The 277864-nt window shown below is 40.5% G+C and overlaps 26 protein-coding genes and 1 long non-coding RNA gene across 50 annotated transcripts; 17 read left to right on the forward strand and 10 right to left on the reverse strand.

The window, feature by feature from the left end:
* Window positions 1-24257: 24257 nt before the first annotated feature.
* On the reverse strand, window positions 24258-33475 carry mvk (mevalonate kinase). Of its 2 annotated transcripts, none has more exons than XM_040156378.1 (10): window positions 33108-33475; window positions 32538-32676; window positions 31784-31928; window positions 29756-29911; window positions 28625-28728; window positions 28456-28501; window positions 28184-28274; window positions 27624-27743; window positions 26326-26479; window positions 24258-25381 (listed from the first exon to the last, which is right to left on the reverse strand). In XM_040156378.1, exons 1-10 carry the CDS (start codon window positions 33183-33185, stop codon window positions 25230-25232), a joined length of 1185 nt encoding a protein of 394 aa, XP_040012312.1. In that variant the 5' UTR covers window positions 33186-33475; the 3' UTR covers window positions 24258-25229. The 2 variants fall into 2 exon arrangements, with proteins under 2 accessions (XP_040012312.1, XP_040012313.1); XM_040156379.1 differs by lacking the exon at window positions 33108-33475 and adding an exon at window positions 32780-32845.
* Window positions 33476-33622: 147 nt separating this feature from the next.
* mmab (metabolism of cobalamin associated B) lies at window positions 33623-35439 on the forward strand. The gene is made up of 9 exons (XM_040156105.1): window positions 33623-33787; window positions 34141-34199; window positions 34301-34394; window positions 34490-34547; window positions 34647-34719; window positions 34827-34924; window positions 35013-35077; window positions 35191-35250; window positions 35329-35439. The coding sequence occupies exons 1-9, from the start codon at window positions 33684-33686 to the stop codon at window positions 35411-35413; spliced, it is 696 nt and encodes a 231-aa protein (XP_040012039.1). The 5' UTR covers window positions 33623-33683; the 3' UTR covers window positions 35414-35439.
* Window positions 34549-39743, reverse strand: aldh3b2 (aldehyde dehydrogenase 3 family, member B2). Of its 4 annotated transcripts, none has more exons than XR_005709583.1 (11): window positions 39378-39743; window positions 38677-38872; window positions 38423-38533; window positions 37996-38116; window positions 37813-37898; window positions 37181-37262; window positions 36703-37092; window positions 36441-36607; window positions 36241-36340; window positions 35884-36139; window positions 34549-34698 (listed from the first exon to the last, which is right to left on the reverse strand). XR_005709583.1 is itself a non-coding variant. In XM_040156104.1 (10 exons), the coding sequence occupies exons 1-10, from the start codon at window positions 39428-39430 to the stop codon at window positions 35940-35942; spliced, it is 1506 nt and encodes a 501-aa protein (XP_040012038.1). In that variant the 5' UTR covers window positions 39431-39743; the 3' UTR covers window positions 34549-35939. The 4 variants fall into 4 exon arrangements, 1 of the variants encoding a protein (XP_040012038.1); XR_005709581.1 differs by having other exon boundaries at window positions 34549-35056; XR_005709582.1 differs by having other exon boundaries at window positions 34923-36139.
* Window positions 39744-41322: 1579 nt separating this feature from the next.
* ube3b (ubiquitin protein ligase E3B) lies at window positions 41323-48926 on the reverse strand. The gene is made up of 27 exons (XM_040154504.1): window positions 48810-48926; window positions 48467-48635; window positions 48177-48294; window positions 47909-47968; window positions 47716-47820; window positions 47518-47614; window positions 47326-47411; window positions 47117-47199; window positions 46811-46916; window positions 46609-46729; window positions 46312-46489; window positions 45889-46055; window positions 45594-45761; window positions 45325-45496; window positions 45121-45239; window positions 44910-45024; window positions 44688-44787; window positions 44488-44607; window positions 44225-44401; window positions 44016-44126; window positions 43788-43925; window positions 43598-43663; window positions 43450-43508; window positions 43148-43330; window positions 42771-42882; window positions 42580-42672; window positions 41323-42470 (listed from the first exon to the last, which is right to left on the reverse strand). The coding sequence occupies exons 2-27, from the start codon at window positions 48625-48627 to the stop codon at window positions 42279-42281; spliced, it is 3207 nt and encodes a 1068-aa protein (XP_040010438.1). The 5' UTR covers window positions 48628-48635; window positions 48810-48926; the 3' UTR covers window positions 41323-42278.
* Window positions 48871-53960, forward strand: kctd10 (potassium channel tetramerization domain containing 10). Its single transcript, XM_040154506.1, has 8 exons — window positions 48871-48980; window positions 49595-49703; window positions 50809-51022; window positions 51119-51288; window positions 51964-52050; window positions 52162-52214; window positions 52345-52540; window positions 52659-53960. The coding sequence occupies exons 2-8, from the start codon at window positions 49701-49703 to the stop codon at window positions 52875-52877; spliced, it is 942 nt and encodes a 313-aa protein (XP_040010440.1). The 5' UTR covers window positions 48871-48980; window positions 49595-49700; the 3' UTR covers window positions 52878-53960.
* Window positions 53961-54037: 77 nt separating this feature from the next.
* Window positions 54038-62279, reverse strand: myo1ha (myosin IHa). The gene is made up of 31 exons (XM_040154505.1): window positions 62151-62279; window positions 61943-62058; window positions 61573-61771; window positions 61391-61471; window positions 60337-60516; window positions 60144-60242; window positions 59937-60050; window positions 59778-59849; window positions 59549-59668; window positions 59390-59457; window positions 59117-59222; window positions 58927-59007; window positions 58722-58813; window positions 58306-58400; window positions 58154-58200; window positions 57805-57885; window positions 57259-57364; window positions 57050-57167; window positions 56843-56956; window positions 56658-56734; window positions 56511-56579; window positions 56326-56410; window positions 56065-56227; window positions 55893-55976; window positions 55711-55804; window positions 55582-55637; window positions 55364-55499; window positions 55209-55279; window positions 54781-54878; window positions 54578-54677; window positions 54038-54457 (listed from the first exon to the last, which is right to left on the reverse strand). Exons 1-31 carry the CDS (start codon window positions 62271-62273, stop codon window positions 54431-54433), a joined length of 3072 nt encoding a protein of 1023 aa, XP_040010439.1. The 5' UTR covers window positions 62274-62279; the 3' UTR covers window positions 54038-54430.
* Window positions 62280-74480: 12201 nt separating this feature from the next.
* Window positions 74481-79677, forward strand: foxn4 (forkhead box N4). The gene is made up of 9 exons (XM_040155974.1): window positions 74481-74560; window positions 76944-77110; window positions 77801-77913; window positions 78005-78115; window positions 78201-78328; window positions 78440-78536; window positions 78633-78840; window positions 78937-79329; window positions 79427-79677. The coding sequence occupies exons 1-9, from the start codon at window positions 74481-74483 to the stop codon at window positions 79675-79677; spliced, it is 1548 nt and encodes a 515-aa protein (XP_040011908.1).
* Window positions 79678-80408: 731 nt separating this feature from the next.
* Window positions 80409-104328, reverse strand: acacb (acetyl-CoA carboxylase beta). Of its 7 annotated transcripts, none has more exons than XM_040155901.1 (54): window positions 104193-104328; window positions 101001-101574; window positions 97683-97815; window positions 96820-96958; window positions 96517-96626; window positions 96358-96439; window positions 96154-96252; window positions 95932-96041; window positions 95699-95809; window positions 95378-95587; window positions 95106-95276; window positions 94815-94976; window positions 94555-94718; window positions 94078-94228; window positions 93889-93992; window positions 93717-93798; window positions 93481-93626; window positions 93231-93381; window positions 92991-93125; window positions 92579-92725; window positions 92287-92475; window positions 92064-92164; window positions 91856-91944; window positions 91608-91732; window positions 91402-91515; window positions 91126-91239; window positions 90945-91034; window positions 90735-90853; window positions 90153-90176; window positions 89413-89553; window positions 89197-89296; window positions 88996-89103; window positions 88807-88863; window positions 88208-88249; window positions 87900-88115; window positions 87577-87732; window positions 87090-87293; window positions 86800-86955; window positions 86594-86716; window positions 86229-86498; window positions 85995-86092; window positions 85750-85870; window positions 85536-85646; window positions 84843-84986; window positions 84623-84743; window positions 84433-84529; window positions 84207-84303; window positions 83970-84105; window positions 83693-83870; window positions 83437-83549; window positions 83162-83316; window positions 82861-83031; window positions 82280-82416; window positions 80409-81705 (listed from the first exon to the last, which is right to left on the reverse strand). In XM_040155901.1, exons 2-54 carry the CDS (start codon window positions 101552-101554, stop codon window positions 81579-81581), a joined length of 7305 nt encoding a protein of 2434 aa, XP_040011835.1. In that variant the 5' UTR covers window positions 101555-101574; window positions 104193-104328; the 3' UTR covers window positions 80409-81578. The 7 variants fall into 7 exon arrangements, with proteins under 7 accessions (XP_040011835.1, XP_040011834.1, XP_040011837.1 ...); XM_040155900.1 differs by having other exon boundaries at window positions 103943-104249; XM_040155907.1 differs by lacking the exon at window positions 104193-104328 and adding an exon at window positions 99208-99257 and having other exon boundaries at window positions 80410-81705; window positions 101001-101069.
* Window positions 104329-106476: 2148 nt separating this feature from the next.
* pole (polymerase (DNA directed), epsilon) lies at window positions 106477-124088 on the forward strand. Of its 3 annotated transcripts, XR_005709497.1 has the most exons (50): window positions 106477-106778; window positions 106906-107041; window positions 107130-107210; window positions 107374-107418; window positions 107502-107594; window positions 108136-108290; window positions 108397-108541; window positions 108631-108711; window positions 108815-108922; window positions 109024-109134; window positions 109271-109356; window positions 109463-109582; window positions 109712-109844; window positions 109943-110056; window positions 110146-110358; window positions 110453-110560; window positions 110694-110822; window positions 110928-111030; window positions 111417-111563; window positions 111704-111849; window positions 112092-112240; window positions 112384-112476; window positions 112845-113147; window positions 113325-113520; window positions 113723-113937; window positions 114887-114989; window positions 115106-115186; window positions 115274-115396; window positions 115643-115852; window positions 116028-116240; window positions 116384-116527; window positions 116653-116793; window positions 116975-117128; window positions 117535-117641; window positions 117826-118002; window positions 118124-118347; window positions 118551-118771; window positions 118880-119084; window positions 119265-119438; window positions 119919-120044; window positions 120870-121002; window positions 121103-121310; window positions 121399-121530; window positions 121671-121864; window positions 122060-122260; window positions 122438-122563; window positions 122967-123056; window positions 123195-123330; window positions 123420-123463; window positions 123624-124088. XR_005709497.1 is itself a non-coding variant. In XM_040154903.1 (49 exons), the coding sequence occupies exons 1-48, from the start codon at window positions 106711-106713 to the stop codon at window positions 123315-123317; spliced, it is 6888 nt and encodes a 2295-aa protein (XP_040010837.1). In that variant the 5' UTR covers window positions 106477-106710; the 3' UTR covers window positions 123318-123330; window positions 123420-124088. The 3 variants fall into 3 exon arrangements, 2 of the variants coding, with proteins under 2 accessions (XP_040010837.1, XP_040010836.1); XM_040154903.1 differs by having other exon boundaries at window positions 123420-124088; XM_040154902.1 differs by having other exon boundaries at window positions 123195-124088.
* A 737-nt stretch (window positions 124089-124825) lies between these two features.
* Window positions 124826-130617, reverse strand: p2rx2 (purinergic receptor P2X, ligand-gated ion channel, 2). 2 transcript variants are annotated; one of them, XM_040154907.1, is made up of 12 exons: window positions 130516-130617; window positions 128948-129083; window positions 128786-128857; window positions 128589-128664; window positions 128402-128498; window positions 127577-127657; window positions 127305-127458; window positions 126947-127077; window positions 126738-126828; window positions 126585-126650; window positions 126404-126481; window positions 124826-125370 (listed from the first exon to the last, which is right to left on the reverse strand). In XM_040154907.1, the coding sequence occupies exons 2-12, from the start codon at window positions 129071-129073 to the stop codon at window positions 125272-125274; spliced, it is 1071 nt and encodes a 356-aa protein (XP_040010841.1). In that variant the 5' UTR covers window positions 129074-129083; window positions 130516-130617; the 3' UTR covers window positions 124826-125271. The 2 variants fall into 2 exon arrangements, with proteins under 2 accessions (XP_040010841.1, XP_040010840.1); XM_040154906.1 differs by lacking the exon at window positions 130516-130617 and adding an exon at window positions 129718-129980.
* Window positions 130572-139626, forward strand: pes (pescadillo). Its single transcript, XM_040154904.1, has 16 exons — window positions 130572-130683; window positions 131242-131448; window positions 131668-131747; window positions 133018-133171; window positions 133385-133494; window positions 133767-133938; window positions 134069-134158; window positions 134479-134595; window positions 134978-135055; window positions 135738-135830; window positions 137082-137212; window positions 137342-137467; window positions 137893-138077; window positions 138526-138683; window positions 138775-138942; window positions 139214-139626. Exons 2-16 carry the CDS (start codon window positions 131425-131427, stop codon window positions 139286-139288), a joined length of 1761 nt encoding a protein of 586 aa, XP_040010838.1. The 5' UTR covers window positions 130572-130683; window positions 131242-131424; the 3' UTR covers window positions 139289-139626.
* A 5398-nt stretch (window positions 139627-145024) lies between these two features.
* Window positions 145025-148157, reverse strand: LOC120804833. The gene is made up of 3 exons (XR_005709486.1): window positions 148053-148157; window positions 147717-147938; window positions 145025-146704 (listed from the first exon to the last, which is right to left on the reverse strand). It is a non-coding gene; the product is annotated as an uncharacterized LOC120804833 (long non-coding RNA).
* Window positions 146546-149446, forward strand: gal3st1a (galactose-3-O-sulfotransferase 1a). The gene is made up of 2 exons (XM_040154502.1): window positions 146546-146673; window positions 146970-149446. Exons 1-2 carry the CDS (start codon window positions 146546-146548, stop codon window positions 148117-148119), a joined length of 1278 nt encoding a protein of 425 aa, XP_040010436.1. The 3' UTR covers window positions 148120-149446.
* A 1911-nt stretch (window positions 149447-151357) lies between these two features.
* On the forward strand, window positions 151358-159897 carry lztr1 (leucine-zipper-like transcription regulator 1). Of its 4 annotated transcripts, none has more exons than XM_040156134.1 (19): window positions 151358-152002; window positions 152131-152193; window positions 152279-152335; window positions 152430-152509; window positions 152604-152710; window positions 152906-152991; window positions 153085-153142; window positions 153248-153387; window positions 153476-153677; window positions 154218-154328; window positions 154533-154625; window positions 154756-154851; window positions 155762-155951; window positions 156060-156229; window positions 156464-156747; window positions 157167-157316; window positions 158210-158315; window positions 158398-158526; window positions 158949-159897. In XM_040156134.1, exons 1-19 carry the CDS (start codon window positions 151851-151853, stop codon window positions 159063-159065), a joined length of 2391 nt encoding a protein of 796 aa, XP_040012068.1. In that variant the 5' UTR covers window positions 151358-151850; the 3' UTR covers window positions 159066-159897. The 4 variants fall into 4 exon arrangements, with proteins under 4 accessions (XP_040012068.1, XP_040012070.1, XP_040012069.1 ...); XM_040156136.1 differs by having other exon boundaries at window positions 158446-158526; XM_040156135.1 differs by having other exon boundaries at window positions 155765-155951.
* Window positions 159898-161224: 1327 nt separating this feature from the next.
* Window positions 161225-161899, forward strand: cldn26 (claudin 26). The gene has a single exon (XM_040156212.1). The coding sequence runs from the start codon at window positions 161243-161245 to the stop codon at window positions 161897-161899; it is 657 nt and encodes a 218-aa protein (XP_040012146.1). The 5' UTR covers window positions 161225-161242.
* A 6598-nt stretch (window positions 161900-168497) lies between these two features.
* LOC120805565 (apoptosis-inducing factor 3) lies at window positions 168498-181186 on the forward strand. The gene is made up of 19 exons (XM_040155899.1): window positions 168498-168528; window positions 172483-172696; window positions 173752-173861; window positions 173961-174070; window positions 174175-174219; window positions 174306-174402; window positions 174565-174677; window positions 175358-175444; window positions 175597-175688; window positions 175783-175913; window positions 176468-176583; window positions 176858-176929; window positions 178194-178257; window positions 178360-178436; window positions 178530-178647; window positions 178774-178872; window positions 179104-179179; window positions 179381-179485; window positions 181144-181186. Exons 1-19 carry the CDS (start codon window positions 168498-168500, stop codon window positions 181184-181186), a joined length of 1800 nt encoding a protein of 599 aa, XP_040011833.1.
* A 1440-nt stretch (window positions 181187-182626) lies between these two features.
* Window positions 182627-195098, reverse strand: si:dkey-98f17.5 (uncharacterized protein LOC569123 homolog). Of its 2 annotated transcripts, none has more exons than XM_040154866.1 (13): window positions 194927-195098; window positions 192849-192960; window positions 191262-191355; window positions 190430-190484; window positions 187183-187323; window positions 186915-187075; window positions 186721-186819; window positions 185925-186070; window positions 185568-185649; window positions 185308-185420; window positions 184654-184741; window positions 184226-184285; window positions 182627-184068 (listed from the first exon to the last, which is right to left on the reverse strand). In XM_040154866.1, the coding sequence occupies exons 1-12, from the start codon at window positions 195036-195038 to the stop codon at window positions 184232-184234; spliced, it is 1257 nt and encodes a 418-aa protein (XP_040010800.1). In that variant the 5' UTR covers window positions 195039-195098; the 3' UTR covers window positions 182627-184068; window positions 184226-184231. The 2 variants fall into 2 exon arrangements, with proteins under 2 accessions (XP_040010800.1, XP_040010799.1); XM_040154865.1 differs by having other exon boundaries at window positions 185568-185739; window positions 194927-195097.
* A 4996-nt stretch (window positions 195099-200094) lies between these two features.
* slc2a11b (solute carrier family 2 member 11b) lies at window positions 200095-203752 on the forward strand. Its single transcript, XM_040154864.1, has 12 exons — window positions 200095-200166; window positions 200282-200380; window positions 200729-200889; window positions 200980-201104; window positions 201211-201340; window positions 201472-201620; window positions 201962-202149; window positions 202300-202410; window positions 202911-203012; window positions 203138-203213; window positions 203331-203458; window positions 203561-203752. The coding sequence occupies exons 1-12, from the start codon at window positions 200095-200097 to the stop codon at window positions 203750-203752; spliced, it is 1533 nt and encodes a 510-aa protein (XP_040010798.1).
* Window positions 203753-206429: 2677 nt separating this feature from the next.
* Window positions 206430-214508, forward strand: rbm19 (RNA binding motif protein 19). Its single transcript, XM_040154862.1, has 24 exons — window positions 206430-206602; window positions 206698-206880; window positions 206963-207076; window positions 207313-207357; window positions 208131-208350; window positions 208994-209259; window positions 209366-209425; window positions 209551-209629; window positions 209807-209878; window positions 210331-210540; window positions 210639-210769; window positions 210882-211009; window positions 211099-211195; window positions 211339-211449; window positions 211550-211750; window positions 211842-211911; window positions 212027-212175; window positions 212288-212348; window positions 212907-212986; window positions 213087-213142; window positions 213495-213611; window positions 213717-213822; window positions 213927-214047; window positions 214155-214508. Exons 1-24 carry the CDS (start codon window positions 206567-206569, stop codon window positions 214235-214237), a joined length of 2796 nt encoding a protein of 931 aa, XP_040010796.1. The 5' UTR covers window positions 206430-206566; the 3' UTR covers window positions 214238-214508.
* Window positions 214509-214610: 102 nt separating this feature from the next.
* Window positions 214611-219171, forward strand: plbd2 (phospholipase B domain containing 2). The gene is made up of 12 exons (XM_040154863.1): window positions 214611-214875; window positions 215710-215803; window positions 215925-216083; window positions 216187-216287; window positions 216391-216605; window positions 216993-217087; window positions 217219-217379; window positions 217792-217887; window positions 218010-218081; window positions 218188-218340; window positions 218474-218636; window positions 218794-219171. Exons 1-12 carry the CDS (start codon window positions 214655-214657, stop codon window positions 218962-218964), a joined length of 1701 nt encoding a protein of 566 aa, XP_040010797.1. The 5' UTR covers window positions 214611-214654; the 3' UTR covers window positions 218965-219171.
* A 2056-nt stretch (window positions 219172-221227) lies between these two features.
* zgc:158398 (uncharacterized protein LOC568894 homolog) lies at window positions 221228-225372 on the forward strand. The gene is made up of 7 exons (XM_040154168.1): window positions 221228-221618; window positions 222102-222294; window positions 222597-222867; window positions 222966-223065; window positions 223181-223322; window positions 223411-223551; window positions 223723-225372. Exons 2-7 carry the CDS (start codon window positions 222136-222138, stop codon window positions 223741-223743), a joined length of 834 nt encoding a protein of 277 aa, XP_040010102.1. The 5' UTR covers window positions 221228-221618; window positions 222102-222135; the 3' UTR covers window positions 223744-225372.
* A 242-nt stretch (window positions 225373-225614) lies between these two features.
* On the forward strand, window positions 225615-238732 carry morc2 (MORC family CW-type zinc finger 2). 7 transcript variants are annotated; one of them, XM_040155886.1, is made up of 28 exons: window positions 225615-225846; window positions 226337-226491; window positions 227903-227956; window positions 228076-228110; window positions 228211-228279; window positions 228427-228517; window positions 228620-228728; window positions 229259-229418; window positions 229733-229844; window positions 230011-230136; window positions 230219-230298; window positions 230379-230461; window positions 230649-230734; window positions 231048-231188; window positions 231275-231429; window positions 232614-232742; window positions 232850-232955; window positions 233137-233269; window positions 233356-233439; window positions 234164-234415; window positions 234529-234795; window positions 235759-235866; window positions 236228-236285; window positions 236391-236529; window positions 236735-236902; window positions 237034-237127; window positions 237388-237576; window positions 237718-238732. In XM_040155886.1, the coding sequence occupies exons 2-28, from the start codon at window positions 226418-226420 to the stop codon at window positions 237784-237786; spliced, it is 3171 nt and encodes a 1056-aa protein (XP_040011820.1). In that variant the 5' UTR covers window positions 225615-225846; window positions 226337-226417; the 3' UTR covers window positions 237787-238732. The 7 variants fall into 7 exon arrangements, with proteins under 7 accessions (XP_040011820.1, XP_040011821.1, XP_040011822.1 ...); XM_040155887.1 differs by having other exon boundaries at window positions 225615-225842; XM_040155888.1 differs by having other exon boundaries at window positions 225615-225833.
* A 431-nt stretch (window positions 238733-239163) lies between these two features.
* On the forward strand, window positions 239164-244977 carry LOC120804688 (acyl-CoA dehydrogenase family member 11-like). The gene is given in 16 exon segments (XM_040154209.1): window positions 239164-239230; window positions 240483-240778; window positions 240941-241164; window positions 241334-241433; window positions 241785-241902; window positions 242196-242315; window positions 242318-242337; window positions 242445-242597; window positions 242902-242996; window positions 243102-243201; window positions 243284-243424; window positions 243520-243612; window positions 243686-243793; window positions 243898-244069; window positions 244478-244544; window positions 244656-244977. Coding segments are annotated over 15 exon segments (1905 nt in total). The 5' UTR covers window positions 239164-239230; window positions 240483-240499; the 3' UTR covers window positions 244771-244977.
* Window positions 244978-246583: 1606 nt separating this feature from the next.
* Window positions 246584-255865, forward strand: slc8b1 (solute carrier family 8 member B1). Its single transcript, XM_040154991.1, has 15 exons — window positions 246584-247026; window positions 248653-248805; window positions 249279-249331; window positions 249842-249899; window positions 250096-250201; window positions 250320-250487; window positions 251730-251843; window positions 251946-252017; window positions 252139-252269; window positions 252388-252529; window positions 252647-252768; window positions 253412-253565; window positions 253667-253747; window positions 253846-253910; window positions 254050-255865. Exons 1-15 carry the CDS (start codon window positions 246865-246867, stop codon window positions 254239-254241), a joined length of 1773 nt encoding a protein of 590 aa, XP_040010925.1. The 5' UTR covers window positions 246584-246864; the 3' UTR covers window positions 254242-255865.
* On the reverse strand, window positions 255407-266095 carry tpcn1 (two pore segment channel 1). The gene is made up of 26 exons (XM_040154990.1): window positions 265422-266095; window positions 262465-262601; window positions 261395-261571; window positions 261197-261310; window positions 260977-261107; window positions 260290-260378; window positions 260102-260136; window positions 259903-259961; window positions 259632-259731; window positions 259329-259445; window positions 259089-259213; window positions 258944-258992; window positions 258768-258831; window positions 258630-258674; window positions 258477-258533; window positions 258338-258391; window positions 258117-258189; window positions 257888-257995; window positions 257616-257777; window positions 257359-257474; window positions 256644-256690; window positions 256464-256532; window positions 256252-256348; window positions 255818-255957; window positions 255643-255723; window positions 255407-255550 (listed from the first exon to the last, which is right to left on the reverse strand). Exons 1-26 carry the CDS (start codon window positions 265510-265512, stop codon window positions 255407-255409), a joined length of 2481 nt encoding a protein of 826 aa, XP_040010924.1. The 5' UTR covers window positions 265513-266095.
* A 122-nt stretch (window positions 266096-266217) lies between these two features.
* On the forward strand, window positions 266218-269170 carry iqcd (IQ motif containing D). Its single transcript, XM_040154992.1, has 5 exons — window positions 266218-266395; window positions 266964-267600; window positions 267787-268005; window positions 268118-268189; window positions 268775-269170. The coding sequence occupies exons 2-5, from the start codon at window positions 266965-266967 to the stop codon at window positions 269051-269053; spliced, it is 1206 nt and encodes a 401-aa protein (XP_040010926.1). The 5' UTR covers window positions 266218-266395; window position 266964; the 3' UTR covers window positions 269054-269170.
* Window positions 269171-270013: 843 nt separating this feature from the next.
* On the reverse strand, window positions 270014-272664 carry cfap73 (cilia and flagella associated protein 73). The gene is made up of 7 exons (XM_040154993.1): window positions 272557-272664; window positions 272323-272449; window positions 271773-271865; window positions 271460-271651; window positions 270662-270883; window positions 270384-270542; window positions 270014-270289 (listed from the first exon to the last, which is right to left on the reverse strand). Exons 1-7 carry the CDS (start codon window positions 272595-272597, stop codon window positions 270161-270163), a joined length of 963 nt encoding a protein of 320 aa, XP_040010927.1. The 5' UTR covers window positions 272598-272664; the 3' UTR covers window positions 270014-270160.
* Window positions 272665-277864: the final 5200 nt, after the last annotated feature.

Raw genomic sequence — 277864 nt, forward strand, 5'->3', positions numbered from 1 at the left:
GCACAGAAACCTGCAGCAGGAGTTACTGAATCAAGGAGGAGGGTGGGCTGGAGAGTAGGTGTTGTTCTCCAGCTGTGAAGCTCAATTTATCCACAGGCCTCTGCTTATGAGGCTGCTTTGGTACAAGTTTCACTTCCTGCCCTCCATCCTGACAGCAAGAGAGATTCTCTAAATCTTCCCTTCAACAAAACCTCTCTTCTCAGGCCTAGGTTTCCACCCAGCCTGTCCTGACATCGCCTGCACGCTGCAGCTGTGACCTCAGAGCTCTCTGCACTGCATAGTGGGAGAGGATTACACCGAGTGGAGAGCATGGCATGCACAGTTGAAACATTTCTCCTCACATATGTAGGAAAAATGTTTAGCATTCCTAATGTCCATATACGTAAGATTTTTTTTTTTTTTTTTTGCAAATACGAAAGTGGTTGCATACATACCTACATAACTGCAGAATATCAGATGACATGTTTGCATGTGTGCAGGTGTGTTTCCAGTATGTGCAGTACAGAAGTTACTACTAACCCAGAAAAAAAATGCTCAACTAAAACATTTGCATGTAATCGCTTACCATTAACACATCCGAAAGAGCTAAAATTCAAACGATACCTCTACCAGTAGGCTTATCTGTTTTCTGTTTAATCTGTAAAACATCTATTGAAGCTTTAGCAACTGCTTACACCACGTTTCATTTCAGTGCAATGCAACTGCAGTGCTTATCATACAGTAACAACAATAAGACATAATTTTTAGCAACCTACCATAACTGGTTTATGGCTTATTATATTACAAAATTTATCAAGGAATATTTTACAATAATCAGCAACAACAACACTTGCATTCAGTGCAGTTTTTCAGTAGTTTGGTGGGCAAACGGCAAACACTTGTCTGCTCTTCTTTTTGTGAGACTGTCTCTTGAGGTGATGAACTCTGATACTAGATTTACTGTGGTGAGGTGAAAACAAGCACCTCCAATTCTCGCTGATCACCAGAGGGCAGAACACGCGCCTCTTTTGCTCATGGGGGTCATAACCTATTTATTTTTAAGGTTCATGCACAGAAAAAAATCAGATATTTCATCAAAATAATTGTTTTAAGGTTTTGCACGGAGAACAAAGGGCTCTGTAAATCATTACTAATCAGACACTACAAAGAAAATTAAATCAGGGGAGGAATCAATGGTCTTGGATCGATTGGTGTAAAGGACAGCTGATTTGGCCCGTGAGAACTGTGGAATTCCAGAGGCCATACAGAGGGCCACGGATCGGTTTCCACTTTATAGTCACAGCTGTCAGAGCTCATTCCCGTCAAGACAGACCACCATTTCTGAGGTTAGCTCAGCTGGGCTTAACTAAAACAAAACCTTAGAGGGCAGAGTAATCTGGGGCAGAAACCAGTCTGATGGAATCTGACTGGATAGACAGAAGATTAAGGTAAGATTTCCCTCTGTCTGTCTCAGCCTCGCTGTCTCCCTCCCTCCTCTTCTCTTCCTCTGGAAGTGGATGGATCTGCAGTCTGCAGATGTGCAACAGATGGCTTCAAGTTCACTGATGGCTCATTTCCACATCTTTAAGGTCACAGACAACTGCTTTACCAACACCAAGTGCAAACATTTATCACCATGAATGACCCCATAATGGTAATAAAACATAATCTAGACAGATTGGTACGGTATTTTGGCCATGCTAGGCATAATATTATGATTAAATTAATGATTCATTCCTCCATCCACCCATTCCTAGTTCTATCCATCCATCTATTCATCCAACCATCTAACCTCCCATCTGTTTTGGATTTTAAATCTTTAGCCATGCTACCATTGTGGCTCTGTGTTGGTCTGTCGTGTTGGTTGGTGCAATGCTTTGGTCCAGACTGAAATATCTTAACAACTAATGGATGGGTTGCTATCAGATTTTGTATGGACTTTCATGGTCCCAAAAGGATGAAAAATAATTACTTTAGTGATCCCTTAACTTTTTATTTAGTGCCACAAAGAGGATGACATATTTGTTTTTTAGTTATATATCTTAACAAATATTGGGTGGATTGCTCTGAGACAGATACCCATGTTTCCCAGATGATGAATCCATATGACTTTGGTAAGCTCTTTTCATCTGACATCATCAGCAGCTCACATTTTTAATTTGTGCAACACGTTAATGACTAAATATTTGCAATACTAATGATATTGATGGCATTCCCATTGCTAAATGCTAGCATTAGCATGTTAGCATTTATCTCACAACATGAGTACAGCTTCACAGAGCTGCTGGCATGGCTGTAGACTCTTGTTTTATACAGCTTTTCATAGCTGATCCATGTACCATCTTATATTCAGTAAACTATACTTCTGTAATTTATATGTAAAGTATACCTTCAGTAAATGATATACTTACTGAACATAAACATAACTAAATTAATGTTAGAATAGCTTTTAAGAGTAATAACGCTAGAATGACAAAAATGATTAGGAATGTACTCATAATTACAAAATACATGGAATTCCAGTGTTGAAAATGAAAAGTTACATCACATTAAGTAAAACATAGTTACAATAATCACCCTCCTTTATCCGAGACCTGTATCAGCATTAACCATAGGACATGCATGTTTACCCCCACAAGGACATCTCACACAGCGTTGTCCTCTCTTAGCATGTTTCATGTAAAATATAGTTGTGAATTCCACAAATGTTTCACCTTGTTAGAGGCTTACAATTATTACACAGACCCCTGAGGCAAACCTAATCTCAAAGTGAAGGGAAATCTTCTATCATATCAAGTGAAATTACTGTGAGCTTTTCTCAGCCTATTCCGATAAGATACCGATCAGCCAAATAGATTGGCTTTTCCATTATCTGCAGAGAGATCTTGGAAGGCATTGGGTAGATAATTTGCTAATGTTTCCTGTGACCTCCCCAGATTTAAATTATGTCTTTGGCTACATGTCAGCTCAATCCTTCTGTTTACCAGGGAGCAAGCACTCAAAGAGCCATTAATATTCACTGCAACATAACTGTCTTTTCACATATTTCTCTTCAGCATTTACTGACTCAAATGAGAGTGGTCGCCATGCTACTTGAAAGGTATGGATTGAGCTGGCTGAGTACTTTACAGACCTTGTGGGTGTTCAGAAAAGAAATGACAGATCCAGTGAGAAGAGGAAAAAGAAGAAGAGTATAGAAGATGGGGACAAGGGAATGATAATAAGGAGACAATCACCTTTAGCTTCCTCAGATGTTGCAGAAAACTAGGCTACTGAAGTCTATATATTTCAAGGAACAACAGAAATCTGCTTTTTCTTATTCCTGCATTTTGAAGTAAGGTTCAATTATTCTAGGTCTAATTAACAAAATGTAATGAGCTGCTTTGATGTGTGAATTTACAGAAATGAACATGGTAAAATAATTTTAATAATAGAGTTACATTGTCTTTTCTCATTAAAACAGTTGCTTAATTCCATGCCTGTTTTTATCATAAATACATGGCAGCACGCAATAAACAAGAGAGGTTAGCAGCTTAAATGTTGCTCATAAACAATTCAGTTTCATTAAAATATGCAAACATGTACACATAAAAAGCCAGGGTGGATTTGTTTTGTCATGTTAAATTGCAGCACTTCACCTCAATATCAAAATGATGTGAAAAGACTGCAAAGCATTAAATTAAACTACCATTCAGCATGCAGTCAGTAACATTTACACCACATGGATATTTTGTATCAGATCAGTAGTCTGTGATATAAGAGCAGTATGACCTGCTATTGTTATGAGTTCCAAATAGTGTTGCAGCAGCTCAGCACTACTGGGAGTGAATGTCCTAGCTCTGGTAGAGCATGTTCTCTGCTCCTGTAATGACACATTGTCTACCTCTAAACAAATCAACCTTGATTATAACAGAGCCCTCCCCAGTGGAAACTTGTCAAAAACATCAGCAAGTCAGTCTGATCATTAAAAGAGGACTTGAATTCCCATTGGCCCCAGCAGAAAAAAAGGAAGCAAGTATCGTACGCTGAGCACATACTGTGCTGCATTGTTACAAACCTTATCAAAACTGGCGTGACAATGACTGAATGACAGCTCAGATTCAGCTGAGTTGTATTACACAGCAAAGAAAAGGAACACTAACCAAATAGAAATGAGGGCAACTGCCATTTCATTCTGCAATCATATATTTTAAAACCTTGTTCAAATTTTCATTTAGCCCAGTGCCACCCCCTCCTTCTGGAGTTATTAAATCAGCCGGAAGCAGTGCGGCTCTGTCACACACAGTATTAGAACGCCACCCCCCCCACACACACACACACACACACACACCCCACACCCCCCCTCCTATTACCAGGTGCAGCCCTGTGATTTAAAGCTTTGATTCTGTTCAAATGACAACAAAGGTGAGCCCAGAGCTGACGCTCCTAATTCATCATTCCCTGCTTGATAAGAGCGGGATTAATGCTTTTAATGCGACGGTCGCAGGCAATCATCCATTTTAAAGCTGGGTCCCTGGAGGATGCAGCTAAAAAGGGAAAACACCTGAAACACAGGGTAGGGAAAGGGCACATCACAGGGATGTGCTGAGCTGTATGAGGCCTCTTTATAGAGCCTGAGGTGGTGCGGGCCTCCTCCTTGCTGCAAGAGCCTTGCCCTGTGGCCTTGGCCCTCCTCACAGGAGCAGATGGTTGCAAGACCCGTGGTAAAGTTTGACCTAAATGCTGAAATTCAAAATTCAAAAAGCATCAGAACTGCCCTCCTCAAAACCCATCCTCCCCATATCCTCTCCCCTACCAGGACCACCGCAGGGGGTCAGGTTTGAGATAGAGTCCTTTGACCATTTGGGATCTGTGTGCAAACTACCACTGTATTTAAGACATGTTTTCCTGTCTTAATAGCTCATTATGTATTAACTCCATACTTAATTTAACATCTGCTGTCTCCTCCTCTCTTGCTCTATACCCTCTTACATGCACAAATGCATGGGAGCTGGGATGAAACTGATCCCTTATCCACATGTATATGGACGGAGTCAGTTCTATCCCAGCTTTTTCTTTCTGTAGCTGTGATCTCTTCCATTATATGCTCTGAACCAAACCACTCATGATAAGAAGGCAACTGTTGATAAACTGTTGATGACAGAAATAGACTGGGTGAAACCTGCCATTGTCTCTCACCTGCAATCCCCTTTTCCACTCTTTAACCAAATGCAAACCAAGCTACAGTGTTTGAGAAAAGTCTGGCCAAGTCTGCCTTTACAAACAGAATCTGTCATTCATTTTCATACAGTATATGCCTCTATGGAACAACTATATGTGTGCAAAAAAGGGTGGTATTGTCTTCTAAGATGTTTTATACAGATTGAAGAAACAATAAAGAAGAACAGGTCTCCTCCTCCTCAGATGTTGTATTTAACCCTTTACGTTGAGCCCCAAGAATGATAAACAGGTTGTGGAGTGCAGAGGGGCAAACACACAGACTAATGTGAATTTATGATACACAACAAAAGAGGCTGTCATAGAACAAATTTAAATCAGTGTCAAAATTAGAGATGCTAATCAAGGACAGCCCTCTGATTATGAATATCTGCTTTCATCTTGAAAGAAATGATTATTTACATTTTGAAAAAAATTATAGAATCAAAAGTGCAGGCATGATCAGTGTTTGATCCTGATAAATACTGAATATAAGGATTTTCTCTCTGAGACCAGCCAAAACACAAAACACACAACATTTTATGTGGATTCCAAACTTGGAATCGTAATATTGTGCTCAATTCGATTGAAATGTTGCTGAGCTCAGTTAAATTAAAGCATTGAAACCATGATTTACTACAGACTGTAGGTACGGTTCCTATCCATTTCTGTGTTATTTGCCTATGTATACAGAAGGGAACAGTGCATTCTGTTTCACCTTATTGTAACGCCAGTCTCTGACCACTGACTCAATTTTATTGTTATTTCTTTCCACCTGGTTCTTTGTGGCTGCAAAGACAAATTGCCCACAGGAATTAGAAAGAAATGTGCAATTACATCTTTATCTCTGGAACAAATTACTCAGCGTCACCGTCTGTTTTGTGGCATTAATGCTTGTTGACCTAAACTTTAAATCAAATATAACCAATGAATTGATTTTTTAAATATAAATATTAAGCCAAAAAGCCCAAAAGGAACATCTGGACAACACATGACAACACCCAGATGGCCTTAATGTCCCGACATAAAAAAAAAAAAAAGACACATTTCTATCCCAGTAATATATTTCAACAGGGTCTCTTCAGCAGTCAGGCATCTGATGGCTGTAATGTGTCTATGGGTTTCAGTAAACATTTCAAAAGGAAGTCCCACAGCTGATGAGATCCTCAGTACCTTGCAGAGAGGAGACAGGAGAGCGCAGGAGTTTGGTCGACACCACAGCTCAGAGCCTGGACATTATATGTAAGTCAGTCATCCATTTTATTCCAGGCTGTGTATCTTTATATCAAAGATACACTTTGTTTAGCCCACTGACATGCTTCAATATGCAAGCAGTGGCATTTAGGGATTGCCAGATAATCTTAAAAGAAGATAAGAGGAGTCAGACGATGCGGATGACTCACAGACTTTACACAGTCTTGTGTGTAACTGGCCCGTGAGGAATTAGTGACCTTAGATAACTGTGAGTTCATAATGTCCTCTCAGCTCAGTTGTAATTGGAGGGCCCAGCCAGTCTGCATATTTGCCTGATGTATTATCTGATCAAAAATGTAAATTTTATGAGAATACAACACAGGACAAGAGCCACTTCACCTACATTTGCTCAGATTTTTTTTCACTTTTAACTGTAAAATTGTACCTAGCTTACCTAATAAGAACTACTTTTGAAAGCAGTTGCACATTGGTGTGTTTTTGAGTGTTAAGTATTGAGTCTAGGAACAACCTAAATAGTGACTGTACTTCTAAGCCAACATAAGGTGCTGCAGGCCCAAACTCTGTGAGTTGTGATGTTTCATTATTATCCCCCTTTAGCTACATCGACAATGCAGTAGGCTGCTTTAATTACTCTCCATCAGTAGGGGAGTCAAAGCCACTTCAGAGACACACTCTAATCCCTCCTCCCTTCTTTTTCTCTGCAGGGCACTCATTGTCTCCTAAATATCATTTCCCTGAGCTCTATGCACACTGTTGGATTAAAATGTGGAAGTTTTGCTGAAGGGGTGAGGGGGTGGGGATGGGTGGTTGGCATTTGGGTATTTGAGCTTAGCCCGAGGACCAGGCTTGTTTCTGGTGACAGCATTTTAGTTGCATCTGCTCTGCAGCCCAAAGAAGAGACGCTGACTCGCATCACTGTTCCTCAGTTAGGCCCACAGACACTGATTATGGCCCTTTGTGCACAAACAATAATTATTATTAAGCTTTTCACATTTTAACGTTTACTGTACTTCACCCAGTATGACCGGCTATAGGTACGGTATATATGTATAAATCTATATATATATATATATATATATATATATATATAAATCTATATATATATATATATATATATATATATATATATATATATATATATATATATATATATATATATATATATATATATATATATATATATATATATATATATATATATATAAAGCTGTATATATATATAAAAATGTATAATATAAAGGTCTGTATAATATAAAGGTCTGTAACTTACAGAAAAACCTACAGAAAAATGTGTAACGCTTGTGTAGTATAAAGGTTTGTGGAGTAGGATTGAAATTCTGTAAATTTAAATGCAAGATAGGCAGTTTAAAGTCAATATCCACTTAACCTCCATCAGCTGAGTTTTTCAGGTAAGTTATTGCTTATGTTAGTCCAGTTATGCTCGTACTCATTATCAGTGTGTCCAGTGCTAAAGCGCAACATCATCTACCACTTGAGCTTTACAAGTGAATCTACTGTATGTTTAAACTTTAAAAACTTGGTACTCTGTCTTTTAGATTACTGCCACTCCCCTCTAGATTTGAAAGGTGGCTTTAAAAAGTTTGTTTGCTCTTTCACAGATTACTGCCACTCTTCGAGCCTACAGGGGGTGAGTGGTTGATACTCAAAACACACATTTGGGGCGGATTATCACTTCAGTTTTGCATCAAATTCTCCACTGTTAATGCTCAAACTTTGTAGGACTGTTTTGCAAGTAAGGCAGTAAATATAGTAAATATATACTGTATACACAGTAGGTAACTCTAATGAGGACAACTTATTAAAGGACAAGCCATGTGCTGCAGATTTCATCACTCCAGATCCTGTCTCATTGTCTGTTGAGGCACCACCAACCCTGTGATTAGTGGACAACCCACTCCACCTCCTGAGCCAGGGCCGCCCAATGAGTACACATAGCCACTGGCAATGCACAGGGTGGCACATATCAGTTAAAGCGCTCCGGTCTGGGTGAGGCTCCATGCACACTTCACGTTATACACTTTTTAGTAGCGAGTGGTGAAATGAAAAACACAACCATAAAAAAAGCAGGAAAAAGTGGAGGAAATATAACAAATGTGGGGGGGGGGTCACTGAATGGTTTGATAAGTATGACAATAATGTGAAACATATGCTATACCCTTTGCAGTAACCAGATCTCAACACAACTGAACACCTATGGAAGATTATGTACTAAGGTGTTAGTATGCACTCACCGCCATCTTCTCCAAAACACCAAATGAGGGAATATCTTTTGACAGAATAGTGTCCATGGATGCTAAGCAGCTGGTATAACTGCTAGTGATCCTTAGCCATCAGTCATCAGCTGATATTGAGTACACATATGACTAGATAGTCACTTTATATTAAGTATGTATGGACACTTGAGTCTCCAAAGAGTTTATTGAAAGATTAAAACTGTAGACAGAGTAGCTAAAAATATTTTTCTACTGATGGGCTTCTCTTTTTCACTGACATGTCACAGAAGGACAATCATAGGTGTAAATAATAAAATAAAATGAATGATGGCTGAATTCCATTTAGCTGCTTTAGTTTCCAGATCCTGCTATTGTTCGTGCTGGCTCACTGTCACACTGTCATGACTCACTGGGGACACTTGAACAGAACAGAGTCATAGTAATGTTATTAGCAACAACTCTTATTTTCCTACTATGACAAGTCAAAATATTAGCTGTGCAAATGGCTTATAAGAATGAGTGAAAGTTTGACATTTAGAACCATTTACAGAAGTAACTGGTAACTGTTTAAAAGTGTAAAAGATCATTTTCTTGTTAAGAAAAGTGTGACTGTTGGATGGTACCTCCAGGGATAATATAAGACACTGCTTCAGTGCGGTGACTGATTTCCACTGGAGCTATCAGTGCTGAAACACATAGAGTATGCACTCATGCCATTGTAAGCCACTTTGGAAAAAAATGACTTGCAGGGAGTGTCTCTCTACAGAAGATAGGGATGTGAGTGTTCACTAAACCAGTTCAGGGGGGACAGCTTGTATTGTCTTCTTTTACTGCCCATGATAAAGCAGTATTAGAATTCCCACTTCCTGCCCCTGTATGCATGCCAAGCTCTTTGTTAGCCTGAATGCAGAGCCTATTCATCTCTGAGTGCACAAGAGAACACAGTAATAACACAGTCATGAGTTTTGACTGATGTCAATGAGGTGCGGGGCTGCTTCTGTAAGCGGGAACCAGAGCTGGTATACAGGGCCCCCTTACCTCCTCCTTATTGCTCAGTTGACCACCGAGGCCTGCTGACCTCTGCGTGGCCCCACTCCAAATCCAGTGCTGCTGTGTCTTTTACAGACTCTGAAGACCCAACAACAGCCTGGCTGTTTAATGCCAAACCCAGGTTAACCTCCTGCCCCCACTTGGCCCCCGCCTTTTGTGGTCAAAAGAAGGCTATGGTTGATGTTTCTTGGAGCTTTTCTTTTCACAGCTAATGATTTGGAATAATATTGGTATTAGTAGTCGTGTGAAGCTTTGGCAAATTCATTTTTACTTAGCAGTGTTGATTGCCACACACAAATAAAGAAATTACAGATGCCCCAATTCCTCTTCATATACTCTGTGCTGCTGTGCTCTGTATTCTACTGTGTTTTGTTGCATAAATATGTTTGTGTGGCAGTAATGTAGCAGATGTTGCAAGCATCAAACAATACAGAATGGGTTAGGAGCTGTCATTACATGGGAACTAGGTCACCATTCAAGCCCACTCGCTTGCATTGACTGTTTCGAGTGACTATTGATTTTCTGACTAAAGCAATGACTTCATTAATATCACCATTAGTCTGCCATCTGACACAAATGGGTAGCTTGGCTGCTGGGCCAGACAATATTTCAAGTGGATATGAATGAGAGATTGGATGAATTAAACATATAGTACATTTCACAGCAAATGTGCATTACACATTGTAAAATTGGAAAAGGTTGCAGAGCTCCTTCACTCAACCGTGTTCAAACAAAATCACCAGAAAGAAATACACCGAGTCAATGTTACCTCTGCCTTAGCACGCACAAACATAAACAGACATTACCGTCAAATTCTCCTTTCATCGTTCAATTTAAACTTAATCTGTGAAAGATGAGAGAAAAATCAACAGATCGCTTTTCAGCAGGTTTTCAAAACAAAAACAACAATGAAAGAAGGATTATTTTCCCTTTAATCCGGGGGCACCAGCTTAGTTAAAACAAAAGCAAGACCATGGGAACGCATGGAGAAATGAGAAGGCTCGCTCTACCCACCAAACCAAGCTCTCCAGCAAACCACAAAAGAAGAACAATGATTCCGTGTGTCTACAAGAGGAAGAGAGAAAGTGAAACAGGATTTGAGATCTATATTAAAACTGCAAATAGCTTTTAAAGATTACTGACGGCCAGAAGGAGGTGACAGCAATGGGATATGTGAAAAGTGGATTGCCCCTCCCTGCTGTGACTATTTTAATAGCAGTAGCAGTGACAAGCATCGACTTGATTGCGAGAAGGCAATGTGTGCTGAAAAGCCTTGACGAGTTTCTTTGAGGCATGTACAGATCTTTTGGTGACTGAAAGGAACACAAATCAGGATTATGTATTACATAGCCATATTCAAACAGCTAGCATTAGGAGCTCTGAAGTGTCTGGCAAGATACTGTTGTTCAAGGATGTGCCTCCCTCTCTCTCTCTGTGTGCACTGTAATTACCCGTATCTGGGCTTTTAGAAAACCATTGGCCATTTTTATTCTATTAATAAAGATATCCGAATTTTCATCACAGCACATGCATCATTTATGTGGTGAATACATGGGCGTACGTCCTGTACCCTGCACTTGTTTAAACCGATCACCATGGTCATCGCAGGCTGTGTAGTTGCTCTGTTGTCAGAGATGTGTCTCACTCTGCAGCATTTGTCAGGATTAGACAGGAGTAATCCCTAACCAAACTCCAGGGGATGTAATTTGGAGATATGTGCTGGAACTGAAACTGTGTCGGCTTACTCCCGCAAACCCCATCTTCTACCCAATCTGAGCCATCTACCTCCTTCTTGCCAGCCCTCAGACACGTCCAATATTTTGACATGGTAGAAAATGTAAAATATGGACAAGAAGAAAAAAAAAGGATGGAAGAAGTGGAGATGCCCAATTCCCCTAAACTCACTTTCTCATGCCACTTCTGAACAAAACTTCCTCCAGGTAGGTGGGGTGCTCACGATGTCAGGCCACATCGCTGATATCTGTTCTAATATCCCTCAACACTTGGCTGTCGCATCACCACCCACCATTAAGTCATCGCTTGTGTCCGACACAGTGGCCGATCTGTGTGCTCTGGCCCACTCCCAGTCCTGTGCCTTTATCACACCCCAACCTCTCTGTGACAGACAGGACTGATCTCCCCTGCAGCAACCCTCCACCCTGCCAGTAAAAGGACAGCAGTGGAAAAAGCCCCCCAGGGCCCACTGAGGATGGACTCATGAATCAAACATGCGCCCGAAGCTTCCTTCTTATCACCGAGGTCAGCCCAGGCATTAATACGCCATGGCTCAAGGGAGCTACCTACTGTGACCTCCCCCAGTTTCCCTGAACAGAAGGGCACAGTCCTCAGGAGCCAGTCCAGTGAGAGAGGGCCTCCCTCCAACACAGTCACTTCACATTACGTCCACACACTGAGAGAGGGAGCAACAGAGAAAGATAGAGATGAGAGAGAACAAAAAAAAGTGCAGAAATGAAGCATGAAAGATCAAATAGACAAAGAAGGAGAGGAAAAAAAACAATATTCCTTGGTGTATTACTGGGCAGGGAGTAACACGTGAGTAAAATCGACTGTATATACAGACCCTTTCAAACACCACCAATCTTCATTGGCCAGACGGGGTGTGATATATGTGACTGTCTGCCAGCGTAAATTAGGCAGTCCAGCCCGCTGTGTGGTAAAGCATGACGGGGCCGGACAGTGCACTAACTCAGGCGTCCTGGTGCCATGCACACCAGCTTCTCTCAGCTTTGCCGTGCCATAAATCACCAGCTGGGGGAAATGAATCGCTGTCCGTCCAAGCTGGATGCACCAGCTGGCACCGCCATCACCTGACCAGCAGGAGCCCATGCCGACACTGGAGCGGCTGAAATCAAGAAAAATGAGGCATGGAGGCAGACGGAGCCATGCCCCTGCGCTCTCTCATTAGTCTCCTCTGGGCTTCCTCCACACTGAGCTCGTCTGAAGTGAAAGGGCACACAAAATATATTTCAGTGTCACCTGAGGGGAGAAAAAAAAAGGGGGAAGAAATGATCACCCCTGGTCTCCTCACAAATCTATGTAAAACTGAACTGGCTGACAGTATTAGTGTTTCTGAACCCAGAGCTCTGGGAGACAGCAGGAGGGACAGCAGCTCGGGGAAAAGTAGAGGCTGCATGTGCAGGACAGCTTTGTGTTGGCTCTTATTTAACTTGAAAGTAATGACTCGACCCAATTGGGGATTCCACTCTGCATTCAGATGTAGTTAACGAAAAAACATGTTGATGAATAGATTTTCACTTTTCAATAATGCTGAGTTGCTGGTGGAGAGCCCACTTATATGCTGACCACTGCGATTATGAGAAGCTGTGTGGGCGTCAGAACTGAGGCACTCATCTGGAAAATGGGTTGAAACTACATCAAAACAGCCACATGGAGAGTTGGAGAGATCTAAAATAATACATACTTGATCCTCTACTATGGACATAGGGACGCTGTTTACCTCTGATGTCCCAAATTATGGATTCAAAACATTTTCTGCATAATCTCTACATCACATTAGTGAAAGCAACAATCTTGCAGTGACAGGGCAATCAAAATCAGAGATGGATACATTTGTATTATGAAAATAGGGTAGTGTAAATGAATATATGCAGGCTGGACTGACATTACATTTGAGGCTTGTGGCACAACACTGGGTTGCTGTGTATGATTGGCAAGGCCAATTTCCTGTGAACCCCCACAGCAGTTTTAGCCTAATTTCATTGGTCCTGCGGCAGTCCTGTGGAGCAGTAAGTCTATCACTGTCTCTGATACAGAGGATCAGCTCCTCTTTCCTGCTCAGATGAATTTGCCTGTCGTGGTGTGGTGATGAATGGCAGGAAGGATGAGCAAATGTCCTGTGGGCTCATTGAACGTGGCAAGGTGAAGTCTGGCCTGGCAGCCTGCCCCAGGCCCGCACCTCACCACGACTGTGACCCCCCACAGATGTCCAGGTGTACTTTCACATATCTACAGCCAGCTCATCAGTCGGCTGGCCAGTCAGTAATAGACCACAGCATCAGTTTGACATCTGTTTTGACAGGGAATCCAATTCTATCAGTGTGTTTCAAGGTCCCTGGATACAGCAGATAGTGTGCACTGCTTCTCCTCCATCGATATGAAAAGGGTATGTTTAAAGGTCAGGCATAGTTTACGCACCTACGTCCATCTTAAAAGTGATACATTTGATCTTATGTTGCATAACAATCTTTATTAAAATCAACTTCAGTTCAACTCAAGCTTTATTATATATCTTTAAAATGAGACTTTATGAGGAGTAAAAAGGCTACAAGTTATGGAAATGTAATTACATCAAGCTCATTTTATTATACTGCACACTGGTGCCGACGTATCTCATCAAAACATTCCCATCATGCCTCTGTGGATGTGGCTCAATGGCAACAAAAACAACTGCTCTCCATTTCCTGTCCTCTTCTCTGCAGCTGTTACTGTCACCACCTTCCACCCCCTGCCCGACCCTCACCACACCTCCTCCATTTCAGCTGTAATCATGTAGCCATGCAAATGCTGTGCACTGAGAGGTTCATGTTGCTCTCTCCGGGACATCATTTCCAGTTGCCTGAGCCCTTGAGTTGACCACCCAGGGGAGGGAGAAGAGGAAGTCATTACTGCTATCACAGTCAGCCACAGTCCCTATACTGCCAGACAGCCCCTCCAACTCATAAAGTCCTTGACGACTTCACTAAAACATCCAATTTCAGCCGGACCCCATTTACAATGACGAATAGAAATCAATCACTCCAACCACTGCGCACCCCTCCTGAATCTGTCTGCTTATTTGGCTGCCCAAAATGGCACAGAAAGAAAGGAATATTTTCCCCTAACGCTGGTATCCTAGCCACATCTCCGGGATATTCATAATTCATCATCTTCGATTCCTGACATCTGCCACTGATTGTGCCGACGGGTTGGCTGGAATTAGCCACTCCTGGGAGCGCCGTTAATGTGCTGGTGGGCCAGCACATGCACCCCAGCTAGGGAAGGGTTGCAGGTTGGGTGGAGGATTGAAGCAGGAGCAGCAGGAGCCTTTCACACTCCTAATGTGTAATTAGAAGCCATTTTGGAGCGCTGCCTACCTCCACTGAAATTAACTGCCTTTTATAAATCATGCAGACCAGTTCAATGGCACAATGGGTCTCCCTATAATCTAACATAAAAAATGTTGTTCTTAATTACAGAAGGGAGAGACTGCGCAGAGAGGTGCGGCAGCTCCTGCATGATCCCCTCGGGTTCAATTTCTGAACTGCAGAACGCAGGCAAATTGAGCATCTACCGCAGCATGATAGTCCACATGCTGTTAAAAATAATAGTGAAAATTTTTCAATCATTCTTCAAACCTGAGCATTACAACCTGTGTGTGGCATGCTTTAAATAATGGGTATATACTGTGCATCATACAAGGCATGCAGGGAGCAAAACTCTCACAGCTACAGAGTCCATGAAATCCATTTGCATTTGCCAAATGTCAGTTCCACTTGAATGAGAGATCATACATATTATGTGATTACAAGCACTGGTCCTCCTTTAGCGAGTTAAGTGCTGTGACCCTGACCATGCTCATCAGTGCTGATGCCCTCATGACTACAGATGAGGACTAAATAGTTTAGTTTTCATCCTCAGTGGTTGTGATTTTTTTCTTCTTCTCGCTTCACATCTAATGGAAAAGATTACAAGTACATGAAAAGCAGCTGAGGCAAGGAAAAGTAATCACTGGACTCATGTTATGTATGTAATGTATGAGTGGTTAGGACATGATACTTTAAAATGTATTCAGTAAGTGTTGAATCATTTTTTTTTTTTTGCTTAAAACAGAAGTCAGTAACAATCTCTTGAACTGTTAAAGTGATTTGAATTCATTATCACTTCCTCAAAAATGAATGTTTAACTGCAAAATACATAGCAGTGAAAGAAACTGAAAGAAACATCAAATATGACATTTCAAAGTCCATTAAAAAATTTACAAGACATAACTGAGATACTGAATATAATATTCAATTAGATGGTAATTAATTCAATATTTGACATTTACGATGTATTCTTTTAAAAAAGATATTTAATATGATGAAAATCAAAGTGCTTTCTTGCTTTCAGGAAAGCAAGATCTGTTCGTAAATCATAATGCAATCTGATATTCTTTTAACTGCTACCATTTAATTAACATTTTATAATCACATTATTTTTTGCGTTTAATCCATACACTATAATCTGAACACACAATACTTTAGCAATCCTCTACACTGATTAAAAGCCTCCGACATTCACACTCATGTATTTGCTGCATCACAAAGTGTCTTAGGTGCATGTCTTTTTCAAGAGTTGATTTATTTCACAATTTTTTAAAATTGCTTCCTCCACAACATTATCCTACTGTAAGTGAATGTAATCATGCAAAATGGCCACTCTTGTGTTTCTAGTGTTTAACAAAGCCCAATGCATATTTATTAATATTGTTGTAGTGCCAGCTATCCCTATTATCTTCTAAGAAAATGCATGAAATAAACAAAAATGAAATGACAAAATCCTTAAAATAGCTACTTGACAAAAGTTTCATTGATGACCAAGGACCCTAACAGCTGATTAACAAACAATAATCGTATACAGAGAAAGGGCACACCACTAATTTGCACCGGATGATAAAGACCCCTCCTTGCCTCCTGATGACACTGCGACAGGGCAATCACAACACTGAGGTCATTGCTTGCTGCAAGGCCGAGTCAGCTTTAGCATTCGACAGAGCGGCTGAGTGAGAGGATAGCCTGCCACTCAGGCCTTATTGATGGAATCCAGAACAGAAAAAAATCTGATGTGGGGTCAGTGAGTGAAGGTCCTGGCCTATCTCTGCTCAGCTCGAAACTGTGTCCAGTCGAACAGCAGCTGTCACAAAGTGCTCACACAAGCATGGACAGCAGTTCAGAGAAATGGGGAAATGTCAACACAGTTTATGGATATGCAAGACCTGAAGGCCGAACTGTGACTGAATTATACAGCAACCTCTAAACATGCACAGGGAGCTAGACTCTTAAAAAAAATACCATCTGAATTTAAGATCAAACAAAAATAACTAATTATTACAGTGTTATAAAGTCATAAACCCCAATTAAGCTCTAGGATCGGCTATTGTTTCTTAATGGATGGTATCAGGACTGCGTGATATGGTTAGAATTATTACAGCAATATGAAATGTCTACTGTAAAATAATCAAACTGATTTAAAGCAAAGAACTGTCATGAACAATTCTTCTGATCCTTTCTTTAAGTAAAAGCACTAACACCACCTATATTGCATTACAGGTAAAAACGATGCCTTGGAAGTGAATGTAATGGAGTAAAAAGAACAATATTTCCTTCTGAAATGTAGTGGAGTAGAAGCACAAATTAGCAGAAAATGTTGAAACTCAAGTGAAGCTGTACTCAAGTACGGTACTTGTGTAAACGTAAATACTTTCTAACACTGTCCACTGTGATGCATTACATGAGACCGGGTTCTTTATATGTGGAAAACAAAAACTTCAATAACTAATTTTGTTAGTTCTTATTTTCAAACCTACATTGAACTAATCATTTGGACAAAAGAAATTTGTAGAATAGTGACACAATAAGATCATTTTATCGCAAGATAATTAACTTGAAAGTCAGTAAGGTCGATATAGACTATTCGCCCAGCCCTCGGATGGCAGTATACCTAAAGGCAGCACTCAAGTCCTCATTTAAACTCAACACCAAACATATCTTTTGCTTCTAAAAGTTGCTTTCGTTTAAAATTACCCTCTAACTGGCACTAAAGAAATCTCAATCAACTGCATGCAGTCTAATGCTTAAACCCACAGAAACTGATTTTTTGGCCACTTAGGTGATGTAAATCAAATATTTACTCTCCTTTTAGCTCTGCTTTTGGTTTTCCTCTAAACCCTTGAAGGAAGTATCCATCTCTTTAGCAGCTAAATGCTCCACTATGCTTACAAGCTAACCACTCACGATTTTTTGCTAAAAACAGCTGCTTAATGCGGATGAAAACAATGCTATTAGAGTGATAAGACTGAACCAAAAAAGTAAAGTTGCAGGCCATGAAGCCAAAACAGAGAGCTCAAAGACATCATTTGATCCACTGTTATTGGAAAAATATTCATCTATGCAGCTTTAACCTCCTTCACCTACAATGGTCTACACAATACAATCTCAATTCCCCCCCAAGCAGAACCAATCACTGAATTTCGGGACATGACCTACTTCTTTGTTTCTTACAGAAAGAAGTAGCAGAAACAGTCATAATAGTGGCAGAAGTAGCAGTATAACAGTTGGGGTGTTATAATTAGCATTCAGAGTGAAAGCAGGATCATGTGACCGTTGGCAGAGTTTCTAAGTTCTGGCCCAATGGACAGAGAGTAAACTCCACAGGGGATTCCCCAGGGAGCGAGACATGCTGGGTTATTGGACTGTGCTGTCTCTTTGACTGTGAGCCACTGGGGACCAGAGCAGAGGTGCCTGATGGTGCACTGAAGCCTGAGTGTGACACCTGGGCTGTCTGTCACGGCCACAAACACAGACAATGTGACACTTGACAGGGTAGGAGTTGAGGCTGCAACACCAGAAGTCAAGACCCGGCTGACAGTAAGGATGAGAGGCGTGCAGTTCAACTCAATAATTTCCCTGACACACTTAACTCCAAGCCTGTTTGTCTCCTTTCTCTTCCTTCTCTTTTCTTCAGTGTTCATGGCCCTTTAAATAAATCAGGGTCCTGAGGAGGCTGAACCCATCAATTAGAGTCGTCTGATGAGACTGTGTGTGTATTAATCAACAGTGAGGCGTGTGACAGGCTGAAAAGAGACAGGATGAAGGGCTGCAGTGCCGGAGAGCTTTAAGAAGAGCTCTGACGAACAGCCTCTTAAGATGAATTTCCTAGTCTGCATCGTTAAACTAAACTGATATCCAATTATGTTCCCCACAACGACAGGCTAACGGAGCAGCTGTGAGCAGCATAGGCTCACGGTGTCAGAATTGGCCAGGCGCAAGGCAGAGAAACCCAGGACCTTGAAGGAGATGTCACAAGGAGGCCGGAGTCAGCCGCTTGAGTGAGCGATGGTCCGCACGCTTGCCTGAAAGCATGACATTGCCGAAGGGGGAAAAACACCATTTTATCATTCAGTGCAGTTCGCACCCTCTCTCCCTGTCAAACATGCCATATGTCCTCGTCACAGGTCGTCTTGCTGGCTTATCGAGTGTGACAGGGCTATTCACACACTGCTCCCAATCAGACACCATCTCCTGCAGAAAAAAATCACCACCATAGCACAGTGACAGGCTGTCAGGCAGAGGGCACCAACCTCCACAGGGCCTTGGCTGAGTGTCTGCCCATCTGGGGGAGGGGGCAAAGGCCAAGGGTTACAAAGGGAGACACAGCGCAGGCCTTCACACATGTACACACCTCAATCACACTCCTACTTTTCCTTTGTTATTCAGTCAGCAACAAGGCAGAGCCAAATTTCAAGTCCATAATCATTAGAAGTACTAAACAAAACCGTTAATTAAAAGTTCTCAAATAGCTTTTATGTATGAGAACTTTTAAGTTTAAAAACAGCGCAGTTTCATGTTGAGTCTACATGCAGCTCCTGGCAACATTAAAACAATGACAGTTCCACTGCTCACACTGTTTATAAAACTCTCTTTAAGCTTTCTGTGAAATGCATTTGACTTGACATTTCACTGGACGATGTAGATCATTGTGAAACAGGTTATTTGCCTGACAGGAAACAAAAGTGGCATGTAAACCTTACCTGGGACTTCACACTGCAACCCTGCCACCTGCCTATTTTCCTAACCACTAGACCATATGAGCCCCTTATGTGTTATGCCAATCTGAGGCTACAAGTCAGGACAAACGGAGGTCACTGAAATCCATATGTAGGGCGCACAATCTCAGAGCTTTGAAGATTTGCTTTTCTCCATGCACTTCTGGAGTCTGCAAATGTTTAGTCTGATGCCAAAGAATCTCAGTGGTACTTAGCCACTTGGCTCCAAACACAATAACACTGCAGATGCTGAATATATTCACTAAGTAAGCAATCACTTGCAAAGTGGACTGAAAATTACACGTACCCCCCCCCCCGATGATATACATAGAGAAATAAATCAGAGAGCAAGAGAAGGTGCAGAGGGGCAAGGGGGAGAAGTGGTATCACCTGATCTGTCTTATCTTAAAAAGCGGTGGGATGTGTCACCCCAACTCTTCAGAAAAAGAGACAGAACCCTCCTGGCACATTTTTATATGAAAGATTTCTGTGAAATGATTGCTAATCTATGCAAAAAAGCAATCAGTGACTCATTCATAATGCATGAGCAACGAGATACCAATTTTGCAACGCTTTTGGATTATTAGATGTTATCGTGAATGCAGCAGATGAAATATGAACACTCCTACCTGTCCCACCCTAATTACATGACTGCAGCGGTCCAGAGATACACTGGAAGAGGAGAAAAATGTGAAGAAATAAACATACAGAGAGACAGACAGACAAGCAGATAGAACATCCATTACTATCTGACTGCAGATAGCTCTAGATGGGAATATTTGTTTCTAACAGCTTTATGTATCCATTTGTGCCATGATTTATCAACCTAAAAGCTGTGGTTTTAAGTACATCTGGCTGACATTTTAATGGTCCATCAATCACACGGTGTCATGTGATAACATTTTCAGATCATTCTCCTCCCCGAGCCTCTGAGGGGGGAAAAAAAAAAAACTGAATCCAATAAATTGGCTGCAATCCCAGGGAAATGATGAGAACCTATTTCTAATTCAAAGCAAGTTCAAAGTATGAATGTTAGATAAGCTGCTTCTCAAATTAATGCAAATCAAATTTCATTGAGGATATTTTTGTTCTATATAGACCTAATGTACTGAATATATTTTTGTGCCAGTTTCTAAACTGCAGTTTAAAGCCTGACAAAAAGAATTACCATTCCTGTTTGGATTATTGGCTTCAGATTATTTAATGCAATGTATTATTGAAGTATAATGTGTTCCTTTTACCATAAATGCCATAAATGCATACACATCGTAAACAAAAAGAAACAAATTACACTGATTTAACATATCTCCTCTTGGTAAGCAAAACAATGAAAAATACTGCTAAACCTCCGATTCATCCCTTTTTTCTCCCAAGATCAGTTCATTATGACAAAAACAATCCAAACAGGCAGATCTTGAGTGTTGAACTCTGACCCTCCCAGTCTGATCAGGGTGTTTCCAACACAACCTCACATTTAACTACTCCCCTATGAAATTGAGACTGGCAGAATGTAGCACAGCCTCTTTTCTTTCTCAAACATTTTAAAAAAAACCACAGAAGCCTGACTTTGTATACTTCAGTTACTAACGCGTCTGGATTGCACCTGGAAGCCTTGTGAAAAGCACTGACAGATTTCATGCTTTTACATTCTGGGCAACTTCGACACAAGGGATTTGCTCTTAAAACGGAGCACAACAAGGATGAAGGGTGGTATAAAAATCAATGAGGCTTTTCAAAGGCAAAAAGAAAAAACAGCATCTTAGCCTGCAATTAAACAAGAGCGCTCCTGGCACTGAAGGATGACAGGGCATGTTCCAGGTGCCCTCGACTTCACGGGATCAATTACAGGATCAATACAATGACATGATCCAATTCCATGATGGAAAATAGGGCGTGGATGGGAATCTCTCTGTGTCATGTGTGTCAAATGTTTACAATAACACAGCTCAAGCAGGGCTATACACTACACTGTGGGTCTATTTCATAAACATGAAAGAAGTCAAGCTCTAGACCAAACAGAGATCCTCCAGGTGGAAAACTCATTTGAAATATTTTGTCTAAGGGTTGGAGTTAAGAGGGGATTGGGAGCCCCACAACGGGTCACAAAATAAATCTGAGGCATCAAGAGATGATTAACAGAATAGGAAAGCAACAAAAAAAAATTCTCCCACAGAAAATCATTTACTTTTTTTGGACTTCCCTCCAATATTTGGTGTGTGTTTTTAGCCGCAGTGGGGCTCCAATGTCTGTCTGTCAGTCGGTCAGTCCACCACTTTGATTCAAACTACAAAATCTCAACACAGACATTAATGGTTGCCAGACAACGTATCGTGTTCAATTTGAGATTGCAACAACTGTTGGATAAATTGTCATAAAATTTGGTTCAAGCATTCATTTCTCCTTCAGGATGAATAGAGTGCTTTAACTTTTAATTTAGTTATTACATTTAGTTATTTTAATTTGTACTTTGTTTTTAGTGCTGATTAGCAACTGTTAGCATGATAACACGCTAAACTACAATGGTGAACGTGGTAAACATTACACCCGCTAAATGTCAGAATGTTAGCATGCTGATGTTAGCATTCAGGTCAAAGCACGTGTCTGCCTCAGTACAGACTCGCAGAGGCGCTAGCATGGCTGTAAACTCTTAATCTCGATACGGTGTTAACCATTGGATAATTGTAGCTTTTCAGGCCTCTCAAATTACTCCAAGAAAACAAGGGAAAAAAGAATATTTTTTTTTACAACCATTAGACATAGGCAACCAGTGACTAGTAAACACTGTTTTGTTTTATGGGTTCACAAGCCAAAAATACTGGGGACTCCTGAGGTAGGGTATTTACTCAGTCTGATTAGGTAAATGCTGAAAGCTGTATTCCAGATGCATATAACAAGACAATGTAACTTTTGCTGTAAAGCAGCATAAATGCTAAAATGTAGCATAGCATAAGCAGAGAAAAATCAGCATATTGACACAGTAATGTCAGCAATATATGTCTAAAGTTTGCTAACATTAGCTAATAATAGTCACTATAAGCTATCGGTCATACAAGACCAAGTAAGGCTGTAGCAGCAAAGCCCTTGAGTGTACTGGATTATGCAATGCTTATGAATTTAATGTGTGCTTATTTTTTTGTTTTTGTTTTCAAACTATCCTTTCATTGAACAAACAATGTATTATGAGGAGCTGGGACTAAGAGAACCATTCAACATTTCTCCCAAAAACTGAATCCCCTGAGTTCTTTGACAGCACCCTTGTACCCTGCTGGCTTAATCGGACCCCTGCTACTAACATTGGCCGCCACCCTCCACTTATTGAAAGGGCAAACACCCCCAGGAGGATCATACAGCGCATCATGACAGAGAGGGGCTCATGATGTTGATTTTGCCTCTGTCGGTGTGTCTATATGAATGCTGGGAGAGGACAGTGGCACAAATCTCCCCTGCTGTGGCCAATTCCACATCCCTGTTTGACACAGATATCATGACATGAAATACAATCAACATACAAGTAATTTTCCATAATAACAACCAAAGACATACTGTGATCCAGAGATCCTATCGATGTAAATGAAAATGCTCGCTGTAGGAAGTCATATATGCACTGAATCCCTGTTGGTAAAACAAGTGGCCATGAGCAACATGATATCTTGTCAGTCAGGTCTAATTCTGTATTCAAACATAATGGCTCCTGACAAGCATTTCAAAAGTCGACTGATGGACCAGGGGGAATGTGCCACAGTGAGCATGACCACTCAGCAAATTCACATTTAACATTTCCTTCCTGCAGCTTGGACAAAATGAATTATACATCATTGATTCTCCCACACTGATCCATCCAAACAAAACTCCCTAGACGTTAAATGTTAAATGATTTGTTCGTCTCCCTCTTCACTCCTGGGACAGCAAACTGTTTTCACTGTATCTCTCTAATTCTGACATTCTCCCTTTATCCTTGACCCCCTTTCCTCACTCCCTCTGTTATCTGAAATAATCTCAGGGCCTCCTTAGATTCTATTCATCAGAGCAGAAAGAAGAAGGCGCTGACACTGATAAAAAAAATACCATCTGTGCCTTGCAGGGGTAAAAGGAGTGAGAGAGAATAAGAGAGAAAAGAAAGAGAGGGGCTTCAAATGAAACAGGCTCTGTTGTCTCCCTCTTGTCCCCCCTTGTCAATGCCATTTCAATTGAAAAGCGCAGTGGTAATTAAATTCCAGCAGGGGTTAGGGGCAACTGTGCGGCGCGCTGACGGGGGGCTGCCCTGACATAAAGATGACACAATTCAAGAGGACAGAGGGGGCGCCAGGCGGAAAAGGAGGGAGGGTGACAAATGTCATTTATTCACGTACACTGCCAGATTCGTACTACTCAATCTTCATGACATTTAAAATATAGAAAATGAAATGGATATTCAAACTCTACTGAATCCTACAATGACCTTTTCCCCAAATCAGGGATATTCTAAATAGATCCGTCTTCTGTATCTGCAGCATTTGCAGAATATTTTCTAACGCTTAGGAGGATGAGCGATTAGATGGAGAAGAATTTGGGAAAGCTGGTGTGCGTGCGTGTGTGCATATGTGTCAGCACAAATGTGTGACTCACAGAAGGACGCTGGTTGTTGTTGATTCACATTATAGTGGCGCTAATCCAGAGGCTCCAGAGAGGCCACACACTCCTGCTGTCCCCCTCTCCCCATCCTCTATTAGCACAACACAGCCAGTTACTCTTTAACTGCAGAAATGAACAGCACATAATACTGACAGAAGAATAATATTTTATCAAATTATTACATATTTAAGAAAGAGACTGAATTGAATTTTAGCATAATTTTACATTTCAACATTTATGTTAAAAGTTGAGCAAAATTAAAGAGCAATGCAGCCTTATACAGTATGTGTGCAGTGTGCTTAAGTTATGTTCTAAGCGGTCTTGATAATGATAATTCATTCGAGTTAAGTCTGACATTACATGTGAATAATTCTCGAAATATATTCGTGACATTATCATTTCGTGGTCGGGACTTATAAAGAGACATATTTTCACCAACACTGTTCATGAGAAGAGAAATATTAAAGCGCAGTTACTTTCATAAACATCTTTGAAGAACTATGAAGACTGAAAAAAAAAAAAAAAAAATAGTAGTCACTGGGTGTTGCTGATAGCCCCTCAAGAAAAAAAAAATATTTTAATCAAATTTTTTCTCCATTATTGTTTTTTTTTTTTTTTTTTTTTAAATATTTCATATAAAATAATCACTTTCATTCTAGCAGTTATCCAACAATATTGCATGTTATAGTGTCAGGAGTAAGCGTTTAATGACTGACGATCATCTAATCCATTAGGATGGGTTGGCCCTACTGCATTTAACATTTGGATGAAAATATAAATTAATCCTGCCATTGCTTCACTTGCATATTAATCAATTTTATCAGAGCCTCTTACCCTAAATCCTGTTTCATAGAAATCATTTGTGCAACTCGGATGCCATCTAGTGGACAAAGAGCTCAGTAGACAAGCTTTTAACCAAGAGTACATTTGACAAGCAAACACTCCATGAGATGCTTCACTCAAAAGCACAACACGCAGTTGACTTGTTGTTAGTTTCAAGACTTAAGATTACATTGTTTGTTGGAAGGAAAATCTCCAGGCAGCTCTGTCCAGCGCTTCTTGGTGTGAAATTTCCCTTGGTCCACTTCATTAGTTCAGCAAACTCTAGCCACAGGTGGGTGTCAGTATCGGTTTAAAAACTCCCGAACTTCCTCCTTAACAGACAAAGGAGAGTGCTGCTGGACACCTTGCCCGCCGATACTTGTTTCCCAGCAGTCAAAGCCGCAGTCTCTCAAGTCCTGCACTGTACTCTGAACAACGAAGGAGTCTGTCTCTGCAAAATAAACAAGTCATGTCAAGGTAGGCTGCAGTTATACATAAAAAGAAAAATGTATTACAGTGGGATAGATGCTATGGAATGTTTAAGACTGAAATCAAGTCTTTATGACTGAAGGTGCTACAGGGGGGCTTTCAAGGACAGGGCATAGGGATGTAAGGAGTCAACCTGTAATGTCTCACACACACAAAAAACTCACAGCCCACTAAGGCTAACCACAAGTCCTGTTGAAAATTTAAAGCTTCAGACGCAAGAGCAGCTTTTAATGCAATGATAACTGAGTGCTTGCTTCCTCTACTCAAAAGAGCCTTATCATAAAGACTCCTTGAGAATATTACAGAAAACAGATACTAGACGATCTATTTGAAAATTGCTGCAAATCACACAGAGGGAAAGGCTTACTAAGAAAACAAGTAAAGAGCATTTGGAAATCTATTTGGAGAAGTTTAAACTTATTAAAAATCAATATGCTACAGGCTGCAGGCATAAACAAAGACTTATCTCGCAAATTTTTTGCTTGTTTGTTTTGTCAAAGGGAAGATGATCCAAAGTTTCCTTATAACCAATCACACCATAGTACCCGCACACCAAAAGACCCTTTTTGTTCAGCCTTCTCATCATTTCCTGCCACTCAAATTGATGTTTCAGAAAGGAAGAGTGAGGGAGCGTTTGAGGAAAACAGAACATTTGTTGTCAGCAGGAGTCTGACAGTTTAGCTCATCAAACTTCCCTCAACAAATTGAATTTGCTGTAAGACAAATCCATCGGAGGAAGCAGTATAGCCTTGAATAAATTAGGGATTAATATCAATTATATGCATCATTTAAACTGGAGAGGTAATTACAGCAGCAGATAAACAAATCTTTGACTTTACTCTCCATACAAATATTTAAAATGCACACTGTTACGACAAACACAGCAGAACAATTGGCCCACAGTACCTGGTCTCAGAAGTGTAATGCCACAGCCTCCTCCCCCTGCACCGGTTAGCTTGCTGTGGAGCCCTCTGGTCAGCGTGACCCGGCACAGTGTGTCCAGGGCAGGGTGTCCCACACCCATCACGTTCAGATGGTGATGGTTAATGTCAATGAGCTCCTATAAAGGATATGACATTTATATATCTGTTGTTAAATACCTGTTGCTGACAGGAGGGAACTGTTGCATGGATATGAATGGGGCTCTCTGGACTACAAGCATAGAATTACAACGAAATATTTACAATGCAATGTGCTTTAAAGGGGCGATGTGGAGGAATTGGCCAACTGTCAAATCATACACCAAACAAATAGGGGGAGGTATCTTACCAGAAAGGTGGGGTGTCCACCCCTAACAAGGAAATACACTCTTTGGTCCTTCATCCCCCCTCCCCTTCCCCTGTGGCACAGGGGTTTGTGGACTGGCCATCAGGCATACTAGGACAAATCCCAGTGGGTTGCTGCATCAGTGGGCCAATGGACCCTCAAAAAGTCCATAAAGTTTTTACTGGCCCTCTCTGTGTATCTGTCATTCGGGGTCTGCATGAGAGCGTCTGTGTGCATTTTCCGGGACTGGGCTCACTGACCACTCAGAGCCAAGTTTCAGCCCTAACCCTCACATTGAGCTAACGTTAGCTTGCATAAATATAACCTCGGCATAGGGCACTTGTTGATATGTTGCCAAACCTGCATGGATTGGGGAATAATTTTTTCCACACAGCTTTACCTAGCAATTTGATTATGTAACTGGTGGGTTGTTTACTTCGGTTATTGTTAAACTGACGATGACAATTTCACACCCAGTTTGCCCAGTCAGAGAGCCAGATGAGATGTAGTGGCAGCAAGAGTAGTAGACAAGCCACAAGAGGTCAAGGGCAAGAGGGAGAGGGAGAGCAGCTACAGCTGCAGCATCAAGAGCTGAGCTAAAGGAAAGATTGAGGAATGTGGCCAAGAGAGGACGGCTGCAACACAGGTTTATGACCTACTCGCAGTTACTACTTCTTCATCCTTTCACGTTGGACTGAGGGCAGACTGGACGCTACAGTGACTCACTATCGCCTCTTGACCTACAAAGTGGTATTACGAGATGGGACGGGCCCGGGCTAGCTGGTTAGCATGCTAACTTCAGTAAATGTCTCTGTCTTTCACATAACATCAAACCGTTGTTTCTTCTCATTCTGTTGATAATCTTAGTTAATTTTTGAATGTTTTAAACTAAAATACTTACATATTGCCCTTTTAAAAAATCTATTAATATTTCGTACCTCTAGAATATTGTAGTGCTCTCCTGTGATGGGCTCACAGGTCATCTCTGAGAGGACTTTCTCACAAGTGCAGGAAATGGCATCAACCGAGTCGAGCACAGGGGTCATGATAGAGGGAAACTACAGGAGGGGAAAACAAAAAGAAAGAAAATCAACATCTCCAACACCAAAGCAGGTCTCCGTGAAGCCATTAGTGCAGGCTATACGCAAACAAGTGCCTATGTGTGTATGTTTAAAAAAATCCAAACAGTTTTATCATGGATAAGCTGTATGCAAATAAAGTTTGTAAAATGTCAGGTTTGATTTCGGTTGTGTTCCAGCCTGATCACAACACTGCCACAATACCATCCAGGCCTATCTGTCTGAGGCAGAAATCTGCACACCTGCTGGTGTCACCAAGGCAACAGCACACAGGGGTGCTGGCTAAGAGTTTAATTTCAATATTTTATGAAGGCACTCAACGCCAGGCTCTGGAGTATCTGCCATGCAAAAGCAGCACCTATTATATTAATTACAGTGTCGACAAGTAACACACGGGGGAGGAAGAAACCATTTAGTACCTTGTTAATTTTGTCCTTCACCCTGGCAACAAGTACCTTGGTGCTACGTGGTACTTTGGTGTTAGTGAGGAGGATTCTTAATAACGGCACCCTGGAAGTAAAGCAGACAGATGACAGAGTTCATACAGATGTATTATTCAGATTCACTAATTTTACCCAGACTGTATTTGTTTTCTATGAGAGAGAGGGAAAAAAAACACTATGATTTTATTAACTCACTCTGTATTCGCTTTAAATGGAATAAAATTAAAACTGTTTATCATTGTCAGTACCTGCTCAGTGGTATTATCTTCCCAGCCAAGAATCTCAGCATGCCACCTACATAAAGGGAAATCAAAATCATTGAACAATACTCTGACAATTCCATTAAAGAGTGACGTGTGTCCACGGAGACAGAGGGGTATAACTCCATATGTACTGCCAGATTATTTCAGGCCTTACCCCATGTACCTACAGCATTGTCTACTCCTGAAGGATTACCATGGATGATCATTTCCCCTTGGAAAGCCCAGCTGTTGATCAGCTCCAGGTCCTCCTGACACCACCTGCAATCATTTTAAAATGAAAGGAAGAACGTTCAAGTTTTCTGACCTACCCTCGAACTACTGCTTTATTTCCCAACCAAACACCGGTATATGGACGGGACATACAGTCAATGTTCAATAAATGGTTATATAGATGTTGTTTGTGATTAAGCAATCTGATTCTACATAAGAAACCAGAATTTCTGGCACAAAACAGTGCAACAATATCCCACTGGCATTACATCTGAACATTAATTTGTGTCTTTGATTTTCCATAAATGACAGTTTCGTCGTAAAAAGATTTTGTCTTTATGTCAAAGTCCTCAGTTACTAAAAAAGAACCTTAGATAGTAACAATGACAAGAATTAATCTAAAATATTACATTTTGGGAGGTACAAATTTCCATCGACACCTTACAAGATAATGCAGTCTAATATGAAACACCAAAAAACTAAGGAATCCCAAATTAAAACAGATTTCACAAAATTGAACTGTGAACTGAAATATTTTAATAAAAATTTAATAATTGATGCAATGCTTTAAGTTTTTGCTGTTATCTTTATCTCATGTTTCTTTTTAAGATCTATGTTGATTTGTGTTATATAATTATGCAACACTTGTAGGTTACACACATTTTCATAACCAACCCGATTAAATAAAGGATGAATAAAAATAAAATAGTAGACACATTCATAAAAAATGTAACATCATTAGCTTCTAAAACATAAACATAGTATTTACTGACACCCAATCATGTATCAATTTTTATACATGAGCATTATAATAATGTTATTCAAAGTCTTTCGTCCTGCATAAACTTTGATCCAAAGAAATTCTGGACTGCTTATCTGGGACATGTGAGGAAGAAAATCACCTCTGTGATTTAATATACTTGTTAGTTTTTAGTTAAGTTCCTTTACAGAGCATATTCATCAGGCCATAACGATTCTGTGTACGTACAATTGTCTGTGCAGATGTTATATATAGCTATACAGCTGGAGGCCTTATTGCAATGTTTTCTTGTTTTTTGGGGGGGGATTTCTTTACCTGGCGGTGTGATCCCACTCTTTTAGAGGAGCTGGTATGGCTCCACTTGCACAGAGCAGAGCTGCAGCTAAACACACTGAGTAAGCAGCACTCGACCCCAGTCCCGCTCCAGTCGGCAGCTCTGACCACACAGACACCGTCAAGCTGGGCAGCTCGCTGAGAGAATAAACATAAAAACTGAGCTTCTTTTTGTGCATAAACACTTAAATACTGCATATCCGACTTATTACTGTTATTTAGAGATGACTGTGATGATTGTTACAGTGCCATTATAAAAGTATTTACTGCCTAGGCCATAGGAATTTGTCCCCAAAATGAGAAAAACCACACAACCTATGAGCATTGATATTTAGAATTAAAAATAGTAATTGCTCATTTACAATCACTTGTGGTGCAATTTTTTTAACCAAAAAAAAAAAAAAAAAAAAACCCAAAACAACTATTAGGTAAATCATTAAATAATATATATCCCCTCCTTTTCAATAACATTAATTAGTACAGTAACAGTATATATATATATATATCAAAAAAAAAAAATATATATATATATATATATATATATATAAAAAACTCTCCAACGTATAGTGATCCATACACTGTTATATGCAACAGAAACTTGCTTGACATTGCTGTCAATGTCTGTCAGGGAAGCTGCTTTTGGGCAGACAGGAGAATACTCTAAACTAATTGTCCGGTTCTTCTCTCAAGGGAAAAACACATCCAGACTTGTTAAAGGCTGCAGTGTGGCCCAGTTCCAGACTCTCATTAGTGGCCACACTGTCAGAACCCATCACCTCTCTCAAACACGCCAGCACTGTGTCAGCGCCGATTAAACCTCCCGACAACCTGCAGCTCTAATGTTCCTGAGCGTCTTCCCTGTTCACAGCTGCTGGAGTTGCTAAAACTAACATCTGGCCTTTCTGTCTGTTTCTCTTCACTATCTTCATTTAACAGTGGAGGGATTTTTTTAAGCTTTTTTTTTTTTTTTTTTTTAAACACATCTAAATCAAATAGGAGTACATTATTGCAAATAAAGCATTTTCAAAAGAGCTGCAAAAAGTAAAGACATAAAAACTACAATGAGACTGTGATTGCATGAGAGAGGTGAGGCAGAAACAGCAGTGTAATAAACCCTGAGATGGTGACAAGTAGTTGTGATCTTTGTGGTGTTGCGCTAATGCTGTTCACATTTACAGCATTAAATTGCCACAGGATCTGAAAAATACAGTATCATTTCATTTCATAGTCACAGTGCAAAATATACAATGTAATAAGCAAATAACCCCACTATGATACACTACAGTTCATATCACTGTAAACTATGCTACACGAGAAATAGCTTAGCATAATTTAATTTGAACTGGCTTGTGGCTCATACGCAAACTCGCAAAATCACAAATTCAGGTCTGGCAGACCGTAGAGTTTCCACAAGGTAGAGATGTTTTCTGATTGTAGGATTAGTTATACACTTTACTGAAACCACCTACAGCTACGGAAAGTAATATAGTTGCAGTTTTTTTTCCTTTTTTAACGCTGTATTTAACGTATTTAACTGTATTTAACGCTGTTTTTTTTTTTTAATGTGTATCTTTGATGTTTTCCTTTATACACTTGCACCACCTATTTGCTAAACATATCAATAGAAATGGAACATAATTCAAATCAATAGAAATGAAACATCATTATGTTACGCTATCATACAGAGGACATGATGAAATACTAATAGAAATACTATTCAACTTCTCTCCATAAGACACCAAATTTGAGCTTTTCTAGAGTTTTTACATTTTTTTTTTTCTTATTTTCGTTCCTTGAAATCCAAGATTTGTGCAAAACATTAAGCTTTTCCTGGGACTAGACCATCAGAAGAGTGAGTCTCAGTTGGATGATATTTGCTGGGCCTTCTCTGAGATTTTCCTTTTGTGCCAAAAATATCTGTAATGTGTAACGTGATTTTTGGAGCCATCCTGGCTAACAAGCTGTATAAAAATGAACAAATAGCTTAGAAGAACATTAGTACTGTCTCACCCTGATCCAAACAGTGAGAGGTAGATGTAGAGGAAGGCTAAGGTGGCCATGTTGCAAGAATCCAGGTTTCCATTTGTTACACCAACAAATTCACGTAGTCTTCTCAAAAGCTCAGGGTCCAGACGTTTCACCTCCTCCATCTTAGCTGTTAATATTTACAAGACACAGCAATCATCAAATAATTAAAATAATTATAAAATCACTAATTACTAAAATAATATCAACAAAAACTTTCATGTGTAAATGTATGAAAAACACATACGTTCAGCCAAAATGCGGCTGAAACCAATGGTGCTTCACAGTACAGATGGATAATGACCCTAAACATACCACGAAAGCAAACCAAGAGCTTCCCAAGGCAAATAACTCGCTTCCAGACTCAATGCAGTCATTGACTACAAAGGATTTTCATCCAAGTATTACAAATAACCCTTATATTTATAATTATGTTGGTTTGTCCAATTACTTTTAAGCCTCTGAAAATGAGGGCCTATGTACAAAAATGGTTGTAATTCCTAAATGGTTAATACAATATTTTTGTGAAACCCCTTCTATTAAAGCTGAAAGTCTACACTTCAATCACATCTTGATTTCTTCATTTCAAATCCATTACTGGGGTATATGTATATTTTTGTGTGTATGTGTACACACACACACACACACACACACACACACACACACACACACTTATGTGTGTGTATTATATATATATATATATATATTATTATTATATTATTATTATTATATTATTTACCAGGAATATGCTGCTTAAGCTCAGACAGGTCCCAGCAGACAAATGTGTCAATATTTGGGAGGTTGATGCAAACTTTGCCATCAGTGGTGGCCTTCAACCGTAAATATGTTCTCAGGTTCAAACTGACGGCAAGAGCCACCTGTGAAGGAGCAACAACAGAGGTCAAAGGGTTATTGAAGAATCACACTTTTTCAAGTTTTAGCCTAGCCTCGATTTAACTAGAGTACACTTTTCAATACTACCAGTTTTCTCCAGGGCAGTTTTCTCTTGGGATTACTGAATGTGGTTTCCATACTGTTTCCATACAATCTGAAAAGTAACGTGTAGAGTTCCACTGGAACGAATGGTGGTAGGCAAATAGCAGTAAAAAAAAAAAAAAAAGAATTCGAAAAACAACACAACAAAGTTTTTGCGTGGTATCTGGAAAACTGTCTTGCAAACCTTTGGTTCTACAGTTACTATAATATAATTGTTTCTGTTGAAATACTGACTGACGAACCTAGAGTAACCATAAAATCTCATAAACTCAGTATCTTCATTGTTAGCTGTACTCTCGTCCGCACATGTTACCTTTCCGTGTACAACTGCATGCTCTCCGTGGAGGATCGCTTTCCCAGGAGCAGACACAATGCAGTTCTTGACTTGCATTTCTGTAGCGGAGGACAAAAATGTGTCCGGAGCTGGTTCAATTTGTCACTGACAGTGTTGTTTGTATTAGCTAGCTTAGCCACGTATAGCTAATGTTAATCCTCTGAGGAAGTCGAAAGCTCTGCCCCACAGCTCCACGCTTTTCATGAACACTCGATGAATAAAAGGGGTTTAGCAACGCATTTTTACGGTCTAAGGACATGGATATGCTCTGACAACACCCTCTTTTCAGTGCGGCGTGATAAAACAATGTTAAAAACACAACTGACACACGGGGGGATGGGACCAACAGAGGTATGGCTTCCAGCATCCTATCAACACCGCAGCTACCTGAACATATTTTCTTCTGTCCAATCAGCGTCCAGTGCTCGCCCATCACCCTGTGAGCTTACCAACCGTGCAACTAAAAAGAAACGCCCATAAACTACGGACATCACGGAGGGACAAAAGGTATTACCCACTATCGTTTACCTTTAGCTGTTATCCATTAGCTTGAACATGGCTTCGTTTATTATCAAACCTGCTCACCTCCGCTGTGTTCTAAGGACAGGCAGGCTCATAAACGAGCTTCAAACGAGGATAATATTGTGTTCAGACAGAAGGTAGTTGTACATCCCTGCTCTTTGTCAAAGTACTAGTGCAAAGTGTTAACTCCATGCTCATGTTATTGTGTAACTGTCTGTTATATAGCAAAGCGCTGGCTAGGTAGCTGCTACACAGGGTTACATATGCATACAAGTATATAAAATAAGGGTAATTTATGCACAAAGTTCGTGATTCTATATATTGAGCCGAGGTATTTTTGAAACTGAAACTTAAAAGACCCAGTGAAACACAAAATACATTGTCATTATACGGCGCACCTGGGTTTTCTGTTCGTATGTTTTAAACATGTCAAAAATCATTTTATTAAAAGCCTTCTGTTTAATCTCCCTGTCTTCCTTTCCCCCAACAGTTATGCCACTGAAGGAGACAACAGGGTACCCAAAATATACACCAAAACTGGAGACAAAGGTGGTTTTTCAAATTCTCTAGTTAAACTACACATTACAGGACTGTTACAGTAAATAGCTCTTTACAAAAGTTGACTTGATTTTCGCTGTATCCCCTAAAAGGTTTCTCAAGCACATTTACAGGAGAAAGGAGGGCAAAGGAAGATCATATTTTTGAGGCCTTAGGAAATACAGATGAGCTTTCATCAGCTGTAGGGTAAAATTTCAAATATTCAAATGTCACAGGTGATTATGAAACTTGCTCTTTAATCTGCCTCACTCGAGTTGACCATGTTGAATTGTAAATTACAGCTTGGCCAGAGAATTTTGCCTCGACAAAGGTCACACATTCATCTATCAGCTGGACAAGGTTTGATTTTCATGTTGCATTTATTAACTTCTTCAGTGCTGACATTTTACATTCACCACAGATAAGACCTCTGCCTGTATTTTGCTCTTTTCATTGCAGATACAGTGCATTTTACAAGATGTGGGCTCGAATATTGCCACCCCTCGATCATCTGCAAGAGAAAGTCACATAAGTATGCACATGTTGGTCAATCTAATGCAGTAAAATTGTAATTTTATTGTGTCTTGTGCGCTTGAAGATTTCATGTTTGGTTTTTTTTTTTTGTTCTGCTTTTGCAAGAGAGAACCACATTTACAGCTCAGCCAATTACAGACCTGGAAACCTGGATTGATAACTTTACAAAAGAACTTCCTCCACTGACCAACTTCATTTTACCTGTAAGTCCATTTGTGCATCTGTATACATGGAATTCCTATGAGAGTCCAGGGTTTCCTGTTGCACTAACACTTATGCTCTGTTTCACAGTCTGGAGGGAAGAGCAGTGCAGCTTTGCACTTCGCTCGGACAGTCTGTCGGAGAGCAGAGCGCAGGTCAGTTTCAGCATGTTCCTCGGTTGTAACATTATCTTGACTGACTTAAATTAATCCATTTGTCTTGTTTCACTGGTACATTTGGTTCTGACAGCTCTATGTTCTTGTAATAGCGTTGCTCCAATTGTGCGCTCAGGGGAGGCAGATCCAGATGTTGCCAAGTTTTTGAACAGGTCAGTCTAGTTCTTTAAAATGCATATTAGAACATGGTTCCTCCACCACACTTGTAATAAATGTCCCTACATTTTCAGACTGAGCGACTACCTGTTCACTGTAGCCAGATATGCAGCCATGCAAGAAGGAAACGAGGAGAAAATCTACAAAAGACCCAAATGACCAGATAATCACGTGAGGATCAGGACTCAAGTTTGTGTTTGGGATGGTTGATGCAAATACCTCAGTTGTATTGTAAATATATTAATAAATATGAATGAGGTCCAAAATAGTTTTCTTGTTTTGATTCAACTTTTCTTAATTTATCTTAATGTGAGATTATAGGTCATAATAAACTCTACAGTGGCAAAATCTTAAACAATTTAGCCAATGCATCCAAAATACTGGTACTATACTTTTCACACGTAATGCTTCCTCAAAGACATAAATTCAGTTGAGCTGATGTATAGTTAAAGTAGTTCTCCCGAGAAACATTAAATAATTGAGAAACTCTCGTTCTTGCTGGTCCCATTATTGTCATCCTACACGAAGATAAAACTACTATGTATTTAGTTTGATGTGGTTGTGGATTTTGCTCTCATCTATTTTTCAATACACTAACAATACATTTGCACGTCAGGACTGTTCACGACCTGGGGGGCACTTGCTTGTCTTCCAACATGGCTCTGTTTACCATCCTCCTACACAGTCACAGGATCTGGCACCAGCCCTGGCTCTTTTGGGACAGGGTACTGGCCCATGTCATTAGAGACAGATTGCGGTCCTCATAGGGCGGATAACGCAGATAGGTGACACACTCAAACCGCGTGCCTCTTAGCAGGCATGATTTCCTATGAGAGAAGGTATCAAAGCTATAGCGGCCATGGTAGGAACCCGTTCCACTGGCACCTGTCAAAACAATGTTGGGAGAGTGAGTAGATCGCTGGCAATATTATCCCACCATTATGATCATGGTTGACACGATTTATACTGTGATGCAACACACTCACCTACTCCACCGAAAGGTAGAGCCACCATCAGACTCTGCAGGACGCTGTCATTGGAGCAAAAGCTTCCACTAGAGGTCTCACTCATTAGTCTTGAAATGATCTACATTGCCAGGAAGGCCAACAGATGGTCAGAATATACGTGGCTACCCAAGGCAGGACAATTAATACAGAGTGTTTTAACTTTAATTGTTGCCATGTACCTTACTGTTGTTGGAATATGCATACACACAGAGGGGTTTCTCTTGCTTCCTAATGAAGGCAATTGCCTCATCCACATTGTTCACAGTCAGAACAGGGAGAACTGGGCCAAAAATGTCCTGTTGCATAATGGGGTCTGATTCTGCCACCTCTGTCAAAATTGTTGGGGCTTCAGATTGAAAAAAAAAAAAAAAAAAAAAAATCAGATACATTGCATGTATCAGCTGGCTTTATTTCAAGGAAATCAACATAGAGGTTTCTTACCAATATATTTCTCTGCTTCTATCACCTGCCCACCCACAGCCACCTGGCCAGATCTCCACAGCATGTCTCTTGTACGGTTAAAGATCTCCAGATTGACCATGCGGCCAAAGCTGCGGGACTCTCGGGGATCAGATCCGTAGAATTGCATCAGACAGCACTTCAGGGCCTGCACCAGGCGTGCTTTGACATTCGCGTGGCACAAGATGTAGTCTGGAGCCACCAAGCTCTGTCCGGCATTGTGGAAAGAAGCCCAAGCAACGCGCTGTGCGGTGGTGGCAATGTCACAGTGTTGGTCCACATAACATGGATTCTTGCCTCCCAAAATCAGGGTGACAGGTGTAAGAGTGCGGGCTGCAGCCTGAGCAATTCTGCTTCCCTCCTCTCTGTTTCCTAGGGGATTTACAACCATCGTTTATACATTAGGAAGATTTCAATAAATGTGCATGGAAATTTACTTTGAAGGTGATTTTATCTTTACCTGTGAAGAAGACGTGATCAAATTTGAGCTCCACAACTTCAGGCAAGTCATTTGTGCCGGCAAGAATCACATGGAAGCATTCCTTGAGGAAAAACAAGAATTTAAATCAGATCATTACATTTTAACTGGAATATTGGAGTACATCTGCTAAATCATAGTTTGTGAGTCAGCTTTTCAGTCAATCTTGAATAACAAAAAGGTGGAGGCTTCCATACTCCCAGATTTGACCATATCAAACCTCTATAAAATCTCACGTCACATAAAAACTGCTCATTTGAGTCTGTGAACAAATGCCCCTTTGAAAGCACACAGACCAAAGGGGATCACTAAGATTTATTCTAATGAGTCATCAAACCACCTTGCTGGAAGCCACAATAAGAGACAGGTTTTGCTCTGACTGCAGCCACCAAAATTGAGTGTTTTCCATATATCTGACCTCATTATCTGTAATGAGTGGAATAAAAACCCAGGAACACCTAATCCATGAGATTATCTACCAAGCATTTCGTTAAAACTCAATGTTAGATCAAAAATGTCTTTGTGAGACACGAAGACAAGAAGGGTGTACCATAACTTGTAAAACTGCACTCAGTAGAGTAATCCATCCTCCCTACTGGCTTGAAACTACTTACATTGTCCAAGTAGAAAGGGGTGAGACGATGGAGTAGCTCTGATGTGTGAGCGGTGCACTCAGAGGGACTGATGATTGCGCAGTTTCCTGCATAAATGAGGGGAAACATCACCAGTGGCTGTCAGATCCTCTGTATGGTCATGTGAAGAAAAACTAAATGATTAAATGAATGTGTTTGCTGCACCTGCTGCGATGGCCCCTACCAGTGGCACCAGACACATTTGGACAGGACTGCACCAGGTCCCCATGATAAACACCACCCCCAGCGGTTCACTGACCACCAGACACTCGTCCAGCGTGGTGGACTAAACCAAAATCGGACAAGCTCAAAATTTGGTTACAAGTGAAACACTTGAGTGAAAGCTTATGGAGTTTATCAGCGCGCAGCGTGACTAACAGAGAGCAAAAGACATCCGCCCACTTTATTCTTACAAAAAGGGCAAGGCAACTTAAGTTTTAATCTGCTTTGGTGGGCTCAGCACAATACATTTCTTTGTAGCAGCGAGATGGAATGTTCTCTCAAAAAAGGCTGTGTTAATCACGAATAATCCCAATATTATCATCAATATGTTTTTGTAAAAAAATGGTCTTTACAGACAGAATGGTCTCACCAGGTTTCTTTCCACATGCTGTGGCTGCATCCATTTCTTGAGGTTGTTGATGGCATGAAGCGCCTCATTCTTGACAAGCATCAATTCTGACACAAGTGTCTCAAACCGTGGCTGGTTAAAAATGAAACAGTGAAGGCAAAAATGCCAAGAAATGACTATTTGGGCCATTATGTCAATTCTCTGTGCTAAAAAGATGAGTATTACAAACCACAGCACACACAGACATAGCTGGTGACTGCCCCCTTCCCCCTCACCTTATGAAGGTCCCTTCCAAGAGCATCTACAAAGTCACATTCATGTTCCTCCAGCATCCGCACCACAGCCTCCAGCTGAGCCAGTCGGAAGTTCTCCTTGAGGGTGCGTCCAGCTCGGAAGGCAACTTTGGCCCTTCTCAGCAGATCCACACACTCCAGAGGGTACGTCTTCAAACACGGCTCCCCAAGCCTGGTCCTGGAACAGTAGCCAAACCACTGGTTTTAAACACCACAAGGCAGTGAAACACATTCTCAATCCGTATCTAATTACAATACCTTCTGCATGTTAACCTGCCATTCCTCTGACAAGCATAGCATGCCCTCACTCTTCCACTCATGTTTATTCCAGTCAAGATTTCCCCACTGCTGGCCTTTTCTGAATGGACTTACTGTGCAGTTAAGCCTATGCACCACTGGCGGGGAGGATAGTGGAAATCCTTATAACTTCAGCCAATCAGATGATGCACATAAACTAACAGAGCTGGATTCTAATCTTTAACCCAGAATGCATCATGCAGAGGAGAACCAAGGACAGCAGAGGTATCTCATTCACTTTCCTCATCAAGTTATAGCACACACACACACACACACACACACACACACACACACACACACACACAACTGGAAAATTACTTCACATAAAACACGACTGCTTGTTTTGCAAGTTTTGATGATGTCATTAGATTTAATAAGTCATGTACCTGCGCAGCGCTTTAAACCACCGGGCTGGAGAAGGGCTCGGCGGACTGCTCATGGTTATCCGGCAGGTTCGGGTTGAGACAGCTGCAGCGTCTGTTGCGGAGATCCTCACAACAGCGCGTCAAGAGTCGCACGGTGTAGGGGACCGTGCACAACACACGGAGAACATGACTCAGACGCGCTCATCTACACCATGATCCGACCTGCACGTTGTTCAGGAAAGCCAGAAAATGTAGTTGCTGTGAGACATTCTCAATCCCACAGCCTCCTGTTGGTGTTTTAAACGAATTTCTGGCCTGTCATAGGGCGACACTATACTTCCGTCCCATGCGTTGCTCCACAGCAGGGTTGTAAAGCCTCCTTCCAGACTCAGCAGGTGTTTGTAATAAACTGATTTTTAAATTAAGACTTGAGGCATTGTCAATCTGTTCTGAGAAAAGGGGAAAAAAAAACACCCATTATGTGTAAATGATTTAAAGAAAAATGATTTATATAATACTCGTGTACATGATTTACACTTTCAGGGGAAAAAAATGTATCTTACACATGGACAAATCTTACATGGGGATCTACTTTTTTTACAACACACTCCATACTGTTGTGCAGTTGGTTTCAAAGACACTTTTAAAAAGAGATGAAAACTTTGACAGGAGGGTGGGGACATTTCCAGGATCATTTTTTATTATTTTTTTGTACTAAAAGAGTGGATATCCAAGGTCAGCATCAGCAGTCCACAATGGTACATTTTAAAGTCTAGCCTACTCTTGACATCATTTAAAACAGATGAGCGACCTCATCAGACGAGACAGACAAGCTTGTGAGGTATCTTTCATCTCCCTTGCGCACTAACACACACTCAATAATGTGTGTCCTGTAAATCCATCTGCAGTGTTTGCACTTCTTGGTTGAATAGATTAAAAGGAGGAGAGCTGAAGCAAGATCCCCCTGACTGATTTGTCAGACTTGAAAATAGCATGATCTCATTAGTAGACTGCAGAAAAATTCAATGCAACCAGTGTTTTTTATATATATATATATATATATATATATATATAAATATATGTATAATATAATATATATATAATATATATATATATATATATATATATATATATAAATAAAATGTAATATATGTATAATATAATATATATATAATATAATATATATATATATATAATATATATATATAATGGTTGCATTTCAATTATATTTTTTCTGTTAGTGGACATATTACTAGTTAGAAACAATGCAATAATGATCAGTACGTTCAATAGCTTGTTACTTATAAACAAAAGTATTCATACTCATTCATGACAGAAAACATTTTTTGCATAATAAAGAACTTGTTTCTTTTAACCCTTTCTTTGAACGTTGCAGATGTGTTTCTGGTAAATGACTAAAACGTCTCTTCCTTAACTTATTGATGTTATAATTGAACCCTGTGTAAAGAGATATTTAGGCTTATAAGATAACATTCACCCTCATGTCCCTTTTACCTACAGTCACAAACAGCAGAAACCTGCAAGATTTCCATCTAAAGGGAACATCAAATCAAGCAGTCACATTTGGATGATGAACCAGTCTATGACATCATGTCGAGAGGTTTTCAAACCTCAAATTCTTTTCAGCATGGCTTAAAAAGTCCACAGAGAGTGGAGAGCATCATAGTAAAACCCTCCTCGGTTGATGTGGTTGTTGTAGTGGTAGTACAGTGGTTGGGTTTCTGCATTTTGTTAGTAGGAGCAGAGAATCCAGAAAGTCCAGGTACAAATCTGTTCCTATGGCTTGTTTCCAATATACGTGGTTACTGGTTACAGCTGAAATAAAGTCAGACATGACAGCGAGGGGAATACATGAGGCACTCAGCATTATTCAAAGGTGTAGTGAGAAGTCTTCATTTTTACATTAAGTACAAAGACTAACATCAATGATTGACTTTACTCTTCATTTTTTTTTTTTTTTTGGAGTGTAGGTCAAGAACAGGTGTGACATGAACACATCGGCTGTGTCTGCTCCACTGGGCAGATACAAATAGTGAGAAAACATTTCCAGTTCCAGAACATCTTTTCTAAATCAAACAACATCATTATCAGATTTTTTTTTTCGTGTCAAGAAATACTTTGCTGCCTCACGACAAACGAGGCAGATGTTCGGTTTACTGAGAACATACAAACCAGCGGGCCAATGTCTCTCCAAGGTGACTGCAGTGTCTTTTGGTGGGGGAGAAATTGAACGAGGTCAACACGATTTTCTTCAAAATGGGACATAATGTTATCAACACAGGATTACTGTTGTGAGCCACTCCTCCTGCATGGAGGCTGAACACAAGACATTGATTTGTCTTCCATTTATAAAAGATGCATTATGGTCAGCAAAACATTTTAAGACTCATCCAACATCAGCAAAAGTTGCTTGGGTAATGGAGTTCAAGCATGTAAGTATAACAATGCATCGCTTGGTTTCCCTCCAGTGAGTCGACCACGTGTCTAATGGCTTGCATTGGATCTGTATTGCTTTCCAGTTCACTTAAAATGGGAGTGTTAGATCCGAGAATGATTCTGTTAAGCCTGAGAAACAGAGATCTAGCCACTGTATATCCGTATTTCAAAAGTTAAATACATGACATATTGAATTTTTGGAGTGGCAGAGGGGGATGCTTAAAATTGGATTGTGCTGCAGAAACAGCATCCCCTTTGATGTTAGGACGTGAGCTGTAGTAGAGCAGAGCTCATCCAGTTTTAAAAAGACACAAAAGGAGGCTCTGTAGGTCCTTCATGATTCCCCTTTTGTTTAGATGATATCTCTTTGACATGACAGGCTCCAGTCCAGGTAAGCCGAGCCTCTTCCTTGGTTACGGCTGTTTAACACACACCTCTTGTGCGGATTGTCCTGATGCAAGTGAGTTAGGAGAGCTCAAAGCCTGTGTTCATACTGATAGCATAGCGCAGCTTGTCACGCAGGATGCTCTTCTTGCTGTAGTTGGGCAGCTTGAGCAGGTTGAAGCACGTTGATGAAGTGGGAAGTCGACCACCAGGTTCCTTCTTGCGGATAGTGAAAAAGCCCCTAAGAACACTGCCAAGGGTGTCTCCGGTGTCCTAAACACAGGAAATACTCTTTTAGTTCAAACGTGACACACGGATCCCAGCTACAACACAAACATATTAGCTTGTAAGCAGTATCAGTTTCCTCCGTTTTCATTCTCACCTGATCATCTGAAACTTCCACACAACGGATGGAGAAAGGTGGTTTGAGGTAGGCAAAACCTAGAAGAGGTGGCCTCGAACAGCTGGTGACAAACTGTAAAAATACATGAAAAAGAACAAAAGACAATGGTTAAAACCATCTTGTATGAGAAATTAAAAGCTTTTTGCTGTGACAAACAAAGGACAACATACTTTGAGAAACATAGCCCTCTCTTCAGCATTGAAGTCACTGGAAAGGATGTCCCACAGCCAGATGATGACACGATGGCTGCTGTGAAATCCTCCGTAGTAGACTGTGTGTTTCCTGAGAAATAGGGGAAAACAACAGTGATGAGCATTTTCAACTGCCTCTTTAAACAGAAAGCACAGATGAAGGAAATGTCCCAATTTGACTTGATAAACAATTCAAGTAATGGAAACATGTTGATGTACTTGAGGTACATTTACCAAAGAAACCTAAATTAGAATCAGTATAATTGTTGTGGTGATTAGGTACAGTATGGGACCATATCAATCAAATGACATCATCCAATTTAAAGACATGGTAAAAGAAGACAAATGTTACATACTTGAGATCATCTAGATCAATCTCAGCATTGTCTCCTGAGACAAGGCGCTGAACCTCAGGTGTGGAAAACATGTGCAGCCACTCTGGGTTAATTATGCTGCGGAAGCCTCGAATGAAAGCTGCAGTTTGCTCCTTAATCTGCGTGTGCATCCGGAAGTGAGCCATGAGGTGGATGTAGCTGATCCTGCAGGAGGTGGTAGAGTTCAGGTCAGAGATGTCAACAGTAAGCAAAAGGTCAACATTATAAACTTAAAATGGGTCAGTACCCAATTATTTTTTTCAACTGAATCTGTATTTACATACTTGTTTTCATTGGTGACTGGCATGGTTTTCCCCCCAGGTATCAGCTCATGACAGACAAGCTGTAGGGGAACACAAAAAGTAACTTCTAACTTGTGAATTTATGTATTCAACTACAGTGTATCTTATCTACCATGTTTTCCATCCTTACCTGCCCCATAACATCCTCATCATAGGATAACGTCAGTCCTAAATCCCCTACATCTCCATCATAGCGCTGAAAAATCGAAAAGGACCGCTTGATACTAGAAACCGAACTACAACAATGTGAGCTAGCGATTAAAATTTGGCAAATTGGAGTAAAAACAATAAGTAAGAGTCCAAATGTAATTTTTTTCGACCTTGATGGAAGTGAGGTTCTTGTAAAACTCAGAGTCCAGTGAAGGAAGCTCGTCGATAGAGCTATAGAAAGTGCTGTGGTGGTGACCCAAGACTTGACTGAGGAAGAATGAAGCAAATGGGACGTCCACAACAATGCCCTGAAAACACAGAAGTAATGAAGATTCACTAAAACACTGCGCTCAGAGTGAGAACAGGAAATGAGGCATTTCTTTAGAGATGAAATGTACCTCATAAACAGCTTTCCCAAGCATCTTGCCCACAAACTCGAACAGCTGCAAATGGTTCTCATGGATGTATGATGTGGGTGAAGGATACAACCTTTCATTTCCACTTGTAGTCTATGGAAAAAAAACATCATATCATACAAAACAGTATAATAAAAGTCAGCAGCAGAGGTGCAGTGGTTTAAAAATAGCATACTATTTGCCGTAATTACCTTGAACAGATTGAGAGCAGGATTGAACACTTTCTTAATGATCTCCTCTAGAAACTCTTTGAAGACACCATCTTGGTCGATACCAGCCTCATCCACTCCAAGGTCATTAACAAACTTCACACGAATGACGCCTTTTATAGAATTCACCGGTAACCGACGGAGCTGGTCATATCCATCCTAAGAAGAAGGAAGTAAACATTATTTTGGGGTGACGGATATAGTATAACACTTTGCTCTCAAAATCTATCTGATTTGTTTGTTACCTCCAACATCCTCGAGCGACGAATGGTAATATGGGTGACATGTGGTGAAGCAGAGCTTGTTTCTACCAATCCTAAATTTTCTTTTTCCTTTGTAACGATGTTCCTGAATAGAAGCACCCTCTAAAATGCAGAGGGAAAGCAATTATACAACTGCTAATGAAAATGACACTGCCCTAAATGGAAGGATCCTGTTTACTCACATTTTTATGAGGAATGACATGTGGGATGTACTGCAGTAAAAGTTGTGCTCTTTTCTTTCCTTTCTCTAGCTCTTGGAACAACAGGCTGGGCTTCAAGTCCCTGAATGCAACATCACAAAGATGTAAAGGTGGGCTTCAATCACAAAGCAATCTTTCCTAAAACAGAAGGCTGCTGCGTTAAGGATATCAACAGCTATTCAGTTTTGCAGTGTTTGTATTTACTTGCGTAGCCAGTGGTCATCAGGGGTGAACCTTCGCCTGCAGTCTCGCTCATAAAGCACCATCAGCCAGCCATGAACACTGTGGAACAACTCTAGTTTCTCTCCCTTAGCATTTTCTATAAAACACAAAACAGCTTTTCAGTAAAAATGTATATCTTTTAATTAGGTTGCATCATCATAACACTCAAGATTCAGGGAGGTCCCACACTCACCTAAGATGCCATCCCATATCATCTTGTACACAAATGTGTTCAGAAATGAGGAGATAGTGATGAGTTCCTCTATCTTGAAAGATGTTTGTTCTTCATAGACTTCAATGTCATCCAGAATCCTGTAACATGTTCACAGTATTTCACAAAATGTTGCCACTAAATTGGCCATCTTATGCACATCACAGTAAAAATCAGTGAAATTACGTGATGAGGTGCCGTGAGCAGTCACAGAAAAGCATGAGCATAGACAGGAGCTGCTTGGACTCTTCAGTGTCATTGTTCAGACACTCCATGAAGAGTTTGAGGCCTCCCTGAGGACCGAGCTCACAGATGAAGGCCCAAAGTTTGGGCAAAAGGTCATCAAGATGTGTCAGACCTGCAGAAAAACAGAGAATGTACAGTGACACATCCTATGATGAACTTTCCGTGGTTTTTTCAAAATACTGTAAAAAAAGTACGATTCTGGTACTGACCGGTGAGTATCTGGAGGCGTATCTGTGTCAGTGTAGACAGAGCAGTCTGGTAGAGCACACAGATGCTGCACACCTTCTGAACTTCAGCCGAGTCGACTCGCTTCCCCCCTACTGGTTTCAGGATGTTTCTCACAGAAGCTGACTTCTGAAATGCTCGCTTGAAGAGGTCTGTCAACACACAGCAACAACACACAAGGGATGCAAAAAACATTCAAGAAACTTCAAACCATTTTTTAAAACCCATAAGGTTGTACTTATTTTAAAATATAACAAAAGGTTTGGGTTTATAACTCACTTTTAACTGGTAGATTGTTTTGTGATGTGCTAGGGTGTGGAGGTGGAGGAGTGGGCTCCTGGCTCTCTAGCTTTTTAGAGAGGACGTCACTAAAGAGCGTTCGAATGACAGAAACACCCCACAGGTACTGAAGCTGTTTGTTGACCAGCGGCATTGACTCATTCAGCCTACAGAGAAAGGAAGAAAGAAGAGGCAGAGAGGAGACAAAGTCAGGTATACCCGGCATTAATCTTTTAACAAAGGAAAAGTGAGCTCTTCCTCAGTAACCATCAGGCAGCCAGATGAAGTCTATTAAGCCATCTTTGTGTTCTAGCGTTGTGTTTGTGCAATAGCTGAGAAGTTAAGAGGGACTCCAGCTTATTATTTTCTGGGAATTTTTTATTTTCTGAGCCCATTTAAGTAAACAGTATGTGTTTTACTGACCCGTAGTCTACGGTTTGTGAGAACCAGCCCAGGACAGGGTGCCAGTGGGTAAGGTTGGACTTCTTTTGGGATACATATCTCTGGCAGTAGGACAACATGTCAGTCAGGTCCTTCACAAAATGGCCGGCCTCCTCTTCAAGGACTTTCTCATTAAGGTAACCCAAGTGAATCAGGTTGCCTATCAAACATGAGAAAGATGTAGTCACAAGGGTAAAATAGGCAGCCCACAGGACACAAAATACACAACAAGATCAGATGGATGAAAGTGCATGCCCATATTTAACCCAAATACTTTACCAAGTAAGCAGAGTGTGTGGCTCCCCTCAAGACACACACAGATGTCCAAACACTGTTCTTCCCGGCTGAGAAACAAAACGAACTTCCGCAGGAGGTCATGCGTCTGGATGGACGCCATACACTGTTGAGACAGAGCAGATATTAAAACCTCCTCTCTAAGAGTTCAAATGATTATACACTTTATATATGACAGGGATTTTACCTCCGGAGTAAGCACATTCAGGTGGGATACGACAGCTGGAACTGACATGATGTGGATCAGGAATGATCTTAGCAGGTTATCGGAGAAGTGAGCAGCAATGACCGGCCTAAAAAATATTAGATGCCATTAAAAGGAAAGCCTGCAAATAAAACCTTGAAAACACAAAAGCAAATTGGATTAAACAGAATTAGATATAACATGTCTCCCGCACTTTAGGTATTAAAACTGGAATATGCAGGTTTTTTGTTTGTTTGTTTGTTTCTTTCTAATAGTAGTTACAAACGTGAAGTCAAGCTCCCAGCTCACCTTAATGACAAAGTGAAAATAGCTGTTAGAGTGCCTTTGGACAGAGACGGTTTAGAACGAGCCAAGCCATTGGTCAGCAAGATCTAAATAAGAAAAGTTAAAATGACATATAACATGCATTATTAATAAAATGACAGCTGGCACTGAAGGAGAAAATAGATAACACACTACTTCAGTGAATCACTTGATACAATTGAAAAATACTGAACCTGCAGTATTGAATAGAATCCCTTTTGATTGAGATGGCCCATGATATTTTCACAGATCCTCATCAAAGTAGGTCTGAGAGCTTCTCCTGAAATAAGGAGTGGAAATTATTATGTTTTTCTTTGCCGAAACCACGCCCCGCAATAACAAAAGCTATGTTTATAACAACAACCTCGGCTTGACTTCAGACATACCCTTCCCTCTGACTATCCGCCAGGTTGAAGTGTCTGTGAAGGTCACCAGCATGGTGAGGTACAGCGTTACCAATTTATTGTCCTGAAGTATGTCAGGCTGCAAATCAAAAAACACAGAGTGATACTATGTACTGTGTATATCGTGAGATGAATACCAAAACACATATCGAATACATCCTGTATCGAATCAAGACTAACCTTTAAATTTTTCAGCAGCTGACAGCAGGTCCAGAGCACATCTTTTATCTGCTTAAGCCAGGGAATGGTGAGGTCTTTGTAGAGAGCCAAGGACACATACCAGACCTGAGAGCCAAATGTGAAAATAGTCACTGAGACAAAAATTACATATAATAATGGTTAAACGTTGAGGGTACAAGCTGAGCACACTCACTTTATGTTCATTTTCAACCTCCATGCTGGCAAGAATAGCGCGACAAAGCTTCTCGAACCTCTGTGTGATGTACAAAATTAGAGTCATTCAAGTCAAACCGCCCAGGACCAGAATCTAAACTATGTGAGATACGTTTAAACACTCTCCACAAAAGATGAGGATTAACAGGTAATTTAAAATGCATTTTATAAAAAAGTGAACTTGCACTAGTTGTCTATTAATCACGGTTATTAATGTGTTAAAAAAACTACCATAGCTAGTAACTCACCATCTTATCCTCTTGGCGATATATGAACAGTAATTTCCGAGCAATTTTGAAAATTGAAAGTGCATTTCTTTTTGATGTCCCAGTTTCAGAGGCTTGAAAATAGTCATCAACCTCTTTCCTGGTGAGAGACAGAAACAAAATATATAGCCAAGGATCATGCAAATATGAAACTGGTCATTATAGTTCCATTTCAGCCTAATATTTATTTATTCACTCATGATGTTCACAACAAAGGTCTTCAAACCCCAGGTGACTGGTAAATCTGCAATAACAACATATTTGGACAGCACCTTATTTGCTTCTGGAGTCTGCAGCGACAGAGAAATCTCCTGACCAGAGCTTGGATGTGGATTGCTGCTCTCTCCTTCTCCTTCTGCCCCTTCCTCTCCTCCCTGGCCTGCCTTGCTTTGTCCAGGAACTCGGACTTGGAAATTTGAGGTACACTAAACATTGTGCACCCTAGAAAAGAATAATTTAAACCACTTGGCTGCTGTACAGGAAAACTATAAACTTATAATCTGCTTGCTTGTATTTTCACAGTGGCGCTTTGAGAAGACCGTGCCTATGATAAAACAGCATCCTGACAACTGCAGATCTTCACTTTGTTTTGAGTGAACATAATAATGAGCTTACCTGCGATATTCTGCAAATGAAGATTTTGTCTGGCCTTTGGGCTCACCCAGCGCTATACCTCCTCAGTCATTTGGTTGTCCTTGAGATCCGAGCAGGAGCAAAGCCAGCTGAACATGAAGACTAACTTGCCATCTCTGAAGAAAGGCGGCGATACAGTAAAGATGGAGCTGGGTTAGTTAGCACACAGTGCTAGTTCGCTGCTTGTCGGCTTGTTACTGCATCAGGAAGAATCTTTTCACGTTAATTTAGCGATATTTATCATCGTTGCGGGGTTAGGTTTGATTCTGTATCAATGACAGACTCAAAAACAGGGAGGACATACCGTTTCGAAATGTAAACAATGAGAGGAGATCCGCACATAGACTGCAGCCATTAATCCCATGTGTCGCATTAAATGATTCCGGGTAGTGTTTGTCTTCATGTGTAAGTCGTTAAATTAGACTAGTTATCGTTAAAAGGTATGACAAATGCCAAACTATCTTTATTCGTGTTGTAACAACAGTAACTTTGCATTTCTGGTGCTACATAGAGTTCTAAAGCTTCGTGTTTGGTAAAGGGGAATGTTATCACTGTTACTCCTCCAACAGCGGAAATGTGCAAGCTAAGGCTAAAATAATTAAAGCTGTTTTCTTTAACGAGTGAATTAAAAGTAGCAGGGCAGAGGGTGGAATGACATGAGGCGTTGCATTGTTGCTTATGTCTCATTTCACTTTATCTTGAACACGCTATAACTCTCTGTAACCTTTAACAAAATTATGTGAACTGTCCCTTTAAACCGAGCACAGGAAAGTTGATGTCACTTTTATAACTGCGTAGCGTTGGACCGGAAGGAAGTGGGTGTTAGCTGACTGACGTTAGCAAGCTACATTTACGAAGTCTGCTGTGGCTTCTATGGTAAGTATACTTGTGTTTTTTTTATCAAAAGCCATGTATAAACACGCTACTAACGTTATGTAGAGAACGCTGCTTTAATAATCAGTGGTATAATATGTGTTTCCTTTGCCAGATTTTTAATAATATAGGTAACTTAAGTTAATGCTAACTAGCTAACTCCCTCATTAGCCGTGCTATCTACAATCCAGTTACTACTTACTGGCTTCAGGGAGACGGTCGGCGTTTTAGTTTATACAGGGGGGAAAAAGCCATGAACAGTCGTACTAATGTAATAACGCTTAATATTAGCGCTTTGAAAAAGGATAGCAACCTCATAGCATAAGTGTGTAGTACTGTTGTCGAATTGTCTCTGCCCCGTTGAAGTCTTTTTACTGTCTATCATGACAATCTGAGCGGAAATACTAGCGAAAGGGGACATTTCTCCTGAAATTGTACTAATTGTATAAAATTTTAATTTCCACGAAGAAGAACATAATATTTATTATAGCTGTTTTATGCAGGTGTCTTAATTTTCGCCATAAGGACTATTATATCAATAGTTGTCTCTGCTTTTGTTGTCTCAGTCTTAGATTTGGAAAAGCGTCACAAAATCTGTGTTAATGTTGCAGATTGAATGATTAAAATGGTGATGTTTTACACTTATCTATTCATTACCAACCATGAATTGATCTTACTCACTGGAGCAACAGCCATAGACCTCCACTGTTGTACAAAAACACCATTAAAAACTTATAGATGAGACACACCCTGGCATGGGGAGACATTTTCCTTCATCATAATGAACATGTACACACTTATTTATTCTGAGTTGGTCTACAATAGGCTGCCCTTCTGCCTCAAATACTTGCACCTTCCTAAAAATGAAACTCCATATTTTTGGCCTTATTTTAAAAAGCTAGACGTTTAGTAACAACAAATCGGCTCTGGGCTGAGGGTCAAAGACTGGTCGGGGAAGTCAGAAAATACTGAGAGACTAGCTAACATTGTTGGATTTGGTCGGAAAAAAGCCTAATGTGTATCCAAATTAACCCTAAACAAAGCTAATCAAGTGAGACACCAGCCCTGATCCAGGTTTCATTTTATGCTTTATATCATCCTGTCCCAGGAAGAGATGTCAGGAGAGAGTGTGGTGAGCTCGGCAGTGCCGGCAGCTACAACCCGGACTACATCCTTCAAGGGCTCCAGCCCCAGCTCCAAATATGTGAAGTTAAATGTGGGTGGGGCACTGTACTACACTACAATGCAGACACTAACCAAACAGGACACGATGCTCAAAGCCATGTTCAGTGGCAGGATGGAGGTCCTCACAGACAGTGAAGGTGAACCTTTGGTGAAAATATTTTGCAGGGTTTATGTCATCCCTTCACTGGTTGTTATCTATTACTAAGTAAAGTTTCACCATTTCATATTTATAGGTTGGATCTTGATTGATCGCTGCGGTAAACATTTTGGAACAATCCTTAACTATCTGAGAGATGGAGCAGTGCCACTCCCAGACAGCCGACGGGAAACTGAGGAGCTGCTCGCTGAGGCCAAGTATTACCTTGTCCAAGGCCTAGCTGATGAATGTACAGCTGCCTTGCAGGTACTATTACCATAGAGGGCTGTCAGTTAGGCAGGGAAATACATTAAACTTCATCTATCATCACCACCATTAGAATTTTTGCTAAATTAACTCTTCAGAACCATTACTAAGTCTTATTTCTGTGGAGTAAGTTCTGAAATAATTAAGCATTACACCTAAAAATAAGAGTTTTTAGTGAAGTTTTAATTGAATTATTAATAAAGTTTTAATTTCAGCCAGACTGCTTTATATCAGACCAATTTTGCCTATTTTTTCTCCCATCCTACTGCCCATTATGGATAAGTGTCATTACTTTTGGTTTTTGTTTGTTTGTTTTCTTAAATTGAATATTTTTTTGAATTTAAAAAAAGTCTTTTTATTTTGAAAATTTTAAATTGTTTAATGGATAAGAAGATCAAATGTACAAATATACAGGTGAAAATATTGTTCTTTTTCATCTACCACCAGGGACATCAAATCTGTGCAAAAATCATTTTAAACAGATCTGCATAAAAAAAGTCTCAGCACTTCTTGATGACAGTATATGCAACCCCCATTGTTGGAATGGGGGTTGCATATCCTTCATCATCTTTGTTACTCTGTTCCACCAGGTGGCTTCCTTCCTCTTATTATATACTGTGTATTGCAGTTTTGCAGGTGGAATTTTTTTAATGGAAAAATTTTTTTTTCCACCAGAACAAAGAAACTTATGAACCCCTTTGTAAAGTGCCTCTGATGACATCATCTAAGGAAGAGCAGAAGCTTATTGCAACATCTAATAAGGTATGTTTTGATGTTTTTCTACATAATTTGCTGACTATCTTGTATTCAGTATCAAGAAAAATTTGTCATTTAAATTTCTCTTTAAAAATACAAACTTCTTTGTCCTCACAGCCTACTGTCAAACTGCTGTATAACAGAAGTAACAACAAATATTCATATACCAGGTGAGTCCTCTTCAACTGACATCAGGAGCTAGCATGTGTAATTTAAGAAGGAACATAATATGGTGAAATCCTGCAAGTTGTCTTAATAAATGACTGTCCTGTACCTACCCAACCCCACCCCATCCCCCAGCAATTCTGATGACAACATGCTGAAAAATATTGAGCTGTTTGACAAGTTATCATTGCGGTTCAATGGTCGGGTCCTCTTCATCAAAGATGTGATTGGGGATGAGATCTGTTGTTGGTCATTTTATGGCCAGGGGCGTAAGATTGCTGAAGTGTGCTGCACCTCCATTGTTTATGCCACAGAAAAGAAGCAGACAAAGGTAAATATAAATATTTTTAATATGCCTATGCCAAAGAAATGGTTGCTCTTTTGTAAGCAACATGTATGTTGTCTAAATATCCCCTAATCCCTCATGTAATACTCTACTTCTCTCCTAGGTTGAGTTCCCTGAGGCGCGAATCTATGAGGAGACCCTCAACATCCTGCTGTATGAGTCCCATGATGGGAGGGGTCCAGACAATGCCCTGCTGGAGGCCACAGGAGGCGCTGCAGGACGATCTAATCATCTGGATGAGGATGAGGAGCGAGAACGAATTGAGCGGGTTCGTAGGATTCACGTCAAACGACCGGATGATCGCACACACCACCACCAGTGACCTGCCTCCCACGACCTCTCAGCCTGTGTCTCTGACCCCGGACAGTCTTTGCACCATGCTTGTGCCTTACATCACCCAGCGCCTCTATGTCTCACTTCCACTCTTATTTTACCAGCTCTCTTTAGGTGACTACTATGAGATGAGTGTCATACTACAGTGTGTAGTGGTAAAGTGATTTTGTGCGTGATTGTGTGTCCACTTGTCATCTTTTGTTGTGTGGTCTTACAGGCTGTAATGTTTGTTAGTCATGATAACTCCTTTCACTGTTTTCTGCTAGAGTGCAAAAGCCCACAGACATGGATCTTTGCAGTCAGCAATGCAGGTGACCACAGTTTCACCTAAATGTGTGAAGAAAATGAAAATAATATTGTCAGTGAACATTTGTTAATTGAGGTCCTAACTAGATTAGATCCAGGAGAACAAGAATTATATCATGTAAGCAGCTAAAATTTAATGTACATACTTTGGCTTCTCCTTACCAAGGTCCTGACGGGTCCACTGTAAGGTCATCAGTGGATGATCCAGGTATTGTACACAATGGGGCCACATGGGGGCACTGTATTACTCTTAGATGATGTTAACCAGGCTATTTTGTAGCCTGCAGATAATACCAATTAAACCTTTTTAAAAAAAATTAATGATTTTTGATACAGTTAAGATATCACAGGCAGATGCAACATTTCACTGTAGAGCTTCTGCCATATTTAGTTTTACCATAATGCATTTTCCCTTCACCTCACTACATGATAATTATTTTCAGTGGAGGGAACTTGAGCCGTGACCTGAGGTGTTAAATGTACCAGGGTGATTGAATGATGGATGCTGAATTTGAAGTGAATGACCGTAACCAGAGATCTCCCCAGCAGGAAAGGAATCCTGTGTACAAGCTTTTAACAGGGAGAGAAATTAGACCTGTCTTTCATCGCTGCATTCATCAGAGAATGTACTGTTTGCACACAATAGGTTTAAGTTGAAATTTGTCTAACAATTGCAGTTCTTGTAGGTCTGATGTACAGATGTGAACATATATGTATGTTTTATATTTATACCTACTTTATCACAAATAAATTTCTACAAACGTTATTTTCTGTTTATAATTCTCATATTTCAATCATTAATGAACATAAAATTATGATACATATGGCTTCATTGTTCGGAAATCAGAATTACACATTCTTTGAAGCAGTTTATGAGTAATGTTGAGTGTTAAGTTCATTAAAACAGAGTTTGTAGATTTAAATGTTTGCTTTAAAGCCCAGTGTCAGCTTTTGCTTAGAACTATAGTGCTCTAAACAACAGAGACCAACCCTTGTTTCAACACAGAATGATGCTACAACTGTAACCTTTAGTTGCAGATTAATATTCTTTGGTGGAAAAGTACTTCTGATTGTTGACTGCTATGTATAGATGTGATGCTGTCCAACAAACAAGCTCATCCAGGGTTTCTAAAGTGCAGATGTTTCTGCTCAGGGGAAGACATGTTGATCTCCTTTTTAAGGGGTCTACTGTTGAAATATGCAGGGGCTTCTTGTGTGTCTCCTAAGCCCCACACGTTACCGTATCCGAGCCCGTGTGGCAACCTGCGGGGACAAATGGTTTGATTCAAAGCAGCATCTCTTCATCTATAGATTAATTTTAGATCAGAGCCTCAAATAGTACATCAGTACATAAATTCTTAATCAAAACAGGACTCAACTCACCACCATGAGGTGTCCGCTCTTGGCCTTGTATACCATGGGCTCCTGCCCGGTGCTGAAGTCCACTGCACTCTCCTTCCCTGCCTGGATTTCAATCTTGATACTAAGAAACAATACAAACACGTACAAATGTTTTAGATTAATGTAAATATAAAATTTAACCTCAACATTTCTCTCTTAGATTTTTGTCCTAGACACACACTCACCTGCCCTGAACCACTTTGATTACATTTTGTTTGTTAGCGATGACACTGAGTTTAGTCAAAAACTCAAACAAGTGGTCACACCGCATTATTAGATCCCCCTGAAAAAACCCACAGAGTGAAATACAATCAGACAAAAGGACCTTAAATTAAAAATGCCATATTGTGTTAACTTTTAAGAAACTTCCAATTAAAAATCTCTGAAGACTTCTCTATGTAAATGAGCTGTGTGATTCAAGTAGTTTCTTTATATCTGTTAATTTGTAGTAACAGAACATCAGAAACTTATATATATAAGTTTATATATATATATATATATATATATATATATATATATATATATATATATACACACACATACACACACATACATATACATATACACATACACACATACATATATATATATATATATATATATATCCACATACCTTCTGTTTAGGGTCCTCACAGGTTATGTGGAATACAACCATGCCATCAGTCAAATTACTGACCGAAATACCTGCAGTGAGTCAACCGAATATTTAACCAACTATGAAAACATCCCTGATGGCAAGTAAAGTGTATATTATCATATTGATCTGACTTTTGAGAGAGGTGTACAGCACTCTCTGTTTGATCTTGGCTTCCTCTATCACATAGGCAGCTGTCTGCGTGAGGATGAGCTGTCTTGGCCTTGGTTTGAAACCGTTCCTGTTATATTTGATTACCGGGACGCTGTACTACAGAGACAGAAAAAAACATAGTTAGTTCTGTTTGATGCAATGCTGTATTTCCTCTGGGTGTGTAATGACATTTTATTACCTTGATGTGCTCATTGCGAATCATCTGGAGAACCCTCATGTTTACATCTTGCTCACCTACACATATTAAACTATGTAAAAGTGATTGTTCAAAATAAAATGGCATTGTGGGAATGTATCTGATACTTACTGATTCTGGTGTCTACAAAAGGTTGAGCAACACTCTGTGGATAACTTTCCTTTTGGCCCTTGAAGATGGAGCTGGTAACAAGCTTCAGTTGCAGCTGTGGGGATGAAAAATATAAAGTTGATCACTACAAAAAGAACATATGAAGATATGGTCTTATACAACGTGTTTGACATGTGAGTTACCTGTGCTTTTTTCTGGGGTGTGATTCCTCTCACATACTTCCGCACCATAAGACGGCACTGAAGCTTACGTAGGATCTCTGATGTCTGACAAGGGCAAAAACACGCACCAGTCAAAATAAAACGTCAGTCGGTTCATATTCTGTTTTACAATGAAATTGATTGATCATTTTACTTCTATGAGCACAGCTGGTGGAGGTAGCCAGGTGGTTTTATCCAAAACGGTCTTTGGCAGATTGTCTTTCAGCCGGTTCAGGTAATTTTGTCTCACAAAGGCCAGGTACTCCGAGTTATCTGTGGTTTTTGCTTGCCCTCTGGTCATGTACCCTTTGATAAATCTGAAACAGGTTGTTAAATATTGAATTAGTGAAAATGTGACACTAACGTTGAGAGGAGCTCTGTAATGATATTGTACAACTTTCATCTTCTATCTTACTTCTTGATGACTTTTACAGCCCAGGCTCTCCTCTCTCTCTCCTTCCTAGCCTGCACTCCTCTCCAACAAGTTTCAATCTTAGTGGCTGAGGAGGTAAAAATAGCAGAGGGTGTGTAATTTTCTTTTACATATATAACAAAGCAGCAAAGTACATCCTAGTCTAGATCATGTGTTGTGACACTTACCTGCTTCTTTTTGTTTTCTGAATTCTCCTTTTGCCTTGTATCCTTTGTATTTGGCCTGGAGTCTAGTTGCTGCAAATTCAGTGCATTAAATTGAATCATTTCACAGGCAGTGATGCTGAAAGATTTTCATGGCTGATTTGCACTCACCCAGTTCATGTTTACATTTCTCATAAGCATCCTCTGTGGCATAAAGTGTCCTCGGATGACGGATGAATATTTTAGTACTATTACAACGGTAAAAAAAAAAAAAAAGAAAAAGAAAAAAAGGGTTTTGGGTTACTCCTGGCTTAAAGTGCATTCACTCTGTTGTATTTAGGAAGTGCTGTCCTCACCGCCCCATTTTGTATTCATTTGGCAGGTAGCCCAGATGTTGAACCAGCACTTCCACTCCGTCAGCAGGCACTCCTCTCCAGTGAGGCCAGGTGGCCGGGCACAGCGGTTTATATCTGCAAGATGCAGCAAACAACCCACTCTTCATGTTTCAAATGTAGCAGGAAGGAAACACTCAGTTCAACAAGATTTTTAATTAACCCCCATACCTCTTTAAGAAGACATCATATTTGCGTCTGTAAGCAAAACCAGCTCGTCTGACTCTGAGGTGCTCCATCAGGCCCAGGTACTTCACCTGGTGCCTTATCAGTGCCTCGTCAAATTGACCTGTGATTAGGCAAGTGAGACCAGGATCAAATTCAAATATCTCCATCCTGTTGACAAAAGAGCTACATGAGCCATCTATTCATTAAATTACCTGGCTGCTTGGACTCATTAGATTTAAGACAACGTATGTACCAGGCCTCTTTAGCCATGAGGATCTCTGTCAGCTTCAGCAGGCTGCTCTTAAACTGGGTCGCCACCTACAGACACAACATGAGGGTCTTAATCCCCAACAGGTCCTCTGTCAGATCCATATGGCTTAATGATGACACAGTCAGACTGCCACTGACTTGATAAAAATCACTTGTCTTTGTCTCTGTGGTCGCTCTAGATAATATAGACCACTTACTGATTTGTTTCTTCTCATTTATAATCTCTACATTGTACACAATTTTTCTCTTTAAATGCATTGCAAAAAAATGTAAAAATGGGTGTCACACACATCAAAAACTATTTAGGACCCTTGCAAATTTCGGTGTGCAAAAAAACCCTCTGCCTTTCCACTCTGGATGATGCTTAAGAAAAAACATTTCAGGCTTTTATATGGCATGAAACTCTGAGCTATAGCATAGTACTGCTGGTGATATAGTATATTGATGCAGTTGAGGGATATGAAGAGCCAAACATGATGAGCACTCACAGTTTCTGGTCTTCGCCTGCTGTCTGGGTCAATGGTGGAGAAGCACTCTCTGACTATGGCATTTTTAGACTGACACATCAGCTATGAGAGGGAGGGATAACACACACACACACACACACACACACACACACACACACACACACACACACACACACACACACACACACACTCATCAACACACAAATTTACTGTAATTTTGATGCGAAATATCATCCATTACCCTCTTGTTTCATTTGCAGTAAGTCTACATTATGGTTAATATTTAAGGAACTAAGTCTCCTCTCTGATTCCCCTCTCTAGCACATATTCTCTGTCTCACTTACTATAAAGTACAAAATTGTAGACTTACATCTTTTATGTTTCTGTATAACAGGTCATTATTTTTGTCCAGGAAACCTAGAATGTCACAAGAAAAAAAACAATAGGGGTCATAGGGCTGTTTGTCAGGTGAAAATAAAAAGATTTACATATTTGATGGCCTGCGACTGTGGTTCCCTTTACCTACAACACAGTAGGTGACCTCCCCAGCATAATGCAAGAGACGGAAATCTCCCCTCTCCAGAGTCTTACGTGTCATTTTGTCAGCCAGTTTGTGCCTGCAGGCAAAGAGGTGGAGAAAGACAGAGGGATGAAAAGTGAGAGGCTTTATAATCGAATCCTAATTCTCTGTCTCTATTGGCTCACTGCTGGCTCAGTCACAAGACACCAGTCAGCACAACGTTGATACGCACACAGTGTCATTTAGATGGAGTTTATACTTAATTAAAACAGCTGGTAAATTACCAAATGTGAATGTGAATTGATAAAAAGTATTCCAAATTCTTTTAGTTTTTTTTATCTCTAAAAATGCAATGAAAATGTCAGTGTGCTCACCTCGGAATTTCGTTTAGATTGTTTGGTAGGTTAAGTCAACTCACGTTACAAAGTGAGGGTGATTCCCCATCTTTTCTTCCAGTCTCTCCAGGAAGGTGAGATCTGTGGCATCTCCTGGCCTCAGGCACTCCTCATCCTGAAGGATATTTATTAACACTGACCATGGTTACACATGGCAATATTTTACAGTAACAGTGTGTTTTATAAGCTGCTGGACAGGCTGTAAGGTCTATTTCAGCAAGTACACACCAGTATTGATATGATTCCTCTGTGTTTCTCCTCAACCAGGTCACAGATGATCTTGTTATTGAAGAATTGTACTGGCTCCCACTGGGGAAAAGTTATAAGACAGATAGTGAATGAAACTCTATTTAATGCAAATGAATGTAAACACACTATTATTCCTCCTACCTTTTTTGTTTAAGGTTAACAGGATTACCTCGATATCCTCTGCTTCATATTCTTCCTGCTCAGCCTTGAGTGTCAGCTGGATAAAAAGCTGCTGCAGCTTCTCATTGCAATAGTTTATACAGAACTGCTCAAAACTGAGGAAAAATGTGAACACAAGTATTCAGAGAGTACTCAGAGCTGGAAACATTTTATCCAAAGAAAAAAAATCCTTTATAGTTGGTTGAGATTGTACAAAACAGCCTTCATCACAATATCGAGCTGTATTAAAATGTAGGAAAATGGCAAAAAACTAACTGCCTACCTGTTTACATAGAACACCTCAAACCCATATATGTCCAGCAACCCTATTACAGTCTTTCTTGAAGAGTCCTGGCAGGGCATAAAGCAGATGAGAATTAAGTCAGTACCAAATATCTTCACTGCCTTCAGTTTGTCACTTGTCACATACTCTTCTTCTCACCCTGTTCTCCATGGACTCATTGATCCTGTTGACCAGCCAGGTGAAGGTCTGTCCATAGATGGCTTTAGCCAGGGCATCTCTGGCATAGATGGCATGATCGATTGTGAACGGGCTGAGGACCTTTACAGAGAGACAAAATCATAGCTGTTTTTCAAACACAACAGGGAAAGTTTAAATAGTAACAGCCATATCATAAATAAAACTAAAGAACATTCTGACATGCTTGCACCTGATCTCTTTTCGCTTCAATCTTCCTGTATGTCAATCCCTCTTGGAGACTCTGAGCATCGACCCCTAGTAGCTGCAAGGAAAACATGAATTGAGTTTCTTCAATGACTTTTTTTAACAGTATGACGTATCTGGTGGATAACTAGGGCTATTTTCTTACATTTGAGACCCAGCGCAGCTCTGCATTGTTGTTCAGGAGGGCATGGCCTTTACTGTCAAAGTCAAACTGAACGTTCCCCAAATGGAGGACGCTTGCAACAATCCCAAATAAGTGCTGCACAGAATAAATATTTATAAGGCGAGGCAAAACTACAAGGGAAGAGTGAGTGGTTTAAAATCAGAGCATCAGTAACAGCATCCAACTTACATTAGTGTTAATCTCATTAATGTTGATGACTTGCAGAGCATTTTTAACTGTTTTCCAGTCATTTTTGTCATTAATTGAAGACACAATGGCACACTCTCCCTGTCAGAGAGAATAAACACAGTAACATAAAGTCAAAGTGTACTATTGTCTCATAAATCTAATCTATTGAAACATGGTCGTGAGTTATACATACTTGGGTTAGATAGCTGTAATGCTGGCAGTCACTCTCCAGGCCCAACTGGTACAGCAGGTCATCCTCTCCTCCCTCCACTAGCTGGTAGAAGATGTGGAAGTTTCTCTCCCCATGATTCTGATGCACAACCCTCGACTTCTCCAGCAGGTAGTTCAGGACATGGCCTCCAACAGCATCCCCCTATGGGCATCATGATCCTAAAGACAGCAGCTCTACAACTTGCAGAAAAAACATAGCCTATAGTCTAAATATTTTAAAATATTTTTCTAGGATAATGTATTTTTTTTTCTTGATAGCTAGTTTTTCAGTCTCGTGAAAAGAAAGTTAAAAATATTTATTCAATATTTTTGCTGAACTTTCTCCTGTAATGTTTTATTTTCTTGGATTAAAAAATTGATCCTTGAGCAAAGTTCTAAAATTTGCTCCATAATGCTTCCAATTTATTGCCTCCGCCAAGGAGGTTGTTTTCGCCTGTGTCTGTTTGTTTGTCAGCAGGATTTCACAAAAAATACTGAACCGATTTGCACAGAACTTGGTAGAGCGATGGGGCTTGGGCCAGGGAAAAACCCATTAAATTTTGGGGCAAATCCAGATCATTTACTATGAAATAGAATTTTTTCCTCTGAAGTCTGGTGTATGTTGTTTGACATTGGCCTTGGCCGAGGTATGTGCTCTTCTGAGTCCCCTTCTAGTTTTTACGCTTATTTTTTTTTTTACAATTAAACTAAGCATTTCAACTCAACATTTTATTGTTAAACTTAGATTGTCATTTTTATTTCACATATTTCAACCATCCACCAGTTATCAATACACAGTGAGTATTTTTTTCTACTAATCTTTGGATGATAGTGCAGTGTGTTACAACTGAGGAGGTTAGATTATGGTCTCTAGGCACATTTTTAAGAATCTCAGACCAGTTTGGATGCTAAGGTTTTAAAACAGGAGAACTATACTTAAAGGGCCTCTCATAAACTTCCTGAGGTTTTCTTTCTTATTTATGATTATTGATTTATTTCTTGGAAGCACTTCTATGAATCTGCAACCTGATTCTTACCTGGCTGTCAAACTGAATGTCCATATACTTCCCAAACCGACTTGAGTTGTCATTTTTCAGTGTTTTGGCATTCCCGAAAGCCTGCGGGAAAACATAACCATATCATATAGAATATTTAATGTTAGCATTAACTACTTTTTGGTATGTCATTACAATGGTATAACATCTAGTAATGATCAGACCTCAAGGACAGGGTTGGACATGAGCATTTTGTCCCTGACGGTGTTCAGCAGAGTGGTGCTCGGACAGCTGACAGCATAATACTGCAGAATCTTCTTGGAGGCCTCAGTCTTCCCCGCTCCACTCTCACCAGAGATGAGGATGAAGTGATTGTTGAACTCTGTCAGCATGGTGTGGTAGGCGTTGTCTGCTAAGGCGTAGCTGCAGACATGAAGAGCAATCATAATATTTCACAAATTAACCTTGATGAATTGGGCTACTTCAAAGAGTTAGTTCAATGTTTAGGACAGGTATATACTGTTTATGTGTTCACAGACACTTACTGTACATCCACCCTCATATTCACATTACAGATGCAGATTATAGACTCACATGTGTGGTGGAAGCTCATAAAAGTTGACACCCATGTAGAGATCCATGTGTTTCTTATTGTAGATGTCCAGCTCTTTATAGGGATTGACAGACACTAACAAAGTGCCAATGTAGGTCTAAAAGAACGAGTTAAAAGTTGTCATATTTATTGGGAAAACACACACACATTTGTTGACAGCAGGTTTAAATAGTCCTTTCCCAAACTCACATAAATGAGATCCTTGCCATAGCGTTTCTTGAGGTTGCTGATGAAGGCCGCCTCTGTGGTTTCATCCAGAAGGACAAAATCCTGGATTCCCACTCGGTCCCTGGCAGTCAAGGCACCCTCCATGTCCAGCTGAACCTGTGCAACCAGTTGTATCAGCCATAAGGGAGTTAATGCAGAGAATCAGAGCATCGAGAATAACTTTTAAAAAGTCCAAATTTGTGGTGTTTAACACCATAATCTGCAGATCCCTATATTTCTAAAGCACAAGTTACAACACCATTACACAATCAATGCTTCACCATCAAAAATTTGAATTTGTCATAACTTTATAAATGTAATTATTAATCAGTTAGATTATTCCTGAACTTTAGAGGAAGCAAACGCTGCCAAACTAGCAATAACGTAACACATTTTTGCATGCAAAACAATGACATCCAAATTCTCAGACGTGTATTTCAACAAATGCGGCTTGATGAATGAATGTTTGAATAAATGGCTCCATGGGGGAGGACGGTGCTTAAAAAAGCACCAAAAAAAGCACAAACATGGTCCCTGTTAGTTCAATTGAAATAAGAGGTCTAGAGGTCCAATGTGCCTTTGAAGCAAAGCTCTGTGATTGTGCAGACGAACAGACAGAAGCTAATGATCACTACACAGCACACAGGGACCTTGGCTGGCAGCCCATAGTTCACTAGAGCTGACGCACCAAGCAAACATAACACACTGTGCAAATGAACTCGGGGAGCCCAAAACAGCGGCACATTTAAGAAGCATAGTGGGAAAAATTCCACCAATCTGTTTTGCATTCTCAGCACCAACACTTAGACCAAAGGTTTTCACAGCTTTTGTTGGTTTTGTATTTTTTTTTCTCTCTCTCTCTCCTTTGGAAGCAGAAGTCCTTTGATTCTCAACTCTCTCTGTAAAAACATTAAAAAAGATAATCCATTGGATCTAATTGACACAAAGCCCTCCGTTCCCCCTCCTCCCCCGCTTCTATCCTCCGCCTATGGCCCTCATTTCTTCTGAGAAAGGCCAAGTGTTTTTGTCCTGTAAATACCACGGAGCAGAGACAAAAAAGACGTCTTTAAAATGCAGTCTACAATCCATTACACATATTCCCCCTGCATATCCATTCAATAATTATTCATTAGAAAACATTTAACGTCACAGTCAATTTCACACTAGGCAGTCGAAACACAATAGAGGAGATTTGGCCTATTTTGGGGTGAGGAGTTGGGGAGGGGTTGGCTGTACAGAGGAAGGGTGAAGGCGAAGGAGGGGGGAGGAGGGGAGCAGTATTTGTCTGATCTGAGAACCTCTGAAACGGGGCCATCTTGAGACAACGGGACAGACTAAATAGTGCAGTAACGGTCTATGCCCCGCTGCTTGCTGTGACACTCATTTAGTGTGCCCCGAGGGCGAACAATAGAGTCTTGTTCTTAGCAATCCTGTGCTGTAATTTGGACTTCATTACTCTGCTCGAACGGGGCCCCATGGAAGGATGGAGGAGGCTAGTCAGATGAGAGTGTTTTTTTCCACCTGTCAGCCCCACACCCCCAATGCTCTCACCCCTCTCCCCAACAATACCCCTCACCCCGTGTCCCCACCAATAACCCTCACCCGACCCCCTTCCCATAGCCCCCCCTCCCTCCCAACCACCCACTTTAAGCCAATGAGACAGGTGAACAATATCATTGAAGGAACCCTTTTTTGGACGTCAGAATCAATCTGGCAATGTAATGGTAGTGGTGCTGGTGTGGGGTATCTGTGACACCCCCTTTCTTCATGGGAACAAACTTCTCTCAGGGCAGCAAAAGCAGACAATATGCAGGGACAGCGTGACTTAAGGATCTGCCATACAGTATTACAAGTAATAACATAAACAGATAAGCCCCTGTCAAGGGGAGGATTAATGAATTCAGTGATAATAATGCCAATGTTTTAGGTTTTCATTCAGTGCACTGACAAAATCTAAAGGTTTGTTGGTTTCCATTCAGCTTTCCTCTGTTGTCCTGTAGGTATTTCTTTTCAAGAAATCTGTCTGCAGCACGCAAAAATGTTTCAAATGACACTATACTAGAAAGGCTAAACACTGAATGGGCGTTCAGACTTTCTTGTCCAGGAAGACAAGAAAGTCTGAGTTGAAGAAAGCACCTGACTTTAAAAAAAGTTTTCCTCATGTATGTGTTATTAGTAGCTTTGTATGATACAAACCAAGTGGACTGTATTGTAATTCTAGTTATAATTTAACAATCAACAGCCCAAACTTATGCACAGCAGAAAGAATGATTATGTAATGAATCCACTAAGCCATTGTCAGATCAGGTGAATTGCCTTGCTACCACAGAGCACAACCAATTGTATTTTAATTAAGAGATGGTCCCTCATCTTGGTCTAGAGTGTCAGCGTTGCCTGAGGCAGAGTGACCTCATCTGTGTGAGAAGTAGAGGTAGCTTTAGATGAGGGAGGGAGGGAGGGGAGAGCTGCTACTAAGACACAGTAATTCAACAACTAAGTGACAGGAAAGTTTATCTTCCTCCTAAAGAGGATTCTGCTTGATTATCTGGTATGTTGGTAAAATCTCCACTTGACCCTAAAGGATAACTAAAAGTTACTTTGTTTACTTTTGGCTCTGCACAGTTTCTACTGACCAAGCCTGTGTTTCCCAAAAGCATCTTGAAGCAATAGTTCAACATTTTGGCAAATGCGCTTAGTAACTTTCTGGCAGAGAGTTAAATGAGAAGAGTGATATCTCTCTCTCTCTCATACCTATACATTAAATATGATGCTACAGCAGGCAGCCAGTTAGCTTAGCTTAGCACAAAAACTGGAAACAGAGGGAAACAGCTAGCCTTGCTCAGTCCGAAGGTAGCAGTTGCCAGGAAAACAGCGAAGACTGCAGGAAGTCACTGCTCCCAGCCCAGAAATAGTCCAGCACATAATCCCCCGTAAAACGCAAATTGTCATTTTTATACTTTGGATTTTGTACAGACCAAGAAAATGAATTTTAGTTAGTGAGCTGCAGGTGGGGGATTTTTTTAAACATCTGACAGAGCCAGGCTGGTCGTTTCCCTTTGTTTCCTTGTCTTTATGCTAACCTAAGATAACTTGCTGCTGGTTGTAGCCTCATACTTAACAGATATGAGAGTGCTGTCGATCATCTCATCTAATGCTCCGCCAGACAGTGAGAGTACTACTAGACTATAAGATGATCAGTCATCTTAGCCCATAGACTTACAATATGACTAAGATAATTTTAGCCTGCAGATGCCTTTGGGAAATGAGGCTCAGATCTAACACCACCCAAAAAACATAGTCACACTAAATTTTCAGGCTTATCAACTCTGAAACTCTTTGACGGCACCTACAGTATGATATCTGAATTGCAGCACGCAGTTTGAAATAAAACAAAACTATAGATTTTTACAACACAAAAGAAAAGTCAAACCTGCATTTCTGAAGCTGTATTATTCTGCTGTCAGATGGAGAATCTCAATGAGGATCCACACGTGAACAAATTTCCTTCTCTCCAGAGAAGTTCGACAAGAATAGCGTGTCCTCCTGTGTCTGCTTGCATGGAGACAATCAGTGAACCTTTAAACACTGGATTATTGACAGTAGTCCAGATTGATTAATAATACTAATGAAAAAATACATTTACTCTCCACTCTGTTTTGTCTAGTGGCTCATTCATCCAGCATGCTGTAGCAGTGCAATGTCGGTGATGTTGCGTCAAGGCCTGTGCACACATATGCTTCTCAACACCATCCTGACCCAGGCTCAGGCCACTGTGGGCCAGGTGCTTAATCATTCATGTCGTAGGAGGTGGAGGGACAGAGATCTTATTCAGTGCTTACCTGGGTATCTCTACTGAGTGTAACGATACAGAAACAAGATCCAAACCACACCAATCCAACCATCCCCCTTTCCTTCTCTCCTCCTTCTCTGTCTCTCCTTCAACCTCTAAGCTCAATTACTTCTCTGCCAACAGCAAAAAAGCTCTAAGTCTCTTTCTCCCTGCTGACACAGTCTAGGTCTGGTTACTGATCTTTGATTAGGTGGATACATTACCAACTAATCACTAACTGCTTTATTACTCACTATGACAATGCTAGTCAGGGGAGTGCCATTGTTTAGAGCTGCAGTCTGAGCTGCCAATGCGTAGTACGTCTGTAAAATGCTACTGGGTTGATGCCCAAATGCAATTACCTAATTTTTTGCTTGGGTGAAAACAATTAACCGATAACAGCACCTCTAATTGAAGTTCCTATGATAGCATTCAGATGTCAGACAGAGTATTTTTGGGGAGCATTTTATGCTTGTATGAGAAAGTTGACATTGTAGACATAATAGAAAAATAAGGGAAAAGAAAAATGGAGAATGACATGCAATAAAGATCCCTGGCCAGACCTGAACTGGGAACATTGCCATTTGTGGTCATCACCTTATACCCACAGGCCACCAGGGTGCCCCTTAAGTCTGTAATTGGCTTTTAACTTCAACTTAGTCAAACTCAAGGGAAAGTTTGTCTTGCTGCCAGGTGAAACACAGAACCCACACAGACTTCAATATAAAACATAATAAAAAAAATATAAAAACATAAGCTAAAATTCATCAAACAAGCTTGCATAAAACAATGCACATCCTATCAAAATCATTAATTCCCCAGAAATCTTCGCACCTGGCAGAAAAGTATGCACACCCAAAATCACTGGGGCAAGGCCACTGAACCGGACATTGGTAACAACACTAAACGAAGCTACAGTCATGCTAGTGGCTCAACTGAGCTTTGAGCTGATTGCCCACATCAGCGTTCTAACATGTTCACAGTGACAATGCTGACGTGCCGACGTTTAGCAGGGATAATATCTACCAAGTTCACCATCTTAGTTTAGCCTGTTAGCATGCTAACATTTGATAGCACCAAATACAAAATGCCATCAATTTTTCAGATTTGGCAACAACCGACCGACCAAAGTTTGTACAATGGTAGAGAAGGACAATATGTAGTTTAAACACATCAATTACTACTTTCAACTAGATGCTTAACGTACTGACTCACTTGCTGACTTGCTGTAATTATTGAGTCTCTACACTGTTTTAAGGCTATTCATATCTCCTAACAACAAGACATAGATGGATATACCGCTTTTAAATTAGAGGTTACATTTGGTATAGGAGTTCTAATTTCTTGTGAATATTTTCTGAAGAACCAATAGTCAGTTTCCTTCTGGGTACAAAAATGACCATGCCTTAAAGTAGCTGCACCTTATGGTGACATACTGGGTGGGAGTAATAATGTGTTTACCCGTGTAACCTGGTAACCACCATTAGAAAACACACACTTTGCGAGGTAACGCAGGTGTCCATTTTCTCTGCTCTGTTGCACTAAAAGTGAGAAAAACTCAGGTTTCATCCAATTTAGGGATTGATTAATGTTTGGAAAGCTTTCAGTCAATTCGCTATAATGGATGGCCAGATGAGTGTTCAACATATTTGAATTATTCACTCTCCACTCCAGAAAAGTTGTCAAGGTTACCTCCGCCATCGTCCCACCTCTCCCCCGGCCCAGCAGCCCAGCAATGCTTGTCCAATCTTAACAAGCTTTGTGCTACCCACTGGGCTCTGATTCAGCACGAGACCCGGCAAATCCAATTACACAGGAGTCAGAGAGGTTGATTTTCCCATTATAGATTCCATGCTGAGAATGAGAGCTGATGATAACACTCACATCACACCACTACTGCCCCCTCTCTCTCTTCTCTCCTTCTTATTTTGTCTCCATTTCACTGTGTCCCTCCCTTTATTGCTCCCTCTCTTCCTATCTAATTCCTCTTTTCCCAAAGGCCTTTTTTCTTCTCCCTGTCCCTTTCTTTGGATCTCTCCTTCTTTCATAGTCCATTATTCTAATTTTTCAGAGTAGCGTAACGAAGACTGGGCCCCGTCATCATTTCAGTCCCGAAGTGCTGGGTCAGTGAGGTTACCTCATACCCCACACTGGATATTTTTTATTTAAAAATGAGAATAATGTACATAGAAGACCATTTTGTTTCCCTCATAATTGTGATTTTTTAAATTCTGTCCCATTGTTAATGTGCTGTAGCTTTAAATATCTAATTGCATTACACTTGACTTGACTTCTTTCATAACATAATACCCACCAAGAATTAAATATTTGTCAGCCTGGATAACTTCTGAAAGGTCACTGTAAAAACTAAATGCAAAGTAATTTAGACTTTAGACTAACTTGACTTAGGGGTGTCTGAGTGCCATCCTTACGAGACACAATGTGCCTGCTGTGCCACATAAAAGGTAAATGAGAGCTCTTTTGGAAATGAGGCTCTTTTACAGTCAACCGGCTGTGAAAAAAAAAGAGGACTTTTGCTCCATCTTTACCCTGTGGGGCAATAAAAAGGACTGATCTCGCCTCAGACCAGAGGCTTTGGTGTTGACACAGGCCACTCAGAGGTCAACACCACTGACCCCTCTAAACCATCAAGCTAGAGTCTTCTGTGATCTTTTGGGACAAGGGATTGGGAAGTCCAGCAGCCTGTCCGGAGAAGTCGTCTGGCATGACGCAGAAGAGAAGATGGTGTGATGGGACCTGCAGGAGCATCGGTGATTGACCAATATAGACCAATACTCTGTCATGGCATAAAACATCCCCTGCAACTCATCCTCTCCATTCTTCAGCTTGATGCAAACAGATGGCTGGTAGTGAATTCTCATGGTTTGTGAAGTTGAAGAAGTATTCAGATCCTTTACTTAAATAAAACTAGGATTACAACACTGTGTAATTACTGCATTACAAGTTACAACGAGCACTGAAAATATTACTTCATTAAAATTTGTATTATTAGCAAAGCGTATTCAAAGCATCAAAAGTAAAAGTGTCCATAATGAAGAAAAATGGACCCTGTGACTGTTATACTATTATACCTTACAAGTATATTCATAAATATATATATAAATATTTTAATTAGCTCATATACTGTTGGATAGTATCATCTATAACGATGCATCATATTTTATAAACTGATCCCAAATTTCATATATAAAATCTTCATCTGTAACTACACCTGTCATTTAAAAGTATACTGTTTTACTTTGAATTGTGGTAGAGTACAGATACAAAAAACAAAACAAAAAATAAAAAACATATGGTTCTACTAACCCCTCATGGTATTTAACCATGCTGATAGTTTTAGTTTTACAGTATTTGTCGTCTTTGGGATTGAACTCTCGACTACAGAGAATTTTGCCACCACCGTCGTGAAATCCCACTGAGAACTCTAGCCCCTTTTCACTGTAGACATTTTGACATGTCACATTAGGAAAAGGCAGGCGTTAATAATACAGTAAATGATGGCTGAAGTGCATTTAGCTGCCTCAGTTTCAGGGTCCTTGTGTTGTACATGCTGGCTCACTGTCCCACTGTCATGGCTTACTGGAACATTTAAATAGAGCAGAGCCATTATACATTTTATTAGTAACACCTGCGCTTTTCCTACTGTGACCAGTCAAAACGTCTGCTGCACAAAAAGTTTATTTCAAAACTAAATTCCTATTTCAAAATGAAATCACACCTATAGGTTTCAAGTGTCCGCAGTGAGGCCACAGTAAATTAGCCACAGGAATAAATGTTGCTTCTGAATTTGTCGATTATAATTTTGCAAAGTGTTGAGCACGACCCCTTCACCTCCATTACAGTGAGTAGCAATGTAATGGCAGGAATTTTACCTGCATTTCATTTAGTGGCAAAAATCTCAGCAGATAAAACTAAAACTCTCTACATGGCTAAATATCATAATGGATTAAGTAGTCTTTTTTTGGTGATTTGGGTGAACTGACCCCTGACCCTGATTGGAACTAATTATGCATAACTACAACTATGCTGTGTTGAGCTGCACTTAGGGTTTCAATGTTTAGCCTCAATTTATACGTAAAAAAAATATTTTTTTTACAATAAAAATGTGAAGTGACCACATACAGGTGACATTACATGCACAACTTGATAATTGTGGTTCCATTTAATCGCTGTTGTGCCAAGACTTCTCTCTGCGAAGGTGCAGCTAAACCGAAACCTGTTGTAAGTCGTCTCTGACTGTCTGACCTTTGACAGGGCAACCCGAGGCTTGAAAGTCTGGACACTCTGCTCCTTCCAGGTTGAAGCTTCAGTGAGAAAACAAAGTCTTTGGCAGGACACTGGTGCTGCTCCTTGGCAAAGCATGGCTGACAGCAGCTTCCTCTGTGTGGCCAGAGGGTCACTCTGGGTGACATGCTGTTCTGGGGGACACTATGTCTCTGCCTGCAGAGGAGATTAGAGGGGTGAGCTGACCTCATTCTCAGAGGGGCTGATGTGTTTTGAGTAAACACTTGGTGCAAGACAAAAACACAGGCTACAAACACAGGCCAATCCTCCGGCGGTGATCCCATTGTTTCCCCATTACTCCTGAACAGGCATGAGAGAGGAGAGCAGTCACTCTGTGTTCCTGAGCTGCAGGGAGTCCTCGTGTCTCTCCTGAATGCATCAGGCACAGTCAGGTCAAGCTCTCAGAGCTGCCCACAGGTAATTTACATTACCTTAATAGTCTTGCACATGCCACTATATGGCCATAAATAAATATTTTACTAGTATCAGTAAAACAAGTCATTTTAAGCATGCCGACGTTTACTAAGAGCATGCACAGATACACAGAGACAGAACAAACTAAAGAGGTTCTCAGAAACATTGTTTTAGGTTAGTGGTCATTTCTGAGGCTGTTGGTTAGTGGATGTCAACTTAAGAGTCTCGCATGTCTACTTGTGACAGGTTTTTCTTTGTCCAGTTAATTGTCTTTTGCATATGATGTGAGAAACGCTTTAAAAGTATGTAATATAACACATAGGACATTCTTTATAACTAGCACCAGCAATTCAGGCAGTAAACTGTAAATCCCAAATACTAAAGACCGCTATACAGCTGACTTATATTACATCAATAGTATATGTGTCAGTTTTAAAAGAAGCCTGAAAATCACTATTTATTTTTTATGGGGAAGTATCTACGGCAACAGAGGTCAGACAGAGTCTATAAAGTCACAGCCTGAACTAACTGGTGCATCAGTTGCAAAACATTGCAGAACTGTGGAGTTAAGATTAATCCAACAAAACTACATTTAGGGAAATTAATATTGACAATAAATAGACTCATGTTACGTGATACTTATTCAACAACATTACAAGCTACAGAATTACTGTATAAACGACCAAATTATTTAAAATCTTCTGGAAATCTCACAAAAAAACAGTAAATAAAGCTTTTGTATATACTGAAATGCTACTAAATTGTAATAAAAGCTGCAATTATTTTGTTTATGCACCATGGGAATATTTGGCAATTTGCTGGGGGAAAAAAAACCACTGAAATGATTAAATAGCTTCTGGTTATTTTGCGGTCAATCGATTAATCTAGTGTCTAATCAACCAATCGGTTCAGCTCTAGTAAGATGTTTCTGTTATTTTCGTGCACCCCTGCTGCTGGCACTTATCCAGGATCATTCATGAATGAACAGTGGGTCCTGCTCAAGGACGCGGGCTGACGTGAGCTGTGGCATGTATATGCAAAGTTCATATTACCATCTAAATCATACCCTCATCATCATCATCACCAACTCTTCACCTACAGCATTTTACACGGTATGAGCACACCCTGCCCAACAGTGCCCCCCCCCCTGTTTCCAGATCATAACCCTGCGGGCTTTAGGACCTCCGGGATCTGCTCTCTGAGGATGGTCTTGTTTTTGTCCGTTACGTCCATGCATGTAATCATTGATTGTGCCTATTGTGACAGGCCGATTTACCATCTGTAGGGTCCCATGGGCCTGATACTGCTGTCACTGCAGCCTCCCTACAGACCTTCAGGAATTCCCCTTTAATTTCCGGCCGCAAAATTTAATCTCGAACCGATTTCACGTTTAAGCCTGGTATTTCAAAACAATACCTGCAGCTTGTTGGTACTTCACTCCTGGTTACTGGTGCGCCGACGTTTTCACTCAGATCGGCTCGGGAGCTCCTCATGGGAAGATTCTCATCTCTCTCGAAGTCCCGTCGATCAGTAAAACAGTTTGCATTTCAGCAGCCAATGCTGAAATCGAACTTTTCCTCACTCCTCTGGGGGACCCCCCTGGAGCTCACCTAGGGACGCCTGGGGGGTCTTTGAATGTGAGAGTTAGATAGACCTGTTCCTTTCTTTCTCTCAGAAACTGTGAAAGAAATAAATAAACAAACAAATACTAATGCCGGGAGCTGCTTTGACCAAATTCAAGGCTGGATCCATCCTTTTAGACCTTCAGACAGAGAACATGTCAATTCGACTTCAAACAGTCCCTTATCTTCTCGATACAGGCAAAGGGATTCGGATTTTTGTCCCTCCTTGTGTAAAATGAGCTCTTTGCCGTTGTGCATGCAGCTCAGTGAAATGTCTATTTATAATTAAAATGGGCAGTTGGAACTAGGATTTTTTTTTATTTTTATTTTTTTGAATATTTCATCTTGAGTGAGGAAATGATGACACAGTAATTTCTTGTTTTCTGGACTGGTAACGGTGCTGTAACGCGTTACCAACCCAAGGCATAACTCCTTCTGCATGCCACAGTTTTGTTTTGGTTTTTTTTTTTTTTCCCCCTGAAGTGGACCTGCTCTCCAGACGAGTGTGAGCCTTTGCCGCCTCCTGCTGCAGCCCACCCGGCGCCCTGCCCTCCCTACGCGCCTCCCCGGCTCTTTTTCCCACTGCTGAGAGGAGCAGGACGCGGCCACAGCGGCGGGAAGCAAATTATCCACAAGCACTTCCCTAAAAAAAAAAAAAAAAAAAAAAAAAAAAAGTTCACACTCACTTACACAGATGCCACCACAAGTAGGGACTCACATCGTCTTAGACCTGAACGAGACAGCTTACTGGGAATAACCTGACAGGAAAATGTAGTGGAGTAAAATGGATATCCAATGATTATTCTTCCCTTTTTTCTTTAATTCAGGTGTTTCTTCTCTGTTGCTTTTATTGCGCATAGTCTGGTTCAGCTACTTGAAAATCTTGAACATTTTTGTCGTACTAGTCCAAATAGCGTAAACAGGAATTAGGCCTGAACTCGCGTACTTTGCGTTTTATTAAGACGCACGGCGCGCACCTGTGTGCCACTGGTGGAACAAGCGCACAGGACGGTGTATGACAGACAGGGGACTTCCTTTCAATATATATCACCTGATATATTCAATAATCATCCGATAAGAGGACTGCAGTGTCTGGATGGAGTATGGCCTGACTTTTGATGCAACAAACTTGCGCCTGGCCGCGGTTGGACGCAGTGGAGGAACTCGCCACGGCGTTTTTTTTTTTTTGTTTTTTTTTGGGGGGGGGAGAAAGTCCCCAGAAACTGACAGAGAGAAATAAAATCTCAACATCGCCGCTTCTGCCTCTCTGCTGTGGGAAGAGTGGATGTTTTGTCGGCGCTGTGATCAGGCACTGCGTTAAGAGCAGCTGTCAAACCCCTGGGATCATCCTGCCCCCCGGGCCACTGGGAGCTCGGCTGAGGTCTCCACTGCGCATGTACGTGCGCTGGACAGCTCCAGAGAGGGAAATTTAAAAACGGTTTTTTGGAGAATCAAGTGCAACAAAGTGAAATACAGTACAGGGGGTCGCGACCAGCTCTCATAATCTTCAGTATCAACCAAAACAGGTGAGTTTTTACGATTTCTCTCTTTCAGCAGCACAGTCTCCGTCAGACTGTTCATTTTTATAAGCCAATTGACATTTTAAGGATTTTTAGACTTTAAGCATCAGTTCTCTGTAAGCAGACTAAATGATAAGCCATTTAAATCTAGGCTGCTTTAATGTGACCAAACTGTTATGTAAACACTTGAACTGAATGCTAATTGAATACAAGCTATATTACTCTATTAATTCAGTGTATTTTTATGAAATCTGAGTTAGTGAGAGTTAAGGGGAACAAAAAAAAAACATTCAAACAGTGAAATGGACTTCAACTACAACAAAGGCACACAGAAGCCAAACAGAACTTTTATGTACTGCTATCAATTCATTTTTGAATTTTTTTATACTTGTGTTAAATTTTCATTGAACCTTAAATTTGCATTTAAAATGTTTGCATGTTATTTTACATTTTCAGAAATAGCACATGCTACTCCACCATGTTTATTTACTAAAGAAGACACTATTTGATTATTATTACTATCTTGATACATCTACATAGCCTACGGTCACTCACTGAGGTCATAACCTGAAGTGTGTTAATTTTATTTATTTCATTCGAGAGGAAGCACATATCCCAGGAAATGATAGAAGGTGGAATTACATCCAGGATGTCAGGAATAATTGAGAATGCTGGGCATCATCCGTCTCCACAGGACTACAGGTAAGACTTCTCATTGAAAACGTGTTCCATTATGTAAGGACACTAGTTACAGAATCTTTTAGGGGCTAAACAACGCATATAGTTTTTGCTGCATATTGTCAAAAACACTCAGGAGATGCCTACTGAGATGCCTCAGTACATAAAAAGCATATTTATATTAATCAATTCCCTCAAGGTGTTTTGCAAAGAGTCTTGGAACAAATTGTCTAACCCCACTATGTTTAATATAAAGGTAGATGGACAGCTCTTTTTGTGCATGGGGGGTTGCATGAAAAAGGCGAGAGGAAAAAAAAATCCTGAAGAATAAATGATTTTCAGTCTGAATGGATCTGTCAGAAACCATCAGCTCTGTTTACACTCCCGCTGTCGGCACACGGAGAGCCTGAGCCCCTTGGCCTGTCGGCTCAGGGGGAGACGGGGTGCTCTGGGTCACCAGTGTGCACAAGTGGCTCCCAATTAGAAAAGGAGAGAGGGAGGAGGAGGTGCAGTGTTTAGTGTTGTTGAACCTCTGGGAAGGCTTGGATGATACATGGAGACACCGGCTCAACATGTTTTGCATCAGTGAGCAATTTCTATGCTGCTGGTAGAGAGAGGAGGGGAGGTGGGAATACCCCCCATGTGTCATCTATTCTATAGTTTCTATCAGTATGTATTGGGCATTTATCATGAATAAATGCAACCTTGAGTAGATTTGTGAAGCAAAAGTGTAAAAGACCAGCTATAGCAAATATTGTACGTACTTTGAATGTGTTTACACCTACTTTTTATACAAAACGAAAAAGTACCTTTGCCATACTTTCATTCAACAATCAATTAGTTAAAGATTCTCTGATTGTTGTGGTTGAACATTATTTCTTCATTTTGTCAGAAGTAAAAGAAAAAAACCCACAGCAGCAAGACAAAGAAAAAGAAAGAGTGTGGTTCAGTCTCACAAAGGCACACTAACTTCAAAGCTCCAGCTGTGATATTGTGACGCTTTACACGGTGTTAAATTCACATTGCCACCTGCTCCAAAATGATGATCACTCAAAATCATTCACTGGCACATGCAAGGTGTTTGAGGACGTGTGCTGCTGATTCCTGGCTGCCATGATGTCACTTATTCAGACGGCAGACACAGAGCCCTGACCTCAAACTAAATGTGCACCCCCTCCGGCCTGAGGCTCTGTTGATTTCCCAGTTTAGAGAGGACAGGGGGGTGATGGAGGGGGGTTGGGGGCAGCCGTGAGGACAGAGGCTGGAAAGGGATAGGGAAGCAGATGGTATCCTATTTGTACCTCTTATGTGAGGGCTGTCATTCCAACAGATTAATGCAAGGGCTGGGTAAAGAAAAGAAACGACAGAGACAATCAAGGAAGGGTCTGGGGAAGACAATAGAGCCACGTGCCACTGGGCAGATTTGTCGTTTGGGACACAATAGGTGATCATTTTTCAATGGACAAGGCCAACTGTTGCAGGCAACATGTGCTGCTGTCCCATGTTTCAAACGATCTCATGTGTTGTTTACTTATGATTCAGCCAATGGTTACAGCGAGACCGTGGTCACCTGACACGGGTTGATTTTTTATTAGGAGATTTGGTGTGTGTGTGTGTGTGTGTGTGTGTGTGTGTGTGTGTGTATGAAAGGGGGGGTGTACTCCTACACTGTCCACAGGCCCACAAAGTAACTGAATTGTATGTGTTGTCATAGCGACCCCAATTACTAAACCCTTTGCCCAGTAAGCGTGTGTGTGCCGAGGAGATTGGAGAGGATTCAAGAGGATTCCTCCCTTTTCTTTCTTTCTCTTGGAGGCTCTCTACATAAAAGATGTAATGAGTGAAAGCTGATTGGTCCTGGCAGTGCACTGGTTAAACAGAAATCTTACGTCTAATCCAATAAAATTTACAAAATTATAGGTTGAAAAAATATTCTTAGATGAAAAATCTATTTTAATTTAATTAACTAGCAATTTTAGGTTTATGTTATTTTTCACATTCGTACTCAAAATCTACAAAAAAGCAGAGAAGTAAAAACTAAGAGAAACAAAGATCAGTTTGGCACTCCTGGAAAAAAACACTATAATCTCAACAGATGATTTACTCTGAATGGAAAGCTTCTCTAACTCCCTCATTGTTGATTAAAACTATCAGTGCTAAATAACACTTGTAGCTAATCTTCTTATGGTAAATCCTGGATGGCACGGCTAATACACGGCTTCAGTGAGCAGCTTTCATCTGTTTCCCCACATTCAGACTCATTACAGTGGTTTTGACTTCGAAGGACAGAATGTTCTATCAAAGTGTTTAGATTTAAATTCCATTTGTGGTCTATGTCTCTGTGCTGACAGCCGTGTTAACAGCCCCCTCCCCATCCCCCCAAACCTCCCCCCCTCCTCTCTTGAAGGCTTCTGACCACGGACCCCTCCCAGCTGAGGGAGGAGGACCTCCCCGGGGACCTGCAGTCGCTGTCATGGCTCACCTCTGTGGATGTGCCCCGACTACAGCAGATGGCTGATAGCCGAGGCCACAGCAACGGGCCCTCCCAGGGCAGCTTGTTGGAGCAACAGACAGGTGAGGTGGCAGGGAGGGGACACTGCAACATTCAAAAATCGCCTCATCTCTCTGATTGGATAAATCAGGACTGTGGGATTCATCTGGATTTCTGGCCGCTGCAGATATGAACACAGTTTTATAAGACTATCCTGAGAGATAAAGGCCAATGAAAATAGAGTGTGCTGTTCTAAAAAACACAGACTGTTAGCCTAAGAAATTGATCAGTTTGGATAGTTTTGGTGGGATTTGCTCTTGTTCACCGTAATATTGTGAACAACAGATCAAAGTGCAAACAAATATAATTACAAAAAAACTCACCAATAGCTTATGTATCCAAACATAATGTAAAAGATATTTACAAGATGAATCCAGAGACCTTATGTTGAAGTGAGTCATTGAGAAGCACTTTCAACTCTCTGTCACTGTGCAAAATAAAGAAACTTTTAAATGTCACACCTGGCTATGTCACCCTGTTTTTCAAGAGAGGTTCCTATAAGTGAGATTTTTGGTGCTATGAGCCCCACATGCCAAATGCTACTGAGCATCCATCTACTGTCATAAGCTACAGCAAATATCTTCAGACCCCAAAAAATAACATCACAAACATCTGGATAAATAGAAAGCACTCCAAGTGGGGATAAATAGGCTTGTTTGTTTTGTTTTTTTGTTACTTTACACTAAGATTAGTTTGGCTGTTCATCCATACAGCTCAGCTGAGCAACATGACGATGACAGCGGGACAGGGCTCCATGCTCCAGCTCCAGAGCAGCATGCAGCACAGCCCTCTGGGAATCAGCATCATCAACACCCACAGCGGAAGTGTGAGTTTCAGCAGCACTGCAAGAAAAACACTTTTACGTTGTATGGCAATCATATAGTTTAATGTAAAATGCCCCTGCATTTGTTTCACAGATGTCTCCATTCTCCATGAATGGGCTACCCTCTCCAGGATACCAGGGCCCTACCTCAGTCTACCAGCCCACACCCCAGCAGGTGTACTCTCTAACCCAAACTGGACAACAGGTAACATACTATGAGCATATAAATACGCTCGATTTAATCAACAGAAAAATGTAAGATCCTCACTATTCCTTCCTCTCTTTCTTAGTGTTCAGCTGGTGGGCTTTATAGCAATATCTCTTTCAATGACCAAAGTCTATTTACACAACCTCGCCTGGCTCCACAAGACCAGGAGCTGCAGCCCAAGTCTTTCCCCAAGCCAATCTACTCCTACAGGTCAGCACATAAATATTTGGCAAAAATAAAATAGAATATCCACCAAATTTCACCTCACCTGCTTTGAGCTGCACTCAAATAATGATTTCATCTTTTTTTTTCCCTCTTCAGCTGTTTGATTGCCATGGCTCTGAAAAACAGCAAAACTGGCAGCCTCCCAGTCAGTGAGATCTATAGCTTTATGAAGGAACACTTTCCTTATTTCAAGGTATGATACTCTATTAATATTACACACAAGGACTAAAAGAGAAGGTGCATGTAGATAAAGAACGTGACTGATTATACACCCTCTCTCTCCGTGCAGACCGCACCTGATGGATGGAAGAACTCAGTCAGACACAACCTGTCCTTAAACAAATGTTTTGAGAAAGTGGAGAACAAGACGAGCAGCTCATCCCGTAAGGGCTGTCTATGGGCACTGAACCCTGCCAAAATTGACAAGATGGAGGAAGAGATGCAGAAGTGGAAACGCAAGGACCTGCCAGCCATCCGCCGCAGCATGGCTAACCCTGGTCAGAAATTTATTGACTTACTTAAAAGTGAAAAGTCTGATGCTCATCCAGTGGGCAATGTCTGGTAAGACTAATAATCTGGCTTGTTCTTTGCAGATGAGTTGGACAAACTGATCACAGACCGCCCAGAGAACTGCAGACGTAAGGCTTTAGAGCCCGGCATGACCCGGCTGCCCAGCTGTCAAACTGGCCTCCCGCTGCCCGTCCCTGCACAGATGCAGCCTCAGCCTATAGTCACGCTGTCCCTGCCATGTTTACCCATGCACCAGCACCACCAGTTTCAGGCCCAGCTCCAGGCTCAAGCTCGACTGGCCCCCATGTCCCCTGCCCCAGCCCAGACACCTCCCCTCCACACGGTCCCTGACCTTTCCCACAGTCCAATCACCCAGCAGCCCAGCAAACCCCCTGACGATTTCTACAGTGTGCATGGTGATACGCACACAGAGGTGGATGCACTGGACCCTAGCATCATGGACTTTGCCCTTCAAGGTAAATACATTTTTTAAGCGTCAGGCCTGTTTTCTGTTTGCTATATAACTGAAGTGTTGTTGCATCAGTAAATTAACCTCTCTGTCTATCTGCTCAGGTAATCTGTGGGACGAAATGAAGGACGACAGCTTTAACCTGGATGCTTTGGGCACCTTCAGTAACTCCCCCCTCCGACTATCAGACTGTGACTTGGGAACAGCAGGCCTCCCTCCTGCCTCCACTGGAGCAAACATGCCACTGTCAGATGTGCAGGTGACAGGCCTCTACACCTCATACACCTCCCAGGATCCCTTGTCATCCCAGTACATGGGCGCACCAGCCAACAGCAAGCCCATCGCTCTACTTTAAAGCAGCTAAACTGTCTCTAACAGGGTCACCGTGATTTATTCAACTGTCTGTGGATATCTATAGACCCCAACTGAAGAAGCCTGAAGTCTGGTTGCTTTTGTGCTAGAAAAAGTACAAATCACACTGCTTTCCTACAGTCACCTGGGAACTACCTGGAGAAGGATTTTTGAAAATCATTTCACATACAGTCCACAAGAAAACTGCTCATTAAGAACTAAAACTGGTGATAATTTAAGATGTGGCTGTAAGAAAAAGTATGTAAGTCTTTAAATATCTAGCTTTGCCAAGCAAAGACTCAAAGCCTGTATGAGTACAAGGACTCTATATGGAGAAATACATGTAAGTTAGCATCCACCAGTTTTTGTACTGTTCACTCTGTGTTTTAAAGCCCTTCAATACTGTAGCTCCCCAACTCTTGTCTGTTGTATTGTGCTAGACATTATTGCTGTGATGTTTTATTTATATTTATAAAAAGGCAGCTGGAGAAGGTGATGACTCCATCAATCTTTTGCTGTATATATTTGAATGTTTGAAATTGCTATCGCCACAGAAAAGCTTTTTTTGACCGTATTTACCCGCTTCATTCAGAAATGCAAACATGTGCCAACACTTTGAGTAATTCAGATTGTACACATTATTCTTCTATACACTGTGATTAACATGCCTGAAAGTCAGATGTATATTATGTTCATTGACTTGACCATAATAAAAATCAAATGGGTAGATAAAAGAAGCTTCTTTTGCCAAAAATATATCAATGACATTTATTAACAACAGCCCTTGGTGGAATACCAGACATTGGAAAGAATTTATATACATTCAAATGAAACGTCATGTTTGATATTTCTGGTATTCTGATCAGAGGTAAGGCAAATCAAGACATCACCTGGGGGACCACTTTGGCCATTAATGTCCACCTTTGATGAAACCTGAGTCTTAAGAATTGCTTCTTTATATCTGGGACATACCGACAAGAAATAAGAAACTCAAAGGTATCACATTCAGTGTCACACTATCTCCTATCATTCATACCATTATATTTAAACACACAAAAACAAGACAGCACTGATAAAAAAAAAAAACTGAACGTGATAATGAAAAAGATGCACGACTGAGTCCAACATCAACAGTGAAATGACAAATACAACTGCACTAAGGATACTGCTGTGTTAGAAAAATGTAACCTGCTTCTTAATTTGCATTTTTGCAGTACAATACTGGTAAAAATGTTATATTTTTTAGTCCATGCCGAAATGACAATGAAACTTTAATTCACCATTTTACTAGCTAAGAAATGTGACATTACATTATTTTCTTTTGTTTTATTTGAATACTGACCAAAGAATTGATCAGTTGTCTGAGCCCATTTTTACGTAAACTACAAAGATGGACACAAATTCTCTATTTGATATCTTTAAATAAACGTGACAACCAGCACCTAAATATGAAGTCTCCCATATCATGAAGCTTGTATAACTCTGACCTCAACAGACTGCACAGAGCCTATTGAGACAAATTTTAACACTGACACACCGTTGTGTACAAATACAGCTGAGTGAAATGTGATTTACAATCATAGTTTGTGAACCAGAAAGTTCCTGGACTGAGCAGCTGAAAACACTGAGAGCTTAACACACAAATGGAAAACACATCGGTGGAACACATTACGACATCCCTGCAAGGACATGTAGAGCACTTTAGTGGTTTTGTGATCATTGAGGAATAAGTCACTTTTTGCATGTGTGCACTGCAAAGAATTACCCCAGCAAAAATCCTATGAAATCACACACTTTTTTTCCCCTTTAGCTTTACATTTTCCACTCCTTTACCTATACAGTACAATCAACTAGCACAGAGCTTTTTGTTCTCTTTAATATTGTAACCTGATAAAGCCCCTCAGCTTAACTGGCACTGGTGCTGTCCATAGTTGCGAGCAGATGCAAGAGCTCAGCCCTCTGGGACGGAGTGATTTTCTGGCTCATGTGGATGATGCAGTCCATGGCTACGTCAGGGTTGGCCTGCACCAGGCTACAAACACAAGAGGAAAAATTATAACACAAACACAGCTGTTAAAGATGATGACATGACAGGTGAAAATGTAGAGACAGTGAGACTGGTCTGAATTAGCTTCAATGTAGGGCACTCAGCAGTCAACTCTTCGTACTTTGTTCTGCAATTTTTGCTTGTTGTTAAAGAAAATAAGACTTTCAGTGGCCTGTCCCCACTGTCCTGATATATCGGTAACTCACTTTTGGTTGCCGACCACCATGATGATTCTATCAATATTAAATGACTGTGCTGTACCCAGCGTGTATCCCAGTGAAGTTTCAGTTATAAGCAGGACTCTGGGGACCTCTTTGATTTATTTGTCTTTAATGCTTCAATGTGAACACATTTGGTCAGCAAAATTACAACTCTACAGGCAATTTTAGCTAAACATGAGTGAAGTGATAAAGTGACTCTGACTGAGTCACCCAGTTATAATGAAGCTCAAGTTTCACCTTCACGGATTCTAAGATTTATTAAGCTGTAAAACATGGACCATGCTATTAATGGTCCAAAAAATGTATGTATGTGTGTGTGTGTGTGTGTATCTGCATACCTGCGGATGTGTTTCAAGGTGTTTTCTCGTTTCAAGTACTTGACATTCTGTTGGATAGCTGATCGAGTGCTGTCCTCCTTGGACAAATGCTTCTCAAGCCACTCAACTACTGCTTGGTTATTATCCCAAAGGTAAGCCTGGGAATGCAAACAGACACCTTTAAATCTCTAATCAGTTACGTTTTTAAACAATGCAGTGCTCAGAAATAAAGACTGGACCATGATTTGTGATCCACAGCCTAAAACTGTCACTGGATATTGATAAGACAAGCAACAATTAGGCTTTAACCTTTCAGGTCTTTTAATAGGTCATGATTGCCGATCGTATTCAGAGTCACATACATGGGTTAAAAAAAATAAGAATGACTTCACAATTGTCATGGCAGATAAATATACAGTACCAGACAGAAAAACCATCACTCTTCAGTGCCCATAAAATTGAAAAAAAATTGTCACTCAGTTTGAAAAAAATTTACCCGTTAGCTCTGCGTCAGGTGCACTGCTCTATAGACATTTATCCCCAATGTTTATACTGCAATTTGGGCATTAGCAGAGAAAGTAACTCTTGGTGTTGTCAAATACCTTGACTGTTCCCTCTGTCTCAACGAACCAGCGTCGTAGCATGGACTGCATGTGACCGTCACTGAGGTCCTTGTTGGCCTCCAGAATCTCACATTTCACCACCTGCTCCAGCAGGAGGCGACGCAGACGCCAGTAGAAAAAGGTACGCACATTCTTCCAATCCAAAATATCCTGTCAAGAGGGCATTGTAAAATATCTCATAGCACCATAATTCTGCTCTGCATGCAGTTTTATTTTCTGCACCTAATGTTACACACATTCCCTAACATAACATCAGTGTGTTTGTAAAGTGTTCACTCACAGTGATGACACCCTTCTCCTGCATCCTCCCTGGGGTGTCGTGGAGGTCTACAAACTGCACTGCCACCTGGTGGTAGATGGGCAGCAGGAATTCCTCCCTTGCCTTGAGCTTCGACTCCAGCTCTCTGCACTGTTTGTCAGACAGCTCTGGGGAAGCTGATGAAAACAGAGGAGCTCTGAGTCACTCGACGGTTATGAAGATCACAGCAATATTGCAATTATTAAGATAATAAGAAACTACAAATGGTTGTATGAGTTGAGATAAAGAGCTTTTACCAAGTTGCTCAACCAGAGTAGAACAGACTAAGTCTAGCCTTCTCATGGTTTTCAGCAGGTCCTTCCTCCTGAATTTGATCTCCACTGTACCCTCAGCTTCCAGCACACCACCTCTAGACAGAGATAACACAACAGGGAGACAAAAAGAGACAAACTTGTAATCACACACATCTGTTGTTTAGGTTGGAAACACTATTTTGTAACAATTGAAATTTAAAAAAAAACAAAAAACAACAACATTGCTGCACTCATGTACCTGCTCTCCCTGTCAGCATAGAGCTCCATACACAGTGGGTTGATGGTGGGGTCAATCACCACCCAGGAACCTCCTCTCAGCTCAGCATGCGGTGGGATGTACACCAGCACCGGCTGGCGGAAACCATGAAGGGCATCCACAATATAGGCCCCAAACTTTAATATCTGATCATACATATCTAGGAGAGAAATTGGCAAAAGAAGAAGTTATTTCATAATTAAACCAAAGTCTCGTATGTTATGCAGTCTTTCTGCAAAGTTTAGTATTCATCCTATACCCTTCATTCCCCCAGAGAAGCCCCTCCAGTTGGCGAACACCATGAGAGGCAGACGTTCACGGTTGAAGTCACAAATGGCCTGCGCTGTTTTAAAGGCTGAATCTGGAAACCACACCTGGCCAGCCTGCTGCAGAACCTGACATGAACGCACAAAAAAACAAAGGCAGAGGTGAAATGCTCTTCTAATTAGAGTCACAGCCCATTGTACGACATAAATATGGTGGGGAATTTACTCACTTTAGATTCTGAGTCCAGGTTGGCTGGATCCGCCGGGACAGTCAACTCAACTGTGCGTGTTTCAACAGCTATAACACCGAGGGGGATTCCTCCTAACCTGTATTCATTCAACAGCATTAATAATCAGTGTTTGGTGAAAGACAGAAGCAAGTGTAAGGTTTAATAATCATTTAGCATACATGTGAAATATTTTGCAGGTGTGTACACGGACTGTAAAAATATTTACCGTGCTCTTCCCACTACTACCGTCTGAGCCCACGACCCCATGAGTTCCATGAAAGAGCCGTAGTCGAAGAATCCACTCTGCCAGGCGCCTCTCACCGCTAATGACAGCAATGGAGAATGTTTATAACAAAGAAGTTTTTTTGGTTTACTAATGAAGTAAAAAATTTCAGAGTTTAGATCATGCAACTCACTGAGGTGAGGTCTCCCAGCCAGCATCCACCGAGGGTCATACGGCGTTTTTGTAGGAGTGAATTCTATCTCTCTGTCTATTGGATCTGTAGTTGCAATAACAGGCACAGGGGAGTGTGTGTTCTATGAGCGGAGAAGAAGAACTGTAGTTAGTGATCTGGTTCAGTTACCGTATATCAACCTGGATGCAACACTACATGAACTCCACGCATTCAGCTGAACCTTTGGCATGTAGGAGAGCCACTGGAGGATGGTGAAGACGCCCTCAAAGTCATCTGGCACAGTGGTGTGAGTGACTCCATTATTGTGCATGATCTGGACTCCTCCCAGCTGGTTGTTGGAAGTGTAGACCTCTCTGCCCAAAACCTGTACAGAAACATGGACTTAGATGACCAACGTGATGGAGTCCTTTAATGACCATGGCTAAATTTGAATCCGCCTGCAACATTTTATTTTAGGAACTCAAGTTTTACAGCTACAATAAGCAGCTACTGTTTGTTTTGACCACTTCTTTCTGTGGCATACCTGGCCTCATGTCCCTCAAGCTGCTTTTCCACCAACTAACCCTAACCCTAACCCTAACCCATCTTGAGCTACAAACTTTGAAGCAGCCCCTAACCGGGCTGAAGTAACCAGCATCAATAAAGCCCACACTTACCGCTTAAGAAGACAACTTAACTAACTCCAGTTTGCTTTTACTGTTGTATTTAACTGCTCCAAAATCAACCCACTACTGGCTACAAACACAGCAGCAGTGATGTGCACAGCAAAATATCCTAAACATCACTGAAAAGCCATTGTCAGGCAAACAGGCATTTACACACAGAATCACAAAGAAAGCAAGACTGTCCAGATGACAAAGTCCTATTTATTGTATATTCATGAAAAACAACGAGATGGGTTAAAACAACACACCTTGTTCAGAGCACCTGCTCCAGTCAAGATAATGTGTGAGTTCTCCACCTGGATCACTCGCTGTCCCAAACGGACCAGATAAGCTCCAATTCCAATAGCGCGACACGTCACCTGCAAGAGAATAAAGTGGCTCAAAAAAAATAAAAACAAAAAAGTAGAAAGTCCCAGAGAAGTTGACTGGCTCTGGCTGCTTGTGGGGGAGTCATAGTCTCACCATACTGATTGTAATAATCTCCTCATAGGCCTGAGAAGATTCTCCAGCGATGGTGCCAGAACCTCGCAGGTTCTCAACACCAAGGCCCTCATCCTTCCCGATGATGTCAGTGATGATGTACCTGTAATGGATGGGCACGTTGGCAAGATCACAAAAATCTCTATTATCCCACAGACAAAAGTTAAGGGTTTCATATGTATATTTCAAATCAGCTGACTGTGACTTTATAAGAATAAACATTGTACCTGGACTCTCCACCTTCCTCTACATGGTGACAGTGAACAGCATTGGTGGAGCTGATACGTGTGTAGTCCTGAGGTGTCAGGTAAAGGTACTTGAAACCCTGCAAAGATATGAAAATAACTTATAATATAACTCATAATATGAAATGTCTGCACATATGTATTGCCATTCCCTGTGCTCATTTCATCTACTACCACAAAGTGCAAATGTGGTGAGAAACATATCTCAGAAGTCACCTTGTAGGGGTCATTGGGGTCAATCCATGCCACCTGGAACATGTGTTTGATTTCTTCAGCGAGGCCGATGCGTGCTCCACTGTTGGCTGCAATGTAAATGCGGGGGATGCCCTCGGCGCGAGCCAGCTCAGACGCCCTGAGGAACAGCTCATCCTCCTGAGGACCAAAGGAGCCGATCATGTGAGTGATGTCATTACAGATGACAATGATGTCTCTGCCCTCCGGGTACTCTGGAGTCTTCATCTTCATCCTGAAGGCGACCATTCCCACCTGGTGAAGAGTGGTTATAGTGGTTATCAGTATCATCACTCTGAGAAGGACTAAATCTGTAGTAGTTAATGTAAAATATCTAAAAAGCATCCTACGTCATTGTCTCCAGGCAGACGGTTCATCTGCACCAGTCGACATTGTGGGTCCAGAACCAGCTCGGTGCACATCAGCACGTCTTTAGGGCATTTGTCCCCTGGACCCCACAGCTTGAACAGTGCCTAAAAGAATATTTTCGGTCAGAGTCAGACACTTTACGAACATCAAAGACAGAAATAAGTCTAATGCAGTGAGTCAGCAGTACCTGTCTGAACATCTCGGGGAAGTCATAGACATACGTAGTGCCCAGAGTTTGAGCCTGGAAGCGTTTGGCCTGCAGCAGGTCTTTGGTCACATAGGGAGTGTTGATCAGCATGTCATGCAGAGGACCTTGCTTTTCTCCATATGACTGGAACATTATCTGCAAAGGCAAAGATGATGAGCTGAATAACGTAATTCATATGACTGTGAAAAAGCCATCGAGCACACAGAACAAATCCCCTGCAACATAACACAAAAAGCTTCAAAGAGGCTACCTCAGTCCACTGTCCTCACCTGTCCAGAACTTGGTTCGTTGACCTCCTTGTACAGGCTGATGTCCAAATAATAGCCAGATTCATTAGTGAGAAACAGACGGATAGGAACAGCATTCCCCGTTGGCGTCAGGCGGATATTGATCTTCAGCTCCGCCTGCAGGACCCGCAGCTTCCAGAGACGGCTGCCATAGCGCATCACCATGGATCGGACAGACTCCTCAATCTGATGGTGCCCACGAAGAGAAAGAAGATGTTAAAGAGATAACCAAGTGTTCAAGCCAACATCTACTGTTAAAAGGGTAAAAATATTTATGGGAATCATACCTTAGGTATGGACCAAAAAGATGTGAAAATATATAGAAAGTCGATATAAACATAATAAAAAACACCTCTGTTTTTCTGAAGATGGAATCAAATTAACATGTATTTTGATAACTGCAATAACACTATGGTAACACTAACATTAATAACACTATGGTAGCGTATACAGTATGTGCTGGACAGACTTTAGAGGGGTCCATGATGACAGTTGGGACAAAGTTGAGGAAGATGTGGTTGCAGTCTGTCCGGACACTGGTGTTACTGAAGGCAACCTCCAACTCATCCATGGCCTCCAGTAGAAGACGTTCTCCCTCATTTTGTAGGTATTCAAAGGAGGCTTCCTGGTTGTGTATACAGAGAGATTTAATTGCATGTTACTGCAAGCAAACCCCTAGAAACATTGCTATCTAATATTCTTTACTAAAGCCATAAATAAGCTTTTCACCTTGGAAAAAGTTGGTTTTTTTTTATACAGTTAATAAGTTTACCTTCCAGTTTACCCTCTTACCTTTGTAATGAGATCTGAGTGGCGGATGATAGCTCGGATGAAGAAGCGGTAGTCCGTGACTTCAGCACCCTCCTGAACACGAGCAGCACCTAGGTAGAGGTGCATCTTGTGGTTGGCACAGGGAACAGCTGTCAGGTCAAAGTTCCTCATGCGGTTGAGCTCCAGCTGAAACGCTAAAGCCGGCTCAAGATTCCGGTAAATACGATCCTCCTGGAACTAAGGGAAAGTACAGAATTTAGGGGGGTCATCATCTCCTAAGACAGAAACATGTAGGCTCATTAACTATATTCAGATTGCTAACAACTTACCCCGTCTCTAGCTCTGAAAGTGAAGAACTTAGGAAATTCTCTCTGTCAAAATGAAATTCAAAAAGAATAATTAATGAAAGAGCAACCAAGTGTATTCTAACGCAACCATATTTTATTAAAAAGAAAAAAGAAAAAAAAGGAAAAAAGAAAAAAAAGGTATACGGCCGCAGTATGCAGTGTTACTTTTAGCTTATAAAACAAATAACTGACTGGGATTTGGAGAATATGGTACATAAACAGTTGAGAGAGGACAGCTATGCTAGGAGCAAACTATCTACATTTTTTATTAAGTTTTTTTTAAAGCGTAGCCAACCAGTGGTATAAAGCAGCACAAAATTTAATACTACATGTATTCATTCTCTTAGTTATCAATTTTAGCACAGTAACAAGTACAAGTTGTATGTGTTTTCACATGAAGGCCATCTATGATCTACATACATTCATAAAAAACACATGTTGAACTTTGTTAATAAGCACGGAAGAGAGAAGAGCCATTCATTGCTTTATGGAGTTCTTTCAAAAATAATATATATGAATGAATGATAATAGTGGGCCTAATGAAAATCATTCACTTGCTGATATTGTTGTTGCAGAATTACCTTCTGTGCAATCAAAAATGTGATTCTCCTGATTCCACACTCAAAGAGGATTGCTTTCTGTAAAAAAACAAAAAACAAAAACAAAACAAATAAAAACAACATCATTTTCATTTCAATAATAAAAAAACTAAAACAATATCTCACATTCATAAAAATCAGTCATGTTTTATCTTAGATCTGGAAGCTGACCTTTGACTGGGCAAAGGCAGTGAAGGCTGTGACCAAGGCATCATCATCCTCTGTGTCTGCTATTTTTATGGACACATTAATGATGTGGATTGGGTTCTCCTTCGTATTCTGTACGGGTTGGAAGAGAAATAGATGGCTGCAGAGACACAGATGAAAACAGCCTTTTTACTCATAAGCCAGTGACCCTTACACAGCCCTCACCTTGAAGTTCTCCTCCTCATAGAGACTGGAGCAGGACTCTGAGAACGGAGCACTCTCCAAGAGTGGTTCTGCAAAGCTGGAGAGAACTTCATCGAAATTCCTGCAAAAGAAAATGACACACATCAACATGCAAAAACTTATTTTTACTTTTATCTACATATCTTTGCCATAAATAAACAGGGGAGAAAGGAAAATGATCATCAAGTTAAAAGTGACCTTCTGAAGTCGTCAAAACAGTGGAAAGCCACCATGGCGCCCATGCGCTGGCAGGGTGGAGATAAGGCTCCCTCCAGGAAGAGCTCACTGCCCTGCCGCCTCATTTTAAACTGGCCTGATCCATTCATTGGCACAGGAACCCTAAAAAACAGAGACACTCACAGGCTGTGACAGCAAGATAGGACCACTCAGTGATCACATAGAAAGCTTTTCTTTAGCAAAAACACTGAAGAGCCAAGAGTACAGTGGTACAGAGAGCAATTAAAGCAAGTCTGGATGTTCTCATGTATTTACATTATAATTACATACAGTTGATAGGTACATTTCATGTATTGAATTGAAGGGGATTATGAGTTGTTGTTATCAAGCACAATTGTTATCATCTCTGATTAAGAGTTCCAAATCAAGAATCAAAATCTGACGCTGGAGAATACAGACTGCCCATTCGGTGGCAAATCAATAAATTCTCAGGCTTTCAGTTTTTAAGAGGTACATTAAGAAAATAAAGGATGTACCTCTCAAAAAGCTCAGTATTGCTTTGCGAGATGCAACAAAAAATATGGAGAAGCTCAGCTAAACAGAGAATTAGGAAGGACTTGTTAGAGGAGTCCTTAAGCGAATGTTTCTGGTTTCACAGGATGGAAGGAAAAAGCAACACAGTGCATCCAGCATGCATTGCTGTGAGACATACTGTTCACACAATCGGGAGGTTTGGCTGGCCAGGAGGAGCTTTACTCTACCTGTTCAGAGTAGGGCTGCTCCCTCTGAAATAAGATGATTGACAGGTGAGTATTAGCAGTGGATGATCAAACTGCATCTCTACCTCAAGGCATCATGATTGGATTAAAAGACTGTTACGCTTTGCACATTCACTTTACTGTCCAGTGGGAGAAAACAGTCTGCATTAAGAGTTAGCCATAAGCAGTTAAAGGAGTCATTTATAGATGGCTCTGCACCTGTAGCCCTATACTAAGGGTGAATATGAGTTATACTGATTCATGTTCAATGATAAATCAGGCCAATGTAATTTGAAATGATGGCTGAGGGCTGAGGACACTTGATTAATGTTCTTAAGGCCTGGATTTCTTTATGTGAGCCTGAAAATGAAGTATTTCTATAACAAGTTTGTTTATTCGGTTTAATGAAAAACTGCTTAGCCAGCTGAAGCCCACTCTGTCATCAACACAAGTTAAAGGCAATACGTGTCCAGTTTTGGTGGTGGTAGTGATTCACTATTTCAACTGAAAAATTAGACAATAATGTTTCATTCATCTGCCGCCCAGGAGTCTTTGCAGTGCAGTTTAGTGAAGGCAATATGTTACCTGTTCGGATGTGATGATGGCAACATAAACTGAAAGTCTACAGCGCACGTTCCATCCTGCAGTTGGTGATGCTGGATGCTATTTAGCTCATAGGCGATGTAAGCTCTGCGCACATAAACCTGAAAGTCAAGACAGAAGTCATTATCGCTGATTAAGAAATAGAAAAATGCATAAGAAAGAAAGCCTTCAGTGTGAATCCACTAGACATACCTCCAAGGCAGCCATGCATACAACTTGATTGGAGTGATAAAAGAAATTGGGCAAAACATCGAAAATGGAGGTTTCAGAGAGAATGAGTTTCTGTGGGAAATGAAAACAAGTTAGCATTCATTTGACTTTCAGGCTGCTAAAAAATGATGATCACCATGAAATGTCTCCACACAAGGCTAACCTTCAAGTTTTCTGGGCAAAACTGGTGGCCATACATGTCAATGGCTGACTGAAAGATGGACTCCACCTGGTTGTGTCTCAGTTCGTAGGATGGTAAATGGGAAGCAATCAAGACCTATGAGACATTTACAAATATACTAACAGCCTATGCAGATAGAATAATCTGTGAGGCAACTGTGCATAATTTCTTAAAATTTAAGAAAGTCTACATTTTGGATGAGACTCAAAAAATATCACTCAGATCGAAAGCATCTAAGTGAATTGCCAGTTGTCTCACCTGTCTGGCTCTCAAAGCCACCTTGGAGTTCTCCATCTTGCTGAGCTGTGTGAGTTCATTCAGAATAGCCATCAGCTCATCTGCCAGGGTGGAATCCCTTCCGCACAGGTGGTCCTGTAGAAAGTCAAAAGACACACATCACATCACATCACAAAGATTTCATGTAGAAAGAATGGTTAATGTGTCCACTTCAACGAAAGTCTTACTATGAGCATTGTGACCAGGATGTTCTTCTTGGAGACCTGGGCATGAGAGAAGATGTACTCCAGCACAGAACTCATGTCAGGTTTGTGCTGCTCTCTCAGGTTGATAACACACTTGTCATAGTGAGCTGTTTGGGAAAAAAAAAAAAAGAGGAGGAAAAGTATTTCAACAAAAGCTCAACTGCGGTTACAATAAAGAAAACGCCTTATTCAGAGTTCTTTTTCTAAAGCTGAAAGAGTATTAACATCACCTTGCTGAAACTGCATCTCTACTTGCAGGTAGTGCTTCAGCAGATCGAGAACCACAGACTTCATATAACCACGGATTCCACTGCGGTACCTGAACAGATAGTGTTCAAACATGTGTCAATCAATGCAATACCAATATAATTCATATATGTTATTACTGCTGCACAATCTCCATTTGACCAAAAAAAACAAACAAAAAAAAAAACAAACCTCTGTACTAGCTGTACAATACTTTGAGTGTTCATGAAGAAAACCTCTCGGTCAGCCTTCCTCTGTAGGGTCGCTGCATGGCTGTCTAGAATATTTGCAATCTGGAATAAGAAGGGAAACATCATTATAATATACTGGCAAGAGAGGTCGTTTGTATTCAAAGAACGTGCTAAATGACACAGGCACAATTTTAACCAGTACTTTGTTGTTGAATGGCTTTTACCCTTTGACTGGGGAACTGGCAGAGGACAGAAGTGATGTTGCTCGCATACTGAGCCATGACTTTACGGATATCTTTCTCGACGCCAGGTGGAATACGACCTGCCACGCTGGTCATGATCTCTTGGAGTTCCAACAGTGGCAGGGAGGGGTCCCTTAGAGTCTTCATCAGGGTAGCCACCCACTGTTTCAGCTGCAGAGATGAACATGCAAACACAAACATGCTCATCAAGTCAATAAAACTTACTGATGTCTGTGATTCAGGAATCTGTAGAGGCAGGAGGACTGTTATGTACCTTGCTGCTGAAGTAGGGTTCTTCAAGGCAGTACCCATCCATGACTTTAACCAGGTTTTCGAGCACACTGTGGAACACCTGGTGAAGCTTTTCCCCAACCATGGGCAGCGGTTGTTGGGGTGGAAGTGTGGCCGTGTTGAGCTCCACCTGTGACAGGGGGATGAGATGGGGAAAGAACAGTGTCCATTATTATCTGGAATTGACAACGAAAACAGTTATAACGTGGGACATAAAATAGAATGTTTTTGTTTTCCAACCAGAACAACAAACAGTTAACACTTGCAATATAATATTTGAATAAGATCTGAACATCAGAATATTGTTAGAAAGTGGTATAAAAAAAAAAAAAAAAAACATGGCACAGTTAAGAGATACATTTATGAGCCTTAAAAAGTGATTTGGAATAATCTACCCGATGTACACTGCTGGGGTTGTCCAGGTCCATATGCGCCACCACACAGCCAGGCTCAAGTACTGCTCCAGGTCTCTTGACAAAGTGGATACAACCAGATTGCTGCACAGTCAGAGTCATCACCATCTTCATCACCTGAATCCACAGCACCATCAGCCAGTCAATGAAAATAGTAAAAAACACGGCATGCTTCATGAAATCATGGGCATTGCACATTTTACCAAAACCTGTCGAAGTCACCTCAATCTCAGCATAAGTGTCTCCTGCAAAAATATGACCTCCATCCTCAACCACGTACTGCAGCAGCTTGCCAGCAGAGGGCGACCTTAGCACTGTGGGATCCTTCTCCTTCTCAAATACACAGGTCTTGTTGCCAACAGTGATGCGGTAGCTGTAGGATTAAGTATTATTAGAAATTAGTAAACAGAGAAACCAAAAGGGAAAATAAGCAAAAACGATTCACCCAGATTGCACACGGTTGCAGTCCCACCTGTCTACTTCCTCTTTCATGTAGGTGATGTGGCTGTTGCCATCGTAGGAAAGCAGGAGGCCTCCATCACTCAGTCTGTGGACATCTATTTCAATGTTGGAGCCATTCATCATGATCACATAAGTTGTTGGGGACTGGCGAGCCACCTGCAAGCAGCATCAGTGATAATTTATTGATTAAAAAAAAGGTAAGAGGTTGAGTAAAGCGAGGAACGTGTAAAGGAAAAAAGCAGATACCTTGAGGCAGAACTTGACTCCTTCATATATTAAGTCCACGTTGACAGAGTTGAGGAGACTGGCTGCAGGCAGTACCTGGCCTCTAGGTGTGCAGCAGATAATGTTCTTAAAAGTCAATTATATGTGAATGAGAATAGTAGTGAGACATTAAGAAGGGACTGTGTCTACTGACCTTTCCAGGGAATGTAGGTAGTCTGACATGCTCTTTCTGAAGCTCGCATCAGCAACATGCAAAGCCCCACAGACAATACCCAGCATGGTATCTGGTCTCTCTGCCTGCATAAAGAGCATGTGGCTTAAATTATCCAATAAAACAAAGAAACTACACAAAAGGCCTGGCATCAGGTCTTCAAACTTTTACCTGCACTTTCTCGGCAATGAGGTGATCCAGCCAGCCGGTGTCAATGTCATTGTTTCTGAAGCTTTCTGTTTCTAGTAACTTAATGAGGTATTCAACTGTTGTCCTGAAGTCACCTCTGATGGACAGCTCCTTCATTGCCACCACCATATTCCTGAAGCATATGGCAAATATTACACCTGATAAACACATGCATCCTGCAAGAGTGAGATATTATCATGTTTTAACTAAAGAATTTAGCCTACATTTCCTATCCTTGAAAAGAGAATAATAACATCTCTTGAATAACACTGACAAATGTAAGGTAATTGCATTGCGTAATTGCGTTGTAAAAGTATATTGCATTATTCTCCTCTAAAGTCATGGGCAGCTACAACATTAAGGCAGATTTACATTAGTGCGTGTTGCCTCAGAGTTGGAACCCACAAGCTGGAATTGCTAAATATCAGATATTATGGCCTTATCGAAAAACAGGCTTACGAAATGGCTTCTTCACGGTTCTCGCCCCAGGAGAAACAGTGTCCAAACTGTGAGTCTGCAAATTCATGCAGGCCACCAGTCGCGCCCACACTGAAATAACCCCACACGTTTTTACTGCTGCGGAAATTCAGCTCCTGCACGGTGCCAGAGCTGGGCTTGAACCCCTGTGAGTTATGGCACAAGGATGACAAGTGAGAGATGCAAATTAAAAGTATGTAACAAAACCATTTGTTTTGAGTGTTGATGAAATCGAGCTCTACCTCATCAGGGTTCTCACTGGTGATGCGAACAGCTATGACGTGCCCTCTTGGACTTGGGATGCAGTCTGGAGTCTCAAAGTTAATGATGGTGTCGCCCCATGGAGTTTCTCCATAAAGCAAGCGGATGTCTTTAATTCTATGAAGGGGGACTCCCATCGCAATCTATTAGAGATGAAACACTGAGTTATAATAGCAGGATTTAATCTGTATCTACATTCTTCTTAGGTGCATGAGGAATAATTTTCTTCCTGTTGGTATTATTTTACTGAGTGTCCACTGACAGAGGTTTACCTGAAGCTGGGCAGCAGGCAGGTTTACATCTCCAATCATCTCTGTACAGGGATGTTCAACTTGCAGGCGAGGATTCAGCTCGAGGAAATGGAAACGTCCGTCTTCAGAGAAGAGATACTCCACGGTACCTGCACTCACATAGCCCACCATCTTGGCCAGTCGCACAGCATACTGGCCCAGAGAGAGAGAGAGGAGACAAAATGTAAGTCTCAGCCAGAGAAGCTGAGTTAATTAGGGTGGGAAAATAAATACATGCAGTGATGTAAACTAACCCGTTCCATTTGCTCGAATGTTGAGGGAGCAGCTATGGTGGCGGGAGCCTCCTCTATGATCTTCTGGTGCCTCCTCTGGATGGAGCAGTCTCTTCCAAACAGAGAGATGGCATTTCCATACTCATCAGCCAATATCTGAACCTCGAGGTGTCTCGCATGCTGAGCCAACTGCATGATGAAGATGGGTGAGCCAGGTACCTCTGTCTGTACCTGCACTCGAAAAAAGTTAGCAGTACGAATTACATCAAATTCAACTATATAAAGTCAGGGCTAAACTACATAGAAATCAGGCATTACGCTGTAAAATGCAGTAATACAAACCTGTCTAAAGAAACTCGGAAAATCCTCAGAACTTTCTACTTTCCGGATACCCTTTCCACCGCCACCCTCGGATGCCTTGATAACAACTGGATAACCAATTCTCTCAGCTCCCTGCAAAGAAACAACACATGAAATATAACTTAGCAAAATATACTTGCTTGAAGGGAATAATTTTAGGAAAAGAGTAGCAAATGTGTAGATATTAATCTGATGGCTTTGCTTCGAATGCTTACTGCCAGGCCATCATCTACATCATGAACACAGCCCTTTGTGTAGACCTCCGGAGGAACGCTGATGACATTGCCCAGACCTTGGTCCTCCTCTGCCCAGTCCACTCTCAGGCCTGGAGCACAATGACACACCCGGTAAGAACATAACAACACTGCCAAATGTTGGACCCATGTGCAGACAGCACAATATGTCCTACTCCACATTATGTGAAGGTAACGCATCACCTGATCCGCTCCATGGTAGCGTGGGAATGTCAGCACTCTGTGCCACAATGGATGAAGCCACCTTATCCCCTAGAGCCCACATGGCCTTACTGGACGGCCCTGACAGAAATGTTAATCATCATTAAATAATGACATGTGACACAGGTACTAATGAACCAAATTAAACTAATGCAAATATTCTGTCTTCAAATTCATTTAATATACCTAAGAATGATATCCCTGCTTTGTTCAGGAGCTCAGGCAGTTTGGGATTTTCTGAAGCATGGCCCCAACCGGCCCACACAGCCTGTAAAGGGTAATACACAAAGAGATTTGACTCAGAGGCCACAGAACACAGTTGTTTAGATAAACAATGAAATGTACCTGCACTGGGATTCTTTTTGCAATGTCCACTATCAGCTCGACATTGGCATAGTTGTTATTGTTGGGCCCACCAGGTACAGGCACATAATGGTCTGCCATTTTTATGTATTCTACGGGGGAAAAAAAGAGCAACACATAACAGTTGAATATTTATTCAGTAAAGGTTCACAGGGCGTCATGGTCAAACAGTTGACTCTCAGTTAAGACATAATTTCTAGTATCTTCCTCTCACCCTCACCCAGATAACAGCTTGGTGATAACTGTTGGGTCATAAAGAATGATAAGTATCAAGTTTACAATGACCTGCATTAGCTTTCAAGTCCTCAGGGGTTACCATGACCACAAAGCGGATGGTTCTCTCATTGCGAAACATTTCATAGGACCAGCGACGGATAGAACGCATACATTTGACTGCAGCGATGCCATTGTTAGCTATCAGCACCTGTAACAGAAACAGAAACCTCTTGAGTAGCCTTAAAGGTCCCATATTGTAGAAAGTGAAATTTCAATGCTTTTTTTTTTTTTTTTTTAAATTATAAAGCAGGTGTAGGTGCCATATAAATACTATGAAAGTATCAAAACCCTCAATCACAGCTAAATGTACACAGCCCATAATTAGAAATTGTGCCTTAAAACGAGCCATAGGACTTTTATAACTTTGTCACAACTATACAGTCACTTCTCTCAGCTATGTGCACGGCCCACCCAGACCCACCGTCCAACCTTTTGTTTTGTTTTTGTTTTAACTCTATTTAAAACTCAACACCAGTCAGTCATTCTGTCGCTGAGCTAGCAAGCCACAGGACAGAAAAATGTTGAGGAAGCGCTGCAAAATCGTTGGATGTCAGGAAGCCAACATACCATTGCACAGCCTTCCCAAGAATAGTAGTATTAGAGACCAGTGGCTGCTGTTTATTTTTTCTGAAATATCTGAGCATTTTAGTTCAAATTTGACAGTCTGTTTGGCTTATTTCAGCGCTGACTGGTGAGTTTTACTAAGCTGCAGTAGTAGGCTAAAATCTTTTACCTGTGGTTGGCCTGGCTATGCATAACTCAGAAAACAGTTGGCCAATCAGACAAGGGGGTTTAAATGGGTTTTGGTAATCAAAACTTCAAATATAACACTGGAATAGTTTAAAAAATAGAGGAAGGACTTTGATTCTTACTTTTTCGATGACACGGTTGCCACCAAATCGGGTGACAAACTCAGCAGGAGAGGCCACAGTGAAGTCCCTGTGGAGATCCATCTTTCTGTGTTCACGTCCTTTTTTCACCAAGTGAGGACCAGACATGCTAGGCCTGGAGTTGAAAGCTCAAGGTTAATTCCCTTCCGCAATAACACAGCAAAACACAGTTACCTTGGTGTATTCTGTTATACATTATATACATTAAATAACCCAGACAACCACAGCCTGCATATCATCCTCCAAAACATAAGACCCAAGCAGGCAAAACAGAAACAGACGACAGTGTCCCTCAATAACCATGGCGGGGAATAGCTAGATAACAGTGTCAATCGGGACCTGTTAGCAAACTACGTGACAATAACAAGTAAACAACAGCACTGAAAATCAAAAACTCAGGTCGAAGTTCAGCCTGTCTCAGCAACAGGCAGACACAGACAGTGGACTGGCCCATTTATTTCTGACCCTATCTTCAAATTACATTTAACCACTGCTATACACAGAAAAGTTTCATTTCTGCAAACAATTAGTGCCCGAAATTAGGGCTACGCTATCAGTCCAGGTGTCCCTTTTTATCAGTTGATCACCACAGCAGAGCCAATAAAAGTAAATGTGTCATCAGCATGGTGCATTCAAAAAGACTGCACCTAAGCCCAGTCATGCGAAAGATGCAAAAGACATTTTATATTATTATAAGTAATAATTGATAAAAACATATTATATAAAGATATTTCAAATGCACCAGCTGGGCTAGTATTAGTGAAAACTGGCTATTTATGTGAGTATGTTGACAGGAAACGGGAAACAGAACATCCACACTCTTTAAAACTTTGGTCTTTTCATGTCTGCTTAACTGTAATTAACATTGTGAAGTCCAAACTCATTATCAGATTTAATTTGATTATTTTGAATCATGTGGGATTTAGTGGGATTGACCTACAGCCTTCATGTTTAATGCGATTTTAAAAGATACCTATATTTATGAAGTACTGTACGGTTATTTCTACGTAGTAGTCAGTGATAATAATTATTGATTATTATTTAGTTCACTGGAGTCTACAAGTCTTCCCATGCTCTAAAAATCAATAATGCAGCGTCGTTGAGCAAGGAAATGAACCTCTTTGCTGTACTGGATGTTAAAGTCAATTTAATAATCTAATCACATAAAAAAAAAAAAATAAGCTCAAACTGTTGGCAAGATTGGTTTTGGAATCACAAGCTCCATTTTTATGCTAGAAAAGTGGATCAACTGGTTCACTGTTTGACTACAGATTCTATTAAGGTTAAAAGAGTAGCTACATCATTAAATGCAAAAGTAGTAAAACTGAACTTACTGTCGGGATTATTTTAATGTTTAAAATCCCTTATCATTATAAATACCACCATTATTGCAACACACTGAATAAGATACAACATTGATTACATTAAGACAACAAAAGCAAAGCATTTTTCCATGTTAGGCACAACTTGAATAAATGGTGCAATACCATTAGATAATTTTACATACCATTATTATCTGTTGGCTCATGTCCTGCTCATTCCTAAGTCTCACTGGAACTGCAACACAAGCCACTTGTACCTTCATTAGAAATTCTGTCCCATGTTAAGATATCACTGAGAAACAACCGTGTCGCATCGGTGAGCTGAATTGTGGAGTTGGAGTGCAATTCTGTCTGCGCTGACATGAACTTTAAACTTAACTCCTGTATTGTACAGTTAATTGAGGAAATACAGACCGCGCTCCGCTATTGAACTAGTTTTTGATAAACCTTTCTAGCTCCGTGTCATGTACTTTACAGCCACTTTCTGATCTTTTTCCAGCACGATGCATAATATGACAGGGTTAAATTTAACTAGACACAAAAAAACAATAGGTATCTATTCATAAACATGACTTGGGGACAAAGAGGAGTATAACTTGTCCTAAAACATGTTAGTGTACTGCTTTGTTACGACGCCACAAAGTTATTGTGTTCTTTTTACACTTCGCTCCTCTAGAGAGCTCAAATTGCAGGAGTGTTTTTTTTTAATTTCCTCAAACTTCCATCTGCCAAGACAGGCTCTGTACAGTTATACGACAGTATGGCCACACGAGCGATCCTGCCTGTTCAGAAGTCTGCAGAAGTTGCTGTGACATCTGCTGAAGTTTAGTCCAAAAAGCAACTTTGCATTACTTTTCGTTATTTCTGCTGCTCTGAGATAATGCATGTGAGAAATGTCCAAATAACAAACACTGCAGCCAAAGTATCAAATTACAAGTAACAGTATCAAACCTATTAATGGGACTTACCCTCGGATGTATTGGAACAAGTTGAGACTTTGACAACCGTTTCCCTCCATGATGCCTACCTTATTGTTCATTGTTACTTGATAGCAAAAAAATTTAAAAATATAAGACCAAAAAAAGAGACCTCTACAAAGTGCTTCCTCTCAGGCGCTCCCTCCCCTCTCCCCTCCCACATGTGCAGTAAAACATCTACAGATCCCCTGTGACAGATTACAGGCTGCTCATTACAGATATACACTCAGCAGAGGCCAAAACCAGCACAGAACGATTCATTCTACTTCATTTGTAAAAGAAAGCAACAAGGAACCAGACAAAATCTGTAGCCAAAGTTATGGACGTGAAAAGACCAAAACCTTCATGCACCCACATACAAACAGATTCATTTTCCATTAAACATTTTCTTTGAAAGGTACACAATCCTTTGAACTTCAGAAAAATGCTTCTAACGCTAAAAGGATTTTGCAGAGCAGAATCTCTTACCTTTCTCCTTTTCTTGATGATTCCCACAAATCCTGCTTGCACACATAACTCCAACTAAGCATGTCAAGTTGAACACTAAACAACTCCTCTGACCCTCCATCATATCACATACCAACACTGAGTATAAAATAAAATAACTATCCACAAAGCAGACCATAACAAAAAAAACAAAAAAAAAAAGAGAAAAAAATAAAAATTGGCGACGGATTTCAAAGTGTTTTTGTTTGTTCTGTTGTGACCTAGAGTCCCTCCACAAGTTTCAAAGTCACTGGCTGAGGCTCCTGTTCCAATAATAGAGCCGAGGTGTTTGGCGTGCGACAATAATATGGGTCAGCTTGATGCAGTCTGGAGATAAAGCACAGCTTGTGAAGACAGCGCGAGTAAAAGCATTGCTTCATGTCTCCAATGTGACCACTTGTTTTAACTCACACATTTTTGAGCAAATACATCCTCTGTTAAACCTTAAAAACAACCCAGTTCATATTAATTCAGACTAATAATTGTCGTGAGAGCTTAAATAAAAATAGTCTTACTTGATGCCTGAGGAGCTAGACTGCGGGACTGCAGAGGACTCCTGCTGAGGGGAAGATGGCAGAGCTGAGGTCGGAGGCTGAGATGCGCCACTCGGAGGTTTAGTGACCAGAGGTTCCTCGTCTGAGGAGTTGTCCTCTGATGCTCCGAGAATGAACTTGAGGCGTTCCCTCGCCTCGGGCCCCGAGCTGAGCTTTGGCACGTTGGTTTTGTATGGTTTCTGGATGGTCAGTGGCAACGATGGCAGCCCTGAATTTACCTCAGAGGAGGACTGTGGTGGGTCAGAGTCCACTGTTTCGACATCATGACCTGCAGAGGCACTGTTGGCCAGAGGACTGCCATTCTCACTGTGCGTTGAGGTAGTGGGAACTGATGATGGGGAATGTTCGCCTGGATGAGGGGCGTGTGTGGTGAGCATGTCCTCCTTGGCTGCTGGGGGAGCACAGCCAGACGGAGATTCCTCTCCTTTCATAGGCATTGCTACTGTCTTGGTATCAATCCTCCACAGTAGCAACAATATCCATAGGATAAATCCCAAAACTGCAAACGGGAGCATTCACAGACATCCTCCTGGTACTGCAACAAGAACAAAGTGGACATTACAATTTATACGAGAGATGAAAGTAACATCTACGCGTCATATGTGAGCCAAATTAAGAGGGAGCTCCATCGATTTTACACATCCAAGTCTGTTCACAGGTCCTGGGGAGTACAGCATACGTGATAAAAGTTACGTAACGACTTCTGTGGCTCCAGAGGGAGCTGTCCATAGTCTAATAAATTGCCGCAAGTGATGTCACCGGAGTCAGCATTGGTTGAGGCTGAAGACTAAAAGTTTGAAAATGAAACTACAGTACTCTATAGCCTGCTCCTCATCTCTGTTTGAGACTAGTGGCTTGAAATAACGCACGCGCATCTGTGCAGTTGAGTGTCTTGAGTTGAGTTGCACTGTGGGTAATGCAGGCACCAGGTTTTGATGAAGAAGAAGAATGTGTTAAATGAAAAAAAGATGATATCTCTCAGAACTAATTTTGATTAGGTTTCATTTTGCAAACTGCCAGTCATGAGTCCGATAATGTTATGGTAGTGCAATGCTAAATCAATGGAGTTTAAAAAGAACAGGCTCAGCATGGCGTATCTTTTTAACCACACATAAAATTGTTTTTGTGGCAAAAAAAAAACAGACTATTGTAAGCAGAGCCCGGGATGTTGACCAAGATTAACTTATTGCAGATATATCAGTAATAGCGTATGAATCAAGTAACTGTTTGATATTCTTGTATGTTTGAGCCTATTTAAAGCAGTGCCACTATAACATACATACATTGCACCACCGAGCAACGACCAATTTATTTTTCAGCCGTAAAATGCTCCACTCAGTACAACTCTTGGTCACAGTTACCAAACCAAATTTAAGTTAAGTGTTTATGTGATGTGTTTGTGTAAAAAAAAAAAAAAAAAAATTATGAATATTGCCCAATATATATCGCTATCTGAAGAGATAGTCGTAAGCTCTACAATATTGTTACCAGCCGACAATCCACTGTCAGTCAGATTATAATAACAAGACATTGTAGGTTTCTGCGCTTTTTCCTTGGCATTGGACTTACGTGAACTGAGAGAACATTATGCTTTGTAGCATTGCTCTCTGTGTACTATTCTAGTCTACATTTCTGTTGTGGTGGTGGGAAGGTCAGAAGCCCTTCCAGGACAGGGTAACGCTTGGTAATTTGAGATAAAATCTGTGGATTAGGCTCAACTCCAAAAGACAGAGAGAAAACCGATAGAAATCCTTACTTTTTTACCAGCTCAACCCTAATAGAGCGACATCTACGGGATACTAATTAAGTGCAGAAAGTCTCTCCTATTAAGTAAAATCAATCAAAGTCATATTATGAGCAATCATTAAAATTTGCACAACCATATGCACACTCTTCTTGACTATGAGTCTTGTAAATCAATAAATCAAGATGGCTAGGCAGTTTACTATGCCAGGACGGCCTAGCAGGGCACACTTCCCAGCAAGTGTCCATAAACAGCCTGTTGGTAACAGCTGACATGAGAGCCAATTGTGGCTGCTTCATATGGAGTAAAGGTCAACACTGGCGGAATGGAGGGTGAGGTGGGTGAGGAGGAAGCAAAAACATCCACACAAATAGCTCTAATGAGCATCTGGAGGTACCCAAATATAGAAGTAAATATAAAATGCAACAACATATTAACATGCAATCCAGATTCCCCATGTGAATCAAAGTCTGCATATCAAATAAAGAACAAATTATTACATTACATTATATTATATTATGTTAACAATTCAATCAGGAGGCATTTGTCCTCCGCAGCCACTTGACTTTGAGGCCTGACTGAATCAAAGGAAAGGCTGAGCCATCATTTTTCACATGAAGCACATTATTTTTACGTGTCATGTGGCATTTTTTTATGTCATATTATTAAAAAGAATTGCAAATGTTTCTTTTAAAAGCAATGAATACTTCCAGTAATCAACACTGCGGATTGAAATTAAAAGCTAGTTATTCCACTCATGAATAAAAAAGGATAAATTCAGTTAAAGTGTGTTGACTTTAGCTCCATGCTGACCTCAACCGACTGTCAAATGTAGAGGAAATGTCAACAGACCAAACGTGGATTATCACCTGCAAACTGAGCTAAATGTATAAATCCATGTGCTGTCCTTTTCTCACAAAAATTATCAGCTATCATAGCGGCGGGGGGGGACTTGAAGGTAAAGCAAAGCAGGATCTAAAAGAAAGTTAATTCTGACAGAAAAACTGGAGTTCAGTGCATTTTTTGCCTCCACAGCTGCCTTTAATGATCATACGTTAGGTCCATTTCTATCAACATCCGAGTTTCAAATGGTTAAAGTGAATTTTTACAAGCGGTGTTAAACTATAAAAAGTAAATGTAAAATGTAATTTACACTCACCACAACAGAGAAGAAGACAGCACCGACCTGTCGTTGTCAACACACACTCGGCTAGCGGGCTAGCTGCCAGCCAAGCCACTGATTATTTCTCATAATGTCCCGCTAGTCAGAGTTATCTTGAATTAAAAAACATTCTTCGCTGTCTATTTAACTCGACCGAAAACTCAAACTGCGCCCGAAGTGAACCACACCGCAGTTAGTGGTTTTAATAATGTCCGTGCCAGCAGAAGCAAATTTCTGAACCACCTACCACCAGACCAGTCTCTCCCGAAGAAGCCCCCCTTCTTCACCTCCACCACCTCCTCCTCCTCGTCGCCGGGATAGTAAACACGAAGGGGGGGGGGTTCAAGCTCCTAACAGGAAGAAGGAAACTCTCCGAAGATCGTTGACATACAAGAGTTTACGCTCTGTGGTTAAAAACATGGCTAGGAAGCAGAAACCAGTCATTTTATACGGGCTGCAAGTGGGCTGGCCCTGAGACCGCCGCTGCGTTCACGTAAAATGGGATTAATGAGAGTTGGTAAAGAGTCCCACAGTTTTGGCTTGCGGGTGTCTACGTTACCGCACAATTCTAGACAAATGTTTGACTCCCCAGTATATTATATAGCAATATATACATCAACTTTCTTTATAATTATTACCGCGAACGATGGACTTTGGCTGATATGAGGTGTGTCCATTTTGGTTGCCTTTTCAGACACTTTCATATCGTGTGTTGCAAATATGCATACGGAAGTTTCTATAAGCGCAAGTTTCTGGTCGTTCACATCAATATCAAGGCTATACTAATGACAGGAAACTATCATAAAGAAGGGCCTTAAAAGAAAAACAAACATGGATGCTTCATGTCTGCCAAAGTCCTCATTCAAGCTAATTACACCAACATTTAAAGTGTTTATTGTTATATTGTAAATGCACAGCATTTCTAACCCTTACACGACCAACTCTGCAATCGTGCAGCTGTCTTGAGTTGTATATCATATGAACCTTTAAAAGTTGTAGACAGGAATCCTGGACTTTGGATGATGTGAGGTATCCATATTTGTTTGTATTTTTTAGGCACCTGTGTATTATCAGTGCTGTATTCTGTGGGAGTTACTATAATTGGTGTTTTCTGACTCATGTCAACCTGAAATAAGTAAGTAAGCAGGTTTGTTTATGTCCAGTCTCACCTTTCAGTAGCAGATGTGAAGTGCTTCACAATAAAGCCAAGAATCAAATAAAAGCCAGAGCAACAGACATGAAACCCAGACATAAAGAAATAGGTAAAATATAGAAAGTATAACATGAGGCTTAATTATGACTGGGAACCTTGGATTTTCCTGAAACCTCCAATTCATCTGACCTGGCATTTGTACCTGAAAAGGCAAACAAATATGAATGCATCTTGTTGTTAAAGGTAAATTCCCCCAAGTTTAATGGATATGGTGTTATATTGTCAATAGACAGTATTTTTCTAACTTTCCAAGTGACTCTGCAGTCATACAACCATCTTGAGTTGTCTGATGACACACTCAAGTCGTGAACATGGGAATCTTTCCCATCACTACTACCCATGCCACCTGACATGAATGCAGCATCTGAGTGGCATATATCAGAGCTTTCAAAAAAAATCCCAAATTCACGTGAACAGTATTTAAATGTGTAAAACTGGTAATTACACTGTTTACATCTGATTTCACCAAGTAATCAGAATCAGAATCAGCTTTATAGGCCAAGTATGTTCGTGCTTAGAAGGAGTTCGGCTCCGGTTTCCAGTGGCTCTCAGTGTGCTTACACACAGTACCAATAACAATGTACAGGAAGATACACGTCAACATACAGCAAAAACAAGGACAACAAAGCCGAACCAAGATAAATAAACATAAATATATGACTACAATGTACAAATAAGTAGGTGAAAAATTTAAAAAAAAATAGACAAAGTTGAAAAAAGATACACACATATAGCAACAGCAATAGACAACAACATACAATAAAATGTCTATGTACAAGTCGAACAGTTTCTGAAAGTTGTAAACAAGGATGGAAGTGATGCATGGTGTTGAAGAGTGTTTAAATAAATATTAAATGGGTAATGTAACAAGTTACTTTATATACATACAGTAGGTGGTTAAGTATAGCATGTGCATGTTTGGACGTCCATGTACAGTAGGCTATATACAGCGAATTTGTATTTATATTTGACAAGTGGTGGATGTTATTGCACGTTTTTTTTATTGCAAGTTTTAAACTAATATTAATAAAATGTGCAGGTAGAGTGGATTTCTTTAGTATTACAGGGTTTTTGCACAGGGATTGTTTCTGGTGATACGTGAGTGATTAACATCATACTGACGGCCACAAATACAAACACGACAAAATTAATTCTGTCGGCTATTTATGTGATGCGACTGCAGGCTTAGCACTAGGGCTAACTACCCGGGGATAACTACGCGTGAACGCTCCCGACTCTTGTCCTCCCCATTTTCCCGACACCCCCGTGAATGCAGCATAACATCCTCGCAGTTCGGGCAGCGCCGCGTGATTTCCGGTTTGAGTGATTTCGGCTGTTGAGTTAAACGATCTCAGCACTGCGCTCGCGGGAACTGCAGGAGCGCGCCAAAGTAAGAAAACACGGCCCGTGTCGGTTCCAGTGACGGGGACACACGGGAGAAAAGACATCCCGAAAATCCGTTTCAAATGCGGCTGTTTTCACGGACTTGTTCCAACTGAGCGGGTATTTAATTTTATCTGGCCGCGTCGTAGCCGGCGGCCCGAGATAGAGGATGGTCCTGCAAAACAGTGGAAGGTACAAAGCGGACCGAGGACAAAGTGGAGGAGATCAGGAAAACCAGTAAGTTTACGTTATTTCACATTTGCTTTCATTTACTCTAGAGTCTAGACATCTAGCATATACTGTAGATAACATTTGTGAAGCAGGTGAGTGGATGACAGGGGGAAACCATGTGTGTTTGAACCAGGGACGATGGCTCCTCCATGTCGGCTCTCAAGCGGCTGGAGCGCAGCCAGTTCACCGACGAGATGGACACCCGCTTCGGCTTCGACAGGATGAAGGAGCCGGGGGAGAAAACAGGCTGGCTGATCAACATGCACCCGGTAGGTCCACACGGTGCGATGTCTGGCCCGATGAAGAAGTGACACCAGTTATGACCCTTTTTTCTCTTTCTTAATAAAACATTTCTAGACGGAGATCCTGGATGAGGACAAGAGGTTGATCAGTGCTGTGGACTTTTACTTCATTCAGGAGGACGGAAGTAGGTTCAAGGTGTGTTTGGGGACAGCGAGGTTACTGATTCAAACTGGTCACCAGCTCTATACACTGGGTCCAGTTACTATCATGTAATCAAATATATGAAAAAAATTGCAACAAACCCCTAGCCTTCCCCACTGCTTTAACATATTCCTCCTGATATTTCTTCTGTCTGTAGGTGGCTCTCCCCTTCAAGCCCTATTTTTACATAGCCACTAAAAAGGTAAGTCATCGTCTGTCATCTGGTTCTAATGTAATGTAAACACGTTCAAAAACTCCTGCCTTTTAAGACAACTGTATTTCCAGAACTGTGAGAGAGAAGTCATCTCATACTTGTCTAAGAAGTTCCAAGGAAAGGTGGCGAAGCTTGAAACTCTCCCGAAAGAGGACCTAGACCTGGTGAGAGTTTGGTTTTTAGTGTCCCTTTTTGTCAGCATTAAGGTCCATTAATGTGCTTCATATTAAGAAACTGTTTTAAAAAAATAAAAGGGCCACAGTGATTTGAAGTTAGATGCCACATTCAAAAAAAACAAAAACAAAACACACACACACACACACACACAATGTTGTACCATTAGAACTAGAGCTGAGACGATGAGTCAGCTAATAGGTTACTCAATGGACCGAGAAATAATCAGCAACTATTTTGATAGTCGTTTTAATCAATTTTCAAGCGAAAATAGTTCAAAAATTTATTTTCTTTGTCATATATCATTGTAAACTAAATATTTGGGGGTTTTAGGGGGGCTTTGGTCAACAAATGACATTTGAAGACGTCACCTTCAGTGTCAGGTTTCATTGACTAAACGGTTAATCGGAAATAATAGTAGACAGGTTAATCAATATTGAAAATAATCATTTGTTGCAGCCCTAACTTGAACTGCAGTATAGGCTGGTAAAGGCCATTAATGTTGTTGACGTTTTGTCCTGTTCTCCCCAGCCAAACCATTTAGTTGGACTGAAGAGAAGCTACATCAAGCTGTTGTTCAACACCGTGGACGACCTCGTCAAAGTCAAGCGTGAGATCGCCCCAGCGGTACGCAAGAACAGAGAGAGGGAGCAGTCCAACGACGCCTACACTTCAATGTTATCAAGGTACCAACAAACCACCAATCCCATTTCTTTTTTCGTTTTTTTATAAGGTTTGCCCAGTTGTTTTCACTTTCATATTGATCTGTGGACCCCCCTGTTGGTTTCCCAGTGCCTTATCAGGTGGCAACGTGACCTCTGCAGATGAAGATGGGATGTCAAAGAGCATTTCAGACCAGTTAGACAACATAGTGGATATGAGAGAGTATGACGTGCCCTATCACGTGCGAGTGTCCATCGACCTCAAGATCCACGTGGTACAGAGAGATCTGTTATTCCAGTGTTTTAGAAATCCTCTAAGATACATGTACTCGCTGTTCTTATCTTTACTGTCCTTATTCCTCAGGCTCACTGGTACAATGTTAGATACAGAGGCAGCACTTACCCACCAGAGATTGTACGGAGAGATGATCTTGTGGAGCGACCGGTATGACGATTTCGTTATATAGCTGTTCATTAGTCAGAATTATTGTTAACGCTTCACCTATGCCAGCGCCTTTTACATAAAACATTGTTTCATGTTCTTTTAGGACCCTGTTGTTTTGGCTTTTGACATCGAGACCACCAAACTACCACTGAAATTCCCAGACGCAGAGACAGACCAGATCATGATGATCTCCTACATGATAGATGGACAGGTAAGTTTTATTTTACTTAACAAGTTTGTTATATATTTTCTGTTATTATTACATTATTTATGCCAATTTACTTACTTTTACATCTACCTTTATCTTTAAAGGGGTTTCTAATCACAAACAGAGAGATTGTGTCCGAGAACATCGAGGATTTTGAGTTTACTCCCAAACCTGAATATGAAGGGCCTTTCACTGTTTTCAATGAGGATGATGAGGTGCGTAGCTGCATTATAGTAAATATACTACAGTCTAAATAAATACGAAAGCACGTGAAAGTTTGTTTATTCTTGTAAACGTGATGCTCCGTTTTTGCATCAGTGCAATAACGTGGTAACTTGACTTTGGCTGCAGGCGGCCCTCATTCAGAGGTGGTTTGATCACATTCAAGAAACCAAGCCAAACATCTTTGTAACATACAACGGAGACTTCTTTGATTGGTGAGCTTCTTTGCTGTTGCTATAAAAAAATTTGCACGTATTCCTCATATACTGTGACCTGCCAGAGAAGGATCACCTCTCTTACTTTGTTTCCATTTTTCTGAAGGCCTTTTGTTGAGGCTCGGGCTGCCCTCCATGGACTGGGCATGCACCGGGAGATTGGTTTCCAGAAGGATAGCCAGGGAGAGTACAAGTCCAGCCAGGCCATCCACATGGACTGCCTAAGGTCTGCACACCTCCCACGCTGTTACAGTGATATCGGTGTGGCTTACGTAAGCGTACACTGAAGGGTCAGGGCAAATTTTAGAGGAATTCGTTTCTAACATCCTTCCGACCTCTTTCTCTTCTGTGTCAGGTGGGTAAAAAGAGACAGCTACCTGCCGGTGGGAAGTCATAATCTGAAGGCAGCAGCGAAGGCCAAACTGGGCTATGATCCAGTGGAGCTGGACCCAGAGGAGATGTGCCGCATGGCCACAGAGGAGCCACAGGTACCGAAATGGATTTCAGTTGTTACAGCTCAGAAAATAAAGAGGTGAATTGTTCTGAATGGGAAGTTGACTTTTTCTTGTCTCTACCTTTCTGTCAGACTCTAGCAACCTACTCTGTGTCAGATGCTGTGGCCACGTATTACCTGTACATGAAATATGTTCATCCCTTCATCTTCGCTCTGTGCACCATCATCCCCATGGAGCCTGATGAGGTTTGTCTGTTGTGTGTGTTGTAAAAGACAACTGACCCCCCCCCCCCAAAAAAAACCATGCATTTTAATCGTCATTCATTGGTCATCAGGTGCTGCGCAAAGGTTCTGGGACTCTGTGTGAGGCCTTGCTCATGGTGCAGGCCTTCCACGCCAACATCATCTTCCCCAACAAGCAGGAGCAGGTCTTCAACAAACTGACAGTTGACGGCCACGTCATGGACTCCGAGACCTACGTGGGCGGCCATGTGGAGGCGCTGGAGTCTGGAGTGTTTCGCAGTGACATCCCCTGCCGTTTCAAAATGGTACGGTCATTCGTAGTTCTACTTAATGCTAATTCTTTACCTTCATATTTTTTCTATGTTTTTAATGTGACAGTTTGGTCCGGTCTGTTGACAGAACCCAGCTGCATTCGACTTCCTGCTCCAAAGAGTTGAGAAGACGATGCGTCACGCCATTGAGGAAGAGGAGAAAATCCCTTTGGAGCAAGTCACAAACTTTAATGAGGTATGATTTGTCATTGTTTCCTTGGTCTGTTCCTTTTTTTTTCTGTTGTGTCTCCAATTTGTGTTGCTATTTTGAAAAGTCGTGCAAACTTCTCTTATCTTGAAGTTATAATACGTCCCCGGTGTTTTCTCAGGTCTGCGATGAGATCAAGAAGAAGCTGACTTCCCTGAAGGAGGTTCCAAACAGGATCGAATGCCCCCTCATCTACCATCTGGACGTTGGGGCAATGTACCCCAACATCATTCTCACCAACCGCCTGCAGGTTTAAAAAAAAAAACAAAAAACAAAAAAAACCACAAAATGCATGGAAGAAAGCAAAAGTTATAATCAAGCATGAAACTCAATTCTTTATTTTCTGCTTTAACAGCCATCTGCTATGGTTGATGAGGCCACTTGTGCTGCCTGTGACTTTAACAAGTCTGGAGCCACCTGCCAGAGAAGGATGACCTGGCAATGGAGAGGGGAAATCAGTAAGTTAATGTGTATATTGTGTGATGCTATGGATATGATGAAGAACTGAGGAGCTGAAAGTGATGCACCCAAGAAGACTCAAAGCTGTGTTTGCTGACAAAATTGCTGTGAGACGTGTTATTTTCTATAAATGTGCACAAATTCCAAAAGTATCTTTCGCTTTGATCATTGTAGTGGTGCAGTTTGGGGAAGCTGTCGAAAAAAATGTCATTTAAAACAATGTTGACTTCAGATAGTAGCTCCTCATAACTTCTACGGGTTTACTTCCTGAGAGCACAGTATGTGTATTTTTGTCCAGGAATTAAGATGTCAGCTTAATGTCATATTTTAATGCTTATCAAGCTTTATAACATGTAGTGAAGTGAGCTGTTTCCTCTGTCTGCAGTGCCTGCCAGTCGCAGTGAGTTTCACCGTATCCAGCAGCAACTTGAGTCGGAGAAGTTCCCGCCGCTGTTCCCCAGCGGTCCACCTCGAGCCTTCCACAATCTCAACAGGGAGGAGCAGGCCAAACATGAGAAGAAACGTTTGGCAGGTACTTTATTCGTTCCAGCCTTTATTTTGTTTTTTTTCAGTAATTTCTCTAAGCCAGCCCAGCTCCTTATGGGTTCAATTAAGTGTTCAAATTGACTGGTATCCACAACTTGATGTACATGTATATATTCCTTGTCTCAGACTACTGTAAGAGAGCCTATAAGAAGACACACGTCACCAGGCTGGAGGAACGAGTCACCACCATCTGTCAGAGAGAGAACTCCTTCTATGTCGATACTGTGAGAGCCTTCAGAGATCGGCGATACGAATTCAAAGGCCTCCACAAGGTACATTTTGCTATCGATAGCCATGAAAATAATAATCATCCTTACGCAATTTGCAGTGTATAAAATAGGACCCATAATCTAAACTTGCAATCTTTTTTTCTTTTTTTTTTCTTTTTAAATATTCAGCCATTAAACACAAAAGCTCACTCATTTCCGAATGCACATTTCACTTAAAATTGTCTTGTCTTGCCCCTTAAAGTCCGTCTCTCCGGTGCAGTTATTATCATGCTTCTTTACTTAAGGTGTGGAAGAAGAAACTGTCATCGGCTCAGGACAGCAGCGACGCTGCTGAGGTGAAGCGCTGCAAGAACATGGAGATCCTGTACGAGTCTCTTCAGCTGGCTCACAAGTGCATTCTCAACTCTTTCTATGGCTACGTCATGAGAAAAGGGTAAGAATCAATTGCTGTACTGTTTTCATCTGGAGATTTTTTTTTTTAGTCATGTTATAAAATGATCCAATATCCTCTTATTTGGACAGCACTCTGCAGTGGACCTGATGTTGTCAGTGCTGTCTTCTCTGTGTTTCCATCAGGGCGCGCTGGTACTCCATGGAGATGGCTGGCATTGTGTGCTACACTGGAGCCAACATCATCACTCAGGCCAGAGAGATTATCGAACAAATAGGGTGAGTGTCATATTGATAATGTGATGCCTTGTTACGGAAATTACCTTCTTGGTCAGTATGAGAGCAGTCAGAGTGCAGGGTCAGCACAAAAGGAACTGGAAGGGATCCACTGACTTTAACAATGTTACATCAGCAGATTCTTGCCAACAGGTAGGCTTGAATCCAGCTCCTGCAGCAGGGATTTTATTTCTTAATTTTATTTTTTTGCCCGTTGAAACGTACTCAAGCAAAATCCTGAACCCCGTACTGGTTCACTAAATTCAAGTTGCCGTGGAGAAGGAAGGCATCAACGGAATTCCTGTTATGTAAACTGATAAATACTGCAATGAATTCATCACGCTTTTCACTTCTGCTTCTCTGCGACTCAGGAGGCCCCTTGAGTTGGACACTGACGGTATCTGGTGTGTCCTTCCCAACACCTTTCCTGAGAACTTTGTGGTGAGGACGAGTAATGAGAAGAAGCCCAAGGTGACCATCTCCTACCCCGGGGCTATGCTCAACATCATGGTGAAGGAGGGATTCACCAACGACCAGTACCATGAGCTGGTCGACCCCGCGTCCCTCACTTACAACACCAGGTCAGAGAACAGCATCTTCTTCGAGGTGGACGGACCCTATCTGGCGATGATCCTGCCCGCCTCTAAAGAAGAAGGGAAGAAGCTGAAGAAAAGGTATTGCAATAGCGGTGCTTTGCTTATTTTTATTCGTGTCTTTTTCGTGATTAACTGTTCCGTATAAGTCGTTTGGCCAGTGGATGATTTGAACAGAAAGTTTAGGGAATGGGCTGCCTGGTTAGGGTCATGCTAGAGTGATTATTGTAATGATCAAAGGGTTCTCTTTATTTTTAGGTATGCTGTATTTAATGAAGATGGCTCTCTTGCTGAGCTGAAGGGTTTTGAAGTGAAGAGAAGAGGAGAGCTCCAGCTCATTAAGATTTTTCAGTCATCTGTGTTTGAGGCTTTCCTCAAAGGTACCACTCTGGAGGAGGTCTACGCCTCTGTGGCCAAGGTGGCCGACTACTGGCTGGACGTTCTGTACAGCAAGGTAACAATCTGTGACCTAATGTTATGAAAAAGCACTCTAGGATTACAAGATATTTACATCATGCTTTCAGATGTGCTTTGAGTAACTTGGATATACCAGCCGATTTTTCGAATTTGTTAAAATTTGCAGAGTAAGCTCAGTCAAAATGTCTATTCCACTTCGTATCATCTTCACAAAAACCTTTATTTCACTGGTTTTCCAGGCTGCTAACATGCCAGATGTGGAGCTGTTTGACCTGATTTCAGAAAACCGTTCGATGTCCAGAAAGCTGGAGGACTACGGAGAGCAGAAGTCTACTTCTATCAGCACAGCTAAGAGGCTTGCTGAGTTCCTGGGAGACCAGATGGTGAAAGATGCTGGTCTGAGCTGTCGCTACGTCATCTCCAGAAAACCGGAAGGTTCCCCTGTCACAGAAAGGTGGGGCAACAGCTCTATAAATAAACGGTCTTTTTTGTGGATGGTATTTAAAACGCAATTTAATAATCCTAATCCTATAATTATTATGGAAGCCCATGTTCAGCCTTCTGTATCAAAGACAGCAGTGTGAGCAGGTTCAAAGTGAGACAGATTACAGGTGTGTGTGTGTGGCAGTTTTGGTCTCCATGTGGGGTTGTAACTATACAAAAGAAGTGTGACTTTGCAACTTTAACCACTTTAGCCAGGCTTCATTAAGTTTCTGAGATAAGATAAAATAAACCTTTAATAATCCCAATTTCACAGCAGAAGTACAAAAACAGGCGCATAGATTAAGTAACTTTAAAAAACTAGAACACAATGTACATACATTATGAACATCTTCTGTATTCAGATGAAGCATGGGAAAATAAAAATTAAAGGTACTAAATACTATATACACCAATATAAATAGTAACTAATAAAGTGATAACTAGTAAAGTGACAAAAAATAGTAATAAATAAAGTGTCAAGACAAGGAAGTTGCAATTAAAAAACAAACAAACATTGCCTTTGAGGCAGTGAAACTGGGTGGTGGGTAAAATGTCTTGTGTGCAACCCACACTATCAGGATGTAGAAGCTGATAGGGGCTTTCTTTTTAACAGTCACTCCATAAACAAAAACAATGTTTTCAAATCATGCGAAAAGATGTTGCAAATAGAACAGAGGATGAAATGATAATGAAAATATAAAGGGCACTGTAAACTGTCCGATAAATACACAAAATGCCCCCCACACTGACTTTTTTGGAAAACAAACTGCATGTTCCATCATGATTTTCTTTTTTTTCTGTTGTTAGCAGGTCCAAATAAAATGATCTCAGAATTGCTGTCGAGAACAAGCACTTTGTAACATTACCAGAAATAAAAGTCTTTAGTTTGACACTATCTGATTTGTGTTTCTCTCCATCAGAGCCATTCCTCTGGCAATCTTTCAGGCAGAGCCCAGTGTAAAGAAACATTTCCTCCGTAAGTGGTTGAAGATGCCTAGCCTGCATGACTTGGACATCCGCTCTGTGAGTTTTTAAATAAATATTAAATATTTTATTTTGGATACAAATCTTTGGTTTTCTGTGTGACTTTGCTTGTGTGCTCCCTCTGACATTGCAATTGCTGTTGTGGGCCTTTCCAGATCCTTGATTGGAGTTATTACATAGAGAGGTTGGGTAGTGCCATCCAGAAAATCATCACCATCCCTGCAGCTCTGCAACAGGTAAAAAAAAAAAAACAAAACTCATTTGTCTCAGTATATCCAAAATGTATGTGCAGCTGAATTTTATTCGTTTCGTTTCATCATAAGGTGAAGAACCCAGTACCCAGAGTGAGGCATCCCGACTGGCTTCACAAGAAACTCCTGGAGAAAAATGACATTTACAAGCAAAAGAAAATTAGTGAGCTGTTCACCAGTGAGGGCAAGAGACAAGTAGGTTTACCTCAAAGCAAAATGTCCTGTTAAACTATCAACACAAAACGTTTTCTCCGCTCCCATCAGTGGATTCATCCTGCAGTTTAGAGATTCAATGCTTCAGTTTTGTCTTGATTTTTATTTTTATCTATACTGTGATTTAAGCTGACCTTCCTCTAGTTGAAGGACAGTCACTTTAACCACTCCTTTAACCCACTCTGATGCCTCATTATGCACTATGTTGAATGTCCTCTTCTCTCTCAGGTGGCCCATCGTTCTCTTGAAGCAGGCCAAGCTGCGGACATAGAGGACTTTGGGATGCCAGCCAGACCTCTGCAGCCGGCCATCCTGATCAGCACCAAGCGGAAGCGGGCTTCTCAGGGAGAGGACAGCCAGGTGGAGTCTCAGGACGTCGAGCTCACCCAGTCCTGGAGGGAGATCCTGGGACCGCCCCCACCTATGGGAAGGACACGGGTAGGAAAGCAGCACGAACCACAAAGTCTTGCCTGTTGTGTCGGTGTACTGATTTCTAGTCCAGTGCTTTCTGATCGTATTTGAAATGACAGATATTGTCAAATTAGTTCCATCATTCCCTGAGCAATATTACATTTACATTGGCTCTAGTTTTAACAACTGTGTCTGTATACAGGAGGAGCGTCTAGTGTGGCTGCGCTACCACAAGAAAAAGTGGGAGCTGCAGCTGAAGCAGAGGAAGGAGAGAAAGAAGAGGCGGAGGCTGCTGGATGGTGAAGCTCAACCTGTTGGTGGAGGAGTGATCAGAGATGGCCCCACCACCGGCCTGGGAAGCTTCCTCCGCAGAACAGCACGCAGCATTCTGGACATGCCATGGCAAATTGTGCAGGTGGAGTAGATTCACCCTATCGTCACCACCTTCTACTCCTGGAAAAAAATAATTGATATAATACATTGGGAATTGTCTAATATTATACATAGGACCAGACTTATTGTCTTATCTGATGTGATATCCTGTTACCTACCTTGCAGATTGCAGAGACTAGTCACCCTGGTTTGTACAAGTTGTGGGCTGTGATCGGAAATGACCTCCACTGCATGAAGCTCAACATCCCCCGTGTCTTCTATGTCAATCAGAAAGTCCCAAAACAAGAGGAGGGAGCCACATACAAAAAGGCACGCAACAAGAAAATGCAGTTTAAAAAAAGAAGTGCACTGCAGTTACTTTAAAAGGTTTGGAAGCACGTGTTGTCATAGTAAATTAACCACGTAAATTTTAACATTAAATCATTTGGTCTCAGGTGAACCGCATGCTGCCTCGCTCCAACATGGTGTACTACCTTTATGAGTACTGTGTCCCAGAGGACATGTACCAGGAGCACATCAATGAGATCAATGCAGACCTCTCTGCCCCAGACATCGAAGGAGTCTATGAAACACAGGTATCATATTTACACCTCCACTGTTTTCATAGCTTACTATAACACAGTGTGTGTTTGTGTATCTAATGGTGCACAGATGTTTGATGACATGATACTAAACCAACTTCACATTATCAGTTTTTCTGTATCTTTCATCAGATAATGCAGTGTTGATGTGATCTCCTTATTCTCACTCTCTCAGGTGCCCTTGCTGTTTCGTGCTCTGGTGCAGCTCGGATGTGTGTGTATGGTCAATAAACATGTTGTGAGGGATCTGGCCGGGAGGGAGGCTGACACTTTTGACCTGGAGCATCTGGAGATGAGATCCCTGGCCCAGTTCAGCTACCTGGAACCAGGTAAGATCTGTCTGGCACGCTGGTCATCTTGAATAGATGTCAAAATGGATCATATGGGAATTTTTGTTTTGTTTTGTTTTGTTCGTGTGATTTACCATTTTCTTTCCCTCTAACCTAATATTCAGCATGGTTAGATTTGACATTTTTAGCTAAATTTTAGTGGCAGCCCATGTAGTTGGGTTTCGGAGCTTATTAAATGAAACATCTATGATTGGATGCGCTCATGTGGTAACCCACATATTTATGTGAGCCTAAACAATTAAATTTTTGAATATTTCAATCGGGTTTTCTGGTGGAAAAGTGGACAGTTTCATAGGAAGGTTTTGTGATACCCTGGGCGGGGCCCAAGAATTTTATTATATGCTAAAAGTTTGACATTACCGTGTTACCTTTGCTCTCTTCTCAGGGAGTGTTCGCCACATGTACTTGTATCACCACAGCCAGGGTCACAAGGCTCTGTTTGGCCTGTTCATCCCCTCTCAGCGTAAAGCCAGCATCTTTGTCCTGGACACAGTAAGAATAACACAACTCTTTCTTCCACTGCCTTTGTGTCGGCGTTTTGACACACATCTTACTGTGTTGTTGTTTTTTTCACTTTTCCTCTTAACACCAATATCAAAATGCATTCCTCTCTAGCTATAGAGAATAATGCTCAAGGTTTGGCATTAATTTATCTTTTTTTTTTTGTTTGTTTTAGGTTCGAAGCAACCAGATGCCCAACCTGAGTAACCTTTACACAGCTGAACGCACTGCTCTCCTGGAGAAAACGACAGAGGAGCTTCTGCCTCCAGAGAAACACAACTTTGAGGTCCGAGCTGAAAACGATGTGAAGGCTATCTACCGTGCAGTGCAGCGCATACTGCTGAACTACAAGGTAAAATAAACTGTTCCTATTTAATGCTTTGGTTTCCTGTAATATATTACATACAGGGACACTACTAATTTTGTGGTGATTAAATTGGCAAGCACCTACTTTGTCTGTTGCTGTTTTATAGGAGGAGCGTCGTGGGCCAACCCTCATTGCTGTGCAGTCAAACTGGGAGTTGCGACGACTGGCAGCAGGGATGCCGGTGCTCGAGGAGTTCCCGGCCGTCCCAGTACATGTGGTTGATGAGATCAGCTATAACGTGCTGGATTGGCAACGCCACGGTGCCCGGCGCATGATCCGCCACTACCTCAACCTGGACAGCTGCCTGTCGCAAGCTTTCGACATGGCCAGGTACAAACTAATAATAATGTGAAGCCTCTTTTATTTTTTATTCTAATCACCTGTTTCAGTCATAGATTTGTCTAACATGCTCTAGTTATAGCTGCAATTTTTACCAAAGGCTAATTTTAGTTAGTCATTTCTATAGACAACATTCAGATTTTGTCATGTGAAATGTGAGCTTTTAGAACTCACATAATATCTCCCCCTTTCAGGTATTACCACTTACCCGTGGGGAACTTGCCTCAGGATGTGTCCATCTATGGCTCAGACTTGTTCCTGGCAAGACATCTACGGAAACACAACCACCTGCTGTGGCTTTCACCCACAGCCAGACCCGACCTTGGAGGTAAAGAGGCTGATGACAGTCGTCTGGTCATGGAAAGCGATGACAGGGGCTCTGTGGAGATCAATGCTCAAGGATGCTATTCCACAGGTAGATTAACACCAGGAACACTCACACGGGAAAAAGCAAAAGATTAAAAAAGGAAGCAATTTTTTAAGTGTCTCTCTGTGCATTTATGGATTATCCTGCTTCTCCCAGTGTGTGTGGAGCTGGACCTGCAGAGCCTGGCGGTGAACACCATCCTCCAGTCGCAGCATGTCAATGACATGGAGGGCGGAGCCAGTCTGGGCGTCAGTTTTGACGTGATCCAGCAGGCCTCGTTGGAGGACATGATGTCAGGGAACCAGGGAGCAAGCGCTCTGGCTAGCTACGATGAGACTGCCCTCTGCTCCAACACCTTCAGGTGTGTAAACATCTGCTGTGCATGGCCATGTAAACCTACACGTATACAGAATAGCCTAATTGGCTGTGGATTTTTCATTATGTTACCCATTTAGTTGTTCCTCACTGTTAAAAGAGGCAGGTCATGTTTTATGTTTTGTGTTTTGCTCATCCCGCTGTTTCCTCTGTGTTGTATGAGCAGGATCTTGAAAAGCATGGTGGTTGGGTGGGTCAGGGAGATCACTCAGTACCACAATGTGTACGCAGACAACCAGGTGATGCACTTCTACCGCTGGCTGCGCTCCCCAAGCTCTCTGCTCTATGACCCTGCACTGCACCGCACCCTGCACAACATGATGAAGAAGGTGTTTCTACAGTGAGTCCCACATCATCCTCTACACTGCAATAACCATCCATCCTTTATTTAGTCATATATTTAGTCTTTGTTTTGAAACAATGCTAAAATCTCCCACTTGTTTATGAAACAAAGAGTTGTGTCATCAGTGTCTGTGCCAGTATACTGATGGGTTATCGGCCTCTCAGAGGACTTTTTTCACCAATGGAGGCAGTGGTGGTATTTGTTGGATTTTTCTGACAATAATCTGAAGGTAGCTCTGTTCCCATCATTTGGTAACATGATCAAGCTTTTTTGGAAATCTGAAATTTGAATTTTTTTGATTTGCATGGCTCAAGACATCGAGACAAGACATCAGCTACCTTTGGGTCAAATATTATTGATGTTTGGTTTGCTTTCATCTTTTCTTTTTCTTGCACTGATTTATCCCCAAATTCTTTTAAATGCAAACTTCTACAGTATCCCGTTCTTCCATTAATGGTCCTCTCATTCTGCTGTCAGGTTGGTTGCAGAGTTCAAACGTCTTGGCTCAACTGTGGTGTATGGAAACTTCAACAGGATCATCCTGTGTACTAAAAAACGGAGGATAGATGATGCAATCGGCTACGTGGAATACATTACCAACAGGTCAGACATTTACCCTCTGCAGTCACGTCTCTAGAAATCATTGTATTGTAAAGGGATGTTATCACTTTATCTCTGCATTTATTCATTCCCAAACCTCTAATTTATTATGTTGACATAAATACATGGCTGCATCCATATACTGAATAAAAATACTATTGTTAAATACATAAGTACCTGCAATACATTTTTTAAAGAACTGAATATCAACAGACTGCTCAGTAAGCTAACAGCTGAGCCTATAAAACAGAGTTTGTATCTGTCTGTCTACTGTTGTCTGGAGCCAGAACACTAAAATCAGAAAAAACATAATTACCCATTAAGACCAGATAGATTATTACCGAGATTGTGTTATGGTCAGTAACATAAGAAGTCATTTCTATAAAGCAATCTTAAAAGCGGAGAACTGCCCATCATACTAATGGGGGGAAAACTAAATGTAGAAGTAAGGCCAATGTAAAAAATAAATAATAAAATCAATGCTGTAATGAGAAATGAAATATCATTTTGGTTATTGAAATATTGTTATCAAGCACCATTACAGCAGCATTTCTGAACTTCTCTGGGTTGAACAAACACATTTGTTCACAATGATACATTTAACTGTTCAGTTGTTGGTCATTACTGATAATTTTTTCTGAAATTTTTTTTTTTTTTTTTTAAAGCACAGTAGCCATCCCCTAAATATCACATTATTAATATTAAGATATTTTATCAAAAAGGGATTTTTTTTTTTTTTTTTTTTTTTTTTTCTTTTTGGTCTCCCCTATCATATTCTAAGTGGACTCAAAACCTGACAAATCACCTTCCTAACTGTTCCTCTTCAAGCATCCACTCCAGAGAAATCTTCCACTCTTTGTCCATGTCCTTCTCCCGATGCTGGGAGTTCCTGCTGTGGATGGACCCGGCCAACTACGGTGGCGTGAAAGGCAAACTGCCCTCCAACCTCTTGTACGGAGAGGTACTTCAAACAGAAACCTCTGCCTTACAGCTCATTTGCTTCAATTAAAGTTTACAAAGCTGAGTATAGACCTCATCCCCCCCTCCACGGTTGTTTTTAGGACGGAGCCAAACAGAAGAAAAACGGACAAGGGGAGGGTGATGAGGATGGCAGCGAGGATGAAGACGAGGACGAAGCCAATGTTGAGGAAGATGACGGGGATGGAGAGACAGATGAGGTGGAGGAGCAGATTGAGAGTAACTGGAACATCATGCAGTATCTGCCCCAGACTGCCTCCTGTCAGAAATACTTCCTCATGATTGTCTCAGGTAAAGATGATCTACACACAACAGTTTTTTTTTTTCTTCGCTTTGTCTCTCTACCAACTCTTACACACACACATCTTTTCCACCCCAGCCTACATTGCAGCAATCTACCACAGCATGAAAGAGGAGCTGAGACGTAACGCTCCTGGAGCAACACCAGTCAAGAGACGTGGAGGCAGCCAGGCCTCCCAGCAGGCAGTGGGAGAATTGAGTGCTCTTCCGGGTAAGATGCTGTTTGGGAAGCTGCTACAGTTACTAAAGCCTTAACTTGTGTTTCTAAGGATCTTCACGTTACAGTTATTAGAGTCACCACAGACTAGTGTATGTTACACTTGAAAAACTTCTTAAAACTCTCTTCCGCAGGAATGATCTCCTTCTCCCAGGAATACGTGTCCAGTGAGCTGACACAGAACTTTTTCACGATCACTCAAAAAATCCAGAAGAAGGTGACAGGTACCAGGAGTGTAACCCAGCCCTCAGAGATGTTCCCCGTCCTGCCTGGATCCCACCTACCACTCAACAACCCAGCACTGGAGTTTATTAAATATGTCTGCCAGGTATGCAGCTAGATACCACATTATCGGTGGTGCATGCCAAGTGCTGGGTGGAATAAAATAAAAATCTTGCGAACGCTTCTTTTTCATGTGCTGCATGTAGTCATGATTTATCCCTCTGCCACACTGAACAATTTTGCAGGATTTGCAACTGTTGCACCATTTAATGAAATTTCTCTGCATCTTTTCTCCGCTCAGGTCCTCTCACTGGATGCCAACATACTGAACCAGGTGAACAAGCTAAAGAGAGACCTCCTGCGTCTCGTGGATGTCGGAGAGTTTTCAGAGGACGCCCAGTTCCGTGACCCCTGTAACTCCTACGTCCTACCAGAGGTCATCTGCCACCACTGCAATTTCTGTCGTGACCTCGACCTCTGCAAGGATCCGTCTGTGGCACAGGTAAGAGCTGAGCAAAAGGAGAGGAGCACGTGATAATAACACAGGTATTTGTCCTGTTTGAAGCAGCTTTCTTAAATTGTGATTCACTTCGAGTAAAATTGTCACTTAATTTGCCAGTATCCCTCCTGCTTCAGTTCAGAAATCTAAATGAGATAAACCGTGTTTTCCTCTCCTCAGGATGGGTCTGTCTTGCCCCAGTGGTTCTGCTCCAACTGCCAGGCCCAGTACGAGACTGAGTCTATTGAGATTGCTCTGGTAGAAGCCCTTCAGAAGAAACTAATGAGCTACACACTGCAGGACCTGGTGAGTGGAAAAAAAATGCTGATTTTTTTCAAAAATGATAGATAAAATTCCTAGTCCTACTGGTTGATACCTACTGTATATCTCAAACTGTAGTGTCCACGGTTTGATTTCTCTCTCTCCCTGTGTTTCCAGTCTGTATCTGTCACTATAAAAGCAAAATACCAAAAAAAAAAAAAAAGTTTCGAACATATCAATATATCTCTTCTGTTGCAAAGGATAAGACGGTGATTTCATAGGTACCATCAGTATCAAAAAATGAACCTAATAATGTTCATACTGAAGAAGTTCAGTGATGTGAAGCTGTTCTTCCAAGTGATTCTCAGAAACACAGCAGATGAAAATGTGCTTGGCTTTCACACATTTTTCTTCTAAAACAATGCCAAAAACTCTTGTGTGATTTTAGGTGTGTACCAAATGTAAAGGGGTTAAGGAAGCAAACATGCCCCTCTACTGCAGATGTGCTGGAGACTTTGACCTCACTTTCTCAGCCAAGGTTTCTACTCAAATACATTACATCATTCAGTGTAGTGATGAAATCACGTTATTGTTCCCAGTTGACGCTGTTCTCACGGCTGTTTTTTTTTTTTGTTTGTTTTTTTTTTTTCCCTCCCCATTCCTCTTCCATTTAAAGAGCTTCTCTGAACAGATCATGGTGTTTCGGAACATAGCGTCCCACTACAACATGAGCTTCCTAGAAGAGACCATAGACTGGCTGCTCGTGATGAGTCCACAGATCAGCCAGAGCGCTCACTAAATCTGCCGCAGAGGTCTGACACTCCCTCAGCTGCATCTGTGGCAACTATCCATTCTTTTTAATTTTGAAAAACGCTCACCGCTGAAACTTTCACTTTCCCAGTGGATGCACTTGATGACGTCTGTTTCAGTGCTGTTTGATTATGTGTAAGTCAGGTTGGAAGAGAAATACATAGACTGTAAATATGTTTGAATTCCTGATTGTGCCATATTAAAATTTTGTATTAATTTCAGCTTTTGACTGTTAGTAAATATTTTTCAAGTGTTTTAACTGTGAGCCTGTCTGTTATTACTGCTCACTGCTTTGTTATTTGACTCGGGGCGGTAGTTTGGACTGCACTTCTGCCAGAAAGGAAAAAGCATAAACATCCTGAATGCCATCTACTCTGGGGACCCTCATTAATCAGCAATCACTAACTGTCTGAGCTTCCTCTTCACGTGGCAGCTAATGTGTTTGTGGCTTGTGCATTGCTTGTGACCTGAACTGCCCCTGCTGCACCCCATCTAATCTGTCAACTTTCAGTGAAATGCAGAATACATATCAGATGCTGCTTTACTGCAAGTTGCTTCCTTTGTTAAGTTTTAGTTTGGTGTGGCAGTTGAAAAGATTATTTGCTTTCTAATTTTTCTTTGAGGATTTACTGAGTAAATCTGAACCTTCAAGTCTTCATCTGGTGAGGGTGTTTGCATTTTAATGCGGGCAGAGGAGTTTTTCATTGTGATAATATGAAAAAATCAGATGTTTCTGGCTTTCTGTGAATAAATATTTTACTGTTACCAAAATTGGGTAAAAAAAACGTTTGGTTGTTAGTGATTACTGTGAGCTAGTCTGGATCCCAATGATCTTAACTCCTGCACCTCTATCTCTTTAACCTCATTGCCCAACAGATGACTCACTTTTCCTGCTGATGGGCATCACATTTCAGACTCTGAACTGAGGCACAATTAGATTGACTCCTTGGAGCTTCTCACTGACACATACTGTACACGTCAGTTGACAAATAAGGGGCCATTAGAGGGACTGTGACTAAATTCTTTACATTTTCAGTTGTTAGCCTCTCAGTTCATCTTAACCAAAGACTTTCTGAGTTTAGTAGTTAAATAAATGAGTGTGACCACTATCCTTTTAAGATAAAACATTCTATTAATTTCAAGCTCATTACGTGTCATAATTAAGCACACAGCTGACATGGCTGTCCATCGTGCGCTTTCATCCATCATGGCAGATATCGATCCATTAGATATGAGTCAAGTATTCTTTTCACCACTGACATTTGTATTGCTCTAAGGCGTTCATATGGATTCACACCTCCGCAGAATCTTGTTAGAGAAACCATTTCAGGGGAAATGTAAGTGTTATTTGATTACTGCTCATTGTTCTCCTCGTGCATCTCCTGGCCATTTCCCTTTGTATCTTCTCATTATGCTGAACATGTCAGGTTAGAAGACAAAGGAAATGAATCAGTTAGTAACTGAAACTCAAGTTAGCAGAAAATTTTTATTTTCGGGTTGAATGTCTGCAATACATAGGCATAATTTGTATGGTTTGTAAATCTGTTTCTCATGACTACTCAAATATTCAAATATTTTTCTGCTATGAAATACTATTTGGTGAGTAAACGCATCCTCTAAGTGTTGTTACTGTCGTCTGACGAACAGGTTTCATTCCACTTTCAAACAGTGGAGGTCCATCAAGGCTTGAGGCGATAAATGAACTGAGCCCACTCCACAAGCAGAGACTTTGAGAGAACCAGCAGCTCTTTCAGAAGATGCCATCTGTCACTAGGTTCTCTGTCAGTATATTCCCCCCGACAACAGCACAGCAGGGTGGTCCATCGCTGAGCTTGTTGCAGAAACCTAAGAAACCACTCAGAGTTGCTGTTGTTGCCACAGTCGGTTGGATTTAGGGGAGTCAACACACTTGGCCAGTCAGGACTGAGGCAACTGTGACGACATCAGAGTGGTACACCGTCTGACAGGTCTGAATGGTTTGAGCCGTAGCTGCTGATGTAGCTGAGCTCTGTGGGCATGGGCACTGTGGGCTCCTTGATAACCTGCATAGGACAAATATCCTGCATTTAGAAATGATTTTGTTTACCCAAGAAGTTATTGAAATAGACATAAATACCTCTCAAACGATTCCCTGAATATGTTTACTCCATGGCTTATTTAAACTTAATCTATAATGAGGCAGAAGCAATGACTAGTGTTGTAGTTTGTGGCGCAGAGCTGCATACTGATTTCTGTGGAGGGGTTTAAGACATAATGCAGTAAAATACCTTGTGCATTTAACGTGAATCACATTTTAGCTTAACCTTTGCAACAACATGTGTTTGGCCTTTAGATCAGAGCCCCCTCTCCTGTGTTACAATTGATCTGGTTCCTTCTTCCAATTCTTTAAATGGGCAAGTAAAGAGCTTAATGGTGACAACACAAATCACCAAAAAAAAATTAACTTAAACTTTACCATACAGAACACAAAATATGCAGAAGATTTTTGAGACTTCTGCTGTCTGTTGTTTATCATTAATGAACTAGTGAATTATTTACTGAATTAAAAACTCAGTAGCTTCTTTTCATTTGGTAAGATGATGGTATTATTTACCTTTTTTGGACACAAAATAAATAATGGTACAGCAATAACAACATAATGAAGGAATACTAGTAACTCAGTTTTATGGACCAAAAATAGTAACTAATTTTAGAATTTATCATGTAATTATTAGTAATTATTAGCAATTATTAGTAATTTTGATCTTAAAAAATGAACTGTGTACTGTATACTCTGTGATTGAGAGTTATTCAGGTACTACATATTAACACATCATTAATTATCAGTTAGATTTGCCCCTAACTCAGTCCACTGTTACTGCTAATAATTTTGTGCATCATATTGTAATCAAGTTGTGTACTTAAATGGATCTGTATGTATTCTTAAAAACAGATTGTTGAGAATGTTTGAAAGTCATTACCTATTCTTTGTGAGATGAAAAACATTTAAAGATCAGCATCTCAAAACTGCCATGAACACAGATGCACCCATACAGTGTATGTGTTAAGATTGAATACAAGAGGCCTTTTACTCACTTCATCAAACTTTCTATCACTGTAGACTTCATTCTTGTCAATAAATGTCAGCATGATCCAGTCACAGATAATGGTACACTAGAAGGGGTGAAATGAAAGGAAAAAAACAGTTTGTGGTGCAAAGAGCATTAGCTGTCACTTCCAAGTCTCGAGATAAGAAAGAAATGTAGTAATTGCTCACAATCCCGACTGAAGTCATAGCAGTCACTGTGCTGATGATGGTTGGGATGGGACTGAATTTACCAGCCTGGAAAGAAATAACATGCAAATGATATAAAGACATTCACCACAGTAAGCAGAATATAAGGTGTAGTGATGATGGAGTATCACTTACATTTCCGTGAACAATGACATCCAGACGGATGCCATAGGCCTTGATCAGTGTCCGTGTCTCTACCTCATCCTTACTGTAATATTTGGCAAATCTGGACAGGTACCCGGAAATCATAAGGGTAAAAACAGGGAGACGTACCACAAGTCGAAGTAAAGACCACAGTTTAAAATACTGAACAGAAGAAGTCAGGGGTTGGCGCTGGAGCTCACCTGTAATAGTACCCAGAACTGGCCTGATCCTTTCGGAGATCAAGACGACGGAAGGAATATGTAGGTTTACAATGTGAAGGATCCAGGTCCAGGTTACACACCCAGTTAATGAAAACCCCTATTACACCACCCTGAGCAAAAACAGCATTGATCTTTCACATCTTAAGCAAAGCTACACGGTCACCTAGTAGGTCATTTTTAAAACATTTGTGTGCCAACTTTAAAACATCACAGAGACAGTATGTGTTGTGCATGATAAGGTATGTGTATAAAAAGACATTTTTCAACCATTTACACATTTTTAAAATCCGACATATTCATGAATCAAACCATTTTGCGATGCAGAAGTCATACTCACAGTCCTGCAGAGCTCCGTGAAATTCTCCCTGGCTTGATGTGCGATGTAGCCCAGGCGGAAGTTTGGACAGTAGGGCTCTTTCTCCTCATCATAATGACACTTATTGAGGTATTTCTGCATGTCACGCTTATTTGAGGCATCTTTGATGTTTCCCCTGCCAAAGATGAGACGAAAATTTCTTCTGAATTTCTGCCAAAAAAGCGAAAAGCATTGGCTCCAGTGTGTCTGTGTGTGTGTGTGTGTGTGTGTGTGTGTGTGTGTAGGTACTTTACCTCAGCACTTTGAATTTGGGGAAGTGGATAGAGTTCCTGATGAACACTGTAAAGTTGATGGCCTCCACTAATGCTGGTTCACTGTTAAAGACACCAAATAATCACAGTTGCCTTAAAACTAGAAGCACATCGTCTCATAATCCATCCATGGGTCTAACTGTTATTTATGGCAGTGGCTCCCAACCTCTTTGGCTTGCGACCCCTTAAAACCAAGCTTTGTCTTCTTGGGACCCCTCGTAACAGGTTGCACATGGTGGCCAATTCAACCAAAGAGTAATTCTTCTTTCTCAGAATGTATTTTTAAATACTTTTTTAAATGCCTGATGATCTAAAAATATCCAGTAATACACAAGCAGAAAGCAAAGATGAGAAAAAAAATGTGAACAAATAAATAGAATTTTATGTATCAGAAATATGATTCTTCTGATTTTCTTACTCTCTTAATCATTTGTGACCCCTCAAATTTATCTTGTGCCCATTTGGGGCATCCTGGGAACCACTGCTTTATGGTGTATCATCTTTTTTCTGATTTGTAATCACTGTCATTGAATTTGTTGTCTGTTGCTTCCAGTAAAACATTAAGAGGCTGGAACATTATAAACAGTTTATTTGACCAATTCATAAATTAACTTTTATCCCAGATATAGGGATCTGTCATTAAGTTGCCTCTTAACAAGGTTTTGGGTACTTGGTACAAGGTACTTTAGGATTTTACCCAGTCTTCCTGGTCCACTCAGACCTTATATGGACTATTGGGTGTTCCAAATAAACCAGACTTGAACTTGACGAATCATCTTGGTGGTGTTTACCTATCACCTGTCTTACCGTACTACAGCGTACTCCTCAATAGGACACCAAGTTTGGATCTCACAAGTTTTGAAGGTGTGGTTGTAGTATGGAACACATCTGCCGGTCCTTCTGCCTGTAAGGAAGTGTTTAAAACAGAGAAGAACTGTGGTAAATACAAACCAGCCAGGCATGAAAAAAATCTTGTGAGAAATTAAAACAGTACCATGGCCATCAAAGTCAACCTCCCCCTGGACGCAGTCAGAATCTGTTGTACAGTTGGCTCTGGCAACTTTGAAATACTAGGGTGAAGAAAGACAGATACTCAGTCGTAGGAAAATATAGGAGTCTGTGTAACTGATATACTTAAATAAAAAATTAAATTGTATTTTCCTGCATACTAGGCTTTAGTTGACCTCTCACCTCGGCGCAGGTCCCTTGCCTCTGATCATACGTGACTTCTCGTCTCAATATTGTACTAATCACATCACCACCCTATGAAGAAAATGTACAAAAAAATGCTGCTGACAGAGTATATTCGGTGAGAGTATATTGTTTATGCTACGCCATTTATTCTCAACTCACCTCTGAGGGTCGAGCGTACTCCACAGTGTCCAGGATGTTGTCTCCATGAACTGCTGTACCTTTCATGAGAGTGTAAACTGAGCTCTCTGGGCGGGTTTCACTCTCCTGGTATGCTTTCTGACTCATAAAGACATACCTTCAGGATAATAGAACAGACAGCAGCAATATCACATTTTCTGTTATGACATCAATTTTTATTGGAGGTATCATGTTACCCTGGATCTTTTCAGCCCTCTTTGGTGAAGCCAAGGAAGGATGAAAAGATAACACACATCAACCATATAACTGAAGACATCTATTCTAAGAAATAATCTACGATTTTAAACAATAAGATGAATAATACAATCTTCACAAACTCCTAATCTATCAAAACTGCTCTGCTCACATCTAATAACATGTCTGATGATGGAGAGAGAGATTCCACCATACTTTTTGTCATCAGTTATGTTTCCATCAATTATACTGTTTATTTGTTTCTAGTTAACTGCAAACGGGACACATTTCCTCTCCACAAAAATGCAATTTATAGTTTTGAGAATTTAAAGTCACAGTGCTTTTTTTTAATCCTCATACACTCTCTTTACACACAAAAGCATATTGCTTGGGAATTAAGATTTTATACTTTACTGTAATTCCTAAAAGAAGCACACATCCGATAATACAATATGTAGAAAAGTCAACAAATTGAAGTAACCAAAGCATTTGAATTTCATAGATTGTCCCTTTTAACACATAAACCAGACATGCAAATACACAAACTTGAAGCTTACCAGATGAAATAGGTTATCACAAGAAACTGAACGCCCCTGTAAATGACTCCAAGAGTTCTGTTCTTAACCACCATCACCTTAGGTGTCTCATAGTCCCAGAAACTAAGAAAATACTCCTTTATAAACTCACGTAGTCCCATGATGAACTTGTGAAATGCTTCACACATATTCGCTGTGAAGTCTAATATCTATGTGATTCTATCTCTCTGTATCTAGCTTTATATTTCTCTCAGTCTCTGCTCCTCCTCAGGTCCAGTCTGCATCTCTCTGAAGTATCCCTGTCACCAGTGAGGGTGTGGGGAGAGGAAAAGGGGGTGGGGTTCGGCTTTGGTTGAATCATGCATTTCCTTTTATGTTAGTTTATTCTGATGATTGAACTGCCCAATGATGTTTCTAGTTGATCAGACTTAAAATCTGAATAAGGTGGCAACAGTTCTGCACACGAGCTCATTTTGCTGGCATTTAAAAGCCTTTGCCTCTGAATAGGTTGAAAATGTTTCTGGCTGGACCTCAACTGCTGGGCCAGCCCTGTTAAAGGCACATTTCCCAGACTGAGTGACTGACAGGCAGACTGAGTGTTAAATTTACACCACTGGTCAGCCGAGTGCTGATGTTGCACCACTGGCCGTTGCTTTTTCAAAATTAATAGGCGCAAGCCGTTTCTATTGCCTCTTCAGGGGGTTGTTTACTGGCAGTGTTGCCAACTTAGCGCCTTTGTAGCTAGATTTAACGACTTTTTACACACTTTTAGCGACTTTTCTTCAAAAAGCGACGAATCTAGCGACTTTTTGGACAAACCTTAGCTACTTTCCGTAGAAGAGAGTCGCCAGTTTTGCCCCGCGAGCGCCAGGTTGGCCTTTCCCACTGCCGGTACACCTCTCTGTGCGTCTCATTCAGTTGACGGCACGGCAGCTGACACAGATGTGAACGAGCTTCTAACTTTCTCTCTGAGCGATCATTTTAAATGTAAATATAGCCGACACCACATCACAGCCGTTGTCTTTAACTTATGTGTATGGTGATTTTGTCAGGCGACATTGCGGTTATAAAATCAAGATTTTAGCATTGCAGAGCAGCAGCTTGGAAATGGCTTTGAAGTGACTGCTGGGTTACAAGTAGTCTTAATGGGCCACGTTTTAATCACTATTTCATACTTGTTCTGTTGTCTGACAACAGAAACAAAAACGTATGAATGAGAACAGCTTTATTGGGAATTCGGCTGTATTAAATTATTGTATATGTGAGCACAGCGGGTAGGAGACAAGCAAACAGGTAAGGGGCGGCCCAGCCACATACTAGGTTTTGACCCAGTCTTATATATTGTTCCCTGTCTTGTTCTAAAATTGCAATAAAAATTTAAAAATAATTATTTTAGAGGCATTTCCGCAAGATAAATGCAATGTAGTGCAGTGTAGATATTTACTGAAACGGATGTGGATGTGCATTAATATACAACAATGGTTTAAAAGTCAAAAAGATAGTGAGCTTTGGTTTTTGTTTATTTGCCTTCCGTTTTTTAAACAGGCGGACAAACGACCAAACTCTGGGTCCTGGTTGCTGCTCGCTCCGCCTCCTCTGCGCATGTCAACCGACACGTGCATCTGCTGCGTCTGGTGGTAGCTGACATTGTGTACACCATTGAACTGCGTAATTTGTAGCTAATTAAATTACCCTAACCTTGAGTGAAGGATCGCATATTGGCTGTAAATGGGAGGTCTTCAAAAGAAAAAGGTAAGATTCGATGTCGTGCTAATGTCAGGCTCGGGCACATTAACAGCGATAGCAACCTGGCTAGCTAGTTGGCTAACGGGGCTAGCTGAAGTTTGTTTTTTCTGAATCAGTGTTGATACAACTGAGCATGTGAAGTTACTGTATCTTGTAAGCCCGACCATGAAATAAGGTCATATGTTTTGTGGGACTTTAATACCAGCGTCTGTTTTTGTTTTCCAGTTTGAGAGGGGCTCTGCCACCAACTACATCACCAGAAATAAAGCTCGTAAGAAGTTACAGCTGAGCCTCCCGGACTTCAGGTAACGTTACAGCGCTCAGTGTGAGAGGGCTTCTGTCGTGGTTTCTGTGATCTTTAAATCTACATACACTCAATCTACAGTTTATTAGGTTCACATAGTTAACATTAATTCCCTCTGATACAACAGTCCTGCAATAAATCCTACCTTCAGGATGGTTATAATGTTCAGTTATTGTTAAAACTGCTTTAGAGAGGTGTTGATTCAATGATGGTCGTTTTGAGAGCTGTAGTTTGATGCTGATGAATTGTGTTGCATTATACTGTTTTAAAAAAATACTTTGTCCATCCTATTTGTATCAAGAGTTATACCGAGAGTGAAACACCTCTCACTATAATGCAACACAATTCAACAACGCCACAAACTGCAGCCTTTGAATTGGCCACAAAGTTGAACGGACACCTCTCTAAACGACAAATGCTCAACATTGTAGACCTCATGAAGGTAAGATGTATTGCAGGGCTGTTTAGTCAGACCAAATTAGTTTTAGCTTGATGGAGTTAGTAAACTGGAAGCTGAATGTATACTGACAATTAGCACATTTTCTGAAGATTTTACTAAAAAATGATTTAGAGGCAAAATAACCCGAAGGGAATGTATTATCTGTGGCTAATCCTGTCAATTAAATATTTTAAAAATCAAGGTAAATCCTCTAAATCAAAAATGTCCATAAAGCAGTCTGCAATGGCTGACTACAACTGAATATTAAAGTTATTGTTTACTTGGTATAAAAAATAAAGAAAAATCTGTAATGGTTGACACAGTTCTATAATCTCATGATATTAAGGATGTGCCAAAGATCAATTATTATTATCATTAATGTCAGAAAATAGTGAAAAATGCCCAACACAATTTTTTTAACCCCAAAATGACACCTATCAGTTTAACACAATACAATTACAGCTGCAACTAACAGTTATTTTCATTATCGATTATCTGCCGATTATTTTTATTTTCAATTTATTGTTTTTGTCTATAAATATACCAGTAAAGTACCAATAGTAAAGAGTGCCTGTTATAATTTCCCACAGCCCAAGGTGACATCTTCAGATGTCTTGCTTTGTCTGAAAAATCTGATGTTTGACAAATTTCTATCATCTCATGTTATTTGGGCTGCACCAAAGATTATTTTCATTAATGATTAATCTGTACACTATTTTTTTTTCCCCCAAAATTTAGAATTGGTTCTGAATCAGGATGCCTGGTTGGCAAGACAAACTCAGAAATCAGCCATGTCAAAGACAAATAATTCCTGATCTCTCTCGGATTTCAGGCGACTATGCATCCTCAAAGGCATCTACCCTCATGAGCCCAAGCACAAGAAGAAGGTGAACAAGGGATCCACAGCCCCAAGGACCTTCTACCTCCTCAAAGATATCCGCTTTCTGCTGCATGAGCCAATTGTTGGCAAGTTCAGAGACTACAAGGTATTAAAGGCATATTTTCCCTATTTTTTTTCAAATAGCTGATTTCGTTGATTTGGTTAATTTGGGAAAATGTCTTCATTTAATTGTATTTGTTTTGTTGTGGATAAATGGCTTTCTCCCTTACAAACAATGCAAATCAAATTATTTTTAACTTGAGGGAAGTCAGTCTGTGTCTGTCACTTATCCTACTGACAAATTGTTTTATCTCAACAGGTATTTGTTCGCAAACTTAAGAAGGCTTATGGAAAAACAGAATGGTCTGCAGTGGAGAGACTGAAAGAGAACAAGCCCACCTATAAATTGGACCACATCATCAAAGAAAGGTGAGACGGCCTTATTCTCCACACTCACCATAGGAGGGCATAGTTGAGCTTAGCTGATTTTTCTCTGTCAAATTAAAGGAGGTAGTATTAGTAGAAATGACTAGGTAAGTGTGTGTTTTGTTTTGTTTTTTTGTTTTTTTGTCAGCAGTTTAAGAGCTTAATTAACAGATTTTATTTTAATTTGTTTTGTTTTTTTTGCTAGGGTAAGAGATTCTAAAGAAATCGTATTGTATCAAGCTGTATTCCCTCACTGCTGCTCCTTTATGTGACAGGTACCCCACCTTTATTGACGCCCTCCGTGATATAGACGACTCCCTCTGCATGTGCTTCCTCTTCTCCACCTTCGCCCGAACAGGAAAATGCCACGTGCAGACAATCCAGCTTTGCAGACGTCTCACTGTGGAGTGGATGAACTATGTGATCACAGCGCGTGCTCTCAGAAAGGTGCCAGTGCAACCATCAGACTTTTTTTTTTTTTGTTTGACATATAAACAAAATAGGGGTTATATTTATATGACTTGAGTTCATTATCCTCTGTTCTGCAATTTACGAAACACTTGTCTTTTCCTGATAGGTTTTCATCTCCATCAAGGGAATATATTATCAGGCTGAAGTGATGGGACAGCTCATTACATGGCTGGTGCCGTATCAGTTCTCCCATGATGTAAGTGCAAAATGATGAAATGTTGTCCATAGTGATTAAGCCGATAACAAGCAGTCATGTTATAATTATGGGATTACACTGAAGGTTGACACAGCTCTGTCACCATTTGAACCCATCATAAAGTCAACAAAACAGTGTTGCTGTCATACACAAAAATTTTAAGTCAGTGTGGTCTGATGGATAACAGACTATTAAAATTAGTTCACTGACTGCCCCCGCTGTTTGTGATCTCCAGGGATTAAAAATTACAATAAATATTTGCACTCAAATTTATAAATTTTACCATTGAGACTTGGGACAACTATTTTTTGCCTTTTCAGCACCCAACAGATGTTGACTACAGAGTAATGGCAACTTTCACAGAGTTGTACACCACTCTTCTGGGGTTCATCAACTTTAGACTCTACCATTCCCTCAACCTGCTCTACCCACCAAAGGTATTTTGGACTCTGAAAATATCACACAGACTTTTCTATATATATGTACATATTACTTTTAAGGCCTTTAAGGTGATCAGTATAGACAAAATTTATACGCAATAATTGTGACAGTATGTACAGTGATTTTACTCAAAAATTAATTCAGAGGTCACATTCATTAAATTGATTCTAATGGCTATTTTGTATTTAAGACTAAAATCTTAAATTTTCCAAACATGTATATAAAATCTATTATTGTGAAAGATTTCAGTAAGATTCAGCTTGTGGCGATTATAAAGTTATAAAGAATGATACTGCATGATTACAGTTGGGATTTATGACTATTTGGTCACCTGTTGGCAAACTTGTGCTCTGTTTAATGTCATCCCTCCTTTTGCAGCTGGACAGTAAATCCGAGTCAGAGCTGAAGGAAGAGAATGAAGAGGACTATGCCTTGAATTCAGAATGCTACTTAGAGGTGAGGCCCTTTTTATCTTGAACGGTTTTAAAAGGAGCCATTAATCTATCTATTTTTTAAATATGCATTTCTTAGGTATCAGCCTTAACCTCCTTACAACGGAATAGTTGGTTGGTGGAATATTGTTTTTGATACTCATAGCATTGACAAATGGCATCTTATCACAGTGAGGTCCGTGGATCAAGACATTATTTCTGATACACACTGAGCTGGAACTTTAAAATGTAATTTTTCAACACTGAGCAGCATAACTAAAATTCTACTCATCTACTTGTATTGGGGCGGAGGCAGAAACGTCAGACGCAGATGTCAATACCTGGACAAATAAATACTATCTACACTGGTAGATACCACTAGTCAGAAGTGACAAAATATCTTTTTGTAAATTGGAAATAGACTCAAGACATGCACTTTAAGTATTCTTATATTTTTGTTATAACTACAGTCCAAACCATAAGTATTTGGACATTTATACTTTTTTTTTTTTTTTTTTTTCTCCACGCACTGGATGCAACATTAAAGTGCCAAGTCTCAGCTTTAATTTGAGTAGGTTTACATCAATATAGAAAAATCTGTGTGGGAGATACAGCCATCGAGACATTCATATATTTCCCTTCCACTTCTTTAACATATAATAAAATGAGAGATTGTTGCTCTAACCGTGTTTTTTTTGGCCTTGCAGAAACTGTCAGCTCTGAGTGCCAGTCTGGCACGGGTGGTTTCTACTGCAGAGGAGGAGGAAGAGGCTGAACCTGACCAGTTTCCTATCGAAGGGGTAAGAAAACCAGTTCGCAAAGTATGAGTCAGTGCATCTTATCGTTTTTAAATATACTAAGAATAAAACATTGATGTCATAGACATCATACTAAGATGTGTCATCAAAACATGCAGAAAAACAACACTCAAATTAATTGGTCTCTGAGGGCAGAGGTCACATCTTTGTCAGAGGTGTCAAAGCTTTTGGAGATGTGAGACTGGGGATTACAGCTTCATGTTTGGTTGCTAAAGATGAAGTCTCTCCCACCCTTTGAAGCTTGTTTTACCCAACTGGTTTGAGGTTCTCAACTTTGGCCTCGTTCCGACACAGGACTTTCCAGGAACCCAGAAACCTTTAGAGGAACTTAGAAACATTACCTGGATTTCAACAACATGAGCCTATTCCCAGTTTTGGTTCTCAAGTCCCTGAGAGTTTGTCAGTGTTGTTCTTCCCTGATGGGCCAAATGCAAGCATGAAGATTGCTGCAAAATGTGTTCATCATTCTTTCAGGCTTTGCGCAGTAGTGAACTCAAAGAACTACTCAGTGACTCCAACAAAACACCAGCTTCCTAATCCTTCATTGATTTGATTTCACTAATTTTCACGGTTCCTCATAAGTAGTGGAAATGAGAACACAAATGCAGTAAACAGACTTTTAGTCCCTGAGTTTAGCTCCTAAGGCTTCTTAGTTCTTGGGACAGGATGAAAATGCTGTCCCAAGACTTTGGTTGTATTTCTTTTTTGGGTATCATTGTTATTACAGGACTGACTTCATTGAAATAATTTTTCTGTTGTTGTAGGTCTTGCAAAATGGTATCAAAAGTAGTAGTAGTAGTCACAATAAATTCATGGGGGTCTTTTGCCTTAATACATTTAGTATTTTCAATGGGCACTTCACTTAATTTATATAGACACCAAACACTCCTGAGCTTTTGTTGCAGTGTTTTTTTTTTTTTTAAATTTATTTTTTTTAACCTTATCAATGGGTTTGAGGTATCTACCTTTTTGGTGTCTACCTGCACTATTTCCCTTACTTTAATCGTTTGTCTGGTACCCCAGTCCATGTACAAGTAAGAAATAATTCACCAAACTCAACAAACAGTAACTGTTAGCACATTTTTGAAAGTGATTTTTAAATAAAAGCCTTAAATGCTGTATTTGAGGATAATTTTAAATGTCATGCCCTCTTGTGGCACAGCACTCATGGGACTAAAAGACACCATGACACACAAAATCAATAAATGTTTTCATTTTAATGCTTTTCTACAGGAGGACCTGGAAAAGATGGAAGAAAAAGAAAAGAAACAGAAAGAGCAGGAAGCCCAGAAAAAGCTTTTTGAGGGCCTCAAGTTCTATCTCAACAGGGAGGTGCCCAGAGAGTCACTGGCTTTTGTCATCAGGTGAGTGAGATCTGCTGCAGTGAAACTCTATCACAGAGCAATTTACAAGCAGAAATAAACAACCCTTATAAACCTCAAACTGATGCAAATCCTTTTTTTAAATCTTTTTTTTATTGATGCTGCCTCCAGGTGTTTTGGTGGTGAGGTGTCCTGGGACAAGTCTGTTTGCATTGGTAGCACATATGAGGTGACAGATGAGACCATCACACATCAAATTGTTGACAGACCCAACATCAACAAACAGTATATCAACAGGTAATGGAATGTTGTGGTTTTCTTTGTTTTTTCAAATTTTCTTGCTTTACAAAAATTAGCACACATCACTTTTTATACAGCAAATGAGATTTATAGTATATGTCCGAATCCTGAATCCTAAATACAGGAAGTCTCTGCTGATTGATTGAGAGAGAGCATTTCCTCTCTCTTTGTACATCGCCATATCCTTTACAATGCCTCCTTTCAAAGTCAACTTTCTGCTCTCTTGCCTCCAAGCAACCCCTTCATTGTGTTTGACAAACCATGTCCTCTTTCTTTGCCAGCTCCCTCATATATTTCTTTAGCAAACAGGAAATAATCCTCACCAAAGAGTGAGATAATTGCTTATTATGTCATATTAGAACAGGAATATACAAAACTTGTTGGCTTCATAAGAGGCTAATTACAGAACCTTGTTGTTTCAGGTACTATATCCAGCCCCAGTGGGTGTATGATTGTATCAATGCCAAAATACTCCTGCCTGTGGAGGACTACTTCCTCGGAGTGACTCTGCCCCCTCACCTCTCTCCGTTTGTGGAGGAGAAGGATGGCGACTACATGCCCCCCGAAAAAGTGAAGATCATGGCCTTACAACGGGGAGAAAAACCTGGTAGGAACTGAGGCATTTATCTGACGTCTCAGCTTTCATACTCTGTGTATATAAAAACTTTTCACACGTTTTTTCACGTTTTATTGCGTTACAGCATTGAATCTCTGTTATTATAATTAGGATTTAGATGTATTTAGCTTACTATTAATGGTCAAGCCTTGAGTACACACGGGTGAGTGCTATTCAGTTATGCAACCTCTAGAAGCAATTGGCTGCACCAGTAATAGATTAGGTGCATTAATTTAATGGGAGGGGGGTAAATGTGAAATCAGTCATGTTGCATTTGCTATTTGTGTTAAATTTAGATCAGTTTGAAATTTGGTACTAAATAATTTTTTTCTGTTTTGATCGGTCCTAAAAATCTTTGGTGCAACCACTGCAAGTCCAAGTCTAAATGAGGTTTCAGAGATCATGAACACAAATTTTTTTTTTTTTTTTCCATCATCAGTCCATGAACAGGAGGATGACGATGAGGAAGAAGGAGAGGATGATGATGAGGGTGAGGATGAAGAGGAGGAGGATGACAACGAGGATGAAGAGGACGATGACGCAGAGTCAGAAGAGAAGAACCTTAAGAAGATGGAAGAACAAAGATCTCAGGGCAAGGTAAGAGATTTATGATCCCTTCTCCTTGCTACTTTCATCTCCTGTTTTTTATAAACTTTGGAGCCTTTATCGACTCGTCTCCTCCTCTTAGTCTCTGCAAGTTAAAGTGACGCCTGGGAAAATGAAGGTACAAAACCCAGCACGCCTGGAGCAGGAAGAGAAAGCAGAGGAGAAACGTCTTGCCATCATGATGATGAAGAAAAAAGAAAAATACCTCTATGACAAAATCATGTTTGGAAAGAAAAGAAAAATCCGAGAGGTTTGTTTCACTGTGCTATTGATTGAGTATGGATTCATGTGTAGATAACATTGTGTGCAGCTTTGTTAATAGATGGAATTTGTACAGTTTTAACATTGGATCCTTTATTTTTCCATATCTGCTACCTTATCATGGGCCGAGAATTTTTAACAGTATTGTGTGGTTGCTATGTAAAGAACATGCAAACCCTCTGAGTTCACTGACCTCCAAAATGCCAGTGTGACTGGTATTGAGAATCTGTTCATAAACTGCATTCATTTGCTTCTTACAGGCTAACAAGCTTGCTGCCAAGAGGAAGGCGTATGATGATGCTGAAAAAGCAAAGAAGAAAAAGGCCCGAAAATAACTCATCTGATGATGTCTACTTCAGACAGACTTTATGTATTTAACTTCATGAGGTAGAGTGCGTTACAGGTTGCCATGTCATAAAACCTGCGAGTGGATAAGACAGCTCTGTGAGGCAGTTACATGCTCTGTGACGTTGGCACGATAAGCTCTGCATAATTTCAAACTGTAATGCAGGATGTGGCTTATGCTAACAGTGTAATTATTAATGTAAAAGTGACTGTCTACATTTTGTTTGGATGAACTCTACTATTCTACATTACACAAGGTATTCCACTTTATTTTAAAATCTGTACTTATAAATGACCTGCATTTTAAAGTAAAAACACAATGTCTTAAGCCTGTTACTTGTGATCTTGCAATATAACTATTTGCTCAGCTGCTGTTGGTCCTTCACACTGCACCACTGGGTGGTATATTCAAGGATTGTTTATGCTTCAAGCAAGCCGTTAGTCTTGATGAAAATGAGCAGCCCTCAGGTATCACTTCTCACAGCTGTGTGTGGATCAGAAGAGATACAAGAAATACAATATGTCCCACAAAACCCAAGAATCCACTTGTGCAGAGGACAGAGGCTGAGGTTATGAGCTGCTGTTGGTGGTTCATCTTGACTGATTGGTCCACACATAAGCAGTGGGTGTTGATGACGAAGGACCATAAGCCCCTCTGCCCCCTAAGATGCTGCTGTGATCCTGGTGGGCCAGAGGCCAGCCCAGTCATGCCCCGCACTCCTCAAGCTCCTCATTCAGTTTGACATACTCCCTGCCCCATTCCACGCATGCCCACCCAGTCCAGGTCTCGGCCTGGCACGCGGGCTGCCTGCAGGCAAAGGCACGCCCTGCTCAACAAAAGCAACAGTGTTGGGCCTGAGCATTACGACTGTGAGACGAGCAGCACAAATGCAGTGTTTCTTCCAGGAATCAGGGCTGTGATGTGGAAAGAGACCGGGTGCTCACGGGTACTGTAATGGATGAGGCATTATGACCACATATTGCTACATCATGGAACACAGAGCCAAATAGACTAGTCCCTCGTGGTTGAATGTTCATTTTATTCTCTATTGAAGTCTGTGCTGTCTTGCACAAGAGAACGGTGGTTTGACAAGCATAAGATACTGTGCACTGAATCATTATTAACATTAGTTGTATATGCACAAATTGCCATAAAGGATTTTTGAGGAAATAAGATAAATTATTTATAAATGGGGAAAAGAAAAAAATATTTCAAGCATATACACAGTATTGTCGCATGACAGTATACGCTGTGCAGTTTTCTTAGTTTGCTTAGATAATTGTCTCATCTGTGGTGCAAAATTTAATAGCTATTCTGTGTACATTCGTCCTCAGCGCATATAGAGAAAGCTTGCTAAATAAGCATTTCAAACAATACTGACATAGAGCAGTCTTGATCAAGTGGTACAATTAGATCCTTTGTGCTTTGGCTTTCTGCATTTGTTCTTTTTATGCTGTTTTGCACCCCTCCTATCAGCTTGCAGCCCAGACTCCAGTGTCTGCACTCAATAGCCCTCTGTATGTAGACACAGAATGGGTACTATACAGCTTCTCTCTTCCCTCTTTCTTTCTCCTCTCCCTCCCTCCCTCCATCTCTCCCACCCTCCCCTCTTTTTTGCACTCAATGACAAGTGCACATCCCCTGACAGAGGGCCTGACGTCACAGGTGGCTAGTTGAGCCTCCCTGCAGTGCTTTAATCAGCGAGATCAGTTTTGGAATTGAAAGTTGAGGGGGAGGCGGCAGGTAGCACGAGGTATTAGGTGTGCATGCAGAGAGGTGGAGTGAAAGAGGAGAAGAGGAGCAGCAACCAGATGAATGAGCTCCATAGCACTGGACATGTGATAAGGGGAGCGTGGGACTGTGCTGGGTCTACAACAGTATGTGTATGTTGAGATCAGACATAAGAGCAGCTATAGAAGGGAGATCGACTTGTGTTAGTCCTCTGGAAGTGGATGGAAAGGCAGAAGACAATGCAGCTGGCCAAGAAACTCTCCCATTAGTTTTTCTTTGGATTTATGCATGAGGGTAAGAACTCCTCCAGTCTTTTGAATGTTTTCTCTCCGAAATGATCTTATTTTGTGATTTGTAATATTGATAATATGATCCTTACATGTTAGAGAAAACAAGATATTTAAGACGTTACACTTGCTAACACCTTCAGCTATGTCACAAGGAAAGCAGTTCAACATAATCTCAAATCCAGTTGTGTTTACTCTTAATCTTTACTCTTAAAACACTATTACTCTTGATCTGCTGAGTTCCTATTATACCAGAACAGTAAATAAATCTCTCTCTAGGTTTGGTGTGCAGTCATACAAAGCTCAGGGTAAACATTTTCAGGCTAAATGTGGGCTGTAACATTGTCTTCTGATGAGTAGGTGAGAGGCCATTTCAGGGTCATGGTTAAAGTTATACTAATATACATCCCGCAAGGACATACATTTAGGCAACATGGCATTTTTGGGGGGAAACTTGAGCAAACAGTGATATCGGCTAGCCTCAAAAATAACATTGCCTTTTGTTTGTCCCAAAGGATCTCGGGTTTTGACAGTATTGCTGTAAAATTCACTACACATTTGCAGGCCAAACTGTTCCACCTGAATTAGCCTTGTTCTCAAATGTCTCAGATTCAAAGTTGCTTCTGATGGCAGAGAGAAAGCTTTCTCATATGCCTCCATAATAGCCCCTTCATGGAGTCCAGACAATGAACAGAAATAGCCCTTTTAGCTGTGTTTGGAGAGTAATGTTTGTATAATGCTTTGATGATAAGACAGCCTAAATTGTAACTACGGTTCAGGGGACTAAGGCACACGTAAATCAAGCCAACATGAGGGCTTCAGACATCTACCTCAAACCATAACTCCAAAACTGGACTAAATCCAAAAAGTGAATAATAAATAACACATGAGTAGGCTGGGATTAAGTCTGGATTTTTCAACAGGTAAAAAGTTTCACATTTACATTTCAGAATGGCTCCACTAAAACTCTGGTGTGTGATTTACAAACACGATCGTGACCGAAAGCATTGTAACTTCAGTTATTATCCGTAAGAGAAAAGGAGGGAAATGTCTCATCACCATATCAGATGATGGACGACACACCCAGTTCCAGACGCAGAGACACACAAATAAATTTTAAAAAAAGTAAACACTGGGTTTAATTTGAATTGGGGTATCTCAGATTTTCTGTCTTTGACTTCAAAACTGTAACGTAATGAGTTACACGACTCAGTTGAGAGTTGAAAGTGCTTATCTGTCAGCCAAATCTCTACACTTTATGTTGCTCGCAGTGGTGGAAATTAAGTAAGTACATCTGCTAAAGTATGTTACTGTAGATTTCTGCACTTCTACATTTTGGAGCGAAAAATTGTGGTTTTTGCCGCACTGCTTTATTTGACAGCTCTAGTTACTATTTACATTGCAGACTAAGATTTTTACCAAAAATTATAATTTATTTTTTTTAAAAATCATGAAATAAAAATATGTAATATAAATATATAAAAATTAAAAAATATCCATAAAAAAGAGCATAAAATACAATGAATTGTTTAAGATTAAACCAGTAATTGGTCTGAACCTTTCTGGTGTGACTCCTACAAAAAAGCAGTGTCTGGTTGGGGTCCCTTGTCCCATGTCTCAAGGGTGAGTAGTTAGCAGATCCACTTAAGTCAAATTTCCGCTTTTAATTTCAATAACTGTTTTGAGGTTAAAATGGGTTAAAAAAAATCTATTTCACAAAAAAAGCAAAGATTATGAGAAACATCTGAAAGAATTGATTTTTTGTGTCTGAACTTTGTTTTTTCTTCTTTTCTCTTCTCTTTTTCAACTCACAACTGTTCAGATTTATCTTTTGACCGTTTAGAGAGGACCGACCCCTAGGTTGGAAGCCACTGAACTAAACTGTATACTTTAGTATTTAAAACTCGCTCCACCTCGATTAGCTACAAAAGTAATAGTATATTAGCTACAGGGGCCATTTTACTGCCGAATGAATAGACTTACTTTTGATACTTTAAGTACGTTTTGCTGATAATACTTTTGTACTTTTACTCCAGTAGTAGAGGACTTTTATATTGTAGTGTTGGTACTTTTAATGAAGTAAAAGATCTGAATACTTCTTCCACCACTGGTTGTACCAGATAAATAGATATTTTTTTTCTGAAACTGAGCTTTATTTGATTTAACTCATAATTATGGTTGGTTCCCTGCTGCATAAGGACATTGTTAATCAAGGTTTACAGTAGTCAGGGTCGTCTGGTGGCGATTACAGCTCTGAATATGATTCTGCATATAGAAATTGAGCACTAAAATGTAGACAAAAAAATAAACGCATTGGCTAATTATACTACAGATCAGTCTCTGCTAAAATATAAATACATACAAAACAATGCAAAATCAGATTTTCTCTCAGATTGTTAAATAATTTACTCAAAATACATACTGATATATTCTGTTTGTGTTTTTCCTTGAAGAAGGCAATAAAAGCTGAAAATAACTTGCCCTACATTTGTATATACTGTATGTCCTCAAACTCTGCTCTTTACTGGGGTCACATTGGGTCATATAATGCTACAAATTCCAGGGGGGGGTTGCAATATCACTTTCCAAGGTAATGCATTATTTATTTTATAGGACAGCTGAGAAACACAGGGTTGGTCATTTCAAGTCACACGTATGTCATTTTGTGGCTCACCATACAATTTTAACTACACCCTGTGTTTAAAATGTTTATGAAGTGGACAGCCAGATGAAATGAGGTTAACACTGAAGCTGTGTCAAGTACACTGAGAATGTACATCCCTGTGGGTAAATATTCTTGAGCACCACAAATTATGGTCCACCTGATGACAATACTGTACACAAAAATTGCAGTTTTTAGAGCTACTATTAGATAATAACTTTAAGTTGTTTTACCAAAATTACCGGTCACAAGAAAGAATTCTCAACCTTTCCTTCCCTCTCTGTCGGAGTGTAACCACTGAGCCATACGTGTACCTACAAAGGAAAAGTCCATTTAACTTTCAACAGAATTTAAATCGCTCATATTATTCCAAATGATTTTCAACAAATTATTTAATTTTGTTTGTGTTTAGTAGCAAGCATCCCTGCCAGAGCTACAGGTGGTGGATACAATTACACAAACACTAAAAATAAAAAAAATAAAAAACAATCCAATAACAGAGGTAACATAGTATGAAGATACAATATAGTTAAACCAACACATCTCTGTCAAAGACTATCACACTGGATTGATTTATATTTTACTGTCATATTTTTCATGTTATTGTGTCCACACAGAAACCAGAGAACAAAGATTGTAATCTATGGAGTCACTTTAAATTTTAAATTATTTTGAAAGTAACTATCTAAATAAATGATTCACAGTCTTGTCATTGTGTTAATAGAGCAGAGGACAGTCTAGAAAGTTTTTGCCTTCTTCTTATATCTATCTAGAGAAGAGCAATAAAAATATATATGGCCGCAAGCAACAGCTTGCCGGTTCAAGCCCTGTTAATTATGCTTATTATTGGAATTAAAATAGTCATTTGTTATACTTTTTGTTACTATAAAAAGGAAATTTATTACTATCACACATAACCTGTCAACAACCTCTCGATTGTGTGTGTGCATCAGCAATAATAAATATGAAAGAAGAACGACTATATAATTTTACTAAATAATTTTACAGACTTAGTTCAACATAAATATCTACCAAGTTTTTTTTACACACGTGGTTCAACATTATGAAAGATATCCTGTGAGTTTTGTAATGATTGGACAAAATAATTTCTGATTTATAGTCTGATTTATGTCGTGCCACACCAATTGTTTTTTTGATGTTTTTTTTTTCCATTTGTAACATCCCTAGTGGTAGATTTTAATGAAACATCCAGGGTATGTTTCAGGTACTTATGTGGACACTTCCTGCAAGTTTTGTGATAACTGATCCAACAGTTGTTGACTTTGGTCTATTCATGTGCTGAGCCATGTCCTTTTGAAGTTCATTGGTCAATATCTTGAGAAGCAAATAAGATATCAACAAGCTTTAAGCAACAATTGATAAGTTTGGTCCAATAATGATACACAGATAATTTGGTATCAATCAAACTTACGGTTAAGGAGGAGATGTCAAAAATTTGTTTTTCCAAATATCCAAAATGGTGGAAAATCCATCATGGTGGACGTTTATTGTCCAAGAAGCTTTTTTGGAAGAGCATATTGAGTTGCAGATTTGAGTAAGATGTTAAGTAAATAGGACTCACGGAGTGGGTGGCCTTTCAAATTTTTCACTTTTTGACTGTTAATTATAGCGCCACCATCAGGTCAACTGTAATCATATTTCATTGGAAGCATTAGTACATCACTTAAAGTTATGGTACCAAGTTTCATGTCTCTAGCTCATTCCAGCTCATAGCAAACTGAGCAAAGGCATAAGATGGCAGATAATGATGAATAGGCCATGCCCACATGCACCAAACAGTATGACACTTATGATCTTGGTTAATACTTTCCCCAAGATCATGCTCACCAAACTTGGTGAGATTCTATCCACCAGGTTTTGAGGTACACATTTTTGGTATTTTAGGGTCAGGCTCAAAATGCTTTGGTAGACCAATTCCCATACACAGACTGAAAATATCTAACAAGATTTATGATGATTAGACAAATCGTTAATGAGTTATGACAATTTACAGGTTAGGCACTGCCCCTTGTGAAGTTTAATGGTAAAAATCTTGAAAACTAAAGAAGATATCAACAAGCTTTATGCAACTTTTAATAAGCTTGGTCCAATGAAGATCCACAGAAAATTTGAGACGTACAGTTTAGGAGGAGAGCACATTGAGCTAGACTTGTGTGTCAAATTTCATGTCAATCGGATTTACGGTATTAAGGGTGTGGCATTTCCAAAATTGAAATTTTGGGCTGTAATTACAGCTCAACCATCTGGCCAATTGGGCTCATGTTTCATGGAAAGCACTTGCACATCATTTCGTGTTATCGGGCCAAGTTTCATGTTTTTAACTCATTCCAGCTCACGGCAATTTGAGCCGATTCGGCAGATAATAATAATATTATTAATAATAATATTAATAATAAACCAACACAAAAGCAGTATGGTTCTGCCTCTTCGAGTCTTGAACCCTAAAAAGTAAAAAAATGCTTTACATGATGATGATGAATTTGATAATGATGATGATGAAAATTATGTTCTGGGCTTTTAAGGTAATCCTTGACACTGCTGGACCATGCCTGGCAAGCAAGGAAGGCAGTGGAGGTCCATGTGCAAAGGTCTGGTCCTGGGTACACTCCTGACCAGCTGCATGATCCTGCTTTACTGCCTCTCCACTCCACAGATTGACTTCAGTCTGCCTGAGTAAGACTCATCACACTGGTGGACATACGTTCTGTAGAAAACATCACGTAGAAAGTACAGTATATCATATTTCTTCAGCAATAACTGTATTTTAGAGGTAAAATGGTAAGTTGATTGACAGAAAAATAATCACTTGAGTCATTTTTCAAGCAAAAATGCCAAACACTTTTCTGGTTCCAGTTTCTCAAATGTGATGGTTTGCTGATTTTGTTTCTTTATTTTGTGTGGGAGTTAACTTCATCAGCATTATCAGCGCATCTATCATTTGATTGTTTTCCTTGTTTAACTCTCTGTAGGGTTCCAGTGCCTTACTCCTGTGCCCACCGTCCATCCCAACTTCACCCCAAACCAACCACAAACAGCTCACACCAAACCCTTGGCCAGACCTGTGCTCCTAAAGTGGATATCATGTTCATGAAGACCCACAAAACAGCCAGCAGCACCTTCCTTAACATCCTTTTCCGCTTTGGTGAGAAACACCGGCTCAAATTTGCCTTTCCTGACAGCAGAAATGACTTCTTCTATCCATCTCTTTTTGAGCGTTCCCAGGTAAAAGACTACAGACCTGGAATGTGTTTCAATATTATCTGTAATCACATGCGCTTCAATGCACCTGAGGTGGCCAAGTTGCTCCCTCTGGACACTTCCTACATCACTATTCTGCGAGACCCTGCAGAGCTTTTTGAGTCGTCCTTCCACTACTTTGGCCGACTGGTGCCTTTTACCTGGAAGATACCAGGTGATGACAAGCTGACTGAGTTCCTACGTGACCCCCTTTACTACTTTGATCCAGAGGGTTTCAACTCTTTCTACCTCAAGAACCTGCTGTTCTTTGACTTTGGACAGGACAACACTTTAGAGCTGGATGATCTGCGTGTAGAAGAAGGAATCAAATTCATCATTGACCGTTTTCAGCTGGTCATGTTGGTGGAATACTTTGAGGAATCACTCATCCTGCTCAAGCATGCCCTCTGCTGGGAGATGGACGACTTGCTCTACTTCAAGCTCAATGCCCGCAAGGGATCCACTGTGTCTAAACTTACCCCTGAGCTGAGGTCCAGGGCCCTTGAGTGGAATGCTATTGATTGGAAGCTATACCAGCATTTCAACCAGACCTTTTGGAAGAAAGTAGATGCATATGGTAAGCAGCGGATGGCTGAGGATGTGGCAGAGCTCAGGAGAAGGAACGCAGAGATGGCCTCCATCTGCATTGAGGGGGGTCATGCAGTTGAAGCTGGCAGCATCCAAGAAACAGCCATGCAGCCCTGGCAACCCATAGGAGAGAAGTCAATCATGGGCTATAACATGAAGAAAAATGTGGACAAGGCACATCGGAAGTTGTGCCGCAAGATGTTGATGCCAGAACTTCAATACTTAACTGAGCTTGGGGTGAACCTGTGGATCACCAAGCTGTGGGGCCATGTCCGAGATATCATTAACTGGTGAATAGACGTGTCAGCAAGAGGGGCCAATTCAACTCTGATGGACTGTAGTAAAAGAATAGAAATCTGACTGTGTGGCTGATAGAGTGAGAGGTTAAAAGCTTCTGTCATATTTCCTGTCTCATTTTGTTGTAAATCTATTTGCATTTCCGGATTCTGCAATGTAATGTATCTGATGGGTGCTTGAGAAAAAAATACTGTATACCACACAATCTACAAATACTGAACCAGTTTACTACATGCAGATGAGGCCTAGTATTGTTCTCTGTGTTTATGATTCAATTTTCAAACATTAAAATGTTCTTACTCTCAGATGTGAGCTTGTTCTAATGGAGTAGTTGAGTGAACTAGGAAGTTCAGGACTCATTTTATAAGCCGTTTGATGGAATGAGGACCAATTTTTTGCCTTCCCTGCCAAATTCTTAATGTTGTTTGAGGACATGGAAATAATCATACTTCACTTTAAGCTAAATCTTGTCAAGCTTTTTGGTTTCCATCCTCCAAAGTTGAAACATTTAAGTTCTAAGACACTGAATCCCCACTAAGGTCTAAAATATAGATGTGAAAATAGTGAATGTAAGTATTACATCCCATTCTATGGAGGACAAAATCAGCCATTATTTAAAAAAAAAATAGGTGAGCAAACAGACATTTCTAATAGCACTTGTCACTTATCATAACAGGAAAAGCACAGGTGCAACTAATAGCCTTAATTTTCTATTCCAGGGCCGGAGAACTACATCACTATATCACTGCTTTCCCTGCAGTGACATGTCAAAATGAAAAAAGGCTGGTAAATAATATTCAAAGAAGTCTATAAATTAAATACTGAGTGCAGCACCATGCTTTCAAGACGAAAAATAATTTCCTCATTCATTTACTTTCCTTGTCAGTTTTTATAGCATATGAAATATTATGTTGAGTTTTTTGCTATATGATATAATATTTTTGCTTCTCCAGGGCACTTTGCAGTTGTAGCCAATTCTCCTATTTCACCTGATATCACAATGTTAATCCTAATAGCATTCACCCTTGCCAGGTGTTTTGGCAGGTACATTGATGATGTGGTGGGAAATGTTGTGTAGTGAGCCAAAAAAAAAGAAAAAAAAAAACATTGTCAGCCAATTAAGGTAAATCCTCTCTAGAGAGGCAATATGACAATGACTAACAGTGTTAAACAGCACACAAATGTGTTTACACAGCCTCGTAATCATAGCCTGCAGAAATAAAGGGAATTAAATTGACAAACAAATAGATGTTTTTCCTGATAATGCATTCTATCACTCATTTATTTCTTAATTTGTCCATTCACCTATACATTATTTTTTTGTATTTCTATGCAATTCATATTTTATATATAGTGTTTTGTTTTTTTTATTAATGGATTCAGTTATTGATTCATTTATCCGTAATTTACTGATTTTGTCCTCCATACAACTCCCAGTCACTCCAGGCATTATATAATAGTCTTTGTATCCTCAAAATAAAGTCAAAATGTCATGTAATACCACATGTTTTAAATTTCTGATTCATAAAGACCAACAGCCTGCTCTCTCTCCATCTGTGACTAGTTCATTCTTTATATGTATGTATAATAATTAGCAATATTGTTCTTGATTTATTGTGTATGAATGTCAATGACATCCCAACATCTTTGAATAAGTTGAAAAAATATCTCATATTGAAAGTATGGACCATGATAAACGACCACCAATGCTTGAGTAAGTAAACTAATATTGGCAGTGGCCATTGGGAATGAACAATGTCGGAGGATTGTAGTTTTTTGTTTTTTTGTTCTTTTGATCAGTGTTAGAAAATCCTAGTTACATCCACTGTGATTTACTGTTGTAAAAATAAAACATAATAAATCCAAGAAGGGGTCAGTATCTTCTATACGCAACAATGAAACACTGTTGGGATACAAGGTATATTATAACCTTGTATTAAATTATTTTCCAGTATATCAATATGACATACCAAAGTCCAAGCCTGAATCTGTACACTTTCACAGGCCTGTTCATCGATCCACTTCCTTAAAAAACTATGATATACAATAGTGTTAGGAGAAGAATTAGATTTAGCTTGTTTTATCTATAGCATCATGCCCCCTTTTTTTATTTAGCCAAGACATTTATATGAATTATAAGAAAGTATGGGAAGGTAAAGCAGAAACAATGGTTATGCTGCTACATACAAATAAATGTATGTGCATTCCCACTGCAGTTTAGTTTGTTTACAGACCTTTTTCATAGCAGACAAAAATAATAATTGGCTCCATTCAATTTAAGTGTCCCAGTAAGCCATGCCAATGAGATAGCATGTACAGTAACAAGGCTTTGGATTTAGAGCACTCAACTGCATGCAGACATCAATTAATAATGTTATTACTTACACTTTTGCTGTTCTTACTATGACAGGTCAAAATTTCTGCTGTGAATAAGGTAAAGCAATCCTTATAAGGGACATGCCGACATTTTTCGTGGCCTAATCAAAAGAGGACAGGCCCACCTACTCCTATTGATGTTAATACAGTACTTAAAAATGTATCTCTCAGATGTTTGCACATGAATCTACATGTCAAAAAAGCATGCACGCACATATGCACACAGACACAAAAAGAAATAGTGCTCTTTGTACCTGTTTGAAAAACTGATCTAAAGATACACCATATGTTTCAAATATAGCAGATATTTGGTAAAACTTTTGATTAAGACATCCTTTATAATGGATTTATTAGCTGTAACTAATGGCTTTATTAATAGTTAATAAAAAAATTACTAATGCTTTACAGAGCAGTTACAAGCCATCAATAAAAACACCATTTGGGTTGTCAGGTTGTGCAAAATCCCTCTGAATAGTTATTACAGAGCTGCAGAGCATTGCAGCAAAAGCCGTGTATTAACTAAGGGCTTGTTAAGACCTGAACGAGTATTGTAAAAATCCTTTGTTAAGGACTGACATTTAAAATTTCAGATAACTCAAGTTTGTCTGATGGACTACCTTATTAGAAAATGAAATGGCCCTAAATTAATTTCATTATCTACTTTTAAAAAACTGATTTAACGGCTTACTGGAAAATTTTCAACATTATGGCCCTTTATTGATGCGTTATACACATTTGTATATGTTTTAAAAGTCATATACTTACAGTATATACTGAATACACAGCATGTTGTTCGAAGGATTAAATGCATTAATGACCTCTTTTTACATTAGAGGAAGTGAAGTACTCACCAGGCTCACGGGGGCGTGGTTGGGCAACTGTGCTCTTTAATGTCAGCACAGTTGTTTTGCTAGTTTAGTTTTTGAGGCTGGTGCCTTAATGCAAACTCATTCAATTAGTGCACATACCGGCTGGATACTAAGCCGGTTAAGCAGATATTTTTAGTGTAAGGTTAGTAGCTGTAACTTTTCATTCGCTGCAGTTCATTCGCGTGTTTTTGCAGCTTAGCAGTAGCACAAAGCTAGCTAGCTAGCTAGCCAGGGCTAGCCATGTTAGTGTTTAGCATCACCAGTAGCTAACTGTTAGGCGGAAGACCAAAGTCCTCTAACGTAAAAAAAAAAAGCGGACAGTAATTTTATCTATACAGGCAATACCAATGCCACACCTAAACCAGAGGTAGCAGAAACATTAGCGCTCACGCTGGAGGACTGACATTGACGATGGCGTTAACTGTGGACGTCCCTGCAGATGAGTGGCCTTGATAAGTGATTCACCCCGATGAGTTAGCAACAATGTCCTGTAAATCAACTAAAGTCGCCCCGAGTGTTGATTTCGACCACAGCTGCTCCGACAGCGTGGAATATTTGACTCTCAATTTTGGCCCATTTGAGACCGTTCATCGCTGGAGAAGACTCCCTCCTTGTGATGAGTTTGTTGGTGCAAGGTAACATGTTGACAGATGAGTAGAAGCAGCTTAGCTAAACCTGGACATTTTGCTTTCCTATATTCACCATATATTATTATATTGTATTATTATTACACTGACCCTGGACTTCATTTGTCTTTATACAGGCGCAGCAAGCACACTGTTGTGGCATACAGGGATGCCATATACGTGTTTGGGGGAGACAATGGGTGAGTACTACTGGACAGCCACAGGCATTTCTAGCATTTTACTTATTGTCCACTACTTACAGTAAAATTCTGTGTCGCCCGACAGGAAAAACATGCTGAATGACTTGCTTCGCTTTGATGTGAAGGACTGCTCATGGTGTCGGTAAGAATGCAGCCTCTGTAATACAGTAACCATGAGAAATATTCATGTAGACTGTATAATGTGATCTAATGCCTGTGTATAATATATTTTACAGAGCTTTCACCACTGGGACTCCACCTGCTCCCAGATATCACCATTCAGCTGTGGTCTATGGCAGCAGCATGTTTGTTTTTGGTGAATTCCTGAGCTAATTGTCCTCAAAATCAGTTGTCATGTCTTCTACACTTTTCAAACTCATGCTGTAATGTTGAACTATAATATATTCCAGGGGGTTACACTGGAGACATTTACTCAAACTCAAACCTGAAAAACAAAAATGACCTTTTCGAGTACAAGTTTGCCACAGGGCAGTGGACTGAATGGAAAGTGGAGGGAGGTAATGTGTATATATATAAATATTTTTTTTTTTTTTTAAAGATGCTTTAAATTATGTTTCAATCCACTGTTATATATACCCAAAGATAGGGAGAATATATATTCTCCCCGTGTTTGGGTATATCAGTTAAGTACTTTTAGTTATTCGGGGGAGGAAATCACTGGAGATATTTATCTGTCTTCTGTCTCTGTTTTAGCTTGCCAGTGGCTAGATCCGCACATGGAGCCACAGTCTACAGCGATAAACTCTGGATATTTGCTGGCTATGATGGGAATGCCAGGTATGTTATATTTAATGTGTTGCTTTTATCTTTTGAGACATCCACACTTTATTTTTTGCACATAACATTGAAAGATTCTTTCCCCATTTGCAGGCTGAATGACATGTGGACCATCAGTCTGCAGGATCGAGAACATGCATGTTGGGAAGAGGCTAGTATAATCAATTCCCAAATTTTTTGAGAAGCCCATTAACAGTAAAATGCTCAGAAATAATGTATGTGTGTCTGTTAACGTCTCTGCCTTTGTGTCCATCAGATCGATCAGAGTGGAGAGATTCCTCCATCTTGCTGCAACTTCCCTGTGGCCGTATGTAGGGATAAGATGTTTGTCTTTTCTGGTCAGAGTGGAGCCAAGATCACTAATAACCTCTTCCAGTTTGAGTTCAAGGGCCACATGTGAGCAAAGTCTTTCCTTGCATACACTTATCTCTGCAGTTGCCAGTGTCACATGGCACTAATCAATCCTGTTACTCCATCTTCTCAGGTGGACACGTATCCCGACCGAACATTTACTGCGGGGCTCCCCTCCACCTCCTCAGAGACGCTATGGCCACACCATGGTTGCTTTTGACCGCCACCTGTATGTATTTGGCGGTGCGGCTGACAACACTCTGCCCAATGAGCTGCACTGCTATGATGTGGACTCTCAGACCTGGGAAGTGATCCAACCCAGCCTGGACAGTGAGGTACCAAACAAATAAATTTACTAAATTTAATAATTTTTTTAACCACCGTGTCAATAGATAATGAATCTGGTTCAATAATATCAAAAATATGATATGTCAGCGTGCTGAATTATGAAACAACATATTGTACTCCTGTACTTACCGCCTCTGCTGTACTATCCCTTGTTTTATGTAAATGCAGCTATTTTTGCAGACAAAATATGGATACAAAAACTATTTTAAAATGTATAAAAAAATATTCTCCTTTTCTTTTGTGAGCTCAGCTACTCTTCATTAATCATGGTTGGGAAATTTCTTTATTCGGTTTTTAAAATCTATCTAGAAGGCCCAGTGATTGTATAAATCTGGCTGCAGCATTAGTACTTGGCAGCAGAATCAGTGCGGATCACAATAGTAGGGATGTTCCTTTAGGGCCATTCTTGATATTCATGTACACATATTCATTAATGAGTATTTAACTATAAATTTTGACGCAATTCTTTTGAAGAATCTCTTTACACTCTCTAATCAATGCTGAATATACTCTCTTTGCCTCATCAGATGCCCAGTGGGAGGCTCTTTCATGCTGCTGCTGTGATTCAAGACGCCATGTACATCTTTGGAGGGACTGTGGACAACAATGTGCGCAGTGGGGAGATGTACAGATTCCAGGTTAGTGTCTTAACTTTTTTATGGCTGAAATATAAAGAATTTTGCTTTACATATTTGGCAGCATTTCAACATTGTGGTCGAAAGCCCTTCCCGCTAAAAGGAAAGAGTGTGGACCTGATATACATGATTCTTCAACTTTGTTTGGAGAATTGATATAATAGTTGCTCCACAACCTCCCAAAAAATTATTTTCTTCTTCATGCAGTTCTCATGCTATCCAAAGTGTACTCTCCATGAGGACTATGGCAAACTGTGGGAGAACCGTCAGTTTTGCGATGTGGAGTTTATTTTGGGAGAGGTAAGTTTTCAGAGCTGTATGTGACACTGGGACTACACTTCTACACAGCTGAGAAAAATGATATTACCCTACTAACATGTTTTTTTTCCCATCTCTATGAATCATTTTTGTTTTTCTGTTTTTTTTACAGAGGGAGGAGAGAGTCTTGGGACATATTGCCATAGTGACTGCAAGATGTCAGTGGCTGCGGAAAAAAATCCTGCAGGCTCGGGATAGGCAGCGACAGGTCAGAGCCACGCAGCAAGTACAGCTCATTTCCTCTGAGACAAAGGAAGACGATCGATGTTGTCAGAATATATTTATACAGATGATAAGAAAAAACATCCAGAGGCATATGTAGTTCATTTAACTCCACTATCACACAGACCTGGAGACCAGGAAAACACAAATTCAGACAATCTCATGTAATGAAGATCATTAAATTCCCAAATGCTCTCTACTCTAATATTACAACACTGATAAGGTATTGACATGACTCCCAGCTCGGGCAGTAGGCAGAGGCGTTCAGTCCAAGTGAACTGTTCCAGTTGAGGAAGAATGCACCTGTGCTACACTATCAAATATAACAATATAATAACTTTTGTACTGATAATATTAAGCAATAGATAGTGTCACAATATTATTACCTCACTGATTATTATTCCCACCACTATTGAGCGGGCACATTAGGGGACATCGAGGGGTTATTTCCAGTATCAGTTCTACAACCACATTTTTAGAAAATAAAGTGACACAACACTGACTTTACGTACAAAGTGAAGCCGCAAACAGAACATGAAACAAAAGATGTGCTTTTTCTGCAGTGAGGTTTATCCAGTGACCTTGTCACAATCACTTTTACTGCGAAATACAATAAATTGTGGTATTCATTGTACAGTATGCTTGATATTGACACAAACTACATGGACAACAGGGCCTCAAAGTGTAGAACAGAATAATTTTTAATAAGAATTAAAATTAAAACAAAAAAGAATAATCAAATGTTTTTTTGGCTTATGTCTAAAATACTTTAACCCTCAGTTACCATGAAGTTAAGTTTTTTTTTTTTTGTGCAAAAAGCTATAGCAACATAATTTATTTGGTACACATTTTTTAAAATAAAATAAGAGTGTCACCATTGCTGTCTTTGTGTGCAGAAGACTAAACAGGAAAGCAATGAGGAGAGTGATGACACGGCAGCTGGAGGCCCGAGGGATATCCCAGCAGGCAACAGGCCATCAGGCACACAACCGCTGCTGGAAGTATCCATCAGGGAAGCGGAGGCTCAGCCTTTTGAAGTCTTAATGCAGTTCCTCTACACAGACAAGATCCAGTATCCACGTAGAGGTCGCTCTCTCCTCATGCTTGTCATGTTTGAATGGTGCCTACAATAATCCCAAAGAGAGAAGAAAAAAATATTAAATATTTTGTTCTTGTCTTTACCTGTCCGCATAGGTCATGTCCAGGATGTTCTCTTGATCATGGACGTTTACAAACTCGCTCTTAGTTTTAAGCTTTCCCGCCTGGAGCAGCTGTGTGTGCAGTACATTGAGGCATCTGTCGACCTGCAAAATGTTCTCAGTGTTTGTGAAAATGCCAACAAGCTGCAACTGGATCAGCTCAAGGTACATCCACATACTTCAATTAACACCAGATGCACATTTCATTTTTACTGCCCTCCAGTGGTTGTTGTTCAGGGTGTCTTCAGTATAATGCATTTATACTTTCAACCAAAGGAGGTCAGTAAAATAAAACTCTGCAGTTATGTGTAACATTACTTTTTAGAAACAGTGATGCTGAGGAAAGAGAAATTATCATCTATTTCAACCTTCATACTATCAAATTATTTTTTCCTCCAGGAACATTGCCTTAATTTCGTGGTGAAGGAGTCACACTTCAACCAGGTGATCATGACGAAGGAGTTTGAACATCTGTCTACACCACTGATAGTGGAGATAGTGCGGCGAAAGCAGCAGCCTCCTCCCAGGTTGTACTCAGACCAGCCTGTGGATATTGGGACCTCCCTGGTGCAGGACATGAAGGCCTACCTGGAGGGAGGCGGCCTGGAGTTCTGCGACATTATTCTGCTGTTAGACGGACACCCACGACCTGCACATAAAGCCATACTGGCAGCTCGATCCAGGTAACAATAGCACAGGTTTTCTCTTCATTGTGCACATACAGCCGCCGGAGCAAATGATCAGATCCCTGACTTGCTGTACATTTTTTTGAGATGATGGTAAGCTCAAATTTCCTTTTTTTTTTTTTGGAATTTTGCTTAGAAGCTGATTCGTACTGTTAAAACAGAAAAAAAACAAATGCAACCTTTACAAACTTTAAGTTTTAATTTGACAATTTTAAGGCTTTCTCGTGAATGTAAAAACTTGCCAGAGATTTGCTGTCATTCACTTCTGTGTTGTGATCTAAGGGGTTTTATAATAAATTCACCATTGATGACAGTTTAAACTAATTTGTACATTATTAATCACTATATTTGTAGACACTTTGGTCCCTTTAAATGTGGTGATGATTCTTTGTACTTTTTGCACTTTGATTCCTCAGTTACTTTGAGGCGATGTTCCGCTCCTTCATGCCTGAGGACGGTCAGGTTAATATCTCTATTGGTGAGATGGTTCCAAGTAAGCAGGCCTTTGAGTCCATGCTGCGTTATATCTACTATGGCGATGTCAACATGCCTCCAGAGGATTCCCTGTATCCTTCTCAAATTCAAACGGCTTTAGTTTCATTCTTGAGATTAAAAGTCTTTCCCAGGCAGAGCCCACAAAATTGGAAAACATCTTAGAAACATTTTTGGATATTTCATGAAAAGAAATGATAAAAGAGTCCTTTGAAGACGGCAGCTCCTGAGATGAGACACTGTTTCTATTCCTTGAGGCAGAAAATATAAATTTTGCAACAGAGTGGAGGTGTGATGGGATGACAGGTGTCATGACAAGTCTTAACCACAAAGGCTGAGTGTGATAAATTGACCTGTCAATCAATGAAAACACACCCAAAACATACTCGTCTCATGTCCTTGATGTCTTTTCTCCTGTTATTTCATTGCAGTCAATACCACCAAGGAGATGGGATTTACCCACCAAACCAGAACGTTGTATTTGGGCATATTATAAACAAGTTATTTCTAGGAATAAGCCTTGAGACAGATATGTTTAGGTATAAATTTGGAAAAGGATATGTTAAGATGAGGGGAGGTTGAGGTCAGTTCATGGTTTGGCATGATTAAGGTTAGGCTCACTACAAGGTGATTCTTAAAAATTTCAACAGTCAGCATCTAGTGGCCATTATTGAACTGCACCCTAATGCACCACTGCTTTGGCTTCAACAAGATACAACAAAGGGACCAAAACATAGCTTTCACTTGTTTTATTATCATTATTTCTTATCAAAAATTTGCATGAGATGCTAATTATAAGCAAACACAGTACTGTCTAATTCATATAGAAGCTCTCTGCAAAAGTAATAGTGACTTCATAGGTGGTTAAAACAAACAGGATTTTGCATTTTAAGCAAAACAAAAATCAAAGAGATTTTTATTGGAGTGTTGGGTAGAACGAAAACTCTCCTTAACCCTTGATGAACAGCTATCTGTTTGCTGCACCATATTACTACGGGTTTTCCAATAACAGGCTGCAGGCTTACTGCAAGCAGAATCTGGAGATGAACGTCACTGTGGAGAATGTCTTGCAGGTATTTATGTTTTCACCCAAGGGGGAGCAGTGACCAAATTTGACGATGTTGTCCCTTACTTGAAGATTTTTTTTTACTGCAGGGTGGATCATTTCTTCAATCACTTTTCCCTCATTATAACCCCCCCCAGATTCTGGAGGCGGCGGATAAGACCCAGGCTCTGGACATGAAGAAGCACTGCCTGCACATTATTGTCCACCAATTCATCAAGGTGGGTGGGCTTGTATCCGGAGCCCTGGCGGTTTGCTGCCCACTCACTGCAGCTGAGCTAACCCTGTAGCCCTGTCTTCTTAGCAGGAGGCCGACACCTTTGGCCTCCTAGTGGATCACCCTCCATCTTCTACGTAGAGAGGAGACTGTTTATAGTCCGGCCGGCTGTACAAGCACCTCATCACATACCGATGAGGGTCATAGTACCATTCTGATTATTGTTTGTTTTTCAGCAAAGCACTCAATTCTCACCCTACTTTGGCTCTGTTGTTAATGTTTCTGTTAAGCCTCTTTCTGTTTATCTTCATTTCTCGTGCATGAGCAATCAAGTGCTGCTTATTCCTCTGTTTGACTCATCACTGTCTTTTCTTAATTTATTGCTCATTTTTTTTTCATTTGTTTGCTCTCCTCCCCTTCCCAAAGGTATCCAAGCTCCCCAACCTGCGGTCTCTCAGCCAGCTGCTGCTGTTGGACATCATTGAGTCTCTAGCTACACACATATCAGACAAACAGTGTGCTGAGATGGGCTCCGACATTTAGGATGACGACGAGAGCTGGGCTCTTTTCTCCTCTCACAGAAGCCATACATGTCTGCTCCACTTACTTGTAGTCACTCCCCTCTCCCCAACACACAGTACTTTTCTTTATGTTGGACCTCGCATGTCTCTAACCTCATACAGTAGTTGCCTTTAATCCACGCAGTACCAAATTGTTCTTGTTTCTCAATCCGCATCTCGGTGAGGAGTGAAATCAGTGAAGAGACCAAATTCTAGCTCAATTACAATCGTTCAATGATCTAAAAATTCCCCTTTATGTTTAGTTTGTAATTTATTTATTTATTTAATAACTTTTGAAGGGTTTTTTTTTCTGCTCAGTATTGCTGCTGCATTTTAAATAGATATACTGTGCACTGTAAAATTTCATACTTGTGACACAATAGTAATGTTCAAGTGTTGCCGTCAGATGACTTGTTTTAAGATATCGGCTCAGATACATTCTCAGTCATCTAAATACAACTTAATCAAAGAATACCATTTAAGTTGATTATTCATCTAAATATGTATTCATCACACGATTATTCTCAGCTTTGACACAGTTAATAAGCCTGTTGTAAGGAATCAAGACCATTATATGAAAATTATTAGAATGTGTGTCTGTCATAAAGCTGTTTGTCTTGTTTAATGTTCTTGTCATTGGCACACATCTTTGTAATACTAATCACCTCTTATATCACCATTACTAAAAGACAAGCTCTCTTTACCCATACAGTATAGCAATGTGTATTTAGTGACACCAGGATGCCGTTGTTAAATATTTACCCACATGAGTTTCATGTAAGTAAAGCCTTAATAAATCTTCGCATACAAAATAAGTCATGTTATACTGAGTCTCTGTGTCTCTAGTTTAATTTAAACGTTCATCTCAGTATTCCAGACATCATTCCTGCTTTCTGATATTTTCATTTATAGCTTGGATTAAAACCGGATGTCTCAAAGGTGTAAGCAATTTAAGAAAATATAGTTTAAAAAATAAGAACTGAAATGGTTTCTTCCAAACAGCTTTACAATTACAGTGGAGTATTCACAAATGTTTTTTTATGGAATACTGGCACGACTCTGAAATTCTTATACAGACCCTGGGTATAAACTAAAGCTTCTGTAACCTATACACTATGTGAAAAAGCTGAAGGTTAATCCTTGACCTTTCATCAAATTAGCCACGGCTGTCAGGGGTTTCAGTTTCCACAGATCTATGGATGATAAGGTCAGACAATGTTCCTTGGTTTGAGAGGCTGAATTCCTTCAGCTTCTGCAAGGTTATTGCGTTTGCAAAGATTTTAATTTACTCGAGTTAAATTAAAATTTAAGAGGTTAATGCTATTTAATAAATTGCAATGTTTCACAACTTTTTTTTAAAAACTACTTGTCCTTTTAGGCTTGACCATTTATTTTGAAGTTATGTAGGAAATTTTGTTTGTGGGATTAAGAATAAAAGGTCGACCTAAATGCTGAGGCACTAGATTGGGCTTTCTGATAGCTGCCAGTGCAAGATCTGTAGAGACCCACGGTGGAATTCATTAAGTACTGGACTACTTTGGACTCTGTTGTAAGTGCCATTGCAGTGAGCACAAAGTGCTACTCATAGTCCAGATACCTGAGACACTTGGCAAATCAAAAGCCTTACCTTTGATTTCCTTAGAGCGTAAAGGTCTTAACTAAAATAATACCTGTGTCATCAGTGACATTCATCTGAAATAACTGCAACATTGAAAGGGACTGAATTTCATAGCCATACAGAAACAGCGCTTTATAGTCATGCCTAGGATAGCGTTTAACTCTTCTCCTTTTCTGTGTGTGTGCCCCCCATGCCCAGCTTGCTCATGTTTCATTCATCTAAGTCCACTTTTGTGTCCATGCACACAGCCCGGAGTCCCATTGGAAATCTCCAGTTTCATGTAAAAACAGAGTTCATTGTTCACTGTGATGACATTGAACACTGAAACAAAACAGTATGTCTGTTGTCATGCCACGGTCCCGGATTGTCTCTCACCTATCTGGTGGATTTTATTAAGGAGGCTGAATGAGTGGGCTGTCCAGGTTGGTCCTGCTACCTCAGCAGGTGGGACGGGCCACAGAGCCACTGTGGATCTCCCAACCTGTTACATAGACCTGAACAGCTGAATCACAGCATAGAGTTTGTATATGTAGAGGCAGAAGATGGTTTTCCTGACAACTAAAGTAATGCAAAGGACTGCACTCTTTGTGATGTTTGGTGGTTTGGTTACTTCTCTCATCACCACCTTCCTCCCTCTGTGGAAGACAATGAACTCTGACCTGAACGAGGTGGAGAACTGGTACTCTGGGCTGTGGCAGACCTGCCTCTACACAGAGGAGGTGGGAATTCAGTGTAAGGCCTACGAGTCCGTCCTGGGACTCCCCATGGACCTGCAGATCTCCAGGGTGCTCATGTCAGTATCTATAGGTACAGGAGGTTTAGCTGTGTTGGCTGCTTTCCCCGGTCTGGAAGGGGTTGAGCTATGTGTGGGGCAGCCTGGCCGGAAGAGAGGGTTCCTCATCCTCGGTGGGGTGCTGTCCTGGGTGTCGGGCCTTACCACTCTGGCTCCTGTCTCTATCGTGGCCTACACAACTGTGGTGGAATTCTGGGACGAGGGTTTTCCTGATGTGATGCCACGCTGGGAATATGGAGAGGCAATGTTCTCTGGATGGTTTGGAGGTTTGGCTCTGGTCATCGGAGGGACCCTGTTCTTTGTAGCTGTGTGCATGGGGGACTATGACCAGCGGCCATCAAGCGTCCCAAACAGCCCGCAGGTGAAGCACAGGGCACGGTACTACCTGAAGACAGAGGTTTTATAGATTTCGTATTTGTGTATGTCATCTGCGCCGTCATGTACTTCATGTGGAAGCCTGTCAGCTTGTGCACTTGAGTGCTTAGATAACGATGTTGCATGTGAACTGTTTCAATCGCTCCGACAAGAATAACATATTTCTGTCAGAAGTAACATGGAGAGCAAAAAGATTGTCCCCATCAAGTGTTACAATTTACTGAGAATTTAAAAGTTTTCACACTATTAAAGTAATGTGAGATAATAAGTGACTGCTGTAGTTCTTCTTCCTTTAAAGTCTACAGTGTCTGAATAAATAGGATAGGAGGGCTTTTTGTTTGTTATCAGTAGACATGCACCATAGTGCGAATAGAACTTTTCTTGAAATAAGAGTGGAAATTCCATAGTAGAATAATAATGAATCAAAAATAACTTATTAATTTTTTCTTTTTTGGTTAAATTATCGAAGCTTTGGTTTTCACATATACTGATGTGCAAAAAGGAAATATTAGCAGTTAATATTATGTATTTATGACCAGGGAAGTATTCCATTTATCTATCGGTTGACTTTAAAATTATAACCCATTGCCCAAATTAACAGAAGATGTGTTCCAATGCTGCAGCTCTTCTGTGTTGAATTTTGTTTCTGGGAGGGTCTTGGCACCATCAGCTCCTTTTATTCGTTGACTGCCGTACATTATGATAATTAGAACTGATTTCAAACATTTTTGCAAGTTTTGTGGATGTCACAACAGATCGTGGAATGATAGAGAATAAATTACTGAGATCAATTTGTGTCATATCACAAATGCTTTACTGGCACTGTTTATATCTATTTACATAACAGTCAGCTTGTCTCTCCCCTAATAACTGCTGACATTAATATTTTTGGCAGGCTATGGATTTTATATTTTAGCCTACGATGACATTCAGTTCTCTCGCCTCTCTTAATCTGGATTTTTGGATGCTGCAGCTCTCTGGGGCCCCTGCATAGACAGTCCCCCCCTGTAAATCAATTAAAGTGAGTGATGAATCAGTGATGTAAGGCGGCCTTCTCCACACAGTGGGAGAGTCTGAGCAGTCATGTTGTTGTACATGTGCACGCCGCCCACCCTGGCCTCCACTCAAACCTGCTTTAACATGCGCTTGAACACACGCAGAGAGCAACACAAACATACTGACGCTGGAGCACATGTGCACGTGTCAGCTGTCAGTACACTGCAGGAATACAGTTTCTCCATGTGGCCAGTGGAGATCTCTTTTATCTGATAAATACCAATTGTTTTAATATCTTTTTTTTTTTCATTTGGAAACATTGGCACTCTGATAACAGTGTAAAGGTTTTCGGTGCTGCATCCTAATCGTCCTGTGTCAAGACTGTCATCATTTCCATAGAAAGGAATCTGAGATTATAAGGTGAATGACCTTGTCCCAGCAGTTATTTAAAGGGGAGGCACAGTTGCTCCCACAGTTGGAGCATAAGGAATGGAAATATCTTGGGAGCTCATTTCTATAATACTCAGTATACCTTTTTAATCCTGCTCGACCCCACCTCCTGACTAAAACTGGGATTTACTGCACCAGCTGCACTTTAACTCTTTCTCCCTCTGCTGCAGAGACCGAAAGAAGTATACCACACACCTGCAGTAAGAGCTGTTTTAATGTTTACATCTTGCATCAGTCTGAGTGGGTTGGGTTTTTTTTTTTTGTCACATTGGTTGGTTTAGAGTATAGCTGATACTCCTGCAGCAGCACAGGCATGCAGCACAATGCATGCGCAATAAGCAGGCAGTGTGATAAGTGGGCAGTCGGACCAGGCAGTGCAGTGGGGAGGGCAGCAAGGCTTTGATCAGGCTTAACTGGCAAGTCAGGTCTATGACATCTGAGGGCGAGGCTGAAAGGATCTTTCTCTAGCGAAGAGAGAGAGAGAGAGAGAGAGAGGGGGAGGGAGGGGGAGGAGGACGAGAGCAGGGAACGGTGAGAATTCATTCCGTGTTAGCATCCCCTCAGCAACTCCATCAATACTGCAGACAGCCGAGAAACTGGCAAAGGTCCTCCGTGCTGCGTCTGCAGGCTCAGCCAGCGAAGGAGAGCAACTCCCACGACCGGTCGGCTCGGTCTGCTGCTGGAGGGGGGCTCTGCGAGGGCCAGTGCGCGCACGCACGCACACACGCACGCACACGCAGACACACACACACACACACACGCACACACACAACAGAGCCTCTGCTGCATCAAGGGGCAGAAGAGGAGAGCGGAGGAGGGTACAGAGGGACACACAGACTGGGAATACTCCAGTGGACAGAGTGGAGAGGGACAGGACTTTAAGGAGACTCGTGCTAATATGCTACCGTGCTCCGCAGGGGAAGCTGAGCACCGCGGAGTTTGACAGGATCTCAGTGCACCTGCTCCATGCGCACTGGTAAGCTGGTTTGTTCCTTTTGCAGTCAGGGACACGTAGTTGTGTGTTAATTACTTTTTAATATGATGTGTTTGTGTGATGCTGACTTATTTCTTCGCGTGGATTTTACCTGTATTGGTGCACTACAGTACTTGAATGGAAGTTGTCTCAGATACCAGCACTCTTCCCTGGAGCACCGCGTACTGTGGTGCAGTACATTCACTGGAGTCACAATACAAACACACAGAGCCAGATTACACGACAGACTGTAATCCTTGATCAATTCTGATCAGTTCTGCCATACACTTGTTAAACAGGACCAGATCAAACACTCTTCTACAGAGATATTCAGGTTTTGAATAGTCACTATACATAAGTAACACGTTACAATACTGGAAAAAAAGTCTCACAACAAATCTCAAATTTTATTATCCACTGTTGGTTGTAACAGAAACTATGTGTGGACTTGTTTGTGTGTGTGTGTGTGTGTGTGTACTGAGAAACTGGTCAATAGCAGAACTGTTGTATGGAAGCACAGCTCCTCTGTGGGGGTGTACACCCCTCGGTAAACCACAATTCTAGTTTTCCATGACATCATGGAGAGGTTATCGCTCAAAGCAGCGGCAAAATTACCTGATACAAATTGGTATTGCCACTGTTAACCAGCTTTAGCTTTACAGACAAATACGACACACACAGAAGTTTGGGTCGGCTCGATTTAAATTTAAGCTGCTCGATGAACTCCATTGTGTAAATCAGTAAACAAAGCTGTAGGATGGTATAATCTTTGTCTTCTACAGCCATGTGGCATCTACAGTATCTGTTATCCTTAACGCTGTGTTTCTGAATTCCTTTTAAAGCTTAACTATAACCTCTGTAATCTGATAAAAACGGGGCTCACATATGAGACATTATATTCCATCCTTTTCAGGGATTGTTTGATATGAAATATACACAACCTGCACACTGTTTTGGAGCCAAATGGAGCTTTTGTCACTTCTCCGAGTTTTGCCTCTGAACGAGGAAGATCACCACTGACCACCACTCAACTACAGGCAAACGAATATTAAAAACTTCATGCAATCTCGGTCAAGAATGATATGAATGAACTTGCTTACAATGTATGATTATGTCACACACACTAGAGCTTCCTAATGGGGATTGTGGTAACTGTAATCCACTCTTTTTCTTTTTTTTCTTTAAGTCAGTCAAAAGCTTCTTGGCAGAGAACATCAACAAACGTGGCTTGAGACACTTGCCGACCTCACCAGTCCCTCCTGTCTCCTTCCACAATCAAAATAAGAAATGCAGAAATGCCAAAAGACCAAAGATTAGAACAGTTTCACCCACTTGTCCATTGGATTGAATGTTTCGGTAAGCAAAATAATAAACCACTAATGGCCTGGTAAGAGGGCACTTTTGCTCAACAGTTGGTTTACGCAATCAGAGGATGATTCCATGGGCTTATCTTGTGTTTCACAAACCAGGAGAACATGCAAACTGTGAGTGAGGGAAAGAGGTGTGGTCAAATATTAAGAGTTGTGAGCTCTTGTCCTTTATCAGCTGAGGATCAGAGAGTCGTAATAGTTAACTGCAGGTTAACAAACCTACCAAACAAGTGTTTGAATAAAAGAGAGATCAACCAGTTTGGATTGCAAGGAGGTGAATGAACCACTAAACCAGCAGCTCTTCTTTGGTTCAGGTGCTGCTCCAGGGCCAGGGCCCAGGTATTGCTCTAAAGTGATATGCAATAAAAAGGAAGTGATTAAACATCCACTGTTTTTACAACATGTGGATGTTGCAGCATCTGTTTCTCTGCTGCTGATGTTTATTGTTGAGGATCAGGTTTGTTTCTGGCTGCAAGGACTATGGGGTATTTGCGGTATGCCTGCATTTCAAAGCTACTGCTGTGAGAGGAGGTTCTTTAAAGGAAAATGACATGCAAAGAATGATGTCCCTGGATGATTGCCCTGTCGCCTTTGTAGAGCAATAAAATCAGTGTTTGCACTCGTAGAGGAAGTTTTGTAGAAGGGTGAGTCCAGTTTTGAGTGATGGATGTGCCCATCAGAGTGCAGCCACTCTGCTGCTTTTTTTTCCCTCGGCCTGGTGATAGATTGGCCTCCTCACCACCAACCAGGAGCTGCGTTTTGCTAATTCTCCCCTCCAACATTCCAGTAACAGGTATTACAATTGTAGGGAAGTGAGTGAAACTGACAGCTTGTTTGCGGGCAGGATTATCAGCACGGCTTGGGGACAGGCCCAACAGTGAAAGAGCGGGATCTGCGTCATATGTTGTGGGGACCAAATCTGCTTAACCTACTTTAGTTTTGCACAAAATATCTTGGACTTGCTGGGACTCAGGGATGGCAGCTCTTTGCGATACAATTTGTTATTCATCAAATTTTCAGTGGTGGCAAATTATTAAAGGGGCAACATGTGAGTGAGAGAGAGAGGCAAAAAACTTCATGATCCTCTCTGAGCAGAAAGTGATTTAATATGTTGCTCTCTGTATTTAGTGAATGCAACACACAACATCAAAGGCTCAGCTGTGTTTGCATGGCTGTTAACTAAGTGCTTGGCACAGAGAGTTGGATGAATAATGCAGGAATACAGTCCAAAAAGAGGCTTTTCCACTTGTGAGTGATGCTGAGTTTGCTAAATCTAACAAGATATAGCAGCCAAAAAATATCGACTGGCTTGAATTTGTTTTTTTTTACTATATTTTGACTTCATATTAGTTTCAGCAACAACTTCTTCAGTGTTATACAGTACGTCTCAGACAAAGAAAAAGCTACATTTATCTACTTTATATACAGTTAGCAAGTTTATTCCAGTGGCTCCCGACCCGGTGGTCACGACCCTCCAAAGGAGCACAAGATACTCTGGTGATCTTTGCCTTTTTTTTTAAAAAATTTTCTTATTGTGAAACTTTGCCTCTTTGGGAAGTAAACTGTTATTTACATGAAATCATCTCAGAGGTTTAGAGGGGAAAACAAACTCATAGACATCTGAAATGGAAATAGAAGTATATAGTAGCAAAAATGTAGCATATTTAAGTAAAATACATGTACCTCAAAATTGTACTTATATAGTACTGGACTAAGTGTACATAGTTACATTCACGCACTCCATACAAATACATAATTTAGATACAACAACTTGTTGTATCAGCTGCAGCGTTGTGGCCAGTCAGAGATCTTTCCATTTCGCATTTGTTCTCAGGAACTTTCTCTAAGGAGCACTCCATTCAACACTGCACAGTTTGTTTTTTTTTACTGAAGTTCAAGGACATTAAGATGTGCTCAGAATATCAAGCAGTCCTTTTGGTTTTACCTCAAAAGGATAATTTGGTGATGGATTGCACAATGTTGAGTGTTACACCTGCCATCCCGCATCTGCTCAGATTCATAGCAGCCAGTGCTGTGTGAGGAACTAACTACTGTATGAGTGGGTGAAATACCAGAGCTGGCAGAAATGTGAGGGCAACGTGGCAACAAAACAAGGGGGATTTTGAACCTCAAGGGGCCCCTGCTTCCCTTTAAAGCGCGGTGTGACGAGAAAGTTAATAGGTGTTGGACCGCTGTTAATATTTAACGGTTTCCCATGCAATATGCATGAACAAAGGTAACAATGTGTGTGGAAATGTTCCTAATTAACACAACTGCTTCCTTTTTACAAGCACTAACATGTTACATCGACACACACAGAAAATGATTTGACTAGTTCTCAGAACTTGAAAGCTGTGTCCCTCGGACACTTTAGAGCAACATCAGGGCGTTTTTGTATATAACACAAACACGGTCACTGACTATGACTGATTACAACAACCAGGACCACAAAAAGCGTGGAGACAAATGGGGGCCATTTGTAATTATGTAAAATTACTGAATACAGTTTAACATAAAAATAACATGTGTGTGTGTGTGTGTGTGTGTGTGTGTGTGTGTGTGTGTGTGTGTGTGTGTGTGTGTGTGTGTGTGTGTGTGTGTGTGTGTGTGTGTGTGTGTGTGTGTGTGTTGTTGACGATGTCTTTCTCTCTGTCCATGTAGATTATGTGGAGGAGGTGACGTGTGCGATGGCCAGCTTGGACCTGCAGGTTCTCTTACACACAGTCTTGTGTTATCGTTACCTCCCAACCAAGCAGCCCAGCCCGGGGTTCTGACCGCGCCTCCCCTCCCTCTCCCCCCTCCCTCCCTCTCCCTGGGTGTCCCTCAATCCTGGGCCCACCATGGGAGGATGCTTCTCCAAACCCAAACCAGGTAACCAAGACATTTGCCTATGCTCTCTCTCTCTCTCACCCCTGGTTAATTTAGTCTGAAGGAAAACATGCACCTAACAAGCACCATAACAGCTTGTGAAGGTGTGGGAAACAGGGGTTTCTAGAGTGCGCTCACTCTGATGTACTGTAATACAACAAACTCTAATGTTAAATTTTTATTAGAATGGGGTCAAAAAGGTGCTGAAACACCTCTATGGTAATTAGTGTACCTTTGCTGCTGTGATAGTGGATTGATAGTACAGTAAGGTGTTCGTGTTATTTTGTCTGCCCTTTACATGTTGTCCTGCTATTAGTATTTCCAGAAAGGCTGGGCAATGAGGTTGAAACAATTCCCACAAAATTAATAAGGATATTTCCTCTTATCGATATATATCACAATATGAAAATGTCTGCAAAACCACCTAAAAAATACTGTCATCAAAGTGAATAGTTCATGTTAACTATGGAGAGTGCTGAGGGTTCAGTGTGGTTTGAAAAAGTGCCTTCTCTTACAAATCCTCCCTGCTGTTGGTGTATTTTAAAGAAAGGTTTCATACACTAACATGGCAGTCCATGTAGTAGTTGTAAAGATGAGGTAAAGGAAAATAATGCAGTGATACCAGAACAGTCTATTGATTTGGCTTGTGATACCAGTTGATATACTTTATCTAGCTGAAGACGCCTGTTCTGTGTGGAGAGACCAGGTGGTTTTTTTTTGTGGTGAGAATGAACAAGTGTATTTTTAAAAATATATTCAGGGACAGTTTGTTCAGTTTGACTCATTTTCAAAGCTACCTACTGCCTCCAAATCCTGTTAGACATGTCCTCTCAGCCTCCTCTGTTTGCAGTATAGTGATTCGCGTGGGAGGAATTTTTAAGCTCTCAGTGGCATCTTTGGTCAGGAGGATTACACACTGAGACATGATTATCAAATTTTGACACTGTATGTGTATCCATTTCAGCGTTAGCATGGCTAGGAGATTAGCTATCATGCTTCACTGCAGTCTTGCGGGTGATAATCGCACGCTGTGCTCCACGTTCAGCTGTAGTGAGTCACGAAAGCTCTGAGATCAAATCATATGTGCAGTGCATCAGGTGGAGGTGAAGCGAGAAAGATGAGGGACTAGATGTCTGTGTACAAATGATAGAACGGAGGCAGCTGACTGTCAGGCCTGTCATCGCCGTGTGCCCTGTCATCCAGCTGCTAACAATCTGTGACAAATCAAACGTAACAGGATTATGTATTAAAATGGGCTTTCCCAAGGTAGGAAAGACAGTTCTACAGATGGTCTTTATATTTTGTAAATTCACACAAGGAATCTCTGCATAGGCATGAATTCTGAAATGAGCCACTAGAATCAACAGTAAGTTCATTTTCTCTGTCATGCCATGTGTTGCTTAAAAAGCCACTGAGGAGACTTTGAGGCGACAGCGAGAGATCGTTTAGTTTATCATAAATGCCATTTACCATCATTTCTGGAGGAGCTGGTACCAACAGAACAAACACAGTCTCGACTAGTTTCCTTTATTTTGTAACTAGTCTCGACTAGTTACAAAATAAAGGAAACCTTATAAAATATACCCCATGATTTATGGTTTATTACGGTGTGAGGAGAGACCTTACGAATGTTCAACATCAATTCTCAAACAATTAAACCGATTGTTGAATGTAAACCCTTTTTTGCTATTGGTGTTTAGATCCACCAAACTAAAACTAATGCATTTTAGTACAACAGTCCTGCAATAAATCCTCCCTTCATGAAGATTATAATGTTCAGTTTTTGTTGAAACTGTATGATCACTTGGGAGGATGTAGTTTGCAGTGCTGTTGAACTGTATTACATTAAAGAGAGAAGTGTTTCTGTTATTTGCATTTTGCCTACCCTCATTGATATAGACATAATATTAGAAAAGTCTGTCAGCACAGTTCAACAGCACGACAAACTTCATCCATCAAAATTATCATGAACTTAAATCAACCCATGGATGAGGATTGACTGCAGGACTGTTGTGTTAGACTGCATTAGTTTTAGCTTATGGGCAGCTGAATGTACACAATATACAAGGCCATTTCTACCATACAGCGAGGGTCAGTTCTTACAGAGAGTGCAAATACAAATTCATTCAAGAAAATCTGAGGAGTTACAGGAGCCGATGTACACACACATACCAAAATGTTTTTTAGATAATATTTAATGGCTAAACAAAGGTAATTATGTTGCTTTGCTAAAACCAAGAGAGATGCGGTGAATAGAGCTGGCCAAATTCCCCTATAGGCACTGACTACAGGCTCATTCTTACAGTAAGCCGTTTTATAATTTGTTTTGGTTTTGTACACCTTTTGATTATTCAAATTGTAGCCTTAAACCATTAGATTAAAAAGGTAATGTTCATAAATTTAACTTTCAATAAAAAATAGACAGGTAGCCTGTTCTGAGACCTTAAATTGGAGTGTGAAGTATAAATGTAGATAACTCCCACAGAAAATACAGTAAATATATAGTTTCTGTATACATTAAAGTGGAATTGGAAGTAAATTGACAGTGACGGTGACAGTGACCGTGACAGGATCCACGAGGGAGGCAGAGCTTGTACTTATGGCACGTCGCCCTCTGCATTTGCATAAAAATGTGAAGATGTGTAAAAAGGTTACAAATACTGTGAAATAATACATAAGGATCAAGTAATCCAGTAAATAAAATGTCTGTGCCATAGCTCTTAACACTGAGAGAATCAAATTAAAAGCATCACAGAAAATATCTTGGTTCTGAACTAGATAACTGATCAAATGAAGCATACTTGTGGTGATGTCCCATTTAGCCGCAGATGTTGCAGCAGCATCTAGAGATTCTCTTCAGCTGTGGAAAGCTTTCCCTTTCTTTTCTCCTGCAATTGCTCTCACTATTATGATTTTCCATTGATTTTAATTAAGACTTGCCCAGCAGGAGAAAATTCCAGCCAGATTACTGTGTAAGAACCGGATGATCAGCACATTTTTCCAGCCCAACAGATAAAGCCTTCTGCAGTGAAAAGGGAGTTACACAACCATTTCTTAACATTCAGAAATATAAGCCCAACAGCGGCGCATCACATGTCTTCAAAGAAAACTGAATGTCTCCCAAAAGACAAATTAACACACTCCACTCAGTTTTCGTCTGTTTTCTTAACTGTCTCTGTAGGAAAGCATTAACATTGAAAATGTACACAAAACACTGCGGGTTTAAGCTGTACTTAAATGTGTTTTTTATATCAGTTTCCTTTATGGAAATCTCATTATTTAAGGGAGTTATGACTGCATTTAAAGGCATTATTATCCTGTCAAAATCATATTTTCCAGCTTAGTAAGTTAATCGAGGTAAAGACAGAATGAGAGGGGAATGAATAATATATGATTTGCTTGAAAATTAGTCGCAAAATGTTGAGCTACCTGTCTCCATTTTTGTGGATTTTCCGTAATATAAAACTGGTGAAACTAATATGAATAGCAACAGTATTAAAGTATGTCTGGCACTGCTCGATTTGATTTTCTGCTGTTAAGAAGACAGTTGTGGTGTGTTTTCATTAGTATTTAGAAAATCTGGATTGATATTGAATTCCGAACAATTGAAAGAAACAAGGGAAAGAAAAGAAGACAAAGTCTCCCCTACACAGTTCTCCCTTCACCTGCTCCCTGCTTTCATGTGTTTCAGTTGTGCAGTTGTCAGACTCAATTTGTCCCAAAGTAGTAGACATCTCTCTTGGCTGAAAGGCAAATTACTCCTCCAAATCAGTGGAGAGGGACAGTAATAAAACACCAAAGGGCAGGTATACAAGAATGATATGATTCAATCCACTGGTGATTGGTAGCAAATAGTACTTCAACAGACTTCTATTTGAAAGCTTTACTTAATATTACTCAGAGAAATTTTAACATTTTCAGACATTTTTCTAAGTGAGACGTGTCTGTGTTGTGCAGTTGAAGTTAAAGTGGAACTCTCTCTCCTGGAAAAAGAGAAAGAGGTGGACGGGCTATCACCTAATGGTAAAGCGAGTCCCTTTGCTGACTGCAGACCTAACGGGGCCCTGGGACACGGCTCCGATGACGACTCCACCCCGCTCTCCCCCTACCACAAACCACGGGACTACGTGGAGGCCTCGGTCTGTCATGTTAAAGATCTGGAAAATGGACAGTAAGACTATGAAAAATACAACTCTTTTTTTTTTCTCAATACACCCAGAGCAAACAGCCTCATGCAAACATGCATGCAAAAGTAAATAAACTGTTGTGAACCGTTGAGATGCACATCAGGCAAACGTTAATCATCTCCAAGATGATCAACTGAAAAACATCAGAGTAAAATGAAGCAGAAAGAATCCGGAAAGATGTATGCTCACATCTTAAAGGAACAGTTCACACAAATACACGATGCAATGGTGTCAGTGCGTATGTTGGCTTATTAGTAAGACGACATTGAAGCACAGAAATACTAAGAATATGTTTGAATTAATTTAGAAACAGTGGCAGGATTACATAGTTTGTCCAGCAGGGAACTGACAAGTTTAGTTTTGAACTTTAAAATGTCCCAGTCAGTAAAGGCCGTCTCAAAGCAGGACAAGTCAGTTTTGTTCAACAGCAACCACCAGTGACAATTATTGGACAACTAAAACCTGAGAAAACTAAGAGAGGAGTCATAGAGTCAGCGAACTCACTCAGCTATGTCAATACTTATGTTAAAATTTTTCTAACATTAGCCACCATAAGCTACTGGTCATATCAGACCAAGTAAGGATGTGGCAGCAAAACCCCTGAGTGGATTCGAGTTGAATTAGTAAGAGGAAGATTGTGTGATTTCTTCTGTCAAAAGTTTCAGGAAGTCTTGCTTAAATGGTCGCTGTTCTTTAATAACCAATGGAGCCACTTCTGGCATTCACCAGAATACACGATTACTTTCGTAATTGTCATTTTAGTGTTTTTGGGTGAACTGTCCCTGCAAGGTATTTGACTCATTGTTGCTACCAGAGTGTAGCTCAGATAGATACATAGAATTTACCTGCCAAATTGCGGAGGAGGAGTCAAGTTGTAGTTGTAGTGCTGATGCATCCTTGCTGTGTTTTCAAGGTGACATTTTTCTTTCAGGTTGTCTTTCACCTGTCAAAATGGCCTTTTGTGTGTTTCTGGAAAAGGGTTTGATCCAAACACAGCTACGAACGCACAGACACCTCTTTGTTTTTTTTTGTTTGACAGGATGCGAGAGGTTGACTTGGGAAGTGGCAGAGCTTTGCTGATCAAAGAACACGGGGAGTTCTCAGCCATGGGCCACAAGTGTCCACACTATGGAGCACCCCTGGTCAAAGGTGAGTGAAATGTTGTCAATTTTGATTTTAATATTGTTAATATACTTGATTGATATACTATCATACGTTTGACATACTTGACCTCTTCTGTCATTCCAGGTGTGCTGTCAAAAGGACACGTGCGCTGTCCCTGGCACGGTGCGTGTTTCAACATTGCAACAGGAGACATCGAGGACTTCCCTGGTTTGGACAGCCTGCCTACCTTCCAGGTGACCTTCCCCTGCTGGTGCTGTCTCTTAACACATTCCCTGCCTTATCATGTCTCTAAGCACCGTCAAAAAGTGTACACATCGCTCATGTCTGTTTGCTCCAGGTCAGAGTTGAAAAGGACAAGGTGATCATTCGTGCAAACAAGCAGGTAACAAGACAAAGAATGTGGAGAATTTATTCAGGACAATAAACGGACCACCTGAATGATCTGAGATCTTTTTCAAACTTTTCCAGGCTCTTCAGTCACAGAAAAGGTCAAAGCCCATGGCTCGATGTTCAGCAGTCATTAACTCCAGCACTGGCTTCAGCCATGTTCTCATCATTGGCTCAGGTTAGTGTGTGTTTGTCCCTCTTCATTTATTTCCACAACAGGGACACAGTTCCATTTGTTTAGTATCTCGCAGTTGACCCATAGTTTCACGATTGTCCTTTCATTTTCTCATTTTCAAAGTCACGCCCCTCTTTTTTGGTAAACTGGTAAATGCATCTGCAGGTCCGGCAGGTCTGGTGTGTGCAGAGACACTGAGGCTAGAGGGCTTCACCGATCGCATTGTCATGTGCACCATGGACAGACATCCTCCGTATGACAGACCTAAACTGAGTAAGGTTTGTACACAGACCCCGACCATCTAAAAGCTGAGACAAAACTGATTTTGCCAAGAAAGTTACATAACAGACTGCAGAGATGCTGCATCGGCTAGTGGTGCTGAAGCAGGAGCTCTTTGGGGAAGAGCTATACACTTCACAGCAGGGAAACTTTGAAGAAAGCGGCTTGTGTAGAAGTAAACAGACATTAATAGATCAAAAAGAATATGACTTCCCACTGCCGTAAAAAGACTTAAAAAGACTGTTTTGGATTTATTTAATCATAGATTATTATTAACTGGCTGCTTACAGTTGTCTACATTTCAAATGACAGTTAAGTATCAACTGGGTTGTTGTTGGACTGAGTTTGGATCATACAATAAGATTCCCACACATTGTTTTTGTTGGACCACAAATACAGCAGTTAATATCTGACAAAAACAATTTCACCACAAGGTCCACTCAGTGCCCCCTCTGGAGCTTTCGAACGTATCAAACGATCTTCCTCAGCAGGCGGAGTAACCCACTGTTTATAGAAATACATATGTTCAAATTTCCTATTTTTGCTTAGCACTTAAAGGCTCATGCTTGACCTTGGCAACAGCAGTTGACAAAAAAGAATGGGAAGATTGTTATTGGATTCAGGGATTTTTTATTTTATTTTTTACTGATGTACTCAGCACTAACTTGCTAACCCTTAGTCCCTAGACAGCACAGCAGAGCAGCTGAGATTGCGCTCCATGGACTTCCTGCAGGACCACGACATTGAGCTGCTCACAGAGAAAGAGGTGAGAGGTGGTAAAGACTGATTAATTATGGTTATCAGTATTCGGTTATTTCATTAAATCAAGATTAATGACAGCTTTTTATACTTTTTCTTCTGAAATCTGAACAAAAGTCCAACTTGTATGACCGTGTAACTCTACAATGTTTATAATAGGCTGTGGCAATAGACGTGAAAACGCGATCTGTGACCTTTGAAGATGGCTTGAGGATGGAGTACAGGAAACTTTTTATTGCTACAGGAAGCAAGTAAGGAAACACTTTTATTTTGGATGATAATGAAGTAGCTGCGCTTATAACCTTATAACCTGGCAGCTGACTGCTTCCATTTCCTCCTTGAAAGACCCAAACCAATGAACTACAAAGGCAAAGACGTCCGGAACGTGTTTCACCTCCGGACTCCTGAGGATGCGAACAGCATAGCGAGGCTGGCCAACAACAAGAACGCTGTGATTGTGGGAACATCATTTGTTGGTGAGAAAAAGACACATTCAGTAACATGAAATTACCATCAATATATTTTACAGTATTTATACTGTAAATATAGAGATTGGGAAATAGAAGAAAACTGGCTGAAATGGAAACAAAAAGAAAAACCAAACGGCAGCAGGAAAGAATTTCTGCCGCTGGTAGACGAGGTACATGAGAAAATTCTTTTGCACTGTCCCTCTGCTAGGATCTACTCGTAACCAACCAAAGAGAGCTTGCTAAAATTTTACAATGTTTTTAAATAATAAAATATTTTGCTTGTATTCTTACGTTTTTTCGCGAAGTGGAAAAAAAGTGACCGATTTTTACGCTTAACTTTCACTTTTAGTAGCTTGATAAATTCGAGCCCTTGTGATTGCAAGAGCTGTAAGTATGACCGTTTTCATTCTCATTAAAATATTGAGTTACCACTGTATGCGCTGTATGGAAGCATCTGCATTTGTTTTGCTTCTCAGCTCATTTATTCAGGTTTTTCTTTTGGTCTGTATCATTTTGCGTTAACTGAAACATATATTAACAGTTTTTTGTTGTGTTGGCAGGTATGGAGGTGGCTGCAGCTCTAACTGACAAGGCCCACTCGGTCTCTGTCATCGGGATCGAGTCAGTCCCCTTTAAAAAAGCTCTCGGGGAGAAAGTAGGGAAAGCCATAATGAAGGTAAGGACGCACTCCTGGGAAATTAAGCTTTTCAGAACATGAAACACCTCCACAATACTATCATCAGCACTCTTCCTGAGAGAAAAAAAAACAACCTACTAGTTAAAATGCAAATCGCGTTTTTCCGGTCAATGCCGCAGTAGCCACAAAGGGGAGTGTAAATCTTCTCATTAGCAGTGATTGATCATGGAGACAAGTGGAAATTCAGCCGTGAATTCTCCCTTTTGCTGTTTTCATGTGTTTACTGTGACTGTGGTGTGTTTTGTCTTTGCAGCTGTTTGAGGCAAACAGGGTGAAGTTCTACATGCTGAACGAGGTGTCAGAGATGATTGGCCATCATGGACAGGTATTCAGAAAGTGAGAGAAACAGCATGACATGATGCTCGGAAGCGCTATCCTCTCCTGTTCAGTATACGATGTAAATGAGTCAGATAAACGACTAAAGGCACAACCGAACTTACATTACATTACTTACATTACAAAGGAAACTTTTATTATAAGATAAGAGTTTAAGAGTTAAAAAGTGTGCTTCATCTGGAGTGTGTGGGTGTGGTTTGATCAGATTTGATTGACAGTGCTGGCAACAGGAGCAAAAAACCTCAAAAATTAGCCAAAGATAACGTCCCATTCTTGTGAATGCGATATCTCAGGAGTGCATTCAGGGAATTTCATTACATCTGGCACAAATGTTCAGAAAACTCAAGGATGAACTGATTCAAAAATGGTGGTCAAGGGGTCAAAGGTCAACTTCACTGTGTATGTTCTTCAAAAACACTTTTCTGGCCATTATTCAACGCCATAACTCAGGAACAGAAGGGTGGATTGTGGCCATATTTCACATTTGGTTGGATACTGAATTGATGACACTAATTTTGGGTGCCCAACTTGAAACTGTGGTGACTGTATAGATCCTCTGTGCTGCTGGGTTGAAGATGTGTTTTTGAAGAAGCCAATTTTAGAATTTGTAGCTTCTATGCAGCAAACATTCATGTTTCAAGTATTGTCTACTGTCAGAATCATTTATTGGCCAACCATGTGAACACATACAAAGAAATTTGTTTTTTGTTTCTCTCAATGAACCTACACACTAATACAGCAGACATACAGCAGATCAGGAACAACAAAGCTCAACAAAGTCACGTCAAATCAATTTTATTTACATATCCATGTATCACAGATGAAAAAATAGACTTAGTACCTCTTATTAAAATACGTCAGTCTTCACTACATATACTATATGAATCTGAACAGACATGGATGTAAACTGCAACTTGAATGGTTTTACTCTGTAGCGAGCCTCGACCATTATATTGGACCCTTAGATGAAATGGTGGAGACTAAATCTATTACACTGTATGGTAAACAGGGTGTCATTTTGGACACAGATTGATGCACCAAAACATGTGACACCAGACCTTTCCAACTTAGAAAAGTAAGGACAAAAACACAAATCCTGCAATTTCTCATGTGAAATGACCAAAACCACTCTAACTTTGGCTAAAAATTGTGTTTTCTGTTTGCTCATGGTAAGAAGCTGATTGAAAAACCTTTTTTCAGGGCCTTTAAGAATCATCATCAGCTCATAGAGTTTTGTTTTTCCTGTTACACAGCTGAAAGAGGTGGTCCTGAAGAGTGGAAAAGTCCTGCGGGCAGACGTGTGTGTCATCGGAGCAGGTGACATATAATTACAGCAGATGATGAATCTCTTTTTTGATGACATTCACTTTGGGGTTCCATTTTTGACCTGATTTCTTTGATGCGTCTCCATTCCTGCAGGAAGTGTTCCTGCAACAGGCTTCCTGAAACAGAGCGGCCTCCACATGGACTCCAAGGGCTTCATCACTGTCAACAAAGTATTCTGCAAAGTGTTCTGCACAACAAAAGCTGCAAATGAAAAGTGTCTTTGTCCCATTCGGTTAATTGTTCTCCTCTAAACTTTCTCCCAGATGATGCAGACAAATGTTGATGGGGTCTTTGCTGGAGGAGACGTGGTTATGTTTCCTTTCCCGCCACGCAACAACAAGAAGGTGAACATCCCTCACTGGCAAATGGCTCATGTGCACGGTGAGTGTGTTACGGCTGACCGCATTTCTACTGCATAGCTAAGGCTTTTGTAATTTACTGTGATGATGATGTCCATGCTTAAAGACGGGCATGTCTACATTTTTTTGTTTTCAACCTTACTGACAGGAAGGGTGGCGGCTCTCAGCATGATGGGCCGAGCCACTGAGGTCAAAACTGTGCCTTACTTCTGGTCAGCCATGTTTGGGAAGACCATACGCTATGCAGGTAGATAGGCCGTCCACCCGCCTTTAGTGTAAGGAGTGTTTGCTTTCGCCTGAGTTTTTGTCAGTGTTATGATGAAGACATGCTGTTAGAGAAAGATCAGAGGTTGAGAAGTGGCTGAACTGTGCTGAGAGGTGTTGTTACTACACTGCCATCTAGTTGTAAAACTAAAAATAAAAGAAATAAACCAAGAATGAAGCTTGAATTGGATTGTTTTTCTTCCTATCTGTGAAGGTTATGGTGATGGATTTGATGATGTCATTATACAAGGGGACCTGGATGAACTGAGATTTGTAGCGTTTTATACCAGGTAAAGTTCATTTATTATAGATTCTGAGTTCATTTTTCAATAGAAATCTTAAATACTCAAGATTATTTAAAATAAAGCCACATTTGGTTTGAATATGTTATTTTCTAACTGTATTTGTATACTAAGTGTAATCTTTTATTCTGAGTGTGCATCTAATTTGATGATAGTTTCTCATTGTTTCTTCCTCTGGGCCATCTATAGGAGTGAGGAGGTGGTTGCTGTTGCCAGCATGAACTATGATCCCATTGTGTCCCGCGTGGCAGAGGTCTTAGGATCCGGAAAGATGATTAAGAAACGAGATGTGGAGTAAGTCTGCTTCCAAGATTTAAATCTGGTCACAGTTACAATAGCCATTATGGTCTTTAGGTCTCCCGGGTTTTTATTGTGAAGAAAAACATGACAAATGTTATCACTCTGACAAAAAACATGACGAGTCATGGAGCTTGTGACTTTAATCACATGGAAAGTATTATACAAGCCAAACTAGTTGGCTTATTGTAAAACACTTCAGAGTACTGCAAAGCAATAGCAGCTGTTTTTGTTTTTGTTTTGGATGCTTAATTAATATAGTCACACATTTTATTTTATGGGCTACATAATTCCCTAATCATTTCTGTAAATAATTCTTTGAAAAAACTATGTAATTTAGTACTAATTACAGGGGAAATGACAGACGATAGAAGACCAATAGACAAGGTTCTGAGACAGTATATTATATATATATATATATATATATATAGTATTTATAAGTATATATTTAGTATTTATAAGCATATATAAACATTTAATAGTTTATAACACAATGTAATGTCGTTGTGGGCAAATATTGGAAAAAAAACTTTTTTAAATTTTAACTTCTCCTATGAGGTGTCTTTAACAGGTGTATTTACAGTAGATAGATGATAAATAACAATAACAGTAAAACGTAGCTTTAATCATACTTAATTATATTTGACTAAAAATCTATTATAAAACATTTAATAACTGTTTATACAAACCTACTAATCATTCACTGTTTATAAATTTGTTTAAAACTCTGGAAAACATGTTGAGCTTCAAGGTTAATTCTTTACTTCGGAAAGAGCAGTTTGACAAAAAAAATTCTTAACTCAAGGTCCACGTACTAGATTTTTTCCGTAGCTTTCAGCTGCAATACTTCAATGATAAATATAATAGACATACTTTCATTCATGAAATAAATTTGTTACATTATTAAATATACTACAGTTATAGTTCAAATTTCATGTAAATATAAAACACAGACATATTTTATCACGATAGCATGAATATTATATTGTCATCCAATATCTTTTTATACACCAGTCAAGAATGCTTCACACGAATAAGAGCTGTTGATAGATACATTCGTTAACACTTAAAATGTCCCTGTATCTGCTTACACCTACATTAGTGTGTGGTAGTGTGTTAAGAATCATTTTCCAATTGTTTATATACTTATAATAAATGATAAAGTGTTGAAGCTGTTAAAATAAAGTGTTGTTTTCTCCAAATTTGCTGAATTACTTGCACGCAGACAGATTTGAAGTTGATTTATGTTCAGCTGATCTGCTGTGCACTGACCGAAAGACTCTCTTGGCTTATCTTATTATATTATTATGGAACTGCTGGACCTATAAAATGCAGTGTTACTACATTACAATGTTGCTGTGTTGTTTTTACTGTACTTTAATGTTCTGGTTGGAAACATTTCTGTCTGTTGTGTCACTGTGTTTTTGGTCTAATTTGACTGTAGTCTTCTTCACGTCTTCCATGTCTTTCATTTCTTATAATGCAAACCTAAAAAACTCAAGGATGTTAGCACGACTTGGCAAGTACGGAAAAATATGAGCTTTTGCTCTTTTCCATTTCACTCATAATGACCAGTTGTAGGGAGCTGTCAAAAATCGACTGGATGAACATACATGTAAATGTGTCTCAGGGCAGTTTTTTGTTTTGTGTTGCAGGACTGGAGACATTTCTTGGTTGATTGACAAAGGCTCTCAATGACTTCACATCTTAAGGTCCCAAAGGACAGACCCAAAGTCCAATGGACACCTCAATATGGACACTTATGGTGCTGAGACACTGAGCAGCTATCCCAGTCTGGACACACTCTCTTGGACACACACACACACACACAAACACACACACACACACACACACACAGGACAGGACTGTGTTTGAGATACACTTCCCTGAGGACGACACTGAAACTTGCTTTCGTTCCTGAGAGACACTTTAACGTGACAAACGGAGCCATACACGGTCTTAATACGCTGAAACACTGTGTTGGCAGGTCTTTTATGATCATGTTGTCATGTTTCACCGCATAGCAATACTGGTTTCAGCCTCTGTGCTGCTGCAAGATGTATCTACCTGTACACTTTGTTTATATGAAGCCAGGGACAGGCATTGGCATTTTTTTGTACAAATAACATTGTATATAGCTGTAATCCTGAATGCACTGCGACAAAATAAGAACATTGAATTTGAACAGAATTTTTCTAAGTTTTAAATGACAGATTTGGTTGTATGCTCGCATACGGACCTTATATCTGCATGGTATAACTTACTATAACAGAAGTTTAAAAAAATTGCGCCCCAAAACGAGATTTTTCAATGTAGATGCATCAGCAAACAACGCTTAAATTTGCAATAAGACAAACTGCACAATAAATTCAGCAGAACCCTGAAAGCAGCTTTAACTAATTCACTAACTACCACACACACGCACGCACGCACACACACACACACACACACGCATGCGCACGTACACATGCAGTTTTAATTTGTGATAAAGTACAATGTTTAGGATTAAAACGTACCTCTTCTTATTGGTTGCCTTGCTAGTAGACTGCACAAATGATATTTAATCATACTTTGATTATACACTAGTGCTCGCACAATAGATTCATGTATTTTCTAACAAACAGATATCACTGTTTTAGACAAATCCAATAGCAGCTTAAGGTTAACTTTGATTGCCGTCACCTCTATAGGGACATTACTTGTTACTAACTCAGGGAACTGAGGTTTGTGGCCTGGGCTTACTGGGGTTACTGGTCCTTTTGTGAGCAGAAATGAAATTGTTACTTTAATATATTTTTCCCGGTTATTGTAATTTCACTGGCTCTCTCATTTTCATTCAGAAATGCTTGTAATGTGCTTAGGGATTTAAAGCAGATGCTTGATTACATCCTGGTGTGCTGACGATCCCAAAATACTTGAGCCCTGACACAGCATTTTAAAAAGCATTGTTCTTCCTACAGAGAAGCCCGGAATGGCATTTTTATTACTAAAACTTTGAAATAAAAGTCTTCCAACAATAACCTCTCACTGCTTTATAAAATCATTCAATCTCCACGTTACTGCCTCTGTTGTTTGTGTGTTTTTGACTTTATTGTCCAGGAAAACAGAAAATAGTCATCAGAGTAAATGTTAGTAGAAAATGTTTAATCATTTTCAAGGAAGTGACAGAGCATAGTTTTCAGATTTCATTCTTTGAGTCACATTAACTAAAAAAAGTTTCTAAACAAGTCTGTTGAGTCCAGGTGTCAGTCAATAAATATCATTTTAAGAACAGATAAATTCACACACAATTTTCACAAATTTATAAATGAAATATCTCATAAAACATGAATTCCCAAATGAGGAGGATACCTGGGGGGCATCTAACACACACATACAAATTGACATTGTTTACAATAAAATTTTTATTATATTATTATATAATACAATAATAACAAGCACCCTGTAGAGGTTATTCAACATTTTTTTGGGTATAAAGTAGGGAGGCCTCGATCAACTTTTCCTCTCCCGATACTGATACCTCAACTCAGGGTCCCTGCCGACACGGTTCACCGATCCAAGTGCTCTTTTTTTTCCCCCAAAATTTGAAAAGCCGACGGGCCGCCATTACTGAATGAATTTAAGACATAATGAAAAAACTGACAGAGTTTTCTTTCTGACAAAGAAAACTGTGGCTCAGTCATGCCATTGCCGATACCCCATCCACTTAAAAAGGTGAGTATCAGTCGGCCTTGGTACAGATCTGGTATATTGGATCGGTGCATCCCTTGTACAAAGCAACTCAAAACAACCTGTTGAGAATAATGAATGTATCTACAAACACTGCAGTGAAGGCATTAAACGGTGTATGTCGTCATAAAACAAGTTCAGTGGATCTACAGACAACACGAAGGGTTCAGTGCTCATTAACACAACTAGGAGATACACATCAGTGCAGTGACAGACTTCACTGGTCACCAGTTTTTTATTGCAGCGTTGTAGAACTTAAAGCACCAGTCTTGATTGCGGTTTATGTAAATACACTCACATGACGAAGATGGCTATACAAATCACACAACAAAATTGTCCAAATGTAGGACAGACTCTTTGGAGGCAGGAGAAAGCTTGCAACCTTAAGTCTTATTGGCTGTATAAAAATGTCTGATCAAATGTCCGACTATAATGCCCAAGTGTTATTGCAGCATTGGTTATTGTAGTTATTGCTAACAGGCAGAATGAAAACACATTCTGGTAACATGACAGACTTCAGGACGGTGCGGTTACATTTCTGGACCATGACTACATGAGAACAGTGAGATAGACTTTAAACAGGACATTACAGAAACATGCTTGTCGGTAAAAGCAGCTGCAAGTTACTCATGAAGAAAAGTCAATTTGTAAACACTTAGCTTATTTCTAACATCATTTGTGTACTACAAAATTTTTAAAATCTATTTTCACATTATGAAATTTGTTTTCCTCAAACAACTACAATCACAGTTTCTCCTGAACTCAATGACAGAGGCACTTGTTCGTTTATCAACTCTTGAGATGATAATGTTGGTGGTGATCTCGGTGACATTAGAGGTTACACCTGCCGACTGACAAAACAGAAAATCCTGATTATTTGGTGCATGATCATCTGTTTAGAAAGTCCCACTGATTCCACTGAAAAATCCCAAATGATGCTTAGCTGAGCCACTTTTAAAAACTTGTAGCAATATGCCAAGAAACGTGTTTAAACTGTCTTCAGCTTACCTGAGGTCAGAACTCATATTCTGCTGCACACTGCTCAAGGTACCATTCATACAATTTACTCTGTGGAGAAAAATTAACGGCGTGAGAGTCGCATTTCTGATGTTTCAAATTTAACAAATGAAAATGCTCATTTAAACCGACATTTTTGTTTAGCCACTTGAGAGCAGCAGAAAAAGATGAAAACATAACACTGATGTATTAACTCCTTGGATGTGGCAAAGTGTTGGTAGTAAGCAGTTACCATTAAAGTTGTGGGTCTTGGATAGAAAACTGAACTGAAAGAGGATAAAAAGCTCCATAGAGCTGAGCGAGTGTGGCACCTTCTGCATTACATATAGCAATTTGACCCCTTGGTAATAAATAACTATCCATTACTGCAGCTTTAATGTTTGTACTATTTAAATGAATAAACAAAATAAGAATCTAACCTTCTTGGTTTTGACAATATCCAGGATATAATCACTGTACTCTGCCAACGTCCTCTTCTCCTTCTTCGTCAGAGTCTTAATCCCTTGGCTGAGAATGACGAACATCACGACAATGTTTAATCAGAATTTCAATAATCACTTCCTCTGTGTGTGTGTGTGTGTGTGTGTGTGCATAAATGTGCATGAGAGTATGTTTGATGTGCATCTGCATTATTATAGAACACACACGCTCCTTGGCAAAACAGAAAAAGCTCGACTTTATTTAGACATTTCTTTGAGAGTTAAGGTTATTCATGGTAAGGGTTTCATTTTAAGTTACCTGGTTCCCATATGGACCAAATGGGAATGTGCGCACATGTAGGCTCATCACTTATTTTCTTTATCGTTTAATTGCTAATTATTTTCTCAATTCATTTTTTTCTTCTACAAAAACATTAGAAAATAGTGAACAATGTCCATTAGAACCTCATAAAACCCCAAGATGACGTCTTTAAATGTATTTTTTTGTGCAAGCAACAGTCCAAAACACAAAGAGATTCAGTTTACACTGATATTAAACACAGAAAGGCAGAAAATAATAATTAATGGATTATTTGAAGATTAGTTTCATCTCTACATGTGTGTAAGTGTGTATTGTATACCTGTAACACTTACCGTGCAAAATGCTTCGATAGGAAAAGCAGGAGGGAGCAAAAAGCCCCCAGAATGATCACAAACACTACTTGTCCGTCTTCTGGTGTCCAGTCCCATAAAAACATTACTACTCCCTGTGAGACACAACGTATAGACAGTCAGAGAAGCAAGTACACAACTAGTGAGTAAAAATATTGAATAAAATAATATTTTGTTGCAATGTTATTTGTCCTAGCGGCTGTCACTTTCTTCAAAGCTGTGAAGATTTCACTTGGACTTACTGAGATGACAGTGAGGGTCCAACCCAGGCTTTCACCCAACAGCTCATCCAGCTGCTCTTTGGAGAAGGTGTTCACAATTAAACTAAGGATGAAGAGGACAGGAAGGAAAAAGCCCAGAGCCCCACACAAGAGGGAGTGAAGAAGGACACTTTTTCTGTAAGTCACGTCAGCCCTGCATGTTCACACAGAGGAAATCTGGGTTTAATATCACATTTACAGCACCATATAATATCTGGTGACTATTATCTCCTCCGTACACATGAGGTGGTTTATTTGCTCATTTTGCATCAGGGTAAATTAGCTTCAGCAATAATTCAAACACAGTATCATGGTGTGCTGTAGGTTGAGAAGTCAAACCTGTCCTGCTCTAGTCTGCTGCTGATGGTGGAACAAATAAGGTCACAGTCTTTCTCCAGCTGATCCAAAGTCTTCTGAACAGCCTGGTTGATGGTCTTCTCGATGGTCTGACAAACCCCATCGATCTGGTTCACACATCTGCTCGGCTAAACAAGACAAAGGCTCATAAGTGCCTCAGTTTGGGAATGAATGCACAGACATATCGTGCGTCTTAAAAAGGGAGGGTCTTGAAAGTTCCACGAAAAATCCTGAGGGTATTTGGACTGACAACCATGTGCACTTAGCAGGAAGTGTAGATGCATTCGCTCAGCGAAAATTAATTGGAGTTCGGGAGGGATCCACAAATCTAACATGCGGATTGCAACTATGTGGTTGTAGATCACAAGATGGTGCAGCAATAACTCAGTAATGGCTGATCAAAGGCCATGGTTTACAACCGCTGACCCCCCCCCCCAAGAGTGGATGACACTCTCAGTCATCATATTGCAAAATGAATCATCCTCAGCCATCAAGAGCCACCAGGAAACCTGGAGTGGAGAATTTATATTCAAGGATAATCAATGGCTGCTCAACCCCAAGGATGGCAGAGAGCTTTAAACACATCTGATATCTGAGGAAAACACTCCTGAAAAGGACAAGAAACAGCTCTACAAGTGTCAGATGGGTATTGTTTTTATCGGCTTGTAAAACTGGAGGTAAAAACTAAAAGCATGAAAACTTCAATTGGAATTGCTTCAGTTTTATATAAACTACATGCTGAAAAAATAACCAGTATCAAAACACACAGTTTATTTACCTTCTGTGGGTTGGGGATGTATATAGTCGGCATCTCAAAACCACATTTGTTGAGACCTGGACGACGACAGAGTTCCTGGACTATCTGCATCATCACCCTCTGGTGAAAAAAAAAAAAAAATCTGGTTACTTCTGCAGGTTTAACTCGACAAATCAATCAAAATATATAAAAATGTATTTATCAAGTGAACTTACCTGTCTGTCTGTTTCCTTCCCAGCTTCATCTGCCTTGCTGAGGTAAAACAACAGCTTGTCTCCACATTTCTCACTCAGCTTCTCCACGATGTTGAGTGTGCGTTTGCACAGTGCTTGGCCCATCGGGTCGAAGAACACAAATATCAAGTCAGCCTGTTCTCCTGCACAGGAAAAAAAAAAAAAAAAAAAAAAAAAAACTTCCATTAGAGAAACACAACAACTTGGTCCATCAGCACTAGCGGGACAACTCGAAGCTGTCAAGACATACCCAACCAGGTGATGGCGTTGTTGACATTGAAAGGGTAGATCATGTCCCCATCCACCAAACCCGGAGTGTCCACAAATGTCACCAGGCTGAACTTCTTCTGCTTGGAGGTGGAGATCTCAGCAGACAGGTAGTCCATAACGCCTGGAATATACAGATGCTGTGTGTGTACAGGTGCTTACTTCAGGATAAAGCCTTTGTATCAAAGATGCTGAATAAAAAGTTGAGTCCCTGCAAGAAGCTTTTACCTCTAATGGATTTATTATTATGTGCAACTGGAAGCCGCAGTAACGTCAATACTTGGAGACCCGAGGGAAGCCAGTGACATTAAAGATCAAGAACTCAACTTTATTTGCTTTCACCTTTATAAGAATTGCGCATTTGTAATCAAACTGCAAAAATGGTCCTGGTAAAGACATTAGTTGTGAACATGCATGAAGACAAATCTGTAGTTGGGATGACCACCAGCTGCTGCGGCCACACCTTCACAGATCAAATTTCAACTTTAACACGTGAAAACTTTTGTTATGTCTCAGTTTTCTCATCGTCCCCTCTGCAGAGAGATCTGTTGTCATGGTTACACACAACAGCTCTTCAACTGGCAGCTTTAGCGTGGGGCGTAAGACATAAAGCTAGCCAGTGAAGAACGACTGTGAGGCAACGCACTGAGAGGTTACGACAGTCCGCCACACATGAGCCCGAGCCCGAGCCCGAACGCCCCCCAAACCCCAGCTCTGTGCACCACTATTGAGACATACCCCCACTATTGAGTAAATAAACCCCACCCACCACCCCATTCTCCCTCTATGCGCACACACACGCGCGCACACACACACGCAGAGGCCTGTGATGACACTGTGGTTGTTTCATAGGAAGAGGCAGGTGTTAACAGCCAGCACAAATCACATCCTTGTGCTGCAACGTGCAGGGACACTGCTGCTGTGACACATTAGCATTTCCTTATGTTACTCTTACATCAGCATGGCCACAATATCAATACAGCTGCTTCCTATCACGTCTTAAGAAAAAAAAAAAGTATATATATATATATATATATATATATATATGCGCAGATATCATCAAGTAGCTTCACATTTCTACAAGTCTGCTGGTCTATAATTCAGTTAGTCAGGGTTGGTCAAAAAAATACACATGCATGCATCTTTGCATTTCTAAAAAGACCAAAAAAAATTATGGAAGTCTATTTAAGAATAAATGAATCAAATAGCCTTGATACAGACATATTCATCCACACTAATTGAACAAAGTCAACTGAGTCTCCTGAAAGGTGAAAAGGAAACAGGAGCGATACTCGCCGATGGGTGCTAAGTTCCTCAAGTGACTGTAACTGAGAAGGCTACACTGGAGATCCTGTTCAAGAGGAAAAGGGCAAAGGCTGCAATAATGCTGCATCGACCAAGGCTCAAAACGAAGTTGTTGGACTAAACCGGTCAAAACCAAATGAAAATGGGTAAAGAACACAGCCAGTCTCTTGACAACAGGTGGATAAGATAAAGACAAAATAACACAGTTAAATGTCCTCTATGCAAGTCTATAATATTATTAAGTATCTCCAAGCATATCCCGAACGAAACCGAACTGCATGATAAGCAGCAGCTCCCACATAAGGATATACGGTGCTTTTCTGATGAGTCATCCTCAGTCGCTGTGACAGGTAAACAAATGCCTGATATAGTATATTTCCAGAGTCGGCGATGAAGTTCAAATAAAAGCCTTCTTGTTTTTCAGCAGCAGATCGTTGGTATTGCGAGGCTCGGGCCTGCAGAGTGGAGCTGTTGCTGTGTCGGAGCCTGGGCTGTGTCGTCTCTAATGGCTGTGACATTTCTCAGCAGCTCCTCCTGGCTCCACTGCACTGCTGTCGATGGGGCGTGTGACTCACACGCCATACCGTGAGCGCTCTGGTCCGCACCCAGTGAACCCTCACTCTCATATACACTGACAAACTATACCCCCCCCCCCCCCCCCCCACAATGACGCTCCCACTCAGACAGCAGGCGCAGCCAGACTTTCCGCACGACCACCTCAACATCCAGAGGCTCCAGACCAATGCTGACGCAAAGAGATGTGAGACCAATTCTCTTAAAACAATATGCCACTAAATACATCTCTTTTTTCTATGTGAGAGTGATCTCAACTCTAAGAAAAAAATGGCACATGTGATAAGAGGCAAACAGGAGTCTGGTCTGATTTATAAACTAACTTCATACGTCGAGGCTATGACTCAGTGTTGAGTCATCAAGGTGAAGCACCCAAACTCGATCTCAAATCACAAAAGACAAGCCTGTCCTGTGATAGCGGGAAGCACATACATAAATCGTGGTTACACCTCGTGAGCACCGCACAGTATTAAACAGACAGGATTTCTGTTGATGTTATGAATGAAATAGAGTTTTAAATTGAGTTTGCTTTATCTTAAATACCAAAACTCCCATCTTTGAAACTTTTAAGCTGAGTCTGTAACGTACACTTACGGGAGCAGCTTCCAGAAGGAAATATTCATGGGCCACACAGCCGAGCACTATCTTAAACCTCAAAGGAAACAATCTCTGTCTGCAGCTCATGATTATATTCATCTCCTGTTCACTAGTCCTGTAGTGCTGTTGAACTAATGCTGCATCCCCCTGCTGTTCCAGCAAATCTTAACTCTTTACCCTTTCATTGCACCCCCTATGTTTTTCATCATGATGCAAACAGAAAAAAAAAAAAAAAAAAACATCAATAGAAACCACAACCATGTGCTCTTCTTTAGCGCAAACCCCACAGAAGTGATCACATTAAATTCAGCTTGTAGACAAGTTAATGAGACTGTGTTGTGCCCTAAGACTGCAGAGCTGATTTTATCCTTGTAATAAAAGGAGTTTCAATATCAAAGGGAGGAAGATGCAAAGCCACTAGATTTAGTGATTAATCTCACAAGGAACACATAAGAAATATACTAGAGTCTTCTATTATGTGAGATCTTTAGAGTTGTCTCCGTTGTGTGATGCATCACATTAGGAGCTGTGCAAAATCTGCATGAATACAACAGATCTAGACATAATGATTAATGATGCAATGTAAAAATGGAGTACAGGATGAGTACAGTAGAGAGACCTGGCTTTTCTCATAGCAACAATACCACTGCATGTTAAGTACAAGCACTGCAAATAGTGTAAGTAGTGCACTGTTCAGAAACCCATTACGAGTTTCTGATGCTAGAGAGCAAAGAGAAACGAGAGAAAAGACTTACCTTTGAACTCAAGGAGGGGTCGAAAATGCGGGTAGAGATGTAGTGTTGCATTCCCCTGTGAGAAAGGAAAAAAGACAATGTGAGAAAGAACCTGATGAGACAAATTTTAATTGGCAGTTCTCCCCAACCCTCTAAAACAAAGTCCTCCCTCTTCTTAGTACTTCACACTCAGTCTTGTGCTGCAGCTCAGTACGCCCGCTTTAAGCTCTTCCTGTACATAGGAGATAATCCTTTTACTCTGCAGTCCTGCACTGCAAATATATTATTCATCTTCATCACCTTCACCACGCCAGGATATGAACAGAGAGGCAGAGGCATAGGATGAGAGAGGATGGAGAGACAGGTGTCTTCCGAGCCTGTTTATTTATTACAATTGTTTGCTGCACATTAGCCTTTGTGTGTATGGTGTGGGTCTACACAAAAAAGCCCCTTACTGGAGCAGCATACAGAATGAGAAATCACCACTGCCTGAGGGAGTACTTCCATACACCCTGACACTCGAACGTATCGCATCATCAACCATTATGACTGGCTGCAGCTTTAGTTCCCATTACTGAAGTTAAATATTCAAAAATCCCTCATGCACAAACCTGAGAAGTGCTGTCTGAATATGAAATACTGTTAGTTTACTAACACTGATAAGATTTGCTTGAAAGCAGTAAAACGGAGCATGCAACACCAAGCTGGTCGTGGGAGGTAGCTATCAAGGTTCTCTTTTCAAGCGTTAGCTGGGTCTTCTATATAGGGCTTTTCATCAGATCTCACACACACCGTATACCAAGTCCTTATGTAACAGTGCTGGAAATGTCGGCTTTTTGCATGCCGTTCTTACCGTCAATGATTCTCTTTTGCGACCACTTGTGATGAATGTAAACCCCTGTGTTTCAATGGCGACGCCTGTTTTCTGTATGTGCTCTTCAACATACCTAAATGACAGAAACGGGCATCGCATGCGTCAACAACATTTTTTTATCTTTAACACTGCATTTATTAGCACACCGGATCTTAAGCAGCTATCAGTTATTTTCAGTATTGGGTTAGCCATTCATTATTTTAACAACCAATCATTAATTGTTTAGTTTTAATTGTCAGAAAATAGTGAAATACACCCTTCATTACTCCTCAGTGCACAAAGTGACATCTTTCTATTGCTTATTTTGTCTGAAAGACATTCACTTTACAATGATGAAAAGCAGGGAAAAGCAACAAATCCTCACATTTGACAGGTTCAAACAAGTCAGTGTTTTTCCCTTGATAAATGACTATAACCATTAATCAATTATCCAATTGTGGTCAATTAATTTTCTGTCTATCAACTAATCAATTAGTTGTTTAATCATTTCATCACACATTCAAATAAACTAGATTGCTGCCTGTGCAAAAGGCCAGTTTGCAAACCTGTGATCACCGGTGTTTTGCCGAATAAACACCTCAGGAGGCTAAACAATAAACAGCACACTGTGACATGGATAAACCTATTTAAAATGTACAGACAGCCAGATAAAACAGCCTTGTATACGCTCTTCTTCTCAAATCCAACAGTTCTCAGTGTTACTGATAAATGAGAACTATTAAGATTAACATCTGTAACATCTCCATAAAATGAGAGTATAACAGGCTGTTTTATCTTACACAAATTTTACAGATCATAAATTAATCACAACAGTGAAAACTGGCTCTTCCTCACCAGGAGCATCCCTATTATTTCCCCAACCAGCAAGTGCTGCAATGGTCAATTTGGTGGTGAAACCAACTGAACAACAGCTGTGGAAATAACTTGTCCGGTATTTCCATTTCTGTTCACTCTGACCCCTAAACACAGCCCGCACAGCTTCATGCTAAAAACACCTTCAGACCCCCGGTAGCTCTCTCCCAACTCTAAAATATGTGAGGCCAGTGACTGTTGATTGACAGCTGTGCTACTTATGGAGGTGGTTCAAAACACATTGCTGCATTAGCTGAGGGTGACATTTCAACTGCAGCAGACAGTTTTTCAACGCTTCCAACAAAAACACTAGGGCTGTGCGATAAAACTATTTTCCAATATTTCTATGTTGTATAAGGCCATTGTGGGCAGTGTTGCTATCAGTTAGAAGTCAAGGACTCAATCAGTAAAAAAAAGAAAGAATAAAACTAGTGAAGTAAGGTATTTATTTTCTCCTCTTTTGATTTTCTGTAGCTCGACTCTGCGAGAAGTTTTTCCTTCCCTGTCAACTTTGTAAATCCTACCAATAAACTCCTCCTGAGGCAAAACTGCTGAACTGCCAGAAACCACAACGCACTTTTTAAAAGTCATGTGTGATGATCATACTAAGGTCACCAAACTCTCATTCACACATTTAGCAGAGCATGTGATGGTCAGGCTGCCTGGCCCAGCTGAGTGGCAGTGCAGATCAAATTTAAAAATAGGATGTATTACCAGTTAATGAAGGAGCTCTTCCCTGCAGAGTGGTTACCCATTATCATCACAATGATTTTCTTTCTGGGAGGCAGGAGCTGGACTCCAAGGCTGCTGGCAATCTTCACCAGGCCTGAGGAAACACACATACAGATGTACACATGCAGTAAGCAGGGCATGTAGGGATTTAAGTGGCGTCATCACAATGTAACACTATAAACTTGTCTCAAAATGTAATAAATAAGTAAAGGCAACACTTTGTTTTTACAATTCATTTCAAACCATCTCCACAGAGGCTCCCTAGAGATAACTTGGTAATTTGGTGAAATGTACAGGGGAAACGGAGAGAGCGTTCCACTGATACACTTCCAGTTAATGAATTCTAATTAGTTGCTCTTGTAACTTTAAGTCTTCTAGTCAGTGCGGAGCTGTTTCACTGAGCATGCAAAAATGTCAGATTTGTCTACAGGCAAGCACAGAATTGAATGTATGATGAATAAAGTTTCTAATAGTAGTAATTACCTGGGTTACAATGAAGTTTTTTCTTTCAAACAAATCAGGGCTAAAACAATTAGCTGATAATAACTGACAGAAATAATTCACAGTTACTTTTATAATGGATTTATCATTTCAATCATTCTTAAAAAATAGTGAGAAAAATGATAAACATCATCTGGTTCCAGGCTGACAAATTTCTTTGTCAGTTATCATTGTGAACTGAATGTCTTTGAGCTTTGGACTGTTGGTCGGACAAAAAGAGACATTTGAAAATGTCACCTTGGCCTCTGGGAAGTTGGAATGGGCATTTTTTCACTATTGACATTTCATAGGCTAACAATCATCTGATTAATCAAAAAAATAACCTGCAGATTATTCATAAAGGAAAACTATTATTTGCAGCTCTAAAACAAATTAATTTTAACCAATGGTAAATTACCACATTACTTAGTTTCTTCCATGAAACCTCCAAGGAAACTATTAGGAGATGACGAACACATAAAAATGAAGTGTTAAAAGTGGATAAAGTATTAGAAGTGGAGCTCAGGAGAGAAAGTTCAAATGTACTCCCAACTTTTACTCTGTCTGTTTAACAATCCCTCAGTATTTCCTAGGGATCCAGAAAAATCTATTGTTGAGAGGCCAGTTTCTGTCTCATCTGTTGCAGTAGAGTTCGGTATTATACTGGAACAACTAAGACAGGACACATGATAAGGCCCCTCCTTGAAGTGCTGTAAGAGCAAAGTCTGCACGCACATAGCGATCAAGTGAGCGACACAGTATCATGGATGGATTGCTGAGGCACAGGTCCTGGTGCCCAAGGGGTAAGGGGGTCTCTGCGCAGGCGCCTCTGTTTGACTTTTAACATTTCTTCTTGGAAAGTCAATCAAACAACTACGGAAAGACGCAACGTGACTACAAGGAAAAAGTCATGCAAACAAAACAACCACAAAGAGACTCAAAAGACCACAGACTACTCAAAACAACTACAAAGACATGCGAAAAGCCTAGAGGGAGATGCTAAACAACTACAGACAGACTGAAAATGACAACAAAAAAAAAAAGACAAAAAAACGAGCACAGCTTTCAGTCTGGGGGTCTTGCTCCCATCTTGGAGGGGTAGGTGACCCTTTACTTGTCTGTGCTCAGGGGCCCACTCTCTCATAATCCCTCAATGCACAGCAGAACAGATTTTTTGTTGAGGACAATTTAGCATCATTTTTGAACCACTACTTTAGACAGCTAGATGTATGCGCTTCTCTCACACACACACACACACACACACACACACACACACACACACACACACACACACACACACACACACACACACACACACACACACACACACACACACACACACACACCAGTGTTCAATGTCATGTGTTTGACACCGACAGACAGCTGCTGCACACCACCGCCGTCTCCATACATTAAACGAGCAGCATTTCACTGTAGCGTTCACCACTAACTTCAGCCTGAGTCCCGCTAGAGCACCACTAAGTTACATAACATCACAACTATGTGTGTTTGTCTCTGCTTCGTGGTCCCGACTCGGCTGTGTCGCGGACTCGTGCGGATCCGGGTCACTGCCTGTTTACCGTTTTCGCTGTCGACGTACAGACTGTGGCACTCTTTCAGTATCCTCTCGCTGGGTGTGGTGATCGCAGACTCCAGAGGGTTTGCCACCGACCGGGGCTTCCTGGCCGCCATCGTGGACGCGTCCGCCAAGACGCCTCTCGGCTGTTTCCTAAACCACCCGGGGAAGAGTTTCGGGGTTGCACAGGACCCGCTCCCGTGCGGATGACGCGCCCCCCTGCGGTCAAAGTTTGGCAGGACACCGCGGACAGATGCATCGCGATCGTCAGGCCATCTGCCTGCTCCTCCACCCTCAAGCCACGACCCAGCAGGGGTTTCTACTTCCAATCGTGAAAAAATGGCAGTCGAGCAAGTGGACCTGACCCTTGGACCCACAATAAAAATACACCAAATGCCGACTTTAACCAGATTATTCCTCTTCTAGCCAGCTACAGTTGTGGAAGAAGTAGTCAGATCCTTACTCAAGGAAAAGTAGCAAGTCCACAATGTAAAATATATTTATATCCTATTATTGGATCATCAACACATTGATAATCCAGGTAGCATTTTAATGCTGTAGCTTTCTGAGGAAGAGATAGTGAGCATTTTAATCTATAAAGTGATCACATCTTTTTATGTTGCGTCTCAATTTTGCAAAGTAGCTAGTAACTATAGGGATCAGATAAATGAAGTGGGGAAGAAAGTACAATGTTTTCATCTGAAATATAGTGGCGTAGAGGTGCAAAGTAACTAAGCACATTTACTCAGGTACTGTAATTAATTATTACAATTTTGAGATACTTGTACTTTACTTGAGTGTTTTTATGCTACTTTTGTGTTTTATGTCCCTTTTCCACCGCTGGTGTAAAGTATCATAAAATGGAAATATTCCAACCACAAACTCTACCTCAGTACATTACTTGCGAAAAGTAGTTACATTCACTTTCAAGCCTGACCCTGAGAAGAATGGAAACATGGACTCCTCGGACCTGCCTCGAAAATATGCCTAAAAGCAGATTTTAGCCGGCTTCAGGCTACTTTTGCACCGTGGTAAAAGGAGTTTTACCAGTGAAAAGTAGCAGTACCACCATAGTGCCAAGAGTTCAAAACCCTCTCGGGCCAAAACAACAGGGAGCATTTATTTGGGGAAAAACTGACATTACTAGGAAAGCAGCGAACTCGTGGTTCAGCCTGAAGGAAAACCAAAGGGACAAAACAGGGCATACTGAGCTCCTGACTCCTCTTTCTAACTTTTCATTGAATCTGTTTCCATCCATGGTTCCCACCATTACCTTTATATTCAGATGTTAAAATATATCTCATCTTATCATATACATTCTGTAATTTTTTTTAATTTAATTATTCTTTTTCAAAATTTTGATTCTCTTTGAGTATACTGTGTAGTGTTGTACTATAGTTGCGCGGTGTAGTATACGATAAACCTTGTACGACCTGCTTTGGAAATACTGTCCTTAGCTATGGTTAATCCTAATGAATTATATTTGAATTTGACTTGATAAATGCAGCAGAGTGAAAAGTATGCATTTCCCTCTGAAATGTAGCAGAGTAGAGGTATAAAGTGGCAGAAAATTGAAAAACCAAAGTAGAAGTACCTTAGTACCTCTTTAATGGACTTGGTTACTTCCGCCAGTGTTTTTACAGCATGCTGTACAGAAATAAAACGGAATTCTAACTTGCTTAAACAAAGTTTATGTCGTTCTTTATGACTGATTGTGGAAAGCTGTCGTTGTTGTTTATATTTGCCGTGTCCCCAGCCCACATTGACCTATAAAACACCAAAAAATAACACTGCATTGGTGACACAACATTTGTCAAAAAAGAAAATCACTTATTTGGGGAAAAAGACACTTTCTAAAACTCAAGTCTAGAACCAGACATGCAGAGATTAAGGACATTTTGCTCAAAAGTATAGCCTTTAATTTAATATTTACATATTTATATTTAAATAATAATCATGTAATGGACAATAACACATAAAACACTGTATTCAATCTCACGTAAATCATCTAAAAAAGTAAAGCCAATCCTCTTCAGGGAGGCCGTTAAAACTACCTGTTCCTATAGCTCAGTGTACCCGAGCATAACAGTGCACACTGATCTTTGACTTTTCATACACTATAAGACCTAGTTTCAATGAGGAAAAATGTTCATAGTTTAGGTGAAAACTATATGTAAAGTAAATTCATTCTTCTCAGCAGCCGTCCCTCCATCAGATCATCAGCTGAATGGATGATATCCTCCAGATACAGCCTCTGTAGACTGGACTTTTGCTTGCTATCAATCCAAATGGGTTTTATTTAGATGGAGCGCTTCTAGCTGTGAATCACACAGTATTCCCAGAGGTGCGACAATTACTGTCAGTGGAGCAGCTCCATGATGATCTGTGTGCAGATGACTTCATCACCATACCATGTCTGCTGCCCACGAAATTAAAACAGAAACTGTACTTCATTAAGAAATAAGATGTTCATTCTGTTACGGGGTGGATTTTCACTTTAAGGCTCAAATGGCTAAAGGTCGTTGTAAGCAAATGATCAGAGGAGCTTAAAGGACTAGAAGTTTTTGTCCGGTAAACTACTCAACTCTTCCGGTCATCCACGCAGAACAGCGTGTCCTTTAAAAGCCCTCACAGCAGTTATGGACTGATGTTGGCTGCAGTTTAAAGCAACTGAGTTTTTCAACCCATGATACAACCTCTGATGTGACCGAATGAACACGAAAATGGATTCGTTTTTGTAGAGTTCTATAGAGTTGGAAATCAATTTAGATACACATTAAACACATTCAACTGACTAGAGTAACAAAATGGGCTGAAAGCAGTTAAAATACGCTATTAATATGTTTAAAGATATTTTTAAATATGATAATAATGTTTTATTATCATATTTTATATTTTTTTATTTCTTTCAGCTGTCACAATAAATTAAACCTTTTAAGCTGCTGAAGATACTATTTCTAGGCAGCTGATTACATGAATAACAGCCATTAGGACCACATATGTATGACTGTGGGAATAACTACAGTTTGTCCAATGGTATATCAAATCAATTATTCTTCAGTTTTATACAACACAGCGTCAAAAGCCTACTAATGCAGTATTTGGGTCAGCAGCTCCTCCATCACCCCAGTGTGAGCCTCCGCACCGTGCGGAAATGGGCCATAAGGGGTTAATGAGTCTCCCCCTTGGGGCTTGAGGTCACACGCTGCACCTTACAAGAGGCTGCCGCTTTGTAACAGCCTCGACCGAAGTGGAACATCCATTAGAGATGGTTTGTTCAAACAGCATTTCACGGCAGCCTGGAAAATGAACTTCAGCGAGGGAGCTGCGGGTTTGAGGAAAGCGGTGAGTTCAAATCCGGCGTCTGATCTGAGTAGACTTACCTGCTGAATGAAGTTTCAGTTCAACTCTTCCATGTTTCCCTGTTTTGACACTGTGGAGGAAAAAAAAAAAAGTGGGACAGCATCCGTACATTTATTTTTTTCTTTTTCTTTTTCTGGAATCAGTGAGAACAACGTGATTAGCCCACAGGTGGAAGTCAAACCATTTTATCAGACACCGTCGCTCTTCCAGCGACAGTTCGCTGTTGTGGGCCGCCTCGCAGCACGTTTCCCATCAGAGTCGCGAGCGTCACAGACCACTTGAGAAGGCAGCGATGCCTCATTCAGTCACGGCTACTTTAGTAACGCAAACACTTCTGCCACCCGCACATCCACAGTCATCCTTTTATTGCGGGCGCAGGCGAGGCGTTAAGAGGCGATAAGATCATGCATGCGGAGCGGTTTGTCTGGAAGGTAGAAGCCTGTGAGGCATCCGGCGAAAATAACCTGGAGTGTAGTCACGGCAGGTGTCAGGTTTTTATTTGAGTTCATTGATAAGCTCATGTGTATATTTGATGTTGATTTTTTTTTTCTTTCTTAAAACTGATAATAGTCTGTGCACACGAGGCTCCACAGTAAAGAAGAAAATGTAAATGTCACATTTAGTCAAATGTAGTCTAAATTATATGGTACTACTTCCTAATGAGGCACTATTGGCTAATTGAAGTGGCTTTATGAATAGCTAATAAAGCATTTATTGATGTTTAATAGGTCAGTTAGAAGCCATTAATAAGAAAAAGGTTTGGGTTGCCAGGTTGTGAAAAATCCCTTCGGTTGGGGTTTATCCTTACAATTTGGTAATAATGCAGTTACAAATTGGTTTCTCCTTTTCTAATCATCCATGATGTCCTCACTTATAGATGTTAACAAGCAGGTCCACTGGAGGAGTCCTCGTGATGAAAAAGAAGTGTCCTGCTGGAAGACAAAAAACACCAACCACTTCTAAAGCCCAACCATTTCAGCCATGCTGCAGAAATAAAGAACGAGACATTCAGAGTCTGGAGCATTTCATGAACTTTGACTATCTGCCCATCCCCACTTAATCCATTCACCTTTCTTCAATGCAGTCCAGAGGGTGAAACTGTAGCCACTGCAGTTTTCACTAACTGCTCTTATAATCTTTGGAACATGGCCGGAGCCACAAAATAGCACGTTCACTAGCCTTGACTTTATAAGCCTAAGAAGTCTTGGATTCTCAGTCTTTCTACAGCCCTATCCAGCATTTTATAAATAATCTTTAAGGCTTATGAAAATTTAAAAAAGAAAGACAAATCTAAAAAATATGACCATGAATGAATGAAAGCCCTCAAAATCACTAGAAAACAAAGCATCTCTCTCAGGGATTAAATATTCAGTGAACACCGTCTGAGGTCTACCTCTAAGTTGTCACTTTCCTCGACTCTCCGCCCCCTTTACGACGAACACTGAATTAACCTGCAGTCCAAATTTTTCATTTTACTTCAGGAATGCTGAGAAATACAGCCAAATTTGCGCATCACCGGGGCTTGGTTAGAACTTCCCGTCCTCTTTCAGAGAAACGCAGTAAAACCAGTCTGAGCCCAGCCTTTCGATGCAGCTTTGAAGCTGTGAAATTTTGATAATCGTGCAGTAATGTAGCTGATCCTCCGCATTCCATCTGACAACAGATCAATTGTATTAATCCTCAGGATAAACTCGTCCTCCCATCAGATTTAAGCTTCCTGTTGAGAGGAAACTCTTTACGTGTAGGATGTTCTTTGTGGAAACGACAGAGCAATATTCGACAATACTTTGAACAAACATCAGGGACACAATGGAAAAAGAACATTTGGATGAGTATCAACCTCTGCTTATTAAAAAAATCAAAGATAAAAAGCGACCAAAGGTAAGTGGAGTTGTAAACAAAAACTGGGCGATCAGAGGCAGCTTTCTATCCATGATCAATTGAAAATTTTTGTTTTGAACGAGTTGTATCTTCTGTGTCTTTGTTTTATTTGCAGCTTCCAAACAAATCACTTCTGCTGGCTGCCTGTGCTGCTTGCATAGGGGGAACCTTCCAGTATGGATATAATGTCTCTGTCATCAATGCACCCACAAAGGTAATAACCCTACTGCCTCTTACTTGACCTATTTCCGCATAATATTTATTTTAATTATTTGAAATACTACCAGTTATGATAATGTGATGAATGGGACGTGGCCAGAGCAAAGGCATAGTGGTATGATGTACAATACAACTGTACAGTATTTATGCAGAGTGTGGACAGAGTGTGGTCACTTTTGTACTTGTGTAACAAACCAAACAAAGAACAGTCAGTGGTTATTGGAAATAAATCCTATTTTCCCATCTCTGATATTCCAGATACATCTCTGATATTCTTTATATAATATTGTTTTTAGTTGCCTGCTGAATGTGCATTTTGTCTTTTTTCTTCTGTAATTTCAAGTACGTGCAGAATTTCATTAACCAAACCTGGAGGGAGCGTTACCAAACGGACATATCAGAAAATGTTCTCACCCTGCTTTGGTCCACTATTGTGTCTATATTCACCTTAGGAGGATTGATAGGAACAACGATCGGTGGGACATTGTCTGTGAAGCTGGGGAGGTACGGACAAAAGATATGCATATGCAAAATTCTTGTTTTACCTTTTGTTTCCTGCATTAGAGATTTACCATTGTAATGTGGTTTTTCTAGGAAAGGGACACTGTTGACCAATAATACATTTGCATTAGCAGCTGCTCTGCTGATGGGTCTGAGTTACCCTACAGGATTATTTGAATTACTCATAATTGGACGTCTTCTCACTGGAATAAATGCAGGTTAATAATTCAGGAATACATTTAAAGGCTTCACCTGACATATTCGGTTTGACAGTTTCATGCCAAACTTCTGAAATGTGGCTTTAATCGTGATTTATTTTCATAGGCATTGGCATTTGTGTTCAACCTCTGTATTTGGGGGAAATAGCTCCAACCATGTTTCGTGGCGCCATGGGAATGGGAACCTCAATTTTCATCACTGGAGGGATCTTGACTGGACAAGTGATTGGCCTTAAGTAAATACTGAACACTTTTCATTTTTTAATCACACAGAGTTTATAAAATATTAACCTTTCACCAGAATTTGTGTTCACATGATGAAATATTCTGTATCACTCAAAATGGACATTTTTTTGTGATTTTGCAGAGAGCTCCTGGGCAGAGAAGAGTACTGGCCCATCCTGCTCTCCACCACATGTATCCCAGCGATCCTGCAGCTCCTGATCCTGCCCTGGTTCCCAGAGAGCCCGCGCTACCTACTCATTGACAAAGGAGACAAGGAGGGATGCAAGAAAGGTAAACTGACGCTGCCAATGCTGCACTTTTTCTTTCATTTCAAAATCTGATGATTGTATCTTTGGCCTGCAAAGATTGATTTAGTGCACATGACAGTGTAATTAAAAAGGCTGAGGACTCCCTTTGTCTGGACTCACCAGAGGCCGAGACTTATGTCTTCATTGTTGTGAGTTCAAGCATGTGATGATAATTTGGTAAATGTAACAATGATCTGAAAAGAAACTAGTTTGACGCTGGAAACCTCGGATGGGATTCTGAAAAAACAGACCCTGTAGCCAGATCAGACAAGAAGAATGAAAGACGACAATCACAACATGTGTCATTTGTTCTCCTGTCTGCAGCCCTCAAGCAACTGCACGGTGTATCTGGCTGGGATGTTGAACAGGAGGATATCGAGAAGGAGAAGGCTAATTTAGCAGGTTTCCAGGCCAAGAAGCCCTGGGAGCTCTTTGCTGATTGCAGTTTGCGCTGGCAGCTTCTCACCATCATGCTGCTCAACACTGCACAGCAGCTGAACGGCATCAATGCTGTAAGCACATGTCGCTATACGTAGCCTACTTGATGTCCTGCTGTCTCTCAGAATGTTGAATCAATTCCTCAATGCTCATAGTGACAAAAAGATGAAAAAGGTTCATTTGAAAAGTAAAAGTTTCGGTTTTCTTGTCTGTATTTCCTCTAGATTTATTTCTATGCAGATTACGTGTTCAGACAGTCTGGTATTTCCGATGATAAAATACCATATGCGACTGTTGGCACTGGTGCCTGTGAATGCATCACTGCTTTGACATGTGTAAGTATGAGTTTTACATTATACTTTTTAAGTATATTGATGCTATGATGTTCCTTCATGCTACAGCAAACTGAAAAATAAGGAAAGGAGCACAAGGGTAAAACAGCCAAGACCTTTCTAAGAAAATCTTCACATGTCAGACTAAAGTTTGGAAAGTTAGAGGACTTCTGAAACAGAGTAAAACAGAATACAGTATGACTTTATTGTCCACCAAGGCGGAAAGTTGTCTTATATAAAAATAATAATATAAAAATTAGAACAGCACAAGAACATATGACATAATAAATGTGATAAAAAAGAAACTGTCAAAACATAAACCAAAGTTAAAAAAAAATAGTATGAATAAAATAACTCAAACAGGGCATATCGTGCTAAAATACTGTACAGCAGGACCTGAAAGAACAAAACCGACAATTTCCCATGAAAGGTCAGGGCAAAACCTAAAGGAAATGTTTGCCTGGAGTCTTTTTGGTCTTGTGACATTGGTGTGTGTCTCACAGGGTATGCTCATTGAGTCTCTGGGAAGGAAAGTGCTCATCACTGGAGGATACACGCTGATGAGTATTTGCTGCATTTTATTCACGCTGACGCTCACTTTTCAGGTAATTAACCTCAAGACCAGATGTAGTTGGGGGAAAAAAAGATGCTTTAAGCATTGTTTTTTTGCATTTTCATATTATTCCTAGTTTGTGTTAACATTTCTTCTGGGTGATATTCTTTCTCTCAGGATGCCAGCCCAGTTGTTCCATACTTGAGCATGGTCTGTGTTTTTGCCTTTATCCTGAGTTTTGGCTTAGGACCAGGTAAGTGACCAAATTAGTAACTTTTCTAATTCCACTGAAGACTTTCCGCAACAGTTGCTGTTGAACAGTGGTTATAACTAAGAGCGATTTCTTTTTGTTGTTTCTTCTTCCATGAAGGTGGCGTGACTAACATCTTGACCACTGAATTATTCACCCAAACCACGCGCCCTGCAGCATACATGATCGCAGGGTCAGTGAACTGGTTAAGCTTCTTCTTCATCAGCATGGTCTTTCCTTTTATTGTGGTAGGTGTCCAAAATGATTGATAATATACAGGGTCTTCATTTACCCAATACATTTAAAATAAAAAAGCAAGACTTGAAACCTTGGGTGTTTTATTTGCACAGGTGGGGCTGCAGCAGTACTGTTTCCTGGTGTTCTTGGCCGTCTGCTCCATAGTGGCAATATACATTTTCCTTGTAGTTCCTGAAACCAAGAACAAAACCTTCCTCCAAATCCAGAATGAGTTCCGGTCCTCCAACAGAAAGGCCGGCAGTGCTGATGGCACCGAGGCAACACTGTTGTCAACTTCTATATGAAATGTAGCCCTATGACTCAGGGGCCGAGCAATTAAAGCTTTTTATGTCTCACAATATTTACGTTACAAAGATGAGCAATTGCCATTCGGATTTTTTTTTTTTTCAATAAAGATCAATTTTTGAAAAACATTTATGACAAACTACTCTTGTCATGGAGTTTATACCACTTAAACTGTCTGATATTTAATTTTTAATCATCAGCCTAACCTCTCAGCTGGCATGTGACCTACTGAACAAATGGATCACTGAAGTGTGTGAGAGGGGGTAAAGGTTACACAACAACATCATGTATTTGCAAGGGTGGTAAAAGTATTACAATATATTATAAGTTGAGCTATTGTAACATGACCTAAATATTATTATCAAGCAGACAAAACATTATTTAGGTGGAAAAACTACTCAAGTAAAAGTACAAAAGGAGCTTCTGACCATCCTTTCTTTATAAGAAATAGGTTTTCTTTCAGGGTTAAACAGGTTAGAATCAAACTTAACTGGAATATCCTCTTGATTGTACCATAACAGCATAACTGTAAACTGCTCTGTCATTTTTGACAGTTCCAAAAATAGGACAATGTTTCATCAAAAATCTATTTGAGTTCAAGGAAAATTGTTTTTAGCTCGCACTGGGTAGTACAAGTGGGCAAAGAGGGCTGGTTACTTAGTAACAGCAATCCTACTGAGTGCCGGTTGTGAGCATTTGGCCCAAATTCCCAACTCTTGTAATAGGCTTAACTTGAAAACTAAGCACAGGAGCCATGAAGAACGTATGATCTGATAAGATTTCCATATTTCATTTGAAGTTTCTTTCCTTGCCAAATGATAGAACATCCTCGTTTCAAGGAAATGTCGGGTCTGTGATGAGCACAGTTAACTGGAAAGAGGAGGCGATAAGAATCAAATTAAAGCAGCCTATCTGGCTCAAAAGCTCATTGTAGTCTCAGCTATGTCCTTCAGGGCCTTATTCATACGTCAGTGCAGCTAACTCCTGATTTAAATGCTATGCTTCACTTAGCAGGAAAAATGTAAACAGCCCAGGTTTTTACCAGTGCAACTTGTTTCAGAATTGCATGCATCAGCTGCTGTTGTCATAGTCAGGAGCATTAACCCCACACAGCCCGGATTAACCCACGGGCAAAAATAAGGTTTGGATCCCTGTTGAACATCCATTCCTCCCATTATCTCTGCACTATGTATGTGCTGTGTACCCCCTTGTCTTCAAGTGCAATACACATAACAGACCACTTTATTATATTTTTCCGAGCTCAAGAAACAGTACACTTGTGCTGCAATACTACATGGCCCCTAGGTTACACACTGTACGAATAAACAACAATAATAAAGGTCTCAAAATAAGGTTTTGACACGCAGCCACTGAACAAAACAACGCCTCGCGATTAAGTAATAATTCAGTACTTGACTGAAGATGTTTATCATTTTGGTTAAAATTGGTCCACACATTCAAATTTCCCAAAAAAATGACCACAAGAAATTGACAGACAGTCAAATTGGGATTTTCAGGTGCACCTGGCAATTCAGCCTTGTGTATGTACGGTGAATACCCCCTGATACATAGAGTCAGTGGGCAGTAAGAATTGAACATTTGTTTACAGGTACCTTATGACACATATAGGCCTTTCAATAAGACATTGCTGGACTTTCCACTTGTAGGTATTTGCATATAAGGCCACATACTGTAGATCTAAAATCATCTATTTATCATTGCCTTCTCAGTAAAGCCATCTAGCCCTTAACAATCGAGCATGCATTCATTTAGATTGTTGCTGAATTTTGATCCTGAGATATGTTTAGAATTCAAATGACTGCGCAAGGCTCTGGATTACTTTGTTCTTAGGGTTTACTCGGTTTATTTCCCTTCTTTACTTAAGTTAAACTAACAATATTGCAGCACAAAAATGCGCCATTACAAGTAAAATTTTGTCCTTTGAACATGTCATTTAAGTATCATTAGCAAAATGCACTTATAGGCAAGGCAGGTTTATTTGTGTAGCACCTTTCAACAACACTCAATTCAAAGCCCTTTAAATGATAGAATCATAAGTAAAAGTAGTCTAATCAAACTGCAGAAAATTGGCCTCTGTGACTGTTACACTATTTACAATTATATCACTGAATTATTCTGACTTGTTGCATTAAGATGTAAGTACCATTTTACTGTTGTATCTGGTCGAGGTGGATCTAATTTGAACTATTTTATATTCTGTTGAGTAATTTAATCAGTAACATTATATTTTATAAAATGATCATACGTAAAATCCTAATCTGTAAAATAAAAAATAACTAAAACGGCCAAATAATTCAGTAGAGTAAAAAGCACAATATTTTCCAATGATTTGTAATGGAGTAAAAAATAAAAATATAAACTATCATGGAATGAATATACTTAAGTAAAGTACAAGTACCTCAAATTTTAAGCCTACTTAAGAAGTAGTAGTAGTAACACTAGTAAGAATATACTTAGTTACATTCAACAACTGATCGAGGACAATATATAGTAATTTAATTAACAACTTGAAAGACACAGCTTAAGCAAAGATCGTTCTTTTCCCGTCTTAGTGCCAATCTATTACTCCATTCTCTAGTCCAGCAGGTGGCGGTAATGCGCCCATGAACTAAATGTCAACTAATCCAAAGAAGGAATAAGAGGAAGCAAAACAAGAAGAACATAGAGAAGAAGAAGAAGCGAAGCCCTTCCTACTCAACATGGCGACATAGAGGAGAGTCCACGCTCGTTTGTTGACATTTGTTTAAAAACCACGTTTATGCTTCATTAGTGGATTTACAACTTCTATAACCATGTCGAGACTCATCGTCAAAAACCTCCCTAACGGGGTGAGTAACCCGGCGGGATGCCAGCAGGCAGTAACGGTCGCATTTTGCTTCAGTCCACCTGAAGATGTAACGTTAACTGTGTGTCTTGTGTGCAGATGAAGGAGGAAAGGTTCAGGTCGATGTTTGCTGCCTTTGGCACTGTAACCGACTGCTCTCTGAAGTTTACCAAGGACGGCAAGTTCCGCAAGTTCGGCTTTGTGGGTTTTAAAGCCGAGGAGGATGCGAACAGAGCCCTGAAACATTTCAACAAGAGCTTCGTGGACACATCCAGAGTCACGGTACGGTTTCAGCCCTCTCCTGCTGTTGCTGACATTATTGCTATTTTTCCGCATGTGAACCCATTGCTGTGGCTTATTGCAGGTGGAGATGTGTAAAGCGTTCGGAGACCCCACTAAAGCAAAAGCCTGGAGTAAACACACTCAGAGCTCAGGCCAGGACAAACCCTCTGCTCCTGCTGACACTGACAGCAAAAAGGTACCTGCAGACACAAAGTAATGGGCAGGAAAGACTGGGAGAAATCACACAGAAGTCTTAGCATTATCTGCAGAGAGAAACAATTTAAAAAAAAAAAAAAAAAAATAGCCCCCCATTCTGAAAAAAATTCACAGCACATAAACTTTCTTATGTTACTATCTGGATACCCACAATATATTAATTTGCATTCTGTCACTTAAAAAATACTGTGCATGTCTTTTTGCTTCTGTCCTCAGAAAAAGAAGAAACCGAAAAAGGAACTCAACAGCGCACTTGGGAATGTGAGTAAATGTGTCATTCAGCAACTACGTTTGCCTGCTGTTAAATGTTAATTGTATAAAATCTGGACGTCGATAGGAGGTAACCAACCTAGGGCCAGTTATCACAACTCTACTTTTTTTTTGTACCAATGAAAATGTGCACATAGCGTGTATAGACAACACTGGATGTGACATCAGAGATCTTGTTTGGTTATTTTTTAATCAAATAGTTCTTAATTTAAATCCACGTTTTAAGAGTACTTCAATTGCTTTTTTGAGCTGTCTTGTAAACCAAACAAGATTTAGAAAAACATGTGTAAACACCGTTTTTTAAAGTAAGGTATCAAAAAAACTATCGTTTTGCTATCAGTACCAAAACTCTGGTTTTATACTGACACTTGTAACAACAACAACAAAAAATAAATTTGGTGATACCCAGCTCTATTCAGCTTCAGTAGGATGTGTCAAAAATTGAGATAATTCAGAGTAGGGTATACATAACCTTCATTTCACAGCTTTGTCAGCCATCAGTTTATTTTTTCAGCATTGTCCACGCTACATCATTCATGTTCTCATCTACATAATATACCTTTAACCCTTGCTTATTTTGAGGAATTCCAGCATCATTTTTCCCCCCTGTACTCAAAACTCTCAAGTTTATCAGTGAGAATACTGCATCAATCTAGCACAATTTAATAACTGTCTGCCTGTGATATTTGATGATTTGTTCTCAAGTTTTTTTTTAGTTTTTTTTTAATGGGACACAGAATGTTAACATTATTGTCTTATTTCAGCTGGAAGAGGACCAGGGATTCAAGGAGTTTCTGTCAGTACATCAAAATCGAAGCCAAGTACCGACCTGGGCGAATGACACCGTGCAGCAAACAACTGGCCCTGACAGTGGACGGACAAAGACTCAGGGCAAGAAGAAGCTTTCTTCAGATGATTACCTCAACTTTGATTCAGACCAGTCAGAGGATGAGGACGAGGAAGAAGAATTCGATGAAGATGAAGGTTGGTAATGGCAGTCCCCTCTTTGTGTAGATAGCTGAAAACTGTGTTCAAATTCAGAGGCTTGAATTCAGAAAAAAATCAGTTAATTTATACATTTACCATTAACCAGGTGTCAGTTATCCATCATATGTTTATTTAACTTCCTCATGATACTTGATATTGTGAAACATATTTGCACATTTGTCTCCATTGAGGAGAAGCAATTGGTTTAGTCTGACCTCCAGGTCTTTTCAAAGACAGCCTCTGAATTGGAACGCAGTTGATGGGGTATAACAAAAAATAAAAAACAAATTATTCATGAATTTTTTTGCGACCAGGATCTTCAATGTACACAGTGAAATAAATAATAATAATAATAATGTGTATGAATATATACATATTAATGATGTACTATACATACATAGTAAAATAAAACATTTCATACAAACATACTAGAAAAATGGAATGAAATAGAATTAGAAATTTTTTTTTAAAAAGTGCAATGTGAAAATTAGGTGATGGATGGATGAAAGTGTGGGGTTGCAGTGCTCCACATCACAAGCAATGAATAAATTTACCACCTTACAAATGCTGCATATTACAGTCATAGAAATATTAAGTATGAAGGCAAAATGTTGATTGACTGGCATGTTGTTGCTTTCAGGTGCCACGAAAGAGGCACTGAAGTCTGTCTTGTCAGACATGGAGTACCTGCGCTCAAAGGTGGCACAGACAGACAACACCATGGAAGAGAGTGAACAGAAGGACGATGGTGAAGAGGGTGATAATGAAGATGAGGAGGATGGTCCTGTACAGCACACAGACAGCGCCTATGAGAGTGGTGACAGAGAAAACAGCTCAAAGACCAAAATTTCACCTTCTTCTGAGGATAACAAGTGGAGCAAAGCCAAGAAAACTGCTATGCAGGAGGTGAGCATTGAAAAAGATGTCCAGTGAGACATTACAGTTTGGCACAGCACAGCATAGAATTTGCGTTCAGTTTGTACTTGTTAACATCCCCATCTGTTTGTTGCAGATAGAGCCGACAACAGAGTTCACAGTGAAGCTGAGAGGAGCCCCGTTCAATGTTAAAGAGGTGAATGAACATAAGCTTTCTGATTTCAGAGGTGCAGTGAAGATGCTCTGCTTCAAACACAATCTGTATATTTCAGTGTCTGAATCTATGACACCAACATATTTTCGTATGTTTGAAATCAATAGCAACAGATTCGAGAGTTCATGACCCCGCTCAAGCCTGCAGCAATCAGGATTGGGAAGAACGAAAGCGGAAATAGGACGGGTATGTTACTGAAAGAATTTTAATATGTGCTTCTCAGCATACTGTGTGTTAACAGTATTTAATAGACTGAGTGTGCTGTATACCATATATCTGCTTGTACAGCAGTCACCTATGTTTACTTCATCTGTCTATGTATACTGTATACAGGCCCATTTATAAGCACAAGTGTCTTTTCAGGTTATGTGTATGTGGACCTGCGCTCTGAAGAAGAGGTGGAAAAAGCCTTGAAGAAGAATAAAGACTACATAGGTTAGAAATATTATGTCACTTTCTTATTTCTGTAAATCATTTTGGGGTGCATGTTAGAGGTATGAAAGGTTGTAGTGGTTAGAATATCTTACATTGCTACCTGTTTAAAATTTTGTGTGCGTTAATATTTATCTGGAGGCAACTTCCATTCTTAATTGTTGTGTATATTCACCTTGTCACCCTAGCTTATAAGCCAAATCGACAGCATAATTATCTCACCAAACTTAAAGCTCAACATTGTTGAGAAAATCCAAACAGTTGACCCAAAAACTTCATTATGCCTTCTGAAATTCTGCTTTCAGTTGCAATGGGAAATATCAAAATTGTGATATGAGTGCATTTGAGAAGCCCGATGTGATGCATTTAACCAATATCACTATTGTGATATGACATTTTGTCTGTATCACCCCTGCCTTGGCTAAAAATGACAGAACTTGTGCTTGTGTTTTCAGGGGGGCGTTACATTGAGGTCTTCTCTGTGGATGCCTCTGGGGGTAAGGGCAAGAGGGACAGAAAGGACAAAGAAATTGACCGAAACTTCACCAGGAAGCTCAAGGATGATGAGGAGGAGGAAGATATTGCAGAGTCAGGTCGACTCTTCATCAGAAACCTTCCTTACACCTGCACCGAGGAAGAGATCAAAGAGCTGTTTGCCAAACACGGTGAGTTAAAAATGATACGCATAGACACACACAAGCTTTTACCTGCCAAAATTAATTAACTCTTGTCCGAGTTTATTATAATTCTGAAATCTTTACAGGTCCTCTATCTGAGGTGCTCTTCCCAATCGACAGTCTAACAAAGAAACCTAAAGGATTCGCTTTCATAGCCTACATGATACCAGAGAATGCTGTTACAGCTCTTGCACAGCTGGACGGACATATATTTCAGGTATTTGATCTCTGACTGTGTTTGAGAAATCTCTCTACCCCAAAAGATGTGTAACTGATTTACAGGTTAAATTGAGGCCGATTGGAAGCATTACTTTTTCTCATGCTCTTAGGGCAGGATGCTTCACCTTCTTCCTTCCACTGTGAAGAAGGAAAAGACTGAATCCTCTGATTCTGGTGGTCCTGGCTCTTCATCTTACAAGAGACAAAAAGATGCTAAGAATAAAGCTTCAAGTTCCAGGTATACACGATCCCATTAATCCCCAGCTTCTCTGTTTGTTTTTTCACATGAATTTTTTGAACACATACATTTTCTGCTTCTTTTTCCAGTTCACACAACTGGAACACCCTGTTTCTTGGCACAAGTGCAGTGGCAGATGCCATCGCTGAAAAATACAACACCACAAAAAGCCAAGTTCTGGACCATGTAAGTGACAATACATCCTGTTCTTCTTCTAAATTTATGCTTATGATGTGTCTTATATCAGGTGTGGTTACAGCAGAATGTGATTTACAAACCATAATAAACATTGAGCATTCAACTCCTTTGGTCCTTGGCCTCCTCTGCAGGAGTCCAAGGGAAGTGTTGCAGTGAGGATGGCTCTGGGAGAGACACAAATCGTCCAGGAGACTCGACAGTTTCTACTGGACAACGGTGTCAGTCTGGATTCCTTTAGTCAGGTACATTTATTATAGACTCTCCCTTACTCTTTGCTTTACAGTGCCCTCAATCCAGTTATGTGGTTAAGATTGCTCCCTGCTTGTGCCCCATTGTGTACAGGCAGCAGCAGAGAGGAGTACAACTGTGATCCTGGTGAAAAACCTTCCAGCTGGAGTGACGGTGTCAGAGCTGGAGGAGCTCTTCTCACCTCATGGCTCTTTGGGTCGAGTGCTGCTGCCCCCTTCAGGACTCACCGCCATCATCGAGTTCCTGGAGCCGACTGAAGCAAAACGAGCCTTCACAAGGCTGGCCTACAGCAAGGTGTGTGTTGCTTTTCACCTGCATAGCCTTTCCATACAGCATGTGTTGATTGGGGACAATGAAGACTTACATTTATCTCTGAAAACCCTAGTTCCATCATGTCCCGCTGTATTTGGAGTGGGCACCTGTCGGGGTGTTTGTGGCAGCCAAACTAGAACCAGGTAGAATCCCCCAAACACTCATTAACTTCACAATCTTTTTCAAGTTTAGTATTTTTTTAGACATGAAAGGGATAACATAAATAACTAGAATATGTACTGGGTCTGTCTAACCAAGTACTAGACAAAGAGGAGGCAGTGAAAGAAGAGAAGGAGGAGGAGGAGGAGGAGGAAGAAGATGAGGAGGAAGAGGAGGAATCTGCTCCAGGTTCCACACTTTTCATTAAGAATCTTAATTTCAGCACAACAGAGGAGACACTACAGCAGGTAGGTCAATTCATAAATACAGCTGTCTGTTATATTTAGTAACATTTAAGAAGGGTTTAATCATAGACTGATGTGTAAGGTGTTTAATATTGTTTTTTCTCATTTGTTGCAGACGTTCTCCAAATGTGGCAAGGTCAAATCCTGCACCATCTCCAAGAAGAAAGATAAAACAGGTATAAACATTATAACTAGGATCGCTCATCTGAAAAGGGGACTGAACATTGATTTATAGGGGTTTCATTTGCGAGAGCATTTTTTGACCATTTGATTAGAACCTTCATCTTTAGTGAATTGATGATACAAACCGACCCGTTGTTAAGATTCAACCACAATTTATACTTTGGTTTAGAAAAAAGTATTTTTGTAGATGTGTAGATGTACCAAACCAGAATTATTTGATTAATATCACACATTTGGCTGTGATGTTATCTAGAGCTCCTGTCACAATTTTCTTGACTTTTTACTGAATGGTGAGAGAGATTACAAAGGAAAATGCTGTAGCAAAAATGTGACCCCACATTGAACGGTGCCGGCATATTTTTCTGATTTATCATCCAGAGTCTGATTATAGACACACAGTGCTGTTAGGTTAGTGCCACACATCATTTATCTAGACAAATGGGATTCTGAAGGGACTATCTACTTCTCTGTGTATGTTCAGTGTGTGTTGTCATGCTCAGTGAGAGACAGTAGGTGAGTTATCCGCCCTGCGTTTTTGTTTTGACTCCCAGGAAAGCTGTTGTCCATGGGCTACGGTTTTGTCCAGTATCAGACGGCAGAGGCAGCACAGAAGGCCCTGAGACAGCTACAGGTACTGGCTCCATTTCCTCATTGAAACTCTCACACCCTTTCTCCACAGCCTGATTCTTGACTAATGTGTTCTCTCTCTCTCTCTTTCAACTCTCCACCAGCACTGTACTGTGGATGATCACCAGTTAGAGCTGAAGATTTCTGAGAGAGCCACAAGGTAAGATTTGCTTCAGAAGGATTTTAGTGAACTTTGTTGAATAAAAAACTTTAATTTCATATCTGTTTTAAGATATTGAGAAATTTCAAGTCTATTAAAAGTAGAGTGTTAAGTGTTTCTGGCGTCTGCATCAGCACCAAGCATCACAGTTACATTATAAAATGTTATCTGCTCTGGAGGAAACAGGTAGTAAAATTGAACATATTGGTATCAGTATCAGCAGAACTGTGCATGAAAATAAGAGTTTTTGGTGAAAGCTTTTCATCATTTTAACGTGTTGAATGTGAGGGTTGGGGGGCATGTAAACCTCATCTGTTGTCACTACTCATTCAGTTTTTATCCCTGTGTGCAGGACTACTCAGGTGTCGCGCAAGAAGAAGCAAGTCGAGAAGAAGCAGACAGGATCTAAGATCCTTGTGCGCAATGTTCCCTTCCAAGCCACTGTCAGGGAAATTCGCGAACTCTTCTGGTACTGGTCACATACACACAACCGCTTTTTAATTCACAGTGTGTGTGAAGACGGCTTAGAGCGAGTTAATTGAATAATGCTTCTATTTTTTCCCCCTCCTCTCAGTACATTCGGAGAGTTGAAGACAGTCCGTCTTCCAAGAAAAGCAGCTGGTTCAGGGAATCATAGAGGTTTTGGCTTTGTTGATTTCCTCACCAAACAGGATGCTAAGGTTTGTGTGTGATTTGATTCATTTGATTCAGTCCTCTAGTGCTACCGTATACTGCACAGTATCATGCTATGATCATAAATTCTTTGCCACTGTTTTCTTTGTAGAAAGCGTTTGCTGCACTGTGCCACAGCACCCATCTATACGGGAGACGTCTTGTGCTGGAGTGGGCTGATGCTGAGGAAACAGTGGAGACGCTGAGGCGGAAAACAGCTGAACATTTTCATGGTAAATCTACCAAATTTTTAACAACGTAAAGAATATGATCCATGAAATGAAAACAAATTTGCTGTATGTTCATTTATTTCTTACATCTCATTTTTTCTTCATACCAGTGGCCTCCAAAAAGCAGCGAAAGGCAGAGGTTTTGGAGGGAATTCTAGAAACAATGGAAACTGAAGGAGGCGTGGAAAACTGAGGTCCCTAAACGCTACTGTGGCTGTGAAAGTCTGGACACAATCCTGACCAGTGCTCCTGTTTTTCTGTGGGAATAGGACTGTGGAGAAAATATGGACCTGACCGAGATATGCAGAAGGAGCAAATTATGATAAATTAATGAGAAATCGAAGTTTTGTGAAAAACTTTGAAAACCTCTGTATTGTTTTGTATAGAAAGATCAGCCTCAGCATGGTGGTACTGATGTCCTTTTTTTTTTTTAATATAAAGCTTTATTTCATGATTTAACAGCTCTTGGTGTTTTATGTGTGTAAATAACTGGTGTTAATGAGTGGCAAAAATACAGTAGGAGGATCGGGTCTTTTATTTTAGAGGAACATGCTTGAGTATGGTCAGGTGACCAGTCGCCCGCGTTATCACGTGACTTGTTCTTGTGAACATGGCGTTCAGGCCAAACAAGAGGTCTGCTGCGGGAATTTTTACAACCCTTCTAAATGTTTTAGTACTTTTATACGTATTGTGTTTTATGTGTGCGCCTGTTCGAGCTGAAATACGAAGCGCGGTCATTGACACACGAACCGGACAGCTGTCTGTCCTGGAAGGATATCACGAAGATTTTATTGCGTGGGCAAACTTCACCGATGACATTAAAACATCAGGGTGAGTTGACGTTACTGTGTCTCTTTACTTGCGCATGCAAAAGTATTTTCCAACTTGTCTGAGTTGGGTAAGGTTAGGGATGCAACCAACTTTTATTTTCATCATCATTCATCATTTAATCTATCAATTGTTTTTTCCGGTATTTATTTAGTCTATAATACATCGTAACATAGTAAAAAATGCCTGTAATTATTTCCCAGAGCCGAAAGTCTTGTAACAAAGAAAAAGAAAAAAAAGCAACAAATCATCACACGTGAGAAGGTGGAACCAGAAAATGTTTGACATTTTTGCTTGAGTAATGACTAAATGTTTGCCAAGTAATTTTAAAAACAGACAGCAGAAGTAAAACTCGTGACAGGAGAGGTTGAGATAGGCATCAACGCATGAATGGGTGAGATGAAAATACGTATAGATAAAAGGAAATAGAGGAAAAATAGGCAAAACAACACGTAACAACACAAAACATGTAAGACTGATCAGATGACAATAAAGAAGGAAAAAAAGACTTGTGAACAGGAAATGAAAGCAGCACAGCATATGATTGTAGACAAGAGTAGTTAAACATTATTCCATATCTGCACCATGGTATCACAGGGAATACTAGCCATTTCTGGTTTTACAAACAGGAAGGTGTAAAGTACATGACATACAGCAGTGATTCCCAAACGGGGATCCAAAGACTTACAATCGTCTTCATCTTACATTTGTTTTTTGTATAATTGTTGGTGCAGCCTTTGCTCTCTGTCATCTGTCAGGCAGTTTTTCCAAACCTGCACCCTTTTGAGCCTGCACACAGGTAATATTTTCATTTATTCAAATGTGCTCTCTTTTCAGCTGGTCTTTCTTGGAGATCACTACCAGTAGTCGCTACAATGACAGTCTCCAGGCTTATGCTGCAGGTGCAGTGGAGGCTGCAGTCACGTCTCAGGTCAGCTTAAACCTTCATTCTCCAGGCTTCATTGTGCTTTGATTTAGAAGTAGACGAAATGATGCCTTCACTGACTTTACATTTCAAATAATATGAACTCTTGGTATATATATGTTTTTAGCTCATCTATAAGCACTGGATGAACACTCTAATGGGTTACTGTGGGCCCTTCACAAGTCAGACCGCTTACTGTGAGCGCCTTAAGGATTTCATCACAACCAATCTGCAGTGGGTTCAGGAACAAATAGAGCAGCATCCGAGTTCACCCTACTGGTACCAGGTACTTAATGAGCATTGGTAGGATGGATGAAATCCCTTGCATGGAAACAAAAATGTTTTAAGACCAGAGAAAATATGTTTCACTCTCTGTTTGTTCTTGTCAGGTGCGTCTGGTCCTGCTGCAGCTGAAAGGTCTAGAGGACAGCTACAATGACGAGCTGTCATTTCCAGTGGGGCTGCTCTCCTTCAACCCATTTGGCTTCCTGTAAGTGCTTATCTCCATTTTGTATTCATCAAATATGTTTCCTCACTATTCCGCAGATCATAAACTTTGTCTCACATACTTCACTGCTACTCTGTCCCACCAGACTTTTCCAGCTGGGTGGGGATCTTGAGGACTTGGAATCAGCTCTGAACAAATCCAGCCAAACTCGACCTCTTGGATCTGGTTCCTGCTCGGCTCTCATTAAGCTGCTACCAAACAATAAGGAACTGTTGGTGTCACATGACACCTGGAACACCTACCAGGCCATGCTGCGCATTATGAAGAAATACATCTTTGCCTTTAAAGTCTCTCCTTCAGGTAATTTACCGACGCAATTGCGTCTCCTGTTTTAGAGTCCCTTATTATTTATAATAAAGCAGTAGGTCAATATTATGGGCAAAATGTTTATATTTTTTCTTGAGTTTGATGAGAGGATCAATAACACTCCTATGTCTGTACAGTAAATATGAAGCCAGCAGCTGGTTAGCTTAGCTTAGCATAAAGACTGAAAGTTGAAGAGACGGCTAGCCTGGCTCTGTCCAAAGCTAACAAAATCTTGACTTTCTAAGGGCCTCAGCTGTTTGCCTGGTAAACTCACTGTGACAAGCCTTGGCAATGGACTGACAGTGTTGTTCTTGTCTATGGCATGTGAATACAAGTTAGTGTAACTTTATTAATGTGCTCTAATTTTTTTTTTTTTTTCAGACAGTGATCTTCTTCCTGGGGGAACTCAGGCATTCTCATCTTACCCTGGATCTATCTTCTCTGGAGATGACTTTTATATCCTAAGTAGTGGCTTGGTGAGAACTCTTTGTACTTGGCATGACAGAATTGAATGTTATACATTGAAAAGAATAAAATTTCAGTATTTAAACGTGTTATTATTTTACTACATGGAGTTTATTGTCCTTAATACATCTTGTTTCTGCAGGTTACTTTGGAAACTACCATTGGCAACAGCAACCCTGCTCTCTGGAAGTTTGTTCAGCCCGCAGGAACCGTCATGGAATGGCTGAGGAACATCGTGGCTAATCGACTGGCCACTACTGGCAAAGAGTGGGCCGAAATATTCGGCACGTACAACAGTGGAACGTGAGTATCACACACCAGAAAGAAACCAGGGTCTCATTACTTTTTAACCAACATTATCACCACTTTGTCCAGATGTAATCTTCTAAGCAGGTTCCAGGCTCTGTTGTCTGCTGCTTTTGTCTTGTATTCAAAATTCCCACTGATGTGTTACCTTAGACTGATATGTGGATTGATAAGAGTAAAGGAAGCAGAAGAAGACCTTTTATAATCGGGAGTCACACGATCAGTCAGTTAGGTCATACAGCTGCAATGGGGTCATCATGCTGAGTGTTTGTTGTGAATTGCTGAGTCAGTTACTTCAAAATCAATTACATAGATGTACAGTAAATAAATAAATAAAAATCAGCAAAAGCTAGTAGGATAAAAAAGGGTGTATGCTCAGTTTGGACCACGTGTATTGTTTGTTTTGTAGGTATAACAACCAGTGGATGATTGTAGACTATAACCACTTCACTCCAGGGAAGACTGATATTAAAGAGGACCTCTTTGTTGTGCTGGAACAGATTCCGTAAGTCTTTGCAGCTGACCTTTAATCAAAAATAGATGATTAAGTCAATATTTCTACAGATGACACAAAAAGAAAAAACTTTTTCACTTACAACAAGCTTTTCTTATCTTGTAATGCTGAAGGGGACTCGTTGTTTACACTGATAAAACTCAGGAACTATTGGAGAAAGGCTATTGGGCAAGTTTCAACATACCGTAAGTATCCAGTTTAGAAACAGTAAGTTTTATGTAAACATGGTTGCATGTTTTCTGATTGTACTGTATGTAAAATTTTCTTTTGTTCATTCATGCTCATGTGTAGGTACTACGAGGACATATTCAATGCCAGTGGCTGCAATGAGCTTGTCGAGAAGTTCGGCCCGTGGTTCTCTCTGGACCAGAATCCACGGGCTCAGATATTCAGAAGAAACCAGACAAATGTCACAGATGTGGACTCAATGGTCCGCCTCATGAGGTAAGGTTAGTGTGTTGCACAGTTTTGAGGTGAGCATTTTCATCATGTGCTGGATTGATCAGCATAACACGAAGAATTTGTAAAACTAGATTTTATATTTTCATAGGCTAATGACTAAAGTTTCTCTCCCCAGGTATAACAACTTTAAGGAAGACCCACTGTCAAAGTGTGAAGGCTGTAATCCCCCTGCAAATGGCGAGAATGCGATCTCGGCCCGTTCAGACCTGAACCCAGCTAATGGAACATATCCGTTTGGTGCCCTAAGGCAGAGACCACATGGGGGAACAGACATGAAGGTTTTTATTATTATTTCTCATTTAATCTCTTGCCATCACCCATCTCTCTGCCCAGACTTTTACCCATTACGCTTATGGAATCTTTTGTGCGTGTTTTACTGTGGCACGTTAATGAGATGTTTGCTAAATCTAATCATTTGCGTGTGTTCCTCTGCAGATGACCTCCTATGAGATGTTCCGAGGATATGGCATGCTGGCAGTGAGCGGGCCAACCTGGGACCAGGTGCCACCTTTCCAGTGGAGCTCTTCCCCTTACAAAGACTTGATGCACATGGGTCACCCTGATACTTGGGCATTCAAGCCTATAAAAGTCACCTGGACTTCATAATTGTTATTATACTGTATATACAAGTGGTATGATAAATACTGAAACCTGTGCTGTTTGAAGCTTTAACAAAGGGAAATGATACCTTAATGTAGTGTTACATGACTTTTATAAAAACAATCCTCACAGAGAGAGTGGCAATAATATTTTGAAAGTATTGTATTATTACAGTAATGCACTATTTGAATAATTAAAGCACAGAAGATTAAAGAGAGCTTGTGAAGCCACATAACAAAGTACAACAACCTCATGGTCTTGCTGTTGTAAAGTGGGAGCTTCCAAATTAGATTTTATCTGATTTTCATGTTTTGTTTTTAATATTTGGATTCCTCATGCTAAATATGTGAAAATGCAAATCATTTCCATTCTGATGGCTTAATGATTTATTGGATTGGTAAAATGTTTCAAACTGAATTACAACTTTCTTTGGAGAAATCACCAAGCACTAATACTGATGCAAATGCAAATTTTCTGTCACACTAATGGCAAATGTCTTTATTATGAGTTAAATATTTTTTGAGTAATTCTGTTACAATACATTGTATGAATTTTCAATTTTAAAAATATTTTCTAAAAAAAAAAAACTTGCTATTTTGTTGCCTTATTTAAAATATGGTTTTCTATTACTGCTCGGTCCGTGTAATGCTTATCAATTTGATTTTCCATATAAAAAAACAATAGGACAATGGAAAATTGAATTCGATTTTCTCAAAGTGTATTTTTTTATTTGCCTTTTCATTGTATAATTCATATTTTTAAAATATATTTTTTTTTTTCCTGTCTATGCAGTGTTGGATAGAAAAATGGAAAATTAGAAAATCCACCCATGTTTAATATTGGTCAATACCAGTCATGTAAGTGATACAGTGGAATAGAGACGAAGGTGTTTTCAATTATTATGCTGGGAATTTCATGAGGTCACCAAACTCCATGTACAAACAACAACAAAGGGTCAAATTTGTCCCGCCCTAACCGGTTCAGCAGGAGAGTGAAGAACGTGTCAATCAAGCACAGGCTTTCCACCCCTAGAGGTCTAATCAGGTGAATTAAATGAAAACATCTCTTCGAGTGGACCAAGAGTGTGTAGAGGTTTTTCAAGAACTTTAAGTTAATCATTAGATATCTAACCAAATGGTCCTTGTGAGTGTACTGGATAGGAATATATACTATATACGGTACTGTAAGAAAAGTTTTAGGTACTTCAGATATAATCCATCACACAGTACAATCAGGGAGGCGTCTGATCCGTCCCAAATTCATTCTGCAGCATGTGGCAATGACCCCAAACATACTGTACAGCCAGACTCGTAAAGAAATATCTTCAGTGACAAGACGAACAAGGAGTCCTGCAACAGGTGGTATGGTCCCCACAGAGCCCTGACCTCAAAATCAAGGAGTCAGTCTGGGATTACATGAAGAGCTCGAACACTTTGAGACAGCCTTAAATCCACAGGAGAACTGTGGCAAGGTCTCCGAGATGCTTGAACAACCTACCTGCCAAGTGCCTTGAAAAATTGTGCCCCTTAGTGTACATTTAGTAGATAGGCACTGTTTTAAAGGAGGTCTCACCAAATATTTGTTTGATTTTGTTTTTTTCTGTTTACTGCACTTTGAATGAAGTTGATTGACAAATAAAAACTATTCATGGCATTATTTTAAAGCATCCTCACTTTACTTTTGGTGGACAAAACTTTTGCAGGCACATATCATTAAAATATAAAATCATAAAATGTAGATAGCCACAGTGAATGTCTCATTAATTATCATTTAATTCTGGTTAAGTCATTGTGAGTGTCTAGCTCAGTTTAGGAACTTCAACCACACTGGGCAATAGTTATAATTTAAAGCCAGTTGGGGCCATGAATTCACCGGAAGAACATTATGCACAGAGTGCTGTATTAGGTTATATTTCGGCCCTGGATTCTCAGTCTGCTTCCTTTAAATTGCACCACGAGGTTCTAGTTAAAACCATGTAAGAAATCTTGAATCCCTCTGGCTAAATAAACTAATATCACTTTCTAAACTGTGATGATAAGGAAATCACAACCAGGTGTATTGTTGAAAAACACAACGAAGGATACTTTCAGTCATTCTTATATGTCTGGATGTAATTATTTTAATATTACTCGGTGTAAACCGTAAAATAACATCACATACAAGACCAGAAAGTGCCTGTCTCCTCCCCAAAACCAACTCGCTTACAACTGCCAAATAACAGTCACGTCGCCTACGTCATGGTCGTCGTCATGGCAGTGCACGCTCGTTAACTGACAGCGTTGTCGTGCTGTTATCTCTGTGGCGCACTAAGCTGCACTTAAAAGTTCTTTTGCAATTTTATTTAATTATTTACTCGTCTATTAATATAATAAAAGGTCACGTCAACATCGCGGTGGCTTGTGGGTAAATTTTCCGAGCGAAGTCTAGTTAAGTCCGCAACGCGTGAGGCCGCTCTGGAAGACCTGGACGGCCGTCAGCACTCGCGGACTTCCCGGGAACGCGCCCGTACACTCCGCGGGTCTGCGAGTGCCGCAAAGTGCGGACATTTGGATTCAGCCTTAAATGTGGAACTCGGGTTTACTTACCATCAGGAAACTCCGGTGTCGCTGTGCTTTAACTAAACCGGCGACGTGATCAGAAAAAGGCTGCTCGAACTCAAGGTATGAAGTTATCTTTCAGCTAGTTAGTTAGCATTACATTACAAGTTAGTCAACATTACATTGACAGTAACCTATCGTTACTGTATCGGCAGACCTGGCGGGCTTGTGTAGTGCACAAGTTACGCATCTCCTGTGGCTCTTTAGTCTGGACTAAATGTGTGTCGACTGCCGTGCTGCCAACACTGGTTCTTTCAGTGTTTTTGAATGCTAATATGCTGTCAAAGCGGTACCTTCATCCAAAGAAAGATAAAGTCATTTGGGAATTATTCAGTCCGTCTTACTTACACATGATCAGTGTCTTACTGAAGTTGTCCTGAACAGCTTGCTTAAATTGAACAGATATATTGACCCTGTCTAAATAATAACTAATAAGTCCTATAACAGCCTCCAACAACTAACAGACGCTAGCATTACCACAGGTACTGTGGTGGAAAAAAAGCTGTCAAAACCCTAGTAACTGAAGTGACTCTTTTCTATTTACAGCTTACCGCATCCTAAGTGTACGTGAAGTCTGACGATGGGTTTCTGGCAGCCAATGACTTACCTTAGAGATTATGTGTCCCAGCATCCTCCAGGGGTGACATTTTTCCTGTGTCTGCTGAGTCTGGCCATCTCCTTCATCTGCCTGAGCTCTTACAGCTACACTCACACTCTGCCTAACCCTGACACAGCAAAGGTAAGGATTCCTTTGTCCAATTTCATTTTGGAGATTGGAAGTTGCCTTAGAAAACTTTGTGTACGTTGGAGCAAATTTGATCCACAAATACGATTGTTTCAGCGATGCCTTTTGCCTTTGTTTGGTAGATCAACCATTACTCAGGTGAACTAATTTTCTACCATGCAGTCGTCTTAAGACAAAGGATAATGGTGTGCAAAGGAAGCATGATATTGTGCAGGCTGCAACTGCATGTATGCATGTTTTTCTGTGTGTCCTGAGCCGATATTGATTTGCAAATCATGTGCTTAATCTTCTCTTAGGACTGGAACCATCTACTGTCCTCCTTATCACAGTTCCAGCTGTGTATGAAAACCAGCACTAATTCATCTGAGCTTGTCTCATCAGTTCCCTATCCTCTGATGGAGAAGGAACAGGACAGAGAGACTCCAGTTAGCTCTACAAAGACTTCTTCTCCTGTCACCCATTTGCATCTCAAGGTCCCTCTGGCTGTGACTGCCAGCTCAACCAGTGGCTCTCTGAAAGGCCTAGGTCTATACACTACCTTGAGAGCCAGTCAGCTACATCTTGGAGGTTGGTATTGCACTGAAGTGGTTTTTGTTGTGAAATAAAGTGAAGTAAGTGTGTATAACCATACAATCTCACTCATGAGCATTTGTTTTACTCCCCAGGCAATGAGATTGTTAATGTGACTCTAGAGTTTCTGTCTGGAGATAGTACGCACACATGCCTCACCATTAGTGCCCCAACACACGTCCTGCCCTTGAGCCTGTAAGTTAATTCAGACTCTAAAATGTGTGTTTCTAAGCTTCCTTAAGTTAAGTCTCCAACTACTTAGGTACCTTGTGTGTGTGTTTCTATGCACTTACTGTATACTTTCCTGAAGACTTCCTCCGGAGTGTCCTGCATATGAGAAATATATTTCATCCGTCCATGTGGAAGTGAGCAACCAGCTGCCTACAGCATCACAAACCTGCTATAGTTTACACTCCAAGAATGACCCCACACTCACTGTCATGTTAACACAGGTACAGTGTGTCACTACATAACATGCTCAGCCAAAATAAAGATGCCCTCCTGTCACCCTGTCAGTCATTCTCTACTTTTACTCTTTAGGAGGAGCGGAGTGTGGCAGTGCGTCATCTGTTGGAAGTCAGTGTATGTCTGCTGGGAGTTTGTTTGATACTCTGTTTAACTGCAAGTCTCACACATTCACTCATACGCCACCACCCCTGGAATGGACTGGATCTAAAAAATGTAACACCCAATTCTTACATAACTGTCCAACTGACAATTTTGACTGCTTTATTTTGTGGAATCTGTTTACATTAACCATGTTTTTTTGTGTATGACATGTAGATATCTTAGCATGTTTAGAAATGTGCAGAGACTGTTTAACCTAACCTCACTGCTTTACTTTATTTGCAGGTCCCATTGATTGACACCTGAAGATTTTTCATCCTCTGGATCTTGAAGAGATCAGTTAGTGGTTGAGAGAGAGAAGAGCCATATGTATTGCTGCTTTTAAAGGGGCAAACTTTATGAACGTGCAATACTAAATGAGTGGAGCATCCCTGTTATATCAGACTGAAATTTTATACAATACCTGAGTGAGAAATATGGTTGTGATCAATAAGGAGTTTATTTTGTATTTGGACCATGGTGTAATGGGAACAACTCTTCATCTAGTAATGCCTACAAAGTTTACTGGCCATACATTCACTCTCCAGTCTGTTATGTACAGTGCAATCCAGGAGTTATTTGCTTTCTTAATTGCCTTGTCTACTTCAGTTCCCACATTTCCCAGGATTATTCTTGGTAATTTTTAGAAAATGGACATTACCTGGTTGCATTCAACTGAGTGAAGGTTTAATATACTGAGAATAAGTGTTTTTCCAGTTAAAATTCTAAATTTAATATTGTTTTAAACTGAAAATAGTAGTATAATATACTGTTTTCCTATCAGCAGGTGTACTAGGCTAATTTGCATTGGCTTTACCACTTTAATTTACATGTCTGACATTGAAAGCTCATTGAACCTAGATGCCAGATCTACAGATCCACAGTTTAAGTATTCTTGCATCGACCTACTAAACAGTCTGATGAATCATGACTTGCATAGCAGTAGAAACTTTAAGAAGTGAGTGTTGAAGAAACACTGGAATGTTTCTAGCTCTTGCAAGAAATTGTTGCTTCAATTTCTAAGCAAGAGATGGCATGTAAGGGAGAAAAAAAGAACATGGGTGCAAAATCTGTTGAAGTTCATATGACACAATTTTTCATATTTGTTAAATAACAAAGAGTTATCGGCAAATTAAGCAAAGTAAAGTGTGTCCATGGCAGTGACTAGTGTTATGAACTGACTTGTCCTCCAGGAACAGTGAATTACTGAATCTGTCCAGGATTTTCTGCAATAACAACAGGGGAAACGGGATTACTGTCAAGAAGGCATCCTGTTTTCAAAAACAATGTACCTAATTTAAGCAGGAATTAAACATTAATGGTGTGAAATACAAATACTAGTTTTCTATTGTGAATGTGACTGGAGTTAATGGACTTTTCATGGAGTGGCTTTTTGCAAGTAACTCAAGAGCTGTTTCATTTGGGGTTCTGCCAAGTGAAGGAAAGATACTGATGTAATACTTTAGTCTTTACTTGATGCACACATACACAATATACTGGTAATAAAAAAACATTTATATTGACTGGTCTGAATGACAATGAACCGTTCATTACTGACATGGCGTCATCAGTTTTTAGTGGAGCCTAGGAGCAGCTATTGCAGTGGGAGGGAATTTTCATGTATGGTTTTAATTTTTTTCTTTTAAAAGCCCAGAACAATTAAAAAAAAAAAAAAACATACCTTACGTAACTGTTAAGCTTTTCCAAATAACATATTTTTTAGTATTTGAATGTTGTTTTCCTGACTTTGTGGAAGCCCAGTTCTTTTCAGTGCAGTTTGGAAATCAACTTGCAGAGAAATGTTTCAAAGCTACCATGGTGTGTAGAAATAAACAAAAGGACGGACCCACAGCCAAAAAATTAAACAAAGGATTGAAAATTGATCAACAACTAAGGTTATGGTACTGATAATAAATAGTAAAACAACCCTGTATTGTCAATTCTGATCAATTGACAAACACACAAACATTTTTCTCCTCTGTAAGCCAATGTTCTCAGATATACAAGTGAATATACCTGTCATTTTGTGATCCAAAAATGGTAATTAGAAATTCAATGCAATGAATTCAAGGATCCCCAAAAACTGATGCACCGGTATGTAATCCGGTCTACGTGCAAGATTTCTCCTCCAATCATCGTTTAGAAACTTTACATGATGCTTTCCTATTGGCTGAGTGTAGAAAACTAGAGGCGGGATTTCAGCAGACCAGAGGACGGGGTGGTTGGATTCTTCGCGGCCTGGTGGACTGTTTCATGTCAGGAAAAAGGAAACGTAACGTTGCAAACGATCTATTCCTCCTTGTACGAATTATTACACTAGCGCGAAGCCACAGCAAAGTCGCCGTCTTATGAAAACGGTCTGCAAAGTCGGTAAAATTACTTGAAACGGCTAACGTCAGTGTGAAGCTAGCTAGCTGATGTTACCTCATAAACACTAGAAAACGCTAATGTCCGCTAGCAACAACTAGCGTAATATTAAACGTTAGTTACAGTTGCTACATAACGTCTGAAATGTTTATATCATGCGCTCTTCACTAACATGACCGGGCCTTACTTCATAGACACCTAGCTAGACCAGCAGCCGTGTTATGCATATATACATACACGTCAATGTCTTCATAGCTAACGTCGTGCCTACAGGCGCTCTTTGCTCTTAAAATTTTGTTGTTTCCAAGAAAGGCCTCCCACGTGGTACCCCTCGGTGGGGGGCTTTTAATAAGTTGTTGGTGTCAACTTGCCCCCATGACTTGTTGTAAAGCATCCACATCAGCTGATGTCGCGACCTGCCCAGGGTGTTAGTTAATGGAGGCACTCTGTAGGTAAATGTGCAAGACCTGTGATAGTTTTCCTGCCTTTTTAGGATGAAAGCTGTGGACTAGAGCCCGGTTCATCAGGAAAAAGACAAACGGGAGACCAGGAAGGAAACAGGAAATAATTGTGAATGGCCATGGCCTACTCCAGCTACAGCAACCTGAGCAGGGCTCAGCTTACCTTTGAGTACCTGCACACAAATTCGTAAGTACCGGCTTGCTGGGAATTAATATTTGCACAGAATTATGACAGCTAATATTACAGACTACCAACTTGATATAGCATGCCAGCTCATCCATGTAAATATTTTTTGCATTAATGTTTGTAGAGATCCACCTGAACCATATAAAAATACCTTACACCAACCCTAAACCAACTCAAATAGTTATTTGAATATACTCTCATTTTCATTGTGTGTTCATTGCATTTAATATGACTTCCATCTAAAAACAGTTTTTAAAGTCAGATAATTTAATGTTATTTTATGTCACACTTTTATGTATATTTGCCAACATTTACTAAACTCTACTTTGTTGGTGTGTATTGCATAAGTTGCTTCTGTAAATTTAATCGAAAAATGTTTCTGCAGGAATTTTGCTAGTTCTTGTCCGAGTGCATGCAATTTTGCATTAATGCTTTCAATTCACAACTATATGCATCAGTGATGTATTTGGATTTTCAATCATGATCGAATCCTGTAAGTAGTTGTCAGTGTTAATTTGCAGTTTGACTCACAACACTAAATTGAACAGCACTCTTGGATGATCTGAAAAAAACAACAACATGTAAACAAGGAAAACCTGTGAATGCCAGGGGTCACACTTTACACAAGGCACACATAGAGTGATGTGGTTCACAACATTCACTGTCATGGATTTAAAAGGCTGGCGCAATAATATCTGCACTGCAGAAGATAAGATGAAACCAACGTTCCCTCTTATGTCATTGCTACAGAACAAATAGACCTAAACATTTTCTCTTGATGTAGCCCAAATGAAACCCTTGTACACGCTTGAATATTTTGTGGGGCACCAGTCAACACATTTAGAAACACAGATGATATCAGACCCTGGGCTCATTTCCAAATCCATTGCTAGGGGATTATACATATGTTCAGGAAGGGCTTAACCACAAGAGCAGGACTGAAACAATTTAGGGATTATTTCACCACTTCACTTTTACCAAGTGAAAATAGATGGTGATGTTGGTTGCTTGTGCTGGACAGCTGTCATTAAATTTAAAACAATTTGTTTAATGCTCCTGGAGAGGAGTATTGAATACTTAAGGATAAGTGTGAGTTATACTCAAGTGAGACAGTACCAGTCTTCATTTGTTTTGTCACAAGATGTTACCAGTATGTGGTACTAAAGAAGAGGCCCTAGGTACCATATGAATTAGGAGTGATTACACTGACACATGTCTCTCAATAGACTTGAGGAAATACAGGTTGTATAACTGAATAATAACCTCACACAGAACATTAATGTGCCATCCAGATCCTGTCAACTAGTATGTCTCACACATCCACTTTCTTTGTCCACTTGTCCTGTTAATTCAAGTTAAACATATTTCTATAAAAGTATATTGAATTAATGAAATTAGTGGTCTGTTTCAGGACAACCCACGAGTTCTTATTTGGAGCCTTGGCGGAGCTTGTCGACAATTCAAGGTACCTTTAACGATTTGCAACAGTGCCTATAATTGTTGAAACACTAAGCAGCCTAGAGAACTCTGACATCTTCTTTTTATTACATAGAAAGGCTCACAGTTGTTTTTCTTCATTCACAGAGATGCTAATGCCACACGAATAGACATCTACACAGGTACACCTGAGAACTCACCCAGTTTCACACACAGAAGCATACACATTCATTGCTCCTAATCTCCTAATATCTGTCTTTCACCTTCCTACCTTTCTGACAGAGAAAAGGTCAGAGCTGCGGGGCGGCTACATGCTCTGTTTTCTGGATGATGGTATTGGAATGGACCCTAGTGAGTGTGAATTTATTGCCAGAGAAATCACTTCAAGCTGTTGTTTAGTTCAAGTTTAAAGGTGCTTTCTGTGGGTCCATTGGCAGGTTTTCTAAGGATTTATGTATTTAGAGTGTGAAACATAATGCTGATCACTTCTTTTATTAGATGAGGCAACCCATGTGATTCAGTTTGGAAAGTCAAGCAAACGGTCACCTGAGTCCACTCAGATCGGCCAGTATGGAAATGGATTGAAATCGTAAGACCTTCACCCAATTCCTGTGTGATTATGACATTGTGCACTTGCTACACTAGTGTTTGAATAATTTTACATATCATTAAAATGTTTTTTTTTTCACAGTGGCTCTATGCGTATCGGCAAAGACTTCATCTTGTTCACAAAAAAGGGCGACGCGCTGACTTGCCTTTTCCTGTCAAGGACGTTCCACGAAGAAGAGGGACTGGATGAGGTCAGAGTCACCTGTTAGACAGAACTATTGAATATTGGATGTCATTTTTACTAGGGATGAGCACGATTAACAGATGGGAGGTGGGAGGAAAGAGAACATAACACAGTACAGGTACCACATAAAGATGTATAATAATAATGAGACTAATAATAAAACTAATAATTATAATAATAGGGTGAATAATAATACTAATAAAACCAAATATATAGTAATAATCATAATCATAATAATTGAAGCAGTGGGTGTTGAGCAGGATCATGGGGGGCAGTAGGTGGTTTGCAGTCACAGATCCAGACTGCAGCACCAGGGGCAGAGATACCTGCTGCTACTTAACTTGGTGGGTTTTTCAGGATCCCTTTGTTTTGCTTCCTCGTTAATATTTGTTAGTTATAAGAGTCTTAAGTCTGTCTATTTTTTTTTTTTTTTTTAGGATTTCCCCATAATTCCACCATGGGAACCCATTAGTCTTTTGTTCAAACTCAAACTTCTCTGCATTCTTGTACATCTGGGTTTTAATCATCTCTTCTCAGGTGATAGTGCCCCTCCCCTCCTGGGATCTGAAGACCAAGGAGCCACTGACCTCTGATCCGGAGAAGTATGCCATAGAGACCGAGCTGATCTTCAAATACTCGCCTTTTAAAAATGAACAGCAGCTGATGGAGCAGTTCAACAAAATAGAGAGCATCAGTGGTAAGCACATAAATCTGTGTCTTCATGTAAAGAGATTAATTTTGTGATGTCCATCAATTAGACAAGTTCATTGCCACTACTACCAAAAGTTGGATGACTTTTATGTAAAAGGTATATCGCTCTAAAAAGGATCTCTCTAAGGCATCTCATGAGACAGATGCTTAAAATGTCTTTGGGAATAAAGTTATTTCTGTTGTGTCAATATATTTCATTTTTAATTATGTTCTTTTTTTTTTCTCTGAGCTTTATTGTTGAGGAATGACATGGTTGATATTGATTTTGATGCTGACTTCTGTGTTGCGTTTTGTTAACAGGTACTCTTGTGATCATCTATAATCTGAAGCTGATGGATAACAGAGAACCAGAGCTGGATGTGGAGACAGATCACCAAGACATACTGATGGCTGGGACGCCTGTTGAAGGAGTGTGAGTATAGCTGTTATATTGTGTGATTTGCAAAAGTGACTCCATTTAACAAAACTGTGGCTCATGATGAAAGAAATTATATTTTGCGCATTACGGTGTTTGATGTTGATTGCATTGATCAGAAATTTTGTGAATGTTGATGGCTTTGCTCTTCCCTCTCTCACAGGAAGCCAGAGAGGCGGTCATTCAGAGCGTATGCTGCTGTTTTGTACATCGACCCACGCATGAGGATTTTTATCCAGGGACATAAAGTCCGGACTAAAAGACTGTCCTGCTGTCTTTATAAACCACGGTAATATAACAACACACACATACTGTATAACTTCTGTATTCCAGTGACTAAACTTTCACTTGCAAACTTTTTTTGTTGACAGGGTTTATAAATACTCGTCAACTCGTTTTAAAACTCGTGCTGAGCAAGAAGTCAAGAAAGCAGATCACCTCTCTAAGATTGGTGAGTCTGTGTTGTATTTATTTACGTTTTGCTTTAGTTTTAGTTGACTTGACTTAACGGTTTTGTGTCATTTATTTCAGCGGAGGAGAAAGCGAGAGAGGCAGAGAGTAAGCGCATGACTTTAGAGACCAGATTAGGAGAGGACCTGTCAAAAGATTCACGGGTAAGCTAAAGAGGATATGTTGGTAAATTAATATAAAGTTTGGGGTTAAGGCTGAAGTGGGATTTGAAAGGGTCAGTAGTAGAAGCACACCTGATGCTCAGGTATCTAAATGATTATTCCATAGTGTAAAGACTATAGCAGCAAAGGCCCAATCTGTGATGTCTCCCACCTTCTTCTCTTCCTCTAGGCAATTCTGAGAAAGGTTCAGGATTCAGCCATGATGCTTCGACGCGATGCTGACATGAAGAAAAGGATCCTCGAAGCTAAACAGAAGTATGATTTTTTTTTTTAAATTGTTAAAATGGATTTCTCTTATGTATGGTTAAAATGAAGGGTTTTTTTCACCTCCCATTTGCTGGTAATTTAAGAAATTTATAAGAATCTTACAGTAGTTACTGACCAGTATAATTGATGTATGATGTTTAGTCAAATATGACAGATTACAATTACATCTTCTGTTGTTGAATTGAAAGAGAACAGTAGTTTGTGCTATAAAAAGGTTACCTGACAAAACACTTCAAAGCACTTTCTTTTTGATGGGCCTTGTCTATATCCCGTCAAACCCCTATTCATTTTTGTTCCTCAGAGCACTAAAGGAGCCCAAGGAGTTGAATTTTATTTTTGGAGTAAACATTGAACAGAGGGACCTGGACGGGATGTTTGTGTACAACTGCTCTCGTCTCATCAAGATGTACGAGAAGACAGGGCCACAGCTTGAGGGAGGCATGTGAGTAAAATGTACACAGAGTGAAAAGTGACTATGTTTGAATGACTAAGAAAAATGTTTAGAGTTATATGGTTTGTGTGTTTTAGGGCCTGTGGAGGTGTGGTTGGAGTAGTGGATGTCCCATATTTAGTTCTAGAGCCTACTCACAACAAACAGGACTTTGCAGATGCTAAGGAGTATCGACATTTACTGAAATCCATGGGGGAACATTTAGCTCAGTACTGGAAGGACACTAACATCGGTGAGTTTCTTTGAATTGTCAGATTTCCCTTTTATTAGTGACAACTGGACTGAACAGCTCAAATACAAAAATCGTCAAGTCTTACAACTAAGTTAGTCACTAATTGACAAGTTGTCAGAAGTCAGTGTAAAAGCATTCAGATCACTGTGGTTCTCTTGCTTGAAACCCTGCCCCACAAAAAGTGGTCTCAAGGCTTCTGTAATAAGAAAAAACTGATGTCCTGAACCACAGTCCTCCAATACATCAAGAGGTTAAACAAATTTTATCATGCTGTTCCTTTTTTACGGACTTAAACACTTTTTCCTTGCACACTTCATAGTCATTGATCACATTTTCTCATGATAGGGCACACCGCATGTGTCCCATCCGAATCCCATAGAATTGCAGCATTAGCTGTATGCAAGCTGTTACGCTTGTTACCATCAGTGATGGCTGATTTGGATGTTCCAGTTAAGGTGCAACATAATTCAAATGTGCTAGGTCATACAACATGTCGTCCGACTGCAACTGAAGGCAAAAGGGTCTTTTCCGAATGGCCATACCCAGAAGACAGGGCAAAAAGCCCGCTGTCACAGCCTCCTCCTGAATGCATCAACCTGCCCTCCAAGTCACTCTCCACTGTGCACACAATTCCTGACAATCTCTCCTCCAAATACATTAATGGTGTTGGCACACACCACCCAACCGCTTTCATCACATGAAAAGTGATGAAGTGATGAAAAGTTTGAAGAGCTTAAGAGTGTAATTCAAACCCTGCCTCACTTTCACACTTAATACACCTACCCAGTCGCTGCATGAAGTGGGCACGATTGTTGGATTGTCTGTTTTGGAAAGTTAGAAAAATTGTTAGACACAATTCCAGGCGATCCAACGAAAACTACTTTTGAAGCATACTTGGGCATTAAGGGCATTGGGCCCCACCCCAAACCACAACCAATGGCTGTCATGTCTGATACAGGTGGCATGAGCGAGTCAGACATCAAGAGAGGGAGAGACAGAGATAGAATAATGTTTGAGCCAGAGCAGAACTGTAAATGTAAATGTATTGTTGCAGCTGCAGTAAGGAACAAGTAGGAAAGTGTTCACTTAAGAAATGCCATCTTTAAACAATTACTTGAATATAATATTTACTTGAGTCAAGATTATTTTTTACTTTAATAATTATATCTGTGTGTGCTCTGCAGCCCAGAAAGGCATAGTGAAGTTCTGGGATGAGTTTGGATATCTGTCTGCCAGCTGGTCGGCACCTCCATCATCAGAGTCAAGATACAAGAGACGTCGGGCCATGGAGATACCACTTACTATTCAGTGTGGTTAGTTACAAATCCATAGACACACAGAGCCAACACTCATCGTCGTACTGTATCTCAACAAACTAACTTATCGCCACAAATTCTCTGGTTCTGCTCCCTGTTTTCAGATAAATGTTTAAAGTGGAGAACGCTACCATTCCAGATGGATGCTGTGGACAAACGCTACCCAGACAGTTGGGTTTGTCTCATGAACCCTGACAGCACCCAGGACAGGTACACACAGAACGTTGTTTTATTGAATATGTCTTTAAAGTTGCAATTCAGGCTATATTATTAGTTTAAGTATTCATGCAATGTATGTATTGCATGCCAATTGCGTCACTACATGGCTGTTTTGTATACAATGGTAGCATTCCTACACGCTATATATAGTTTGTTTATTTTGTGTTTTCAGGTGTGATGCTCCTGAACAGAAACAGAATTTGCCATGTGGTGTTCTGAAAAAAGACAAGCTGACAGCTGAAGACAAACAGAAAGAGCTGGCAGAGAAAATCAAACAGCAGCAGGAGAAACTAGAGGCCCTGCAGGTGCGTCCTTCTTTTCTCTCTCTCTCTTTCCTTTGCTCTCTGTTTTGTGTACACTAGGACATAAATATTGTATTCCCCCCTCTCAGAAAACCAGCACCATCAAATCTGCAGCAGATGTAAAGAAGCTGCCACTGGAGGTCAGCATGAAACCAACGGAAAGCTCCTCTCAGGTACAAACTCTACCTACTTGCAGTGTTTAAATTCTGAGTCAGCTTTTAAATACTGCTTTCAAATTCTTCTTAAAACACTGATTTCAGTTACAGTTTTAAGTAAATTTCTAGAGTATTAGCCAGTAGTTTTGTTAACTTTGTACCTCCATTTTATCTTACTGTTTTACTCTTAAACTCTTAGCATCTTCTAAAAACATTTTTTTATTTTATTGTTTATATTAATTAACATTCAGTTATAGATGTTAAAACATGTTATTTTTTGTTCTTTTTACAGACTTTTACTCAAAACATCCCTTTTGAGTTTAAAATGGTTTTATCCTGCATTTTATGTCCCTGCACTTTGAAAAGTAGTTTCCTGCTGTCCTGTTGGAGGAGACATTGTTCACCGTAGTTAGTACTCTGTCATTTATAGAAAGTGAAGACAAAAATTCAGAGAAAATATAAATGAGCATTACTTACTCAATACTTACGAGTGTGCTTTATTTTGCTACTTTCAAAATTCAAAATAAACGGTTTCCTATATATTTTTAAAATATGAAATAAAAAACTAAAAATGTTTTATGAGTTTTATGTTTGGTGCATTCATAATGACTTCTCATCCACAACATGTCCTACACAAAGTAGCTCACTAACACTGCTGCTGGTAATGATCTTGATTATAGTTCATTCTCTCTCTGAAGTGTTTGTTTGTTGTATTTTTTTCCTTTTTACATTGTTGCTGTAGCCAACTAGATCTTCTGAGAGGTCCATAACACGGCCCCGCTCTCCACCACTCCCAGCTCACCTCAAAAATGCTCCAAGTGCCCCTACATCTCGTGCTGCTTCTCAGCGCGCCACCCGGACACCCGCCACTCCTCCACAACCACCCAAAGTTGAACCATCCAGGTCTAGAGCTGCAGCAAAGTCTCCTGCATCTGCAGCAAAGCCTGCACCCAAAGCTACTGCCAAAACAACTCCACCCAGCCGCAGCTCACGGGTGAGTTACAGATTTTAGGAAGTATTCCACTAATACCACAATTTATGAATTTGCCTTCATGCCCAGTTAAAACCAAAAACGGTGTGAATAAAGTAATATGTTGCCTTCCATAGACATCTGCCAAAGCATCATCTGCCAAAGCAGGAGCTGCTGGACAACGCAAGAGAATTATAGAGGAGGAGGACAGTGAGGAGGAGGAGGATGAAGAGGAGGAGGAGGAGGAGGAGGAGGAAGAGGAGGAGGTGGAGGAGGACAACAGTGAGGAGGAGAGGGAAGAGGAAGAACCACAGACAAAGAAATCCAAGATGGCTGCAGCAGCTGGTAACTGTGGGAAAGTGGTAGAGAAGGCCCCACTTCCCAAACGTGGCAAGTTGGATGAGGTAAACACACACAGAGCACACATGTAAGAGTAGATTCCTCTTGGCATCAGGTCAGAAACACTTTAGTTCAAATTTCTGATCTTACTGACAATGCATCAGCAAGAGCAGAAACACTCAACAGAGGATGATGAACATGGTGTATAAAATGAGAATATTAGCAACTCTGCATAAACCATTCAAGTCTGCTACCTCAGTCTTATGAATCAGCCTGTGTGTGTCAGTCGGGGTGTGTGGTGCTTTGTGCAACATGCTGTGAGGACTGTGTTGCCAAGTAGTGTGCTGCAGGGTTTTTTTTCGGCTACTTGTTGCCTTGCCTCCCTCAGTACCGCTTGTGTCATATGAGAGACTAATTCCATTAAGTGAATAAATGAATGGAGGAAACCGAATGAGAGGAGACAGAAAATTAAAGCAGTTGTTTTTTGCAGCATCATTAAGTCTATTGGCTAATCAAGGATAAAGGCTTCTCAAATGATCTGAACATGAAATAACAACAATGAGAGTGCAATAATAAAATACAGTACATGCCACTCCACATGTGCATAAATACACTGTAACTACCCCCTTTGCCTTTAAAGTGTTTTTGTATCTAGTATTTGTTTCTGTGTGGAAAACACTTGCATATTATTACAAAGTTTTATCTGTCCCCCATGTTGCTCATCAGAGTAGAGATTCAGCTGTATTCATCCTTACAGAACATTAGTGCAGCGGCAAAGCATCTCGTCACCTGGGCAATTGTGGTATTACAAGATATTTTCTTATTGGACACTCATTTTAGCAGGAGGCTTTGAACTAAACTGCAGTGAGCGCTGCTTAATTAGCTTCCTACAGTATTGGGATGGCTGGCAACGCTGAAATCAATTTCAGGCTCTTTCTTTAGTGAAGAAAAGGAAGTATAGGCGTTCCTGGGTGCCTAAGTCAGCTACTGAGACTCCATTCAGAGTCCTTCTGCTGTTGACCTTACAGGTTAAAACAAACTCCCAGGCTGAGAAGAAAGGCGCGCGGCAGACATCAGCCATACCATCCTCTGTCTCTAAATCCATTTCCACACAGCAGCATGGGGCTAAAGACAAGGTAGTTAAAGCTAAGGTAGCTTTACGCAGTCCTTCTTCTCTGCTACGTCCAAATAGACCAGGGCTGCATCTGCTCTCTCAACTTCTAACAGTCATGACAACTTGATCTTTCATCTGATCTGGGTGCAGTGTCGGATTATCGTTCTATCTTCTAACAATCCTCTCTTGAAACCAAAGTTATTCCCTCACGGCTCTCTGCAATCAAGCATGCCATTCCCATTCAATGACTGAGGTCACACGGGGGCTTTCACTTCTGTCATTAACAAAGATGCAAATCATTTCTTTTAACCTCACTCTGTATACTCACTCAGTAAATGATGTTTCTCTGGCTACCGTGCTGGTAATCATTGTTTTGTTTGCAGACACCTGAGAAGGCTCCACAGCAGGAACCAGAGAATGACACTAAAAATGCTCAGAAAGGTGAGATGATGGACTGCTCCACACTGACGTGTGTGTATCACACATGTAGTTGGCAAATAAAGTTCTAATAGGAGGAATTTCTATCCGTGTAATTGTTTTCTACAGATAAAGGGCTTCTGGTTGAAGTACGTGTCAATAAGGAGTGGTACACAGGCAAAGTCATTGCTGTGGAGGCAAATAAACAGAGTGTTCGCTGGAAAGTGAAGTTTGACTATGTACCTCGATCAACCCCTAAAGACCGATGGTAAGACACTGTGTCTGTGTTTCTGCGTTGAGGGCACGTTTTGTTGACATACCAGATAGTTAACATTGTATACATATACCTGTGTGTGTGTGTGTGTGTGTGTGTGTGTGTGTGTGTGTGTGTGTGTGTGTGTGTGTGTGTGTGTGTGTGTGTGTGTGTGTGTGTGTGTGTGTGTGTGTGTGTGTGTGTGTGTGTGTGTGAAAAGGGTGTTTAAGGGTAGTGATGAAGTCCGGTTGATGCGGCCGCCATCTCCAATCACTCAAACGCCCGACACCCAACAGGAGACCGAGAAGGGGCCAGCACCCATGGAGCCGGACACTACTCAGCCAGGAACCAGTCGAGAGGTGACCGACAGCCTGGTCACCATGTTGAGGTGAGCTGGTTACAGCGACTTGGTGCTGTTACCACACACTTTGTAAATTGTAATGAGCAGGACACACGAGTCGCTCTTCATTAAAGTCTCAAAGCACTATGGTTTGTTCGCTGTGCTGTTTATGTTTCCAGAACAATGCTTCGTTACTTCTTCCCTCCTGCTTTTCGGATTCCAAAGGACGATGTTAACAGCATGACAGCTGAGGAGTTGGTGGCCTTTCCTTTGGTGAGAGATGATTTGATGAATTGATCTTCAGGCTAGAATTTAACGTAAAATCAAGAAATGAAAATGGAGTTTTACATTGAAAGCTATCAAATCATTACAGAATTGAGAACTGTATCTCCCGGGAAATGAATCGTGTCCAGCAATACTACACACTGAAATAATACTTAAAAGATTTGAGAAAGTGTTTATATAGTCTTACTATTGTGTTTTTTTGAGTATTGATGGCTGATGTATTAATGTGTTTTTACCCCTCCATTTAGAAAGAGTATTTCCAGCAGTATGAATCTGGTCTCCAGTCACTGTGTAACTCATACCAGAGCAGAGCTGATGCCAGGGCCAAAGCTGTGGAAGAGAAGAGCAACAGCACTGAGGTCAAACTGAAGGAGGCAGACGAGAAACTACAGAAACTACGAACAAATATTGTAGCACTTCTGCAGAAAGTACAAGAGGTAAGATTGCTTACTGCTTAGTCTGTACTGCAGATCATTGATGGCCCAAGAAAGAGAACAGCTTTAAAAAAAAAAAAAAAGCAAAGTAATTTCAAAAAATAATAATAATAATTTTTTTATTTTTTTTTTTACACTCTTAAGGACATTGACATTAACACAGATGACGAGCTTGACGCCTACATAGAGGACCTCCTTACCAAGGGGGATTAAAGAAGACAGAAAAGAGAAATATAAAAGAGAAGAGGACATGCACATAAATGGACTGGTAACTTTCATTTCAGCCGTTATTTGCTGATGGCTCCCTGAGCACGAATGCTTATTGGCAGAGTTGGCTGTGAATGAGATCTTTCCACATGTTAAATCAGATTGTTATAAGTTTGATCCTTGATTTTGATCGTTCCAGCATTTAGGCAGCACCAGCATGCTCTTCGAGTTTGGGCAGGTGTTTCTACATTGTTGGGTTCGCCTTCTGGCCTGTGATTTTCTTTTTAGTCCTTTTTATATACTTGCTTATATATGTTAAGCTATGTTTAAGCCATCTTATCCTGATTCACCTTGGAACTGATTTGTGTAGATTTAATAGAATTTATGCTCCATTTATATAGTCAGCTAATGCTGTCACAAACTGCAGACTACTCATTTGTTCCTCATTTTGGTCCATCATCAGGTGAGAATTGGAAATGACTCAAGACTTGCGCTTGACTGGGCTGTGCTCTGCACTGCAACCTTTACTTAACCATTAACTGTTATTTTTGTACACTAAAAACACATCAGTGTTGCCCATTACCTTCCTCCATCCTGGTCTGCCTATCAAGCAAACCGGGTAAATCTTTTATGGTTGGGTGATGTACCACACCCACAAATAAGAACTACTTACTGGGTTTTATCAGTATGAGTATTCCCTTAAATCCCTCCTTCATTTAAGCTATGTGTGTTCGGTGTTTATTTTTGGAAGAAAAAAAAATCTCAGTTTAATGTAAAAGTTGTGTGTTCATAATTATTCAATACCTGTTCCTTCCTTTTGACCAGATTTTTAACATGTCATGGCAATGTTTTATTAAACGGTGCATGCTTTCAGTCTTTTTGTTCTGATTGGAACAAATGATTCTGTATTTTTGACAAATCTTTACTTAGAACAATAAAACAGGTTCACCAACACCTTTGTTCCATGTATGTCTGTTGTTATGATATTTCTATATTTGCCAAATAACAGAATATTGGTTGTGGGAAATCTACATTTACATTTTGGATAGTCTTATTAAAAGGCAAGCCAGTGTCAAAAAATTGTGATCAGGGCATTTTACCTCCAAAAATTAAATTTAAGTTAACTATAATAGTGTGGTCTGTGGATTATCGTTGCAAGTGGGACACTTTCTTGAACGAGATGTGGAGTTTTTCAAATTTTTAATTTTTACTTACCTGAGCAATAAAACTGAAATTCCATTCACCGTAACTGTATTGGAGTTATGACAGAAATCACATATCTCAACCTGTGCAAATAAAAGCACAACTGCCTTCAAACCACTTCGCTAACTGAGTCAAATGTTTTTATAAAACTTGGGCGAACTGACAATTTAAGAAGGACCGGGACTTTTATTTTGAAGGCCAAAGCTTGCAGCTGTGGCGAATGTCAACACTGCCGGGCTAACGTCAGGTAAGATTGCTAGTGTTTCTTTTACATAGTCGAAGCCTGACGTTATATTTGCAGATAATTCAGTGTTAAAAAAAAGGAGTTATCAGCGTGAACTTGCAAAAAGTCACTTCCAATGAAAACGGTTACAGAAAAGCCTCGTAGATATGCAGTGTGATGAAGTAGAGCTAGGCTAACAGTAAAGTTGGCAACTCCTGAACTTTATTAACCATTAGATTATAATTCAGTTACGTAAAGCTAAATTGCTGGTCCAAATGGGGAAACTAATATCTGCACAAAAAGGACAGTGGAATCAAATGAACTTTGAGCCAGTTTTGTGACCCACAGTGTGGATGTTAGCTCACCGAGTTACTTTGAGTTTAATGCTACTTTTTTTTGTAAATATTCTTTATTAACTAGACACAGTATTCTTTTATTTAATACGGGTAGATATCACTTAAACCGGGTGATTATTTGTTATGTTTTTGTTTTGTGTGGTGTAAGTCGTGGGCGGAACTAGTTAGCTCAATATTAAACTAATTTACCAAGAAAATATAATATGATGTTGGCAAACTAATTGCATATTTAAATAAGATATTGTATGGAAATCGTAGCACTTCTGTTATGATTTATAAATATGATATAAATGTAATGGATGCAAAAATAATATATATGCATGTAAATGCTGTCAAAAAATATTAACGCACATGGCTTCATAACAGTTGAATAAGAACTATGATGGTAGCCTAACAAATTTAGAGCGTTTTACAGGAGCACTGGCAACTGTTGTCCATTTGTGGCTCTGCAGTTGTGTTTATGAATGCTGACTGAATTCTAGCGGTGTGATCATGGGAAAGTATTGTCATTACCTTTAAAAATGTAGATATAGCAGGCTCCTTTCCCATTCTCATCTGCCTGAACGTATGTGTTGTTGCGACATTTCTGACTTTTTTGGCAGAAAAAAAAGAAAAAGAAAAAAAACACAAGATGTGTGAGGCCATTATCCATATTCACCAAGTCTTAACAATGAGGGCTTCTGTGTGTGGGAATATGACGAGTGTCTCAAAAATGCCAAAAATAGGCCTATTGTATGTAGAGGAAAGAGAAGGAGGTAAGGTTCTTTCTAAGGTTTATAAGTAAAGAGAGATACTAAATACTAAACTTTTGATTCCTTATAGTCCTGTAAATGACTGAATGAATGAAACCAATCCTTTTCTCCGACTGCCTTCAGTTTAATGCTGCATCTCATGACACTGTGCTGATTTTCTCACCCCAGACCGCATATCCTGAACCATGTCAGTGCGCAAAGCCTTGCTGAACCGCTGTGTAGCCGGTGGCCGCAGCAGGGTGTGGTGCGGTGTTCCTCGACCGCTTGTCCGCACCAGATCCGCCAGTGTAGCTGAGGTAGGCACAAGAAGATCTAATATGGAACATCTCTGGGAGGCGGTGAGCTGCCTGCCGTTTTCCAGATCCAGGATAGGCTCGTTCTTCCAGGAAAGTCCTGTGCTGAGGAACCCATTTCTAGAGGATGCCTTGCTCAGAGGATACCTGCGGAGACACCTGCCCCAGGAGGTGAGCACAGCTGTGCCTTCAGCTGGTTTTGTTCCAGGGTTCATCTTACTACTATTTCCAACCAAAAGCACTTGAATTTGTGACAACTTGTGTAAACAGCTGGTAAGGATCTATCTTTTCAGTCAAATGATCTACGTAAATGTATATGTATATACTTCACAGGCAGTTCACTCAGACTTGTGTGCATTTGGAGAGCGCGTGGTGAATGAGGTGGACAGGTGGGGCAGAGAGTGCGAGGTTACCCCACCACGGTTGGTACACTTTGACCCCTGGGGTCGCAGAGTGGATCACATAGTGACCTCCCCGGCTTGGAAACGAATGAAAGATCTGTCAGCACAAGAAGGACTGGTTGCCATTGGCTATGAGAGGTCATTTGGGGAGTGGAGGTTAGGAGACTGTTGCACTTTCTTTTTCAGTTTAGCTTATATGTCATATTTCACCTCAGTAAATAGTGTTTTCAGTTTCTATTAGGCTACATTGTTCCAAAGGAAAAACTAACAGTCTGTGTGTGTGTCTGTGTTTGTGTTTGTGTTTGTGTTTGTGTTTGTGTTCCAGTCGTGTGTACCAAATGAGCAAGCTGTACATCTTCTCTCCCTCCTCTGGTCTCTACACCTGTCCTCTGGCCATGACTGATGGAGCTGCTAAAGTCATCCAGGTGTGTCAGGAAAAACACATCATCCGACTAACATAGTATACTGTATGTCTTAAACCAATCCCATCATTGTGTTGGCGGCAAATCAAACTTTGATTGTTAAATGATGTTACATAAACAGTAGCTGCGTCTATATGTGCTTAAGTAATGACAGAGACAGTAACATGGGCAATAATGCAGTAAGATGAAGGGAAAGATCATCCTTAGTAGCAGTATCCAAAATTCAAACCAGAATTAGACTAATTAGACAAAATTAGACTTGTCGCAATGCATGTAAACATATTCTTGTTTAAATCTGAATTCTCCTAATAACTTGTTTTTTTGAGCTTGTAAATATAGTGCGTGTATGTGAAGTCCATAGGTGTTTCGTGGCCAGTAGACGAAGCTTACAGTCGTTTGACCACTCGTCAGCCTGAACGTTTCTGGACGTCTGGGCAGTGGATGACAGAAAGACAGGGAGGATCTGATGTGGGTCAGTAGTGACACTCACAGTGGAACCAGTATCAAATTCATCCTACAGATCAGAAGCTACTGACAGCGGTGGCTACTTCCCGTATTTTAAAGGGCTCATGGCTCATGATAGTGGGTTAGATTCTATAAAGAAAAACTTATACAGTACTCTGATGTTCCAGTTGACACTTAAGTGTTGTTAAATGAGTTATCTGTGTAGGAAACGTTTTTTCACTTTTTGGCTTTGTGATGCAGAAGAAGAGTAGCTCTTGTAATGCTTCATGAGTTTCCTCTAACTGTCTTGCATGTCCTCAGCCAGCGGCACAGAGACGGTGGCTGTTCCCCAATCAGATGGTTCATACAAACTTCACGGCTTCAAGTGGTTCACCTCTGCTACAGACGCAGACATGACTCTCACACTAGCCAGGGTGCAGGACAGAACGGGGCAACCACGCCGGTACAAATCACTACTTATGTCTGCACTCCTTTATCATCATTCTGCCCTTGAATCACTTCTTAAAGTGATGCCAATGCAATGCATGCGTGCTTGTCTTTGTCCCACAGGGTAGCAAGGGTTTGTCTCTGTTCTATGCAGAGGTGAGTAGAGACAAGGACGGCCGGCTGAGGGGTATAGAGGTTCAGAGACTAAAGGACAAGCTGGGCACACGACAGATGCCGACTGCTGAGTTACTGCTGGACGGCCTGCCGGCACACAGGGTCAGTTCCCCATCACCATTTATTACAGTGATGATTAGCAGCGGAGTCCTTGGCCGTGTTACAGTAAAGCCACACTGGATGAGGTAGAGCTCACTTTGTTTATGCTAAAGATTTGTGGAGCCGCTCTCACCTCATGCTCCATTACAAAAACCATTTTCATTTGGAGATACGTTGCTACCCGTCATGGAAACAAGACACACATTGAAATGCCTTTTCTATGTGATTTAATCGTTCTGTTGAAACAAAAGGCAGCTGATTTGTTTTTGAGAGCTTGACATCTTTATTCCTTCTCTACGCCCGACAGCTCTCGGAGGAAGGGAGAGGTGTGGCCTCCATAGCTAAAATGCTGACTATAACCAGGATCCACAACAGCATCTCTGCAGCAGGCGCAATGAGAAGGTACGATATTGCTCATACTACTGCACTGCGTCCTTTGCTGATTTCTAAAAACATGGTATAAGTAAGATGATTAATAATAATATGTGTGTTTGTGCGTGTTCACAGGGTGGTTCAGTTGGCTCGTGACTATGCCACTCGCCGCACTGCCTTTGGAAAGCTACTTGAAGACCACCCACTGCACATGCAGACTCTCGCTAGGATGGAGGTAAACTGGCAGGGGGGTGAACAAACTACACGTACAGCGTTTCCCATCACGCCTCACCCACGCTTGCTTCTCACACGGACAGGTGGAGACTCGTGGAGCGTTCCTTCTGGCGATGGACGTGTGTCGTCTGTTGGGCCGAGAGGAGGGTGGCGTGGCGACTGAACTTGATACACACCTCCTTCGTCTGCTCACTCCTGTGGTCAAACTGTACACTGGGAAGCAGGTGCAGGGGCTTGTACAACTACATTTTGTGATTGTAAACTTTCACTCGTTTTCCTGAACGCAACCCTTTCTGTCCTTGCTTTGTTTTCGTCTCAGGCGGTTGCTGTGGTGTCGGAGGGTTTGGAAAGCTTTGGTGGACAGGGTTACATCGAGGATACCGGGTTGCCTGGACTGCTCCGCGATGCACAGGTGAGGTCGTTACCGAAAATCAATAGTATTTGACAATTTTTGTAATTTTCAAGCTCGTCTCTTTCTCTCTCAGGTGCTTAGTATTTGGGAAGGCACAACAAACGTTCTGTCTCTGGATGTGCTGCGCTGTGTGGCTCGTAGCTCAGGAATGGTTCTCCACGCTTACTTCACCCATGCTAAGGTACAGGGTCAGGGAATGATCCCATCAGACAAGTTTAGTAACTGATCTATGGCAGGGCTGAACAGGAATGCGACGTGCACTTGTTTTTTTTTCTCTTCTTTTAGTCCCTGCTCGCAGGTTCATCAAGCGTTTCCTCTTTGGCCCCAGCAGTGAACGCGGTAGATGGTGCTCTCTCTGAACTGAATAAGTTCATTCAAGTAGCTGCTACCAGAGCACCCAGCTACCTGGAACTGGCAGCGAGAGACCTGGCATACAGCCTGGCTCGCATCTACACTGGTAGGCACTGGACAAACACACACAATATTAGACCTCCAACAATTAGTGAATTAACCAATTAGTTGATCTAAAAACATTAAAAGGCAACTATTTTGGCAAAATTGCTAAACACTGTCTGGTGTCATCTTCTCTAATGTGGGGATTTCATGTTTTCTTTTGTCATATATATATATATATATATATATGTCAAGTAAACATACGTCAAGTAAACTAAATATGTTTTTGTTTTGGACTGATGTAACAAACATTTTGAAAACGTAGACAATATACATTTTTCACAATTTTTTTACATTTCATAGACCAAACAATAAGCCGACTAATTACGAAATTAATCAATGAAATCAGTTGTTAGTGTCAGCCCTATACAAAATCACAATTTACTACATACGCCTAACTCTCTGTCAACAGGTGCCCTTCTCATCGACCATGCTTGCTGGAAAGGAGCCTCTCCATCTGACACCTATGCAGCTCTCAGGTTAAAAAAAAAAAAAAAGAAAAAGAAGTACATTTTCACTCATCTCAGGTTTTAAAAAAAACAATCCAGTTTTGCATTCATTAATCATATTCTTTTGGTTTGCTTCATCAGATGGTGCGAACAGGATTTGTGTCCTGTGGTGACTAAACAGGCGAGAGGCTGCTATGATCCCAGCACTCCACCGCTGGATGCTGCACTAGTGTACGAGCAGCCAACCAAAGGCTGAAAACAGTTCACTGAAAACAGATAAATCCGTCACTTGATCTGATATTTCTCTGCCTCACTTTATCTCTACTCTACTTTAACTAACACTGTATCCCGCGGTTATTTGTGGGTAGCCGAGACCATGTGATTTTGCGTTTTCGATAATTACTCATGTATATAAAGTATTTGCATTTTTGTCTGCAATAAATATTGAACTATGGGTTCACAATTTTTGCAATATAAAATGGATTTTTGGAGGATGCTGGATGCTTCAAAAGTGTGACGTGAATAAAGAAAGCATGACCCGGGGCTTGTCACATTCACGGGCATAATCACAATCAGCAATAGTCTTTAAATGGCAAGAGTAAGCACAGATAAACAGACCAGAAGTTAACTAGCGCACAGGTCAGGGGCATGAGGAGCCCTGACTGATGCAGGTGCAGATGCAGGAGGGACTGAGCTTTACGCACACGGTGCTTTCATGTACTGTAGGAAGAATTAAGCCTTCAAGCGCCAAAACTTTTAAAAAGTATGTAAACTGCAGTTTTGCACAATCCATTTGCCACCGCATTCTTTGATATTGTACTCGGATTAATTCTCTTAATTTTTACGGTGTAATTGTTTTCTATTGTGCCTTGAAACTGTATTTCTAAAATGAAATGAGGGCGAAACATGCTGACAATGCTACCAAAAGATGTAAATAAATACACTTCCTCAAATTATAGTTAGATATATTAAAAAAAGTGGTAGAAAAGTTGAGAAAATATTAACCACGTTCATTTTATATGTTTTAACTATAAATTGAGGAACCTCAGTGTCCCTTGATTTTCTTGACAACTGATTGCTTTAATTATTTTGAATAACAAGCAAAGGAAATCTATTTTCTTAGTTGCTCTCCAACGAAGAGGTTCCGATTCCCCTGGATTTATAGTCTAATAAAACAAAGGCGCTGCTTCAGCTGCAGCAATGTCCGTCTGAGCCTCACCTTTTCACCATCTTTCCTGCTTCCGCCTAGTTGGCACAGCCACGCTTATCAGCTTCAGGTTTCATTCGGCATTTCGGGGGATTAAAAACAAATGCAGCTGAGAGGAAATTCTGTGTGCGACCGACCTGTCGTAAGGCCAGACGAGCATGAAGCCATAAGGGACAAGCCCGAGTGACCGTGACTCTTACTCCTCCCGTGCTCCCTCTCCTCAAACTCCTTTGTAATCTTATGGAGAGTCAGCAAACCACCTTCTGAACTATATACAAAGACAACAAGTGTTACAGAGGTTTTCTACATTTAACGAATATGTTGTTGAATATTTCTCGGCCAGTCTGACCAAAATAATAATAATAATAATAATAATGTAAAAAATCAAAATCTGGATGTAGTAAGAACTCACGAAATATCATTAAAAATCTTAACGTATAGGATTAAGCTGTTTAGTTGTTTTGACTGCTGGAAAGCATTGAACTGTTTGACCTTTTTGTCATGATATAATGTCACCTGAGCGCGCGTTGGATCGAAGCCAGGAATGTTTCTTCAACCCCTCCTGGACACTTTTTGCTTCATTACGAGGAGCATTATCTTGCAATAGATTCATACATTCTGAAATATCTGTCAATGATATGTCCAATTGCTGGCGAGCGAATACAAAACATTTTAACTATTCGCATGAGCTCAAACGTATTGATTTACTTTGAACAACGGGCAAGGAAATCTGTTTTCGTAGTTTCTGTCCAGAGAGAGAAATGGACCCCGAGACAAAACATTTCATCGGTATAATGGGTCTGCTGAGCGCCACAAAAGACTCGGGGCAACCATGGCCAGAGTATTTCAGGAGCCGTTCGGTTCCCGACTTTACGAGGAGTCCCCGAGTGCGGCACGCGTCGGGTCGGCAGAACAGTAGGTGGGGTTTGAGGCGAAGGTGCACGGAATGTGCAAGGACGTAGAAACGGGGCAGGCGGTCCTGTAAAGAGCCCCAGACAGACTAGTCAGTCACGTTGAAGTCAAGCTACAGCTACAACAACAACAAAGACGACGACGACGACGACGCCGCGTATTTTGAGATCAGCTCACTACAGTCCTGCCAACCCAACGCCAGAATGGACGCGGCTCCAGGATAAGTGAACCATGTCTTTTGCTGTTTTCCTGTTGCTGTTGTTGGTGCTGCCGTGTCACCCGCAGGCCACCTCCGGCTCCCGTTTCCTCAGGATCCAGTCTGGTCCCGGATGGGCCCGGCGGTCTTCAAGCAACACGTTGGCCTCGATGTCTCAAAACAGCAACGGCGACGAGGTCGGTGAGAGTTGGTCGCTACAAATTGTCGTGTCAACCTGCGTGAGAGTTGGTATTCAGGTGTGTGTGTGTGTGTGTGTGTGTGTGTGTGTGTGTGTGTGTGTGTGTGTGTGTGTGTGTGTGTTTCTCTGCAGCTGGCAGGGGTTTCCAGCTGTCACGTGATCAGTAAGAAACCCCGGGGCATGGCAGAAGTCTGACTTATCTGTCTAAACTGACATGTGCATTAATAATAATGAGAAATTCCAATCCCAGTTCAACAAACCTCGTCAATACTGGACGGCCAACCAGGCAAAGCTAACATTTGCCGCGGGGCACCAGACACTCAGGGCCCCCAAAGGCCCCAGGTCCCCTGTGTAGCAGTTGGGTTATGGTCATTTGATGAACTTTTGTTCGAGAAATGTGTACCGCTAAAGTTCAACGTAAGCTGAAATGGTCAAGTCAGGAAGCAGAACTTTTCCTGTCTTGTAGAGGGGCCCTGTGTCTAATTCTGAAATCGCCAGTATTTCAGTTGATATTTGGGACGAGGGACAGTGTACACTCCCTGGCTACTCTATGAGGTGCGCCTACTGTATGCGATTTAATGCAATCTAGCACAACATCTCTGCCACATATTCTACATTTAAGAAGTTTAAAATGGCCAGTCTTTGTTTAAACTTTCTTAGAGGTGTTAATTCAACTGTGTGTTCATTACTGAGGTCGTAGTTAGTGGTGGTGTTGAGCTGGGCTGCATTATATCGAAATGTGTTTCTAGTCTCCCTCCCCCAGAGTTTTTTTTGAATAGGGTGGGCCAAACATTAGAAACACCTCTCAGTATAATACAGTGCAGTTCAACACCTCTGCAAAGTACAACCTCAACAATAAACATTGAAACTGAACACTTCTTTCCTTGTAAAGGTAGAATTAAAGGCTGAGCTGTTGTATTGGATTGCATTCGATTCCACAGGTCTACCCAATAAAGTGGCCTCTGAATGTATATACTGTGAGACACTATTAAGTTTTGAGTGTGGAAGCCATTTCTTCACTAACTCTGGGTATGAGCTGAATGAGCACGAATGAGCAGGACTGCTTTATGGCCATATTGGATTTTTATATGATTTTTTTTTGTAACAATGCAACCAAGTTCCTTTTTTCTTCTCAGTTAATTAGTTATCTAGAAAATCTATAAACAGATATTCCAATTTGGTTAATTTTTTTCCATAAACAGCTTTTCAACTGATTTTGCAATAATTTAACTAATCATAATAGAAATTTACCTTGATAGAGGATTTTATCGTTAACATCCACTCATTGTTAATATTATGCTTATATGCTGCATGTCCATCAATACTTTTAAGTTTGATCAAATTACAGCAAACTAATATTCAGCATCAGAGTACACTGGGACGTTAATCTGGCACTGCTCATAGTGATGTCTTTCACAATAATTTTAATTCATGAAGCTTCAACAAGTAAATATTGGTTCTTTTTACCTTTAATAAACCAATATAATGATGAGAGACAGAGATGTTCAAATTTAGAACCTGTACATAAATCTTTATATTGTTTCAACACTAATGCCTGTACCAACATGTTAAAGGAAAGCAAGTAGGAAAGCTGATATGTGTCTTTGCTTGTGTGTGTGTTCAGTGCGATCTTGTGATGAACCTCAGTGCTGCAGACCGCTGTGCATTTGTGAAGAACACACCAGACTGTGACATGGAGGATGGCTTCATCAGCTACCTTCATGTGGCCTTCTGTCTGCTTCCTCCCAACCTCACATCTCTCACCATCACACTCTGTGTAAGACCTGTGGGTGTGTGGCTGTGTGGGTGTGTGGGTGTGTGGCTGTGTGGGTGTGTGAGTGTGTGTCTCTTTTTGGGTGTGAACAGCTGTCCTGAAGCAGCATGGAACTATGCAGCTCAGCACCAGTTGATCTTTTGAGGAAGATGCTGTGGGAGAACCGTGGATGATCAAACTAATGACTCACCAGGCTCAGTCATTTCAGCCTTTGCTAAACAACGGATTTTCATGAGGATGTATGGTCTTCTCGAAATCCCCATCAAACATGTTGTTGTTCTGTCTGTGAATGAAAATATGAATTGTCTGCAATACAGATTAGAAACAACAGGATCACTGTAATCAAACAAGGCCAGGTTTATCAGGTTCAACTTATTCAACCAAATTTTTTTATGGAACGTTTCTGAGTACGACACACTGCACGCTGGAAAACAGAACAGTCTGTCTGACTCCTACTTTCTTCTGCTTCTCCACAGATGATATGGCTGCTCTTTCTGTTTGTCATTCTTGGACTCACAGCATCTAAGTTGTAAGTATCTTTCATGTTGCCAGTGTCAATGTGTGTGTACCCACAAGTTCCCCTTTATTTGTCAGGACAGTCCCTAAGAGCTTGCATAAATCATTCATTTTTTTATCAATGTGTTTCACCTCTGGCAAGTGAAACACCCGATTTACAGGCCCCACATGTGCAGACTACACACACACACACACACACACATTCATGCCCTCAGTGCGGTCAGCGTAATACTCACATGAGGAGGAGTCACATGACTGTCGAGAGTTTCTTATCATTGTTTCACTTGAGTTGTAAGATTGGGAGATTTCCTCAGAGGAAGCGCGGTTTGTTCTGCTTTTCTGACCCACTCATCCCCACTTCACACACTGAACACTGGAGCACTACAGGAGCTGAATGGTAAAGAAGCTGGTGTTTGTTCAATAAGAGGCGTTCTGAACCATTGAAGAATAATTTATGGAAATTCTGAAATGTTCTCCGTTAGCGCGTACTCACTTATTGTTTTTTTTCACCGTTTCTCCTCAGTTTCTGTCCCAACCTGTCGGCCATTTCCACCAGTCTGCACCTCACTCACAACGTGGCTGTATCCTTTATCTCTACTCTATTGTAGATGATTTTCTGACATCTTTTCTATCGGTACAAAGCAAGTCAGACTGCTTCACCAACAAATTTCCTCTCTGAGTGATCTTTGCTGTTTCTCTTTCTACTTCTTAGACTTCTGTCACTTTTTTTTTGTTTTGTTTTTTCCATGAGGCACATTTTCTTTAACCTGTGCTGAGGGCGTGACATTTCTGGCTCTTGGAAATGGTGCTCCTGACATCTTCAGTGCCATGGCGGCTTTCTCCCATCCACACACTGCTGGGCTCGCTGTCGGAGCTTTATTTGGTAGGCACAAAAACACACACACACACACAAACACACCAAAATAAATAAACAAATCAGGCATTTTTAATATGAAAACCTGGTTGGACTTTGTCTGATCTGTCCCTGTCTCCCTCCACAGGAGCTGGTATATTTGTTACCACAGTGGTTGCAGGCAGCGTGGCGCTGGTCAAGCCTTTTGCTGTGGCCTCCCGTCCATTTCTGCGTGATGTCATCTTCTACATGGCTGCAGTGTTTTGGACTTTCCTCATCCTGTACAGAGGAACCACGGCACTGGGAGAAATACTGGGTACACACTCACAAGCTCTCTCACACACAAACACACACACACACACACACACACACACACACACACACACAGTGGGACTGTGTGAATGGCACTAATTTAATTGTGTATCTGCTCTCTTGATCAAAAACCTATTGAAAGATAACAGTTACATATGGTGGAAAGTTACGCCATGAGTAAAGGAAGGATGTGATATTAGTTTTTTGGTAAAGATGCAGAAATTTGCTACTACTACTGTTATAACTATTGAACTTTCCTAAAAGGAAAAAAATCTGGGACATATATCCTGTGATTTTATATCACTGTATGTTTTTTGGTACAAATTCCAATCCAGACGGAAAAATCTGAACAGTCTCTTTTATTTACTTAAAAAATTTACAGGATTATGCAAACTTCCCAGTTGGTTTGTCTCTTGAGTGCTTCCTAGTTCTGGTGCCAACATCAACAGACTCAGGCTGCAAGCTCAGCTACTTTATCACTGAAAACAATCCCAGAATTCAGTTCAAAGAATCACTCAGCCATACCGTTCTGTAAACCACCTACTCTGTGGTGGCACAATGGGGGGCAACAGCCACTTTTGTGTATCAAAGTATGAAACCCCTAAAATGTGTTGGGAGTCAATCTGCTGATCAGTGAATACATTCAGCATTTTTTATTTACAGGAACATAACAGTACTTATATATAATGTAAAGAAATGCGAGAAAACCAGTCGAAAATTCTGATGTCCGTCTTTGATAAGCTCATGTATGTCTCTGGACTAGAAAACTTTTTTTGAAAGAACTTGTCTAAAACTGTGAATTTTATCAGTCAACTTAGAATTGTTTCGTAATAAAATTTTTCCTGATTATGACTAAAGATTTGTACTTTTTTTTTTTAGGTGCCTTGGTCATTTTTCAGGGATTTTGGATTCCTGGCAGTTTCATACTTTGTTAAATAAATAAAGAAGTCAGACTTACGTTCGTGCTGAAAAAATGGAAAAAAAGCATGTGGGATAAAGACAGTTTAAAAGGTGCTAAACAGAGACAAAAATGAATGCATAGAAAATCAGTAAAAATTAACCAAAATCAACCTGGACTCCAGAGGGTTATAGGGTCATTATCCCCTATCCATTTTTAGGTATTTCCACACAAACAGGAGACTGCATATACAGCCACTGTATCAAGTTTCGAGAGCAGTTTTACTCCAAGCTCTCAGTATTTCTACACAAACTGTGACATTCACTTTCCTTAATTTCATTCCTCTAGGGTACCTGGGCCTCTACGTGGTGTATGTATTGACTGTTATCGTCAGTGCGTACATCTACAACCGGCAAAAACATTCGATGAACGCGAGTGTCCAGGATGTTGCACGTATTCCAGGTTAGATGCACATATACACATACAAACAGACAAAACAACAAAGAGTATGTTCCCACAATTGCCAGTGACGATTATTTATTATTTTTATTTTCTTTGCCGCAGAGTTTTACTCGTCCGAATCCTCTGAAGATGACATTTCCTGCCTGATACGTGGGTCCATCCAGCAGGAGTATGGTAGGAATACAGCAGCTGTCTGTAAACCTGGATATAAGTTAATGTACACCAGGGTTTTTCTGCATGGTCAGGACCATAACATGCAGGTGTTTATGTGTTTATGTGGGTGTCCGTGTTTCAGAGTCAGAGTACAGGCCACTTCTGCCATACTCGGAGTCCACGAGTCAGATCCTGCTGAGCTCCCTGAACCCAGTGGACAACAGGAAATGGAGGAGGAAATCGTGGCGCTGGAGAGTGTTCAAAGTACTGAAGGTGTGTGCGCGTGTGTAAAAGAGCTCAGTGTCTGGATGAATCTGGTTGGAAATCAAAGCTCTTTTGAAACAGTTCTTGAAATGTAAATTATCTTGCACTTGTGTCCCGCACTCATCAGACACCTCTAGAGGTCCTGCTCCTGCTCTGTATCCCTGTAGTGGACCCCGATAAAGAAGACAAGAACTGGAGACGCCCACTAAACTGCCTCCATCTGATAACTGCTCCACTGGTGTGTGTGCTCACCTTCCAGTCTGGAATATGTAAGTGCATCACCTGTCCAGATAAAGGCAGCTCGACATAATGTAGTAAGCATAATCAGATGAAATATATGGTTAAATCATTATCCTGCAATCTTATATTTTTCCCCTAATGCATAGATGGACATTACATGATCCAAGGGCAGTTTCCCCTGTGGCTGCTGACTCTTCTGCTGGGACTTTTTCTGGCTGCCATTGTCTTCTGCACCACCACCAATGACTGCCCTCCCAAATATCATCCAGTAAGTATTTGTTGAGATTAAAAAGCAACAGATATTGTCCAAAATATACAGGACATACAGTATTTTTTGGGGGGGTGAAATGGGAAGGGGTACAAGAGTGCCAGCCTCGGGTCTTGTCTTGCATAATATCAACATATTAGACAATGTAATCATTTGTAATTTAACAAGATTAAGAGTCTATAGCCATGCCAGCGGCTCTGAGGCTCCACTGAGGCAAAGCGTTGCCAGCAGTGTTCAGCTTGTTAGCGTGATGGGAATGTCATTAGTATTGCAAGTATTTGATCATAAACCAAAGTGTTGGACAATTTGAAAATTTGACATGATGGTGCGACGTGAAAAGTCAGAGGATCACCAAAGTCAGCAGGATTCATCATCTGGGGACCATGAATGTCTATACAAAATGTCATGGTGTATTTCATCCGACACAGCCATCCGTACAGACACTCCGCTAGCCTGGCCAAAAATATATACTGAATATATTCATCATAGTTGATCCATGGTTAGAATCACTAATCCTAAAACTTTTTATTTTCTTTTTAACCAGATAGAATTAATGTAGTTTTTTTTTTCATGCTGTGATGGTGAAATATGTTCTGTTCCGTTTTCATCTGATTCTAATTTTGTCTTGTTTTTCTCTCTCCAGCTGTTTGCACTTTTGGGCTTCATGGTTAGTGCAGTGTTGATCAGTGCAACAGCCTCTGAAGTGGTTGGTCTTCTACACATGCTCGGTGTGGTGCTGAGTCTCAGCAACACTGTGCTGGGACTGACTCTGTTGGCCTGGGGCAACAGCATAGGAGGTTATATTTGTGAACCCAAATCTTTAATGCAAAAGATTTACAAATATTTGCTTGTACTGGCAATCTGTAACACATGATCTGTACGCATGTCTCGTTTTCAGACTGTTTTTCTGACATTACCATCGCCCGGCAGGGTTACCCGCGGATGGCCATATCTGCCTGCTTCGGAGGCATCATTTTCAGTATCCTTAGTTTCCCATGAGGACATGGGTATCAGTATAAAAACATAACGTATTACAGTGGCTGTTCATGACTGTGTCCTTGACTGCATTTCCTTCAGACATGCTGTTTGGAGTGGGTTTGGGATGTCTGGTGCAGATGGTTAAAACACACTCTGATGTGCAGGTAATCTTCTCTCCTCAAACACACAAATGTAGTGTTTATAACTCTGGTAAAATGTACGAAAAAATAAAGAAATTAGTTACATGAGGCTTGTTTTGTAACCAGTGAACATGATGCATCTTTGTCTTTTTCTCCTCCTCAGTTTGAACCAGAGGGTTTGTTGACTTGGATTCTTGCAGGATCTCTGGGTTTGTCTCTGGTCCTGTCCTTTCTCATTGTTCCACTGTGCCGGTTCCACTTGGGTCGGACGTACGGGATCTTCCTCCTCGTCTTCTATGCCACCTTCCTTCTAATCGCACTGCTCACAGAGTTTGGCAAGATCCACATTGTATAGACCCAACACTGAGGCCAGTCTGAAATGAGGGACGTCCTCCTACAAACATACAAAATGAAACACTGGAACAGAGGCTGCACTGAGTGCAGATGAGTGACATCTTCTACACACTATACTGATGCACTATTTATAAAAGAATCAACAGTAGACTTGCCTGCAACCCAGAGCCATGCTGTGGTTGGTTTGTAGAACCAAGCAAGCAAATGAACAACAAAATACAGTTTTCTGCTCAGGGAGAGTTGAAACTAATCACACTGTGCCTTTATTCAGCTTCTTGTTTTGTACTGATTGGAGCTGAGACAGTACTTTCTGAGGTCAGAGGGAAACCACAGATTGTAGAAATTTGTACTTTAAAACATTGGGAAAAAACTAAATGTACTGTAAATCAAAATGTTAAATGACCCTGTACAAAGCTGCTTGTGGGGAATTAAATAATTTTGGTTTGGTATTTGTATTTACAGGTCATAATAATGCTATGCTTTCAGTGTTAAATGATACACTGTAAGTAAATTAGCAGTTACCAGCGGTATAATAGTATAGCAACAGTACATCGATGTACTTGACAATTTGAACAGTTTATTAAAATCCCTTATTAACTAACTAAAATACATTACAGAATAGGAAGTTATATAAAAGTAAAACATTTTGAGTCTGTTGGGACCTTAGTAAAGAGATACACCGTACTTATTTTGAGCTAAAAGGAGTGTCTTGTAACTTTTGGTCTTTAGAGATCTTAGTAGTGTCTGTGTTAATACTGATCAGATGAGCCATTAAACTAAGGCATCAGGTTTAAGTACTACATTACTTACAAGAAGTCAAAAACAGCCTACAGCAGGACACGTACACAACATACTGTGTGGTAGTACAGGCTCCCTTATACCATTTGCTGCAGTCTTTGAAAAGGCCAAAAAAAGGGGGACGTTAAACGCTCCTGTCTGAGCAACAGACCTGCACTGCTGTCTTTCTGTCTGTAGTCACAGCCCCAGGAAGGAGCAACCATTAACCCATCTCACTCGCACATCAGTCCGAGAGGCCCCAGACAAGTTTCCCCACTGTGGCAAACGTGAGTGTGGGGCAACTTGAAAAGACCTGGAGTGATGGGGTTTCTTAGCATTAAAAAACACACTGAGATGGTGGTGTGTATGTACTGCTTGCAAACTCTGCATTAGTTGATGCTGTGATGTCCAGTCTGTGAGTTGAGCTGAGGCTGTGGAAAAGGAGACGGGTCAGAGACGGGACTGTCCAGATTCCGCTCCAGGCTTTGGTCTGGTTGAGGCAGGTTTTCCCTCGAATACTCTGCATACCACTCCTGGAGAAACATGACATAGAAAAGATCAGAAGGTCAAGGAAGACCAACTAACTACTGTCATGGTATTTAGGATTATTTCATCTGTTTCTTACCTGCATCTCTTCCTCGTACATTTTCATGCTGAGGTCACTCTTCGTCCTAGACCTGCGACCTAGGTACACCAGAGACGAGTGCTGTACAAATCAAAGCAGGAGGGAAAGCTAGTTAGAGGGACTTCTTGTGAAGAGCAGAGTAAAAAGAGTTAATTGTGTGTGTGTGTGTTCTTACCCCACTCCTGTCCATAGCTATTAGGACTCCCTGTAGAGAGCTGAGGGAGGACTGTCCTGGGCATGTCTGTCTGTACAGCTCTAGAGTGGCCAGAGCTTCATCTCGGCTCACCTCTACTTCAAACACGATCCCGTTCTCATCTACACATACAGAAATTAAAATGAGTCACTGATTTGTAATTCACATGTGAAATTGCCCTTCCACACTATACTGTAATTAATCATAAGCATTTTGTCTGATTATCTGTGCAAGAAATAGTGCAAATTTTCAAGAATACAGGAAGGCTTTTGTCCTAAAGTGCTACAGATTCTCTAAATGATTATACAACACACACACACACACACACACACACACACACACACACACACACACACACACACACACACACACACACACACACAGTCCCACCCACACACACACACACACAGTCCCACCCTCTGGGTTCTCCAGTGGTTCCCGGTTCTTGCGGCTGTAGTTCATGCGGAACACAAACGCATCCAGAATGAACGCCACAATGATGGTCATCACCACCTGGAGATGTCACAGACAAAATGTTACACACATGCAAAATGCAGTGTATACCTTCACGGACAGATCAGACATTCACGTATAGAAGCAGAAAAACATGTAACCAAACAGGCCTCACCATAGTAACTATGTAAAAGGTCATGAAGTACAGACGGCTCCAGTGACTCGTCATAGAGGTTACCCCTTCCTGTGAGAGAGTGAACACAGCTGGAGTCAAACAGAGACACCTACTGATCACTGACAAGACTGCAGAGTGGAGACTGATGAAAGACAGCTGAGACAAATGACTTGATCTTACCATGGTGATGTACCAGTTATTGACCACAGTCAGTTCAAACAGAGTCACTGGAGAGAAAGATAACGAGAAATTAATCCACACATTAAAAAAAAAAAAAAACAGGAACATTAACACACATGGAGAGGAAAAGCTGGTAAACAACCCCTTCCACTTAACAAATCCCATGAAAGTCCCATGACTGAAAGGAAAAATAAATTAATCCGAGGCACAAGTTTTGTCTGTGTAGCTAAAGCGTGAGATAGTTTATTCATCTGTGCCATATTGTAAGTCTCCATTGTTGTCTAAAAACTATTATAAACAAACTAGTGAGCCGCACTGTTTCACTGGGTGACATGTTCCTTCATTACCATAAATACAGCAACTGTAGTTTAAATTGAGTCAATCCCACATACACCGCCCTGCTGCCTTAAATACTAATGCACCAAATCCGCAGCTGAAAATAGTCCCCAACGAACGCACTATTTACTCCTGTTTAAGTAACAATTTTTTTAAAATTAAAGTGCCTAGCTGTTTTACGACATTATTCAGGCTTTTTAAAGAATGAAATTCTATATTCATGACCTGTTTTCAAAGATTTTTGTTATCAGTAGGTAAATGGGCTTGGGGGTTGAGAACCACAGACAAGCTGGGAAAGACAGACTAACGCATATTTGGTTTTGGTCTTTTCATGGGATTTGTGGCCAAAAAAATCTTTATCCTGTATGAGATGATTTACCAAAGCTGCTGAGAATGTTGTTGAAGTTATTGAGGTAATAGTAGCCTTCTTCCAATACTGTTTTATTGCCATAGGTGACGTTGATCTGTCTGTAGGAGTCTGCCACTGTGCTGGTGCTGAGAAAAGAATTGATGGAATGACAAGTAGTTAGCAGAAGTGAACACATTTTATCCTCTTATGTCACAAGGTACTGGAGAAACCAAAACACCAGAGTCAATGCCAATACACCCCCATACTGAGAATAAGATATTACTCACTTGCAGCAGTTGGGGTACACCACATCTGCAAATAACTCCATTCCCACAATTGCAAAGGAGTAGTAGAAGATGATTAAGGTCAACCCCAGACTTGCCATCCTGGGGAAGAGCTCAAACATGGTGTCCAACACATTGCGATACCTCTGCTTTATCTTAAACAACCTGTGAGAGTCGACAGACGAAAGTTTAAACATAAAAGAAAATAAGAAAAATAAACAGTACTGTATGTAAACTGTCAACTCTAATCTTAAAAGGTAGAAATGAAAGCCAACCGGAGCAGCTGAAGTGGTCTGAGCACTACAATAAAGTAAAATGGCTCCATATCGAAGGCTAGAGCAATCAGGCCCAGGAAGGCAAACACTGTCACTGAGAAGTCAAACCTGGAAAGACAAGCAAAGTAAGGATCATCGCAAAAAATGCAGAACCGGTGTTGGTGGTAAATGTGAAAAACACTTTCAGTCATAATTTATGTTTTAATCAAAAAAACCTGTTATTACTCACAGATTCCACCCAGAGCTGAAATAAGCCATTGGCCCCAAACCTGTTAATTTTAATAACACCTCTACACCATAAACTAAAAGTGGAAGGACAGAGGCAGAGTAGATATTAGTAAATGTAAACAACTTTAATTAATTCTTGAGATCTTCTATGACCAGTTTTGCAGCACATGAATATGGTTATGAGTTTCTATGTGAGTGGGAGACAGTATGCGGCCTACTCACTGGTCAGGAAAACAATGTAACTCCAGGGAACAAATCTGGACCAGGAAAATCCACCTGCAGGAGGAGAGGACGTTGAGATATCTGTACTGCAACACTCTTTCCATCAGTCACGTGTGTTCATGTTGTCAAGAGATCTTACTACTCAGCGTGTACGTCTCCACGAGGATCCACACACCATTGATGGCCACCACCACATCTGCAGTCACAAGGGAAGGTTAAAAGGTTTACGATGAGAGACTTTGCCTCAGTATCTCCAAGGACAGCCTGGGAGAATGTAAATGATTACACTTACACATGGTATATTGGAAGGCCTTAGACTTCACCAGCAGATTGATCCCTATTAAAGTAGAGAAGAACGCACTGAGAATAAGGAACTGAGAGACAGATTTGTTTAGTCTAATAACCAAAAGAAGAGAAACAGAGAACTTGCCTTTGAAAATGAGGAACGTCGTGTGTGGAAGGTCATCAAACCAGTGTTCTCCACTGCGTCGTGCCTAAATAACGCATGCAGTATACAGTCCATGTATATTTCAAAAGAAAAAACAGCAAAAAAGGACACAAAAATAGTGAATTATAACTATGCAGTACAAATGTAAGGCTACTTACCTTCCATTTAAGGCCAGTGACCTCATAGAACTTGTAAAAGTCCTGTAGACTGTAGCAGAGCAAACATGACAAGGTAACAGTGCTATTAAATTCAGAGGGATATTGAGTGAAAAAAATGTAATTTAAAAACGTAAAAGGCCGTTACCTGAGCATAGGAGCCCCTGAGGTGTTAAGAGCTTTATATGTGAGGAAGCGGTCTCTTGCAGACATCCGTGGTCTGTAAAAACGCATCAGACCGTCGAACTGTTTCAGTGACACGCCCATTGGCCTCTGAAAACAGCAGCAATGCAAACGCAGAGGCCGTGAGCGCTTTATAAAATGAATCAATTAAATAATTTGTACCAAAGAGACATGCATTACACTACATAAAACAGTGAGGTCATACCTGCCGGCTGACTAACAGCTGAAATGCATGGTCAATAGCTGAGCGTTTGTGAAGCAAAAGAGATTTAAACTTCATCTTCTCTACATCATTAAATGTATCAAACACGACTGCAAGGAGCTGGAGAGGGACAGAGAAAACTCTGATGAGCAATCATGTAAAAGGACTGATAGGAAGCCAAGTCTATTTTCAACAGGACTCAAATACAATATTTCTCATATGCAAGCTGGCACAAACAGTTGCTGCTGTTGCACGAATACATCAGGTTACACATTTTAGAAGAGGTGAAAACGAGGCTATTTGTACCAGGTTCATGATGAAGTAGAGCTCTATGGAGAGGTAAACAATGAAGAAGACACAGGACCAGCGGTTCTTGGAGTAAGCTGGCATCATCACATCAGGGAAACTACAAGAAAGAGGAAACCAGGAGATACAAAATGAAAGCTGAAGAATCAGCTAAAACTCACACATAGTGGGCAAAAAAAATCGTGCTGAGCTCTAAAAGAAGGAAGTACCACTTGCATGCCATGTGTATAAAAAAATAACTGAACAATACTACATGTTCTGCTGTGCTTACTTTGCTGTGGTCAGTAGCACAAACAGACTGACGAGGCTGTTCTCCAGAGTGCTGAAGTACTGTTGAGAGAAGAGAGGATTTAAGTCAGGAAATCTGAAGACAAAGGGGGACAAAACCGAAAAGTAGAAGGACCCCCCAAGTCCCCAGACAAACAGAACTAATACCAAACTAGTGTCAGGCAGACAAAAACTCAACGTACCGGGTCAGCAGTGTTTGGAGAGAAGAGGCAGAAACCTGGAGGAGACAGAAGGCAAATCAAACACACAGAGTAACAGAAAAACTGATCCGCTCTGAACACAGTAGATGGTTTACCCATAACTATTAACGAGGGCAGAAAAGGGGCAACAGCATTAATGTAATATACAATGAAATACTACGTATTCTTACCCAAGATAGCAAATATAACCATGAAGAAAAGCAGCAGGAGGAGGATGTCGATAAAAGGTGGGAGGGACTGGAAGATCTGACGCAAGTTTCTGATTGAATGAAAGAAACTGTCAGTGACGAGTGCCTTTAACAGATAAATCAGTGGTGTCTGTATGTTCAAGGAGAAGGATAAAATAATGGGACACATTTTTTAAAAAAGCACAAACTATGAGGTAACTGATTCACAAAGTAGCGACACTAAAACCAAATGTCAATGAGCAGTACATGTAATTTTTTAAGATGTTACACAACCATCAAATTTATATAAAAGCTTTTTAAGTCTTAAGGATTTGAAAATTTCAGGTCACTCCTAATGGTAGCACCAAAAGAGGACACTGTCAGAAACGGCTCAGTGAGTTCCCCATGGATGTTCTGAAGTCTAATCGAGCACAAGTATAACTGAGCTTGCTAGTTTTTGTCTGGCTTTGCAAGCTTACAGTGTTGTCACTGTTTTTCTTTTATATGAAAAGAATTATTTTTGGAGCCTGGAAAGGGATACTGAAGGTCTTTTCTTCTCCCTTTAAACGGAACTTAGTGTGGGTTGTTAAAAAACCTCTCAGTTGAGGAAGTTGAAATTTCTATTTTGTAGCCATGACTTTGACTCCACTGTGTCAATCTGTGTGTGTGTTTCTTTAGGTCATTATTTACCTGCGCACAGCACCACAGTATCTACAGTCCACCAGGAATATGGGCCTGAGAGCTCTGGTCACTCGCACGTGCGAGGTCTGTCTGATCAGAACCACTATGGCCTCCACAAACTGTAGCAGCAACACACACGTCTGTACAAGGAGAAGAGACAGCATGAACAATGTACAGTAACAGAAGCTGAATTAACGGCTTTAAAAAATGTCCATCCAGCACGAGTTACCTTCACCATGGTCCTCTTGTGTCGTATGAAAGTGTGGAAGCCTAGCCATCGGAGTTTCATGCAAAGCTCAAATGCCACCATAACCAAAGCCAGCAGCTCCAGAGTGGCATGGACCTGCAGAGGTATCCCACACACATGAGCTTTTACAGGACAATCTTGGGTTTGTTTGAGTGTGTTTCTGTCCATATGTTCACTCACGTAGACATCCAGGCGCAGTGAGGGCACAGCGGGAGCTTCGCACAGCGACAGCATCATCAGCAGCAGGCCTGTCAGCAGCTCCATCATGTAGAACAGGTGGTTGTGAGCAAACAGGTATGCTGCCAGTGCCTTTGGGTTTCGAGGGTGGGTGAAGAACTTATCATTGTTCTCTCCTTCCTGTATATGAAATTCAGAATAAGCCACATACTGAGCAGATTCACCACTATGGAGCAGTACCTGTGGTCTGAGAAACACATTGTATTAGCAGAGGTTAAATCTGACACACTGGTATGATGAGGCAGTGACACTTGAGTTAAAGACATTTTTCACAGCAGACATTTTGACTTGTCAAACACAGGTGCAACTGATAGCATTATTAATTGCTTCGTTGCATTAATTGCTGAAACTGAGCCATTATCAATGTTATTAGCTCCACCTGTGCTTTTCCTGCTATGACAAGTCGATTTTTCCGCCTCCAAAACAGTGGGCATAACAGAAAAAGTTTCGTAGCCGCTTGTTTACCAATTTTCTTGCACTTGATGTGAAAAATGTGCTGTGTGATGGGAATGTGCCATGACTCAGACTTGAGACCAGCACTAAAAAAAAAAAAGTGTTCCAAGGCAAAAAGCTACCAAATACACATAATCCTTTTCACAATGTCCACATGTTCTTATTACTTTATGTGCCTGGCTAATGTCAACATTCACTGTATCTATATATAAAGTTGTAGCCCCTCTTCTAATAATTTAACATGACCTGTGTATTATAGTCTATACCTTTTTAAATACAATTTAAAAAAAAACCTGCGAGATTATGTTTTTATATTAACAACAACAAGCAAATAGCTATCGGCTATTATTAACCAGAAATTCCACATTTGTGCATCCCTCTTTTGTAATTTGCAGTTCCTCATATATTAACAGATTTATTACATCCTGCAGCTGTTCATGATGTAAATATAGCCCAATGAAAGAGCACCAGGTTTAATCATCTACAAGTGATATGGTGAAGAGGGTTTAATAAAAACTCTACACCGTATATGACCATGTGAACTCAGTTCCATCCTGTACCTGCAGGTAGATGGCTGCCTCTTGGTAGTTCATTTCCCAGCTTTGCCGTAATGACACATTTTGGGTTCTGTAGCTTTGTGGCCCAGGTGTTGAGATCACAGCATTGTTCACTATGTCATAATTGCCTCCACCTCCATCTGGAAGAAAACACATAACTGTCAGGGTATTGATACAACCCCCCCATTTATGCAGTAAAGTACAACAAACTGGAACTAAAATTAGCTTGTCTTTTCACTCCCATGCTTATTCTTTGTATAACACCATATATGAGTCACTCACACACAGACACAGACACAAAGTACATAGAGGAGTATGCGCCTACCAATGCAGTCAAGTTTTAACTGTGAGGCATAGGAGGAGATCACTACGGGACCCTCGTTATGGGTCTGATCTTCGTGAAAAACAGCTGCCTGCCTGCGTGAGCACTCCATTGATCGGTTTGGATTTGTCTGTGTGCCGCAGTTGTTTGGATATATTATGGTCCCCGTAGTCCACCGCACCAGTGTGTGTCTGTGAGTGTGTGTCAATCACAGTACACTGGTCTTGATCCAGCATCCACACACATCTAGAGATACAGATGGCCAAACATTCCACTATGGCCTGATGCAAAACTCCAGAAACACAGTCACAAGTGGAGTCCTGATGTGAGTCCTCACAGGTTCAGAAATATCCAGGCCAAGTTGGCGGATCAAAGTGACACTTGTTACGGAACACCACTCAAAACTCTGCTTACTACCTTCATTACATCTTTGGCAACCGGCTGCCTCTTTTGGAAAAAGCGTCTCTTACAGTCACCTTGATGAGAGATACTGTAGTAATCAGTGACAGTGAAATGTGGCTTGAACACTTGAACACTGCAATTACCGTCCAGCCTTAGCAGCAGAGTTTGAACTTTGAACCGAGCGCGGTCAGTAAGAAAATGCCCTGTTTGCACTGATGTCACATTGCCTATTACGTCTTCATCCTGCCACAGACAGGATACAGTCAGGAGACAGATAAACCACAGGAGGAATTAATCCTCTGGTACAAGACGGAGTGCGACTAACTTCGGAAGACAGGGAAGACATCTAGATATGCGATAACAGTGTGAAAACAGCATGCCATTGTAGGATGTAACACAGAATTAGGTAATGACCACCTTCGAAATGACACAACTTGACAACTACTACTATTTTTTAAATATGCACTGTCTACAAAATGAACCCAAAAATAAAATAGTGAAAGATTAAATCCATATTAATTCAACATTATCTAATGCCCTTCATTTAGAGATTCAAGCAGGATCTCTCATAAACATCAAAGTTTCTTTCTTGAACAAGTCCCTCCATGTGTCTTTCTGCAGCGACATATTTTAGTCCTGTTTGAGTCTATCTGAGTGATCCTCCCACACACTGTACATCACATGTTTCTGCTTGAGGCACAGCTACTTGGGATAAAATGTAGTGGAGACCATATGACCCTCAGAAATGCAGTCACAGACGTTTCCTGTCCACCATGACTGCAGCAGATTGAGCTGAAGTATGAAGATCAAATTCCAGTTCAGCGGCAGCCTCGCTGTTATCCTGACAGGAGTACACCCCGTGTCTGCCGTGTGCCATTCCAACCCCTTATTTGCTTGAGAACAATAATATATTTGGAGCTCCAACTCAATAACACGGTGGGGTAGGGCTCACCAAAACACAAACACACTCAGCAGTCATGACTTTTTCCTCACAGGAAAAATAAAATCTAGTTTGGTGGTGATCTTAAGGGTCCTGACCACCAGCAACAAAACTAAACTCCATACTTCTATCCAAGCATTTGATTTGTCACTGAGGTGATACAATGCAGCCTTCTTTCTCAGTGTCCATGTTCAAACTCTTTCCAGAAAGCTCCAACTGCAATCAACAAGAAGAGGTTTGATACTTCCTTCTTGTCCACCACTCCTCAATATCCTGAGAGAAAAAAAAAACTCCTCTGTTCTTCCTGTTCACCTTCAGAGCCAGAGAAAATGATCCAGTAAGCTCACACACACAGACACATGTACACACAGGCTACAGACATTCACACGGACAACGCACACATGTTGCCCATGAGAAACAGGGAGGGGCTGAGGGTTGCGTGGTCTGCCGAGGCAGCAGTTTCTCAGGTTGGTCATTTTGTAGCTTATACGTGAGAGCTACAAAGGGAACAGTATAACTATGTTGAGTGGTTGCATGGATACCCATATAAACTGCGCACACACACACACACACACACACACACACACACACACACACGTGATCGCATAGCCTGGTGGACAATCTCTTTTTTCCGTTAAAGCAGTGTGGTCTGGACATTCAGCATGTATGGAGCTGACTGTCAACAACATTAAACGGCTTCAGACTGCACCAGTGCAAACCTGGTAAGTAGATGAGCGCTGACTTCATATCACAAAATATACTGCAATAGCAAGACATACAATATATGCAAAAGTACTCTTCTATACACAACATTATACAAATACTCTAAATACATATACAAAACAAATGCATCACAACTCAGGCAACAATAACATGGTAGGGAAAAAAACATGTTTATGTGAGCTACAGAATGTATAATGAAAGTTTACATCTCTGTCTTTCTGTACACGGAATCCCTCATACAGCAGAATTACAAACACCTATCAGTATAATACAGTGCACAAAAATTACAGCCTCCAAAATGACCATAAGGTTGAACCAAAACCTCTCTAAAACAATTTGAACAAATACTGAACATCATAACTTTCACGACGGTGGGATTTGTTGCAGGACTGTTGTACTAGACTGCATTAGTTTTAGCTAATAGGCAACTGAGTTTTGTTTAGTTTTGTGTTTTTGCTTTAATTGTATATGTAATACCATGCCATGACATGCAACATCAGTATTTCCACGGTCCTGGGTGTAGCCAGACTATACACTGAGGCCGAGAATGAGGATTTTACAGTACAAACTTACTCTCGTCTCCTCTCTCAATCTCCTCGTTGAGCAGACCGCTGTTTGCTTCGTCCCAGGTTAAGATGAGAGGCACATCGTCGTCAGACTCCATAGTAGCAGATAAACAGGCTGCAACCAGCCTCGATTTGCTAACGTTCAGTTAGAGATAACCCGAGCAAACCACTAGCTAAATAACTAAACGGTTTGTTCTGCAAACCGCAAGACAACTGTACATCTTGGGTGTTCACGGCTACAACGTTGACCTTTAGTTGCTGGCTAACAATCCGAGTACTTCTTGCGCTGTGCTAACTGAGATGATAGCTAGCGACACGTTAAAATGTCTCTGATGAGACATGCAACGCAGGAACTAGCAGCTTTGAACCTGTGTGAAGCGGGAAAGGTCTGCTGGTTTCATATTTAGTCTTTGTCCTGTCACAGATGACATCTTGACACCGAATAAACTAGTTCTCTGTCACTCCGGCTAACAAGCCCGGTGTCCATCTCAGCAGAAACCAGGCTTTCTGCTTTATAACAGGTGCTGTGCCTGTTCTGGTAACAGTTAACCGATACCTAAGTACCCCAGCTTTACATCTAGATTAACATTTCGCGAGAGACAGTACTTGACACTCAGTAACAACACCACAACAGCTCTACAGACACTGTGGCCACAGCTACATCAACAAACTTTCGCGACACTGAAGCAATTCACGGCAGGCTGAGTGACCGTTACCGAATTTTCAAAATAAAAGTCAGTTGCTCTTAAGACAGTGCTGTAGAAACTTTAATCACATTCATTTATTTATTTATTCATTTATTTATTTATTCATTTATTTAATAAAATACTCATATATGCATGCATTCATTTTCTCCGTCATAAGCTGTACGAAATGTGCGCCAGTGATTTAATACTTTTACCCGCATTTGGCTGTATCTTAGCAACAAAGAAGAACATGTCAACAATATTTTCTGCTTGCGGCCAACATACGAGTCTACAGGTATGTAGTCTATAACCTCCCTTATTGAAAAATCCAGAATCTATATCTATAAATATACAATTTTTTTTCATGTCAAAAGTGTAACTACTGGATACAGTAGTTACACTTTATCGAGATGTCTCCCACATCAATGAAAGATCATTCTCAATGTACGTGCAGTGCAGACTTTGAATTTCCACATCACACTTAAGTAAGTTGCCTATCGTACCGGGATTGGCTTGCAGAGTATTTGTGACTCAGATTTAAGGTGAACACAGAGAAATTTCCCACTCTCAGCAGAAGAGTTTGAGAAGAGCTTTCTATTGTTTAACTCTGGACATACATTATATACAGTTAAGGCACGAGGCCCAGGTAAAAAAGGTTGGGGAGCAATGGTCCATAGAATAAAAGCATTTATATGGAAGTACTACCTTTGTAGAAAACAAAGTAGCTGTACAAAAAAAGCAATTATAGCTAAGTGGATAATATTTGAAGCCAATATAGACAAACACTGTATGTTCACATATAACATATACACATTTTACAGCAATAACTTTTTGTTATGGTGCACTCTTTTCCTACCATACAGTATGTCTGTAAAGGGGGCAACAGTGTTGTCACAGACAAAGGCAAAGACCCAATCGAAGGATGCTCGAAAGAACCATGACCTGTCACAGAAAAAGCTGCTTTCTGTTGAGGCTCAGCGCATCTCAAGCATTTTGGAAAACTGCATCAGTCAAATTGAGATTGTGGCAGCTCTGCCCACTACCCTCCGCTTAAACAGTGTGTCTAGTGTTGTGGACGAGGACTTGAGTAGGGCACTTCAAGGGCATCGATTATTAGGTGAAAGATTGGAGACACTGGAAGGTCTCAAGCAGGAGTCAGAGGGAGAAGTTGGAGAAGCAAGGAAGAGAGCAAGGTCTCGGCTTGAGAAGGACATCAAGAACTCTGTCAGGGATCTGCTCAGGCTTTTCCGAGCGCATCCAGATGCCATTTTTGGTTTGAAGGCAGAGCTAGGTACGGAAGTAGGGGAGAGTGAGTACAAACTAATTAGAGGGCTTAAGATGTTTCACAGCCATATGGTAGAAAGGTTGCTGACCAGTCTGGATGAGGAAGTACAGCTGGTCCTCTACAAGCCGGTGTCTTCATCCCCTGCCCGTGATCAGGAGCAAATGTTTCTACTGGAAGAAGAAGTAGCTACAGCCAAGAAGCAAATAGATGCAGAGGTGAGAAAACAAATTGGATGTTGAAAAAGAAGCCTTCACTTCCAAGAGTCTAGTCTACTACGTGTATAACTTGCTTAGATCCAGCTAGGGAAGAAAAAAACAAAGAATTTTATTAAATACTGTATATCCTGTGCTTCTGACCCTTTTTCATATCTCACCTGTCCTATCTTTCTGTTTGTGTCACAGATTTCTCTGAAAAAAATTGAGATCAAAAATTTGCAGCAATCTCTGCAAGGGAACAACACACAAGAAGCGGGCATGTCACTACCAGCAGACAAGCAGTGCCGGCCACATATCAAACCATCGAAGAAACAGACCAGTATGCAACAGGAAATTGAGCAACTGAAGATGCAGCTCAACAAATTCATCCTTGAGAATAGACAGGCAGAGAGAGTACTCCAAGAGGTAAGTTTAGTTTATCTAACATTTCACAGTAGCTGTTTAATATTTAAGTGGTGGTAACATATTTGGTTTTCATTAAAACCAATGTCGGCTGATACTGTTTTTTCTTCGGCAGAAAAACGAAAAAGTGGAGACAGAGATTGAATACTTGCTCCAAAAGTTTGACAATGAAATGGAAGAAAACCAGGTACAAACTCAGACACCGCAAAGTGCGCAAAGTTACTGGAAAAATTAATCAAATGTATATACTCTGGATACTAGTTCCTATGCTTGTTAAAACTGTATTCAGGATGTTTAACATGAATGGTTTTCATTGACCTCAGATATAGTATTTTTAACACAGGGTCCATTTACGAGCATTTTTCAGAACCTTCAACTGCATCTCTTAGTCTTCGTCAGCTGATGGAGTTTGGTCTGGTTTGAAATCCAGGACCATTGCATTCACACTTGTATGAGCCCTGACAACAATGTGTAACAGATGATCTATTTAATTGGTTTAGGCAGATTTTGGTCTGGCTGTAGCCTACCATTGGAGAATTGATGCTTGCTTACTGAATAGATTGTTCATTTCAAGATTTCGGGATGTTCAATACCTGTGAAATGAGCAGGTACAAATGGGGCCTATCAATGTTTAGTAACAGTTATTTTCTTTGGTCACATTCCTGATCTAATTTCTTCTGTCCTGGTTTTTCTTTGCTGTCCATCACTATCTTTCTCTCTTTTTCATCTTCACACCCCTCAACACCTTAACTGGCACCATCACCTCTCTCAGGCCAACCTGGAGCTGAATAAAATAGATGATGAAAGGGAGGAGGAGGAGCTGAGGAGCCTCGAGAAACCCTTTTCTGTCCTAGAGGTGGAGTGTAACCAGATCCAGGAGCGGCATCGACTGGCAGAGGAGAAGAGAGAGAAGGAGATAAAGGAGCTGGAATTGAAGACCAAAGCTGCTATTTTCGCCCAAGCCTGGTGGAGAGGCTACAGTACTCGCAAGGCCTTAAAGAACAAGGGCAAAAGCAAGAAGGCCAAAAAAGGTAAAGGCAAGAAGAAATAAACCACAGTGACTAGTTTCATCGCACTGATGATACACCAACACACACTCTACCTGTAGAACATGAATGTTTTTTAGATGTTTTAATTTTTTAAAAAGCCTGTTGAGCAAATACCATTATACCCCAGATTCAGTGTACATTGTCAGGCTCATTTATGTCTTGTTTTTATGCTTTAAAGTAGTGTTTGCTATTAGTGTGAAGTACAGAATATAAAGGATTGCAGCGCTTTCTAACTCTGTGTGAGCAACATTTAATATTTGGATATTGTGTTGCTGCAGACAATATCAAACCAATCACAAATGATGAAACAGCAGAAACATTTTTATTGCTTAGAACCAATGGACGTCCACACAGGTGTGTCTGTGAGCTTTGCTGCACCTGTTATGGGTGAACAACATACACCTTTATAATTGTTGTTAGTGTTGTTAGTTCTTGTTTAATGATTTCACCAAATTTCAAGCATCAATCTGCTCAACCTTATACTGAGAACAGGTCTAACCAGCCAAAATAAGTTAAACCAACTAAATTATCAATTACCTACATTATATTGCATTCATTTGGCAGTCATGCAGACAGCAGGAGCCAGGGATGGAACCACCAACAGTTTAAGTTATTTGATGATGTTAGTAGTATAACAAAGTATTTTTCAAGTTACAAGTGAACTTAAAATTTATAGCTACCACTATCACAACCAGAACATTTCAGAACCACTTACTAAACTCATTAAGTTTATTGGCAGGTAATCAGCATACTTCCCAGCATGCACTATAAAAAAAATAAAAAAGTGTCTTTGGTTAGGAACATAGGTCTTTATTCTAAATTCAAAACAACTAAAACCATAAAATGAAGGCAGGAGCCCACTTCTGGAACAAAAATGTCTGATAATTTTACCCCCAACCCTGATACGTCTTCATTACTTACAGAATAAATATACAGTACTTGAAAAACAGATCCTTGTCAGAATGATCAATAGTCATTTGTTGACTGCATTCTTCAGTGTCTTCAGTTTATTGAAATTTATGTCTTCAGGTTTAAAGGTCATTTAACTCACAGAGTTTTACATTAGAACAACTGAACAACAAACTTATGTTTAAATTCAAACTAAAATATCAGTGCTTTTTAGAGTGAGTTGCGATACACTTTTTGCCCCTGTTTCTATTCTGTCCATCGTTGTGTCTCTGCGAGGGAGTTTGATGTTGTTCCACGATGTCTTCGTGGTCCTGGATGAACATCTTAATCTAAGAGGGAGACAGTGGGAAACAGTATGTTACGATGATCATTTTCTGTCACTCTGGCTGTTTGTCGGCATCTCTGCTCTGTCAGGGTACATGCCTTGTCCAGCTGTTTCTCTGTGTCGTTTATATCGACACTTTCCTCTTCTCCTAAACTGCCAGCTGCCATTTCATAGAGGTTGAGGGTCGCCATCTTAATCTGTCCCAATAGCAGTGTTTTCTTTGCCGCAGTTTCCTGAATGTGGTTCCACTTCCTTTCCTGCATGAGGACAGGGACAAAGAATTTCATACTGAAGATGGTAGTTGAGTCTTTAAGCAACATTTGATCTGGTCCATGTGTTCTGACATCGGATTTTGACTCGGGATTATGTGTGGTACCCAGGTTAGAGCTTCAGAGCGCGTCTCCTCCAGCTCGGTCTGGAGCCGGGAGAGTTGTCGGTTCTTTTGCAGCTGCAGCAAGTCGTACTGGTCCTCCAGTGCCGCCAGTGCTTTTCTCTGTCGGTCAGCCTGCTCCTCTGCCTCAATCTGCCTCTGATAGAGCTGGTCTCTCAAGTGGAGTTGACTCTGCAAATGATCCACGAGCGAATCCACATCTTCAAACTGTAACACACACACACATTAAAGGCGTAGCCCCGAAATCCAACTTCATTATCTCCTCAAAACATGTCAGGGTTTTCCATAGTGTTTTACGGCACAGTCGGGACACCTCGCCTGAAACAAAGACCACTCCTACTAGCATCACACAAATCACTGCAATCTTCTGAAATAAAGCATCGACCTGCAGGGAGAAAGAGCCAGAGGTGTTATTTCACGCAGTGTGGCTACAGTTCAAGTCTTCATCCAGAGACACGGTGAGTCAAGACTTAGAGTGGCTACCACCATGACTAAACAATCTCCAGGGGTCAAACTGAGCTTTGGACCCTCAGTGAAATTTTTCAGTTAAAGAATACTTACATTATACTGAAGGGGTTGTGTGAGGAAAGCCGTTGGGCATTTTATGCTTTCAGAGCATCAGAAAGATGAGTTATGTGTAATAGTTTGGAAACTATAACTGATTTGGTTTGGAGTTGACATGTTAGGTGGTCCTATGCGTTTCAAAAAGACTTTCAACTGACAAATGGTTTGGTGAATGAATTTAGTCATGTTTCTCTGCCACATAAAAATGCTGTAGCCTACCTTAGTCATTTTCACTATCTGCTCCATGATGTCCTCGTACACAGTGTGTCTCTGCACCTCACACTCTAGTTTCTGTTTCCTCTCCATCAGTTCGACCTTCTCCTCCTTTAGTTTCTGTATCTCCGCGTCCTGTTTAAGAAGCTCTTTCCTCTCCCTCTCTGTTTTCTCAATGACTCGATCAGCAGCTTCATCCTACACAGAAGGAGATTTTAGTTAGTTAGGCCGTTGTCATCCAGTTCCAGCTGTGAACCTGGAATCCTCTATGTAGAGTCTAATACAGGAGTCATGTGTGAAATATGGTAACCTACTGTACCTTGAGAAACATATCAAAGCTTAGCTGTAGGTCCTGCACTTTCTGGAGGTTCTGGCGCAACTCATCTACGCGCTGTTGCAAACCTTTCAACTTCTGCATAAAAACACACACAGCAGACAAAAGTTTACTTAGGAAGATTCGCTGATTCTCAAATGCATGTCTGTTTTCCTTGGAATCTTTAATTACAGGGAGGAAGATGGAAGCGTTTTTTGAATTTATCTTATTTTCCTAATTGCCAAATTTTACACACATTAATGAAAATTCAGTAAGTCAAGTTTTGGAAATTGAACTAAAGAGGAGTTTTTTCAAAAATGTTAAAGCTATGAGGACTGTGCTTTTATTGGAACTGTTTTGAGAAATTTGGCTTGAAGTCTGTTTATTTTATTTATGTTATGTCCCTATGTTACTATTTACGTGGTGATGTTGCTCACCATGCTGCCCTGTTTATTTTTGTTTTATTTATTCTGTTCTGCCTTCCTGGCGTTGATCTCTGCGCCTCCAAAGTCCTCTAATAAGGCAGTGAAAACCCAGCTTTTAGCCGGTTGCCCACCTGTTTGCGCTCCTGTAACACCGCTTTAAGCTCTTCGTCCTCCCGGCGTTTCTTCAGTAGTTCAAAGACGGCAGAGCTTGTGTCAGGTGCTCCCTTCGTCCCAAGGCTGGCCCCCGCACACGGCCCCCTGTTCACACACAAGCGCAGTAGTGGGTTATTGCCACTGGTCGCTCGGACTGATTCTTTCCGGGCTTCGCGGGATCAGACGGGGAGAACCGCGCCACATCGACTCACCGTGAGACCTGCTCCCGACGGATGGGCTTCGACAGACTCATGAGTCTTGGTTGTTTCACGACTTTCAGAGCGATTTCACGATGCACACTCTTCCTCCTCTGGTCGTTCGTTGAAGTTTGTTTTCAAACTTTTCTGTGAGCGTGCGGTTCCTGCGTCTCGTTTCTATGGTAACACACACCCGGGACCTTTAAAGGCACAATCCGGCATTTCAGGGCAAATAACTAAATAAATAAATAGAATATTTAATCTATTCGTCAGACTCTACTAGAACTGCAAAGATTAGGCGATGAATCAGTCAGTTACTAGAAAATTGATCAACAACTAGAAATTTAAATGTTAACCAAAAGCATGGTCCCACCAAAACTTCAAAAACATGGTCTTTATATTAATTTGATATGTAAGTCAAACTATTCAACTATATCCATTAATCATTTAAGTAATTTCTCAAGCAAACAGTTGATGGTTCCAGCTCTTGAAAGATCCCTTTAAACATTTTTCAGATATAAAAATACTTATCTTAATAATAATTTGCAGATGATATGGTTTTTCCCACAAAAGACTTCAGTTGACCAGCTAGTTAAAAGTTCTTTAAAGCACCTTTGTTCCTCTTCCCTATTTGATGAATCTAGAATCTATGATTATGAAAATAGAAGATGTGTCTCCTCCTACACAGTAAAGTCAGTGCTCAGTGTTGGTGCATCAGGTTTCAGGTTCTTACATCAAACTTGTGTTAAGTTGCATATTTGGACCACAACTGGCCTCCAGACAGGTTGAGATATCGCAGAATTTTGCTCGTACAGGCTTGTCTGAAACTCAGGTTTGAAGTGAGCACAAAGAAACTTCTCACTTCAGCAGATGGATTTGAAAACAGCCGTCTAGTGTCAAAATCACATAGTTACAGCTTGTCTTGCCAGCTTTTCTTATAATAGTGTAAAGTGAATATCTTTGGCTTTTGGATTGCTGGTTTGACCAAAAAAGCTACTATGTCATCTCTGGTTCTTGGATGGGCATTTCCCAGTATTTTCTGGCATTTTAGTAATTTCTGGCATTTTCATTAATATTATTATTAGAAACCCTAAAGTCAATACACGACCATGACTGGATTATTGAGCTAGTAAAACTGGCACTGGCTATATTAATTTTTATCACATTTCTTGATACAGCAGCAAGGTCCATACTTAATAATACTCGTAATACACACAGGGAGTTGTGTTATTTTTTCACTTTAAGCACATAAATAGCACTTAATATTACGCCTTTCCACTGTTGATGCTTGACGACGATGGGCAGTACATGGTTGTACACCATGTTCCCAACCATACACTAGAATGACACACAGGCACACACGATGACACTTTGCAGTAAACATGTCACAAGGAAGATCAGTTGTGTGAGATTCTTAAGGCTACTTCAGATCAGAAGATGTATGCCTAATGTGAGGATTTATTGGAGTATGACAAGTTGTTCACATACTGAAACATGTTTGGAAATAAAACCCCACTGACCTGTAAGTGGGTCATGCTATGGAGCCCAAACATCAGCATTTTTCCCTTTTTTTTATCAGACTGGAAAATGTTGAAGGATTTTGTTATAGTCTATTAAAATCCCTAAAGACACTTAAGTATTTAGAACTTATCTTGGGAACTGAGGTTCATTGTTCATTCTTGATATTGATAACAGCAGCTGACCTCAGTGATCATGATCGAAAGGGCTAGAGCAGCTACTAAATGGACCACATGGTGAGACTGTTTCCTTAACTGTTATTTCCGTCGTCAAGAACGAACTTTGAACCTCAGCTTCTGAGATCAAGTGAGATTGTTTTCAACTGATCTTGAGATGTTAAATCCAAAAAGTCAGAAGATAGCAGTCTCTTCTGCCTACAGTAATCATCATCACCAAATGATGAATATTAACATTCTACAAGGACGTTCATGACTTAGTTCACGCCTAAAATCTCTTCGGAGACTTGTTATCACCTTTAAGGAAGAGCTGTATGGGATTGAGTTAATGGTAATTTGACATGTTCATACTGGGAGCAGAGTGCCGCATGGTGACAGAGGAAGGTGGCATTAGTGCACCTAATGGAAATGCTGTGTGCTGTTTTTTTGCATAACAATTGTCAGGTGTTGTGAAGATGGTGATGCTGACAGCAGAACCAGAAAAATGCATCTGATGTTAATGTGTGTCTTGCGCACACACACACACACACACACACACACACACACACACACACACACACACACACACACACACACACACACACACACACACACACACACAATGTGAGCAGAAAACGACAGAGAAAAGACATGATTAAAAGGCAGTGAAGGGGAAAACAACAACACAGATAGCTGCCGGCAGAGATGCCGCTGTATCCATTTTGGATGAAAGAATGGATGGCTTGCTGCACCTACACACACAGTACTTTATTAATAATAATGGAACGATGCTATTACTAAAAAAGCATGTTGTGTCAGGTGATGGGCAGTGTGGGGCTGTGGAGATGGAGGCATCACACCCATGTAAATACCAGCAGACCTTTTAACAACTGAGGGGGACGAGGAGAAGAAGATAGGTCAGAATCTATTATGGCAGACACAAAGCCCATGAGGACAATAAAAAATACTGGCAGCACTCTTCATCTTTATTAACCTTGATGTTATATTGTTCAGTGTATCACAAAAGTTAAATTACCCTCTCTTAAGTGACACATTCAATCCAAATCCATTACATTACATCAAATGTAAAATAACACTACCTAACACTGGATTATTTGGAGACCACTGGATCTTGGCTAATATTTAAATCAAAGTTTTGTGGGTTTGAACAGTGTTCATCTGCACAGCAAGGATGCAGTGATGGGCTGACCCTACAATGTGGCCGTGGTGGTGGAGAAGTTGAATGTTAATATTCAGGATCTGAAATAAGGGCAAACAGCAAAAAATTGCAGAATGTCTAGTTAGGAACAGAAACGGACTTTTCTGTAATGTGTTTTGAGTGATACTGGACCATGACTCAGGTGTTCATGAAGCCCATGTTAAACATGTTTGCAGGAGTGTCGGGATTTATTATTGTCTAGGGATTGCAGGAACATAGAGAGGGAGCTGGGCTCACGCTATAGAGTTAATCAACTCACCTCTTGTTCACAGTATATAACTGCAGACATGAATCTTTGTCAAGTCATTTACTGTGCAACTCCTCATTTTCAAATGTTATATCACAATGAACCAATGTACCACAATGAACCAAGCATATAATGTGGTCACACAACAAGACATAAAATATATTTAATGTGTAAATAAACATGAGTAACTTGTATGTGCAAAACATTTCTACCACCATACAAGACAATGAAGACCTAATAACACACACAAAATGGACTACCTATCCACCACCGCAATTAACATTTTGTAACACATTCACATCTAGGTTGTATGGATGCTTTGTTTTTAATGTTATGCATAAAAAAGATTAAGAACTTTTTACCATATGTGTGAAGCTGATGTGCTTTAATTGTGTTGTTTTATTGTAGTTTTTAGATGTGTTGGTTAAATTCTGTGATCTCATGAGGCTATAGTAAAGCACCCTGCAATGTGTCTCTTTCTTTCCGCTCTTGTTGTCATTGTCAAGCCTCTGTTTAAATAAAATAAAAATAAAAAAGTGTGACTGAATAGTTCAACCTACAGTATAACCACTTAAAGCACTAACTTTCATTGTAGCTTGCACACACACACACACACACACACACACACACACACACACACACACACACACACACACACACACACACACACACACAGTTGAGTGGACAGGTAGCAAACATTTAGACATCCATAATTAAAGGTCAACAGTGTCGTGCAAACAGATATTGAGAGGAAGTCTGTGTTTATGCTAATGCCTTGTCAGACAGAGAAGTGAGCGACTCTCTGACACCATCTATTAATAATGAGACAAGATTACAGAAATGCACTGGGTGTGAACCAAACAATGCTGGTTCTGAAAAACAGTGAGATGTGACACTGCATGCATGTGCATGCCATGTTTGCAGGGAGTGGGGTGTATGAATGGATTTGTTTGTTTATTGATGTTTGTGTTTTGTGTTTGTCTCACAGCAATGGTCTTGTCTGGCCTGTTTGCAAACATGCTTGTAGGTGAGTGGCGACAAGCCTGCCGGAGGATGCGGGCAACAGAGATTCAGGGAGACAGGGAAGCCTGTCAGGAGTTGCTGAGGCACATGAGAGCTCTACAAAAAGGCAAACTAAAACATAATATGTATAATCTCTGAAAACAACAGCATGTGCTATTTAAATTTGTTTTACAGATTTAAACTTTTTTTTAGCTGGGACATCCACTGATCTAATCAAATAAGATAGTGATACCCAACCTGGGGTCAGGACTGCTTAACAGTTCATAAAAACACTCTACCAGATAGATCTGTTAAATAAGATTATGTCCATTTTTTCTATTTCTATCAAAGTTTTTGCTTTTTTTCTTGTGAAATACAGAGCACTTTCACATCTTTAGGCCACTAAAAATCCTTCAAATGAAACAGTCCAAGATGGAAACTCACTCTTTTGGTTGTTTTAGCAGATGTCTCTTGAAAAAAATATCTTAATCCCAATACGACAACCATAAATTAAGATTATATAACTGCTTACAATTTATATCCACACTTCAAGCCATAACATTATGTTATTTTAAGGGGTCACAAGCCGAAAAGGTCGGAAACCACAGAAATAAGGTATACCCAAAAGTAGTCATGCCAGCAGTGTGGGTCTAGGGATGACAATATCAGTCTGTTGGTCAGTCCACCTTTGGTCCAGACTGAAACATTCAATTCCTCCTCAGGATGAATTATAGTAACTATGGTGATTCTCTGAATTTTCATGTAGCACCGTCATCAGGTCAATTCGTCCAATACTTTGGTTTACATTTCCATCAGCCTAGGCGATACTATATGTTTAATGCTAATTAGCAAATGTTAGCATGCTAACATGCTATACTGAGATGGTGAACATGGTAAACATTATTCCTGCTAACCATCATCATGGTAGCGTTGACATTGTGAGCATGTTAGCATGCGGACATTAGCATGTGGCTAAGTACAGTCTTGAAGGGCCACTAGCAGTATAGACTCTTAGCCTTGTTCTTCTGAAAATTTGGGGAAATCTGATGAGTATTTTACAGGCTGATTCCAGTATTTTGGACACTATACTTGAGTTTGGCTACTTAAACCTAAAATATATATTTTTTGTGGCCATTTGGGGGCAGCAGAAGCAAGTTATGAAAACAATATTTAGATATCATT

The sequence above is a fragment of the Xiphias gladius genome, chromosome 19 (genome assembly GCF_016859285.1).
Source record: "Xiphias gladius isolate SHS-SW01 ecotype Sanya breed wild chromosome 19, ASM1685928v1, whole genome shotgun sequence".
NCBI lineage: Eukaryota > Metazoa > Chordata > Actinopteri > Istiophoriformes > Xiphiidae > Xiphias > Xiphias gladius.

What these genes read in the sequence shown, in the direction of transcription:
- mvk (XM_040156378.1), bottom strand. Translation starts at nt 33,185, where the DNA reads ATGCAAGTCAAGAACTGCATTGTGTCTGCTCCTGGGAAAGCGATCCTC. An exon ending in GCTTAAGCAGCATATTCCTG is followed by an intron (nt 31,929 to 32,537) that starts GTAAATAATATA and finishes AAATATTAACAG; the next exon opens with CTAAGATGGAGGAGGTGAAA. An exon ending in GAGTGGGATCACACCGCCAG is followed by an intron (nt 28,729 to 29,755) that starts GTAAAGAAATCC and finishes AAATGATTGCAG; the next exon opens with GTGGTGTCAGGAGGACCTGG.
- mmab (XM_040156105.1), top strand. Translation starts at nt 33,684, where the DNA reads ATGGCTTCGTTTATTATCAAACCTGCTCACCTCCGCTGTGTTCTAAGG. An exon ending in ATATTGTGTTCAGACAGAAG is followed by an intron (nt 33,788 to 34,140) that starts GTAGTTGTACAT and finishes TTCCCCCAACAG; the next exon opens with TTATGCCACTGAAGGAGACA. An exon ending in TGTCGGAGAGCAGAGCGCAG is followed by an intron (nt 35,078 to 35,190) that starts GTCAGTTTCAGC and finishes TTCTTGTAATAG; the next exon opens with CGTTGCTCCAATTGTGCGCT.
- aldh3b2 (XM_040156104.1), bottom strand. Translation starts at nt 39,430, where the DNA reads ATGAGCAGTCCGCCGAGCCCTTCTCCAGCCCGGTGGTTTAAAGCGCTG. An exon ending in TGGTTTAAAGCGCTGCGCAG is followed by an intron (nt 38,873 to 39,377) that starts GTACATGACTTA and finishes CTACTGTTCCAG; the next exon opens with GACCAGGCTTGGGGAGCCGT. An exon ending in TGATCACGTCTTCTTCACAG is followed by an intron (nt 37,093 to 37,180) that starts GTAAAGATAAAA and finishes TAAATCCCCTAG; the next exon opens with GAAACAGAGAGGAGGGAAGC.
- ube3b (XM_040154504.1), bottom strand. Translation starts at nt 48,627, where the DNA reads ATGTTTAGTGTACCTCAAATTTCCAAGTCCGAGTTCCTGGACAAAGCA. An exon ending in GCGGATAGTCAGAGGGAAGG is followed by an intron (nt 47,412 to 47,517) that starts GTATGTCTGAAG and finishes TCCTTATTTCAG; the next exon opens with GAGAAGCTCTCAGACCTACT. An exon ending in AGAACCTCACTTCCATCAAG is followed by an intron (nt 43,664 to 43,787) that starts GTCGAAAAAAAT and finishes TCGATTTTTCAG; the next exon opens with CGCTATGATGGAGATGTAGG.
- kctd10 (XM_040154506.1), top strand. An exon ending in AACAAATATTCATATACCAG is followed by an intron (nt 52,215 to 52,344) that starts GTGAGTCCTCTT and finishes CCCATCCCCCAG; the next exon opens with CAATTCTGATGACAACATGC. An exon ending in CAGAAAAGAAGCAGACAAAG is followed by an intron (nt 52,541 to 52,658) that starts GTAAATATAAAT and finishes CTTCTCTCCTAG; the next exon opens with GTTGAGTTCCCTGAGGCGCG.
- myo1ha (XM_040154505.1), bottom strand. Translation starts at nt 62,273, where the DNA reads ATGGAGGGTGCCTTGACTGCCAGGGACCGAGTGGGAATCCAGGATTTT. An exon ending in ATTACAGCTATCTAACCCAA is followed by an intron (nt 60,243 to 60,336) that starts GTATGTATAACT and finishes TCTCTCTGACAG; the next exon opens with GGAGAGTGTGCCATTGTGTC. An exon ending in TTTTGTAGACACCAGAATCA is followed by an intron (nt 55,638 to 55,710) that starts GTAAGTATCAGA and finishes TAATATGTGTAG; the next exon opens with GTGAGCAAGATGTAAACATG.
- foxn4 (XM_040155974.1), top strand. Translation starts at nt 74,481, where the DNA reads ATGATAGAAGGTGGAATTACATCCAGGATGTCAGGAATAATTGAGAAT. An exon ending in AACACTTTCCTTATTTCAAG is followed by an intron (nt 78,537 to 78,632) that starts GTATGATACTCT and finishes CTCTCCGTGCAG; the next exon opens with ACCGCACCTGATGGATGGAA. An exon ending in CCGCAGCATGGCTAACCCTG is followed by an intron (nt 78,841 to 78,936) that starts GTCAGAAATTTA and finishes TGTTCTTTGCAG; the next exon opens with ATGAGTTGGACAAACTGATC.
- acacb (XM_040155901.1), bottom strand. Translation starts at nt 101,554, where the DNA reads ATGCTCCCGTTTGCAGTTTTGGGATTTATCCTATGGATATTGTTGCTA. An exon ending in CATTCGAGCAAATGGAACGG is followed by an intron (nt 95,277 to 95,377) that starts GTTAGTTTACAT and finishes TCTCTGGGCCAG; the next exon opens with TATGCTGTGCGACTGGCCAA. An exon ending in CCATCATCACATCCGAACAG is followed by an intron (nt 90,177 to 90,734) that starts GTAACATATTGC and finishes ATCTTATTTCAG; the next exon opens with AGGGAGCAGCCCTACTCTGA.
- pole (XM_040154902.1), top strand. Translation starts at nt 106,711, where the DNA reads ATGGTCCTGCAAAACAGTGGAAGGTACAAAGCGGACCGAGGACAAAGT. An exon ending in GGCTGATCAACATGCACCCG is followed by an intron (nt 107,042 to 107,129) that starts GTAGGTCCACAC and finishes AAACATTTCTAG; the next exon opens with ACGGAGATCCTGGATGAGGA. An exon ending in CCAACCTCTTGTACGGAGAG is followed by an intron (nt 121,003 to 121,102) that starts GTACTTCAAACA and finishes GGTTGTTTTTAG; the next exon opens with GACGGAGCCAAACAGAAGAA.
- p2rx2 (XM_040154906.1), bottom strand. Translation starts at nt 129,884, where the DNA reads ATGTGTGAAGCATTTCACAAGTTCATCATGGGACTACGTGAGTTTATA. An exon ending in CCCAAATTCAAAGTGCTGAG is followed by an intron (nt 127,459 to 127,576) that starts GTAAAGTACCTA and finishes CATCTTTGGCAG; the next exon opens with GGGAAACATCAAAGATGCCT. An exon ending in GTGATAGAAAGTTTGATGAA is followed by an intron (nt 125,371 to 126,403) that starts GTGAGTAAAAGG and finishes TGTCCTATGCAG; the next exon opens with GTTATCAAGGAGCCCACAGT.
- pes (XM_040154904.1), top strand. Translation starts at nt 131,425, where the DNA reads ATGGGAGGTCTTCAAAAGAAAAAG. An exon ending in GCAAGTTCAGAGACTACAAG is followed by an intron (nt 133,172 to 133,384) that starts GTATTAAAGGCA and finishes TTATCTCAACAG; the next exon opens with GTATTTGTTCGCAAACTTAA. An exon ending in ATTCAGAATGCTACTTAGAG is followed by an intron (nt 135,056 to 135,737) that starts GTGAGGCCCTTT and finishes TTGGCCTTGCAG; the next exon opens with AAACTGTCAGCTCTGAGTGC.
- gal3st1a (XM_040154502.1), top strand. Translation starts at nt 146,546, where the DNA reads ATGCCTGGCAAGCAAGGAAGGCAGTGGAGGTCCATGTGCAAAGGTCTG. An exon ending in ATTGACTTCAGTCTGCCTGA is followed by an intron (nt 146,674 to 146,969) that starts GTAAGACTCATC and finishes AACTCTCTGTAG; the next exon opens with GGTTCCAGTGCCTTACTCCT.
- lztr1 (XM_040156134.1), top strand. Translation starts at nt 151,851, where the DNA reads ATGTCCTGTAAATCAACTAAAGTCGCCCCGAGTGTTGATTTCGACCAC. An exon ending in AAGGACTGCTCATGGTGTCG is followed by an intron (nt 152,336 to 152,429) that starts GTAAGAATGCAG and finishes TATATTTTACAG; the next exon opens with AGCTTTCACCACTGGGACTC. An exon ending in TGGAGTTTATTTTGGGAGAG is followed by an intron (nt 154,626 to 154,755) that starts GTAAGTTTTCAG and finishes TTTTTTTTACAG; the next exon opens with AGGGAGGAGAGAGTCTTGGG.
- cldn26 (XM_040156212.1), top strand. Translation starts at nt 161,243, where the DNA reads ATGGTTTTCCTGACAACTAAAGTAATGCAAAGGACTGCACTCTTTGTG.
- LOC120805565 (XM_040155899.1), top strand. Translation starts at nt 168,498, where the DNA reads ATGGGAGGATGCTTCTCCAAACCCAAACCAG. An exon ending in TCATTCGTGCAAACAAGCAG is followed by an intron (nt 174,220 to 174,305) that starts GTAACAAGACAA and finishes AAACTTTTCCAG; the next exon opens with GCTCTTCAGTCACAGAAAAG. An exon ending in TGATTGGCCATCATGGACAG is followed by an intron (nt 176,930 to 178,193) that starts GTATTCAGAAAG and finishes CCTGTTACACAG; the next exon opens with CTGAAAGAGGTGGTCCTGAA.
- si:dkey-98f17.5 (XM_040154865.1), bottom strand. Translation starts at nt 195,038, where the DNA reads ATGGCGGCCAGGAAGCCCCGGTCGGTGGCAAACCCTCTGGAGTCTGCG. An exon ending in GTACGTCGACAGCGAAAACG is followed by an intron (nt 192,961 to 194,926) that starts GTAAACAGGCAG and finishes GTGTTTCCTCAG; the next exon opens with GCCTGGTGAAGATTGCCAGC. An exon ending in CAACGCCATCACCTGGTTGG is followed by an intron (nt 187,076 to 187,182) that starts GTATGTCTTGAC and finishes TTTCCTGTGCAG; the next exon opens with GAGAACAGGCTGACTTGATA.
- slc2a11b (XM_040154864.1), top strand. Translation starts at nt 200,095, where the DNA reads ATGGAAAAAGAACATTTGGATGAGTATCAACCTCTGCTTATTAAAAAA. An exon ending in TCTCACTGGAATAAATGCAG is followed by an intron (nt 201,105 to 201,210) that starts GTTAATAATTCA and finishes TTATTTTCATAG; the next exon opens with GCATTGGCATTTGTGTTCAA. An exon ending in GAGTTTTGGCTTAGGACCAG is followed by an intron (nt 203,214 to 203,330) that starts GTAAGTGACCAA and finishes TCTTCCATGAAG; the next exon opens with GTGGCGTGACTAACATCTTG.
- rbm19 (XM_040154862.1), top strand. Translation starts at nt 206,567, where the DNA reads ATGTCGAGACTCATCGTCAAAAACCTCCCTAACGGG. An exon ending in AGAGCTGTTTGCCAAACACG is followed by an intron (nt 210,541 to 210,638) that starts GTGAGTTAAAAA and finishes AAATCTTTACAG; the next exon opens with GTCCTCTATCTGAGGTGCTC. An exon ending in TCACCAAACAGGATGCTAAG is followed by an intron (nt 213,823 to 213,926) that starts GTTTGTGTGTGA and finishes TTTTCTTTGTAG; the next exon opens with AAAGCGTTTGCTGCACTGTG.
- plbd2 (XM_040154863.1), top strand. Translation starts at nt 214,655, where the DNA reads ATGGCGTTCAGGCCAAACAAGAGGTCTGCTGCGGGAATTTTTACAACC. An exon ending in TTCAACCCATTTGGCTTCCT is followed by an intron (nt 216,288 to 216,390) that starts GTAAGTGCTTAT and finishes CTGTCCCACCAG; the next exon opens with ACTTTTCCAGCTGGGTGGGG. An exon ending in CTTTAAAGTCTCTCCTTCAG is followed by an intron (nt 216,606 to 216,992) that starts GTAATTTACCGA and finishes TTTTTTTTTCAG; the next exon opens with ACAGTGATCTTCTTCCTGGG.
- zgc:158398 (XM_040154168.1), top strand. Translation starts at nt 222,136, where the DNA reads ATGGGTTTCTGGCAGCCAATGACTTACCTTAGAGATTATGTGTCCCAG. An exon ending in CAGTCAGCTACATCTTGGAG is followed by an intron (nt 222,868 to 222,965) that starts GTTGGTATTGCA and finishes TTTACTCCCCAG; the next exon opens with GCAATGAGATTGTTAATGTG. An exon ending in ATGGACTGGATCTAAAAAAT is followed by an intron (nt 223,552 to 223,722) that starts GTAACACCCAAT and finishes CTTTATTTGCAG; the next exon opens with GTCCCATTGATTGACACCTG.
- morc2 (XM_040155886.1), top strand. Translation starts at nt 226,418, where the DNA reads ATGGCCATGGCCTACTCCAGCTACAGCAACCTGAGCAGGGCTCAGCTT. An exon ending in TATGGAAATGGATTGAAATC is followed by an intron (nt 228,518 to 228,619) that starts GTAAGACCTTCA and finishes TTTTTTTCACAG; the next exon opens with TGGCTCTATGCGTATCGGCA. An exon ending in ACCACTTACTATTCAGTGTG is followed by an intron (nt 232,743 to 232,849) that starts GTTAGTTACAAA and finishes CCCTGTTTTCAG; the next exon opens with ATAAATGTTTAAAGTGGAGA.
- slc8b1 (XM_040154991.1), top strand. Translation starts at nt 246,865, where the DNA reads ATGTCTTTTGCTGTTTTCCTGTTGCTGTTGTTGGTGCTGCCGTGTCAC. An exon ending in GGACTCACAGCATCTAAGTT is followed by an intron (nt 249,332 to 249,841) that starts GTAAGTATCTTT and finishes GTTTCTCCTCAG; the next exon opens with TTTCTGTCCCAACCTGTCGG. An exon ending in GGCACTGGGAGAAATACTGG is followed by an intron (nt 250,488 to 251,729) that starts GTACACACTCAC and finishes TCATTCCTCTAG; the next exon opens with GGTACCTGGGCCTCTACGTG.
- tpcn1 (XM_040154990.1), bottom strand. Translation starts at nt 265,512, where the DNA reads ATGGAGTCTGACGACGATGTGCCTCTCATCTTAACCTGGGACGAAGCA. An exon ending in CTCCAAACACTGCTGACCCG is followed by an intron (nt 259,962 to 260,101) that starts GTACGTTGAGTT and finishes TTCTCTCAACAG; the next exon opens with TACTTCAGCACTCTGGAGAA. An exon ending in CAACATTCTCAGCAGCTTTG is followed by an intron (nt 256,691 to 257,358) that starts GTAAATCATCTC and finishes CTTTCTCTCCAG; the next exon opens with TGACTCTGTTTGAACTGACT.
- iqcd (XM_040154992.1), top strand. Translation starts at nt 266,965, where the DNA reads ATGTCTGTAAAGGGGGCAACAGTGTTGTCACAGACAAAGGCAAAGACC. An exon ending in AGAAGCAAATAGATGCAGAG is followed by an intron (nt 267,601 to 267,786) that starts GTGAGAAAACAA and finishes TTTGTGTCACAG; the next exon opens with ATTTCTCTGAAAAAAATTGA. An exon ending in ATGAAATGGAAGAAAACCAG is followed by an intron (nt 268,190 to 268,774) that starts GTACAAACTCAG and finishes CACCTCTCTCAG; the next exon opens with GCCAACCTGGAGCTGAATAA.
- cfap73 (XM_040154993.1), bottom strand. Translation starts at nt 272,597, where the DNA reads ATGAGTCTGTCGAAGCCCATCCGTCGGGAGCAGGTCTCACG. An exon ending in CGTCGGGAGCAGGTCTCACG is followed by an intron (nt 272,450 to 272,556) that starts GTGAGTCGATGT and finishes GTGTGTGAACAG; the next exon opens with GGGGCCGTGTGCGGGGGCCA. An exon ending in AGATAGTGAAAATGACTAAG is followed by an intron (nt 270,884 to 271,459) that starts GTAGGCTACAGC and finishes TGTGTGTTACAG; the next exon opens with TTTGAAGATGTGGATTCGCT.